Source organism: Panthera uncia (genome assembly GCF_023721935.1).
Source record: "Panthera uncia isolate 11264 chromosome C1 unlocalized genomic scaffold, Puncia_PCG_1.0 HiC_scaffold_4, whole genome shotgun sequence".
Lineage (NCBI taxonomy): Eukaryota > Metazoa > Chordata > Mammalia > Carnivora > Felidae > Panthera > Panthera uncia.
The window spans coordinates 75,839,038-76,119,441 of NW_026057585.1; the positions used below are offsets into that span (position 1 = coordinate 75,839,038).

A 280,404-nucleotide genomic window follows, 5' to 3' on the forward strand; every position below is an offset into this window, starting at 1 on the left:
CCTCTTTCCTGGGCAACATTTTTGGCAGTGGCTATGTTTCTCCGTGACTACAGTTTGCACCAGGCATCCGTCCTCCACAGCACCAGCCCTTCCTGGGCTGTGATAGCCCATCTCCCCCACCTTGCTGCATCAGCCCTAAAGGTTGCAAAGGCTTCAGATTATTGCCAGCCTCTGGGACCTCACCATCCCCTGTTGTTTCCTAAACTCCACCAGTGCCAGGGCGCCTGGGTGGCTCAGTCAGTTAGGCGTCCAACTTCGGCTCAGGTCACAATCTCATGGCTCGTGGGTTCAAGCCCCATGTCGGGCTCTGTGCTGTCAGCTCACAGCCTGGAGCCTGCTTCGGATTCTGTGTCTCCTTCTCTCTGACCCTCCCCTGCTCGCTCTCTCTCTCTCTCTCTCTCTCTCTCTCGAATAAATACTTAAGAAAAAATAAAATAAAATAAAATAAAATAAAATAAACCCCACCCATGCCTTGTAAGTAGCCCATCCATTATAGTCTGTACATGTAAACCATTTGAAGGGAATTCTGCTTCCTGCCAGGACCCTAACCAAACACTCCTCAACCCCATCCACACTCTCTTTGAGATCCTCCATAGTCCTCAGCCTTCTCTCCTTTCAAGTTCTCCTAAACTCAGGGTGGGAAATACTAAGATTGCTTCTGTCACATCCTTTAGTGAAGGCCACCCCAGGGTGGTCCCTGCTTCCTTTAGACACACACATACACACACACACACACACACACACACACACACGCCACAGAACCAAGAGTCCCTCTCATCTTCCCAGCAGGTCAGGGAGAACTAGGGACAGCTTGGAACTCAGAGTAAGAAGAGCTGGTTTATAGCACCCCCTTTGCCACAAACCAGCTAGAGCATTTAATAATCTCCCATTTCCTCCCATGTAACATAAAGAAACGCACACTTCTCAAGCTGTTGGAAGATCTGGTAGGCTGACAAATGTGTACGTGGTTTGCAAACTGTAACCACAACACAGCAATGAGAAACTATTACTGAGACCCCACAAGGAGCCAACAGGTCTGCGACCTCTCTAAGGCAGTGGGCGAAATACGGCAGACCGCCGGGACGACCACCGTCCGGTGGCCACGGCTGCTCCCGACCCATGGGCCAGAAGGAACCACCGCTGTCCCAAGGCTACTGATCTTGAGGTTAAGGTTGGAGCTGGACTCAGCTGAAACTGGGGGCAAGGTTATGGTTGAAATTCAGGCTGGGATCAGATTTAGGATGGGGCTGAGGTCTGGTAGTGAGGCTGAGGTTGGGGTTGGATGTGTGTTCCAGATGGGGCTGAGACCAGAGTCAGAGCTGAGTTAGGGGCTGTGGCTGGGGTTGGACGTTGAGCTGGGTCTGGGGCTAAAGGTTGAAGTTGGCGTGAGAACTGAGACCGGCACTGAGTCAGGGGCTGGGCATGGGGCGGCAGAATCCTCCCTGCCCACACAGACCTCCACTGGGCTTTGGGACCCTAACTGACCTGCGCAATGGAGACACTGGTATATTGACACCTTCTTCCCCATCCTGGAGTGACTGCTTCATTCATTTATTATTTCATCCGTCTATTCAATGAACAATTTATTGATTACCTATTACGTGCTATATATTGTACCAGATACTAGCAATGCACTGGTAAGCCAAGCAGATGTGGTCACTACCCTCACGGAGCTTACGTTTTAAAAGGGAAGAAAGACAATAACCTGATAATCACAAAACTGGATGTATAATTACAGGTGTGCAAAGGGATATGAATCAAAAGCCCAGGGAGCCATGTGTTAGAGAACACAGCACATGAAAGGTCATGGAAGGCCGCTGGATGTGATAAAAGTTCCCAACATCTTTCAAAGTTCATACGGGGCAACAGACGACAGAGGGGTTGACTCCCGCTGGTAACCAAGGAGCACTTCATGGAAGAGGCTGCATTGTGCTAGGTTCCTCCATCCTCCACGGCTTCCTCCATCCATGAAGCTGGGAGGCAGTGGGTGCAATGGATCTGAAGTCAGGTAAACCTGGGCTCAAAGGCAGACCATCCAGGCAGCCCAGCCTTAGACAAGTCACTTCCCCTCTCTGAGCCTCAGTCCGATTCTGTAAGACGGAAACAGTAGTTCCCACACTGTGGGGCTTGTGTGAGGGTTCAAGATGACATGTGTAAAGTTCCCAGCGCACGTAAGGTGCTCACTTAATGTTATCTCCTTCCCCTTTTCCCAAGGCACGGAGGACAGCGGGAGCTTGCTGAGAGCAGCTGACACCCCACGGGCGACTGCTCAGGGTCCCGATCTCCAGGCTCAAGCTGTCACCCCGACAGGCAAGGCGTGATCTCTCCCCAGAGTTCACGCTCCCCAGAGTGCAGGCATGATTTACACAGCCATCGGGGCAACTCCAAATTGGACTAAAACCTAATGACTGGAAATGAGACAAGTAATGAAATTCTACGCAGAAAATTTACAGGGGAGATTTATTAGGTAGGTTTTATTTACGAGGCTGAGCACTTAGGGCTCTGGGGTGGGGTGTGGGATCGGAAGAATAAATCCAGTCCACGTACCCCCCACCGCCCCCGCCGCCCAGGCATCACCTCCACTCAGCCGGCCTAGACTCTTGATAATTAGGATTAGGAGACCTTGCCGCATCCCTACCCCCACTGAACTCACAACCTCCCCTCGCCTGTAAGGCTCTTTCACACTTTGCAACCTCGTCTCGGTACTGCCAGCCTCTCCAAACGCTGGATCTCCCTATCTTTGGGAAGACAGTTGTATCATTCTGGGGCAGGCTGTGCCTGGAGGCTGGACCTCAGAAGCACAAAGGGGAGTGGCTGGAAGGCAGCAGCTTGCGTGGTTAGCCCCTAACGAACCTGATCTTGGAATAAGTCTTCCCCAAGATATGAGGTGCCAGGCAGAGTGGGCAGCAGAAACCCGAGGAGAAGGAGGTGCCACTCCAGAGGAGCAGTGGGCAGAACTTTCCTGTGGTCAGGACAGGGGAACAGCTAGTAGGAGTCTAGAGGGGAAACTGAGGCAATTCGGTGCTGCATCTGGGCCTACAAGGTGCAAAAAAACCCAGTCAAGATTACAAGACTGTTTTTAGCTACAGAAAGTAGAGCACTCTCCTATGCCTTTCCCTCACATCTGTCCCTTTCCTGGGCAGAGGACAAAGCCACTGCCCACCATGACCCTCTCTGTGCCTCCCCTCCACGTAACTCTCACCAGCCTTTCCTTTCCTCCACCTGCTTCTCTTAGCTCCAATACTCTGACCTGTTCTCTTTTCCATTCACCTTACTCCAAGCACAATGGCCTCCTTGTTGCTCAAACACGCCCAGTAAGTTCTTGTCTCAGGACCTTTGCACTGCCTAGAATGCTCTCCCCCACCCCATAAGCAGCACAGTTAGCTCCCTCCCTTCCTTTTTAAAAAAATTTTTTTTGACGTTTATTTATTTTCGAGAGACAGAGAGACAGACAGAGTGTGGGGGTGGGGGGGGAGGGATGCAGAGAGAGACACACACACACACACAGAATCCAAAGCAGGCTCCAGCCCCAAACTTCAGACACAGAGCTACCCGGACAGGGCCTGACACAGGGCTCAAACCCATGGACTGTGAAATCATGACCTGAGCCAAAGTCAGAGCTTAACGAACTGAGCCACCCAGGCGCCCCGCTCCCTCCCTTCCTTAAATATCACCCTCTCAGAGAAGTCTGACTCATCAAAATTTCAACCTCCTCCTAGACATTCCCCATCCCCCTTCTCCACTTTATTTTTTTCTCCTTAGCATGTATCACTAAATGCTTTATATTATATGTATCTTGTTCATTGCATGCCTCCCCCATGAGAACAAAAGCTCCCGGAGGACAAAGACGTTTGTCTGTCATGCTTGTCACTGTAATCCGCAGTTCCTAACGCGGAGCTTGGCATACGGAAGGCACTAGTACAAACTTAGCTGGGTGGCTGAGCCTCACCCCCAACCACCATAAATGCCCTTCCGGAGTGTACAAACAGGTATGTACAGGATGCCGAGCACTGTGCCCAAGGGTCCCTGTGATTACCTCCATGAGTGGCTCATTTACCAGGTGCCCTGGGCGCCTGCTCCTGCATCAGGTACTGGGGGCACCAGGTGAATCAGATCCAGGCGCTGTGCTCAAGGAGCTCCCAGTCTGGGGAGGGGCAGGAGAAACCCAGACTCGGGAAGAGCGGCTCCAAGTGTTCGAAGCACAGCCCCTGGGAGACGACGGAGGAAGTCAGCCAGGGAGGTCTGGGAGCCGGGATAGCAGGCGCCCACAAGTGGCTCTCGCAGCCATGCAGAAACCACACGAGAGCCGGCAGCAGAGGCCACGGAGCCAGCTGTGGGTCTCAGCGCCGCCATCCACCAGCTGTGTGACTTCAGCTGTTCCTCCACCTCTGTGCCTCAGTTACCTCATCTGTGAAATGGACATAATATAGTGCCTGCTCACTGGATGGCTGTGAAGATGAATCGAATTTGTAAGGTCCTTTGAACAGACCCAGAACATAATTAAGAAGCACACAGTAAATGCTAGCCATCGTTATCGCTGCTTGTATTGTTCATGAAAACTAACAGACAAGGGAAAAAGAATTCTAGGGAGCAACCTGGGCAGAGGTTAAAGACGGAAGTACAGGCATGTTTGAGGTTAGAGAAGAGGCTTCCATACCAGCGTCGGGACTGTGCTAGTAAAAGTCTACCAATAGGTTCTGGAGGGGGGTGGGGGGAGGGCTGATGTGCAACATTTGTCAATTTCTGTAGGGTAAATACTCCCACCAAGGCCAGTTTCAAACCACCAAAGTGACATCGCTGAACAAGAACTTGGGAAGAGATGTGTAATTGGGACCTGCGGGCCCACACAGCGACCTCAGGCTGCGGGTGGGCTCAGAAGGATGGCCTCCATCCACCCCACCCCACCCCAATCCCTGACAGGGCCAGCTCCCTCTACACCCAGCCCTTGGCCCTCAAGTTAGGCTCTAGAAGGGAAACCGATTAGGCTATGGGGTGGGAGGCAGGGAGACACCAGCTCAGATGTGGCCTGAGGTCCATGTTTAGCCCTTGCCCCAGGGAATCTTGGGAACTAGTCTCTCTCTCTCTCTCTCTCTCTCTCTCTCTCTCTCTCTCTCTCACACACACACACACACACACACACACACCTGAATCCTCAACCCTGAGCCCAGTGGCCACCTGGATTATGAGCACATCTGTCTCTGGAGAGGCCAAGGTGATTGGAGCCCCTGGAATCCTAGAGGAGTAAGGGAGGGAGGCCCACCTTCCACACGAATTCCCTGCACACAGCCCCAGTCTCCCCCTGTGGGCTCAGATGGGGATGCTCTGGAAACCAACTTCAGAGGCTTGGGGCTGGGCCAGCCCCCGCAGAGCAGCTCCGCTGAGCGCTGAGTGGGGAGGGGCCCTCGAGCTCCGGGTTTGCCACCTTGCTCTCTCCCTCCCACCCACCCTCCCCAGCAGGTTTATCAGCGTGAAAACAGGAAGGCTGGCAGTGCTATTAATAATACATGAAGCCAGCTCTGCCCCCGATCAGGCGGGCAGGCAGAGGCGGAGAGGCAGCCCCAGCCCCCAGGGAGGGAGAGAGCCAGGCTGCTGGGGGCCTGCCTGGCTGGGCCACGGGGCAGGGGTAGGGGCAGGGGGAGCTGCTCTCTTCCTTCTCCCATTTGCTTTGTGCACGTCCAGCACTCAAGGCCAGACACTGGCGCTCCCTCCATTTTGCTGACTGTTATTTCCCTCCTCAGAAAACACTGTCTGAGTCCTGCAGAATCTGCAAGCCGGTAGAGAAAACTTTCTGGTCTGGGATACAGGAGACCAGGTTCTGGGACTTGGGAGGCCACAGAGGGTCAGGTGTAACACAAGCTTTGATGTTAAACTGATCTGGATCGGAATCTTGGCCCAAGCCCCACCTACTGTGTGACTTTAGACAAATCGCTTTACCTCTCGGAACCTCTGATTCTTCATCTACAAAATCAGAGACCACTAAGGAAATGGTGAGAATAAACCAAAGAATAGGTGTGACACCGCTGGCACGTAGTAGTTGTTCCAAAAATGGCAGCTGGGCGTTATTATTTTTGTGACTATGAACTTGGGCAAGTTTCTTCTCCCCTGAGCCTTGATCTTCACATCTATAAAATGAGGAGGTTGATCTCCAAGAGCCCCCCAGGTGCCGGTGGGATCTCCATGACCACAGAATGAGAATCCCCAGGCCACAGATGAGGTCTCAGAAGCCCCTGAGATGCCCCACCCCTCTGGTAGCCCCCCTATCTGGAAATGCTACCCCTGCCCCAGAATACACCTGCACTAAGACCCGGGGTGCCTGGTGTCTGGTCCACTCTGGCCTCAGTTTCCCTAGTTATGATGTAGGGACAGCAATCCTCTCTTAGCTCCCTGAGGAAGGGGTGAGCGGAGGGCAGGGCCAGGAGGGGAGAAGAAAGAGCCAGAGTGTCCTGGGGAGAGAGAAGAAGCCTTGATTCTGAGTCATCAACAGATAATCACAAGGAGCTCAGGGCTGAGGGGGTGGGGGGCCGGTGGGGGGATTACCAATCTTTTCCATCTGCACTCATTCATTCACTCATTCATTCCTTTACTCATTCATTCATTAATTCATTCACTCATTAGTTCATTCATTCACTCATTCATTCATTCATTCGTTCTACAAATACTTCCAGAGCCCTCTCACATTTTGGAGGAAGCCCTCTGCCCTGATTCTCCCTCTACTGTTAGTCCTTCTGAGGCTCCTACGTGAGTTCCCTTCCCTCAATGAACCCTTTAAATGAAGGGGTCCCCAGAATTCTTGACCTTTTCCTCTTCACACACCACATTCTCCCTGGATCTCCCCCTTCGCCCACAGACTCATCTCTCCTGATGCCAATAACCCCAAACCTCCTTCCCCAGAGTAGATGTCCCCCCAGCTCCAGACCCATGGATGCAACAGCCCACAGGGCATCTCTATGTTGATAGTTCACAGGCACCTCAAACTCAGCAAGGCCTGAGTCCAACTCACCGTGTGCCCCAGGCCTTCCCTCTGACCATCCCCCCCTGCACCTCCTCTGAGCCCTACACACACCCTATGCTTCAGCCTCAGGAACCACCGCACTCCCTCTGCCACCCAGCTCCCGGTAGCCGCCTGCAGCCTCACCTGAATGACTGACCATAGAGAAGAGAGGGTCATTTCACCCCTTGGTCCCCTAAAGCAGAGCGAACACTGGCCTTGGGGTCAGAAGATCAGGGTTCAAGTCCTGGCTCTGCACTTACTGACAATGCCACCCTGAGAGCCTCACAGAGCCTTCACTTCCTCAAATGGGGATGATAAAATCCCCACCTCGTATGGGGTCACAGTGAGGATTACATGGTCTGCTGTAGAGGAAGTAGTTAGCATGTGCCAAGAGCACGTCAACAGGCTTCAGGTCTGATGACGATGACGAAGGTGGTGGTGGTGGTGGTAAAAGTTTATTCACCACCAAGCTTCAGCCTGGAAACACAGAAATAAACAAAGACAGACCTGGCCCTCAAGGAGCTTGCTGTCAGGCAGGAGAGGCTGTCATAAAAGCAAACAACTACAAGGCAAGCAAGGAATGCTTACACACTTGTAGGAACAAGGAGCTATTTGGGTGCTCAGAAGAGGGTGGAACTAAGTCTGCCTGAGAGTCAGGGGCTCTGGACAAGGGAGAGGGCATTTGAGCTGGGACTGGAGGGATGTGTAGGAGTTCCCCAAGCAAAGACAGACCAGCATCCCGGGCACTCATTCTGAACAAGGTGCCCTTTCTTTTTTTTTTTTCTTTTTTTTTTTTTTGTTGTTAATATTTATTTACTTTTGAGAGAGAGTGTGTGTGCACGAGCGGGCAAGGAGCAGAGAGAGGAAGACACAGAATGCAAAGCAGGCTCCAGGCTCTGAGCTGTCAGCACAGAGCCCAACGCGGGGCTTGAACTCACGGACCGTGAGATCATGACCTGAGCCGAAGGCAGACGCTTAACCAACTGAGCCACCCAAGTGCCCCTTCTAAGGAATACAGCTGATAGGAAAACTAGTCGGAGCGCAGAGAGCACTCTCACCCCCCTTGTGGGTGGGCCAGTGGGTCAAGGGCAACCTCAACACACCTGAGCCACCCCAGGTGCCAAAGCAGCAGAGATCCTTACAGGATGGCTCACTGGGCAGAGGGCCCTGCAATTTGCTCCAGCCCCCATGTTGGGCTTCTAGGCTTTCTCTCTCTCCTTTCTGCCCAAACCCAAGGTCTGTGAGGTTTGGTCTCCTCACTCATGGTCCCAACCTGCTTCCTGTACCCCACACTCAGCACTAGGCACAATACTAAGCAGTGTCATAGCCTAGAAGCACAGTGCTCTTGCCTGAGCCCTGGGAAGTCCACACGCCCATCCCCTATAGTCCTGTTTCCCTCCACCCCCTACCCCAGGGTCTTCTTTGGGCCTGTGAGTCTGGATGCATGGGGAAGGGAACGAACAATGGACGGCGGAGTCCCTATACATGGAAGTCTCCAGCACTCAGAAAATCAGAGATGCCAGAAAAACAGTGCTGCCTCTCCACAGTCAGGTCCCCTCTCCTCAACGTGACAACTGTACTTCCTGAGTGGGACCAAGGGGGAAAGAGAGATGCTTGCAGACCGGACCTGTAGTGGACAGAGTTATAGAATCTGGCTTCAGACAGTCCTCAGCTAGTCCCAGCTCTGTCCCTGCCTGGCTGTGTGACCTTGGGCACAATTTCATCTTTCTGGATCTGTTTTGCCATTGGTGACTTTCAGTCACTCGGCCAAGATTCATTGACCATCTCTTCTATTCTGGGTCTAGTTCTAGGATGAATTTTGATGAGTAAAACAGACCAAATCCCTGCTTCATGAAGCTTACATTCTAACTGGGCAAACAATCAAAATGTAGCCAACTGAATCAATCATGTAACTTACATGAAGGTAAATGCTCTGCCCAAGGGATGAGAGAGGAACTAGAAGGCATGTGTTTTAGCCAGGTTGGACAAAAATCTGAATCAAATGAGGGAATGAGCATGTGAAGAGGTGGGGAAGCCACTCCTGGCAGAGGAAATAGCAAGTGCAAAGGCCCTGAGGTAGGAATGAGCTTAGCAAATTTAAGGACTTCCAGGTGGCCGGTGTGACTGGAACAAGGAAAAAGGGAGAAGATAATAGGAAAAAAGATCTGCAAGGCAGCTAGAGGGTCATTCATCCAGGGCCCTGAAAGCCATGGTGAGCACTTCATTTTCATCCTGTGTGAAATGGGAGCATTTAAAGGTTGTAAGCAGAAAAGGGACATGATCCATCCAAGATTTTAAAGGATCTTTTTGGTTGTTATGTCAACAACAGACTCTGGGGCAGCACTGTCCAACGGAAATACAATGCAAGCACATGTAATTTATAATTTTCTAACCACCACTTGCAAAAAAAAAAAAAGCAAAGAAACAGTGAAATTAATCTTAGTAATATATTTTACTTCATCAAAATATTATCATTTTAATATATCTATATGAAAAATGATTAGAGATATTTTATATATATTTTTTCATACCAAGTCTCTGACATCCAGTGTGTAGTTTGTACTTGCAGCCTATCTGCAAGTAGGGACTGGTCCCATTCCAAGTGCCCACTAGCGACATGGGGACACTGTGAGGGACAGCAGAGCTCTGGAGGGTCAGGAGTCAAAACAGGAAGACCAGGTAAGAGGCAACTGCCAGACATGGAGAGGTGGGGGCTTAGAACTGAGTGGTCACCGTCGAAGGAGCAAATCTTCCTTTGCTGGATCACCATGAGGAGGAAAGAAGGTAGGACGTAGCAGGAGTACAGGGTGAGGGTTGGCTGTTATTGTTTGATATTATTACTTAAAATTGACTGACCCCTGAAGACACTAACTGGGCAGCAGGCACAGTGCCAGGGGCTAATCCTTAGAACCTCAGTGACCTCTCATCTGATCGCTTAGAGACCCAAAGAGGCCAGTCCCTGGCCCCCAGTGACAGACAGAACCGGGGTCAAGGGTATGACCTTGAAGCAGTCGTCACCTCTGAGATAATCCCACTCCCGAGCAGGCATCGCTCCACTGCCTGCAGATGCTACCAAGACTGCTGGGGCATTGCCCAGTCCCCTGAGCCAGGACCCCAAGGATGCGGGAGAAAAGACGCTCGAGCCTAGCCTAGGAACTGGACACCAGAGCCTAGGTCTCCCAAGCCTGGAAGCAGCATGTGGCTTTGGGCCGCCTGCTCGGCCTCGTCTGCAAAGTGAGGGCTTTGCACAACACGGGTTACAGGCATGCTGGATAACACACGAGACCCGTCGCTGACGTAAGGAAGTAACTGCTTGCCTCATGTGTATGCATCTCTTAGACGTGGGCTGTGCAGCCTCACCAACCTACAGGTTCAGATGTTCTACGAGTAACAAAAATAACACGATAGTGAACATTCACGGGCCACCTGTGTGCTAAGTACTTTTATACATCTGTTAGGTCACTTCGCCCTTATCACCCAAGGTCACACAGCTTCTGACTGGCAGGCTGCCATGGAACTAGGCAGTCCAGCTCCAGACCCTTAACCACTATGCTCTCCTGCCTCTCTGATGAGAGCAGACGGGCACCAAAATCATCCTCTTCAAAACTGCTGAGTACCTCCCATGAGCCAGGTGGCAAGTTCCCTGTGGTTTTTCTCCTGGGGCTGGGGAGGGGGTTTCTGCCCAGGATGGAGGTGGCTACCTGGACATCCCCTCCCGCCCCGAGTTTTCCCAGATATACACAGACACCTGCATGCAGAATCCGGCCCTATCTGATGGGGGAGAGGATTAAAACAAAGACAAGGTTACTGGAGAGTGGAGCTGAGCTGAGCCCAGGTTGGAGCCCAGAGCTTAGAATTAGTGCTGCAGGTGAAATTCCCTGGAAATTCTCTGAGACCATGAAATTTGCATGAAGACTTATCGGAATGCACTCTTGAGAACGACAGTAAGACAGGAGCAGCACTCGGCAAAGGGAGAAGCTGATGTGTGATATAGTCGCACCAAAGGGGCCAGGCTCACAAGGAGCTCTAGGACTGGGATGGCCCTTCACAAGCGTCCCAAGGTGAAGCAAGGGGACCTGACCTTTACACACACCCTCCACCAACTGACCAGCCCCAGGAGGCAGGCCACCCCCAGGGAGGGGTCAGAACTTTGGGCGACGTGCCCCTTTTCCACCAAATCATCAACGTCAATCCCCAGAGATAGTTTCAGCTAGCAGTCATCAACAGCCCACATGACCACAGTCAGGCCATCTGGGGACAGGAGAAAGGGGACAAGAGAGAGGCCTCCTGGATAGCTTCTTCCTCCCAGGAGCAATACTGTCACAGCGGCAGGAGCATCAAGTCCTAGCCAGCCAAGTCCATAAATAGCCACTGAGCACAGCCAGGGAAGGCTCAGTCACTGGAGGGACGCGGGCCCAGCAGGGGGCTCTGTCTCTAAATCACTCACCACCCCACCTCCATCCCGTAGGTCCCCTCACGGCCAGTCCCCAGGTCCCAGTTTGGCTCTGCAGCTCCCCTCCCCCACTGCTCCCCACAACAGGGCCCATCCCCGCCCCCATCCAAGTCCTTCTCAGCAGGCCATTGTGAGGCTTGAATGAGCTTAAGCAAGTGGAAAAGTTTTGTTCACTGCTGGTGCCATCCACAAGGAAGGGGGCCCTTCATAAGCTCCAAACTTCCTGCCTTTGGAAGAGCTGTTGTTCCCCTGGGCCCACCGCTTTCTTCCCTTGCCTTGGACTTCCCTCCCCTGGCCATTCTCTTCCCAGCCCTTCATACCTTCCTTCTCCCACCTGAGTCTGTCTCTGTCTTTCTGAGTCTCTCTCTCTGTCTCTCTGAACCTCAATCTCTATATCCCTCTGCCTCTCCGAGTCACTCTGTGCTCCTTTGGGTCTTTGTCTCTGGCCCCTCCTGCTGCAGTTTTACCTCCAGCCGGGCCAACTCAACCCCACAGACGTTGGCCGCCCACGTCTGCTGTCTTGGCCAGGCCTGGCAGGGAGGGCGGGGGGGGGGGGGGCGCGATTGGCCTGAACTCTTGGCTCCACAGCAGCTCCTGAGCTCCGAGCTCACCCGGCCACCCCTCTGAGTCCACACTCCGCTCCTCCTTGGCTCCTGCTCTTCCCAGCATGGCAGCCAGCCCCTGACCCTGCTTCCCAGCCTGTTTGTTTAACTACAGTAGTGTGGAGAGGCTCCACAGCCATACAACTCTACCATTCCTCAAGCTGGGTGCTGGCAAAAGGGGCCAGCGGCTCCTGCAGCAGCCGCAGGCAGGCCACCGAGCAGCAAGGCCCCGCCCCTAGAGCAGCACAGCATCCTCTAGGCTGGACCCCGATGAGGGTCACAAGCCCGGCCCGGCAGGGGTAGGAGCGGCGTGCAAGATGCCCATTTCCCCGGGGCCCCAGGGTGCCCAAGCCTGGCAGCTGCTGACAACCCTACAGCCAGGACAGAGCATTTCTGATGGGTTCAATAGAGATGGGAGCCCCACCTCTCAAGGAGCTTCTCTAAGAAGCAGGTGGAGAGAGGAAATACATAAACAGAAGGGTCACGAATGTATAAACACTGAAAAGCTCTCTAACACATGCCCTCGATAAGCATAACTGAACCAGTGACTATGATAGGCATTCAGTCAGCAGTGTGTTGGATAGATGGGTAGGTGGGTGGGTGAGTGGGTGGATGGATGGATGGATGAATGAACAGATGGAGAGACAGGTGAATGGGGGAAGAGGTGGATGGATGGGTGGGTAGATGAACAGGTGGGTGGATGGACAGACAGATAGATGGATGGATAGGTAAGTGGATGGGTGGATAGGTAGACGGGTGGAGTCATGATTTGCAGATTAGCAAGCCCATCATTATAAGACCTCCCTTTCCCTTCATCCCACCCAGAAAACCCCTTTTGCCAGATTTCCTTATTCACCAAAGACTGACTAAGGCACCAGACTCCTCTCTGAATTCAGACTCCTCCTCTGAATTTCCAGTAACTTTTCTATTTCCTCTTCTCTGTCCCTTTTCCTGCAGGAGAGAGTGAGGCAAAAATGGGGCCTAGACCACAGACACAGGTAGGTGGTCAGGAACTAAGAGGCCCACTCTGGCTGAGGCCTATACACTGACTATATTAAGGAAAGGACAGAGGGAACCAGGCAGGGTAACCACCAGCCATGCTGCCTCCAGCACAGTTAGCAAAGCACAGGGAGTGTTTTGGGACAGTGCCATCAGACAGCAGGAATGGAACCTTGTTTTCTCCCTGCCAGGAGCCTCAGCCCCAAGCTGAGACTAGGCTCCCTGAGCAGAGCCCAGAGGACAGGGCTTGAGCTAGTCAGGGGGCTGGAGAGAGCCAGGTGCTAAGCCGTAGAGGGGAGCCGGGAAGATGTGGCTGAGAGCCCCGGGGAGAGGAAGTTCTCAGGCAGGCCAGGCTGGATGGGATTAAGTTAGACACCTCACCCTCTCTAGCTTCAGTCTGCTGGGTAGCTTTGATGTTCGCAGGACCGCCCTGCTTCATCCACTGTGAGGATCCTGGTCTTTCCAGGTGGCAGACGTTAGGTGCCCCAATGTGGCTGGGAGATGGAAAGAGGCTGGAGGAATGGAAGGGAGCCCAACAGTCTCCCCAGGCTTCCCCAACTCCTTGTGTTGTTGTGAAGGTTTAACAAATGTAAAATGCTTAGAAAACAGAGCATGTGCTCAATAAGCATTAGCCATCAGCACCTAAGATAGTACCTGGCACAAAGTGGGCACTAAATACTTGTTGAATTAATGTATGAATGAATGTGGACCTGGAAGGCATTATGCTAAGTAAAATAAGTCACACAGAGAAAAACAAAAACCATATGGTCTCACTGTGGAATCTGAAAAACAAAGCAAACGAACAAACAAAACAAAACTCATGAATACAGAGAACAGAAAAGCGGCTGCCGGGGGTGGAGGTGCTGGGGGGTGAACGAAATGGGTGAAGGGGGTAAAGAGGTGTAAGCTTCCAGCTATAAAATAAATAAGTCTTGCAGGTGTAAGGTACAGCACGGTGACTACAGTCAGTAATATTGTAGTATATTGAAAGTTGCCAGAGAGAGTAAATTTTAAAAGTTCTCATCATAAGAAAAAAAAATTGTAACTTTGTATGGTAATGAACGGTAACTAGATATTATGGTGGTCATTTCCCAGTGTATGCAAATATCAAATCATTATGCCATACCATTATACTTAATAATATATATACATACACACATATGTGTGTATGTATCTGTGCGTATATATATATATAAAGGAAATTTTCCGTATTTCCCTCCCTCAAAAAGAAGCATGAATGAATGAGTGAATCTTGCTCCCGCTTTGCTCCTCTACATCAAACATTGGAAGATACAAATCAATATTCTCTCTATTACTACCAAGGGAGATATACATATGAAGTTCATTCCAACCCCAGGGCCTGTGCCCTTGTCCCTTCTGCCATGAGTGATTTCCATCGCATCTTCACGTGGTTCACGTCCTCATTTGATTCCAATCTCTGCCACTGGAAATGAGAAAGGGCCCTTACCAGTGTCTGCTGATAGAGCTCCCCCACTCCCCAAAGTTGTCTCTCCTTCCTCAGTCGACTCTCATCAAGTACATACACACACACACACACACACACACACACACACACACACATCCAGGCAATCCTAACTAGACAAAATCAGTGTCCCTGCCCAACCCAGAGCTAGAACATGAGCCAATAGGGGCTCTGTTGGGCCTGGCAGATGATCCTCCCGTGCACTGGTGACTGTGTGTGTCCATGCATGACAAGGGCTCACCCAACCCACAAAGGAGATCATGCTCTGTCCCCAACCATGCCCACACCCTCCCAATCAGCCTTGGCAAGAACCATGGTAGCATGCAAACAGTAGAGTCCACTGGACCAGGATTTAAGAATCCCTGCTCTACCACTTAAGGGGAAAAAAGACACTCTCGTTGAGCACTTACTGTGTGCCAGCCTCTGTGCTAACCTCTCTACACCCTTGAGCTCATTTAACAATTAAGCAAGGTAGGTGTTATCTTTACTTCATACCTGGTTGACGCATAATAAATTGGCTGAGTGGCTAAGTAAACTGGGGCTCTGGAATGAGACAGAGCTGGGTTCAAGTTTGTACTCTTCCACTCACTTGCTGTGTGGCCTTAGGCAAGTCACTACAGCTCTCTGAGTCTCTGCTTCCTCCTCTGTTATGAGGAGATAAGACAGCCACTGCCTTTGATCCTGCTGAGGATCAAAGGAGGTGATGGATGAAAGTGCCTCACGGTGTCAGGCATGCAGCCTTCAATCAAGGCCGGGGCCTGCCCTTGCCTCCTTATCTCACCAGCTCCCCTGCCAAGGTTTGCAGGCTGAGACTGGTCTTCCCTGTGGTGCCAGGCACAGGGCTGGGCACAACCGGCACACACAGAATATTCTTGCTGATTGGCAGATTTTCCCCAGGCCTGGATTGCAGACAGCACTCCCTTCCCTCTCCCGGGAGGCACCCAAGCGGGGGACTCCCGCCCTGGGCCGCACCAGGGGGAGGGACTCTAGAGGGAGGCCCCTTCCTACCTCTGATCCTCTGCTTTGTTTGGAAGCCTTCCACCAGCATGTGTCCTACCCTGAACCCAAGATCCTGCTCTAGCTCCTTGGGTCTGAGTTCCTACCTAGAAAGCTTGGCTGGCACCCCGGCTTCTCCAAGACGGTGGCGACCTACAGGCTCATCAGTCACCCACCCCAGTGTCTGAAGCTCTGACTCTGCCCCAGCCCTTTATCCAGACCCTGCCATACACTGACACGCACCCCCCACTCATACCAGCTGCCCAAATCACCCACTCCAGAACCCTGGGCTCCAGACTGCCCACAACTCAACCCTCCGGCCACCGCCCACCTACCCACGGCTGTCACTTTCACCCCGTCCAATAGCCCACACGTGCACACTCAGAGCCTACAGCCCGTGCCCACTAGCCATGCCCTCCACAGGACCCTGAAGGTTGGTAGAAAAATCACGGAGGCACTTTGACATCAATCAAAGACACTCATAAATAAATATGCGTAAATCACATGCAAACCAAGGTGGGAATTTACATCTTCCATTGCAGAATCAGCATCTCCCAGTTCCAGGGAAGGCTGCCTGCCTCAGTGCTCAGGAGTTTCGGGACAAGAGCCGTCTCATTCTCGAGGTCCACCGAACAATCCCAGATTCATCACCTGAGATTCTCAAACTTCCAAGTTGGGAGTATCCACCACCATTTACTGATCGCCTACCACATGCAGTCGCCCAGACAACTAGCTCCTACAGACGTTAAATGAGATGGCACGTAAAGTGCCTAGACTGGCAGCTGGCACCGAGTAAATACCCACTATATTTGGACTACAACGATTACTATCAACTCTGAGCCTCAGTTTCTTCTGAGTGTTTTGGTGAGGCTGTAATGTATAAACCCAGGTAGAAGCACTTAGCATAATTCCTGCGCATAGTAAGCACTCAATAAATCTTAGCTATTATTATTAAATAGAGTGTGTCTATCCAAACAAATTCTGGAAAGATATAGCCAGTAGGAGTAGTTATGAGGGGGTGAGGCAGAGAGATTAATGGAGGACTTCCACCTTCTGTTTCATATGTTTCTGAGGGAAAGAATTTTTACAAATAAGCTTTTATCATCAGCAAAAACTATAAAGACATTCCCATTCAGTGGAATAAAAGCTATCAAGGCAAAGAGCCTGTCTTGGGACCATTCACTTCTCAGCTGCCTCCCCATCGTCCTGCCTGTCTCTCTACTCTCCTGGGGACCCCCTCCCTCGAAACCTGGCAAGTGCCAGGTAGGTTCGACCAGGGGAAACAGTTCGCTTTGGACACGACATTTACATTCATAACCCCTCCCATGACCTCCCCCTGTCCGGCAGGACAAGTGAAGCTAGGAACCCTGGAACTTTCCCACACAAGCTAAGCCAGGCCTTGATTCTCCCACCTGCCCTCAAGGATTGAACCCGGGCAGAGGCCTCCTTGCTTAGATCCAGTCCCATCCCCATGACCCCCAGAGAGGCCATTATGTCTGGATTCACTGTGGCCCCCTGAACTTTGCTGCTCTTCCCTGCTCCTATCTGCGGCCAATGTGCGGGATCTTCAGATCCTGTGCATCTTCACCCATGTCGTGGATAAAGAACATTGGGCAGGACCAGGCGCTTGTCCAGGGTGCCCTGGGCCTATCACCCAGCACCCTGTAGCTTTAGTCGGCTCACCAGGTACAAATAAGAAGATACGCCCTCAGGGCCTCTGGGTGGCTCAGTCCATTGAGTGTCCGACTCCTGATTTTGGCTCAGGTCATAATCCCAGGGTCATGTGATCAGGCCCCGCATCAGACTCTGTGCTGACAAAGTGAGGCTTGCTTGGGATTCTCTCTCTCCTTCTCTCTCTGCCCCTCCCCCGCTCATGCTTGCTCTCTCTCAAAATAAATAAATACATACTTACAAAAACTTTTTTTAAGATTCTCTCTTTCCCTCTGCCCCTCTCCCCTGCTTGCACTCCCTCTCTCTAAAAAAATAATAATAATAAAAATGTTTTTTAAAGATACACCCTCTTCTCTGAAGCCCCCTTCTTCTAAGACTGAAAGCCAGTGTCTACTTCCTTCTGATACTAAAAGCCGGAATCTCCCCTCCAACTCCCCCCACCCCAATTTTAAAAATGAAGGAAATGAGATCGTAGTGGCACAACCATGTGCTCATCGCTCAGCAGCCATTCTTTATTGGTACCACTACAGACCAGGAATTGGGCAGGGTGCTGGAGAGACAGAGCCAACTACCCCCGGGAGCTCACAGTTCCATAGGAGAGACAGACTCACAAAGGGTAATGCATGACCATGCAGGGCTGAAAATGCAAGCACGGAGTGGAAGCAGGGCAGAGGTCATGGTTTAGTCTCGAGTGGGAGCACGAAGCCTTCCCAGAGCGTGAGACCCTTGAACTAGGACTTGAAGAATGCGAGGAGGGAGCATTCCAAGGAGAAGGAACTGCGTGTGCAAAGGTAGGGAGCCATTAGGGCCTGGTGTGGAGGGGAGGGGGGGCAGAAGCTCCGAGCTGCTGGATTCAGAGGATACGCAGAGGCGGGACAGGACTTTGGATGTAACAGTGTGCACAGTAAAGAGAAATGGAAGGCTTCTCGGGAGGCAAGTGACAGGTCCAAGTTGTGTCTTGGGGAAGCATTCTGACTTGACACAACACAGGGGCCAGAGGAAGGGAGACTCATCCTAGACCAGTCATTAGATTTGAGGATTTATCTACTCCCCTTACATATTCTTTTAACATTACTTTCCTGGAGCCACTGAGGTGTACGCTTTGGCTGTCCCTTGAGGTGCTCAGAGCCAGGAGGCCGATGGGCTTACAAATGGAGGTAAACTAAGGCACTCTACCTGAGGGTCCTTTAGAAAGGACAGTAGGGAGGGGCGCCTGGGTGGCGCAGTCGGTTAAGCGTCCGACTTCAGCCAGGTCACGATCTCGCGGTCCGTGAGTTCGAGCCCCGCGTCAGGCTCTGGGCTGATGGCTCGGAGCCTGGAGCCTGTTTCCGATTCTGTGTCTCCCTCTCTCTCTGCCCCTCCCCCGTTCATGCTCTGTCTCTCTCTGTCCCAAAAATAAATAAAAAAAAAAAAAAAAAAAAAGTTGAAAAAGAAAGGACAGTAGGGATAGGAGTCTGACGTATACTCTGTTCCCAGCCACAAAGCAAAGTTGAGATTCGAGGGTGATTTTATCTACAATGACAAGTCCACCCCCAGGCTCAGACAGGTATTGTTCCAGACTCGGCAGACATCCCCAAGTCAGACAGATGTCCAGGGCTCAAACAGACATTGCCCCCAGGCCAGGAAGATGTTGCACCAGGCCCGGACAGATGCTGTACCAAGTTCAGACACATGTCCTGGGCCCCGACAGAAGCTATCCCGGGGCCAGATAATGTGCTGGGCTCAGCCAGGTGTCCCAGCCTCAAACAGATGTTGTCTCTAGCCCAGGCAGATGCTACCCTAAGCTCAGACAGATGTCTGCCACCAGAGATACATAAAGATGCTAAGAGGCCCCTAGGAAAATATAATTCCTAAATCCTCCTTTGCCACTCCCCCCCCCTCCACCTGCTACCCTCAAGAAAGCTGAGGAAGGCCAGCACTGAGCCCAGCCAACTCTCTCCAGAGCCCCCAACTTGTAACGGCCAAGAAGCCCTATCATCCTGTCCCTCCCTCTGGCTCCAGGCTAGTCTGCTACACAGAAGGGAGAAAGGCACATAGAGTGGGGTGATGAATGAGGCACAGGCACAGGAGTACAGGGCACCTGTCCCATCTGTGGTGTGGCAGACAGTAATGCCTGGGCTACCCGAGCTGACCTCAGGGAGAGGGGGCTGGGGGGTTAAAGGAAGGAGTGGGTTGATGTAAAGACCAGGCCCACTAAGTCTTACTTCTAACCAACGCTCTGGGACCAGCTGGAGGGAAGAGGCCCTGTGACCTCATCCGCAAATTCCCATCTCTGCCCAACACCCTAAAAACGTTGTTACTCAGTCATTTGAGGGTAATTACTTCTCCAAAGCTGGACAGCATTAGGCTAGGGAGAGAGGAATAAGGAGGCCGGCCCCAGTGTGGGCACAAAGTGGAAGATAGTTCCATTCATCAGCTTGGCTGGAAGAATGACCCCCCACTCTCAACCCCCCCTTCTCTAGGAGCCTTCACAGGGGCAGCCAGGATCCAGAAGGAAAAAGACCTTTCCCCTCACAACCACACAGCTATTGTCAGGAGCTAGAATTGTATGGACGGCTGTTGTGCAGAAGTTGGGGTTCAGAAACCGTGGAGTGCTGAATGTTCCCGGTCTGTGGGTGGAGGAGGGAGCTGCTAGCGGTGGGATGGGGGGGAGGGGTTTTAGTGAGAGCCTTACAGCCCCATCTGTGCTGAGGGGCCTCCCTACTGGTCTAAGTCTCTTACAGAGAAGAGCTAGGGAGGCAGCAGTTCATGAATATGTAAATTAACCTTGAGCCACGCCCCCAGCAGGTGAAGGTGGGACCTTCCTTCCAGCTCTACCTACTGCCCCTGAAAAGCTACCTGGAAGCTGAGAAAGGTGAATTGGGTCTTTAAAACCCCTGTCAAACAGAAACACGTTCTGACACAATGACCAACACTGATGCACACACATCAACACAAACCAAGCACCAGCACCCTAACCCAACTACACAAACACTTTAGGGAAATGTATAAGGTACAAACACGGATTCATGCGAGCACACTGATATACAGTCACCATATACACAAGCCCAGCAAGCCCAACACACTATTGCAAATGCTGTACCACACACAAACGCAAGGGAATCCCCCCTTCCTTCCCTGCACCCTACCCAAGCTGCCCACTCCCCACCTTCAGTCAGGGCACCAAGTCAACACCAGGCCCGGGAAACCACCTCACTCTTCTACTGAAGGTGACAAGGACTTAAATTATCATTCACTGCTCCCACCCCACCCTGCGGTGGTGAATTTTGCAGCCATCCAGATAAAAAGTGTGTTTAAGAAAGAAAGAAAGAGAGGAAGGAAGGAAGGAAGGAAGGAAGGAAGGAAGGAAGGAAGAAAGAAAGAAAGAAAGAAAGAAAGAAAGAAAGAAAGAAAGAAAGAAAGAAAAAGAAACTCAAACCCAGCCCCAGCCTTTCAGAGTGATTAATCCCTGCTAATGATTTACCGATTTGCAGAGAGCGTGTTCTGCATAACCGGATGGTGGGCATTAACACCAGCTCAGAGGCTGCCATTCTGCTAAAAATGAAAGTCAATTTTAAGAGCAATTGGCCACCCCTAATTTGAATATTCTACAGATGCACTGGGAGGACCCCCCCACCCCCACCCATAGACTTAGGGGCTGAGGCAGGGGAAAGAATGCAAAGACAGATTCATCCCTAAGAGATATTTCACCTTCCATCCCTCCTGCCTTTCACCAAGACTGAGAAATAGGGAGCCTTAGATTCAATAGGTGAGGCTGCTTCCTCCTCCTCTGCCACAGGCAGCAATGCCCTTCCCACCCCTCTACTCCCCAACACCAGGCTTTTGCCAGCACAGGCAGGACAGAAGGGATAGGACACCTGGAGGGGCTGAGTTTAGAGGGGAAGATGTGGGGGCTTGACAGCTCAGAACAGTGATCACATCCCATATGGGACAGCTTTTTGGATGGTGGTGAACACTATGAATCTGTCCAGCTGGCACCAGTCAGCACGGAGGCAATGGATGGACACGATGACCCTGGCACTGCCCCAGGTCAGAATCTGTGACAGCAGGACCTTGCCAGACTCTTTCAATCAAAAACACATTGCAGCCCAGAAAAGAGCAGGGTGTGGGTGTGGTCACTCCTGACACGGCTTAGCAGGAACTGGCTGGGGAGCAGGCAGCTTCCACTCCCGTCCATAGAGCTTCTTGCTCACCCCAGGCAGCCCAGGAGAAAAAGCAAACCACACTTTCCAAACTTCCAGCGGGGCAGTGGTCTCATCTCGCCTCCATAAGCCACCCAACAGGGACCACCCTGCCCAGTTTACAGATGAGGATGCTGAGGCTGAGCCTCGTCCAATGTCATCCAGCAGACCTGAGTCTGAGCTAAGATGGAACCCTGGACACTCTGAAAATGCGGGATCCAGGGTGAGAGGGGAAAACTGGCAGAAGGGAAAGGGAGCAGCTGTGAGTGCTGGCCAAGTCCTGTCCCCCTACCCCTAGCCCGGCCACCTCAGCAAAACCTCAAAGCTCATGCACTGCACACAGAAGGGTGTCCTCAGACACTAACTCCCCCAGTAGCCCAGATCTGCCTTTCCTTAGCTCTTTTCAGCACTCATGACTTCCAGTGAGGAACCCAGGGGGAGCGTCCTGGAGCCTGTGTTCCCCCAGCAGTGAGAGGCCTTGGGTCTGCAGACACACCTGCTCTCAGGGCTTCTTGGACTCCCAAGCACCCACCAACCAGACTGAGAAGACACAGCGCAGGGGCTCAGAGTCCAAGGGGGAAAGCAGCCAGACCCACCTGCCCCCTCTTCCTCCTTCCCAGATCTTGTTCCGTGTGCCGGCTCACCAGCCTGGGATGTGTGTCTGGGATATCACAGTGCATATGTGGCCACAAAGGTGCTGATGGTGAGTGTGGCTGTCTTCTAGAGGCCGTGTCTGACTCTCTCGGGCGGAAGCACGAATGTAGATTACAGAGTTTGCGTCTGCGACTCAGGGCTTTGCAGAAAGACCGTGTGGGGTTGGAGTTCATCCCTTTGGAGCTTCCCCCCACCCCCTGCGCCCCCCCTCCCTGCAGCCCCCTCCGGCTGTGAGACCCCCCACAGTGAGGGCCCCATCTGCTGGAGGCTCGGTGACCTGTGTCAAATGAGCAGGCGCTCAGTCACACTCCAGAGCCTGGAGGAGACCGCACCACTCTGGGAAAGCCCAGCAGCTCCTAGCCCCGGGGGCGGGCTGAGCAGGGGCCCCGCTGGGGAGGGAGGCCCCAGAGCCTCTGAAACTGGCGGCGGCCTGGCTGGGAGCTGCCCTCTACAGACAAGGAAATTGGGGGGGGGGGGGGAATAGGAAAAGAAAGGGCTTCCCTGCTTCCTTGGGACTAGCACTGCTGCTGACGGGCATGAGCCAAACTCTGAGCAGGGCATGGGCCCTCCTCCAGCTTCTGATCCCTTGTGCGGGATATATTAGTTCCATAGGGTGTGGGTGTATGCATTAGCCTGTCTGCGTGATAGGCGGGGTTCGCCTCTTTGTATCTGTGCATTGGTGGGGAGAGTGTGCATGTGTCTGTGCGTTCATGTTTGCGAACACCAGGGTGTGCCTGTTTGTGTGAACTGGCATGCCAGAGGAGAGTGTCCATGCTTGTGACCCCAGGGGCCTGCAGGTCTCCTGTATTTCGCGTCACCGAAGGGATGCCTACCTGAGCCTCCCTGAGCCTATGTGCAGGTTTTATGCATGTTTCCTTTTAGACACACGCCTGTATTTATCACTGTGTGTCTGTTTGTGCGACTGTGAATTCTGACCCAACAGGATGACTCCCTGTGTCCCTATTGTGAATCTGTTATGTTCGTCCCTAAGCTAAACTGCACGTGTGTACCTGTGTGTTATGTGTATGAACGCATGTCTGTTCACACGCCTCAACCATTCAGCGCCTACATGGGTTCAGGTAGGTGTCTGACTTCTGTCTCCCAATTTTTCCCCAGGCCCTGGGAGGGCAGGGCTCCTGGAGGAGAGGGACTGTTTAACTGCAGGCATCTCTGCCAACGGGCATGTCAGAGTCCCCAGAGTTCTACACAGAATCTCCAGGAGCAAACACAAGGAGGATGTCGACACTTCTGGCAGAAGCCTAACTCTCAAATACAAGAAAATTTTGACTCCAGACCAAACCCATACATTGTAGAGGCTCTAAAACTTTCAAAACAGAGACGGGACTGTTACCCTGCCCTAGTCCACACGGCTCGCCCCAAGGCAGTATCTAACACTAGAGCTTCAGGGCAGGCCTAAGAAGCAGACAGTCCTGTCCCCATTTTAAGATGAATAAACCGAGGCTGTGACAGGCGAAGCAGCTAGCACAAAGTCACCGGGCTGCTAGTGGGGGAGTAGGAGACGGGATCAGGACTGAGACTTGCTGGCTGACAAGCTGGTAACCTCGGAGCCCGGCTTTGCTGCAGACACCCCTCAATTCAGCACACACATGGGAACTGGGCTTCAGAAGCCCCAGATGGTCCAGGCCTGCCCTCCCCAACCTCCGCTCCCCAGAGAGCTACCAGAGATGGGGCCGGGGGGCTCTCTCTGCTGCGACAGCCAAAGCCACTGTCCCCACAGGTGTCCTCCCCCATCAAACAGCAATAGGAGCACAATGACAAGCAGGACCTCTGTAGATTCTGCACCCCTCGGACAAGTTCAGTTTCTTCATCTCTGCCCTAGGGATAACAATCTCAGGGCCCCTCCACAGGGCTGGGAGGTGCAGGTGAACGTGAATGAATGTAAAAGCACTTGATAGGGGCACCTAGGTGGCTCAGTGGGTTAAGCATCTGACCATGATCTCAGGTCATGATTTCACAGTTTGTGGTTTCGAGCCCCACGTCGGGCTCTGTGCTGACAGCTCAGAGACTGGAGCCTACTTCGGATTCTGTCTCCCTCTCTCCCTGCCCCTCCCCACTCGTGCTCTGTCTCTCTTACTCAAAAATAAGTAAACATTAAAAAAAAATTTTTTAAGCACTTGATAAAGCACTGTGCCCATGGGTCACTGTTCTTCAAGTCTCAGTGGCGATTCAAAGGCCAGACACTATAACACCTGACCACTGTCCAGACACTTCCCTTCCTCCAACAGGAACAGAGAGATTCACAGATTCTGATCATCACAGCTGGAAGGCACTGAGAGGTTAGCTGGTCCAAACCTCCACAATACCACTTGATGCGTAAGGAAACTGAGATTTGATTAGGGAAGGAGAGTAACATGCCTGATCGTTGGGCACTCACAATAGAAACAACCAGAGTAAAAGCCCTTCCTGAGAGTTTTTCACCCCCATTGTCTCAGACTACCATCTGACTTCCCTCAGTGAGACAGGTGGGCTGCCTATGGTACCGTTACTCCCAATTTACAGGGAAGAAAACCAAGAACTACAGGGATTGGACCAGAGTTATTCTCGCCCAGGAAGATGGTGGCAGGTCCAGGTAGGAAGCCCAGGCTTCAATGTCATGCTGGCCTTGGTTAGGGCTGGCATAAGAGTAGCCTTCACTACAGAACTCCCACCTTGGCCCTAACTCCTAGGCTTGGAGGAGGGGCCAGGAAGTCAAGTGTTTTATGATCTTATGAAGGAGGGGTGGCTCAAGGTGACCACTTCTTGGGCCAGAGTCTAGGAAAGCCAAGCATCCCCAGCTGGATTCAGACAGAGCTCCATCACAGCTCTTGAAGCAAGGGTGGTACCCAAGATGACTGCTCAGGACAGTGGCCAATGGCCAGACAAGGGCCTTGCCTTGTCCCACTCTATCCCCTGAGGGCTAGCCAGAGGCTGGTCTAGGGCATTCAAGGCCTGGATGAACATAGTCTGTGCCCAGGACGACCCTTATCACTGCGGCCTCTGCCCCAGCTACCCCAAGGACCATTCCCAATGCAGCTGCTATCTGAGCCCCCATCACCCTTATTTACTCACTGAGGCTCTATTCTGCAGTTCTAAATTCCCCAGTAGGGTCTAGCTGGGCCCCTAGCTCAGTTCTGTGATCTGGGACCCCAGGGCCCTGGAATCTGTGGATCCACCGGAGGCAAGGGGCGGGGGGCGGGGGGGGGTGGCGGTGAGCTGTCAGCTGGGAGACTCCCTGGGACCCAAACCTCAGTGCAGAAAAGAGATGGAGACTGCAGCTCACTCCACTTGGCCTCCAGCCCAGTGTTGGTCTTAGAGGCACAGAGTAGCTGCACTGAGGTCCACGTCCACTCAGGATCTTTCAAGGAGCCCTCAAAGAGCTGGGGAGATGAGGAGATCCCCACACTGTACACCTCACCCCTCTAACAAGACTTCTTCGATCTCAATTCCCTTTTTGGCAGCCCAGGCAAGTCCGTTAAATTCCAGCCCGGGCTCCATGCGAGGCTGGACAGCTCCCGGCCTGCACGCGGCATTTCTGAAGTGCCAGCCGCCCTTCCCCAAGTCCATGCCACTCCTCACCTGGAGCAAGTTTCGCGTCCGCGAGTGACCCCGTCATGACCCCGACCAATGAGCCGGTCACGCAGAGAGACGAAGCGAGGAGGCGGCAGCCGCATGGGACAGATACCCGTGGGCGCAGTACGTCCACCACCCCCGTCGGCGGCGTTTTCGCCGGGCTTCGGTCTCTACCTCAAGGTCCTCTCACTCTGGAAGCCCGGAACGCGGCCTGGATACGGGAGCTCCCGCCTTCCCGAAGCATCGCTGCCGCCGGCCATGCGGGCCCCGAGCCGCCCGCGCCGTACTCACCTGGTCCGCGGAGTCCGGAAGAAGGGGAACCCGCACGAGGCGGGAAGCCAGGGCCGGTCCGACTCTACCCGCACCCGACGCGCTCTCGGGGCCGCGTAGGTCGGCGGAGTTGCGACGCTGGGTCTAGAAGGAGAAGAGGGAAAACGAGACGGGCCGGGGAGGCGCGCAGAGGAGAGCTCTGTGCCGGCTGAAGCTGCGGGAGGCAAGGCGGCCGAGGTGAGCAGCCGCGCCGGAACCGAGCCGGGACCCGCGCCGCCTCCGGCTCGCAGCCGCCGAGACCCGCGGGATTCCCGGCCCGCCGGCAGCGGCACTGCGGAGGGAGGAGCGCGGGGCTGAGCTGCTTCTCGGAGCCTGAGCGCCTCCCGGAGCCCGCAATCCCCGCCGCCGCCTCTTGGCCGCCCGGGCAGGAGACGGGCGGGAATTCAGTTCGCGTGGAGTGTGGGACCTGCCGGGCTCCGAGTCTCCTGCACCGGGGGTAAGCGGGGGCCCACGCAGCCAGGACGAGAGGGGGTGCGGTCCCAGTGCCACCCCCGCGCCACTCCCCACGTGGCGGCCGCGCCCCCGGGGCGTGAGTATGTAAGCGGACGGTAGGGGGGCCGTGAATGAAGCCCCAGCGGCCAATCAGCACGGCCGGCGCGCGGGACCCCGGGAGCGAGGCCCAATGGAGAGCTCTGGGCGGCCGGGCCGGGCGGCAGGCGGACGCGGGGGGCGGGGGCCGTGGCCGGGGGGCGGGAGGCGGCTCCGCGGGCAGCCAATGGGCGGCGGGTGGGGTGGGGCTCCGGAGCGCCGAGCCGGTCGGGGCTTTAAGCCGGCGGAGCGCGGCGGCGGGGCCCGCAGACGGAGCGGAGCGGCGGCGGCGGCGCGGCGCTGGGCGCGGGGCGGCATGGCCACCACCGCGCAGTACCTGCCGCGGGGCCCCGGCGGCGGAGCCGGGGGCACAGGACCGCTTATGCACCCGGACGCCGCGGCGGCAGCTGCGGCGGCGGCGGCCGCCGAGCGGCTGCACGCGGGGGCCGCGTACCGCGAAGTGCAGAAGCTGATGCACCACGAGTGGCTGGGCGCGGGCGCGGGCCACCCTGTGGGCCTAGCGCACCCCCAGTGGCTACCCACGGGAGGAGGCGGCGGCGGCGACTGGGCCGGGGGCCCGCACCTGGAACACGGCAAGGCGGGCGGCGGCAGTACCGGCCGAGCCGACGACGGCGGCGGCGGCGGAGGAGGTTTCCACGCGCGCCTGGTGCATCAGGGGGCGGCCCACGCGGGCGCGGCATGGGCACAGGGCGGCACGGCGCACCACTTGGGCCCGGCCATGTCGCCGTCCCCAGGAGCTGGCGGGGGCCACCAGCCCCAGCCGCTCGGGCTGTACGCGCAGGCGGCCTACCCGGGGGGCGGCGGCGGCGGCCTGGCCGGGATGCTGGCGGCGGGCGGCGGCGGCGCGGGGCCCGGCCTGCACCACGCGCTGCACGAGGACGGCCACGAGGCGCAGCTGGAGCCGTCGCCTCCGCCGCACCTGGGCGCCCACGGACACGCACACGGACATGCACACGCGGGCGGCCTGCACGCGGCGGCGGCGCACCTGCACCCAGGCGCGGGCGGCGGTGGCTCGTCGGTGGGCGAGCACTCGGACGAGGACGCGCCCAGTTCGGACGACCTGGAGCAGTTCGCCAAGCAGTTCAAGCAGCGGCGCATCAAGCTGGGCTTCACGCAGGCCGATGTGGGGCTGGCGCTGGGCACGCTGTACGGTAACGTGTTCTCGCAGACCACCATCTGCCGCTTCGAGGCCCTGCAGCTGAGCTTCAAGAACATGTGCAAGCTCAAGCCGCTGCTCAACAAGTGGCTGGAGGAGACCGACTCGTCCAGCGGCAGCCCCACCAACCTGGACAAGATTGCGGCGCAGGGCCGCAAGCGCAAGAAGCGCACGTCCATCGAGGTGGGGGTCAAAGGCGCACTCGAGAGCCACTTTCTCAAGTGCCCCAAGCCCTCGGCGCACGAGATCACCGGCCTGGCTGACAGCCTGCAGCTGGAGAAGGAGGTGGTGCGCGTCTGGTTCTGCAACCGGCGGCAGAAGGAGAAGCGCATGACCCCGGCGGCCGGGGCCGGCCACCCGCCCATGGACGACGTTTACGCACCGGGCGAGCTGGGGCCGGGCGGGGGCGGTGCGTCGCCGCCCTCGGCGCCCCCGCCGCCCCCGCCGCCCCCGCCGGCCGCACTGCACCACCACCACCATCACACACTGCCCGGCTCGGTGCAGTGACCCCGCGGGCCGGGCCCCCGCCGGCGCGCGGCGAGGCGCCGCGCGGCCTGAACTCTTTTTGTTCGGTTGCTTTGGATTTTACAAAAAGCCCAGAAACTTTCGAACAAAACCAAACACCCGGATGACCCTCTCTGGCTAGCGGCGAAGACGGCCGATAGGCTGCGTCGCCCGAGCCCCGGGAGAGAGGAGCCGGAGATCCGAAACGCGCCAACTCACCGGGCATCCTGCCCGCCGCCTGCTCCCCGCCCCCATCCCCTCGACGACCCCCGCCCCTGCCCCCCCCGGGCTGTTCGGGGCCGGATCCCGGCAGCGGCCTCCCCACAGCGACAGGTAACGCGGTACGGGGTTAGGGATTCCCCGGGAGAGAGGACGAAGAGAGGAGGGTGCCCTGTCCCTCTCCCCGGCGCGGACTCCCGAGCCTGCGGGTTGAGGGTGGGGGACTGTCACTTTATTCGCTCCACGCCTCTTCTCTCTCATAAGGATGCGCCCCACCTCCCCCCCTTACCCTTCCTCCGGGCTTGGTTTTTTACGGTTTTTATTTATTCACGGAGCCTCTCGGCTCCTGGGGTCCTTCTAACTCCGCCCGCGCCCTTAATTTAAATCGCTGTATACTGTATTTATCGGGGCCCCGGAGGGGAGGCCGCGAGAGCCGCGTCTGTGTATAAAAGCAGGAAATAGCCAAAGCTTTAATCTAGCCTAATTTATTTTTTCCCCTTACCTTCCCCTGCCCTACCCCCAAAAAGCAAAACAAAAACAAACAAAAAAAAAAACTAACAAAAAAGATTCGAGTGTTCATTTTTTCGTTTCGTTTTATCCGAGCTGCGATTCGGTTCCCGGCCACGCGGGAGGGGTCTGCGCTCCCACAACATAGTCCATGGGAAGAGGCTTCTGCCCCGCTGCAGACTGACCGCTGCACAGCAGGGCCCCCGCTCCCCGCGGGGCCCTGCCCTCCTGGCCACAAACAAATGAAACTTGACAAAGTTGGAGATATTTTTGGACCAGCTGTAGAAATAAGCCGTACCCTGAGAACCTTCTGCCTGATTCCCTGCAGCTTCCGCCTGCTCCCTTTCCAGCCCCACCTGGGATGCGGGATGCTGGGCGGCCAGGAGAGAAATCCCCAAGTTTGGGGTGAGGTGGGAACCATGTAAATATGTGAGATATGTACACACTGGCGGGGAGAAGAAACATTTTGTGCTTGGTTTTTATTTTTGGTTTTCCGGGTTGCCCTCCATCCCCATCCTAAAGGATTTTGTACACCGAATAATCCGAAAAAAAAATATTTTAATATGATTTCCAAATTTCTGACCCATCTCTATTTATTTTCTGGATGTGTTTGGAGCTTCCCCCCTTCTCCATTTCTTGTTCTGTTTGTTACAGTTTGGATTTAAATTTTGTTATTTTATTTTTATTATTTTTTGGAACAATGTTTGGTGCATTCTTTGTATCTTTATTGCAAAAAAAAAATAATGTAGACTGGGAAGTTCCCTTTATATTTATGTTATAGTAAATATTTTATTACTCACATAAACATGTACCCCAGGGCTGTGTCCTGTCCTTTTTACTACGAGGGTTGGGTTGGTTTGCTGGTAAAGCGTTGGGATACCCTAGCTAACCTCTCCTAAAGTTCCGGCCACACTATCTTGGAACAAGGTGACCACGCAGACCTTCTCTCAGGCCAGTATGAGGACTGCCTGTTACTTGGGCAACAGTTGGGCCCCTGCCTTTAGGCGAGTGAGTTTTAGGGAAGATGAAGCTGCCTCGTGTCCCCTCCCGTAAACAAGACTATCCTGAGACCAGACCAGGACCTACGACACTGCAGACACCACACTGATTTCGGGACAGCCATTCCCCAGGCACAACTGCTTCTCAGCCAAGGAAGAATTGCCTGTCTCACGTGGACCACCAGCCTGGCATCTTTGTGTTCCCCACCCAAGACCCCAGACCCTGACTTTGGTCTCCCTTTGCGTTCGTGTGTGGCATCCAGGCCAGCTTTACTCTCCCAGGTCATGGGGCAGTCGGAAGCAGGGTCAGGCCCCACCAGCCCACCCCAGCTGGCTCTCCACCCACAGAACGAATGGTGCCTGAACCTACCTGGATCCACTGGGAGTTCTAACAGCTTCCACAGTGGTCCTGCGGGAATTAAGTGGGCCTGGGGAGGGAGTCCTGCCTGTTTGCTTAGGCAAAGCCAGTCCTACTTCTCTGCAAACAAACCACCTGCCCCAGCTTCTCTGGTGGAGGAATGAGAGCAAAAACAATTGTGCCACCAGAAGGCCCTTCCATCTCTCCAGGGATGGGTCCCTAAGGAAACCCCCCTTCCCCCACTCAGGGAGTGATGCCTATGCCTGTGGGAAGACTCAACAGTGGTACAGCCATGTACCTGGGGGGAAAGATGCAGTCTCAGACATCTCCCCGTTCAAGCTCTCAGCAGCAAATGTCTCCCCACCACCTCCTCAAAGTCATGATGGTGGGGGAAGATCTGGATTCCAGGGCCAGGGCTCAAGGTTACCTGTATCCCAGTCAAGATTCTCTTTTTCCTTTAAAACAACTTTTAAAGATACACATAAAACATGGATTCAGTTTTCTCAGGAGGAACTAAATGAGGTTTCTCTTACTCTTCATGGACACAAAACCTGAAGCAGCACAAGCACTGGACAGGGTTGGGGGGTGGGGATAAGTTGTGTCCCTAGTGAGCGTGTATGCGTGGCCCCCTCCTGCCAGGGAAGCTGCCCAAGCCCAGGGCCTGGGAGAGGCCTTGGCTCCAGCCGACGCATCTTGGGCACCCAGAGAGGTGTTCCCAGGCCGCCAGTTCAGTGGTACCTGGCTAGGCTGAGGCTTTAGGATGATGGCACCATGCTGAGAGTCCCTGGTGACTTTCTGGGCTCTGACCCTCAATCTCAGGAGGAATTATCTCTGCAAGTACACAGGCCGCCAAGATTTTTCCAAGGCTCAGCCTCTCACTGCTGGTTTCTTTTTCCTCCCTTCTTCAGTGCAGCCTACTGGGCAATTAGCCCTGTAATTCGTGCCCGTGTCCCAGCCATTGCCTGTGCTGGTGGGCCCAGTGAGCCCTCTCAACGCTTGAAGACGAGGCCGGGAATGTAACAGCCAGGTGACAGCATGGCCTCCATTTCCTGCTCCACTAAGTGGAGAACTTCGAATCAGCCCCATACTCCCCCACACTCTCTCCTCATTCCTCCATTCCTGGATTTGTCCCAGCCTCGGGGCCCTGAAATGGAAGCAAATGAAGCTCAGAGCTCCCTGCCGCCTGCACCGCCCTGAGCCTCAGCAGGTTTGGAGGTTGGAAAGGCAACAGGGAAGACCAGGCCTTTCTCTGGCCTCTGCCTGCAGCTGACACCAATTGATTGATTGATTTCCTAATTGTCTGCTTAATCCTGTACAAGAGGGTGGATTTATTATTTAAGCAAGTCAACTCAAAAACAGCAAAACAATGTGGCCTCCCAAGAACGAGCAGCAGCTGAGGAGTAGAACAAAAAAATGAAAAAAAAAAAAAAAAAAAAAGTGGAAACAAGGATGGGAGAAAAGCTTCCACTTTGTGAAGATTTTACTTAACGAGCACCAGCCTGGGACAGCTACCCAGTGACAGACCCCTTGGTCACAGAAGCCCCCAGAGGTCCTTTCCCTAGTCTCCAGCTTGGGATGGCCATAGGAACCATAGCACATTTGACTGTGTGAGGAGAAACCACAGGGAGAGAGACAGATTTTGGCCTGGAGTCTTCCTCCTTGGATACAATACAGCTTAGGAAAGGTTTCTCCATCCCGTGTGTACGTGGAGTTACGTGCTCACTCCCGAGAGCCCCAGACTTCCTTGCATTCAAGAGAGGCAGACGGCCCTAGCATCAGTCTTCAGGGAAGCCCAAGCCTTCCCAAGCAGATTTGGAATTTTCTGATCCCAGCTCTCTCCCCTTCTCACCTGAAGAAAATTATTGTCTATGATCATGTGGACACAGATTCTGTTCCTTAAGAGAGCTTCATTCTCCCCATGTGAACCTGTGTGTTGGTGTATGAATGTGTGTGTGTGTGTGTGTGTGTGTGTGTGCTATAGCCGCTCCCAGAAATAGGGGGGAAAGGAAGGCCATGCTATACCACTAATGCCTTGAGCTGGGAAAACATTGACAGGGTGGGGGTTGGCTAAAACAAGAAGGAAGGTGGCCATCATTGTCGACAAGGCAAACCCAGAACCTAAACCTCAAGGACGCCTATATTCTCCCTCCACGTCCTGCCCCAGGAAGTTGTACTAGCTTGTATGTCACATGGCTTAGGTCCTGTACAATCATCCCTCGACCCCAAGACTGGGCTGGGTGTCCACAGAACTAGCTGACCCCCAACCGTAGCCACCCACTTAGAGCTGTTAGGAATGGAGTCTCCTCCGGAGAGGCTCTGGGCCTGCATGTGGGAGGGTCAAGTTCCCAGTGGCTTTCCCGGGCCCAGGCCTTTTGGAGCAGGGCTTGAGTTCCAGAAAGGAGACCCGCCTGAGTAGGGAGAGGAGTGAGAGTAGGTTAATTATCTGGCCCAGCTGTTCCCCCTAAGCTTAGCGAACGGGAGTCACCCAGGGCCTCTAGCTGAGTGACTGAAGCCACAGGAGCTGGCCATCTAGTCCCTGCCTATTTGAAGGCATCGGAATTAGTGTTTGGCCAGCCATTCGGGGCTCCATGTGGGAGGACTGCCCTCTATTGGTCCCTGAGCTGGGACGTGGCCACAGTCACCAGGGCCGCCTCACAGCTGAGCATCCCGCCCCCCAAAACTCAGCTTCAAGTTGGCTATGGTAAGTGGGTTGCCGGGTAGAGCGGAGGCAACTGTCACCTCCGAGAAGGCAACCCTGCTTCACGTGCACACAGGCTTGCCCACAATCCTTCCTTCACCTACCTCCCCTCCGGTTCTCCACCGTTCTCAGAAGTTCACCATCAGGCTATCTCCTGTCTCTCTCCCACTCGCACCCATGCCCAGCCCTCCTCCCCTTGGCCGACTGGAACCCCAAGCACGCCCTCGCCAACTTGCTACCTCACACACATGCTCACACGCTCGTGGCCACACCCATAAACGCGGGCCAGTGCCAGCCCTGTTGTCTTGGGCACTGGGCTCTCCGGAGCTAACCTGGCACTTGTAAACATTTGGTTGAACGCACACAACCATGCTTTGCGGCGTTGGACCGGGGCCCTTTCTCTCAGAACGTGCAAGCACTTACCCCACAAGCCGCTTTCCAATCCCTGCCCGTCATTGTTCCCGGCTCCTCCCAGATCTCTCCTGCTCCCTTCAGATAATTAAAGTTAGGCTGTGTGTTTGTATGTATGTGTGATCTTATTTTTTAAACACACACCCCCACACGTACATATGCGTGTATATATACAAACACACACAGCAATTAGATCTATCCATTCCTGCCGCCGTCCCTCTTGTGCAGTAAAAACCTCAGCTCTGCACATGCCCCCACATCACCACACGATGAACCATCACCTAGTCATGGGCTCCTGATGTCACACACACACTTACACACAGACACACGTGCACTGGAGCTTTCACACAGTTACATCCACCCCAGCTCCCTGGTGTTTCTCCAGGGGCACAACCCACCTCCCACCCACCTCCAGGGCATCTGAATGGGCTCCCTTCAACTGAGCTGAGCACCAGGAGGGCTCTGCTTCAACGCCCCCCACGCACACACCCAGTGGACATGTCGTTAGCTGAGCCTGACCAGGGTGGGTCCGGGTATTATTAGGCTGCAGAGACAGCACGGAGGCATATGGTCTCGTACACAAGAAATAATGTTCATGTTAAATCAGACCTCATGCATAATGCATGGTGCCTGATCTCACATTATTTTGGGTGTTCGTCAAAATCAGTGTTCTTTCTTGCGAGGGCTCCTGAAAAGAAGGGGGAAAGACATTTGCTAATGGCACCCGCCGCCTGGACCCAGGGAGCCAACAGTGCCCCGGGAGCGTTCCTCTGGCCCCACTTCACCCACCAGCGGGTCTCATCTCTCTGGCCCGTCCGTCTTTCCCCACAGAAGGAGGGGCTAACTCCGGTTCGTAGCAGGCTCGAGGCCCCGTGTTATTTTTATTTCTTTTCTCTCAGCTCTCTGTCCCCGGAGGGTTCTGGGGAATAGCAGTGGCTCCGTCGTTCTCACACCCGATTCATTTGCCGTTTTATGAACTCCCCGTTGATTCATCGCCTCCCTAAGTCAATGATTCACTCCTGATGGCTTTTCAGAAATCCTTCTTCAAAGGCTCCAGATTATTCAGCTCTGAACAGGGGCAGACCTGGACCCTGCGTGGCTACTGCTCTCCTTGCTTAGGGTGGAAAACTGTCACCTTGCTTGGCCTTTCCCTGGGACTGGCCACCCTGAGAGGAGGGAGTGCTCCCTCCAAACAGAAGCTGCTAAAGTTGACCCCAGCAACTTGTGGGCAGACCCGGCTCTCCAGTAAGGCCCCCTCCAGACATTGTCATCAAAGTTCCTAGGGAAGCTGTGTCTTGCGGGAAGCAGGGAGCGGAATGGTGAAGCACAGTGTCTATAGGACCAGACAGATCTGGGTACAAATCCTGGCTCTACCTCTTATCAGCTGTGTGACTTTAGGGCAGCTACTTACCCTTTCTGTGCCTTGGTTTCCTGATATGTTGATGAGGGCAATGCCTACAGCATAGAGCTATTTTGAGAATTAAGTGGGATGATGTACATAGAGTGCCTGGCATAAGTAGGTGATGAATGAATGAAAGCTGTTTTATTGTGGGGCCTATGCAGGGCATTGTACAAAAACAAGTGAACGGGAAAGAAAGCCAAAATGTAATGAACTTTGGCCGTGGCCCCCACTCTGTCCAAGGCGTTCTGACATAATACTTACCCAGCACTTACTTCGTACTTACTTTCATTATCTCACATTAATTATTCCTATTCTGCAGATGAACAAACTGGTACCCAGAGAGCTTTAGGGACCTGTCCATGGCAACAAGACTAGTTCATGATAAAAGCTGGAATAAAACCTATTCCATCTAACACCTGGATCCATGTTCTATTTACAGCAGTGAATAGCAGTGTCCAGTGCTTGGGGCATGGGCCCAAGGTAGAGGAGGTTCCAGAACTCAAGACTAGGCCAGAAAGAGAAGCTTGGGGACCAAGGGTGTTGGAGCTCATCGGCTAGGATCTGCCTCCTCTCTCCACCACTTTGCCATGAGGTTCAAGGAAGCTGAATGCCTTGCCCGAGCTCCCCGAAGAGGTCAGGGAGCCCTCCTCGTGCATCCATTCAGAGAGCTGCATACTGAGCGACCGCATACATGAGGCAAGGAAGGTGGGACCTGGTGTCTTCACAGGCTTTCCTTCTGGCTGCACCACCTGCTACCCCTGGGACCTCAGGCTAGCTGCTTATGCTCTCCATGCCTCAGTTTCCTTGTCTGTCAAAAGAAAATCATGATAGCACCTGCCTGGTAGGATTGCTGAGAGATTATATAAACACTTAAAAGAATGCCTGGCATGTTGTAAGTACACATTAAATGTCAGCCATAAAATTAATTTCATATGTACAATATATGTTATTGTATTATTCCTGGGCTGAATCAGTGTGGAAAAATCATGCCCAGCTTGATTCCAGCAATGCTTCCCCCTGCCCCCCCCACCCCGAATTACTCCTCTTCACTCTCAAAACCACTCACTCTGGAAAGAAAAGTTCAAGCTCTCCATCCCACTCCACAGATGAGGAAATGGAGGCCCAAGGGTGTGGAGGGACTTGCCCAAAAGAACCCAGAAAGTTAGTGGCAGATGCAGTTTCCCAACCTATCCCCTACTTCTGCCTCTTCGTGACAATCCCATGTCCCCAAGAATGTGTACTGAGTCCCTTCCAAGGCTCTGTGTAGGCTCTGGGGAGATAGCACCAAGACGGTCAGAGAAAACCTCATAGACGGCAGTAGCAGTATTTAAGCTGGGTCTTGAAGAATGAATAAGGGTTTCCCTTGGGGCTCACTGCTCAGGGCCTGACCCTGAGGAGGCAAAATCACTCAGCCCCAGCGCCCTCAAGACCCCATTCATTCCCCCTCCCTAAACCTTCATGCTTCTTGCTGCCTTGGCCAGTACCCATCCACTAATGGGCTCCCACCCCCTCCTTTGATCCCAGCACAGAAGACTCAACTCAGGACTGAGGCTCCTAGATCCTGGGGAGCCACTTACTATGAGACTAAGTCTGAGTGTAGATTCCTTCCAGGCCCCAACTCCTGATTCTACTGCCACCCTACCCAGAGGTTAACCAACAAACTATGCTACAGGGCATCCTAACGTCGAAGGTGGGTCCCAGGTGCCTGGGTCCAGGCCTCACTCCACTATCCATCTTTGGTATGACCCAAGTTGTGTCATCCCTGGAGTTTAACATATGAAGTAGGCATTCCCTCATTTATTCATCCATCCATCCATCCGTCCATCCACCAGCTCATCCATTCATCCATGCAACCCTTAACCACCTCTTCAACCACCCACCCATTCATCCCACCCTTAACCACCTCTTCAACCACCCACCATCCATCCACACATCCCATGATCCAATTTAACAATCAGGCCCTATGTTGAGCACTGGGAACACAGAGATAAATCAGACCAGCCCCCCGTCCTTAAAATTCTCTTGCATTAGCTTCTTCCCCTCACTACCTCTCAGTCATGTAGGGTAGGCATGTGAGGACCCACGTGAGATCATTGTTCGGGAGGAAACAATGAAGTCTATTGTTGCATCTATGCATCTTGTGTGTCAGAGCACTGGGAACCTCCACGCGCCATTCATTTCTTCAGGGCCCCACAGAGGATGCAGTCAGTATGGCTTCTGTGTGGCCCTAGGACTCCCCTTAGCTCTGTTTTCTCACTCCAAGAATGCCAAGTGCTGACCTAAACTAGAGAGATTTCAAAGGAAGCAGAGGAGAGGAAGGTGCTTATAAACATAACTTCTGCCAAGGCTAAAGATCGCCACTGGAACTCAGTCTTTTCTACCACAAATGGCAGCAGCATCTCAGCACCAGGGAGATATGGAGAAATGTTCTGGTCCTAGGCCTGTCACCACCTGGCTGTGTGACCTTAAACAAGTCCCTGCCATTGTTCAGACCTCAATTTTCCCACCAATGTGGTGTGAGGGGTGGTCTCTGGATCCTCTCAGCTCTGAAGTGGCCCCTCTCAATTCTCGCTTCCCTTCTAGCCTGGGTGGGCCTGCCCCTCTGACAATGGGGCCTCTCTGACCAGCCCACACATGAGGAGGGGTAGGAGATGACGTGGTTGGTGTCCATGGCCTGGAGTCCTCTGACTATTCAACACACACACACCCCCCGCGACACAAACAACCCTCAGTGGCCTCCCCCTCCCACCCCCCAGAATCTGGGCACAGCTGGGGCTTGCTATGCCCTGGCCACCCCATGAATCACCCCTCTATGGTCCCGCGGGGGAGTGGTCCAGGGAGCATCCTACGCCCCCCATGGGGTGAGGGCCAGAATCACAACCCTCAAGTAGGCAGTGTCCACAGGAACAATGGGGGCCTGTGGCTCACAGCAGGAATGCAGCCATTGTCCTGCCCTGGCCCCCAACCCCAAGGCCTCAGGTCCCCAGGCCAGGCAGGCTGGCGTGGGTCGGTGCGTCAGGCACTCGTGTGCCTGGGCCAGGACACATGGCCTGCCGGTTCCCCTCTCTGGGCAGGCGGGTGGGTGGGCTAATGGGCCAGACCCCATCTCCATACCCAGCCTCACAAAGGATCCCGTGCCCAGGGTGAAGAGAAGCAAGACAGGGCCCAAAGAAGCCAAGCTGGCCTCCGACCCACCCATCCCTGGGGTACTTGTAGCAGACTCAGAGAAGGGGCCTCCCAGCTCTGAGACCCAAGCTATACATCACAGTGGGGAGGGGGACCACATTAGAATAATGCAGGATTCGAGTGGGGTTGCTATAGCGACGTATTAGGGCAATACATCTAGGGAGCCCCGGCCCCTTGGTGATGTATGACTCTGCTTAGCTGAGGGGAGCAGGGGGAGGGGATCTATCCCGCCCCTCCAAGGGGACAGCAGACACCAAACATTCCCTTCACCGGGGGAGAACATCTGCCTTGGACTCCAAATATAGGCTTCTCAGAATCCTGTCAAGACTGAAAGAGATGCTCTGCCAACCCAACCTCCAACACCCCACCTTAGTCCATGCTCTACTTGGCTTCAGCTTCAAATCCCAGCTCGAAACTCAGCCTCAACCCCACTGTGCCCCGCACCAACCTCAGGCCCAGCCCCCAACCCAGCCCTTCCCAGCTCTGTCCTTTCTGCTTCAGTGCTAAAGACCATCCCTGCACTATCTGCCCAGCATCCAATGGGATTAACAGAACTATATTGGGGAGGGGAGGGTGTAGGGGAGCAAAAAAGGGAACAAAGGGGAAGGAGGTAGAAACATCCAGAAATGTTCCTCAGCCAAACCACTCAAAGCTGTTAATGTGAGAGATACCTGGAGAATAAGTCTGAGGGCACACATGCTATCCCTTTCTCACCCACAGGCCTCCCCATGCCAGTATCCGGCACCCACCCCCATCTAATGCCAAGTCTGGAAATTTAACTTCCCTCCACATAGTACCGGGGCCAATGAGGGGGTGAAGTGGTAGACTAGCCTTAGAGAAAAAGTTGTATTGGGACTCCCCACGAAGGAGAGCTCGTTTAAAAATCTTCACATAATGTTTGCTGTATCAAATCATTTGTACTGGCTTGCCCTCGACCCTTTAGGGACTTCAGGGAAAGATTCTCCTGAGATCGCCCCCTTTGCTACATCCACCTGAGCATCTTGGTGAGGAAAAGAAGGACAGATAACCCCATTTAAGAATCACAGGTGTAGGGGTACCTGGGTGGCTCAGTTGGTTGAGCATCCAACTCTTTAATTTTTTTTTTAATGTTTTATTTTTGAGAGAGAGGGAGAGACAGAGTGCGAGCGGGGGAGGGGCAGAGAGAGGGAGACAGAATCTGAAACAGGCTCCAGGCTCTAAGCTGTCAGCACAGAGCCTGACACAGGACTCAAACCCATGACCCATGAGATCATGACCTGAGCCAAAGTCAGACGCTTAACTGACTGAGCCACCCAAGCGCCCTGAACATCCGACTTTTGATTTCGGCTCAGGCCATGACCTTGTGGTTCATGAGTTCGAGCCCCATATGGGGCTCTACACTGACAGTGCAGAGCCTGCTTGGGATTCTGTATCTCCCTCTCTCTCTGTGCCTCCGCTGCTCTCTCTCAAAAATAAATAAACACTTAAAGGAAAAAATAAAATTAAAATAAAGAATCACAGGTGTTCGTGTAAGTATATCCCTGTCTCTCTGTATCTTGATTTTCCCTCTACATATCCTTGTCTGTGTATAGCTCTCATTGTACGTGTACATGTTGTTGCACATGTGTGTGTGCATGCATGCCTTGCCTCCTCACTGAATGCTAATTTTTAGTTCACTCAAGTGATTATAATAATTGCACAACCCCAAAGAAGTCTTCCTTTTTCCCTTTTTAAAGTGACACCCTGGCCCTGTGCCAGATAGGGGATGTGGCTTCCAGCAGGAGGTGGAAGATGCAGACCATAGACGTCACCCCCCTCCCACCAGAGGACATAGGTCATGGGATAAGCCAGGGTAGGAAGCACTGCCCTCTACATGAGCACACGTGTCCACCCTGCCCGTGAACACACGTGCATAGACATGCATGCACGCACACTTTGGTCCTAGTCTGGCGTTGTCCCCACAACAGAAGAAATTAGGTTCATCCTTGATTAGAAAGGATACACAAAAGGGGCTTCTTTTCTCACTGTCCTTCATCCTCCAGGTGCCTTTCTCACACTTGCACAAACACACATGCTCGCACACAACGTACGTACATTCACACACAAGCAAAGAAAAAGGGAAGAGAGAGATTAAGAGAAGGTAGGTGAAGACAGAGTGCGTGTGCCCAGAGGGCAGTGCCTGGGGTGGGGGTGGCAGGGGGCCCAGGGCACTGAGTGGGCAGGAGACCTTCATGGCTTCCTCTCTTCCCTAGCCAGCGACCAAAGGTCAGCCCAGGCGGATCAGCCACGTGCAGTCCATCCACCCCCAGCAGGTCATGTGAGACCAAAACCAAATCCTCATCAACATGCCATTGTCCTACTGAGCCCAGCCTTGGGCTGAACTGGACCAGCCCCCTCCAGCCCAAGACTAGTCAGTGCCCCTCTAGAACCTATGGTCTCCATCTGAGAGGAACCTCTGGGGCGGGGGCCGGGAGGAGGAGGGTGTCTCTCAGCACCTTGAGGACAAGCTAGGTGATGCTCCCCTGGATCCTATCCCTCTTTGGGACTTCCCATCCCCTTCTGAGAAATGGGAAGAAGCCGGCTTTCCATTTGCACTGAATGCCTGAGTGGGACCATGAGCAGGGGAAGAAGGACCATCTCTCTCATGTTCCCTCCAAGGGGCACATACACCACGCCATGCCACCTTTGCCCCCTGCCCATTGCCCCAAATGCTCTAAAGGGGAAACAGAGTGAAGCAGAGAGGGTTGAAGAGTTGCCCTGAAGGTCATCTTGCACGTCAGCACTAGGAGGGGCCCCAGATCCCCTTGCGCCCTGGCTCCCAGCCTGGACCACAACACAGGCTCCATTGACTCCTGGGCACCCTTTTTCCCAAGATGCACGCAAAGCTGTGGGCTTGCGGTTCCTGCCCACAGGCCCCTGGGCCCACAAGGCTCCATGTAGCCTGGCCCCACAGGACCCACCCAGGGAAAGAGGCCAGAGCTGGCTGCCTGGATGGCCGTGGGTGGACACAGCTCCCAAGGGGCTGGCAGAAGGGAGGAAGAAGGACGGGATAGATACTGCACCTACACAAGAATCTCTTAGATCTGGGCTGCAGGCCTTCGTGGCCAACCTCCAGACCCTGTCCTACCCAGCCTGAAATGAAGCCAAAGATAATGGGGACCTGGCTAGGACAGATTCTCCATCAGTATCACCTTTACCCCCGCCCCCCCTTTACTTGTTCCAGAAACAGGGACCCCTTGGCCCCACCACTGAGACTAAACCTGGGGCAAAGCTGCCCTGGCCCACCCTCTGCCTCCTAGAAGGGAAGTCCAGGAGAGGAAAGATGGCGTGTCTGGGGGAGGGGGATTGGAGGAAAGCCGGGGCCAGGATGGGGAGGGCTGTCCCAGCAGGATGACAGAGAGATGATTAAACCCACAGAGAAGATTGATAAGGGAGCTGAGCAGCTGCAGCTCTGCAAGGTGGGCTGGGGACAAATCTCATCTTGTCCTGGCAGCTTTCAGAGCACTGGGGGGCTGGGCCAGCCAGGATGAGCTCATGACCTCCACAAGCTCCCAGGGCAGGGAGGGGGGTGCGGGAGGAGGGCTGCTCCCATCTTCTTCCCCCTAAGGCCTCTGACGGTGGCTTCCAGAACCCAGCCCCCATTCCCGCCACCCCAGAGCTCCTTCACCGCTCGACACCCCAGTGCACCTGGGCAGCATGCCCCTTCTCACCAGTGCCCCCTTCACCCACGGCATCTTTGCCCCGGCTCTCACTCTCGTTATTATTAGATGTGATTTACAGTGGAAACGCTGAGTCAGACAAACCAAGAGTCCCCAGACAGAAGCAGTGGCAGAGAAGAGTCCAGGGGAGATGGCCGTCTCTGGACGCCATCCTCAGAAGACAGTGAGTTGGGGCACTGAGAGGAGCTGGAAGTCCATTTCTGCTGTTTCTCCGGTCTGCTCCAGACCCCAAAATCCTCACCTGGGTCTCCCGGGCATCCAGACCCCCTTTCCGATGCCCACCCAGCCTCTCAGCCTAATCCCGTCACAGCCTGGATCTGCCTTGGCAAGTCGGAGAGAACAGCCCAGGGATCCCGAAGTCCTAAAATCCAGGTGGTTCTACTGAGCCGTTTCCTCCAACCAGGGCTCATGGTTCAGAAGGCAGCCCGATTCCCAGAGATGGAGAGAGGCAGGGAAAGTGCACTGCTGGGGTCCCAGCCCCCCACTCCGTAAGCGGCAAACACGGGCACTGTGCGTTCACGTGGGCGTCCAAAGGCACAAGAACGCGTGGGGAGCACATGCTCCTGCTCCTACCTTGCTCAGAGGAGCTCAGTGGGCAGGATGGTCTTCACTCCCTGGGTCTCTGACTCCCTGGCAGGGAAGAACTGGGCATTGTTGCCAAAAATAAACGTTCCCTCTCCCGCTCCCTGGCTCTCAGCTCCCGCTCATTAGGATGCGTGGCGTTTGGCTGCGGTCCCACACCTTGCAGCTCATTATAAATATGCAGTCGCTGCTGGCGCTACCCCAATCATCTCTGCAATCAGAGCTTTTAATTAGGTTAATTAAATTGTATCAAATCTCGCAGGGACGCAGTTCACTGATGCTGATGAGGCAGCCAAAACAGACCCCAGCTCCTCCGCTAATGAAGGCCGCTGCCTGCCTGCGCAGTGAGGGAGCCCGAGCACATAATAAACGGGCACGTCCTCTGGGAGGAGCTGCTGCCCAGGCCCAGCTCTGGGGACCTAGCAGGGGGTCTGCATCAAGCCCACCAGGCTCCAGCTGCAACAGAGACTCCCACCCCGGGGACCATCCCCTTCACTCGAGAACTGGGGGTTCTGGGAGCCTGGGTAGGTGGGCAGCGTCAGGGCCCTGAGCACCTGCCACCTCTACACAGAAAACCTGGGCGTGCCCCCAAGATCCAGACTTCATGTGGGGTTCCCTCTTTACCTCTCCTCCACAATGGCCCAAGAAGGCCAGGACTCTGTCTCCTACTAAACACACGCACACACCACACCCTGTCACTGCCCCTCTCAATTGTCTTATTAGCCAGGGAGGCCAGGCTGGGACCGGAAAGCTCACCCAGCCATTGCTGGCCTGGTCTCCATCTGCCATGGAGGCCATCTGCCCCCACTGGGGGGCAGGCGGGGAGCAGTTTATGCTACCAGCCAGTAACAGGAAGGGGTGGTCTCCCAGTCTCCATGTGCCAGATGGATCCTGCAGCTTCCCACCTACTGCACCACCTAAAGAGCCCTCTCTGAGGGACCTGCCCCCGATCTCCAGGGATCAAATTAGCGAGAGATGTGAGGTGGTTCCCTTCCCCAGCCCCTGTCTATCCTGAGCTGACCACCCCTGTCCCTTGGCAATCTACCGCTGGCTACTAGAGACCACAGGCCTCACTAGAGACCACAGGGCCCTGCAAAGGCTCTCCCCTGCCTTTAAGCAGGAAAGCAGATGCTGCCACCTCCAAAGGGGCTGTCCCCAACGCTCCACTTGCCTCAGCTCCAACCCCCTCCTCTTAACCCCTCCGTCCGTCACTGGTCTCTGTGGCTGAGCAGCAGAGAGAGGACAGGGGAAATTTCCAGCGCTCTCGGGACATGTTGTTTCTGCTGTAAAAGCTGGTTTTTTTGGTTTGGAAAGGTTTTTTTTCCACCTAGTAATGTAAAAACATGAAACCTGAAACCAACCCCACATTTGTCACCTCAAAAGAGAAGCCTTTGGGGTAACTCGGAGAAAGCTGTAAATGAGTCAGGCTGATTCAGGGCGGGGGGGGGGGGGGGGGGCCCAGCTGCCTCCGGGGCACCACAATTTCAATTAACGCTTATGATGTGAGCAAGGCCATCAGGTGACAGACAACAAGAGGAATGGAAAGGGCTTCCTTCCCACCCTTAACCCCAAACATAGCAGTCCCCACATAAGCTCCTCTTGCCTAGAAAGAGCTAGGTCCTGGGGTCTGTTCTGGACCAACGTCTACAACCACCAAAGCCGGGGACTCAGGACTGCACCACAGCCCCAGCACCAAGCAGTTTGCTCCCCAGATGTGAGAGGAAACGGTTACTCTCATGACAAGGGCTATCAAGTGAAGCACGCAAGACCAGACAGAGAGAACTAGGTACAAACTTTGGTTGGACAGATACAGAGGAGACAGAACTCTCCAAATGCAACAATGATGGGTCTAGGAATGAGGAACACGCAGATTCCGTACAGGGAGTCTGAAGAAACAAGAGAGATTTTTTTGCTCTCCGACCAGAGCGGTGTAGGAAAGAACAAGCAGAAGCATGACCCAGCCAGCCTCTTAAGCTTCCAAACTCTAAGGGGTGGACTTGGGAAAGCCAGCTCTGCCTCTCGGGGTTTCGTAGCTTCATCTCCACTCCTCCCCTGCACTTTTTGCTGAGACAAACCCATGGAGCTGGGTGGGAGCCCCGCCAGGAGGGAGGCCCGGTGACCTGCTGGGCAAGAGAGCATGTACCCTCTGACCCCAGGAGGCAGCCGCCAGAGCCCAAGAAACCGCCAGCTCAGCCCCAATAGTATTTCGGGTCCACCCCCAATTCCTCCACTCTCCGGGGGCTTTGGGCCAAGACTCCCACCCAAGTTTCGGCCGCCCTCTCCCAACACCCTGTGCACAAGGCTGTGAACGGACACACGGGGAGAGCTTGAGGAGGGAGGCCAGCACCGCATACCCACTTGCCTCACTGGTTCAGGTCCCAACAGGCCCTGGCCTCACCGGCCTCCACAGGCAGGCAGAGCAAGTCTGCGTCTGCTGGCTGCCTTCCCTGCTGGAGGATGTGCAGCTCTAATTGTTCACTGCCCCACAACCAGCAGCGGGGGAGAGACAGCAAGCTAGACATAAACCCTCACAACTGCTCACGGGGAGACCCCCTACCATTTCCTGGTGGAACCACCCTCTCGATGTGGGACTCAACAGGCTTCCTTGCATGGGCCTTACTAGAAACGTGAGGGGAAAAGCCCTCTCCTGCCCCTTCCTTGTTTTGGGACCACACTTACCTCAAACTGCAGGAGTAGGGGTGGAGAAAACCTTTTTTCCTAAGAGTTCTCCTCTAAGGCACTGAATTCAATAAACAGGAACTAAGCACCTATGTAGTACAGGATGCTTCCAACAGAAGCCAAGAGTGCTAAGAGAGTAGACACCAGCACCCAGAGAAGGGGCAGCAGCTCCATCTACTGGGCCCTTTCCTACCCTGTTGCCAGGAATCCGTTCCCTCTAGAGTTAGAGAAAGATTTAGTCCGAGAATAAAGCTAAGGCCTGACACTCTACTGCTGGAGTCAGAAGGGCTCTAAGAGGCAGTGGAGTAGGACTCAGGCAGGATAGTTGGTTCCCTGCCCGAGAAACCTCGATGTTCCACATCAGCTATTGTAGCCGACACTCTGGGGACCTCATTTGTACGAGACCTGAACCACACAGGTTCTGACTCAGAGCAATGCCTTCCACCTCCCTACGCTGCCCGCATTCCCCTTGGCACAGCCAGAGCAGGACGCCACCAAGAGCCCAAACCACCTCTGGGGCCTGGACGTGTGGATCCTAAGGAAACAACAGTCTCTCCCCTTCCCAAGCAACGAGCCAGGAGTCCGAGGTCCCACTGAGTGCCAAAGCATAAGGTCCTGGCCTATTTTCAGCACCCAGGAGGCTGGGGCATCTGTCTTGGGTTCATCACAAGGGGCAGGCAAGCTCTCCTTGGGCCTCAGAGACAGCCCTCAGTGTTAACAGCAATTCGGGACACCTGGTTTTATCTCCTTATAGTTCTCTACCTCCAATCTGGAACTTACGGTAGTCCAAAAGGATAGACATTCCTGCCTACACACATGCCTCTTCAATGAAGCATCGCTGTATACCTACAGAACACGTGAGGACTTACTTAGCACGTAACCAGCGGATGTGAAACCCTGGTGGCACGTTCGTGTACCACAGGGTATATAGGTGTGCGCATACGTGTGTGCATGAGGCCCGAGGGGTAGTACCCTGAGAGTCTATTAAAGTGAGAGCCAGGGCGCCTGGGTGGCTCGGTCAGTTAAGCATCCGACTTCGGCTCAGGTCATGATCTCACGGTCCGTGGGTTCAAACCCCACTTCAGGCTCTGTGCTGACAGCTCAGAGCCTGGAGCCTGCTTCAGATTCTGTCTCTCTGCCCCTCCCCCATTCATGCTATCTCCCAAAAATAAACAAACGTTAAAAATAAATAAGTAAATATAAAGTGAGAACTCATGAAGTGTGTGTACCTTTGTGTAAGCGTAAGCTTCAAGAGAAGGCATTAGGTATATCCCTTCCCTGCCTCCCACCTTCCTACCCAGCAGAGACAAGGGATACGAGTCCGAGTAGCAGCACCAAGCTGGTTTATCCCAGGAACAGACTCTGCCCACTCCTCTGCCCAACATCCACAGGATAAATCCCTTCCCTGGCTCAGGACTCAGACCTCTATGTCATAAGACCATTAACATTTACTTAGCTCACCACCTCCCCAAAAGGAAGTTCACACAGAGACTGTGAAGCATTTCCTTCCTTAAGGCAAAAGCTACTAACTTCTATTCCCTGGCCCTTCTTCCTACTTTCCAGGGCTCCCAAATCTAAATCCCACTGGGTACACCCTGAGGAAACATGCTTTCATTTTAGGCTTTATATAGGAGCCTAGCAGTCATAGGAACTTATTAAGTTTTAACGATGATTTTTTTTCTCTTTAAAATCCAGGCACAGCTGTTCCTCCTCCAGGGGTGAGGTGTAAGCACACCTCCCAGAACTCTGCTCCTCCCACATTTGCTCCAAGCATGCTCAGTCCTGTCTTGACCAGCCTCAGCTTACCACCCCAACATAGACAGGAAGAGTGAGACTCTGGGAAGACAAAGGAGCTGCTACACATGCTCTGCAGTCCCCACCTCCAGGGCACAGGCCTGTACCAAGCCATCTACAGCCTTGGAATCAGGAGCTGGCCAGAAGTGCAGAGGGCAGGAACAGAGCCAGATCTGTCCGATATGAGCTTCATCAATAAGGAGGTGCCACCATGGGTTCCTAGTTCCAAGGGTTTCTATCTGTAGCTATAAAGCGTAAGAGAAAAAAAATTCCTCCTTGGCTACTTTATGAAGCCATCTGAATATCCAATAAACACAGAAGGAAGGAAGGTAAAATCAGTCTGCCCACTAAATCAAACATGCAAGCATTAAAAATATTTATTTTAATTTCTACTATGAGCATACACTACTTTTAAAAAATTAATGATGTGTGGCACCTGGATGGCTCAGTTGGTTGAGCATCCGACTTTTAATTTTTTTTTTAAAGTTTATTCATTTTTGAGAGACAGAAAGAGACAGAGTATGAGCAGGGGAGGGGCAGAGAGAGGGAGACACAGAATCAGAAGCAGGCTCCAGGCTCCAAGCTGTCAGCACAGAGCCCGATGCAGGGCCCGAACCCATGGATCATGACCTGAGCCGAAGTCAGATGCTTAACCAACTCAGCCACCCAGGTGCCCTGAGGATCCGGCTCTTGATTTCAGCTCAGCTCATGATCCCCCGGCTCATGAGTTCGAGCCCCGAACTTGGGATTCTCTCTCTCTTCCTCTCTCTCTCCACCCCCCCCCATTTGCATGTATGCACATGCTCTCTCTCAAAGTCAACTTTAAAAAATAAAAAATTAAGTGATGTAACAAAACGGAAGAATTGAAGTGAAAAAAGATGTAAAATTGTTTACTGTAATTACAACTACAAAACACAAAAACATAATTAAAAACCAGTACACACCTTTATAGAATGGAGGAAATAGGGGCGCCTAGGTGGCTCAGCCAGTTGAGCATCCAACTCTTGATCTCAGCTCATGATCTCACAGTTTGCTGTCAGCACAGAGCCTGCTTGGGATTCTCTCTCTCCCTCTCTCCTGCCCCTACTCATGCTCTCTCAAAATAAATAAGTAAACTTAAAAAAAAAAAGAATGGAGGAAATAAACCAGAATGCTCACAGTTTTGTTCACTTTCATTGCCCTAGCTGCTAGCACTAATAACTATTTATTGTTCCTCAATTAGTACTGGGATTAGGGAAGAATTCATTTATTTTCCAAATTTGCGGTAATGAGATTATATAACTTTCATAATGAAAAAAATATACAGGAATATAAAACTAAGGCTGATTTCACAACCCTCAAAACAATAAGACATGGGAAGGGGCTTTAATGGTGTCCACAGAAAAATACCACATGTCAGATCTGTAATAAAATTACAAACAGGAAAAATCATGTCATTCAGGCTAATGGAATGTGAAGTTACTCAGGGAAAAAAAAGGAATTCTCTTCTGCATGGAATGACAAAGCTCATCTGTACCACTTCAACGTTTTCGACGACTCTGAAATTTGTAAATAGCTGGGGAGTTCACTGTTTCTTTCTTCACCTTCACCTTCTGAGTTTTGTCCTACAAAAGATTAAAAAGGTTACCAGTAAATGGTAGGATAGCATTTTGTAAAACAGGAAGGTTAATAAACTACCTATTGGCAAGCCCCTAATTCAGTCCTTCTCAAAGTACGGGAAGGACAAAGCCATACTACCCTCAAGTATCCCCAGATGCAGTGAACCATGTTCTCCCCTGGGAATCTATAATGCTACTACTATGTTCAAGTTTCCAGAAAAACTGAGAAGACAGGGAGTCAAATCATTTTTCTGTAGGGCTTATTCTCACACGGAACCCTAGTTGAGAAAGGCAGATCTGAACGATCTACAAAGCTGAAGAATTTGACATTTAGAGGAATGGTACTAATATGAAAGGGGCATCACATAATCCTTAGCTGTGCTATTTAACAACACAATGTTGTCTATTTTTAAACACCAATGAGTGACACACACTGCTTTGTTAACCTGCTTAAATGTTACACATAGCTGCTCATAAGCTATAAAGTTCATATGCTACCTGATCCTACCCTTTGCTGTTCCAAAGCACTGACTAATAAGCCCCTTATTACCTTCTTAATCAAGGAACATTTCAACACTGTCAGAGTAACAGACACTGGCTCAAACCACTGCCCCTGAGGAGCAGACATTTTCACTGGGGTTGATTTACACACAGCTGAAATCCAGTCTAAGTTAAAACCTTTACAAGAGAGAAAGGAAAAAAAATAAAATAAAAGGAAGGGCCTAAGGCTCTCTCTCCTTACCAGAAGATCTTTGCGTGTTTGAATTTTCTGTGCAATAACAAACAATTTCTTCTCGCGTTCAATCCGCTGCGTCAGGCAGTTATACTGCTTTTGCCTTTCTTTAGCTATCCGCTGTGGAAGAAATACACACCCGTTTTCAATAAAATTAACAAGATAAAAATGAATTAAAAACTGCTTTTAATCCACTCAAGTCCAAATGCATAAATGGTTTCATCAACTCCCTCCTCCTTACTCAGAATCAACACAAGGGACCGTAAAATTGCCCATTTTAGGAACACCAGATTCTAGAGCTAACAGAACGTTGGAGACTTGCCCAGGGACACAAGGTTCACCTGGAACAGAGTCAGGACTGTCCCACGAGTCTCACGGGTCCCAGGAATCTTTCCACTACTACACTAAGCTGTTTGACCTTTGTGTGAGCGTCCCGGTTACCTAAGGCAATGCAGGAATGAGCCAATCCTGGAAACCCTACACAAAGTGAACAGAGAATAGAAAGGCTAATGGACAGTGTGCAGGTGTCTGAGAACCACAGAACTCAGAGAGCAGGACTTTTTCAGCAGAAGCTGACCTGAGAATTCTCACTGCTGAAATATCCCCTCAAAGGCCAGTGGCCCTTCAATTTGGGGGAATCATGAACCCCTGAGAAACTGATGAAAGCTGTGGATTCTTTCCTGAAATAAATGTGTATGTGTGTTGGTGCAAATTTGTGCAAACGCATATGCCTATCTGCACAAAATGTCTGTGTGGAATGAGAGTGTTCACAGACTTCCTACAGCTCATCCATGGGCTGCCCACCCCTCCAAGTTACAGAGAGATTAAAAATTCCCTTACAATCCACTCACCATCAGTCTCTTAATGAAAATATTTTTGCTTTAAACAAAACAACCAGAAGAAACAACACCACTGGACAAGAACAGCAAGATCCAAATCTTTCCAACTTACAAGGCATGTCTGTGAACTATTCTGTTGGGAGCACTAATGTCTTTAGGGACCACCATAACACTTGAGAAGTGTTAGTGACACAGCTAATTGAAAATACAACTAATTGACAAACAGGGTTATCACGAGAATACTAGTCAGCCGGCTCCTCAGCTGGAAGTGTTATCTACAAGGGGGGACCGTCACTGGGCTTCAGATTTAAACAATTCACCAATTCTAGCATAGTCTCGCAGCAGTGGTTTCAGACAGCTTTTGTTTTCACTTTATTACACAGACTGTCAAATTTATGGGATTACCCAATATAGTCAAACTAATTAGGGGTATTTATATTACCAACGCAAGTTTAGCTGCCTCTGAGCTAGAGAAACTGCTGTGAAATTAAACATTGGAAGCAAAGCTGATGCGGTGTAAATGATTCAAATCAAAACAGAACAGCTGTCTGCTTGAAACACATTGACAGCATTTTTTTTTTTAATGAATCAGTCAGAAGTGAGAGTTCAACTCCAGAAGGCTCTGAGAAAAAGCATGTCTTCTGCACAAACCCAGTTACAGTGATGGAAAGCACCATAAGGAAAAGTCAATACAAAATTCTGGTTACAAATGTATAATATGTAAAGACTTTTTGAGATGTATATTTGCTGCTGAAGGTTCAATATCAGAATATACCAAATCCCTAAATCTTCAGTGTCTCCTCCTCTCTCTGCATTTTACAAGGTAGGCATCAGTCACAAGTCTTAAAGGCACAAAGCCCAGAGGGAGAGGTGGGATTCAAATGCAAATCTAAAAGCCAGACCAGGGGCACCTAGGTGGCTCAGCTGATTGACATCAGTTTGGGTCATAATCTCACTTTGTGAGTTTGAGCCTTTCACTGGGCTTGCTGCTATCAGCACAGAGCCCATTTAGGATTTTCTGTTCCCCTCTCTGTCTCTCCCCTACTCACACTGAAAAATAAATAAAACATTTAAAACAATTTTTTTAATTAAAAAAAATAAAGCCAAACCCTTAAGCTTCCAACCACTAAGCCACACTATGCCACACACCCCCCAATCTTAAAAACCAAGGAACCTTCGTCCATTCCCATCCCATCATCAAATCTTCCTTCCACTTTTCTAAGGGAACTTAATGAGCTTTCCTTAATTATAGTAAATGCGGGGGGAGGGGGGGGTGGAAATCCTAGATTCTCCTAAGCTCAGACCTGAAAACAACGGGGAAAATTACCTTAAGTCGAGTCTGCTGGGTAACCCCCTTCACTTTCTCCTTCTGCAAGGTCTCTATTGTGGGTCTATTAAAGACTCTGTCAACAAGTTCCGGGGCTGTTCGCAGGTGAGTGGCAATATCAAACTGTTCAACTGAAAGTCAAGACAATTCTTAAGGCACTAACACCAAACATACACCAACATGCTAGACTATCCCAGAAACCCTCAAACATTTCATACCTTCCTTTTTGGTGTCAAAAAAAAACACATGCTTATTCTGTTGCTTCCCCTGGAAATCCAGCAGATGGAGCTCTGATTTCAGTCTTTCAATTTTCTAGAATACAGAACAGGATCTCATTTTACACTGGGTTCTTCCAGGGTATCAGAGATGAATGTCAAAAGTGTAAACCATTTCACATCATTATCACGAGCCAACAAAAAATGTGCTTCATTCTTTTAAAGAACGGCTAAACATCTATCAAGCACCAACCACAGTTAAGTGACTGGGCTACACATTCCACAAAACTCATTTAATCCTTACAACAATCCCATGAAATAGAAATGAGGAACCAATCTCTCAAGGATGTTAATTTGTCCATAATCATGGGGCTAATAAATGGCAGAGCCAGAATTCAAGCCTAAGTCTGTCTCATTTCCAAATCTGAACTCTTTCCACTCTACCACACTGACTACACTTCTAAATCATTATACCATACACAAGTACTTCAAGAAGAAATCAACTTATAATTTGAAGTCACTGAATCCGCATTTCTTTCCTTAACAAAAATACAACAGAACAAAGGGCTTTAGTTGTTACCTTAGCTTCTGCAACCCTTTTCATTTCTATGTATTTGACATCCTGGGTTTTCATCAGTTTCAGCTGTTCTGGAGTTACTTCTTCCTTAGTCTCCTTAATAACGTGAACTCCATCCTAAAATCCAAATTTAAAAGATACAGTCCCTCTTAGATTAAAATCACTGATAAGCTGTCAGCATAGCTTATGACTGGAACAAAGACAACTGAATGCCATCTGCAACAGCAGTCCAATGCACTAAGCCCCTAGATGCATGTTCAATTTAGCACCTCATCATCTACTCTTAGAACAGCTCCAGGCAGAGGTGGCTGGGTGGCTCAGTCAGTTAAGTCTGACTTCGGCTCAGGTCATGATCTCACAGTTTGTGAGTTCAAGCCCTGCGTCGGGCTCTATGCTGACAGCTCAGAGACTAGAGCCTGCTTCGGATTCTGTCTCTCTCTCTCCCTCTCTGCCCCCCGCCCCCACTTGCACTCTCTCTCTCAAAAATTAACATTAAAACAAACAAAAAAAAAAAAAAATTAAAGAAAAAAAAGAAAGAAAAGCTCCAGTCATAAGACAACTCAGATTCAGGAGTAGAAATGCATGCTGTTCATGAAGGGACAGTTTGCCTTGGATACTGACCAAGAGCATTTGGACCAAGTGGAGAAGGGCTAAATAAAGGCCAAGGCTCCTTCCTCTCCATCTCTTCCCCCATCTTATTTTCTTTATTGAGTTGGAGCTCAGAATACCAACTGATCCATTAGGTACCCACCTGGAGTTTAACCCGAGTCATTTTATAGTAGAATTCATCTGGATTTTTTTCAAGAGCCTTCTTCCGGAGAGCTCTGAGGTACTCTTGCTTTTTCCGGTAGTCACTAAAAGGCAGTTTAAATGAAGTTCATAACAAAAAAAATCCAAAAACAAAAAAGCACAAACAAAAAAACCCACAAGAGCACACTTTACAAGCATCTAAAGTTCATACAAAATGAAACTCAAAAAAGCCAGAGCAATGACTAGATTTGATCCAGACTCCACTGTCACTAATGTTGAGATCCCGTCACTGTAGGCTACTCTCTTATCCCAAAATTCACCTGAAACTGTCCCCATCTCACATGTTTTAGCGCTATTTACATCTTTAGAGGGAAACACCAAAGAAAGCACATATTAAAGCTCATTAGAAAGGGTTCTGATCAGGGCGCCCGGGTGGCTCAGTCGGTAAAGCGTCTGACTTCGGCCTAGGTCATGATCTCACAGCTTGTGGGTTTGAGCCCCGCATAGGGCTCTGTGCTGATGGCTCAGAGCCTGCAGCCTGCTTCAGATACTGTGTCTCCCTGTCTTTCTGCCCCTCCCCCACTCACGCTCTCTCTCCCCTTCAAAAATAAACGTTTAAAAAAAAGAAAGGGTTCTGATGCAAGCTTGGGCACCAACTGACCAAATAAGGTTCCAAAACTACACAGCACAGAATAGCATACTGACTAGAATCGTGGACTCTGAAGCCAGACTATCTGGATTAAAACCTTAACTCCACGACTTCTAGCTAAGTAATCCTGGATAATTTAGCTAACCAATCTGCATCTTAATTTAATCTGTAGAATGGGTATGATGATAATAGTATCCCAGAAGGTTGTTGGGAGGAATAAATAAGTGTAAATATTGCAAGTCTCCCAAAACACTACCTAATCCAATAATAGCACTCAGTTATCATTATTAGCCTTAACTCTGGGACCCAGAGCAATCCACTTAATCCATCACCATCTGTACTAGGAGCACAAAAGGACCTCAGCTGACATGCATAGTTAACAAATAATTATAATTTATTCTCCAAATAAAGTGCCAAAGAAGAAAAATAGAGGTAATTGTTTTATGAAATGTTTTCAGAGTTCATTATCACCCACGCTCAGTCTTCTGAATCCATCTTTCATATCTCTTCATTCCACACCACACACGGGGTGATGTAAGAGACTCGACAACTGGAATTTTAGATTCTATCTTGCATTTCAAGAGAAGGGAGAGAAAAAAAGAGATTCTGCTTCTGGCTCAAACACCAAGGCAGGGGCAAATCAAAGCCACTATGAGCAAACTATCTGGAACAACAGAATTAGAAAAAATTCGCAGTGCAACTGTAGTTAAATAAATAACGCTCTGCCCAAACAAAGAGAGAAGTTTAGGGTCACAAACAAGTATCTGACGGGTTGCCAGAGTTTTAGCCATTTTATCAATGGCAGGAAATTATCCCCCGTCAGACACTTGGGCAATCCAGCTGCCGTGCAGGGAAGTGGTCAACCTTCTTGGCAGCACCTCCACCGGGAAACCGAACTCACTCTGCGCGAAGTTTGTAATCTTTCTTTTTTTCCAGCAGGCCCAGATGTTTTCGAAAGCCAGGCTAGAAGACAAAAGGGAAAAAAAAAGAAAGTGCTTAGTTCCCCCAGCAAACACATGCCCAAATCAACATGACACCTTACAAGAACAAGAGTCTCTGGAGTGCTCAGTAAATCCATGTCCTTGGAGCCAACTTGCTACCCTGTTCCCTTCCCTCCCCCACTGGGCTCTGCCCAAGGATGAGAGGTACTATACGGACGCCAGAGAGGTCATAAGCACTGCCATAGTAGGTTTCCTGGCCTATTAAGGACAGAGAGAGGCAACAATGACTCGGCACTAAGCAAGCAGTTGCCAGCTGTACTAAAATTACTACAGCCTTAATCCAAGGGTTTAAAAAATACTATGAAGGGAAAATATAATAACAGGGAGGCAACTGTGGTAAGGGCTCTAAATTTAGAGCCCAAGAACTGGGTTCAAATCCAAGCGTTACCTCTTAACAACCTGTGACCTTATGCAAGTCACTTCACTTCTCTGAGCTGCTGTTTCCTAACTTTAAGACGAGAATAACAATACCTGCTTCCCCTGGTTATCATTAGGATTAAATGAGCCTCTGTAAGGGGCAGTGCTGGCACCTGGCCTGGCACAAGGCAAGTACCCACCACATGTTTACTGTTATTATTATTCCTTTGGTAAGAAGTAAGAGAGAAAACCGAGTGTGACACAGAATACCCTTCTGACACAGAACTTGGATAGCATGGAAGGCACAAGGATTATATCTTGGTATTATCTTTCTACAAGCTATTTATTGAGCAATTAATATATGTCAGTATCTGTGGTAGATGTTTCTGCCCACATCATCATAACAGGCCACATTTATTAAGCACTTACTCTGTTACAAAGCAATCTGCTGTGCTCATTACACACAATCTCTTAATCCCCACAACAAACAGGAGAAGTAGATAAAACATACGATTGTTATCCCAATTTTCCAAAAGGGGAATAAAGTTTAGAGAATGACTTGCCCAAGAACACAGAATAACTGGCAAAGCTAGAACCAGAACCCACTCTGTGTGAGGCCAGAGTCTGTGCTCTTTCCCACAAGAGACCGCATCTTCTCCCGCTCTGAATAATCTCAATTTTTGAGGAGGTACATACACTTCTAACACAATACTACACACGAGTTTAAACTTGTATAACATTAACAGATGACATTTTTAAGTTACCTTTCTCAATTTTTATCCTTGAAATGATGCAACAAATAATTCAATAATTAAAATAACAGCCAAACTGAAATCAAAAACACAACCAACACAAGAAACAGGTGTTGGCGAGGATGTGAAGAAGGAACCCTCATGCACTATTGGTGGGAATGAAAATGGATGCAGCCACTGTGGAAAACAGTATGGAGGTTCCTCAAAAATTAAAACCAGAGGGTGGCCCGGGCACCTAGGTGGCTCAGTCGGTTGAGCGTCCGACTGACCTCAGGTCAACTCAGGTCATGATCTCACAGTTTGTGCGTTCAAGCCCCTCATCAGGCTCTGTGCTGACCGCTTGCTTGGAGCCTGCTTCAGATTCTGTGTCTCCTCTCTCTGCCACTCCCCTGCTCATGCTTTGTCTCACTGTTTCTCAAAAATAAATAAATGTAAAAAAAAAAGAATTTTTTTTTTTTTTTTTTGAAACTAGAGAGTGGCCTGGGTGGCTCAGTCAGTGGAGCGTCCGATTCTTGCCTTCAGCTCAGATCATGGGACTGAGCCCCTGTGTCCGGCTTCACACTGAGCATGAAGCCTGCTTAAGATTCTCTCTCTCCCTCTCTTGCTGTCCCTCTCTCCCACACACGCTCTCACTCACTCTAAAACTAAAAAAAAAAAAAAAAAAAAATTCAAAACAGAAATACTCTACGATCCAGGAATCATAGATACTGGCTATCTACCCAAAAATTACAAAAACGCTAATTCAAAGGGATCTGAATTATAGAAGAAGACTGGCCATTGCATCTGAAGTAGCTCACCTAATTATACCTATTCCCTCCATACAAAACATCTTCAGTAGCTGGCCCACCACCTCAGTGAAGAACCTATGGCATAAAGTCCAAACTTTACCCAGACATAGAGTACCCTGGTCAACATGTTTACCCATCTTTCCAGCATGGCCTTCTTCTTACCTCTCCCACAAAGATCCTCTATTCCTACTCAAACATGACCGTGTCATGCTTATGTCCAGCCTTAGAAGCCCTCTGTCTTCTGGAGTGCCGGTGGCTCAGTCAGTTAAGTGTCCGACTCTTGGTTTCGGCTCAGGTCATGGTCCCACGGTTCGTGAGTTCCAGCTCCACAAGTTTGAGCCCTGCGTCCGGCTTGCTTGGGATTCTCTCCTGCCCCTCCCCTTCTCTGTTAATCCAAACCAACTACTTACAACTGATATTTTGGATACACCATCCAACCTCTTTAAGCATCAGAGTCCTCATATGGAAAATATGGATAACATCCACCTCATAGACACGCTGTAGATTTAAATGAGATCATCCTTGTACAGCATGTTGGGCTGTACCTAACATACAATCAATGCTCAAAAAGTGACAGCTATTATCATTCCCTTCAAAGTTCAGCAAGTTTCACCAGGAAGCTCCCTCATCATCTCTACTTTTCCCATTCAAATTCCTCATTTGGCAGTGTTCCTGTGCTATCTCTTATACAGGTGCCTCTTTTTTTATATATATATTTATTTTTGAGAGAGAGAGAGAGAGACATGGAGTGTGAACGGGGGAGGGGCAGATAGAGGGAGACACAGAATCTAAAGCAAGCGCCAGGCTCTGAGCTGCCAGCACAGAGCCAGAAGCGGGGCTCAAACTCAAGAACCATGAGATCATGACCCGAGCTGAGGTCGGAGACCCATCTGACTGAGCCACCCAGGCTCCCCTTATACAGGTGCCTCTTTATTCATCTTTTAGTGGCCTCTGGATTCCTGGTCTGATTTCTGGCTTTGCCAGTTGCCAACTACAGCTGTATGTCTTTAGGCAAATTACTTAACCTGAGTCTTAGTTTCCCCATCTGCAAATGTGAGAAAATAACGGTACCTACCTCCACACAGTGTCAACAGTTAAATGAGATAACGAGTAAAGCATTCTGCACTTTTGGCTCTGGCACACAACAAACACTGCTATCGTTACTTTTCTTTTTTATTTTTATTTATTTTGAGCGAGCAAGCAAGCAAGTGGGGTGGGGCAGAGAGAGGGGAAGAGAGAGAATCCCAAGCAGGCTCCACTCTGTCAGGGCAGAGCCCAGCTCAATCTCATGACCCTGGGATCGTGACCTGAGCAGAAGTCAAGAGTCACGCTCAAGGACTGAGCCACCCAGGCGCCCCTATCATTACTTTTAGATAGGCCCACAAATAGGTTCAAACAGGTACCACAATTAGGTGGCAAATTGCACTATTGCTCCTAGCACACGACTGAGCACACAGCAAGTGCACAATAAATATCTGATAAATGCTATTAAGGAGGAAGACTGACTCTGGTTAGGAGGCCTTAGCTCCCCCCCCCCCCCAATCAGTGAGCAACACAACTTGGGACACATCTTTCTCCCTCTCTTCCCCACCTGCAAAATGAAGTTGGACCAGATAACTAGGTTGTATATGTGGTTTTTAAGCACAGTGCAATGGATGCGCTGGTTCCGCATATATTAAACTAGTTTCTACTCAACCTCCCCAACACAGACACACCCTCCACAGAAGTCCTACAACTGTTTATCCACCTGAATTTGGGGTTTAGGACTCGGCAGGACACTTCTGCTCTCTGGGCCTCAGTTTGTTCACCTGTACAATGGGGATGGAAAACATTATGGCCTGAGACATAAAAACCGTATGCGGCAGACCTTCATAAGATTCTGCGCTAAGCCCACGCCTGTCGGTGTTACATTATCAGCACCAATCTCTTGGGTTACTGACCCCCGCCCCGCTACGCAGTGGGCAGGGCTCTGCACCCTTAGATGCGGGTTCCAGTTCCAGCCGGTAGGCGCTTTGGCCTCACCTTCCTCCCAGGTCAAGCATTTTACACACGGCATCTCACACAACTACCTCCGCACTGAAATTCCCCAAGACAGCTTTGACTATACCCAAAGAACCGGTCGGGAGTAGGGCAGGGAACGGGAACTACAACCCCCCTCCTCTCCCCAGGCTTCGAGGCTCCGCCCCAGGCACGCCGGCATCGTTAGCATATATTTCCATTTATTTACGTGCCCCAGCGACGCGCCAAAGGGACCTGGTACCGCAGGTGAGGAGGAGAAAGGGGTGAGGGAAGCACACGGGGCCACGGGCCAGCGCTCGTGGGACCTGTGCGGTCCTACCTGGCTTCGCTCTCGGTGTTCTCGCTGCCGGGACTTAGCCGCCTTCCGAAAAGCCGCTGCCATCGCTACTCACGCCTGGAAAAGCTCAGGAGACAACGCCAGCCCCGCACCGCCTCAGCCGCCTAGTACCCCGACCCTACCGGAAGTAGGCCTGGGCGCCAGACGCTTAGAACCGCCCACTTCCTCCCCGCAGCCTATCCGACCCGTGCCTTTCCGGAACTACGTCATCTAGCAAAGGCGTCCAGCGCGAGCTGCTTCTGGGAAGTGTAGTTTCCTAGGTCTAGTCTCGTGACCCTGCAAGACTAAGTTCTCATTCGCCAGAGCTTGTGCACGTGTACCCAGATCTCTCGTTTTCGCGCTCCGCTCCGCGTGGTCACCTGGGAACACGTGGCTGACACTGCCCTGGGGCTGAGCCGTGCTTGGAGTGTGCGCATGTGCAGTCACCAAACAGCTCTGCTCCACTTGCCCTATTTACACGGTGTGTTTAGAGGCAGGAACCGTGTGAATTTTAACGTGTACAGGAAAGAGCGTTCTAGAGACAGGAGACCTTAAAACCAGGTTTGGCTCTGCCACTTACCAGCAGCTGTGACTTTTGACAGGTCTCTTGACTTTAATGAGCATCATTTTTCTTCGTCCATAAAACAAGGATAATAATAGCGTGCACCGCTCGCTTCACAGGGCCGTCAAGAGACTCACAGTTGAATGGAGGAGTTCTATCCCTTACAGTAGTCGTAAAGTTGGAGTCCCTCACACCCTCTGGGGCATGGCGGCTGGCTGACAGGACGGGTATCAGAGGCAGCACCATGTAATGATTAGGACCATAAACCATACAGGTGTGATCTGATGCTGACTGCCACCAGCCAAGACAAAATTAGCTTCATTTAGCCTCTGTCTCCCCATCTGTAAAATGGTGGTAATAATACTATTACCTACAGAATTGTTGCAAGGATGAAATGAAATGGTATGTCTAAGGTGTTTGCTGCCGCGTTCACCTCTTAACAAGTTCACAGTCGGGACGCCTGGGTGGCTCAGGCGGTTAGGCGTCCAACTTCGGCTCAGGTCATGATCTCAGGGTTCGTGGATTCGAGCCCCATGTCTGGCTCTGCCCTGACAGCTCAGAGCCTGGAGCCTGCTTACGATTCTGTCTCCCTCTCGCTCTCTGCCCCTCCCCCCTCTCTGAAAAAAATAAACATTAAAAAAAAAACCTCACGGTCAATGGGAGCAATGGATGTTGTTGTTGTTGTTACTATTGTTACTAAACCTACCCATAAGGATAGAGAGAGGGTTGGGCACAGCAGAGCTCTTCAGAGGCATTTGGTTTCTTTTCCAATACACGAAGCTAACCCTCAGCGAGTCCTATAGTAGCACCCATTTGTCATGACAGAGCTCACTCCTCCAGCTGAGGCACTCTGAGGAAATCCTCTCCTCAGTCCCAGGAAGCGCGAGTCTAGTAGACGGGTGGGTACGACAAAGCTGAAAGTAGCTGAGATCGGCCACGTGACAAGTTTTTCCCTGCCTGTCCGTCCAAGCCTTGCCCAACGCAGGCACATATGTTAACAAACCTCCACCTCATTTGTGACTTAACCATTGAAACACAAGGTCCTTCATGATTTAGCCCACCTTCCCAGTCTCAGCTCAATTAAGTGGGCCCAAGAATCAGCCCTGGAATTGAATTGCACACCCACAACCTATCAGCTTGGATTTAGGGCCACATCGTCAAATTCTCTGAGCCCCGTGTCCTACTCTATCAAATAGTGATAATAATATAACCGACTCCTGTGGCTTTTGTGAGAACCCAAGGAGGCAACGACTAGCACTTAGCATGGTGCCCTGCATATAGTCAGTATTTAACATGTTAGCTCTCCCTCTACCCACTCCCCCACCCACCCACACACACATATTCATTTCACCCTCTGCACCCACAGAGCATCACCAGGTTTGGGGGCATGAGAAGACTGTTTCTGGGCAATCTAAAAGACTCTGTCTGCTAAGCCATGAGGTCTGGCAGGGGCTCCAGGCAGCCCAATGGGTAAGAGCAGGCAATACGCCCAGGGAAGGAAGGAAGTTTTCTCACTGGGGGAAGGAGGGCTTGTGATCACAAGCATCAAGGAGTGATTCAGCACCCAGAGGAAACCATGAGAAACCTGTCAGTTATCAGTTGTCAGGCTGTCGCCTTGTCTTAAAAACACTTCCAAGGTGAAAGATGGCTGGGAGACCCTGAACAAGCCCCCTTCCACCACAAGATAAGAAAGGGTGTGTGGGGGCCTCCTTGGTGGGTGAAGAGACAACCAGCTCCCACTCACCCAAGGCTAGTCATACAGCCATCAGGCTCTGCTTCCAGCCTCTGCTCAAATACACCTGTTCCCTACAGGGAGGGTGGGGGTGGACTGATGGGAAACGGGAACAAGGAGTCCATGTGGCTGATCCCTAGACCTTCCTGGGGCACGTTGTCCTCCTGGACCAACAGAAATGTGAGCCCACTCGGGAGCTAGAAATGGGGAGGGGAAAGGACAAAGCCCCTGCCCTACACCAGCGTCCCTCCCCCAGGCTGAGCCAAGTCAGAAATCTAATTTTCTCTGGCTTCCAGATTCCTGGCCCCAGCAGCAGAAACTTAACAACTGACCATGAGAAGGAATATGTTGGGCAGGGCGGGAGTCCCACCTCTTCAGTGCCTACTGTGTACCTTCCTTCAAGACTCACAAGAATGCTGTGAGACAGGGGAGTCCACTACTCTTAACAGATGAGCAGACTGAGGCTTAATACGGTTGAATGACTTAAGAGGCTGCAGGGCCTGACAGTTAAGCTCTTTTGGCATAAGGAGCTTTGACATTTGACTGGATATGAATCCAGGCTTTGCCATTAGTAGCTGTGTTGCCCTTGGCAAGTTAACTCACTCTCTCTGTACCTCCATCTTCTCATCCTTAAAATGGGTATAAGAATACATATTTCATGCGGCACCTGGGTGGCTCAGTCAGCTGAACCTCTGACGTAGGCTCAGTCATGAGACTTGCAGTTCGTGAGTTCAGGCCCCATGTCGGGCTCTGTGTTGACAGTTCAAAGCCTGGAGCCTGCTTCAGATTCTGCCTCTCTGTCTCTCTCAAAAATAAATATTTAAAAATATATTAAAAAATATATATTGCATACCGTTGTTGGAAAATCAAGTACACTAATATATGCAAAGTGTTTAGGCAGAGATCGGTGCAAAGATCTCAGGAATTACTGGCTCTTATAAAGGCTGTTCAGCAGAGATTCAAGCCATGAGTAAATACCAGAGACCTCCAACTCTACCTTTGATCCAGCACCTTCCTTAGTCATAACCCCTCCCTCTCTGAAGGCTACTCATCTTTGCCTCCCTTCACCCCAGAGCAGACCCCTTCTTGTCATCTCTCCAACCTGGCAATCTTCCCTGCCCTCCCCAGGGCCAGGAGTCCTCTACATCTTCAAGACAAAGCCCAGAGAAAGGGCGCACCCATGGGCTGGCTGTTCACCCTCTGGACTCCAGATAGCAGGTACGTGTGATCCAAACTGGGGTGGAGGAGAGTTGAAACTGAAGCAGCATCTGTCATTCCTTCATTCATCAGGTGTTAATTATGTGCCAGACCTTGGAGCAGGTACGGGGAATACAGGAGTGAGTAAGAAGAAACCTGTCCCTGCCCTCATGCAACTTACAGTCTAGGCATCAGGTACAATAATACACAAACAATTGGTTTAATTTTGGAAGGAAACCTGGCCTCGGGGGTGACTTGGTACCCAGGAAGGCAGGCATATGATTCAGAGATGGGAGAGGAAGGTACTCAGGAGCCCCAGCCTGGGAGGGAATGAGTCTGTGCTCTGAAAGCTTGGCTGGATCCAGCCTGGGGGATGGGAGAGCCTCTGTGGGCATCTCTTACTCTAGAGGCTGAGGTTATTTCTAGGGTTGGTTTGTTGTCTCTTGTTTTCCAAACAGCACAGCAGAACCTCCTCCTCCCTCCCCCATCCTACCAGATCGAGGCTATTTATGCCTAGTGACAAGCCTGAGGATCCCAGGGGGGGTGGCCTCAAGGACCTGGAGGGGCCTTGTGTCCCTGGCAGCCGCCAGTCCTCCCTCCCAGGCACAGGGAGGAAGCCAGAGGATTGGAAACTGTAGAGGTGAGGAGTCCTCCTCCCCACCTCTACAGTTCCCTCCACTTCCCTCCACACTGGGTGGTTCCCTCCACTTGCCTCCACACTGCCGCCTGCAGTGCCCCATCCCTGCACATTCCTCACACCCCTCCCTGAGAAACCCAAAAATCATGGGGCCAAGGACTAGGGACTCCCCTGGGCCTCAAAGGTCAAAACTATTCCTGGGCATTGTGGAACCCAAGGCCGAGCTCGTCTGTCCCAGGGTACAGCTGGAGGTGAGGAGGTGGTGACCTCTGTTTTTGGCCCCCAGAGTTGTGAAATCAAGCCCTTTGAAGGTCCAGGCTCTGACCAGGGTTGGGGGTCCTCTCTTCACTCCTTGTTTCCTGAGAACACCTTGGTTCCCGCTAATAAGAGCCATGACAGCAGTCAAAAGCACCCGCTCTTGCGGGCTGAAGTCCTCTTTTACAAACTCGGGCTACGTGTGACCCCTGGGGGTAAGCTGGGGGGGGGGGGGGGGGGGGACATGAAGATGGGATGTGGACTCTTGGTCCCCTAGTGGACCTTGTTCGGCTGGGTCCCGTACCCCTCGCCTGAGACCGAGTACAGCCGTCTCCCGCTGGCTGCTGGTGGGAGGCGTGGGGGAGGCTGGGAGTGAGGACAGAGAAAGCAGGGAGGGGACGGGGGCGGGGTCCTGGCGGCCCGGGGAGGTAGGGAGAGCCAGGTTAGACTGGGCGGGCCGAGGGGCCCTGGGGCGGGATCGGGCCCAAAGAGGAGGTGTGGGCGGGGTCTGGCCCCCAGCCTGCGGGATGCGGGGCCGGGGCGGGGTCCGCACTCTGCGGGCAGGGGCGGCCGGAGGCGGGGTCCGGGCGGGGCGGGCCCCGCGCGCACTTCCTCGGGGAGGGGTTGGGGCCGAGCTCCCACTCGCCCACACAGTCCGTGTGCAGCCGGCACCCTCACCGGCGGCGCGCTCGGCCCCCGCTCGGCCCGGCCCGCAGGTACGAGCCGCCGCCGAGGGACGCGCGGCCCGGCTTCCCCGCTCCCGCCGCCCGCTTCGAGGTGAGCTCCCCGCCGTACCCGGCGCCGAATCCCTGCTCTGGGCCCCGGCCCCCGCCCCCCGCCCGGGTCCGGCCGCGATAACCTGCGGACGCGCTTGGAGCGGGAGGCGCGGGGGCGCTGAGCCCCGGAGGGCGCCCCCCGGATCGCACGGATCCCGGCCGCCCGGCGGCCGGGCGGGGGCTGCTTCGAGACTTGGCGGGGGGAGGGGGCCAAGTTTGAAACGGAGAAGCCAGAGTCGAGCGAGGGACCGAGAGGGTTCGAGAAACTGAGGCTCCCAGAAAGGCCGGTGGAGCGAGAGCGAGACAGGGATACGAGCGATAGGCTTAGATAGGGGGAGGCTCAGGGATGCCCGAAGCAGGGACAGAGACTTGGGCGTAGAGTCACCGAGAGCCGACCAGAGGCATAGGGAGGGACCCAGGTTTTGTGGAACGGAGCATTTGAAGGAGAAGCATACAGTGATCCCAGTGAACACGCTGTAGCGCCCTTCCCAGGGCCTTGCGGGGTCCTGGACAAGTAAGGGGCCCTTGAAGCCTAAGCTTCTTTAGCCTTGTGGTAGATCTGCCTCTGTGAGGCCTATGGAGAAGTCCAGAAACTGGAGACAGAGACGCTCAGGAACAGAGATGTTAAGAGAGAGAAGGGGTGGTGGGAACCCCTAGGAGACCCTCAGATACCAAGACTTGGGTGTACAGAGGTAGAAATCCGCAGAGCCGGGCCCTTGCGACATGACTAGCCCACCCAAAACATAAAGACAGCTGAAGTGTGCAGAGACACAGACATGCTGAGTGGGGCAGAGCTGGCTCTGACGGAGGTGCACTGACAGCTTGGGTCAGACCTGGAGAGACTCAGGCCTGAAAAGACTGGGAAGCAAGGATGTGGAGAAACAGAAACTCTGGGCCAGCCAAGCCCCTGTGAGGCAGAGGACCTGAGACAGACTGAGATCAAAAAGGAGCCCCAGGCATACACCAAGACAGCCCCAACTTATTTTTAAACTCAAATCTTGGACGCACTGCTTCAGCCCTGGGGGATCCGGGGTGAATGAACTGTTCCTCTCCCGTCCCCAGAGCAGCTGCTGGATCCTGCTTCCCACCCCCCCCCCTTCCCCTAAACTGCTCTGACTCCCAGGCCCCATGGGGGGAGGGGAGGGGAGAAGGGAGAGTTTGGGGTTGGTGCCTGATAGCAGGATGTGGGGGGTGAGGAGAGTTAGGTTTCTCCCCTTAAATCTCCTGTCAGTTCCTGGGACTTGGGGGGGGGAGGGGTCTGAGCTGATCCTGACTCACAGCTGCGGGGCCTCGCCAGGGTCCTCCTGGACAGTATAGGGTGGAGGTGGGGGCGGGGGAGAGTTGAGGGGTTGGCATGGGTAGTTGGAAGGGCTTCTGGTTGTCTTCCAATCGCGGGGTTAGCAGCTGGGAAGAAGAGTCAGGCTCCTGTGCTAGTGATGTCACCAAGTGTCTCCTGTGTCCCTGCTCTTAATGTTGACCACCCTCTTTACCACCACTGCAGCATTTTTAGAGAGACAAACAGGAAAGGGCTCCAGGCTGGAAAGCAGGGAACCTGGCCTCTCTGAGACCTGAGTGACCTTGGGCCTGGCTTGTCGCCGGTTTCTGTACTCAACTGTAAGATGGGGATGGTACCCTAGCCTGCCTGCCTTTTGTGAGATCCAGTGAAATGGTGGCTGGGGTTGCACTTTGTGAGAGGCCACACTTTGTGTGAACACCTGCGTACCTGTGTGAGGGGTCTCAGAGTTACACTCACTGGGATCAGGCTGGCCCCGCTGACCTCCTCAGCCAGCCCCATAACCTGGGCCTCTTTGCTTCCCCCAGCAGAACTGGAAGTTGGTTGGGGGGGGGGGGGGGGTCCCTCTTTGTTCTCTCCCTGGGTTTACCCTGGGAATGTCCAGATCAAAACCCAGGCCAGCTCCCTGACCCAGGCCTGGCTCAGAAACTTGACTGACCCCAGTGTGAGTGAGACACCGATGGCTACCATTTACCGACTATTCACTTTTTGCCAGGTGCTTTCCAAGCACCAACATTTAAGCCTAACGACAACCCCAGGAGTAGGAGGTAGTCTTAGATAAGAAAATAGGCCCAGGAGCTTCAGTGACTTGCCCAAGATCACCCAAATAGTAAGTGAACAACAAGTCAGGATTCAGATCCACATGCCACATTTGGGCCTCTATCACTACGTGCCACAGCCATTCTGAGCTCTGGGAGGTGCCAGACGTGTGTGTCTGGGTCAGGTGTAGGAGTGAAGTGTGTGTGTGTGTGTGTGTGTGTGTGTGTGCATGTGCATATTGGTGGGAGCAGGGGCTGAGAGCCATCTGGCAGACTGAGCAGTCTACCCTGTGCTCGAGCGTGCACACGCGCGCGCACACACACACACACACACACACTAGCCGTGAAGGAAAATAAGATTGGCTCTCTTCCTAAGGGCTAAGCTCCCTTAGCCCTGCCAGGGAAAGTGGGAGGGAGATGGGGAGGAAGGGGGATGGGCAGGGACAGGTGGGCCTTGATAGTGCCCTTCACTGTCCTCATTAAAGCCCAGCTGGACGGACTAGGGACTAGGGAATTCTGGGAAGGAAACAGAAGCCATGCTCATACCCTATTTGGGGTGCCCCTGTCTCAGAGTGGTGACTGCATCCCAGGGGATGGCCCCAGAGCTAGCCTGGGCCTGGGAAGGTGATGGCTGCTGTGGGCCAAGCCAGGAAGGAAGGAAAAGACCCAGGGCACCCCTGGACAGACCGTAGCCACACTCCACCTGTGTGGCCCCCTGCTGCCCAGTGGCTGACAGCCCAGACGACACTCAGATGTTGGGCCAGAGGAAACCCAGGCCCGACTGGTAGGGAGCGGACTGAGAAAGAGGGCTACGCTCTACCCTACAGCACAACTCTGCCCCAGAAGTCACCTCTCTGAAGACCCCAGCCCCTGGAGGCCTCATGGCCTGGCCCTGGGTACGAACTTTGTGCCCCCCCCCCCCCATTGTACAGAAGGGCAGTTTTGAGTTCACAAACCATCCCTTCAAGAGCCAGGCCCTCCAGGCTTGGGGCATTTGCTGGCGCCTGGAGTCTGAACTCCAAGCCAGAGCAATGCTTCTTGGCCAGAATTTCCCACTGGGGGTGGCTGAGAAGAGGAGGTCTTTCCCTCCACTTGAGCCTGGGCAGGCTCTGGGGACTGCCAGTTACTGGGGTGAATGGGGGGAGGGGGTAGTGGGTTTGGTGGGTTCCTTTGTCCTCCCCAGGCTCCTCTGAAGCTGTGGGAACATCCCCTTCCTCTGAGTCCTGGTAGTTCCTCTCCACCCACCCTAGGATCCAAGCCCTTAGAGAGCAGACTTCATGATGGAGGAGGCTGGGGGTGGGGAGCTCCGAATCTGGGGCTTGAGACGAGTCAGGGGCAGCAGAAGGGACTGAGAACCCCACTTCCCTACCCCCCCCCCACACTCCCCATGCTCCTGTTCCAGAGGCAGCTGTGTGTATGACCTCATCCCACAAACATGCTTTGTTCCTGAGAAAATGGAAAGTGTCTGAGGTTTGGTGGGGGCTGGGTGTCTGCAACAGCAGCTCTCAGGGCTCCCCCCTGCCTGACTCCCCACCCGAGAGGGGGCCTGATTGGGGAGAAAGTGTCTCCTGTGGCTCCCACTCTCACCCTCCATTCCCCCTGCCCCAAACCCTTAGAAACCAGAAAAGCTGGGGAGAGGCTGTTTCTCCCAGAGGCAGGGGGTGGGAAGTAATGACCCCAGGGGATGGAAAGAACTGCCAGGAGCAGATCCCCGTCGGAGATGGCAGGGGGCACGCTGCATAACCTCCATCTTTAGTTTACCTCTCCCTCCCCTGGCATCTCCATTCCTTCTTCTCTCCCCTGTTGTTGGTCAAACCTGACATCTGGCCATCTGCGCTGCCACAGCTGCTGCATATGTTGCAGGCCAAGGCTGCCCAGGCTGGTGTGACCAGAGACCCCGCAGGGGCCGGAGGGGGGGGTGAGGGCAGAGGGTCCAGCTGGGGAAGCTTGGCTGTGTCCAGCTTGCAGGACTTCCTTCCTGCTTAAACCTAGGCTGAGCCTCTCAAGTCCTTGCTTGGGCTGATTCTGCAGGAGGGAGGCCCGAGGTGACTTCCACCTCCGCCATTCGCGACCCAACATCCTTCTACACACCCCATTCATGTCCCTATGCTCCTCACTCCGGAGCTCTGACTAGAGGTTCCTTTTTCCATGTCACTAGGGCTCCTTCCTGGGAGTCAAGAGAGGGTGGGGGTGCTGTTTATATGGGACATAGAGTGGGGTGGCTCCCTGCCCCTGCTGTTGTCCCCTCAGGGACAGTAGGAACAGTGGAAGCTACACTCAGGCTGGGGCAGGAAATGAGTCACTGACCCAGGAAAAGCCCCCTCCCCCCAGATCTGCCAGGGCCCAGATAAGAAAACAACTTCTGCTTCCTGATTTTTTTTCCTGACCCCTTCTCTCCCTCCTCCCCCCCCCACCCCGCCCCGAACCCCCATTAAATGCAGAAATAAACATGCAGGGGGTGCCTGGGTAGCTCAGTCAGTTGAGTGTCCTACTCTTTATTTTGATCCCTGATCACGGGATCATGGGATTGAGCCCCGCATCTGGCTCCTCGCTGAGTGTGGAACCTGCTTGAGATTATCTATATCCCTCTGCCCTTCTCCCCCCATCCCCGCTCCTGTGAGTGCTCTCTCTCTCTCTCTCTCAAATAATTAACTAATTGGTTAAAAAAAAAAAAAAGAGGGATGCCTGGGTGGCTCTGTTGGTTGAGCGTCAGACTTTGACTCAGGTCATGATCTCGCAGTTCATGGGTTCGAGCCCCACGTCGGGTTCTGTGCTGACAGTTCAGCCTGGAGCCTGCTTTGGATTTTGTGTCTCCCTCTCTGTGCCCCTCCTCTGCTCGTGCGTGTGTGCGTGTGTGCGCGTGCGTGCACGCCTGCACGCTTTCTCTCCCTCAAAAAAATAAACGTTAAAAACAAAAAAGAAAGAGAACAAATGTGCCAGACTCCTCGGTTTCCAGAAGCAGCCCTTCCTCTTCACCACCTGTTCTGACCTGGCATTTCTTATGCCTGGTCTCTTGCAAAAGGCTTTTACAAGGGGCTGAGTCACAGCCCCTCTGGGTGACCCGCGCCCCACCTTTTGCCCCTGGCAGGGCGCACTCATAGCCACCATGAGCGAGTCCTTTGACTGTGCGAAATGCAGCGAGTCCCTGTATGGCCGCAAATACATCCAGACGGACGACGGCCCCTACTGTGTGCCCTGCTATGACAATACCTTCGCTAACACGTGTGCTGAGTGCCAGCAGCTTATCGGGCATGACTCAAGGGTAAGGACTGGACCTGACAGGGCAAGGAGTGGGTGGAGGCTGGCGGAGGGGGCAAAGGTGCCAGTGTCCCTTGCCACACGCCCCGCAGGAGCTGTTCTACGAAGACCGCCACTTCCACGAGGGCTGCTTCCGCTGCTGCCGCTGCCAGCGCTCACTGGCCGATGAGCCCTTCACTTGCCAGGACGGGGAGCTGCTCTGCAATGACTGCTACTGCAGCGCCTTCTCGTCGCAGTGCTCCGCCTGCGGGGAGCCCGTCATGCCTGGTACGTCCCCCGGGGGGCTCGCCGTGTGTGGGACAGGGTGCCTGCATCTGGGTAGGGTTCTTGCACACACAAGGGACTGGCACATGCATGGTGCGTATGCGGAGGCTGACTATGCTTAACACCTGCACACACAGCATCTTTCTGGAAATTCGGTGTATACAGGATGGGTCGTGCCCGTGTGCTCCCGGGAGATTAGCATGCACGGGGACTGGCACACCCAGCTGTACACATGAAAGCGGAGCATGTACAAGAACGGACAAGCTTGGTACATTCCTGAGGGTTTGGCGTGTGCCGCACCAGCAGGCCTGCTACGCGCCTGTGAGTTGACCGTGTATGGGCAGACGGACAGGCTTGGTACACGCCGGGGCGCTTAGCACGTATGAGCGCCTGCACGTGTGGTACATGCAGAAGCGAGAAGTGCAAGGAGACCATCGTGCTTGGTGCATTGGGGCTTGGTGTGTGCAGAAGCAGATAAACAGAGGGCTCACGTGTGTGGTGACCCTCATGCCTCATAGTTACGTGAGGCTTGAGGACGTGTGGAGAATGACATTGTTAGGACATGTCAAGGCTTAGCGTGTACTGGATCGATCACGTCCGGGGCATTAGAATTCTGTGTGGGCAAAGACTTGCTTGGCTAGTATATGTAGGATCGTTGTGGTGTGCTCAAACCATCATGTCTGGCATATAAGGGCTTAGCGTGTACCGCGTCATCATGCCTGTGACATGGAGGCCTGGCGTATGCTGAGACAGTCATATCTGCTACACATGGGGACTTCGCATATGCCAACTCCTCGTGTCTAGTTTCTGGGAGCCTAGCATGTGCCCAGCGAGTCTGTGCAGTGTTCGGGGGAGGGTAGCATGTGCCGTATATGGGGCCAGGGTCCTGCTGCATGTGCATGGATGCCACCCTGCTTAGGCTGTGGGAACAGCGGGGACCCTCCTTGGGAGGGTAGCAGAGGGTGGCACTCAGGAGCTTAGGACACAGCCTCTGAGTGGGACCCCTGTTCCCCACAGGGTCCCGGAAGCTGGAATATGGAGGCCAGACGTGGCACGAGCACTGCTTCCTGTGCAGTGGCTGTGAGCAGCCGCTGGGCTCCCGTTCCTTTGTGCCCGACAAGGGTGCTCACTACTGCGTGCCCTGCTATGAGAACAAGTTTGCGCCTCGCTGCGCCCGCTGCAGCAAGGTGGGGGCTGGGCCAGTGGGGTGGGGGTGAGCCAGGCTCTGTTGTGGGGTGGGAACCGCCACTCCCTCCCACTGACAGATGCTGCCCCCGTAGACGCTGACACAGGGTGGCGTGACATACCGTGACCAGCCCTGGCATCGAGAATGCCTGGTCTGCACAGGGTGCCAGACGCCCCTGGCAGGGCAACAGTTCACCTCCCGGGACGACGATCCATACTGCGTGGCCTGTTTTGGAGAACTCTTTGCACCCAAGTGCAGCAGCTGCAAGCGCCCCATCACAGGTGGGACAGAGGTCAAAGGACAGAGCGGGTAGGGTGCAAGCAAGGGAATGGGATCTGGTGTTGGGTGAGGCTGAGGGACAGGACCGCGCTCCGGATCTGCAGAGCTAACCTCCGGCCTCCCCCCAGGACTCGGTGGAGGCAAGTATGTGTCCTTTGAAGACCGCCACTGGCACCACAGCTGCTTCTCCTGTGCCCGCTGCTCCACCTCCCTGGTGGGTCAAGGCTTCGTGCCGGATGGAGACCAAGTACTGTGCCAGGGCTGCAGCCAGGCAGGGCCCTGAGCCAGGACTCCTGGGCCCAGGGCCTCCCAAACCAGGGCTCCAGGACTAAGGCTCCTTTTCCAAACCACCTTTGGGACCCAGCCCCACCCCCCACCCCCAAATTGGGGCTCCTCCTGGGCTCCAGGATTCAGCCTCTCTGCTCCCACATCCCAAACCGGTACTCCCTGACCCAGGGCTCCCAAACCTGGGCTCTTATGGAGCCTCCATGATTCAAATCCCCTCTGCCAACCTAGACTCCCCCTACAGTCTGGGTTCCCAGATCCCAAGCCCTCTCCCCAAATCAGGGCTCTAGACCCAGCCGTCTAAACCTGGACTCTGGGGCCCAGGCCCCCTTTGATCTAGACTTCTTTCCTGAGACGTTAGGTCCTCTGTGGGTGCCTGAGAAGTCCTCAAAAGTGGGCTATATTCAGGTTTGACCCTCCCCACCGTCATCCCAATCTAGCCTCGGGGCTGGGGCTCTCTGGACAGCAAAACCAGCGTTCACACTTTAAAGGGGTCCTAGAGCACAGGGTTTTGCCCATCCGGTATCTGTCGAGTGTTTTCTCCTTTCATTTGAGCTCCATTCTGCCCGGAGATGGGCAGAGGGGGTGGGACTGGCTCACCCCGCCCTTCCAGATTCTGCAATAAAGCAGTGTGAGGAAGCGAAGGCCTCTGTGTGTTTGTCTGGGTTTGGCGGGGGGTAGGGGGGAGGGGGCGGGGGAGGAAGGTTCCCTGGCAGACAGGGAGGCTCTGAGGCTTTTTCCAGACCTCCTCCGTGCGGGGCAGAGGAGGAAGCTGCTGGGATGGGAAACCTCCGGAGAACGGGGATCCCGTCGCTGCTACTGTCCATCTCAGGCTCCGCCAACCTCCCCTCTGCTGGCGAAGGACTTTTTCCTCCGGGTGGGGAAGGGAGGGGGCTTGGGGGAGGTCCCGGACGGGAGCGGAGTCGGCAGTGGGTTCCCCATCCAGTACAAACCGCCCCCCCTCCACTGGCAGCTCTTCCCAAATCCCGCTGAGCACCCGGTGCGGATTCCCAGTCTGGGCCCAGACCCTCAGCCCCCTTCCCCCTCTTCCCGAGGATTAGCGGAGGCGGCCCGGGATCCGCTCGGGGCCGCACGTTTTTTGCCAAAAAAGGCAAGGATGCAGCTGCACGCGCCGCGGGAACATCTGGATCCGATTCCCGGCATGAATGGGTCACGGCCCCGCCCCCCCCCCGTGATTCAGGGGCGGAGGCGGGAGTGAGCGAGGGGGGTTGTCCCCCAAAGTGGGGAGATGGGGCGGAGCGCTGCTCCCCACCCCGGGTGTCGGTCGCCCGCGGCCCCTGCCCCGCCCTCGGCCCCCCGACGGTCGGGGGCGCGCTCCCACCACGCGCGGTTTGGGGCACTCCTTGTCCTGCCCGCCGCCTCTTGGGGTGGGGACCCGAGCTGCAGAGCGAGTGGACCTTAGGGTCTCGTGGGGGAGGGGCCCTCCGGTCCGGCAGAACCACGCGATCATATGTATCTCATACTAAATCCTCCCAGAAATCCTATGAGGCGGGCATTTTTCCATTTCACAGAGGTGCGGACTCCGCTTGCCAGTTCCCCAAAGTCACCTAGGTAATCACAGGTGGATTATTTTCAGACTGCCTCCCGGGCCCGATGCAAATCCTAAACTTTCTGAGACTGTGGTTGCCGTTTTTCAACAAACCTTTACAAATACCCAACATGTGTCCTTACAACTGATAATTAATTATATGTTTACATTTTTGTCTCTTTCTCCCAACGGCTTCTGTGAAGGCTGGGCTCGCGCCTGCCTTGCTCACCCTTCTATTTTCAACTCCCGGCACTTACTACTTGTTCAATAAATACTTGTGGAGGAAGAGTAGTCCAAGCATAGAAAACAGCTGGTGCAAAGAACGGGAGGCTTGAAAAAACATATGGCGCTTTGGGGAAGCAGCGAGTAATTTCATTTGGAGGAAGTGCCAAAAGACTAAAATGGCAGGCAGAAGCCAGGTCACAAAAAATCGAATGCCAAGTTAAACAGACCTCACCCTGCGGGTAAGCAGCCAGTGGAAATGTTTCAGCAGGGGCATAAGATGATCACTCTGACTGCAGCATGAATAATGGATTGAAGGGGTAAGATGAGCAGGCTCTGTAGGAAGCTAGTGCACTGGTCCAGGTGAGAGATAAAGAGGCAGGTGGCGTCAGGAGTGGAAAAGACAGGACTCGGTGACTGGTTTGATAGACCGGAGAAGGAGGTTTTAGGGGACGGAAGGTGAATGGTTTTGCTTAAGTGGTCCACCCACCTCAGAGAAAGAGATGTACAGGTACTGTGTCATTGATCTCAAGAAAAATATTTTTGGTCTTTCTTAGTGGAACATAATGATGGAGTTAACATTTGATGACATCTTATATTTGATGATATATCATAGATCCCAAATCCTCCCCCCCCCCCCCCCCCCCCCAACACAGTCTCTCCAATCTTGAATGGAGATTTCCCACCTCTTTTCTAGAGGTGCAAGAAAAGCCTCTGGGGAGGACTTTTGCCTGGAGTGCTCTCCCTGCAGTTTAGATCTTGTTTAAATTTTGAGACATATAACCCTCACAACACCCCATCAGCAGGCAAGATGAGAGTCATTATGCCTGCGTTATTTTTCAAACTTTGAAAAACATAAAGCAACGCGTTCTCATTGTAGAAAAATTGGAGAATTCCTAAAAGTAAAGAGAAGAGGCAAATCACTAAAAATTGCTGGAGATATTATAACTTCCTAGTTCCTTTTTTGTTAAGCATGCATGTACATATGTGTATCTTAATTTTTAGGGCTTTTTTTATTTTATTTATTTATTTATTTATTTATTTTAACGTTTTATTTATTTTCGAGAGACAGAGCATGAGTAGGGGGGGCGGGCAGAGAAAGAGGGAGACACAGAATCTGAAGCAGGCTCCAGGCTCTGAGCTGTCAGCCCAGAGCCCGACGCAGGTCTGGAACCCACGAACTGTGAGATCATAATGTGAGCCAAAATCAGATGTTTAACCGACTGAGCTACCTGGGTATCCCATTTTCAGACTTTTTTAAAATGTTTATTTTTGAGAGAGAAAGCAAGAGTGGGGGAGGGACAGAGAGAGAGAGGGAGACAGAGGATCTGAAGCAGGCTCTGAGTTGAGAGTGGAGAGCCCAATGCAGAGCTCAAACCCACAAATCTTCAGATCGTGACCTGAGCTGAAGTTGGACACCTAATCACCTGAGCCACCTAGGCGTCCCTTAATTTTTAGGTTGGTTTTTTATTTATTTATTTATTTTAAGAGACAGAGAAAATGCAGGTCAGGGAGGAACAGAAAGAGAGGGAGGCAAAAATCCCAAGCAGGCTCCACACTGTTAGCTCAGAGCCCGATGCAGGTCTCAAACCCATGAAACTGAGAGATCATGACCTGAGCCAAAACCAAGAGTTGGACACTCAACTGACTGAGCCACGTAGGCACCCCTCTCCATTTTTAGTTTTTAGTTTATTTTTTAATTTGAAAAAATAATGCATGTATAAGTTAAGAAAAAAAACTTTTCATGCTGGGTATATACAAAGAAAAATTTCCCTCCTGTATCAGATCTTCCTGTCTCCTCATTAACAATTAGTGTTGAACTTCATTGAGTTCATATAGATTCTTTTAATAGATTTATTTATTTTTTATTTTTTAATATTTATTTATTTTTGAGAGAGAGAGGGAGAGAGAGAGAGAGAGAGAGGGCGCATGAGTAGGGGAGGGGCACAGAGCGAGGGAGACACAGAATCTGAAGCAGGGTCCAGGCTCTGAGCTGTCAGCCCAGAGCCCGATGTGCATCTGGAACCCATGAACTGCAAGCTCATGACGTGAGCCAAAATCAGATGCTTAACCGACTGAGCCACCCAGGCATCCCCTTAACAGCTTGATTGAGGGATAAGTTACATACCATAAAATTCACCCACTTTGAGTGTACAGTTCAATTACCTTGAGCAAATTTAATACAGTTATGGAACAACCATTGCCATAATCCAATTTGAGAACATTTCTATCACCACCAAATTTACTGTCACTTCGCTCTCACCTCCAGTGACAACCACGCATCTCCATAGACTTGCCTTTCTGGACATTACATCTGCATATACCCTATGACATTTTTTGTATATGGCTTCTTTTAGTGAATGTGATATTTTCATGGTTCATTCATATTGTAGCATTCCTTTACTGCTGAATAATGTCCCATATTTTGTTTACCATTCACCAGTTAATGGATGTTGGGGCTGCAACCAGTTTTTGTTGATTATAAATAATGCTGCTATGAACGTCTGACTATATGGGAATATGTCTTAATTTCCATACCTAGAAATTTGCTTCATTCTTTTTTTATGAAGCTGTTAGCATTTCACTGCTCGGATGTACCATATTTTATTTTTTTATAAATTCAATTTTTTTGACAATTACTTTTTAAATGTTTATTTATTTTTGAAAGAGAGAGAGAGAGAGCATATGTGTGCACGGGGGAGGGGAAGAGAGAGGGAGAGAGAGAATCTCAAGCAGGCTCCCTGCTGTTAGCAGGAAGCCCCACGGGTGGGTCTCCATCCCAGATCAGGACCTGAGCCGAAATCAAGAGTCAAAGGCTTAACCAGTTGAGCCACCCAGGCGCCCCACCATATTTTATTTTACGAGCCCCCTGCTTACAGACAATTAGGTGTCCTCCACATGCGAATTTCTTTAAAAAAAAAAAAAAATTTACTGACAAGGACACTGAGGTCCATTGAAGGGAAAAACGTTGTCAGAGGTCACGATGAAAGCTAAAGACTCAAGTTCCGGTCTCCCAGCTCCCATCCACGTTCTTCAACTACTCAGTCCACCATGTCCCTGCCTGCCCTGCCCGCCTCGTAAAAGCCCAGAAAGCCGGCCTCTTAACCTCAGATTCCTGAATTTCTGGACGCCCTCTAGAGGCACCTGCAAACCGCTCGGCCTCGCTCCGCCACACCTCCGGCCAGCAGGGGGCACTGCGGCGATCTCGACAGCACGGACTGTGCTCTCCTTGTGAGGCTCCCTTTTCTTCGAGTCCCAGAGGCACTTCCGGCACCCGCGGAACTTTGGTGCAGCCGGACGCTCAGCGCGGGGCGCGGGCGCGCAAAGCGGCGGGAGTCGTTTCCGGCCGTGTCGGTGGTGTGAATCGAGGTGCAGCGGCGGAGGAAAAATGGAGACAATTCTAGAGCAGCAGCGGCGGTATCATGAGGAAAAGGAACGGCTCATGGACGTCATGGCCAAAGAGATGCTCACTAAGAAGTCCACGGTGAGTGGGGCCTGGGCAAGGGCTACGTCGAGGCTGGGCCCCGTTCCGGTGTTTAACCTCGGGGAGCTTTCTTTGGCCCTCAGACCCTTCCCGCTCCGGGCCTCCTGCTCCCTCCGGGGCTCCCTCTCCAAGCTCCGCCATGGTTACCGCCCCCGGAGGCGCCGCGCTCCCCGAGGCCTCGGCTGCAGCCGCTGGGACCTGGGCGGGTAAGCTCCGCCCTCCGGCGGCCTTTCCACCTTCAGAATTCCGACTAACGGCATCTGTGTCACCGTTTGCTTTTCTTCAGCTCCGGGACCAGATCAATTCCGACCACCGCACGCGGGCCATGCAAGATGTGAGTACTGCGTTGTCCGGTTCTCTTTGGGTCGGGATGAGCTGGAAAAGAGAGGGGAGGCGGGGTGCGGGGTCCCAACATGAACCTTGGAGGAAGGTAACCACCAGACTGACCGGTCGTGGGTTGTCTGCCTGGAGATGTCCTCGCGGCTGCCAAACCCGAGGATACTGAACTGCGCTTCCTCACTTCTGTGAATGGGGACCTTTTATTCATAGCATCCCTTGTCCCATGATGTGCAAAGGATAGTTAAGTCAGTGGCCCAGGCACAAAAGGTACTATCCCTTCTCCCCCAAAAAGAATGCTCAATGTTAGTGTTTTCCCCTCAAGGTATTGTTTTGAAGTATTTGAAGTGTTTTTCCCTACGAAATTGCATTTACTTCGTTCAGTTTTACTTTTAGAAAGTGGATCAAAATCAAAATGTTGATTAACTTAATGCAACTTAGTTGCTCCTTTAATGCTGAGTGATAGGTAAATGAAGGCTCATTATGCTGTGCTCTCTTCTCTTGCATGTATTTGAAATCTGTTTAGAAACAATTGAAAGACCTGGGGTGCCTGGGTGGCTCAGTAGGTTGAGCATCTGACTTCGGCTCAGATCATGATTTCACGGTTTGGTTCATGAGTTCACACCCTGCATAGGGCTCAGCACTGACAACGCAGAGCCCGCTTGGGATTCTCTCCTCTCCCCCTGCACCCCAACTTGTACTCTCTTGCTCTCTAAATGAATACATTTTTTTTTTATGGGGCGCCTGGGTAGCTCAGTCAGTTAAGCGTCCGACTTTGGCTCAGGTCATGATCTCACGGTCCGTGAGTTCTAGCCCCACGTCGGGCTCTGTGCTGACAGCTCAGAGCCTGGAGCCTGCTTCGGATTCTGTGTCTCCCTCTCTCTCTGCCCTCCCCTGCTTGTGTTCTGTCTCTCTCTCTCTCTCTCTCTCTCTCTCTCAAAAGTAAATTAAAAAAAAAAAAATTAAAAAATTTTAAATACTTAAAACATTTTTTTGTGTGTGAACATTTATTTATTTTTGAGAGACAGAGAGAGGCAGAGTATGAGCAGGGGAGCGGGGAGAGAGAGAGAGAGAGAGAGAGAGAGAGAGATACAGAACCTGAAGCAGGCTCCAGGCTCTGAGCTGTTAGCACAGAGCCCGATGGGGGCTCCAACTGTGAGACCATGACCTGAACTGCAGTCGGATGCTCAACCGACTGAGCCACCCAGGTGCCCCTAAATAAATACTTAAAAAAAAAAAAAAGATTGAAAGACCTAATCAGAGTTTCTCGGTGCAGGAAATGATTAGTATTATTAGCTCCTAGTTCCTTATCTAAATTCTCAAATCAAAAATACTGTGAAAATGGGGGCGCCTGGGTGGCTCAGTCAGTTTAAGTGTCCAAGTCTTGCTTTTGGTTCAGGCATTATCTCACAGTTCGTGGGGTCGAGCCCCTCGTAGGGCTCTGCGCTGATAGCATGGAGCCTGCTTGGTTTTCTCCCTGCCTCTCCCTCTCCCTTTGAAAATAAATAAACTTGGGGCGCCTGGGTGGCTCAGTCGGTTAAGCGGCCGACTTCGGCTCAGGTCATGATCTCGCAGTCAGTGAGTTCGAGCCCCGCGTCGGGCTCTGTGCTGACCGCTCAGAGCCTGGAGCCTGTTTCAGATTCTGTGTCTCCCTCTCTCTGACCCTCCCCCGTTCATGCTCTGTCTCTCTCTGTCTCAAAACTAAATAAAACGTTAAAAAAAAAGAAAATAAATAAACTTTACAAAAAATACTGTGAAAACAAAAGAGTTTCTATGTTTTTTGGGTGGGGATGGGGACAGTATTTTTTTTTGTTTTTTAATTACTTGGTGGCAAAATCTGACCTGAACAGATAAAAGGCTTTTTATGGCCTTTATCCCACTTAGTAAATAATGCATCATTTTCATTGCGGGATTACTAATATGTGTTCCAGATGCCAGTAGGGATGTTGCATAATATATAATCATTTTCCAACTTAAAATTTCCAAATTCTGAAGTGAAATCTGGTCCCAAAAGTTTTGAAGAGGGAACTGTGCTATCTTGAGTTTGAATCCAAAGTAAGCTGTGAGATTTTTATTTAGCCTGTGCACTCAGTCAAGCTTTGTCAAGTAGTGAAAGTCCTCTTGAGCTACCCTCAAGAGGTAGGGAACTTTTATTTTTGAGGGTGGGAACTGCTGTTTAGAGGGTGACTCTCTTATGTGATTCTCTGACTCTTCCAGGGAAAGTTAAGTATCAGTAGGATGTAAATATAGGAACACTCCACCCTTCAAAACGTGTCACTTAGGTAGTCTTCACCTTGACGTGTTTTAAAAACTAAGCAGGAACAGCGCTGTCAGTTAAGGGTACCAGAAAGCGCAGGAACTTTTAACACCACATCTCTCAAGGTTTCCCTGACCTTTGACTAGTGGGCCCTGTTGGTTGCTGAGCCCTATAGTTCCAGATTACTTTGTTCTGATGGGTTTTGTGTTTGCCTTTCAGAGGTATATGGAAGTCAGTGGGAACCTGCGGGATTTATACGATGATAAGGATGGGTAAGTGCTAGTCCCAGCTAGTCCAGAAGTTCATGCCTCTGAGGAGCCACGATTAAAGGACTGATTTTGTGTACTATGTTCTTTGGATTTTTCCTGAAATTGTAGGTTACGGAAGGAGGAACTCAATGCCATTTCAGGACCCAATGAATTTGCCGAATTTTATAACAGACTTAAGCAAATAAAAGAATTCCATCGTAAACACCCAAACGAGGTATGGTACTTAGAAAGTATTTTTTCCAAACCTGCCCGAAAAGCACACTAAAGGAAAGGTGTAAAGAGAATAGCGATGTGCCATTTAGATGTCCCTTCAAAAAAGAACCTGCCATTTAGCTGCAAGCAGATATTTAGCTGACATCCTACAACTCCAGTGCTTTCAGTCTCCCCCTCATCTTTAGACCAAAGCCATACTCTTCCTGGATAGCCCCAGCCAGTGACTGAGCACAGTGAGGGTACTGTGGCCTGGCTATTTCCATCCACTGAGAAACTCTTGCTCTTTGCTCCACAGCTCCCCATTGGGAGGTTAAAGACTTTGTCCTGTCTAAATCACGGTGTAGGCTCTCCCTGCCCAATCATGCTTTGTTTTGTTTTGTTTAAGAACGGGGGGTGGGGGGGCAGTGCCTGGGTGGCTCAGTCAGTTAAGTTGTTTGTTCCCTTGATGGAAATAAAGAAGAAAGAGGTAACCCATATGCAGTAGAAAATGGGTTTTCGTATATGTAGCTTTTCAGGTGATAGTGTATATAGGTCGGAGTGTTCTGTGAGTAGTAGAAGTTAGGTGACTGGGGCTTAGGCAAGAGATAAAAGCTTGTGATTTAGATCTGAGAATTATCTTAGATATGATGGTTGAAGCCATGAATCATAGAGTTCTGAGAAAGAGATGCAGTGTGAAGGTAGAGGCCAAGCTTTTCCACGTGCCTTGAGGGCATACCGATGACAATAAGGTACCTAAATGAACCGTATCCTGGGAACACTTCTATCACAGAGGTCAAACAATAGCTCTAGGTAGTGTGTCTTACTGAAAAGCTAAGCAAAAGACTTTCAGAAAGGAGGCCACTGGCATCACTTGTTGTTGACCGGTAAGTGCCAGGATTGCTGCTTCATCGAAGTAGTGGGAATGGAAATCTGGTCACAGGGGCCAAAAGTGGATCACGGAGAAGCAGAAGTATGGATTGGGGAACAAGCATTTAAAAGACTGACAGAAAAAAAGAGGAGAGACAGGAGGGTCATAAGGAAGACGTGCATGTTTTAAAGGAGCAGGTAGAGCAAGGAGAAGACCGAAAGTACCAGAAAGAAGACATTGAAGTTCAGGGGTAGGAGATGAAGGTGCTTTCTCACACCAACATACGTCTTCCCACCCTTTTGAGGTGTAGGACGTAAAGTGTTTTGCCATCCAAGAGACAAGACACGAGTACCATTCTGATGTATTAACCTTATTCCAGCCCTGGTAGAAAGATGATAAGGAATACATAGTTTCAAAAAATGTCGGAAGGATGCCCAAGATACACTAAGTGGAGGGAGAAAAGGTCCAATTATGTGAAAAACAAACCTTGTACACGCCTGTGTGTGCTTGTACAAATGTGTATATTTAAATATATGGAACAGGGATTTCCAAATTTTGGTGGATATATTTGAATCCTCTGGGGATCTTGAAAAAGTGTTGCTACCTTCCCCACCCTTCTGATTTAATTGGTGTCAGGGGCATCAAGATTTTTTAAACCACTCCCCAGGTGATCCTAAATGTTCAGCAAAGTTTGGAAACCTATAAAAAGGCCTCTTGGGAGGGACTCCCCAGTGGCTCAGTCGGTTGGACGGCAGACTTCAGCTCAAGTCGTGATCTCACGGTTTGTGAGCTCGAGCCCCAAGTCAGACTCTGTGCTGACTGCTCAGAGCCTGGAGCCTGCTTTGGATCCTGTGTCTCCCTTTCTTCTCTTTTCCCCTCCCCCGTTCGTGCTCTATCTCTCTCTTAAAAATGAATAAACAGTAAAAAAGAAAAAGGTCTCTTGGGGTTCCTGGGGGGCTCAGTGGGTTAAGCATCCAGCTTTTGATATCTGCTAAGGTCATGATCTCACGGTTCATGAGTTCGTGCCCTATGTCAGACTCCACACTAACAGTGTGCAGCCTGCTTGGGATTCTCTGTCTTTCTCTCTGCCCCTCCCTCCCTCACTCGCTGTCTTTCAAAATAAATAAACGTTTAAAAAAAAAAAAAAGGAAACATCTCTTAATAGTGCTTACCTATTTTCAGCAGAATTAAAGGGGGATTTGGGGTTTTCATTTTTTTTTTTTTAATGTTTATTTTTCAAAGAGAGAGAGACAGAGAATAAGCGGGGGAGGGGCACACAGAGAGATAACAGAATTTGAAACAGGCTCCAGGCTCTGAGCTTTCAGCACAGAGCCCAACACGGAGCTCGAACTCAAACTGTGGGATCATGACCTGCATCGAAGTTGGACACTTAATCAACTGAGCCACCCAGGCACCCCTTCATTTTGATTTTTTGTGAGCAAGTGTTACTTTAGCAGTTTTTAGTCAAACAAAAGACAAAGCAAGGTAATTGGAGAATAGTAGTAGACACATAATGAAAACTCAAGTCTAAAGTGTCAGAAGTCCAACTTTCTGTACAGCCCATTTCTGTGACGTTGCAATTTTTTTGTTGAAAAATCCACGTGAATTTTTCTCTTTTCTCCCCTCAGATCTGTGTGCCAATGTCAGTGGAATTTGAAGAGCTTCTGAAGGCTCGAGAGAATCCAAGTGAAGAGGCACAAAGTAAGTAGGATTTACCCTTTCCCTCTAGCACTAACAAAAGTGCAGGTTAATGACAGAGCTCAGATTTTCACCCAAAGCCCCAGAGAAATTTATAGCCAGGTTCTCTTGCTGGTTTTCTCTTTGCTGGTTTCTGAGCTGTACTAGCATCCTGAATTGGCCTTGGAGAAAATACTGATTTTGTGCTACCCTAGCTCAGATTCGCTGACCTGGAAAATTGAAGTTTGTTCACTTCATGAGTATAGGGAGGACATTTGGGTGAAGGGCTGTGTCATGAAACAAAGAACTAGCAGTCCGTGTGAAAAGCCAGGTCCAAGAAAGTGGTCTTTAATGTCTGAATCACTGATATCTTTGATGCTTTCAGATTTGGTGGAGTTCACAGATGAAGAGGGATATGGTCGTTACCTTGACCTCCATGACTGTTACCTCAAATACATTAACCTGAAGGCCTCAGAGGTAGGACCTGGGGGGTTACGGGGAGAGTGGTTCTGATTCTAGGGGGGAGTCAGGACATCAGGCTGGGGCTCCTGGACAGAAAGCAATTAGATTATCTGCCTTGTGTTTTGTAACCATTAAATCTTAAAGAGGTGATGTGCTTTCTTGGAATGAAATAGTATTCAAAATGAAAAGTTTCTATAGTGAAAACAACGAGCATTTTATTTTATTTTTATTTATTTTTATTTAAGTACGCCCTACACTCAACTTGGGGCTTGAACTCATGACCCTGAAATAAGAGACGTGTGCTCTACCAACTGAGCCAGTCAGGCGCCCCAAGCATAGTATTTTATTAATGAATTTTATTGCTTAATATAAGCATGTTTTGCTTTTGTAAATATAAAAAAAAAAACTTTTTGAGGGAGCACGCATGCATGCGTTTGTGAGTTGGGGAGGGAGAGAGAGAGAGACACTTAGGCAGGCTTCACACCCAGCATGAGATCATGATTGTGAAGTCATGACCTGAGCCGAAACCAAGAGTCAGACGCTTAACTGACTGAGCCACCCAGGCACCCTTAAAAAATATTTTTTAAAAAAACTGAAACAGGGGTGCCTGGGTGGCTCAGTCAGTTAAGCGTCTGACTCTTGATTTCCACTCAGGTCACGATCTCAGGGTCGTGAGATCAAGCTCCACATTGGGCGCCATGCTGAGTGTGGAGCCTGCTTGGGATTCTCTCTCTCCCTCTCGCTCTTGCCCTCTCCTCTTTACACAGACTCTCTCTAAAATAAACATTAAAAAAAAAAACCCTCAAACACATACTGAGCTCCTGTGTTAGATGCACATGGTACTAGGTATATGAAAAATATAAAAACATAATCTGTGCCAGTAAAGGGTTACTTAGTGTCTTTTATCACAAGAGTTGAGACTGAATGTGACAATCTCAGAAAGTTCACAAGGAAGCATATGATTAAGTTCCTCATGGGGTTGTGAGGAAATGTCCCAAAAGTTCAGGGACTGTACTTTAAGCTCCGTGAGGGCAGGTCCTGTACCTATCTTGTTCTCATTTGTATCCATGTATTTGGTCCAAAGATGCTTAATAAGTGACTGTATGAATGCACAAATGTCACCTTCAGGACCTTAGTTTAGGCTGTAGTGGGTGTCAGTTTTCAAGTGCCTCACATATAGTTAGTGTTTGACAAATGTTTCTTTTTTTTTTTTTTTTTTTTAATTTTTTTTTTCAACGTTTTTTATTTATTTTTGGGACAGAGAGAGACAGAGCATGAATGGGGGAGGGGCAGAGAGAGAGGGAGACACAGAATCGGAAACAGGCTCCAGGCTCCGAGCCATCAGCCCAGAGCCTGACGCGGGGCTCGAACTCACGGACCGCGAGATCGTGACCTGGCTGAAGTCGGACGCTTAACCGACTGCGCCACCCAGGCGCCCCGACAAATGTTTCTTTAGTTTACTGTTTGTTGATTTGATCTTTATTTTGCAGAGTTCATTTCGTGTCTGGTAGTCTACTCAGTGCTGTGGAATTAACAGCCCACTAGTGCAGGAATTAAATGATGGGGAGGAAAAAGACAAAGATGAGCCGGGCCTTGTTACTTTGTTAGCACTCAGTTTTGATCTTCATTTATTGGAGACTATAGCATAACTTGGTGCAGATACCTAACTGAATCTCTTGTCATTTCTCCTTTCAGAAGCTGGATTATATCACATATCTGTCCATCTTTGACCAATTATTTGACATTCCTAAAGAAAGGAAGAATGCCGAATATAAAAGGTGGGCTTTGCCAGCTGCTAGGCTCTACTGGGTTTGATTAGGAGGTTATTTCATGTAAAGATTGGATGGCAGAGTTTTGCATTTTATTGCCTGGAACAAGGACACAAACGACTTCCAGGTTTATTGGAGGATATGGATTTTGAATGACATAGTTTTTTAAGCATTTGTCATACTCTGGCTCTAGAAAAAGATGCATTTGTTGGCACATCTGGGATCTTATGCCCATGCTGTTCTTAAATTTGTTTCATTGTGGAAGGAAGTATCATTCAGGGATCTGGGTCTTTGGAGTTTAATAAGAAAAAGATGAGAATTTCTCATTGTGACTGAAGTGAGGTGCCTGGTTCTGATGTATAGATGGAAAATTTTGTTTGTGGTTTTATGCCCCGGGTTAGTGGTCTGTACTCCTTCCTCTCTTGTTCTTTTCTTTTTACCTGAAATCTTTTGTGTGAGTTAAGATTTTAGTGTTTGAAATTATATCATGAGAATGAAATGAGGTCAGAAAAGTCAGAATCAAGATTATAGGAAAAAAGTCAATTGCAAGCCCCTTCTAAAATTTAGTATTATTGTTTTTAAAAACTGGTGTTACTAGAATTATGATTGTATTTTACAGGACATAAAAAATCTATGCAAAACATAAAAACTCTCACTGCTTTCTCTGTATTGCTTGTTCCTCTGTAGATACCTGGAGATGCTGCTTGAATACCTTCAAGATTACACAGATAGAGTGAAGCCCCTGCAAGATCAGAATGAACTTTTTGGAAAGATTCAGAACGAGTTTGAGAAGAAGTGGGAGAATGGTACCTTTCCTGGATGGCCGGTGAGCTTCAGTGGGGTTGGGAGAGGACAAGCGCAGGCATTGAATTAATTATTATACTTTAATATTGAGCCTCTATCTTAGGGCATTAGATACCGATCCCTCAGGATCAGTTGTAACTATGAGGTGTCCTTTGCCAGTTATGTCAGGTTTTCTTTCCATGCATACTTTGGGAATGAGATTTGTCAGGGCCTCCTTGCCATTGGCTGAGCTCAGGATTTTCACCAACTATGTCATTACTGCTGGGTGGCTCCTGTTGCCCAGAAACTGAAAAGATTATATGCTAGAAGTCTGTACCATGTATTTTCACTCCTGATGATAAACTTGAGTTTTCCTGAACTCTCAGGGAGAGAATGACCATCTTTCTTTGACTCTGCTCTTATGGGAATTTGATTCTTAGTCACACATGTGTACAAGGAGGGGACCATCCACCACCTGGTAATTTAGATAGGTGTCTCCCTTGCCTTCATTCTAAACGTGGATCTTCCTGTTCTTCTTGCTAGAAAGAGACCAGCAGTGCCCTGACCCATGCTGGAGCCCATCTTGACCTGTCTGCATTCTCCTCCTGGGAAGTATGTTTTCTTTTTATTTTTTTTTAAGTTTGTTTATTTATTTGGAGAGAGAGCATGCACAAATGGGGGAGGGGCAGAGAGAATGAGATAATCCCAAGCAGGCTCTGCACCATCATCACAGAGCCCAGTGTGGGGCTCACACTCCCAACTGCAAGATCATGACCTGAGCCAAGATCAAGAGTCAGACACTTAACCAGTTGTGCCACCCAGGCGCCCCTGTTTTCTTTAGCAACTGTACTGGTCTCTCCTGTTCACTCCTCAGAAGAGCCACTCAGTCGTCTTCTCTAATGCCATGAACCTATTATGATAAGACACCAGTTCCTGGAACCAGGCATCTACGAAGAATGTGGAAAGATAACGATAGAAAGAAAAAAATTAAACCAACGACTTTGAAAAGTGTAAAATAAAATAATTCTAACTATATTAAACTATAGCGGAGGTAATCACTACCAATATGATTACGTATGAACTTGACCACAGAGTCAGTCCTTTGGAGAATTTGAACTTACTGCTAGGTTTTGGCCATGGAATGTGTGGTTTTGCCACAGCTTCAAGAACACCCGCACACGAGCCTGCAAACACCTAAGTTTGAGCCTTTTGTCGTTTCTCAGAATCATTTATATAAAATTGTAACTTGTCTCTTTTTTATGTAGGAGTTGGCCTCCCTGGGTCTGGACAGATTGAAATCTGCACTCTTAGCTTTAGGCTTGAAGTGCGGTGGGTAAGAAACTGCTTTTTCTATCAGAACTGTCTCATTTTACTGTGTGTTTGCACAATAACTGGCTCTGATTCCATTCTTTCCTGTCACCGCGCACTGCAGAAATATGCAGGCCTATATGAGAAAAGAACTCTGAAATCTTTTGCCCCTCCCGTCTCCTTAGGACCCTAGAAGAGCGAGCCCAGAGGCTCTTCAGCACCAAAGGAAAGTCCCTGGAGTCACTCGACACCTCCCTGTTTGCCAAAAACCCCAAGTCAAAAGGCACCAAGCGGTAAGTAGCTGGTGTGGCACCTCGGTGGATAGTTTTAAAATTTTCCCATGCAGAATTTTTACCACAGCAGCCTGTTTTATCGCCATTATTGATTCAGAGAGGTCTAGTTTGCCCTTTTTTCCCTGCAAACGGCAGTGCTATCGTTATAAACCAAGGACAGTCTGTACTCCACTGATTGAGAGTAGGTGAAACCGTTCTAGGTACTTTTTGTCACCTCAGGAGGAGATGGAGGCTGAATAGGGTCGGGAAATACTCTTCTAAGTTTATTTTGGCTCTTGACAATTAAATCTTTTTCTTTGAACTGAAGTATAGTTGACCCTATGTTACATTAGTCTGAGATGTGCAACCTAGTGATATGACAGCCCTCTGCTTTTTTTTAAATTTTTTTTTTTTAATGTTTCTTTATTTTTGAGAGAGAGAGAGAGAGCATAAGCAGGGGGAGACACACAAGAGAGAGAGGGAGACACAGAATCCGAAGCAGGCTCCAGGCTCTGAGCCATCAGCACAGAGCCCAACGTGTGGCTTGAACCCACAAACTGTGAGGTCATGACCTGAGCTGAAGTCCGACGCTTAACCAACTGAGCCACTCAGGCGCCCCTGACAGCTCTCTGCTCTATGCCATGCTTCCCACAAGCGTACCTACTGTCTGTCACGTTACAACGCTGTTGCGATGCCACTGACTATATTCCTTATGCTGTACCTTATGCTGTACCTTATGCTGTACCATTCCTGTAGTTGAATCTATTCTCGAGCCACATGCTTGTACAGGGTATTTTTTAAATAATGAGTTTTTCGTAATGCTTACAACAACTCTGAAAAGTAGTTATCCCGATTTTTTGCAGATAAGGACTCAAAAGTAATGGAATGTGCCCACTATCTCACAGTTACTAAGTAGCAGGGTCAGGATTTGGGCCCAAGTCTGCCAATCCCAGAGCTTGCCTCCTACACCACATTTCTTTTGTAGATTATGATGATGGAAATTTAAATGTCTCCATGTGTTTTTCACCTTCTAGAATGAGGTCAAAGAGGAAGCTTCTGAGCATTCCAAGAACCTTAATACTTCTGTCAGCAAGTCCTAAGTTGAATAGAACATTTGCTTTCACAGCATGACATTTGTCACATGCTTGTAGTTTTTAATGCACCCTTGGAATATTCCCAGATACAGGGGATAAGGCATTGGGCAAAAGAACTCTTGAGTGATATGGCTTGTTTCTTGTTTCCAGCGACACTGAGAGGAACAAAGACATTGCCTTCCTAGAAGCCCAGATCTACGAATATGTAGAGATTCTTGGGGTAAGTAATGGACTCTGCTGAGAGCTATAAGATACAAGATATAGGAGTCAGAAATGTGAATCCTTAGTTGTTTTTTTTAGGATCGAAAGAGAAAAGGGTAGATGTTAAACTACTTCAGCAGAAAATAGGGTTCTCTCAGGGTACTTGGGCCTTTACTGAAGTCCCCTCTGTTCTTAAGTGCCTTTTGTTAAGTGCTATTTCCAAGGCCAAGCAGAGAGAAGAGACTCCCCTCTCAGTATAGTATCCAGAATGTTGCAGGTTCTTTGCCTGCATTCCAGAATATACCTAGAAGATGACCCAGGAAACAGAAGGCAAGTAGGAGAAAAATCTATTTATAGCAGTTTAGGTATGATTTTACTATGAAAAGGCGTTACTTACATATTTAGAAGATTATAAGGAATTTGCTAGGGTTAGAATGTTAGTGGTACAAAGCTGGCTGTGAACTGTGTCTTGAATATTCTTTCAAGAAAGGGCTGAAGGGTGAGTTGGAGTAGAAAAAGCCCTAATCAAACCCAGAATGCTTTCCTCAGAAAGGAGGAGAAGGGAAATGACTCTTTCAGAGAAGAGAAGATAGACGAAAGGGCAGCACTCATCCAGAGAAGGTCAGGATCTCTGGGAGTCCTGCAGAAGACCAGCCTTTTGGATAGTGTCTGCTTTGTATAATTTTCAGCTGCTCTCAGAGCATTTCCCTATACAGATGCTCAGATCGCCTTTTGAACAGGTGGCTCTGACTCAGTAGCTTGTTTATATGTCTTTGTTGCCATGGATGTTTTCATTATGCTCTTGTTTGAGGACCTTGCATGTAATAGCTATAAAACTAGAGTCACCTGTTGGTTCTCAGCCGCTTTCAGTAAAAGGGTGGCTAGGTCTTGGAACCTGGGACACTGCTATTCCCCGCAGTGAACTTGGGCTGTGCTAGTATGGTCAGCAGTCTGGGTTGCCAGTCCTCCGAAGATGATTGGGAGGCTAATTTGTACCCATGACATAAGGTGTACACACGACTTTCACTTTCTCCCTCCTTTGAGAGCACTTTGGTTTCCCTGCCGGCAGATGGCACCACTCTCTAGACTTCCAGTCAGAATGGTTTTCAGAAGTTGCTCTGCTCTCGGTATGTAGTGGTATGATTTTTACTGTTATCTCAGCATTTATCGATACTTGTTGGTTTCCAGACATTGTACTCAATCCGTGGGTACAATAGTGAATATGACATGGCTTCTTGACCTTGAAAAGCCCACTTTGTGCTTGGGGGAGACAAGTAACTGCAGCGTGATGTGATGTGTGCTGCAACACACTGAGACTGCATTTTCTGATTAGAAAGAAGGAGAAAAAATGTTCTAGGAAGAGGAAACAGTAAGGATGAAGGTAAAATATCACAAAGAGGAGCTAGATGTTAAGAAATAATGAGAAAATCAGTGTGCGTGGAGTGTGCCTTATAAGGGAGGGAGTGGTCAGGGAATAATTTGGAGAGTTATGTTGGAAATTTGGACTTTGTTCTTTAAACAGTAAGAAGCCAGTAAAAGTTTTTTTTAAGCAGAGTGTACCATTAGGTTCTTTTTTTAACGTTTGTTTATTTTTGAGAGAGGGGGAGTGTGAACAGGGGAGGGGCAGGGAGAAAGGGGATCAGAGGATCCGAAGCAGGCTTCATGCTGACAGCAGAGTCTGACAGGGGCTCGAACTCACAAACGGTGAGATCATGACCTGAACTGAAGTCCAACGCTTAACCGACTGAGCCCCCAGGCACCCCGGGTGTTTTTGGTTTTGGTTTTGTTTTTTAAGCACATAAATCTGGGAACAAATGGAATTTGGACTGGAATGAGGAGAGAGGGCAAGTTAGAATGTTGTCATCTTGACGAGGAAGGAGAAGAAAAGACTGGGTAAGGTAATATTTTTAGATATAGAAAAGACTTCTTTTTCTGTTCTGTGATCATCTGTGGCCGCATTGAGTAGCTGAGGCAAGTGACATAAGACCTTTGACTTTTTCCTTCAGGATCAGGAGAGCCTATTGATAAAGAGTTCTGATCTGAAGGCAGGACTTGCCCGTTATTGTACGAGCAAGAAAACCGTATCCTTGGATGTGAGGGATCAACAAGGTTGTAGAAAATTAGGAAATTGCCCTTCTTGTTCTGCACTACTTTTTCTCACTTCCCTCTTCATTTCTGGACCTGACTTAGGAACAGCGACATCTTACTCATGAAAATGTGCAGCGCAAGCAGGCAAGGACAGGAGAAGAGCGAGAAGAAGAAGAGGAAGAGCAGATCAGTGAGAGTGAAAGTGAGGATGAAGAGAATGAGATCATTTACAACCCTAAAAACCTGCCCCTGGGCTGGGATGGCAAAGTAAGTTCCAGCACTACCCCCTTCCTGTTGCCCATTCGAAGCAGACGCAGACACTAGTCTAATACTGATTCTTATCTGGTCTCTTTCAGCCCATTCCCTACTGGTTGTATAAGCTTCACGGTCTAAACATCAACTATAACTGCGAGATATGTGGAAATTACACCTACCGAGGTCCCAAGGCCTTCCAGCGACACTTTGCTGTAAGGAATTCAGAGCCGTTTCTCCTGGAAATTGAAGTATGGAATATGCAACTTTCAAAGAGGATAGGAACAGCCCGAGAGAAGCATTAGCATCCAGAGCTTAAGGGAAGCAAGAAGGAGTGGATCTAAAGTCAAGCGTGTGGCATTTGACCTTTGGCACCACACTAGCCTAGCATTACACCTCAGATGGTTTCTGGAGGCATTCTGCCACTCTGCTCTTTGAACCTCATTTCCGTTTTCCCTTGCTGTTTCTTATACTTCTCTCCTCGTATCTTTCTGCCAGCACCTTAGGCCATCTTCTGACTCTTTGGTCATTTCTCTACCCACTGCTAGTATACAAAACCAGAGAAAGGACTGACCGCCTCCTTTTTTGTGTCTTAAATGGGCTTTTGCGTCTTTGAAAAATAAGAACTAAGAGGATAACATTTATCAAGCAAGTTTTGAGACAAGGCGTTATCTGCATGGTACTCCAGTGAGTGGATTCACCCTTGTTTTGTTTCTGTCTTTGGTTTCTAGTACTTGGAAGGAAATCTTATAAATGGAAAAGATTTGCTAGGCCAAGGTTAGAGAATTCGTATGAACTCCTTTCTCCCTCCCTCAGACATCCATACTAATTGATCCTGGGTCTTTTCTGTTGAGCCCGAGTAGTCTCTGAGTCTTTCTCAATATTACCTTCAATGCGTTGGAATTGACACCCAGGATAAAGCCCGTGCCATTTGCCGTCCCCGAGCCCAAATTGTCATCGTCTCTCCCTGTTCTCCTTCACATCCTTGCTTACTCCTGGTAAGCAGCCTTCTTTGCTTACAAAGGTGACGCTGACCCGCCATCAGTAACGCTTACTCATGCTGGTGGTGGGAGTGCGTGGGAGATGACTGGTTAATTAGAGTTGTGCTGTTCTCTGTGGTCTTGACACAGGTTTTATCTGGACTACTATTGGATCTGGATCTAGAATGTCGGTTTTATATATCAACCCCGTGGGGAAAACAATGCAATGCTGCTTTGAAATAACTTCCTCTTCTCAGTCATAGGCAGCTGTTTACAAACGCAAACTGCAGAAGGAGTGCTGCCATTACGTGGAGTCTTTTACATGGGGTCACGTTAGGGCTTCTGAATAGAATGGAGTTTGTATTCTGTGTTCATTTATTCCCATTTCACATTGTCCTTCCACTTCTCTCTTCTCCCAGGAGTGGCGTCACGCTCATGGCATGAGGTGTCTGGGCATCCCAAACACTGCCCACTTTGCTAACGTGACACAGATTGAAGATGCTGTCTCCTGTGAGTATGCTTTATTGACTGTTCCCTAGGCCATACCAAGTGGCCACCCCTCCACTTCCCTGCCCCAGTACCTGGTGTGTCCAGGTCTAAGGTTAACAGCTTGTGGACATGGAGAAGTTCCTACAGTGACACAATAGCTACATTTTTGACTGTGGCCTTTGAACTCCTCTGTATGTAATATGAGTGAATGGGTATGTATCTTTTTCTGAATTCGTTTTAATGTGTTGAAAACTACAGATGTGAAAGACAAATAGAAATGGTCCCAGCGTATTCCTGAGGTGACGGGGCAGATACACAGAAAAGTGGTAGCAAAATACCTTTTGCAGAAAGAACGTAGTAAAGTGCATGTCAGGAGATGTGCTGTTAACCTTAGTCATGCTCCCTGCTTTGCCTGGCAGTGGTATCTTTTCCTGCCATTAGCATCACTCACAAAGGAAGGGGTACTCCCCCTCCACTCTGAAAGTTCTGGTAGTCCCCCTCAGGATCACGTCACACCACTCAGCTGCTTGGCCAGCTGACTCCTTTGGCCGCATACCTGGAGTTGTTCACATCCACTGCAGAGACACATTAGAAATGACCTTCTAGAGGTACCTGGGTGACTCAGTCAGTTAAGCATCCATTCGACTTTCGTTCAGGTCATGATCTCACAGTTTGGGAATTCAGGCCCCACGTTGGGCTCTCTGCTGTTAAAGCAGAGCCCACTTCAGATCGTCTGTTCCCCTCTCTCTCTGCCCCCTCCTCGCTCATGCCCGCATGCATGCTTACTCGCTGTCTCTCTCAAAAATAAACATGAAAAAAAAAAAAAAAATAGAAATGACCTTCTAAAGAGTTCCCTGAACAGTGGTGACTGCACTTACCCCCAGTGAGCATTGAAGGACAAATATAATTGTCAAAAACGTATTTTGTACACCTGAAACTAATAGAACGTTGTATATCAATTATACAATTATATTTCAGTAGTACAAAAAAACCCCAAAAACCCTCCCTGATCCTGCCTAGCCTGTAGATTCTGGGGACTTTTTCATTTAGTGTTTTATGTGCAGTCAGCTTTGGGGACTTCTCACTGTCTCGTTTTTCCTTATTCGTTTACAAGTCAGGATCATACAGTCTCTCCAGAATTATGAAGTGCCTCATTAGTAGATCATCACATTAGCTTCTAATTTGCTTTTCATTTTTGCCCTTTACTTTGTTGGAATGAAATTAAAATAGTAACAGAATCTCATAGAATTATAACTGCATTTTGAATGCAGTCTCATTTTTAGATGTATTTTTTGGCTGTGCACCACTAATAAATACATCACAGTTAATTTTTTGTGTATTTTTTTTAATGTTTATTTTTGAGAGAGAGAGCGAGCATAAGTGGGGGAGGATGGGATGGAGGGGGAAGAGGTGGCTCCATGCTGACGGCAGAGAACCTGATGCAGGGCTCAAACTCACGAACCACGAGTTCATGACCTGAGCCGAAGTCGGACACTTAACTGACTGAGCCCCCCAGGGTGCCCCTGTGTATTTTATGTCCCTTAATTTGCCTGAGTTAATCTATTATTTCTGATACCTTGAGATTGACATTGACATTATTTAAGCTTAGGTTCATACGAACTGCTAAAACAAAAGTGAGACTTTTATTTTGTTCCATGTTTGTTTGTGTCACAGATAGTATGTATCCTAAGCAATCTCTTCAAGTCTTATGTTAAATAGAAGTAGGTGAGGGGTGCCTGGGTAGCTCAGTCAGTTAAGCATCTCGACTAGGTTCAGGTCATGATCTCATGGGGTTCATGAGTTCGAGCCCCGCATCGGGCTCTGTGCTGACCTCTTGAGGAGCCTGGAACCTGCTTCAGATTCTGTCTCCCTCTCTCTCTGCCCCTCCCCCGCTCATGCTGTGTCTCTGAAAAGTAAATAAACATTTTTAAAAAATTAATAGGTAAACATTTTTAAAAATTTTTTTTAAAAAGGTGATAAGCCATTCTTACCTGCTGGCTGTTGTGTTTTTTTGTAAGTTTTTATTTATTTTGAGAGTAAGAAAGCACGAGAGGGAAGGGGCAGAAAGAGAAGGGAGGGAGAATCCCAAACTGGCTCCACACTGTCAGCGTGGAGCCTGACCCAGGGAGCCCTCCTGAACCGTGAGATCATGATGTGAGCCCAAGTCGGATGCTCACTCAACCGACTGAGCCACCTAGGCGCCCATAACTGGTTGCTGTTTTTAAAGGAAATGATGCTGCACATCCACAGTGATTTTTAAGATTGGCTCATGGTTTTATTACCACATTCCGCAAAAGAAAGATGACAACATTTTCCCCACTTTTTCTTTTATGGGCATTGGATTAAACCACATTCCTGGATTATTTCATACTGGTGGTGGATATTCTTGTAATACACTTATTTATCCTGTTAGGATTCTGTTTAGAAGTTTTGTATTTACGTTCAGTAAAAGATGTGCTTCTTGTTTTCCTTTGAATCACTTGTCAGATTCAGGGATCAAAACTGTATTCGTAACAAAAAGTGGGTGGGATTACACACTACATTCTCTTGTCATTTGAAACTTTATACTTAAATAGAGGTTACTTCTTCATACAAAGGGACAGCCAGAGAAGATTCTTCAGTTAATAACCTGTACAACTCCTTGATTTATTATGACAGAGTGGAAACCAAGTGCTTTATTTCTCTTCTGTTTTATTTTTTCCTGCCAATACTTTTTGGTAATGTTACATATATTTTTTATTGTTTTAAGTCTTTAGACAAGAATTTTCTTCTCTTTGTTTCTTTATTCTTTCTAAAACAGGCATTTAGAACTCGATGTCATTCTTTTAGGAATCCATTAAGAATATCCATTAATGATACGTTTGCTTGTTTTTATTTTTTAAAGTTGTAATTTCTGATCAGAGTATTTTTAAGTGTATATGATTGAGTACCTTTTAACTCCCTTTTATTTATTCCTGTATTTCCTGGCCCATGCAGTAAGATAGAGAATTTCTGCCATTAGAATGTATTGTATTTTTGTGTTCAAGTGTGTAGTCTGATTTGTTAAAGATTTCTATAGACCCAAGAAGTGCTTCTCTCCATCTGTAGGCTGTTTAATCTTGCAATGTTCAGGTCCTTAAATTTCATAATTGTATTTATTTCACATTCTGATAGGGATATGTTGACATTCTCAGTTATAATTAAATTTGTCTCCTGCATTTATACCGATTTTGTATGTATTTTATGTTGTTTGAGCCACATAAACTCAAATTGTATTGTAACTTTACTGATTACTTCTCTTTTTTTTTTTTTTTTTTTGGAAATTCCCTTTATCTGATGGCTTCTTTGTTCTTTTGTGATGGACTTAGACCGTTTCCCAATTATCAGAATTTTGGCAGCAAATGTGGGCCATTTTTACCCTAGTCACCAATACTCATCATTGTATAGGCATAGGAATATTAAGTCTTTTATGCTTCATTGTATTAATTGATCTGTTTGTACTTAGGTCCTTTGCTGGAAAGGTTACCTTGTTTTTTTGTTAGATTTCTCATTTACATGGATTAAATAGTAGACTTATATCTATTTCTTTTGGATAGATATTCTTCTAATATTTCTAACTTCCAGGTTTCAACTAAGTTTATTTCTATTATTAATTTTTATTAGCTATTATTAGCATATATTATGTGGTTGAATTATAGGAGTGATCATATCTTGATGACCTGAAACACTGAAAATGTTATACTTATATCTTACTCTGTGATTCAGTCAGTAGAATATATTCTGTGTTCTTAATCGTACCCTGTTTATCAATGTTTTTTCCACCTCATTTATAAAAAGTAGCTTTTCTGCTTTCAGATTCATGTCCTCTCTTGTCATGATCTTTTACCCTAGAACTTGGTTGACGGATTCCGTCAGGTTCTTTACATTTTGATACGTTCTGTTTCAAGGGTAACGTTGGTTCAGAACCACATTCCTAGTGTAGTTTTGTGTGGTGGTTAAGAATGCAGACTCTGGAAGGCAGCCTGTAAGTGTTCAAATCGTGGCTCCGCCACTTGCTAGCTTGTGGGACACTGGGCAGGTTACCTCTCTCAGTGCCTCAGTTTCCTTATCTATAAAACGTGGCTGGTAGTAGTAGGTCTACTTGACAGAGTCGTCTTGAAGGTTGAGCCAGATACGCAGGTACGGTGCTTACAACCATGGCTGATGGCTGTGCCGAGCCTACCCAGTGAGGAAGCACAAACCGCCCCCGCCCCCATCATCTCCACTTGCGGGGGCTCCTCTGCAGGTCCCACCAGAGGGGTCCAGTCACCTCCGTCTTTTCACTCAGGGTTTGATTTTGCTATTGCTAACTACCGTTTATCAAGTGCTTGCTGTATGCTGGGTAAATGGGAGATGTTTTACACTCCCTAATCTGTAGAACAACCGGTGAAGTAGTAGGTCAGCCGCATTTTCAGACGAGGAAAGTTAAGTAACTTTTTCAAGGCCCCGTAGTTTATAAGTGGAAAAAAAGCCAGGGATCAAACCCCCTTTCCACACTGCCAAAACTGCCTCCTTCCAGTCACCTTCAAGTGGGGTTTTTTTTTTTAAAGAGTTGATCATTGGGGCGCCTGGCTGGCTTAGTCGGAAGAGTATGTGACTCTTGATCTCAGGGTCATGAGTTCGAGCTCCATTTTGGGTGTAAAGATCACTTAAAAAAATAAAATTTTTTAGAAATTAAGAATTGATCATTAAGTTGATTCCAGAAAGAAATGCCATGAATTCTCTCCGTGGCCATACTAGATTTTCAGAAAAATTTATTTTTTTCTAGAATATGGTTGGGAGGTTCATGATGCTTCCGTTGCCCGAATTATTTTCAGAATTTATCTCTTTATTCAAATGTCTGCTTATTCAATTTCTCTCATACACGTTTTTATTACTGGCACTTCTTTGATTTGTTGTATCATTTCCATCCATCATGACTTCCCTTGATATTTTTAGGTTCTGTGTATGACATGAATAGTGTTATCTCTGTCCCAATATCACTGTCTTTTCACTTTTTCCCCCACCCTCTGTTGATCATTCATAGATTTATTACAAATTTATCATCACTTCTCCCCTTCTCCTTTTTCCCCCAGGCATTTGTTCCTTCTTTTGAGTATCCCAGGTTAACTCTCTGGCTTCCTTTCAGACTGGCAGGAACAGATCAATGACTGGGTACATACTGGCTCCCACAAGATCGTGACAGGCTTTATCTCTGGTGTCTCACTAGTAGTAAGCAATTATTGAATTGAGGTTAATTCTATTATTGTGTAGGGTTTCTGCAGTTTTTCTTCATTTCCTGCTGGCAGTTTTATTAAACCTGGGTTATCCTTTTTTTTTAAGATTCTGAAGTAGACATTTCAGGAATTTTTGGTTATAAGGAAGAGAGCCTATAAAAGTGAACTCCATGCCCCCCACCCTGAATATGCCTTTCTCTGTACATACACCTTCTCCTTTTTCTTGTATTTTTTAACCCGAGTTCATATGAGGGCAACTGTAGCCCTTGCTCCGATGCCCTCCTTCAGCCTGCCATCGCCCAGCTTGGTCGGCATCTAATTGTCCCCATTTCTAGTACGGAGAGAGACAATAGATGGATGCAGCCGGGTCTTGTGCCATCTGTAGTCCAGTCAGCTGGGTCTCTGGTAGTTAGCAAAAGTGGTTACTTGTTAGATACACCAAGAAGATGTGTTCCCTAATAAGGTGGTGGTCAGGGAAGTAACCGTTGGCATAGCTTTTACACTGGATCCACTTGCTGATCTTTGTTTTAGATCATTCTGTTGACATTTTTATTCTGGAGTTTTTAGCCAGGAGAGAGGGATTCAGCACCGTCATTTAAATTACAGTTATTTTTAGGGTGCCTGGGTGGCTCAGTCAGTTAAGCATCCGACTTCGGCTCAGGTCATGACCTCACAGTTCGTGGGTTTAAGCCCCGCGTCGGGCTCTTTGCTGACAGCTCGGAGCCCGGAGCCTGTTTCAGATTCTGTGTCTCCCTCTCTCCTCTGCCCCTCCCCTGCTCATGCTCTGTCTCTGTCTCAAAAATAAGTAAACATTAAAAAAAAATTTTTTTTTAAATAAATTACAGTTATTTTTGTTTTTTAAGTTGAAGAAAAAAACGGCCAAGAAAGAGCCCTGTGAAATTGCCCCCAGAGGTCTCCATTATTTAGGTGGGTGGTCACCACTGACCAGTATTCACTGGATATAACTCTACCTGAGAAACTAACAGCATCAGGTTCAGTTATCATGTTGTTTATGGTAATAGCATAAGAAATTTAAAAGCTGTAATGACCTCTGTGGACATTGCCTATGAGAGCAGTTGCTTTGCTAGATCATGATATTCTGTCTCTGGCTTTTTATTGAGTGGGCTATGTCCTCAAAAACAGGAAATTGAATTTGTTCACCTATTAGCGAATCCATACTGGTTCCCAAAGGTGACCTCATTCTTTTCTAATTGTTTTTAGATGCCTCTGAAGAGTAATATCCCCCTTACTGCTCCATAGTTTCCTACATCCATTTTTCTTTTCTTTCTCGAAAAAAAAAAAATCATGACAGCCGAGAGAAAAATCACCATAGCATTTCTAATCTCCAATATTTCACTGTCTTCTGGGTTGGATTCCTGAATGGCCTGGAATAGAACCTGACAAGACCCTGCCCTGGGTCCTTGTAGTACATGATAAATTTTCTGTTCATTTATGATATGCTTATTATCTGAGCCTGAAGACTCAGTTAATTTAAAGCAACTAGCAAGGAGGGAAAAGATGATGAGGTCGGTATCTGTATACCAGGCACAGAGCTAAGCACTTTCTCCTTTGTTGTCTGTCTCATTCCCCATATAAGGCTTCAATTTGTTCTATGTGGTATTTCTTTTAATCTTGTCAACTTTAGAGTAGCTCTGCTTGGGAGATGTGAAAGCATACAGGTATCAGATAGTTGTGCCTTTTCTGCCCCCTCGGTAATATTTTGTCCTCTCCCTCAGTGGACCTGTCCTAGCTGTCTCATGTAGACCTCTGTTCTGAGAAGGCACCTTCTGGCAACAATCTTAACAGAGTTACAGCTCTCTCTTCTGGGTTAGTACCTGTCCTGCTGTGTGTACACGCGTGCTTGCTCCCTCAGAAGCTGTGATAGTTTCTGGAAATGTTTGCTGCTGTTGATCTTCTTTAAGATAACTTGTTCTTGAACTGTCAGAATTCTTATTTTCATATCTCCAGTGTTTGTTGAGCCATCTTATCATTCAGATTCTTTGGCCATGATATTTCACCTTTTTTTCCTCCTCTGAAGCTTCTCGGATCTACAAACCAGCCTTTAAATGACATACTTGACCATGCCTGGTGTTCCCTTTCTCTTCTATAATGAACTTTAAGACCATAAGGTCACTTTCTCCGATGATTCTCATAGGTTGTACCACATTAACTTCTTCTTTGGAGGGTGTATCAGTTCTCTATTGTAAGAGGGCTATGGTTTTGTTTGATCCAACTTGTCTTTTACAGCAAAGCAAAGATCATGGTAAGTTTTGCCACGGAGGAGCTTTCGTCTGTGGGTGGTCCAGAACTGAAATTCTAGTCCGGGGAAGGCAAAAAGTCTCATCCAGGGGAATCTTAATGGGGACAGGAATTTTGTAGCATCATGATGTTGTCTGCCTGATGGATATTCAGGCCACTCTTGATTGCTGTTCATTTTTCATCCTGCAGTGTGGGCCAAGCTGAAACTGCAGAAGGCATCAGAGAGATGGCAGCCTGACACTGAGGTGGGTGCTAACGTGGCATTGGGGATAGCATCAGGTGACAGCTCCCTCACCCTGTGGAAGGGAGGCGAAAGGTGGTCCCCGGTTCACCGTAGTAGCGACTATTGGCCCGAAGTGCCAATATCTGTAAATTGGCTCTTCATATGTAAACCTAATTTATTTGTGATATTAAGTGTGTGTCCCAAGGCGGGTTGTATTCTGCTTCTGAAATTTTGAAGCGGCAAGCACGAGCACCCAATGTCTTGCCCTGCTGTGAAGATTCATAAGCTAAGAAGTTGTGAACCCGTATCGTAAGTTAGGTCTCCTTCGAGGAAAGCATCTAATGAGAGATGACCCTCTCTCGTGCTTGCGGGGTGAGGAGGCACCCTTGTTGGTCTCGAGATAGTCCTCCCACAGAGCACAGTTCAGGGATGAGGAATGATGCGTGTGTGAAGTGAGGTAGCTGTTCCCTTTCTCTGAGGTCACTGGTTTCCAATATTCCTTTTTTTTTTTTTTTTTGGTAGCAGCAAAGCCATCTTCAGACTGTAACGTAGAATTCCAATACATAAGATAAAATAAAGGAGAACTGCACTGGAAATGAGGAAGCTCAGCCTTCTTGGCCTCCCTTTCAGCACCCCACCCCCCCACCGCCCAGTGGCCTCTTGGGCAGACACTGAGGGTTCTTGGGGATCCTTTGCGAATTGTTGTCTTAGGTCACCCTTTCTCAACCAGGGTTCATCATCTTAGACACACAGGGTGATTTGAATGAACTGTTTTCTCAGGTATCCCTGGGAACTGCTACCATTCTAGTCACCTAGGATGTGTTAGTTTATGACACACAATGGAAGCCTTAGGACAGTCGGGTTCAATGACCTTGCAGATCCCCAGAACCCCAGGTGAGAAAGGCCGTCTCAGCTGAATGCCATGAAATCAAGCCAGGGTGAGAGGTCAGGTGCCCAGAGGCTAGTTCCAAGCATTTCTCCCAGGAGGTATGGCTAACAGTGTGCCCCTGTCCTTTCAGGAAGAATATGAAGACTCCAGTGGGAATGTTGTGAATAAGAAGACATATGAGGATCTGAAGAGACAAGGACTGCTCTAGTGTTCAGGGACGTATCTCGGCTTTCAGGCTTGTCCAGGCTTACCTGAAATCTGCCTTTTCTATTTCTCCCAACCAAATGCTCCTAAAGACTCTGCTACTTAGTCTTAAGGTCTAGTGTGCATCTTGGGGGGAAAAAAAAGCAAGGCATGCTGGCAGATTGCAGGGTTAAGATGTGTTTTATCTTTGTTTTATATTAAAAGATTCTGTCAGAAAATAAACCCAGCCCTTCCGAATGTGTCTTGTTCTAAAGCCCAGGATTATGGACTAACCTAACTAATCCTTTTGTTCTTAATACTTCCCTACCTCTTTCTCATCAACTTAAGCAGCAACTGAGGTTTGATGAGCACTGGTTAATGTTACATTTATTATGTTAGGTAGGTCTAACCTAACTTCTTCCCCACTCCCTTTTGCTGCCATTTCCCCAAATGCACATTACCGCAGGATAAGCCCTGCCCTTGGTTGAGTCAGCCATTTATGCACATACTACGGAAAGGTGGCGAAGATGAGCCAGGGCCTCTCCTCAGGACAAGGTTGCGGAACCACGGTTTGCCTTTTGTATTTGCATAAAGGAAGGAGTTGGGCTGTTGTGGAATGGGCCTGCAGCCCTGCCCCGTCCCTAAGCCTCAGCAGCCTGGCACACAGTGGGTCTAAGACAAGCTGGGACTTCACCCGCTTGCCAGCTCACAGCAAGTCTTTGGTGATCCTCCTTCTGCAAGATCCCTACTTGACTAAGAGGTGGCTAATATTCTTGTGGACTCCAGCCCCAGGTAGCCAAGATTTGGGTGGCATTTGGCAGCTGCCCTCGGATCCGAACCTGGTTTCCCAAATGGAAAGAACTAGGAGAGCCGAGGAGGCGATGATCTGCCCACAGGCACAGTTGTTTGAAGGCCAGAGCCAGCTGCAGAACAGGATTTCTCCAGAGAGCTCCTTTGGCCCTCAGCACTCAGACCTTCAGTTTGTCTGTCTGTAATGTATCTGCTTGTAAAAATCCCAACTCCAGAACTGGCCCTTCCTGTCACACTCCTCTGTTGCCCTCGTCCTCTCCATGGCAATAGGGTTTCACCGCCCCTGCCCCTGAGACCTGACCTGTTGCTCTGGGTTGGTGTTGTCCTTCCTGGTTCAACTGTCTCTTCAGGCAAGTCCTCACGCGTTCCTTTGTTCGTTCCTTTGTTGCTTAGAACCCGAGCCAGACAGCCTCTCCAGGGCTCGAGCTGCTGAAGCAGAATGCATGGTAATTAAACCTAATCGAGCAACTAGAAACCTCGAATACTGAAAACCGGCCCAAAGTGCAAGCAGACATTGCCGTTTGGGAAGGGAGTTAAACAAAACCTTGGCACTGGGAAACAGGTGGGACCGTCCCTCCAGCCTTCCCGCTGGAGCGACAGCAGCACTGGGGCTCCCAGGGGATATACCTGCTGCATTTCAACTGTCACATCCCTCAGAACCTCCTCTTTAGGAATGGGTACCTGGATTCCAGGGTCAGTACAACCTGTATTTTACCGTGTGGGGGGGAGGTGGGGCCAGGTCCTGGGGAGTCCTGCTATCACCTTTGCCTAGGTGACTGCGGTCCTTATGCAAATTGCACCAGAGAGGCCTTGGCGGAAATGTGCCGCTTCCCTGTCACGGCAGCAAAGGATTCTTTTCTTCTTTCATCCAAACATATTTTTAGCGCCTTCTGTGTCCCAGCTAGGTTTACAAACCTTGAGAATTAGGTGAAGGTGAGACCATGAACGGGAGCAGAACCAGAGGTACGGAGACCCAATAACAACCTCCTGGACAGGGAGAAAGTCCTACAGCCGACCTCCAGCCCTGAGGGCACAGAGCTATTAGCACAAACCATCAGAAGTGGTTCTCCCACAGGGGACTCCCTGGAATCTGGACTTCATCTCAGCTCCCTGACCAGGCTCGGGAAGGAGTGTGGTTGCTCCCTCTTGGCTTACACCAGCAGTCCTTAATCTTTCCAGGATCATAGATTCCTTCTGAAATACGAAGATAAAAACTGTGGACTCTCTAGGAAAATACATGTGCATAGGTAATTTTACACACCATCTAAAGGGTTCACAAATGCCCGGAATCCCATTCTTGGTTCCCGAGTCTTATGAGAATCTCTCCCTTAGACATGGAGTCTGAACCTCTACCAGGGCACTTCCTGCTGAGAACAGGTGACTCAACTCCCTCTTTAAGGAGGGAGGCTGCTCATCAGAGAAGGTCAGGCTGGAGACTCGTTCCGGGCTTGCCCCCCACACGGGTGCTGCCGAACCCAGCGGCTGATCCTGGGATGAAACTCCCAGAAACAGGAGTCTCCTCACTCCCGCCTCAGAGGAAAGCCAGTCGGTCTGTGTCCAGCCCCAACGGGCCATCCCTTTCCTCCAGTTGTCTTCTGTTCCTCTCGCTGGGGTCAACTTGTCCTGGCAGGCTTTACAAAGAGAGCACCCTAAAAATGTAACCAGTATGTTAGAGGAGTGAGGGGCAAGGTTCCTGGGGTTTTTCTCCTCCCTCTGCACTATTTAATATGTCCTTGGGATGATGGCTCCCCCTCATTGTTCAGATCCTGCCAGCAGCTTCACCTCCCAAGTTCTCACGGTAAGAATGGACCCGCAGCCTCTTCCCGCACACCACCCTTTCCACCACCAGCCAGCCAGACTTCTCCCATTCCAGGTGGGTTCTGGAAGGACATAGGCCTCCCTGCCCTCCTATCACTCCTGAGAGCCCTCTCTACCTTCCAGGTTTCTCCTCTACACGAGTAGGCATGTCCCAGTGGGACCTTGGGACGGGGGTCCTTCACTCTGCCCAAGCTGCCAATTGGCTTTAATTTCTCCCTCCAGCTACAGTCTGGATAACATTTGGCTTGTGCTCCCTTCTGCCTGTGGCCCCTGTGTGTCCCACCCCCCCCACCCCCCCCCACCCCCGTAACATCAGAAGGAATTCCCAGAGCTGACCAATGATTCCAGGGGCTGCATCGTATGCACACGTGTTCACTGCCCTCCGTAGCTTCAGGTGTGCAGGTAGGTCTATGTCTGGGAGAGGCTGGGGCACAGGGAATCATTAGGAATATTCTATCTAGCCATAGAGAATTGCACAAACCAAAGCCAAAAGTAATGCAGATTAGGAGGTTATCGGCCAGGCTTTCTGATTCTGCTGTGTCTGGCCAGCTCACACTCAGGCTGTCCCTCCAGCCTCATCTACCCAACCCAGGGAGGAGGAAAAGAGGCCTGTGCAGGATGCCTGGGCCCTTCCTTTCACATGGACACAGACATCTGTGTAGAGCCTCTGGGCCCTTCTCTTCACCTTTGGAAGCTGAGATCCCCTTGGAGAGGTGCTGTTGGGAGAACTGCTTCCCACTTGTGGTGTTGGAGGGGAGGGAGAGGCGTGGGGACACCTGCTGGGAAGGGGTGAGGGAGGGGTGCTTGGCTGGCTCCATCACTAGAACATGCGACTCTTGATCTCAAGGTCTTGAGTTTGAGCCCCACGTTGGCAGTAGAGATTACTTGCAAAAAGAAGACAGCGGCACCTGGGTGCCTCAGTTGGTTAAGCGTCTGACTTCGGCTCAGGTCATGATCTCATGGTTCGTGAGTTCAAGCCCAGCATCCGTCTCTGTGCTGGTAGCATGGAGCCCGCTTCGGATTCTCTGTCTTCCTCTCTCTCTCTGCCCCTCCCCCGCTTATAGTCTCTCTCAAAAATAAATAGGTAAAGTAACAAACATTTTTTAAAAAATTAGAAGAGGTGAGGGTAGAGAGAGAAGTGACCTCTATTGCCAGGAGATCCTATCCTGCTTCACCTCAGCACCCTGGATCGTGAGCACTGCCCCAGATGTGTATTCAAGACCCCTGCCCGGAAGGCCCCAGCCGAGAGGGGTTCTAGCTCCAGGCTTTCCCTGGAAAGAGACAGATGGAAGTACTGAAGGAAGAATGAGGTCAGGGAAGCATGTCCTGTGAGCCTTGGGAACACAGGGCTGGGGGAGAAGATGGAAATAACGCCCCCCCCCCCCTTCTCTCACCTGCAGCAGTTTTCTGCCTTGCATGGAAACACCCGAACTGGGCTTAGCACACTCTTCCAGGTCTAATCTTTCAGTACTGGGGGAAGCAGAGCCAGGATCCAGATCTCCAGTGTCTAAGACCTACCTCCTGCCCTTGGCCCAGCTCTGGTTTAGAAACAGGGTAGGATCTGAACCCTGAAGAACCCGGACAAGGTGTGCCCTGATTTGGGGCCCTCTCTGTGACCTGGGGTTTCTCTGCCCTGGGTTCTGAGAAAGCCCATCTCCCCCCAGCACCTTCTGATGTTGGACACAAATGAAGCCCAATCAGAGGCACCAGATGTCTCTTCCCTGTCACTGCACCTGCTCCGGTTCTGTCTCCCCTTGGGCCTAGGATGCTGCTGTTGCCATGCCAACAACAACATTCACTCTCAGAGGGGCTGTTACTAGGCTCCAGGCCCCTTTGTGCTTGCCTTAGTGTCACTCTGACTGTAGGGCTTACGGGAAGCAAAAATTCAGCCCCTTGGTCCCTTTCTCCGTAGAGGTTGACCTCTCCTGCTCCCCAGCCTCAGTTTATTCACCTGCGGAAGGCAATGATGGGGATCTCTCTTTGCAGTCCTCAACTGGGTCCTTCACTCTCTCTGGCCCCTGCAGGACCTCAGTAGAAGATATCTGTGGCCAACAGTAGTCATGGAGTTGCTTTGCTCAGAGGTAGCTGTCCCCAGCCCAGGGACCCCAGCCCTTCCTGGACTCTGTGACCATCCCTAACTCATGACTGTTGCTGGACCCTGGGACTGCCCCTTCTCTTCCCTGACCTCACGACCTCTTTCATTTGACCTTTCCTTGACCTGTGACCCTTGAGCTGGTTGCTCCCTGCAGTGGTCCCCTCTCTCCTTTTCCTCCTACCAGTCCTTCTGCTGGTCTTACTGGTCGCCCAGAATCTGGCGAGCAGTCACCTGACCCCTGCTCCTGTCCAGGTGAGCAGCACACAAAGGAGGAGAGAGCCCCCTGGTGCCTTCACCCCATGGGAACGGAACCACAGTGTCTCAAGCTGTCCGCAGATATGACACAGCTCCTACTGTTTCTGAGAGATGTGCTACCCGGAGGCCTGGGGAACACCACCGTGAGGTGAGGCGTGGGATGGGGCTGCTGCAGGAGGAGGGAGGGTTGCTTACACTGCATGCAGGAAGCTGCATGCAGTAAGCTGCTGCGAGAGATGCCGAGCAGGAGGGAAAGGAGCCGCTGGTTGGGATTGGGGCAGGGGGCTGAGCCTGGCCCAGGACTGGCTGTCCCCGCTCCTCCTGGACTCCCGGCATGCTCTTCTTCCAGCTGATTCAACTCGGTGCTTCCTGCCACGTGGCCCAGGGGAGATGAAACCAGTCCCAGCCCAGGCCCCCGCTGTCCTCAGTGCTGCAGTGGTTCACTCTGCTGGGCCCTGAATGAACTGGGCTCTGGTGAGCAGCCCCGCCAGCCTGGGGCCAGAGCCCCTCCTCCATGGCCCCTGCTCTGGCTTCTCCCATCGCCCCTGTGAGCTGTGAGCCCCACCCCGCCACTCCCCAGCCCTGAGCCTTGCCCACCCACTAACACCCAACTCTGAACCCCACTCTTAGTTGTTGGTTTTTTTTATATGTAATTTATCGTCAAATTGGTTTCCATACAACACCGAGTGCTCACCCCAACAGGTGCCCTCCTCAATGCCCATCACCCACTTTCCCCTCTCCCCCCACCCCCCCATCAATCCTCAGTTTGTTCTCAGTATTTAGGAATCTTTTGTGGTCTGCCTCCCTCCCTCTCTGTAATTTTTTTTCCCCCTTCCCCTCCCTCCTGGTCTTCTGTTGAGTTTCTCGGGATCCCCATATGAGTGAAAACATATGGTACCTGTCTTTCTCTGCCTGACTTATTTTACTTAGCATAATACCCTCCAGTTCCATCCACATTGCTACAAATGGCCAGATTTCATTCTTTCTCATTGCCAAGTAGTATTCCATTGTATATATAAACCACATCTTCTTTATCCATTCATCCGTCGATGGCCATTTAGGCTCTTTCCATAATTTGGCTATTGTTGAAAGTGCTGCTATAAACATGGGGGGACAGGTGCCCCTATGGATCAGCACTCCTGTATCCCTTGTGAACCCCACTCTTTGGAAGGCCCTCAAATCTGAGCTGTTTTTACCAACCCCCAGCCTCTAGCCACACCCTAACCTCTCTACCTTGTCAGGCTGACCCTTACGTTTGAGATCTACCCTCCTCATCACTCCCTGAGTCTGAGCTTTGTACCTTCGGTGCCCCAACCCCACCAGCCTCCCCCTCCCAGTTCTCCCTTCCCCCTTCTCCCTACCAGCTCTCCCCTTTCTCCAGTCTCCGTGGAGGCCCAGCAAAGCTCCTCTGCTTGTCCCGGGTAGCAGCACTGTCGCGGTTTCAGGTCGTGACTGTCCCCACACACAAAGCCCTTTCTGGGATGGGGGCTGGGACTCTGCAGAGGGGTTACCTCCCCCCACCCCACCCTGTAGCAGAGTGTCACAGCACTTCCCCAGGCATCCCTGTTCTGCTCCCAGGCCTAGGCCACCTGACCGTCCCAGAGGACTAGCTGCTTCCCACTTAGCTCCTGGTGACCACCAAGGAGCCAGCCCCCAAGGGAAACGTGAGTGTCTGCTTCCCACCTGCCTGCTCTGGAAGGCAGAGGCAGGAAGAGGGCTGGGGGCAGTGGGACAGCCACATGGGGCTTCAGCCCTGCCTCCGTCCAGTGTTCGCTCTACATCCAGTCTGAGCAGAGCTGCCCGCCCCTCAGCCTTCCCTCCACTTTCTCTTACAGGGGAAAATCTGTGCCACCTTCTCCTGCCAAGGTGGTGACTGCTTCAGAGGGCAGGAAGCTGTGCCCTGAGGGCTGGGACTCCTGTGAGGTGGGCCCTTGGAGTGCTGTCCTTCCTCAGAACTATAGGCCTTTCATCTCCCGCTGGGGCACAGTGGGTCAAGCAGCCAAAACTGGCCAGAGCTAGACCTGGCCGGAGCCCGGCTGCCTGGGGCCCAGCATGCTCGACCCTCTCAGCTCTACATCATACCAGATCCAGGGTGGCAGCTGGGATCTTCCAAGTCTCCATGACATGCTTCCTCGTTTCTGGTCACCCCGTATGTTCTCTGGGGACTGACCGGCTGAGCTCGTGGAGAGGGAGCTGGGGGTCCCGGGAGGTTCAGCTCAGCCCATGGCCCACTTTACACTTCCTGCCTCGGTGAGTGGCAGGGGAGGGGCAAGCAGAGTATGAATGGTCCCATTTCTTCTTGCAGCTGAACTGGTCCAGCTCAGGCTTTGTTGCGGCCTATGTGGCTGGGACCCCTGGCTGTCGCGGGACAGTGGCTCAGCCCTGCTACCAGGAGTCCTGCCAAGCCTCAGCTTCTCCAGCTGGATGGGAATCTTCACTTCAACCCGGTTGCCCCAAGGGTCACTAGGAGGGCCCCTCCACAGGGCCACGGCTGTGGCCACGCTGCTGTTCCTCCACTCTGCCCTGCTCCCTTCCTGCTCCCCTAGCTGGGCCCAGAAGAACTGGGGAGCAGCAGCTAGGGAGACTCTGTAGGCCCTGCAAGCCCCCAGTCCCACCCCCAGCTCTGACTCCTACAGCTGTATCTTTCGTGACAGGGATTTATCAGGTCCATAGCATGGGCTCCAGGATCCTCACTTCTCCTTCCCAGGGCCTCGGCCTGAACTTGGTGCCCTCCAAGGGGGCAGGGCTTCAGCACTAATCCCAAGGAGAGGCTAGGGTTCATCTGGAAAAACAGAACTTCCTTCCCGACCCCCCACTGAATGGGAAGACCCCAAAGTTGTCAGGGTAGTTATCTGGGGAGAAAGAGTTCCAGTAGAGGCCAGAGCGGGCCAGCCTGGATGAAAGGAGTTGAGGCTGGAATAGAGGAGAAAATGAAAATGCATTATTTTTTTCCCCGTAAGGCAGACATGGCCATCTTCCTTCAGGATGCTAGGCGGGGAGCTCTGGCCCCATGACTTGGAGGGCTGGGGTGACAGAGCAGTCATCAGGAAGGGGGAGCTCAGAGTACCCCAGGACCTAAGGGGTTAATGGAGGCGGCGAGCCCCCCAGCGCCCCCGTGATTGGTGTGGGCATGCTGGGACTTGCAGGCTGGCTGACCAGCCTGTGGCGCACGGGCTCCTGGGAAACGTAGTCACTAGCCGGCCAGGGCCGCGGTGTCCTGGTGTCCTACGTCCTCAGCGGTGACAGCTCAGGAGGTAGGAGGCAGTGGCAGGGGGCTGGGAGCAGGTGCGGAGCAGGGAAGCCAGGGCCGGGCTGGGCAGGTGGGAGTGGGCAGACTGAGGGCTGAGACCCTGGTCCTGCAGCTGTCAAAACCGGACACCCCCTGGCTTGTGGCTGATGCAATCAGGCCTGCTGGGCGGGGATGAGGGCCAAAGAGCAATGCGATGTGTTTTCCTGTCTCTAGGGAAAGAGGAACGGGACTGGGGTCCTTGTCCAGGATGAGGCCCTGCCCTGCCCTTCCCTTCCCTTCCCTTCCCTTCCCTTCCCTTCCCTTCCCTTCCCAAGAAGAACAGGACATTTCCCCCCAAATCCACGCAGACGCACCACCGACACCCTCCAAAGAGGTGCCAGCAGGGCTAATACTGCTCCCCCAAAAGGGAGGCAGAGCCCTATCCCGGGAGCCGTGGGACCATGCCTCCCTCTCCAGTAATGGGACAAGGCACCCGCCTTCCAACAAATAGACCAGACCCCGCTCAGAAACAACCGGACGCCTTTCCAAAGGGTGGTGCAACAAACTGTACATCCCACCAGGGGCAAAGGGATGGCCCCTCTCCCTAGAAACTAAAGGGCCCATCTAAGGAGGAGGAAGGGGAGGGTCAGGCCTCCTCTAACTTCTCTCTGTACAAGGGCTCTCCTCCTTGCCCCTCAGCCCTCTGAGGCAGCTCCATCACCTCCTGGGTAACTTGTTGACCTAAGGGGGCTCCCATCTGCCCCCCTCTCCCCAGGGCGTGTCTGCTCAGCAGGGACAAGCATGGACCAGTCTGTGGCGATCCAGGAGACCCTGGCTGAGGGGGAATATTGCATCATCATATCCTTCCCAGCACTGAGCTCCCAGCCCCGGCGCCTGCCCTCACCCTGGGAGGTGGACCGGACCGTGTCTATGTGCCTGTCTGCTTTCCTCCCTTGCTCTGTGCCTTCGGGAAAGAAGGAAGCTAGTATTTACTACGTGCTTGCTCAGTATCAGACTCCTCCCGGTGCTTTAAATACTCTGTCATCCTCCCAACCCGCTGTGACGTTGGGGGTTATTATCCCCATTTCACAGATAAGGAAGGGTCAGAGAGGTGAAGTGACTTGCCTAAGGTCACAGTGCATCTGGGTGAGCAAGGGAAGGGCAGGGAAGGTGGGCTGGGCTGGGTTGGCAGAGGCCTGGCCTCCGGTTTTGTTTTGGTTTTTCCTTGACCCCGAGCAGCAGGCAGTTCAAGGTGTGCTGTGTGAGGGAGACAGCAGGCAGAGCCGTCTCCTGGGACTCGTGCGCCACCGCCTGAAACATGGTGGCCAGGAACACGCGTGAGTGAGGGGTTTGGTCCTTGCCTGTTGGGCCATGGGGTTATTCTTCACTGTATCCTCCAGCTGGGCTTCAGCCATCCTTCTGGGGCAGAGCCTAAGTCTTCTAGATTAATTAGAATAATGATCACTCCTATGTTTTGAACACTATATTCTAAGCCCTTCCTGTGTATTGGGCTCACTTAATCCTCAAAACCTGTTGGAGAAACTTGTCAAGCAGAGACAGCTGAATGTTCTGGTCCAGATCTTGAGTTGCATGGCCTGTCTGCCTGGGTTCAAATCCAGGTATTATTGCCTCTGACCCACATGATCGTGAGCGAGTTGTTTTACTCCCCTGTACCCAATACATGTTGCCAGCGATGCCCACATATTACACAGAAGGAGAGAGACTGACAAATGCTTGTCGAAGGTCTCAGAGCCAAAAAGTGAACCTCAGGATCTCAGAGCTGAGGGGATGGGGGAGGGACACTCGACATTTTCTAACCTACCACCCTGACTTTACAGATAGCAAAACTGTGGTCAGAGAGGGAAGGGGTGGCTGAGGTTATGGTGTTGCTGTCACACGCTACAGCTAGATCACGCATGTGCTTCACTGACAAAGCAGAGGCACCCCAAAATGAGCCAAGTTCAGCTTTGATGACCTATCTGTAGAACGGCAGTCTCTGATGGGCACCGTGGACAGAGAAGGCACGAGGATTGTGCAGAGCAGGGCACCACCAGCACGATCCTAGGGACCAAGGAGGGAGTGTGAGCACTTGGCCAAGGCCCCCACGATGAGCCTGAGGGGTGGCCGGTGGGCCCTGTCTTCACCTCTGCTTCCTGCCCTTAGTCTCTTCCTGTACACGCACCGGAGGATGGCCATTACCGGGGACGATGTCTCTTTGGACCAGATAGTGCCGGTCTCACGGGATTTCACGCTGGAAGAAGGTGCCACAGGGGCTGGGTGGTGTGAGTCCCTCTCCTCTGGGCCCCCGGGTCATTTCTGCCCTGGTAGCGGCTGGAGTGCTCAATTGCTAAAGCCGTTTTCATTTCCCTCCCCACAGTGTCCCTGGATGGTGAACTCTACATTCTCGGTGAGTGGTCTTTTCAGCGTGAGTGGCAGTTAGTTAGGGCAGGATCCACTGAGAGAATGGTGTGAGGAACACTCTCTGATGTCCTTACCATGGCAAGCAAAACGCTGTAGGATCAGGCCCGCCCATCCCCCCCCCTCCTCTCTTGCTGTGCTTAGAATCTTCTGGATTGCTTCCATCACCTTCCAGCATGACATGATCCCGCCGCGGAGCCCCTGCACATGTGGCTCCCTCTTTCTGAGAGCCCCCACACCTCTTTTCACTTAGCCAACCCATCCTTCGGGGCTTCAGTTCACACTTTACTTCTTCCAGGAAGCTTTAGTTGAGCCTCCCGAAGTTGTGCCTCGAAGATACACATTCCTTTTTCTCATCCTTGACGGCTCTCTGTCACCCACAGTGATTTTTTTTTAAGTTTTTTTAAATTAAAAGAAGATTTAAAAAAAAATTTTTTTTTTAATGTTTGTTTATTTTTGAGACAGAGCATGAATGGGGGGAGGGTCAGAGAGAGAGGAAGACACAGAATCCGAAGCAGGCTCCAGGCTCTGAGCTGTCAGCACAGAGCCCTACGCGGGGCTCGAACTCACGGACCGTGAGATCATGACCTGAGCCGAAGTCGGACGCTCAACCGACTGAGCCACCCAGGAGCCCCTAAAAGAAGATTTTTTAATCTATTTTTGAGAGAGAGAGCGCGTGCTCACAAGAGGGGGAGGGACAGAGAGAAAAGAGGGAGACAGAGAATCCAAAGCGGGCTCTGAGCTGTCAGCAGAGAACCCGACACGGGGCTCTAACTCACGAGCCGTGAGATTGGGACCTGAGCCAAAGTCGGACGCTTAACTGACTGAGCCACACGGGCACCCCTAAAGTTTCTTTTTTTTTTTTTTTTAAATTTTTTTTTCAACGTTTTTTATTTTATTTTTGGGACAGAGAGAGACAGAGCATGAACTGGGGAGGGGCAGAGAGAGAGGAGACACAGAATCGGGAACAGGCTCCAGGCTCCGAGCCATCAGCCCAGAGCCTGATGCGGGGCTCGAACTCACGGACCGCGAGATCGTGACCTGGCTGAAGTCGGACGCTCAACCGACTGCGCCACCCAGGCGCCCCTAAAGTTTCTTTTTTAAGATTATTTATTTTGAGAGGGACAGGGACAGAGACAGAGTGAGTGGGGGAGGGGCAGAGAGCGAGGGAGAGAGAGAATCCCAAGCAGGCTCCACACTTAAGTGCAGAGCCCGACACAGGGCTCGAACTCACAAACTGGGAGGTCATGACCCGAGCGGAAACCAAGAGCTGGATGCACAACCGACAGAGCCACCCAGGTGCCCTTGCCACCTTCAGTGATTTAATTATTTGTAGTGACCTATTTAATGCTTGCCTTCTCTGCTAGACTGTAGTAGAGCCGTAGTAGTAACAACAGAAATGAATATTCAGTCAATGAGTATCTTGTGTCAGGCACTATCTTAAGAGCTTTACATACACCATACGATGCTTCCCCACCACAACTCCATGAAGCCGTCCCTGTTTTCCCATCCCCATTTTGTGGACAAGGTAACTGAAGCCTAGAGAAACAAACTAACTTAGTAAGTGGCGGAACCGGGATTCACACTCAGAGTCCAGACTGTAGAGCCCACAGTCTTGATCACTCTGCTAGATTGCTCCTGCTCATTCATTAGTTAAGCGCATTTGTGGGTGCTCGCCATGAGCCTACAGGGTGCTGGGGGGGGTTCTGCGATGAGCAGGACACCCTCCACAGTCTAGCTCCTCGCAGACAGGCCGTGTCCATTCCCCTTACCATGGTATTCCCAGTACCCGGCACATGCCTGACGTAGTCAGCTAGACCCAGACAGCCCCTCTCGTCTGCTTCTATGTGCATATTCCCTTCTGCTCAGGGATGGGTAGACAACAGGTCAGAGAACTTGTCCCCGTCCAGCGCCATCTAGCACTCTTGTGGGGAGGCTTACTGGCTGTTAGAGCCCTGATCCGTACCCCCCTGCAGAGTGGGGAGGATGTTAATTTGGAGCTGAGAGTGTAGAGGTTTCTTTACCACCCAGCAGCAGCCTTTAGTGAACTGCTTAAGGGCTAACAGGGCTTTGGGATCTTGGGCTGCTGATTCTCCATTCTGGGGATGCCAGCCTCGGTAGTTCTGGAGGCCAAGGGCTCAATTCCCACCTCCTCTGTGCAGGCTCAGATGTGACTGTCCAGCTGGACACTGCAGAGCTCAGCCTCGTATTCCAGCTACCTTTTGGTTCACACACCAGGATGTTCCTCCAAGAAGTTGCCAGCGCCTGTCCAGGTAGGTAAGACTCCAGGCTCTCTGGGGTGGGGCGGGAGGTATGGCTGGGCACTGACCTACCCACTGCCAGTTGACTTTCCATCCTTTGGACTCACGCTCCACAGTTTCTGTGCCCTCTCAATGCTGCTGGCCTGAGGCCACAGTGCCCTCAGGCCATGAGCCAACCATGGGTTTGCATTTCTGGCTTCCCATTTCTAAACCTGAGCGGAGCCCCCTTTGTCCTCCCGGCTCTAGGCTGGGTGGGCTGTGATTCTGATGCAGAATCTTTTATAAGTTAGCAGGGTCAGCAACTCCTAGAGGCCTATCTTCCGTCTCTCTGGCAACCACAGCTGGGCATATGGGCTCATCTGCTCTTGACCCTTGCTCTGTCTCCCACGGCAGCTGAGGAAATGGTCTAGTTTTGGCTTAGCAATGAGAGGTTAGTGGCCTCTGGGGCAGAACTTGTATAGATCAGGATTTCAGCTAGGCAGGTAAAGGAGAGTTTGTACAGAGCAGAGAATTAGCCACAGAACACGTAAATCTCAGTCACCAGGTACTGGGCTTAGGTGTATACCCAACACCATTATTTGTTTCCTTTCCAGCTAACATCTTGTCTCTGTAGGAATGACGGCGGGGGGTGGGGGCTTCCCTTCCATCGTGGTCTAAATGTCTGGGGGGCTCCAACTTAATTTGCCTGGTATGCCAGAAAGGGGACTGGCTTTGGATGTAAGCTGGGGTATGTGGGATAAGGAAGTAGAAACAAGATTACAAACCCTTGAATGCCTGGTTAAGGGGTTTGAAGTTTATTCTACAAACAGGGGGAAATTTGCCTCCAAAGGTTCAACTAATAAGGATAACTCAATTTATGATTATTATTAGTAGATGTAGGAGGGGTAATAATAGTAATAACAGCAAAGAACATGGACTTTTAAGCTGCACAGCCCCTTGCATTTGAAACCTATCTTTGCTGATGATGTGTCTTGGGGCAAACCACCTCATCTCTCTGAACCTTGGTTTTGTAGACTTGTAAAGAATATCTTCCTCATGGAGCAGTGAGAATTAAATGGGAAAATACATGTGAAAGTGCCCAGCACATACTAGGAGCTCAAAACCTGTTTCTTCCTTTTGTACAAGAGGGCCCGTAACTTAGCTAACATTCATTGTTGACTCAGTGTGTGTTAGATGCTGTTCTGAGAACTTTTTGCACATTATCTTATTTTCCTTACCATACCTTACAAGGTTGGTATTAGCAATGTCTCCATTTTACAGACAAGGAAACTGAGGCTTGGGGAGGCTGAGTGTCTTGCCTGAGTACACAGCTGGTAAACTATGGAGCCAGGATTAGACAGGACTACATAGTGTCCTCCAGAAGAGCTGAGCTTGTGTGTGTGTGTGTGTGTGTGTGTGTGTGTGTGTGTGTGTTTAATGCTATGAAAACATTTTTTAAGTTTATTTATTTTTAGAGAAGGGAGGGGGAGAGAGAGAGAGAAAGAGAGGGAGAAAGAGAATCCCAAGCAGGCTCCACACTACCAGCATGAAGCCTGATATGGGGCTTGAACCCACGAACCGTGAGATCTCAACCTGAACCGAAATCAAGAGTTGGACGCTCAACTGACTGAACCACCCAGGCGCCCCTTGCTCTTGTGTTTTGATGCAGAATCTTTTACAAAAGTGTTTCCTATCCCATAGAAACGGCTCAGTGAAGAAAGGCTTCATGGAGGAGGTGATATGTAAGCCAAGACCTGAAAGATGAACAAGGTTTTTCCCAGGCAGGCAACAAGGGGGAGATGGCTGTCAGAAGGAAGAGCAGGTTGTTGAATGGGATTGAACTTGGAGATAGGAGGGTGTGGAGAGAGCTGAGCCAGCCGAGGCCAGCAGAGACAGCTCAAGAAGGGTTTTAAACAACCAACAAAGACCTTGGACTTTGCCCTACAGCTTGTGGGGAGCTGTAAGAGTTTTAAACCTAGGAATGACAAGGTAGGATTTGCATGAAGGAAAAGTTCCTCTGGCAACTGGTTCCAAAGGGGAGAGACTAGAGCAGGGAGCTCACCGGGAGTGCATTGCAGGGGTTCCGGCATAAAAACTGAGGCTTGGGCTAGGGATGGAGAGGAGAGGGTGCACCGGAGATCGAATTGAAGAGAATGCAGGTACCACATGGGCAGTGAGTTTGGGTTGTGTTCATAACTTTACCCCAGTGGTTCGAACAGTGCCTGGCACTCAGGAGGCACTTCATAGATATGTGTTGAAATGAAGAACAGAGCTTGGTGCCTGGCTGTGAGTCTGGAGAGAGAGGAGTCAAGGATGACTTTGCTCTTTTAGGCTTACGTATCTGTCTATCAGTCCCTTTACCTGCTCTGCCTTCTGGGGACCACACCTGGGATAGCCAGCAGGGACACTGCACTGAATCAAGTTCCCTGAGTAGTCATCATGACGTGGACTCCCTCAGGGAGGGGCCTGGGTAAGAAGGGGACTCTCACTGGTGAAGCCTTGGGTGCCTACCAGCCCAACCCTTGCCTTTTACAGATAAAGGGACTGGAGTCCAGGATGAGGGTTGAGGTGAAAGGTGAGAGGAACTAGGTTTTCTCCACCCGGTCCCTGGTGGATAACGTGCAGCACAAAAGGCCAGGGAGTAGAAGTGCCTTGGTCAAGAGACCTCAATTAGAGAAAAGAATTAGAGAACCCTAACTGAGCACCTACTATGTGCCAGACATTTTTCTAGACATCTGGACCATGCACACCAACCATATTCTCCTGTTCTGTCCCTTGAGCAATACTAAAGAGTAGATATGCTGTTTATAGATGAATAAACTGACATAGAGAAGGTAAGTAACTTGCCCAAGGTCATTCCTCAATTGAATTGATGGGACGGGATTTGGAACCCCAGGCTCTAACCCATGCCCCCGGGGTCCAGAGATTTCAGTTCAGATCCCAGCTCTGCCACTTCCTAGTTGTGAATGTGAACAGTGTATTTTATTTCTTTAGGTCTTGGCTTTGTCATTTGTACAATGATATGAACCTGCCTTACCTACTACTCCAAGAGGTTTATGAGGATTAGATGAGGCCCAATATGGATTAACACTAAGCAAATACTGAAAAGAACTTAAAAGCTATTTCTGCCGGTGCCATACTGGGGCCTGGAACCCAAGTTTCTCCATTTATGATGTCCCTGCAAATCCAATTCGGTTCGGTCAGGTTCATGCAGTTTTACAAGAAGAGCAGGCAAGATAGCATAGGAGACCAAAAGCATTCAGGGCCCAGACAGAAGTGGGTTTGAGTGAGAGGCAGAAGCACTCAAGAATTTCCAGGAAGAGGTGGCCATCTGTTAAAGGGGAACCAGAGGTCTTGTCTTGAGAGGACCTGTCTTGAAGGCATATCTCATAGCAAACACACTATTTTTACCTAGAGTGTGTTTTTACTAGGAGTAGCTTACAAGTTGCTGACGGAGATTATGGGCAATTAAAGCACCCAACCCACTCCCTAGTACTGACAGCTATTTGAGTTCCCACTGTGCCTCTCGCTCTGCGACCTAAGACTTACGGTCTCTGCTGCCATGGGATAATAGTTCCTCACTTCCTACACTTAGTTGTGAGGATTAAGGAGTAATACACATATGAAGCACACACCTTAGCACATAGTTACCACGGGGAGTAGCGCGGGTCTAGCTTGGAAGGGCACTTTTTTCTTTTTCCACATTTATTATTACATTTGAATCCCAGATGCAGCCAGTGCTCCGGGAAATAGGCTTGGAGACTCTCCGGAAAGGCTGAGCGATTTGCTCACCGGCATACAGTCATGCAGAGGTGGAACTGGCTCTTCAAGCCCGTGGCTCAGCATTCCCTCCTTTTCCCTGCCACAGGTTGCGACCCGGCGACCCCGGATCCTGAATTCCTGTGGCTGTCGGTATACAGGTGCACCCGGCTGGAGCCCGATCCGCCCACGCCGCTCGGTTGGAACTCCGCCCCGGGCCCCCGGCCGCCATGCGCCGGAATTGGCGGAGGCAGGTATCCGTCTCGAAAGGGGCGGTGGAGATTGGAGGAAGTGCGGCTGCGGGGGCGGTCTCATTATTGTTGGGGGGCGGGGCTATGGAGAGTATCGGCCTTCGATTGGTGGAGGTGGCACGCGGGGGCGGGCCCTTCTGGGGGCGGAGCGGGCAGCGCGGGCGGGGCGGTGCGAGCGGCGTGATGAAGAGCTTGAAGAAACTGGCTGGGAAATGTCCGCCGCCTCAGGCTCTCGGGAGTGCGACTCTGCAGGTCTTTGGCGGGCTGTGGGAACCTGGGTTGGGCCTCTGGGTCGGGGGCGGCGGCGGCGGGCCCGGCCCGCGGGTGGGCAGGGTCTGCGGTTTGGCCGGTGGACGCGCGGGGCAATGACCAAGGTCCTGGCCCTTCGGGGGCGGGAACGCTGGGGCTGAAGTTCCGAGGGGATGTTATTCTTAGCCGGCGTGGTGAGGGCAGGCGGACGGCTGTGTGGTACCCCGGAATCTGGAGGCTGAGGTTGTAATAGAGCGCCGTTCCCGACTCGCTGTGTGCCCTGGAGCCAGTCGCTGCCTCTCTCTGAGCCTCAGTTTCTCCATCCTGACCTTCCGAGGTTGGCCTGTGTTGGGGGTGCGCTCTCCATGACCGAGCCTTCCTTTGGGCGAGGAATGGTGTGTGTATTGGGCTGCCTGGCTCTCTTGTCAGTCTTTGGCCCGTGTGATGGGGCTGTGCACAGATCCGGGGTCCAAGAGAGCCCTCTTCACCGTGGGACTGGAGGCCAGGATGAGGTTACAGGTGAAAGGGACTAGATTTTTTCCACCCAGCCCTTAGTTGGTAGTATTGTGCAGCACAGAAAGCCAATTGTTGAACAGGAGGTTGTCTTTTGGAAAGCAAGAGGCCCAGGGCTGAAGTTTGCGTCAGTCTGGTGCTTTGGGAGGACCTGCAGACCTGTATTTTCTGAACAGCCCCTTGATTTTCTGCACGGGCTCCCTGGTATGTTTTTTCCCTGGGTGTGCCCATGCGGCTCCAGTTACGTGAGAGCTTTGGCATGACCACTGGTACCCATTCGTGCCTCCTTTCTCAGCCATCTGCGAGAGATGAAGAGTCTGTCAAGTGGCTGTGTAAGTGTGGGCCAGCACTCCACTTGCTCTTATAAGGCTTGGAAACTATGAGGGGCTGGGGCGTCGGGGGTGGGGTGCGGATAGCACGTTGCACAAAGTTTGTAAAACGAGAGGAAATTGGGTGAGCGAAAGACTTCCTCAGTGCTTATGCTTTTCCTTCATTGCAGCTGCCACAAGAGGCGTTTGAAGCGCCTGATGGTGCTGATAGTTTGCATCTTTCTGGGGCTTATCTCAGCTCACTTGAAGGACTTGATCTTGAGACAGCTGTCGCTTCAGTTCCCATGACATCCTGGGCTGTGGTGCTGGGACAGGTGAGAGCTTACCATTAAGAACAGGCCCAGTGGCAGCAGAAAGAGGCGGGTTGTGTTTTCTCAGCCAGCATGCCAGGGCCAGGTTGCTGGAGTGCTTCATTCCCTACGTGGAGAGAAAGGTCTTCTGTGAGAAGTCAGGACAGCTCTGAAGCCTGTTATCTGCCCCTGGGTGATAAACGCGCAGGGATCTCACAATCTTTCTTTTGCTTTCAAAAAACAAAACCTAGTCACATGCCGGTGAGGAATTGTCGTCAAGGTTTTGGTTTTATTTTTAGTCTAAAATGATTTGGCCCCATCATAATAACCTACAGTAAGTGGGGTTACACTAAAGTGCTAAGTTTTAATTTAAGTTTAATTTATAGATTACTCATTTATAAATTAAGTTCATTTAAATGCAATTTAAGTTAATTGAAATTGCCAAATGAATCATGTGAAAACTGGTAAGAGATGGTACCAAGCCCCCAGTTCTGCCTCTCATCTCTGCTTCCAAAGTTGCTTTGGCCTCAGAGGAGAGTCACATCTTCTACAACAGGTAGGAGAAACTTTTGGGGCCTCCTCTGACGTTCTGGATAGTCCGGGCGCCAAGGGAAACAGGTAGTGGATTTGGTTCTTTCTATACGCGTATGATCAAAATACCCACTTCCTGATAGCCTGAGGAACCAACCTGAGGCGAAAGGCTGCTTACAAATGCTATTTGTGATGTACTTTAGGAGAAACAAGGCTCCCTCAAGGAGCTGACAGTCCATACATTGAGGTAAGAGTGTAGGGTTAGCCCAGCAGGGCAGTGGTCCTTATAGGGTGAGCCAAAGGGATAAGAGTACCTCAAAGGCCTAGGTAATTTGGCGGCCAGGGGAATCTGGTCTTCACATCTCACCTTTGTTTTGGTAGAGAAAGGAAAGAGCTCACTTTGATGCTTCTCTCCCAAATGTCCATTCTTTGATTTGTCTCTGCTGAATTTGGGGGTGTCAGGCCAAGTTTGGTAGAGATTGGGCAAAGACCTGGAGCTGTGTTCTGGAAGATTCTGAGACATGTGCTAGAAAGGGAAAGAACTACTCAGAAGTCCCATTGGGTGCTCTTCTGGGCTAATTTAACGAAGTGGTAATAACACTCAAATGTTGGTCTTTTGAAGTGGTTTTCTTATTCCATGGCTGATTCAAAGTGAGGCAGCTTTGTAATAACTCAGATTTAGAATGAGATGCGCCATGAGTATTTTTGCCCCTGGACCCAGAAGACAGCATTAGAATCTGTCTGGCCTGAGAAAGGAAATGAATGCTATTTATATCTCAGGGCAGCATAAAGGGTAACCTAGATTACCAGGGTAGAAGCCAGAGAGAATGTGGGAAAAATAGCCCCTGGGTTGGTCCATCTCTCTCTCTCTCTCTCTCTCTCTCTCTCTCTCTCTCTCTCTTTCAAGAAGTAAAATCTGTGTGACCAACCTATCCTTTTAGCAGCGAAGAGGAATTCTCCTAGATATTTATCCTGCAGGTAGGAACGTTGCCCATTCTCTCTGCCTTTGTGGGCCCCTAAGCTCTGAAGGCCCCTAAGCAAATGAGTTTGGATCACTTTGTTTAAACAAAAGAGAACTGTGCTCCTTTTTTCTTCCTCCTTTTGTTGTTCCCTTCTCCATTTTCCCTGTTTGTCCCATTTAGCCTCCTGTTTGTTTCTAGAACAGGAGAATCCCCAGACAACTTTTCCTTCCCTCAGAAAACAGTTTGTGTTGGAATTCTACAGGGGGAGTCTTGAGCAAGCCAGGTGACCCACAAGCATTCATTTAGAAGTGGAGCTTTGCACAGAAAAATCCTCAGGGACTGAAGGTTCAGGAAGAGAGGCATCAATATTTATTAGAGGGAAGACAGGGTTGTAACATAGAAGCCAGCTGACTTGCATGTTTTCTTTGCTGCTTAAAATATACTGTAACAAATTTGTAGGCTTTACCACCCCTCATGCATATGCAAACTGAAACTAGCAAAAATGAATGGTGAGGATTTGAAAAAAAGTGTGTGTCTAATTTTTACTTATTTATTTTTTATTTTTATGTTCCTTCTTGCACCTTGGTACAATATTAGACATGTCTCTTGACTTTCCTCTCTTCCATCTATGCAATGAGAATGAATGTTTGCCTCCAAGAAGGTCACCTCTAAGTTATTTAGAGATGCTTTTGTTTGGGAAACACACTCAGGAATTGCAAATGCCCACTTTCCAGAGCTTAGAGACTGGCTGCCCTCTTCAGGGCCTATCCTAGGCCAGATTCTTCCAGATAACTACTCATTATCTTCTTACTGCTCTCTCTCCCTCCAATTTCTTTTCCGTGAATGCAGTCTCTTAAAACCTCTGTCATCCTGCACTCTTCCCTCTCCTCTTCTAATAACCACATTATTTTTTAATCCCCATAGTTCATGTAAGTATCGTCTTACTTGAATGAACCCAGTGGTCTCCTTCCAAGTCTTCCTAACCTTAAGGCTGCTTCTCCCTCGGGATCTCCCTAGCCTCTAACTTTTATCATGCCCTACTATTTTGTATGTGAACTTGAATGTTGTGCCACTCTCTGTTGCCCACAGGATAGAGTTCAGATTCTTTTGCATGACAGTTCAAGTCCTGCACAGCCTGGCTTCAGCCCCCTCTTATCTTATCTAGTCTTATCTGCCCCAACTCCCCTTCATTTCCTCTTCCTTCGAACTTGACTGCTTGTAATTTCTGGATAAAGCCCTGTGCGTTTTCATCTTTGTTGACTGCTCATTCAGCTACATTTTTACAAGCTCGAACTTGCTGTTGTTAGCATTTTGCATCCTCTCTCCTCCCCACATGCCAGCCTGAGTGCCTTGCACATCACCAGGTGCTCAAAAAATGTCTGTGGTCTTTGAGCTATAGCGACCCGCGCAGTTCATCGCCTCAAGTGCTTAGTCACTTGAATAGCTCCTGCCCCCTTCCTCTTTGAGTGTGCTCTGAACTTCTCTTCCCTCTCTTCCTGGTTTGCTCTTACCCACTTCTCTTTTCAGCTTTATCACCAGACCACAGACCAGAAGGTCCAGTGGAGGGAGAGCCTGGAGGGAAAGAGTCAAGTAATCTGTCCAATAACTTGTCACGACTACAGTCTGTTGTTGTGAACTGGGCGCACTGGAGTCTTCCTCCTTGAAAGCTAAACCGGTCATATTTAGTCCTTGTCAACCTAAGTTGGATTTGCACAGGGTGCAGTTAGAGTTTGAGTCCAGGGCTTATGGGTCCGCAGGGCACAGGATGTGTTTTTAGAGATGTCTAAAGAAACAGAGAGAAAACTAAGAAGCATGGTTATTTGACTTTTAAGAAAGTAACAACTATCTGGGGTGCTGGCCAGGCTGACAGTTGTTTGTAATGCCAGGTGCCCTGTGTTCCGGACTTCTCTTCAGAGTTTCCCCGCACTGTGGACTATACGTAGCTCCCCGCTCTCCCTTTTTTAAAAAATAGACTGCACGTCCACTGTGGGGCTTGAACTCACTGCCCCGGGATCAAGAGTCACAAGCTCTACCAACTGAGCCAGCCAGGCACCCCTGGTTCCCCCTCATCATAGAGTAAAATCCAAACTCTACATGGCATTCAAAATCTTACACTTTGGCCATTTATTACTAGTATATATCTATTCCTAAAAAATCTTTTTTTTTGAACATTTTTTTTAATGCTTATTTTTGAGAGAGAGAGAGAGAGAGAGAGAGAGGCCGAGAGAGAGGGAGGCACAGAATCTGAAGCAGGCTTCAGGCTCCAAGCTGTCAGCCCAGAGCCTGACATGGGGCTCAAACTCATGAACCCTGAACAAATTTTTAGAATAAAAATTTGTTTATAAAAATGTATTGCTATCGAGGCGCCTGAGTGGCTCAGTCGGTTAGGCGTCTGACTTCGGCTCAGGTCATGATCTCATGGTTCATGAGTTTGAGCCCCGTGTTGGGCTCTGGGCTGACAGCTTGGAGCCTGGAGCCTGCTTCAGATTCTGTGTCTCCCTCTGTCTGCCCCTCCGCTGCTTGCACTCTGTCTCTAGCATTGTCTCAAAAATAAATAAACATTAAAAAAAATTTTTTTTAAATGTATTGCTATCAAACTATTATTATTATTAGCAGTTACCATTTATTAAGCACTTACTGTGGGTCTGTGGGGCTCACACTATGCCACAAAAGTTCTGTAAGAGGATGTCCATTTCTCAGATGGAGAGATAGAGGCTCAGATAGGGTAGGTAACATGCCTGTGATCACTCACTGGTCAGTGACAGAGTTGAGAACAGAACTCAAATTGTCTGTTTGAATCTAATGCTTGAGCCCTAATCCCTGTACTCTACTTCCGTGTCCCCTAATCCTTCTCAAACAAAACTTTTCCTTTGTACTTGTTTATACTACTTATTACTACTATTTTCTGAGGATGCCATAATGCTGTCTTTGTACTGAAATTATTTCTTCTGCCAGAAATACTTTCTGAACCTCATGTTTTTCTGATAGTTGATATCTTGCTATTGTTTACTGGTTGAGAACCCAAACTCTTGGGGCGCCTGGGTGGCTCAGTCAGATGAGCGTCTGACTTCAGCTCAGGTCATGATCACATGGTTTGTGAGTTCGAGCCCCATGTCAGGCTCTGTGCTGACAGCTTGAAGCCTGGAGCCTGCTTCAGATTCTGTGTCTCATTCTCTCTCCGTCCTTCCCCCACTCGTGTTCTCTCTCTGTCTCTCAAAAATAAATAAATGTAAAAAAAAAAAAAAAATTAAAAAGAACACAAACTCTTGACCCAGATTCCTTGGGTTTGAATCCTGGCTGTGCCATTTACTATCTGTGTGTTCTGGGGCAAATTAGTTAACTTCTGGTCTGCAAAGTGCAGATAATAATAGCACTTACTTCATCCGATGGAACAGTTTTGAAGATTAAACATATGTAAAGTGTTTAAAACCATGCCTGGCATGTAGTAAGCCTTAAGAATTTGCTATTAATATTATTCATGATAATACTACTATCATTGTCATTAACACAGCCTGATTTGGATTCTGGGTAGTTGGATCTGTTTATCTGGATCTGTTTATCTTCCTGTGAATTGAAGTACCTCTTGCTGGTATGTGTCTCCCTGTTTCAGACTGAGAGAGCCCTTGGCGTGGCCCCCTCTGTGTCACTGGTAAGCGTTGAACCAACTCACTCACTCCTGCCAATTTGAAACATCAGGGATTTTGCTCGCATGGTTTTGCAGGTTCTTCTGGTGTGCTGGATTTGCAATGCAAAGGCCAGTGACTGAGAAGTGACTAGGAAGGGACATCTCCTCCTAGACCTGTCTAGTAGATGCTCAGCAAGGGCAGGACATGATCTCCACCCAGCAATGGCAGCCACACACCCACACACCCTGTGGACACCATGGTGGTACTTTTGCTTTGTTATCCAAGCAGACTCAACCCTTCTATTCATTTGCTACTTACCTCTATGAGTTGATAGTTTCCTTGAAGATCCTGTGCTCGTGCTTGCAAAGGGGGAGACTGTGGAGTCAAGCAGATCTGGGTTTTAACGTCTAATGCGATTAGAAGGTAACTTGATAAATGGTAGTGTTCATTATCAGAGCAGTGGGGGGTTAAGAGTGGCAGAGCTGGGGGAAAAAAGTGGTAGAGGGGAAAGAACTAACAGTTCCTGCCCATCTGCTGTGCACCAGGCATTGTGCTAGGCTCTTGACCCATGTAGATTTCATTTGGTTGTTCTTTTGGGTTCTAAGTTTGGTGGTATTATCCACATTTTACAAATGAGGACACAAATGGAGTAATTTGCTTGAGGTTTCCTATGAGGTCGTGGACAGAGCCAGTAAAAGAGCCAGGTCTGTTTCATTCCAAAGCCTAACGCTTGTTTCCAAAAACACTAATTTCTCTTAAAAGTGCCACACCAGTTATATGGACAAGAAAGGCCTTCAGAAGTCAGAGGGATGACTGCCTCGGATAGTGTGGTGATGGTAGTGGGGCATCAGGAAGAAGGGGAAGGAGCTCGTAGGAGTGGAGGCTGGGCTTTGCAGGAGAGGTGGCCAGCAAGTAGGAGGGGCTTCCCTTGGAGCCAGGGGTGAGGGTGGCACGCAGGGCGAACCTGTCTATTTAGATCTGGCTGCTTTTAGGTGACTGAGGAGAGCCAGTTTGCAAAGGGCCTCATCTGCCAATTCAACCAGTCTGTATCTTAACCTCCAGGCATCGGTGCAGTGCTGAAAGCTTAAGAGCAGGGAGACCTAACTAAAATCAGAGTTCAGTCTGGCCACATCCAGAGACCAAGTTGGGTAGTGAGAAGTGGGAAGCTTCTGTAGTGGGAGGCTCGTGCGGTGATGAGAGACTCTTGCAGTGACAAGTGAGGAGAGGATGGCCTGAAGAAAGGCATCCTTGGGAACAAAGACATTGGTGACTGACCAGCTCTTGGGGCCCTGGGACGAGAGGTGTGGGTGGATGGCAGGGTTGCAGACCAGGCTGGCGGGGACAGGGCTGGTACAGATGACAAAGGGGGAGCTCAGGGAGAGGGCCCCAGGTCAAACCGCACCTTTACCTGGGCCCCGCCGTACACAGAACTTCCTTGTGGAAATGCAGACAGTAGGTGGTGGCAGGATTAAGTTCTGGCAGAGCTGGACAGCTCCATTTGGAGCGAACTGTGGTGGCCGATGATTCTTGAAGAGAAGGAGTGTGACCTAGGTCTGCATTTGTCCACTGTGGTAGCCGCATGTGGCTATTAACATTTAACTTAGGTGAATAAAATACAAAATCCAGTTTCCCGTTCACTCTAGAAACATTTCAGGTGTCTCAATGTGGCCAGTGGCAGCAAAGCTGTAGAACCTTTCAGTCATCACAGAAAGTTCTCTTGGACAGCACTGGTCTGGATATGGGAGCATCTGCAAATAACTAGGGGACCTGCAGGGGGAAACAGAGCAACAGGAGGAGACAGAAGGAGCCAGTGAATTAAGAAATAATGTTCCTGGGAGAAAAAAAGAAAATAAAGAATGCTGCTGCTCTCGTACAGGTCTCCAAAGAAGTAGGGTACTTGTATTTGGGTCTGGATTTTTTTTTTTCCTTGTGTGATGTCCTGTTTTGGAAAAAGCCCCAACCCCAGGTCAGTGATAGGCCTGGCTACAAGATGTTGGCATCAAGACCTTGCCTCTTGTCTTTGTTTTGTAGCTCTGGGCCTTCAACGGGTCCGGTTTGGCTTTTAGAGCACCTTTTGGCCTTGAAGTAGGGAGAGCCTCCAGTTAGCCACAGGGAGAGAAGACAGCAGTCCTGTACAGCAAATACACTGTTGTCTCTGATCGGTGGAAGAGGCCAAAGCTAGAGAAATTGGGTAACTTGCCCAAGGTCAAACGACTAATGAGTGGCAGGGTCAAAATTGGAACCTGGGTCTTTGATTTCAAAACCTGTGATAAATGTGCATACAATAAAATACACATTGTAGCTGCTTTTGAAAGTGCCTATAAGCAAAAAGCAAAAGAAGTCCTACCGTTGAGAAATGATTTCTGTTGACATTTTGGTTTCTACCCTTCCAGGATACGTATGTGTACGTATGTATCTGTAAAATTTATCGATATATTTATAAGCTTGTGTTATAGATGGACATAGACACACACTCTAGTCCTTTTTGATGTGTGTAGATAACAGCAGGCCATGTTCTTAACTACCATCTTCAATCCCTTATTAGCAGTTCTGAAGTCCTAAAAGCTCCAAAGACTAAAAAAAAAATTGTATAAGTTTGGCCCAAGCCCACTGTGGCAGTGAGACTCGCTTGAACTGACATGAGACTATTTATAGGCTTTATTTGTCCCCCCACACTTTACTACTCCTACGTCGCACTGTGGAAATATCAAAGTGTTTGATTCCTCAGTGTTGCCTCAGACTCTGCCGGGGGGTGTTGTATTATATACAGCAGAGGTCACATAGTAGCTTTTTAAGATCCCCCAAATTCTGAATTCCAAAGTACGCTTGGCCCCAAGCGTACAAGTGTACGAGATCAGAATCGTGGATCCGTGTTAGGCACTACTGCTGCTTGAGCTAAGGAAGGAGCCTCCAGGGGCAGTGTTGTCTGTTTAGCCAGGCATGGGAGAAGGCTTTTGGTCCTGTAAACTATACAGTGCAATGCACAGGATTTGCAAGAAAAGCAAAACACTTCAGCAGTTCTATACATCCAGACCAAGCTGTTACCATGGTTGACCTACTTACTAGGTAGCCTCTTACAGGGAAATGGTTTCAATTGTAGGTGTGAAAGGTGGTCATCAAGTAAGCACCCAGAAATGACAGTGAGCTTGATCTCTGCCCTGTGGCTCTTTGTTCACTGTGTGTTTACTCACTGCCTGATATGTTCCATAAATTGTGGTAAGCCCAGGTCCACAGAGGAAAAAAACATCAGCCCCTGCTCCCAAGGAGCTTGTGGTCTAGCTAAAGAAGTAAGACAAAAAGAGGTAAACACAGTGGCGGTTCTATTATGATAAATGCCTTGATTGAGGCAAGCACTAGCTGTATGAAAATACAAGGAGAGGACCAGTAGAAGACCTTTTGAAGGGGGTGAACACTGAGCAGAGTCTGAAAGGATGATGTCTACCACACGAAGGTGGGATTGAGGACTGGTTAGGATCAGGGGTGGGGTGAGGAGACAGCATCTAAAGAGAAATCGTGGGGCACCTGCATGGCTCAATCAGTTAAGTGTTCGGCTTCGGCTCAGGTCACGATCTCAGGGTTGGTGAATTCGAGCCCCACATCAGGCTCTGTGCTGACAGCTCAGAGCCTGGAGCCTGCTTCAGATTCTGTGTCTCCCTCTCTCTCTACCCCTCCCCTTCTTGCTCTCTGTTTCTCTCTCTCTTCAGAAATAAACATTAAAAATAATAAAAATAATAATAGAGAAATCGTTTTGGTGTGACTGGATGGGGGCGGTGGGAGATGGGGCTGGAAAGGGGGTCTGGGTGAATTACAAAGGTCCTTGTGTGTAATACTCATAGGTTTGGGGTTGATTCGATAGTTGATAGAAATTATTGTGGGAGGGGCGCCTTAGAGGCTCAGTTGGTTGAGCATAAGACTCTTGATTTTAGCTCAGATCATGATCTCACAGTTCGTGGGTTTGAGCCCCAAGTAACTGCTTGGGATTCTGTCTCTCCCTCTCTCTCTCTTCTCTCCGGCTCACGCATGCAGGCTCTCTCTCTCCAAATAAATAAACTTAAAAAAGATGGGGCGCCTGGGTGGCTCAGTCGGTTAAGCGTCCGACTTCGGCTCAGGTCACGATCTCACGGTCCGTGAGTTCAAGCCCCACGTCGGGCTCTGGGCTGATGGCTCAGAGCCTGGAGCATGCTTCCGATTCTGTGTCTCCCTCTCTCTCTGCCCCTCCCCCGTTCATGCTCTGTCTCTCTCTGTCTCAAAAATAACTAAATGTTAAAAGAAAAAGAAAAAGAAGTTATTATGGGTTTTAAGACACAGCAATGACCTCAGATTTATGTTTTCTTCTAGATGGTGGCAGAATGGACTGGAGGGGGGGTGGTGATGGAGGCAGGGAAATCATTGAATGTGCTTTCCAGAAATTGTAAGGGCCTAATCTGGGGCATGACAGTAGGGATAGGGAAGAAGGTCAGGTATAAAAATATTTAGGAGAGAGGATTTATAGGACTTAGTGAATGAACATGGGAAGAAAGGAAAAACCCAGATGTCATCTGTTAGATTGGGTGACAAAGGATTGGAGGTCTGAGGTTGGAAAAAGGGCAGAGTGGGAGTAGGGAAGCAGAAGAGGAGGAAGAAACAGGAAGCTGTGGTTGAGAGGGAGCCAGGGGGCTGGGTGATGGTAAATTTGGTAAAGAGCTGCTGATAGCCAGCCGCCGTGCTAGATCCAGGGGAGAAGAGATCCCGAGAAGATTGTTCTGTGGCTGGAAATCCCCCAGGTCACGCCTTAAACTTTCCACGAGTAGAGTGAAGAATGAAGATGTTCTGGTCGTCGCTGGGCTGGTTCCTGCAGCAGACATGGTGATGTAGGCCTACAGGGCGATTTTCCAGTACACTGGCCACTCATGGACAGAAGCTGAATCCATAGGGACGAACCACCTGTCTCCAGGAGATGTTCTTCCAGTCTGGCCCTTCCTAGGAACTTACGAAGCCTTTACTAGGAAGCCCCAAAACAAGATCCTGAGTCCTTAGCACTGACATGCAGAAGCAGAGCTCTAACCCATATTCCTTAATTTGCCTTTGCTCATTGTAAAGTATAAAGATATTTATACTGAAGTGCCTGCTTTATAAGTGAAGAAACTAAGACCCAAAGAGAAGAGGGAACTTGTCACACAGGAAGATAATGGTACAGCTAGGCTTCAGCTTAAGTTTCCGGATACTTGCATGCATTTAACACATCGAGTACCCACTCTGCTGCAGGTGCTGTTCCAGGTCCCCAGGAAATCGCATAAAGACAAAGCCCCTGCCTTGCAGAGCTTACGTTTTAGTGGGGATAGCCTCCGATAAACTGATGAATACTCACAAGATATAATGTCAAATGGTATTGGTACTAAAGGGAAAAATTTCACAAGATTGTGGTTCCCAGACTGTGTGCTGAGGTATCTGGGGCTCTGTGGTGAATTCACAGGGGCACTGTGGGACTTGTAAAAGTTCGAAAGTCAGCACATAGATACTTGAGGTCTGTTCTAGCTCCAGGTAGTTTACAGTTTCAACATTAGATGGTGCCGCATTCCTTCTGAGGACATTGTATCAAAAGGAAGGTGAAGCTGGGTTTTTGGTGGTTGCAGTCATCAAAAGCAAGTAGGGGCCTGGGGGGCTCAGTTGGTTAAGTGACCGACTCTCGATTTCAGCTCAGGTCACGATCTTACGAGTTCAAGCCCCACACCAGGCTCTGGGCTGACAGCATGGAGCCTGCTTGGGATTCTCTCTCTTCCTTTCTCTCTGTGCGTGTGCCCTCTCTCAAAATTAGTAAACTTCAAAACAAAAAATACAGGGGCCAGTTGACCATCCAACTTCAGTTCAGGTCATGATTTCATGGTTCATGAGTGAGTTGGGCTCTGTACTGTCAGTGCAGAGTCTGCTTGGGATTCTCTCTCTTTCTGCCCTTCCCCTATTCTCTCTCTCTCTCTCTCTCTTAAAATAAATAAACTTAAAAAAATTACCATGCAAAAATCAGTGTGGCACGTTGTACGTGGTGTCCAATCGGATTCCAAAGTTTGAGAGGTTGTACGGTACCCAATAGGCACACACATCTCGTTAGTAGGTAATTGTGGTTATTTAAAATGAAACAAATAGTATTTTTTCCTTCTATTTATGTGTATTCGTTTTCAAACTGCTACTTAAGTTGTTAGGCCTTAAATACTTAGTAATTTATTTGGCCCTAACTATTTGAACAGCTCTATTAGGTATTCCTTTTGGCCTAGAGGCTCTTTGAAAAAAAATCACTGAGACAGGAAGGGTGCCGTGAACAGAGGAAGTTTAGGAAGTTCTGGAGAAAGGGGATAGAGTGATGTGGGGTGGTAGGGTGGTAGATAGAGCGTCAGCCTCCTGATGTCTGAGCAGAGGCCGGAATGAAATGGAGTGAGTAGTGTGGAGATCTGAAGGCAAAGCATTCCAGGCAGAGGGACCAGCAAGATCAAAGTCCCTGAGTTGGGAATGTGCCTGACATGTTCTAGGAACAGCAGAAAAGGAAACGGAGCCAGAGCAGACCGGGTGACATAGAGCACGGTGGATGAGGCCAGAGAGGTGTGAAGGCCAGGTTAGGTAAGGAGCTAGAGCTCTGCTGAAAGATCTAGGTTGGAGCATGAAAATTTGGGAGTGGTCAGCATGTAGGTGGTTTTTAAAACTGAGACTGAGAGGCACCTGGGTGGCTCAGTCCATTAAGTGTCCGACTTCGGCTCATGATTTCATGGCTTGTGGGTTCCCACATCAGGCTCTGCACTGTCAGTGTGGAGCCTGCTTGGGATTCTCTCTCTCTCTCTCTCTCTCTCTCTCTCTCTCTCTCAAAATAAATAATAAATAACCTTCAAATAAAAAATAAGACTCTGAAACTGAGATCACCTAGCTGGGAAAGAGTGTAGCTGGAGAAGTGGTCATGCCAGGACCTAGCCTGGATTCATTCCTGGGGGTGGGGGTGGGGGTGGGGTGCATGGAGAAAAGAGGAGCCTTCAGAAAGTAAAGAAGTTGTGTGGGGGGGGGGGGGGAAGGAGTGGTTTCTATCAAGTGCTGCCGAAGAGAGGTTGAAGTGAGCTTAGCTGAAAACCGGGGAACTGACCACTGGATTTGGCGACATGAATGAAGCGTATCAGTAACCTTAACACAGCAGTTTCAGGGGGAGCCGTGGGGAGTCATGCTCTACCTCCTTGAAGGTAGAGTGTTCACCTACAGTATTTGAAATTCTTCAGAGCAGATTTGTCTTTTCCTCTCCACTTATTTTTTTATTCAGTTATTTGTAGCGCTATGGACTGATGGCTGTTTCTTTTATACTTTGAATTATAATCCAGTATTGTTGCTCACATTGTTCCAGCTGTGACCATTGGAGCTCTTTCAGTTGGCTCCTGTGTTCATTTGACATACTCCCCTCATTGTGGGTGTTTTAATTTAATTTAATTTATTTTTTTAAATGTTTATTATTATTATTTTTTTTTTGAGAGAGAGAGAGAGAGAGAGAGGGAGGGAAGGAGAGAAACAGAGGATACGAAGCAGGCTCCCCACTGACAGAGAGCCGACGTGGGGCTTGAACCCATGAACTGTGAGATCATGACCTGTGCCGAAGTCAGACGCGGATTTTGTTTTGTTTTGTTTTGTTTTGTTTTGTTTTGTTTTGTTTTTTGAGTGCTTTCTTGTTTTCTGGCACTACAAAATGCTCCATCTTGTATATTTCCTACCCCAGACCTAAGATAACCATATCTCAAGGAGCCTTGGTTCCTTTTATTGGTGAATAAATGGTATTAGAAACCAGGATCTAGGTATTAAAGAGTGGTCCTTGCTACTGGTGGGTCCTTGCTTCTGGGCTCTCTTAGCTGACGGAGCAAGGAAATGTATATGTGTATACTTACACGTGTGTGCCTCTGTATTTCTGCATGTAACCATATGGATGTATGTTAGGTAAACATGAACTCATGCTGGTATCTCCAGCTCTAATCCAGTACCACATGGATCATTCTAGTCTCTTCCCCTTCCAGGTTTATCTGGAACCTCTTTACCCCTACAATGAGACACCCAACTCCTGCAATCCACTACCCATTTTCTTTCTTTCTTTTTTTTTCTTCTTTTTTAAGTTTATTTATTTATTTTGAGAGAGAGAGAGAGAGACGTTCCCAAGCAGGCCCTGCAGTGTCAGCATGGCGGGGCTTAAACCCACAAACTGTGAGATCATGACCTGAGCCAAAATCAAGAGTTGGATGCTCAACCAACTAAGCCACCCAGGCACCCCTCCTCTGTCTGTCTTCTTAAGTGTTAAATTCCAGGATCCAGGTAGAGTGACTTCACAATTGTTAACCCATATCCCCGTGGGAAACAGCATTTCAGCTAGAGTATAGTGCTTGCATACAGTTCATTTTGCCTTTAGTCTTACAGGTTCCACTAATTTCCAAAGTTACTTGGGTCAGCACTTTTTTCTTCTGTCCTCTTCATTGAGGCTGTTCATACATTTGTAATATAGTTAGATACTTTGTCATTTCCTGTATTTTACTCTAGGATCCCCTGACCTCCAAAATGATTTTTTAAATTTGCATACATTAAAGTTCACTCTTTGTGCTATAAAGTTCCATGAGTTTTGAAGCCTATAGATAGTGTCATGTATCCATCATCACAGTTTCTTACAGAATAGTTTCACTGACCCAAAAAGTCCCCTGTGCTTCCCTCACTTAATCCTTATGCACCCACTGAACACTTGGCGACCACTGATCTATTTACCATCTCTAGAGTTTTGCCTTAACCGTGATGTGATATAAGTGGAATCCTACAGTGTGTAACCTTTTCAGAATGGCTTCTTTCACTTAGCAATATGTGTTTAAGATTCACTCATGTCTTTTGGTGATTTGGTGACCCCTTATTTTTTATTGCCGAATAATATTTCATTATACGAGTACCATGGTTTGTTTATCCAGTCACCTATTGAAGGACATCTTGGTTGCTTTCAGCTTTTGATGAGTATGAATAAAGCTGCCGTAAACATTTATGTGCAGGTTTTTATATGGACATAAAACTTCAAATCATAAGTATCTAGGAGTGCGATTGCTGGATCATATGGTTGAGGCTACGTTTAGCTTTGTAAGAAACGACCAAGCTGCTTGCAGAGTGGCTGTACCATTTTCCATTCCCACAACCAGTGCATGAGAGTTCCTCTTGCTCCACATCCTTGCCAGCAATTGGTAGAGTCAGCTTTTTGGTTTTCAACCATTCTAATAGGTGTCCCCGTATGCCATTCACTAGCTCAAGTACCTTGGCTGTCTAAGCTTTAGAGTTCAATGAGAGTAAAGCAAGAGAGGTAGGATACAGTTGGGGATTTGGGTCTCAGAGATAACTAGCTAACCATGGGGTCATAGAAGTCTAGAAACAACCTGATATAGTTTCCTTTCTTACTTTTGTTGTATGCCGAACACAATGGGAAGATGGCCCGAAACATTCCAAAAGAACACTACAGACTTGAGCTTAGATGTTACGTATTTATATAAGACACATGAGGGATCCATATTCACCCAGTATTTTCTTTTGAATTGTTGAGTGATTGAACTGCTTGTGTGCTGGCTGGTATGCTGGATGATGGGGATGCAGTGATGAATAAATCAGACATAGTTGTGTCCCCAGTAAGCTCACAGTCTAACCAGGGGGAGAAATAGTTATAATACACAGCAATTTAGGCTATAATGAAAGACGTACGGGGAGCTGTGGGAACACCAGTGGAAGGGCATCTGACCTTATCTAGGAGTCAGAGATTGTGGCATCTTAGAAGAAGTGACCTCGGCTCCTCTCTGGCCCTCCCCTGCTCACTCTCTGTCTCTCTCTGTCTCTCAATAATAAATAAACGTTAAAAAAAAAAAGGGGGGGGGGCACCTGGGTGGCTCTGTCGGTTAAGCGTCCGACTTTGGCTCAGGTTGTGATCTCGCAGTTTGTGAGTTCGAGCCCCGTGTCGGGCTCTGAGCTGTCAGCACAGAGCCTGGAGCCTGCTTTAGTTCTGTGTCTCCCTCTCTCTCTGCCCCTCCCCTGCTCACTCTCTGTCTCTCTCTCTGTCTCTCAATAATAAATAAACGTTAAAAAAAAAAAAAAAAAGAAGTGACCTTGGAGATGTGGTCCATAGCAGGGCTTGGCTAAGTACAGGCCATGGGCCCAATCCAGCTCACTGCCTGCTTTGTACAGCCTGTGAGCTAAGAATAGTTTTTATAGTTTTAAATGTCTGAAAAGAATTAGAAGAGAATAATTTTTTGTGACATTTAAAAATTATATAATCCTCAGATTTCGATGTCTATAAATAAAGTTTTATTGGAACAAAGCCCTGCTTATGGCTCCTTTTACCTTATGACAGCAGGGTCAAATAGTTGTGATGGAGACTGTACAGCCTGCAGATACTCGGCCATTTACACTCTGCCCTTTGCAGAAAAGTTTGCCAGTCCCTGGCCCCAGGATGGGTAGGAGTAAGCCGTGTAAAGCAGGATGAGGAAGAAGGAAGTGGGTTTCTGATGGGATCATGGTATAACTGCAGTAACTTTAATATACTTAGACTGTGGCAGTCCAGGGGGCAGGGAGCCAGAGGACTGTGGTGAAAGATGCAGGTGGACAGGTGGGCAGGAATCAGACCAGAAGGAGACTTGGCAGCCATATTGAGAGGGTTGGGTTTATCCAATGGGAAGCTTTTAAAAGATTTAAGTGATGTGATTAGCGTTCCTTTAAAAAAAAAAAATCCTCTTGCCACAGTGTAGAGTTCGGGTCAGAGATGGTGGGGTGAGAAAGGAGGCCAGGAGACTATTAATCAGGTTTTTTAAGTCATTCCAGGGAGATGCTGGTAACATGAGCTAGTAGGGTGACATTGGAATATATTGATTTGAGAGGCCTTTAGGAGGCAAAATTGAAAGGCCTTAGGAATTGATTGGAGGTACTGAAATGTAATTATTTTCATGTTTCAAATTGTGTGTGTGTGTATGTGTGTGTTTTCAACTCTGAAGTTTGTTTTTTTCTGGTTCCTGTGAATGCATGGTTGAAAATCCATGTTTAGTAATAGTCTTCAGGGCAAAATTCTTTCGTGATGTTTCATCCCTCCAGTGCTCCTGGTAACTTGTGTGTTGAAGCAGCATCTTTCCGTGGCTTCTCCATTGCTGTTTTCTGTTGACAAGAGATTTGGCTTTTTACCTATTTATTTTCTAAGTAAGCTCCACACCCGGCGTGGAGGCCAGCATGGGGCTTGAACTCACGACCCTGAGAACAACACCTGAGCTGAGATCAAGAGTCTGACACTTAACCGACTGAGCCACACAGGCATCCCACAGATTGGGCTTTTAAGGAGCCAAGAAACTGTTGGCAGATTAATTTTCCTTTTCAGGTTTATCTTGGTTTAACAACTGTGTCAAAGTATTTATTTATTGAAAGTCCTTGGTTTGCTGTTTGGTTTTGAGGCAATTTGTTAACAATGACAAGTGCTTCCCATTCTCTAGAGCACTTAGACCCTTTCCAGTGTTAGATCTCTGACCCTTGCCTCTTTCCTCCTTGAAGTTCCACTTGGAGTAAATGGAGTGATATCACTATCTTATATTTCATAATATGCTGTGTGGCTTCCAGAGTTCTTACATGTCAACTATTTGATCCCTACAGTAAACCTGTGAGAAGGGCAGGGTAGGTCAAGTCACTGACATTAAGAGAGATTGAAGCCTTGCCCAAAGTCAAGAGGTCAGTAAATAGAGCTGGTGATGGAGCTTAGGTCTGCAGATTTTCAAAGTTTTATTCTTTCTGTAATGCACTCTTGTCTCTAGGAAAAGGGAGTCAGACCAGTGGGATATTTATGTTTTCAGAAGTAAAGATCTCTGGATGAAATGCTTGTTTTTTCTCCCTCTCTCTGTGCTCTGGGAGCTTCACTCAGACACCAGCACAGACCTTTCCTGTGCTTTCAAGAAGTATGTGGACAACCAGTGATTCCTAGACTACAATTTGAGAAGTGGGGGGTCTGTATATTAAAGTATATGTAAGTGTGTTTTCATTCCCTCCCCCTCCCCTTAGGTGTTTTTGACTTTGATGATTCAAGGTCAGATGGGAAAGGCATGCTTGTGGACCAAAGCTCTTGGGGTCAGGATACAGCAGACAACTTGCTCACAAGGTAATGCACTCTCCCTTCATTTGTGTCTCTTAGGGCCACAATTTTCCTCATTATAGAACTGAGACCATTACTGTGCATGATGTAAGTTGTCCCAAGGTGGCTGGCTTAAGAGATGTTGGACACTTCCTGAGCATTTACTGCGTATGCCCCGTACTGTGCTTTTACCTGGATTATCTTATTTTAACCTAAGACATAGGTTCCATTATTTTCTCTATTTTACAAGTACAGAAACAGGTGAAGAAGAGACTTTATAGAATGTACCCAAGATCCAGACCTAGCAAGTAGCCCATCTAGAGTTTGAAAGTGGCAGTATAACCCTACCTTAGAAATGTAGAAGATTAGAAACAGTTTTATTTCTCCTTCCCATTCTTTTAGGAGTTTCCGGACTCTGAAGATACTTTTTTCCGCTTTTATGTTCTCTCTTTTTTTGATATGCTATTATATTTAGCCTGTACACCAGTGCCCCCTACTGATTGTAGCCGGAATCTCATCTGGTCAAGATAGATTAAAAACTTGTTTTGGTCAGTATTTTAATTATGCACTGAAGCAGTAGCCAACAATCCCTGAACTTTATTTATTTTTGTTTGAGTTTTATTTATTTTTTTTAAGTAATCTCTATATCCAACATGGGGCTTGAACTCACGACTCCAAGATCAAGAGTGGTGCACTCCACTGACTGAGCCAGCCAGGCACTCCTGGAATCCCTGAATTTTAAATGATAGGTAGATCTGTCATTCTCAGCTCACTTATAATTAGTATGTACTTGATACAATACCAGATACTTGTAGCTATTTATTCAGTGTCAGAAGTTGTTGTGGGTGCTTCGTATATCTTAATTCATTAAGTAATCATCAACAAAAGTTTCTGTGCTGTTATTAGGATTCTGTTAGATAAATGTATCAAATTTTACATTTTGCTTAACTTAAAAATTTTTTTGATGTTTGTTTATTTTTGAGAGAAAGAGAGAGAGAGAGAGAGAGCAAGCGGGGGAGGGGCAGAGAGAGGAGACACAGAATCCGAAGTAGGCTCTGGGCTCTGTGCTGACAGCTTAGAGTCTGACATGGGGCTCGAACTCACGAACTGTGAGATCATGACCTGGGCTGAAGTCAGATACTTAACCGACTGAGCCACCCAGGCGCCTCTATTTTGCTTAACTTTAAATGTTGGCATTTGAATAATTTTTAGTATGACTGTTAAAACTGCACAAATAAAAATGAAATACAGATTTTCTTGTTCTCCTCTTATTTCTGATTATTCCTGTGGAATAGAGATACAGTAGAATTGTCAAGTCAAAGGATCTGGATAGTTTTATAGTTTCTTTACATGAAGCATTAGGGTCTAGAAAGAGCACCGTCAAATCTGGGTTCTAATCCATACTCTGCGACCATCCAACTGGGTGGACCATTGATGATGCTAGGTCTCATTTTTCTTATTTGAAAAAGGAAGGGATTAGATCAGTATGTCTTCAAGGTCCCCCCCGATCTGACATCTCTATCAGAAAATCTCTGGACCAATGTGCTATATGGTTGACAACATGTAAGTTTATTTAATTGCACATAGAAATAATGTTGTCTTAGTGAATGCATTTAACTTTGGAAACTTCTAGCTTTATGTTCATGTATTTTGTCATGGGGAGACTCATCAGAATATGATAAATTTCTGTTTCTTTGTTTTTCTAGACAGAATAAATCCAAGTCTGACATCATTAACATGGTGCACTCCTCCACTATCACAGTATCAGACAAGGCTCATATTTTATCAATTCAGAAGTTCGGACTGCGAGATACAATAGTGAAATCACATCTGGTGCAGAGAGAAGAGGATTATACCTATATCCAGAACTTCAGGTAGCTAACTGGGTGGACTGTTTTCAAAGCAAGGTGATCTCTCAGCTCTCTGGAATGTAAGCACTTCCCCCCAACCCCCCGTATCCTGGATTTGGAAGCAAATCCTTCTGCGGAGTCTCTCCCATCATTTTCGAAATGATCATTTCCTTTCGCTCTTCACTAGTAGGCATTTATTCTTGTGCCTTCTCTGGCCAGGCATGGTGGTAGGTGTGGTAGAGCGGAAGTGACACAACTTGCAAATAGTTACAGCAATATTTGAAGAGACATAGGGGCCAGAAGAAGGAATGATATCCTGAAATTTGCGTATCTCTTGGTCATTCCAGGCCTTTGAGTGTATATTTATTTAGTTTTGGGAGAGCGAAAGCACGTATGCATTGAAGACAGTCCTTTCTTTGTTTATATGTTTATTTGTTTTTGAGAGAGAGAGAGCCCGTGTGCGAGGGAGGGACAGAGAGAGAGAGAGAGGGAGACAGAGGGTCCAAAGCAGGCTCTGCGCTGAAAGCAGAGAGCCCCGTGTAGGGCTCCAACTCACAAAGCACAAGATCATGACCTGAGCCAAAGTCAGACACTTAACTGAGCCATCCACGTGGCCCTGAAGAAAGTCCTTTAAGTTGAAGTTAGTGAATTGAAGTTAGTGTTTGGTAATCTTTTTAGACAAGATTACTGGACGTGAAATGAGTAGGGGTTGCAGGATTCTGCTAGATCTTTTTAAATCCGTGCACTGGGACTATAAACACAAGGTAACATTGCTTCCAGGTATATAAAGAACAACTTATTGTGAACACTGCTGTTGCTTTCCTTCTGAAAGTAACAAGGTACTTCTCCCCCCCCCCCCCCCAGTTCCCTAGCATACACAGGATGAAGAATCATTTTGTGGATTATAGCTCTCTAATGTGTTTCAAAGCTAAACAGGAATGTTCAGAGTAGGCCTGTCCTGTTTGAAGTCCTCATGAAAGCACCAAAGTCACCCTTTGGTGCCACAGTCGTTGGTCTAAGTTAGATGTGACATTTCTTGTCTTCGAATTCCACCCCAAAGAGACTGAAACTGGGCAAAGTCAGCATAGGATGCTTTCCCCTGTCACGTCCATAGTCCTCCCAAGTGACTCATCAGTTCTCTTTGTTGACAGGTTTTTTGTGGGAACGTACAATGTGAATGGCCAGTCCCCCAAAGAATGCCTCCGGCCCTGGCTAAGCCATGGCATTGAGGCCCCAGATGTGTACTGTGTAGGGTGAGTGCCTCTCTTCTCGGTTGCCTCTACATCTCGAGAAAGTACAGCTGGGGTTGAAGGGACAGGGACATGAATGTATAACTCTGTTTTCACAGCAGGTGAAGGGATTGAAAAATGAGCATGTGCTTAATAACAGCTGCTTCTCTGTTTGATGTTCTTACTCGTGGTAAACAAATTTCCGGCACCATTAAAGTGATGTGCTTGGCATTTAAATGCTATTATTTAATTGTTAGTGCAACCCTCCTGTTAAAATCACTACACCTTGAATTGACTTTCATCACTTACACATTCAACACTTTGTCAGTCATAAAGCAAAGATCTCTTTTTGCCAGGGCAGGAAGGGTAGCTTTTTTAAAAGCGCCATCAGTCATTTTTTCCCCCTCCATACTTCTGTCTTCTTACCACTGTCCTGGGCACTATGGATGGGGTGGGGGCAGCAAAGAAGCCTGTATGGTAAAGTGGGAAGGGCCTAGAATTTGGAATTTATATAGACGCAGGCGTGGCCCCCAGTTTGCCATTCGGTGCTTGTGTGAAATAGCGGTCTTGGCTGTGAAATGGAGATGCTTCTAACTGCTTCACAGGCTGGTTACAGAGAGGAAATGGGTGGCTGCCCATGAAAGTGCTGGTGGTTCCTTAGCACTTAGTCCCTTGGCTTCAAGTGTTTATTTTTCTCCCCTCTCGAGGGGCCTGCAGTTCAGCTGGAGACCCAGGACACGTGCATCTAAACCAGTCTGAGGACGGGTTGTCTCGCACACTACCTTTCTCTGTCTGACCGCTTGCTGCTTATAATAGGTTCCAGGAGCTTGACCTGAGTAAGGAGGCCTTTTTCTTCCATGATACCCCAAAGGAAGAAGAGTGGTTTAAAGCTGTATCAGAAGGTCTTCATCCAGATGCCAAATACGCAAAGGTAAGAGAGGGGCCAGTGACCTTTAATTTTGTGTTGCCACGCAGGGAAATTCGAAGACCGTTTGGACTTTTCCTGTGACCTTTATCAAAAGCCAGTCCTAATTATTTCAGTTCCAAGTCCTCCAGAAGAGGTGCTGTGGGTAGGAAAGACGCAGGCCTTGGTGCTGGCAGGCTGTCCAGGTTATCACGTAGCATGTTCAGTGAGCTGAACAGGTGATCACCCTGTGTCCTGTTCGGAAGAAGGAGACGCATTAGCACCCTGAGCCAACCAACTTCAAGACTCCTTTTCCTCTGGGACCTTTATTCCCGTTTTCGACTGTGTTTCATGCCGTGACTTGAATGTTTGTCCCTGTTGTCCAGGTGAAGCTCATCCGACTGGTCGGGATTATGCTGCTGTTGTACGTCAAACAGGAACACGCGGCGCACATCTCCGAGGTGGAAGCTGAGACCGTGGGGACAGGAATCATGGGGAGGATGGTGAGGTTTTGGTCGGTATGCTTGGCAACACCGGTGGCCTTGACCCCTAAGGTTTTGACACTGTGTGTCCTGATACCATGACTGCACGCGCCCCAGTTGGATGGTGCTGGTATGACAAGATGAACGGGGCGTTCAAGCACAGCTAGATGGAGCGGACCGCTCAGAGGTCGGATTTCAGTGAACTCACCCCATTCAGTTGACTTACCCCATTAGCACGTATCCCCGTGTCCGCTCCACGCCGGAGCCTCTAGTTGATCTGCCCCTTCCGCCCATGAAATATGTTGCAGAGACGCTGTTGGGAAACCAAGATAAAGAAAGAGCGCCAGGGCTGCCTGGGTGGCTCAGTCAGCTGTGTGTCCGACTCTTGGTTTCGGCTCAGGTCATGATCTTATGGTTCGTGGGGTCAGGCCTCTCGAGAGAGAGAGATTCTCTCCCCCCCCCCCCTTTCTCCCCCCCCCCCTTCTCATTCTCTCTCTCTCTCTTTCTATCTCAACATAAAGTTAAAAAAAAAAAAAAGGAAAGAATGCTGATAACAGGTTTGCAATTTTCTTGTCTTGAGGCTCCCACAGTCCCACTTTTAGACTCCACTGCAAGAGCTTGGCTTCCTGTGGAGAAGGGCAAGCATGTGGCTTGCCTGTGACTTAGTGAAAAGTGGACTCAGCTTGGCCACTGACCGGCTAGTCACTCCAGCCAGTGACTCTGGGGTTTGTTTTCTTACCTGTTCAAAGACAGACAGTCACACTGCTTCGTCTCCCTGTCAGGATCATTTTGAAGAGGAAACGTTTTGAGGGTGTGCGGGCGGGAGCGACCGACACGACGAGGTGGCGAGTCGGATTCTGTCGGGCTCTTTTCCGCAGGGCAACAAGGGAGGAGTGGCCATCCGGTTCCAGCTCCACAACACCAGTATCTGTGTCGTGAACTCTCACCTGGCAGCCCACACAGAAGAGTGTGAGAGGAGGAACCAGGACTATAAAGACATCTGTTCTCGAATGCAGTTTTGTCAGGCTGACCCAAGCCTCCCCCCTCTCACCATCAGCAAGCACGAGTGAGTCTGGGCGTGGAGCCCAAGCAGTTCACCGCTCCTGCTGTGCAGAGCTGGGGCTCCCCCTGTTGCGTTGGGGGCAGGCCTCCCACGGCCCGAGTGGGAGCTCCAGCCAGCGCTTGCTTCCACGCGGGTTATGTCCCATGAGATGTTCGGTTTCTCAACTCCCCATCCGGCAGATCTCTGGCATCTTGGTCCCACGTCATTTGTCCCCAGAAAAACGTTGGTTTATTTTAATGCGGGTCTGCCTCGATAAACAGCAGGAGGGAAGCAACCAAAGAACGAGCTTGTCAAGCTTTACAGCAAGCTTCGCAAGGTTTTAGAAGTATGTTTTCAGATCCTGTGCATCTGTTCTTTCCAGAAGCATATGTGATTAAAATTGGACTGCAGTAGTATACCTTCGCTTAGTCTTAAACCTCTTGATTCACCGTTAGAGTTGTAGTTACAGCTGCTTAGAGAATCTTGTGCTGATCTTTGTTCCCTTAATCTCTAAAACTTCCCGTATGTCTAAATTTGCGGCATGTTAGAATCCCAGGCTTTACGGTAACACTTGAAGCTTGTGCCACTTCTTTTAGAAAAAGGAAGAAGCCATTGGGGCCATGGTGTCTGCCAGGGAGCACACAGATTCAAGCCTCTCATCCCGCCTGCCGCGGTGGTGGAACTGTCTTGAGCTCACTGGTGTTCTGGAAGCTGACGGGATGGCTTTCCTTCTCCGGGAACCCAGCAGGGAGTGTGTCTTCCATTCTGCTGAACCTCCGGCACCCTAGTTTGGGAGGTGGCAGCTTGCATGTCAGTCTGTCTGCTGTGAGCTCGTGGGTGCATTTATCGTGCGTGTCTCCTGCTATGCATTCTCCAGTGCCTGGCTGCTGGCTTCAGATAGAGCAGTAGCGGACCTTATGGGATGTGCACGGTCATCTGGGAATGCTTGGTTATCCTTCTCCCAAAGCAGCAGGTGTAATAAAACACCTGCCACACTTCGCACAAAGAGCCAACCAAGGATACAGTGGGGGTTTAACTCAGACTCCCCTGTGAAGGTTGAGCTTTGTTTCAGAGGAACTCAGCTCTAGAAACAAAGGCGGAGAGTGTGTTTTGTGGACTGCGATGTGCACGGAGGCGACATGATGGCATCATCTGGTGCGGGGTCCCTGAGCAATCGACATGACACCCAATATTTGATCTCTGGTGCCTCGTCCTAGAAGTGAGGTGAATGGTGGTCTTGCTTTTAGACCTGATTAGGCTGTCTTTCCAACCACACAAGAATAAAGTAGTCCAGGATGACTCCAGGCTGTTTCTCATGAAACTGGAGCAAGGTCCCGGAGTCAGCAGCATGTTAGCAGTGGCGTGAAATGGGATGGCAAGAGACAAGATTTCCTGAACAGCTGGGTCCCTTCCCTCCCAGCCCCCAAGAAGCCGAGTCTCAGGGCGCTCCCGTCAGAAGCACCCTGGCGAGGATGGGGGAAGTCCCGCCTAAACTGTGAACTTTGTGCTCTGTCCTCACAGTGTGATCTTGTGGCTGGGGGACCTCAACTACAGGATAGAAGAGCTGGATGTGGAAACGGTGAAAAAGCTCATCGAGGAGAAAGCCTTCCAGACGCTGTATGCATATGATCAGGTACACACAGCCACCTGTGCCCTCTTAGGCAGCTGTCCCGCCACTGTGAGGACACAGGAAGGCCTGGCTTCCCAACCCTCGGCCTCTTCTTCCTCCGCTGGGCAGGCTTCCCTGAGAAGCTGATGGCCTGTCATTTCTCTTTTTTCTGCCTTCCCTCATCCATGGCTGCCTCCCCATCGGCTCTTCCCTCGAGGCGCCTCATCCCCCTTGGGGGCAGGAACGTGTGTTCTCTCTCTCAGTCTCTCTCTCCCCCTCCCCTTTCCCCTGGTGCTTGCGTGTTCATTCATTTATTCAAGAAGGGGCTAAAAGGTTGCCAAGTTTCTCATAGAGATCCTTAGTGTGTTTAAGATGATTTGTTAAATTGTTTTCTGAGTGAGCCTCCTCTGCCCCCTCCTGCTCTTCAACCAGACTTGTCCAGTGTAAATGACAGCCGTTTCTCCTGAGCGGCTTTCTTCACTCCTGCCAGGAACCAGTTCTGGAACCTGCTGTTCTCCACCGTGGTCTGGGTCAGCGTTTCTTGCTCAGAGCATGAGCCATTTCACAGGACAAGAGATGTGTGTCTCGCTGGCTTCCTTGAGGCTACTCGTCCCTGTAGGTTTCAAAACCATTCAAGTGGTCAGGGTTGTTCAGAAGGTTCAAGTCCCTTTTCTTTTTAGTCTGTAGCCGCCTTCTTATTGTCACCAGTCTCAGTCTTTCTGTTAACCTTTTTGTCCCCTGATGCACATCAGTCAGAGGGGGAAACATCTCAACTTTGTTGTGTCTTTCTTTTATGGAATCATCTCCTTTTTGACCATTTTTCTCTCCAGTTCCTTTCCTTTCCTTACGTGTTTTTTCTCTTTTATTCCTGTTTCCGCATTAAGCCAATCTGCTCAAAACTGTTTACTGCATCTATATTCTTGAGTGAGGCATTCTAGCTTCCCTGGTGGTTTCCTGCTGACCTCCTCTTGCCTTCTTTTCTGGTCTTTCTTCAAGTAACAGTACCTGTTTTGTGTATTCTTTGCTTTCCAGATGGTTTTAAGGTCTTTACATACTGATTTAAGACTCCTCTTAACGTTAATATCTACATTTTTATTGTTTCTGCGGCCTTTTCCTTAGTAGTTTTTTTTTTTTAGGCATTCCTATTTTGGGGAATTTGGCAACTGTTGTCCCCTGAATAGCTGCCACCCTGTGTCCAGTGCTAGCTGGCAGTTCTTCATCAGTCCATGGCGGGCCAAGCTTGGTCCCCCCGGGAGGAGACAGGAGCACCTGTGGTTGTTCATCTCCCTGAGAGTGTGATCTGGAAGGAGCTCCTCAAATGAGTGCAGCAGGAGGAATGCTGGCTATTCTCAGGATGCACTAGGCACTATTCTAAGCTGACAGTTCTTTCCAACAGCCCCAGGGGGCAGACTCTCTTGCCAATCCAGAATTTGCAGAGGGGGGACATCAAGGCACAGAGCTTCCCCTGGTTCAAATAACTCATTTGATAAACTCCTTTAGAAAACTGTTTAAATTTACATTTAATTCATACTTGTTTTGGTATACTTCTATTTCTACGTACATGAAAGTCCCCTTTGCTTTTTGCACTGTATCTTTCCAGACCCTTTTCCATGTAGTCCTCTCTCCATGTACAGTGGGAACAACTGTGTTACGCACATGAAACGTCTGATACTTGGAAGGAGAAGCTCCGTGTCTGTTGGTACCTGATCCTCTTAGGGACGTCTCAGTAAGACGGTACTCAGGTCCCTTGGATGCAGGTACACTCTTAGAAAAGAGCCTTAAAAACTGTACAGCAGGCAAAGGAGTGGTCAGCTTACTCCCCTTCCTAGGATTTCGTTCTCAGAATCTTACAGAATAACTTTCTCCTGGGCCTTTCCCTTTAGGTTAGGGTTCAACTTCCAGATTAAAGCCCTTTCCTCTGCTAATTCAAGGTTTCAGTTTTTTTATCTTGAGGTTTTTTGTTTTTTTTGTTGTTGTTTTTTTCCCCCCCTTCCATCCTTTTACACAGCTGAAAACTCAGGTCACGGCCAAGACTGTCTTCGAAGGCTTCACTGAAGGCGAGCTCACGTTCCAGCCCACGTATAAGTATGATACTGGCTCCGACGACTGGGACACCAGGTAGGTAGGGAGTTGTGCAAATGGAAACCCAGAAATTTCGGGAAGCACTTGCCCCCATGGACCTAAAGAAGGAGATAGGAATCCTTTGACTTCCCCGTGTTTTGCACTCTGGTCAAACGTTTTCCCTCAGTATCTGCTCATTCAGCAGCCCTACCTTCCCACATGTTTTCTTTTCGACTGCCTTAGGCTTTGTTCCACAATAATTTACTTTTCAGTTATGCTTAGGGTGATAGGATGATTCTAAGCAGCTTAGCTTGTACTTGGTCACTACATAGGAGTTTATCGTTTTTCTTAGTGCTTATGGCATGCCTCACATTATGTCACACACTTCTATGACCTCATCTAATCATCCCTACAGCCACCGGAAGTAGGTGTGATTTATTATCCTCAATTCTTAGATCGGAGAACGGAGGCATGCACAAATTCAAGAGCCTCTCAAGGGGCACCTGGAGCGTGCGACTCTTGATCTTGAGGTTGTGAGTTCGAGAGCCCCATGGTGGGCATAGAGATTACTTAAAAATAAAAATCTTAAAAAAAAAAAAAAAGAGATAAGAAATAAAGAGCCTCCCAAACAGGGAAGTGTAGAGCCAGGATTCTAACCTAGGCAGTAGGAATTCAGAGCCTGTTTACACCACCATCTTTTAAGGGCCACAGAGTGCTTACTTGCAGGTTGCCTTTTTCATCTCATCCCCATAGGAGGGTAAAGAGCAGGGAATCATTCTGAACCGTGTTTGGCTTAGAGACCTAGCAGCTGTTTTGGGTGATACCCACAGGGTACATGCTGTCCCCTGGTGGGCCCGAAGCACTGTGCCTTCTTGGGTCCCTGGGCCTGCATGCACATGCATTTGGAGGCCCTGGCCTGTCTCCCCAGCTGAGCCAGGGTGCCATCCAGGCACTGGGCACTGGTGTGCCTGTGTGGGCCCCCAGCGCAGACTTTGCATTTCAGTGAGAAGTGTCGTGCTCCTGCCTGGTGTGACCGGGTCCTCTGGAAAGGGAAGAACATCACTCAGCTGAGTTACCAGAGCCACATGGCCCTGAAGACCAGTGACCACAAGCCTGTCAGCTCAGTGTTTGACATTGGGGTAGGTGGGGAGCTGATACCCCTTGCGATCACTCTGTAGGGAACTGGTTCTCATAACCACCTTTGTCGTTTTGGTCTCCTCCTCCCCACCTGAGTGTGAGAAAGCTTTTAAATGTTTTTAAGGGTGCCTGGCTGGCTCAGTCTGTAGAGCATGTGACTCTCGATCTTGGGGTTGTGAGTTTGAATCCCATGTTGGGTGTAGAGAATACTTAAAAATTAAAAAAAAATTTAAATAACAGTGTTTTAATTTAAATCCAATTCATAATTATTTTCGTATATTTCTCCTATGTATTTCTACATACATGGAAGTTTTCCTTTTTTTTTTTTTTTTTTTTTTGGACTATGTCTTTCTAGGCCTTTTTCTATGCATGTAGAAATATGTCAGTGTCCTATATACAACACAGAGGATGTTTTTTCTTTTTGTAAAAGAGATCATCTTATGCAGATTGTTCTGAGAGAATATCTTTTTTTTCCCTACTGACTATGTCTTAGGAGATCTTTCTATGTCAGTAAAGGTAGAGCTCCCTCCTCCTCCCACTTCTGCTGACTCTGTATGAGCTTATTTCCCACATCCTGGCTAATACTGAATTTTATCACTCTGAAATTTCTGCCAACCCAATGAGCCAAAAGGAAAAGATATGTCATTATTATAGATTACATTTCTTTGATTGCCAGGTTGAACATCTCTTTATTTATTATCTCTTCTCCTGTGACTTCTGTTTCTTTATTTTACCAATTTTCGAGGGTTCAGGTAGAGGCATATCAGAATCTGTGAGGATGTGGTGGCTTGAAAAAAGCCTAATGGATGTTACAAAGTTTTATTATTGGAAAGTGACAAAAATTGTGTTTATAATTCACAATACCGAAGGGAAGGCCTGATAGAATCTTAGCTGATGGAGCACAGGTTACAAAAGCTTGAGAAATGCCACTTTAAATCAAACCCTAGAGAAGTTTCTCGCCGCAGGCCTGTTGACAGGCAGCAGAGTCACTGGACATCTTTCTGCCCCAGCTCTGCGACCTGGCAGAGCTCCCAACCAAGCTTTCACTCCAGTGTCTTCTCAGCTAATCAGGAAGCGGTTGGCTTTACCACAAGTTCAGCCTCTGGAGGACCCTCCGGAGACTATTGTTAATTGGGTTCTTTGTTAATTAATTAAATCTATTTAGTCTTCACTTTCTGTGTGGCTGTCAACTGCTCTTTCCCAATACTGTGCATGTCTTCTTTACTGAAAAGGAGGAAATGGGCAGAAGGCAACTCAGGCTCTGATGTCTCCCTCCCAGGTGAAGGTGGTCAATGAAGAACGTTACCGGAAGACTCTGGAGGAGATTGTTCGCTCCCTGGATAAGATGGAAAATGCCAACATTCCTTCTGTGTTCCTTTCTAAGCGAGAGGTAGGAAGGACATGTTAAGAGCATTGGCACGAGGCTCTTCTATTCATAGAACTTAAGTCTCATCTTCAAGGTCTCGGAATTCCAGGAGGCACCAGTCCGACCACTGGGCTCTAGTCTTCTTGACTGATAGGCTGCCACTAGTTAAAGCGAGGCTGCTGATGTTGGCTGAGAGGAGGGGGTTGTTGATTTAGATGATGTTCATCTCCTGATCGTCTATATCAGAAGCCTTTCACCTTTGGCTCCTATGTTTCACCCACACATGGGCCATTCATGTATTAAATGATGGCATAGATGAGCCAAAAGGTGTTGTGTTTGATTTTAGTGTAACTGGGTAGGTATTCTGGCGGGGGGCGGGGGGGGGGGGCGGTTCTTCCTCCCAATGTTTTGCTCTGACTGAGATTAAATTGAATCAATTTCTTGGGTAGACATGTGTTGGTGGGAAGCGAGGCAGTGTAGAAAAGGGATGGGTAGTGGAGGAAGTCAAGTTAGGGCTGAAGATTTTTCATGGAAGAGCTACAGCCTAGATTGTTGAGAATAGACAATACCAAGAAGCCAATCAAAAGGAGATTTATGGCGAGGGTATTGTTAATGCCCTAGAGGTCCAGCTACTTGGAAAGTTGTGCTTGGTCTTCATGTTTGGGGGTGCACTTTGTAAAGGGTATCTTGGAAATGGTCTTTGGATATAAAAGATAGAAGATTTGAACTTTGATTCCTTCAGGAAATTTATTTATAAAACATGAAGTTTTTGGATTCCTGGGTTGAACATAGACAGCTGGTCTTAGTGGAGCTGTGGCCTCCCTGGTAAATGCCTAAATCAGAAACGTGATTCAAAAGAGGTAGTCCTTCATTTTCTTTACAGAAAGGGCAAAGATTGCTCAGTTGGGGTGGCTGGGCAGGTTGCCGAGAAGAGAGCACCGGTCTGACTGGTCCCGGTCTTGTCCCCAGTTCTGTTTTCAGAATGTGAAGTACATGCAGTTACAAGTACAGTCCTTTATAATCCATAATGGACAAGTGCCATGTCAGTTTGAGTTCATCAACAAGCCTGACGAAGAGTCCTACTGTAAGCAGTGGCTGAATGCCAACCCCAGCAGAGGCTTCCTCCTGCCAGGTAAGGCCTCTCTTCCTAATTTCCCGGTTGCTGGTTTGGGGAACACTCTACCCTGCCTATTTTCCTAAAATAAGCTTTTTTGTTCCTGAGTGTTTTGTTGTCTGATTGAAACTTCTAAAAGCCCTGTGGATGTGAACCATCCATGAATAAAATATAAAAACAGTAAAGGGCAGGAGTTCAGCTTGAAAAGCTTTCTCAGCCATCTATGTGTTCCATAATTTCACAGAAAGAGAAGACAGAAGACCTCTGGGAAGCAGGTGCTGCTGTCGAAGGACCCATTTTCACTGTCTGCCTCACTATAATCAGCTCCCAGCGTCTGCTCTTGTAGGGAAAGATAACGGGGTGGTAATCCAGAAATTATATCTGGCCCTGGAATGTACCATTCATGTCTTTCCCCTGACTGCTCCTTTGCACTCTGCATCGTGCTGTGTGGCAGAGGGATTAAGCCTGTTTTGTGGACAGTTCGCAGGCTGATATTTGCATTATATTTTCTGCTGGATCAGGTGTCTTCATCTGACCTGGCCCAGGGCAAGCGCCTTGATCCATGCCTTCAATTCTATTAATAATTCTAACTTGAGCTGTGCTCCTTTGTACTTGGATTTCATAGCAATGGCCTATTTCACATGTTTTTGTTTGTTGTTTTCATATTCCCACTTGGACTATAAACTCCTTGTTCATGTGTCCTCTGAGTGCTGAGCACATACATACTTGTTGGTTGGCTGATTCGTCTTATTTCCTTTCCCAGCCCTTTGTGCCTGATCCTTGCCCCCTCTGTCCCCTTTCCTCTTGGCCTCTCACCAGCCAACATTACTTTTAATGTTATTCCTCAGATTCTGCCATTGAGATCGAACTGGAGCTATTTGTAAATAAGACCACGGCTACAAAGCTCAACTCAGGTGAAGACAAAATTGAAGACATTCTGGTTTTGCACTTGGACAGGGGAAAGGATTACTTTTTGTCCGTGACAGGGAACTACCTGCCCAGCTGTTTTGGATCTCCCATCCATACACTGTGCTACATGAGGGAGCCAATCTTGGACCTGCCGCTTGAAACTATTAGAGAGCTGGTGAGTTATATGCCACAGGGAACCATCTAGAACTGTAGCAGCCGAGCCAGTCAAACAAGATAGTCTCTGTCTTTCGTACATAATTCATTAGAGAAACTCAGCCATGGATACTAAGATATGAAGCTTCCCTGGCTCCTAATTTTATTCCTTTTTTTTTGTTTCAATCATCACTTGGTCATTCTTCAGCCCGAACTAAATTTTCTGAGACATCGAAGGCTCCTATGGGGAGAATTCGAGTACAAGGGGACTAATTTAGAGCAGATTTATAGTGATATGCATTTTTCCCCCTTCGAATGCACTTTTTTGATTTAGGGACTCTTGATTTCTATCCTCTTCATTCTATAAGGTGAAAACAGAGGCCCAGTAAGGAGAGTAATTGGTCACAGGTCACATGGTGAGTTAACAGTGGACCTGACCCCTGCATTTAGGTTTTTGGACTCCCAAGTCTGTGTCCTTACCTCACAGACCACATTCTCACCCTGGTTCTGACAGTGAAATGCTGTTGACAGGATGTGTTTTCCAGAAGACAATGTGTATTTCACCTGACCCATTGAAACTGCTTGCTGTAACCCACTCCTAATTCTCAAAAATCACCTTTTGTACCTTGATTCTCCCACTTGATTTCATTTGCCCGTGGAATGTTTGCTTAGGGGATTGCAATGCTTTCCTTCTTCCATGGGTTCGCTGCCCCCATGGTCAGTATTTTGGAGCTAGCCTGTCAGAAGTTCCATTGGTGGGCCTTCAGACTATGTTTTTTATTTCTTTTCAGACTCTGATGCCACTACAGACTGAAGATGATGGGATCCAGTTGGAGAACCCCATGGGGATCCCCAAAGAGCTCTGGATGATGGTTGATTACCTGTACCAAAATGCTATCCAGCAGGTAGGTGGTGGTTAAGCAGTCAGACCTGATTGAGGCCAGGCTGCCTTGGGAAAGAACATCAGCTCGAAGAACTTTTGGTATAAGAAGCTTTTACCCCAAGGAACCTGTGAAAAGCTTTTCCTCCCCTAGGGAGTGAACGGGGGATAGATTCATGTTTCACACTCCCGTGAGACCTTGCTATTACATACAGCACTTGATTACCCCAAGGGAAGCAGCCTTGCATAGGATGGCCTTCGAGGCACAGCATGTTTCCCCGACCTGGTCTCTGGGGTCCTCCAAGTAGAAAGACATCTGGATTCTTCTCAGGATGTCAGCCTGCTATCCTTATGAGGAACTCTTGCCAGTTTCTGGGAAGGGGAGGGGCTAACTTGTCGATGAGCCAGACCAATGTAGGAGACCAGATGGAGACCCCAGGCCTTGAGTCAGGAAGCCTGACTTCAAGAGTGATTTGGGCAAGCTTCATGAAATCAGATTGGTCAGTTTCACTGAGTCATTCATACAGGGAGAAGACTAATACAAACTAGAGTCTATCACAGCTCTACCACCTGGGAGCAGCATACGGTTTTATGACATTCTCTTTTCATTTCTCCCCACTCCTCACATTTATCATTACAGTGTACCAAACACTGTTCTAAGTGTTTCACAGCATTGCCTCAATTAGTTCTTACTATGGCTCTCAGATGAAGAACCAGAGGTCCAGGAGGCTAGGTAACTTGGTCAAAACCCCAACGCTGATAAATGAGTAGGATTGGAATTTGAACTCAGGGAATTTGTCTGTAGAAGTCACCTCCTTGAGCAGGGGCCATGCTAATCTTATGTGTATCATTTCAGTTTTGGTACACATGCTGCTGAAGTGAGCAGAGAAGTTACTTTTTTTTTTTTTAACATTTATTTAGTTATTTTAATTAAAAAAATTTTTTAATGTTTATTATTTTTGAGAGAGAGAGACAGAGACAGAGAACAAGGAGGGGCAGAGAGAAAGGGAGACAGAATTGGAAGCAGGCTCCAGGCTCTGATCTGTCAACACAGAGCTTGACGCAGGGCTCAAACCCACAGACTGCGAGATCATGACTTGAGCTGAAGTCGGCCGCTTAACCAACTGAGCCACCCGGGCGCCCCTATTTTTATTTATTTTTGAGAGAGAGAGAGAGAGAGAGAGAGAGACCGACCATGAACATGGCAGAGGGAGAGGGGCAAGAAAGAGGGGGACAGAGGATCCAAAGCCAACTTTGCACTGACAGTATAGAGCCCGATGTAGGGCTTAAACCACGAACTGTGAGATCATGACCTGAACCCAAGTTGGACGCTTAACCAACTGAGCCACCCAGGAGCCCCCAGAAATCACATTCTTAAGTATTGTGCTAATCTACCTTCTCTGTAGAGCTCCGTTCAAGTGTAACTTTTGAGCAATACATAGAATATTATTATTCAGTTATATGGCATTAAGTCATTTAGTAAAATGATTATAAAGCATGCTAGGACTCATGGAAATACCTTTATTGCCATAATCTTGTTTTCACAAGGCAGGGAGGTGCCTTTTTCTTTTTTTAATTTCATTTTTTTTAATTTACATCTGAATTAGTTAACATATAGTGCAATAATGATTTCAGGAGTAGATTCCTTAATGCCCCTTACCCATTTAGCCCATCCCCCTTCCCACACCCCCTCCAGTAACCCTCTGTTTGTTCTCCATATTTATGAGTCTCTTATGCTTTGTCCCCCTCCCTGTTTTTGTATTATTTTTGTTTCCCTTCCCTTATGTTCATCTGTTCTGTGTCTTAAAGTCCTCATATGAGTGAAGTCATATGATATTTGTCTTTCTCTGACTAATTTCACTTAGCATAATACCCTCCAGTTCCATCCACGTAGTTGCAAATGGCAAGATTTCATTCTTTTTGATTGCTGAGTAATACTCCATTGTATATATATACACCACACCTTCTTTATCCACTCATCCATCGATGGACATTTGGGCTCTTTCCATACTTTGGCTATTGTTGATAGTGCTGCTATAATCATGGGGGTGCATGTGTCCCTTTGAAACAGCACACCTGTATCCCTTCAATAAATACCTAGTAGTGCAATTGCTGGGTTGTAGGGTAATTCTATTTTTAATTTTTTGGGGGGACCTCCATCCTGTTTTCCAGAGTGGCTGCACCAGCCTGCATTCCCAAGGGGGGTGCCTTTTTAACTTTCTCCATCTTATAAATGATATATTTTCTGCACGTTTTTCTTTTTCTGGTTAATCCCTCTGTAACACTGCAGGAAACATAGCTACTTTTAAGTTTTCCCTTATCATTGTGTATAGTATGCCATACCTATAGTGTTGTGTTCTTTTCTTTTAATGTTTGTTTATTTTGAGAGAGAAAGAGCATGAGCAGGAGAGGAGCAGAGAGAGGGGGAGAGAGAAAATCTCAAGCAGGCTCCATGCTGTCAGCGCAGAGCCCAACGTGAGGCTCGATCTCACGAATCATGAGATCGTGACCTGAGCCGAAATCAAGAGCCGGACACTTAACCACCTGAACCACCCACGTGCGCCCTATAGTTTTATAATAGATGTTTTATCACTTTAAAGACCTGTCGTGGGAGCATGCTTGGGAAGGCCTGAAAGATGAATTAACCACATCAGCCCTAAATTTATCAGGGTGTTTACCAGTGTGATTCAAAGGCCTCGCTACACCGCTCACTCCCTTTTTACACCTTGCTGGTGATCATATTTCTAGGTCCGGAAATCATGGCCGATTTTCTGAGAATATAATGATCCTGTGACTTTCTTTCCTTTTGCAGGAAGATCTGTTTCAGCAGCCAGGCCTGAGGTCAGAATTTGAGCATATCAGGGACTGTTTGGATACTGGAATGATTGATGCCCTCTGTATCCTTCAGGCACTCATGTGTGCGTGCATGCCTGTGTGTGTGTGTGTGTGTGTGTGTGTGTGTGTGTGTGTGTTTGTATGACTACGATTAAGAGGTGAGAGAAAAGAAAGAACAGTATCTTAAGGCTCAAAATCTGATCTTGTGTCCTCAGCTATCATATTTTTCTTAAAGTTTGCATAGAGAAGACTTTACAACTTTAAGCAACTGATATAGCAGGAACTCATGAAGGCCCAGCTAAGCTGACAAAGAGCTTGGCCCCCTTCACTGTGTCAGGCTGGCATCCTAGCTCTGAGTGGAGAGCCTGACTGGGCAGGCTGCACTTCTGGCCTGTGCTCCTTCCTGGGCCTTTTCCTAACCATGGCACAGCATCGCCTTTTCCTTAACGATGGGCCAAAAGCCGCCAACAATCATTCTGTGGCTGAAGCCCTGCTGCTTTTCCTGGAGAGCCTGCCAGAGCCTGTCATCTGCTACAGCGCCTACCATAACTGCTTGGAGTGTTCTGGCAGCTACACAGCAAGTAAACAGGTGAGGGGAAGCGTTAAGCATCAGCACACACGTGTTGCAGCCCCGGGCCTCATGGGGCCTGAGGGAACAAAGTGGGCGAAGTCCCTCAGACACAGTGTCCTAGTAACTCAGCTCCAGAGCTTTCCTTCCCAAACCTGTTCTTCCTTTCATGTCCGCTTTTCTTTTAGTGGCTTCACCCTTAATTCCAGTGACTCAACCCAGAAACCTGAGTCATTTCTGAGTCGTCCTCCGCTCACCTCCCACATGCCCAGTTCCCTTGATCTGTCACCCGTCGTCTTCTGTTCTCGCGCACTCACCTTGGTTGAGTCCTGGATTCAGTCTGTCCCTCTGCTGATTTGTTTTGTATACGGCCCTCAGACCATGTGCTCTAAAGCTCTCGTTATGCCACTGTTGGTCAAAAACCACACATGGCTCTCCATTGCCAGTTAATGATTTTCTTAAACAAATACTCAAGACTTTTCATGATCTGGCCTAGTGGTTCACACATGTAACATGCCATGGCAGAATAATCTAGAAAACTTGCTAATAATATGGGTTCCAGAGCCTCACCCCACATCCACCGAACCAGAATCTCTTTTGGAATATTTCTTGTGCGAGCTTCCCGACTGATAACGATGATGTGCCAATAGCTGGAGTACGCATTGAATTCTGTCCTGATCGACCGTTCTCGGCTTAGCGCCTGTTCAAACAGTGGTGCTCCTGCTAAAATTGACTTCTTGGTTTGTTCTCTCTCCTTATCTCACTGTTTTCCTTCTCTTGCCTTTTTTACACTTTCTTTTGCCCTAATCCTTACCTCTGCAAGCCCAGTCTCGTCTTCAAGACCCAGCTGAAAATGTCTTCCATTCCCCTACATCTTTTGAGAGCACATAGTTAGAATATCAACCCCTAAATTTTTTTTAATGTTTTTATTTATTTTTGAGACAGAGAGAGACAGAGCACGAGCAGGGGAGGGGCAGAGAGAGATGGAGACACAGAATCTGAAGCAAGCTCCAGGCGCTGAGCTGAGAGCACAGAGCCCGATGTGGGGCTCAAACTCACAGACTGCGAGATCATGACCCTAGCCGAAGTCGGACGCTTAACCGACTGAGCCACCCAGGCGCCCCTAGAATATTGACCTCTAAATGCACACGGTGCTTGATCTGTCCTTCTCTTTTGACTCTTGTGCAGAGTGCTAAGTGATCAGGACTTTCTTTGCATAGCCTTACTAATGTCCTGGGATCGTGCACTCAGTTGCTGGAATATAGCAGATGCCTAACAGATGACTGACTGACTGAAAAGACAAATCCCAATTCTCCCTCTTTCAGGTCATTTCTACCCTCCCCACATTCCACCAAAATGTCTTCAACTACTTGATGGCGTTTTTGCGAGAATTACTGAAAAAATCAGCAAAAAATCATTTGGATGAGAATATTCTAGGTAAGCAGCCAAGTGTCTGTGGAAAGCATCTCTGCAAACCGAGACTCATTAGCAGAAATGTCCTTGAGGGAGGTCCCAAGACCACCGCCGTGGAACTAAAATCTCCAGCTCTGGGCACAGTTCACCCTCATGCAGCTTTTGTTTTTCAAGCAGAAAATAACGCTTTGGGGCACTCCTCCCAACTCAACAACACAAGAAGAAGTAGTGCTTCTTTTGCTGAATTGTTTTGTTTTCTGTGTTTTTCATGCAGCTAGCATATTTGGCAGCTTACTGCTTCGAAACCCAGCTGGTCACCAAAAGCTTGACATGGCAGAGAAGAAGAAGGCTCAAGAATTTATTCACCAGTTCCTCTGCAACTTACCCTGAGCCTATCTCCTCTCCTATTTTATTTGAGGCAGCCGATTACCAGCCCCACCTGTTTCAGATCAAGAAGATATGAGGGTTCTTGGAAGCAAAAGCGGCAGCTGCCTGTTTTCCTGAGCCCAGACCCCCCCAACCCCCCGTTGCTGTCACACTCATTGGTACTGTGAGTCGTGAAGACCTGGGGGGAATCCACCACAATAAAACTGACAGTCAGTGTTCAGCTTTAGTTATTTAACACAGATCTATTTTTAAAAATTTTAAAGATGTTTAAATAACTGTACTTCTTGTGCTCACTCAGCCAGCCTTCCTCCAGGGCATTGTCAGTGCCTTCCCTGTAGCCTGGGCCGAGCTCCCCATGATCAGATATTTGAACAAACTTTGGGGTCCTGAAGGGAGAATGAATTGGACAGCAAGAATGCAAATGGGATCTGCTGGGTAAACAGGTCACAGCCACCCCAGATGCTTCCAGTTCTCTAAGCGCATGTGTATATGTATGTACAAAGCCTACCCCCCTTCCTACTCAGATGTGGCTCAACAGCTCTGGGGCTGGCACTCAGCCTCTGAGGGCAATACAGTGGCTTGAAAATGAAAATACTGAAGAAATTGGTGTTGTGGTGAAACAAATGGGATTTTCTGGGTCAGCAAATCCTCTAAACTGTATATGATGCATCCCCTTTCTCATATGTGTAATATATTTTAATGATAAATGTATTTTTAACAGTGGTTGTTTGTATGTTTTTCTCTCTTAAGAGAGGGCAGTTGGACTTTTTTGTGGCTTAAGCATTTGGGCAGCTGGTCAGGGGCCAGGCATCTATTTCTTTGGCCCCTGGCCAATCTGGTGGGTGACGATCACTACTCATAGCTTTCAAGCAACGGATGTACAGGCATGGCCAGAACCCCTTGACCCTGATGTAGTCTCCGGGAGTTGTCCCACCCTGAATATCCTAGAGAAGTAGCTTATGGGGAAAACAGGCAGTGACTTCCGGGAGGTTCTAACAGATTTAACAAGCATTTTGAAGAGACAGAATAACGAAGGTACACGCAAAATCGCTTCTTGGGCACTTGAACGCCTAGACTCCCTGGCTGTGTAAAATGTGACCAAGACGCAGGCCAACAGGATGACTGTGAACGGTCAAAGAGAGGGAATGGCCAGTAGGTGGCGCTGACTGGCCCGGGCGGGAGTCCAGTAGAAGCCGGCAGTCTGCAGGGCGAAAAGTTGGGACCGACGGCCTGGGCTGTCGTGAGGAAGGGAGTGGAGCGTCTTGTGCGCGCGCGAGGGGAAGAGGCGGCGCCGTCCTTTGGCTGCGCTTGGAGTACTCCCTGGTTCTGCCATTTGGATCCGATCTTCCTTTCCTGATCCCAGCTACTATACTAACTTTGGTGATGAGGGTAAGCTGGGAATGTCACAGCCTTGCAGGCTCCCCTTGCGGGTCCCAGCTAGAACTCGGATGGCCGACTGTGGTCCCTCCCGTAGGAGTTGTGGCTGCGAGGGTGAGGGCGGTCAGCGTAAGCCGGGCTGAGGCTGCTTTCGACTAGTGGTTGAGGGGTTCGACCCGTTTTCCTTGCGTGTGGTGCCACAGAACAGACGCCCCGACTCCCGGCCGGCTGCGGGCACGGCCGGCGCTTCTCAGCGCGGGGCAAACTTACTGTCCCGCGGCGCCTCCACCGCGCCCCGCCCCGCCCCTCCTGCTCGCCAATTGGAGGCCCGAGCTCAGCCCCCACACCGCCTAAGCCAACCAGAAGCGCCAGAGAGAGGCGGGGCCGGTATCTCCTCCTTCCTCCGGAAAGCGGAAGCGGAAGTGACGTTTGGGGAAGGTGGGGGCAATCATGGTGCCGCTGGGGAGGGGAGAAGCTGCCGCTGCCGCCGTTGCCGGGAGCCGCGGAGGTAAAAGGCGAAACTAGACGCGGCCTGGGCTCGGGGCTTCCCGGGGGGCGCGGGACTTAGGCTCCCTCCTGAAGCATTTCCCAGTAGAGACCCCACTCTGGTCACCATAGGGACCCCACCCCTCCTCCGTTTCCATGGGGATGGGTATCCAGCCCCCCTTGCCTGTTTCCATGGAGACCCGGACCCTGCCTCTCTTCGCCCGGCTTGGAGCCCCCCAGCCTGTCTTCGGATTTTTCCGTGTAGCCCTGGCTGGGGGCTGTCCCAGTCAGGTTCCTTTTCCCAGCCTTCTCTCAAGGGTGCTCCGTTTGTACTACTCGTGTGCCACCCTCAAGCCTCCTGGTCTTGTTTGTTCCGGACAGTTGGGTCTCCGCTTAGCTGCTGATGGTGCCGGGGAAGCCCTGAGGGGCCGCCGGTGCTCTTATCTCTCCTCCGATGCAGCGAAATGTGCATCTACCCGGGTTGCGTAAGCCAGAGCAAGGGGTCGGGCCGGTTCCTCCCGGATCCAATCCCTTGGCCTGTCTCTGGTAACTACCTCTCTGTCTAGCCGCCCCACTCCGTAAAGGTTCACTTTCTAACCCAGGACAGAGGAGAGAGATAAAGTGTAAAGCCAGACTGAAAACGAAAAGTGATGTGCTGATTATTTTTAAATTTCGTTCTGCCTGCCAAACCCAGATTTGTAGAACCGGTGTGTTTGCAGCTAAAGGAAGAAGAACTAATCCAGAACAGAAAAGATTTCAAATTTGGTATCCTTCCTGTGAGAACATATCTTTCGAAGAGAGGATGTCTTCCCAAGAGAGTATATCTGCAGGTCTTTCATTCATTTAACTGACATCTCCTGAACTCCTAGTGTCATCGTATTGTGCTAGGGAGAGTAGAAACAAAAATAAGACTCACCATTCTCTCTCGCCGCAGAGAGCACACTATACAAGCATAGGTCTAGTACATTGCATAGGACACCACATTGTTTTAGGAGATAAATAGATATAATGGTCTTCTTTGGATATGCCTGACTAGGGATCAGACCGTCTACCCAGAAGCTGAAACATCTGTTCTAGGAAGGAGGGAATGAATTCACACTTGCTTTCCCTACTATTACCAGACATTGTGCTTTAATGAACATTATCTCTTTTACTCTGTGTAACAACTCTGAGAGAACGGGGATTACCAGTCCCACCTTATCCATAAGAAAGATGGAGCACAGAAAAGTTACCCAGGTACTAAGTGGCAAAGCTGGAATTTGTGGGTAGGTGACCCTGCCTCCAAAGTTCCACTTCCACAATGGACTACACTGCCTCGTGGTCTAATCTGGGGCATATCTGAATGGGGTTTTCTTACTTTAGGATGTGTAATAACTCAGCCTTGAAGCAGTTTGTCCTCTTCTCCCCTTTAAGTTTGGCAGTAAGGCATGTATGGAAGGTCTTAAGAACTACTTATTTCTTCAGTTGGGTGTGTGTGTGTGTGTGTGTGTGTAAGGCATTGCTTTTCCTTTAAAATGACTTGATGGTTTCAAAGTTAAACTTTAAAAAATATGATTCCCAAGGAAGATGATTTTCATTTACTTTGGCCTCTTCTTCAAGTGAGAGGAAAAATGTGCCCTGTGGTTGCCAAGGAGGTCCCAGGGTATGGCTCTAACTCTGGCTTTGTCCTCTTGCAGATAGGTCATTACCTTTCCATTTCTCACAATTGGGCTGAGCACGATTGAACCATGGGGGAACACAGTCCGGACGACAACATCATCTACTTTGAGGCAGAGGAAGATGAGCTGACCCCCGATGACAAGATGCTCAGGTTTGTGGATAAAAACGGACTGGTGCCTTCCTCATCTGGAACTGTTTATGATAGGACAACTGTTCTTATTGAGCAGGACCCTGGCACTTTGGAGGATGAAGATGATGATGGACAGTGTGGAGAACACTTGCCTTTTCTAGTAGGGGGTGAAGAGGGCTTTCACCTAATAGATCATGAAGCAATGTCCCAGGGTTATGTGCAACACATTATCTCACCAGATCAGATTCATTTAACAATAAACCCTGGTTCCACGCCCATGCCAAGAAATATCGAAGGTGCAACTCTCACTCTGCAGTCGGAATGTCCAGAAACGAAACGTAAAGAAGTAAGTAAAGCAGTGGGTGAGGGCCCAGGTTTGCTTTGGAGAAAAATCCTTACACAACTCGCATTGGCCGTTTTAGCTGGGGAATAAAGGAGTCCCTGGAATGAGGACCTACAATGGCTTTGCTTGTCCGCAACACATAATGCTTCATATTTTGTTGTGACTGCTTTCTGGAACTTTTGGTTTGTATAGCCATATTGAAATTGGAGAAAGCTAATTTATAATTTTTCACCTTTTCTTGCCCACATCGTAAAATCAAATAGAAATTTCATTGAGGTAAGTCCATGTTTCTGAGGCTGAAATAACTAAATTTGGCTTATCTCTGGAGTGTGTATAAATGATTTGTTTGGGAGATGAGTATCTGCTGAAATATGCTTTATTTTTGTAGTGAATATTTGATGATTAACAAAGCCTCGCTTTCTGTTGTAAGAAATTCAGGCAAGAGACAGTAAACGAGAGCAGGTGATCTAAAATAAGTTTTCGTGCTCATACTTAGCTACTGTGAGTAAGGTAATGTATGTCACAATGGTTGGAAAACCGTAAAGCATTGTGCAAATTGTACTGGTAGTGATCATCAGCAGAATGATATGGGTTAAAGGTAACGATAGACATTATCTAGGAACTGATTACAGGTCAATTAGAAAAAACAGATCACTGGTAATTGCAGCGTCAGGGACTAAATGTAAACTGTTACCAAACAGACGTGGGATAAATCGCTTAGCAAAATATTTTTTCTCTTAGGCTGTAATTAAGGCCTTGAAACGGGAGAATTTTATTATTCATGCCATATGGCTTTCCCATGACTAGCCGTAGAATCTCAGAGCTGGAAGCAACCATAGAGAAACCAACCGTCTTGTCCTCCCTCCCACCTCACGCAGGCATTTCTCTACAGCATCTCTGACATTAGTTCATCTGGTGTCTGCTTGAACACTTGCAGAATGACGAGAGCTCAGTGTTTCCCTGCTCAGCCCAATCCATTTATTGGCCAGCTCTGATTGTTAGAAAGCTTCTGCTTGTATAGAGCCAAAAAACCTGCCTTCCTGGAGCTGCTGCTCACTGGTTCTAATTCCGCCTTCCTGCGCAACAGCAGGTTCAACCTTCCTCTCCCAGGACAGATCATGGATTTCTTTGAACATCATGGATGTCTCTTTATCTTCTCTTGTACAGGCTAAACACCTCGATTTACTTAAATAGTCCTCTTTGACATTTTTCCCTGATTTCTCATCAGTCCGGTCACCTTGGATTGTGTGAATTCCAGTTATCTGACGTCTTCTTAAAAATTCATAACTGAGCACAATCTCACAAGTGTGAGGCAGCCAGCACTGAATAGTGTGTGACCCTTATCTTTTAATCTGGACACTGTACTGTAATTGCTGTATAGGCTGTATTTTATTAGCAATGACAAGCTGTCGGCTTGTACTTGGAAACCTCTAGAATAGTGATTCTTAACTGGGGGCAGTTTTGCTCCTCGGAAGACATTTAGCAATGTCTGGAGACATTTTGGTTGTCATACTGGGGAAGTGCTGCTGCAGTCCAGTGGGTAGAGGCCAAAGATCCTGTTAGACATTCTGTAATATACAGGACAGCCCCCTGCAACAAAGAATTACCTGGGCCAAAATGTTGATTGGCTGTTTTCCAATAAAACTTTCTTTGCAAAACAGCCAGTCGGCTAGATTTTACCCGCTGGCTGGAGTTTGCCAACCCCTGGATGAGAACATAGGGAGTTTAGGGAATAGTTGAAAAGAAGGATGGACAGGTAGCAGAGATCCAGACATGGAAGGTGGTGATAACATGCTGAGGGCTTTGGACTGTATTGGGGAAATAGTGGGGAACCATTGAAGGTGTCTGAGCCAAGGATTCATATGGTTAGAGTAGCATTTTAGAAATATTGCTCTGGTAGCAGTGGTAGCTTGATTTCCCAGTTAGGAGGGGTTGTAGTTTAGATTTGGGGTTTTGTTTGAGTCTGATGAAGGGTAATGGTCTTGTGTTTGAAGAATGAATTGCGTATGATTCAAAGGATTCATCCATTTTTCTAAGTATGTTGGGTTCTTCTCTGTCTTAGTTCAGGGACCCCACGGATGATTGATGGAGCTTCAGGACTAGGAAGCAAGTAGTTAGAGTGCACCGTGATAGGTGCTTTAACAGAGGCCTGTACAGCATGCTATGTCAGGCTGAGGAGAAAGTGTCAGACTCTGCTGCTCCCCTCACCTTCCGGGAATGGTGAGTCCCATCAGAGGAATCAAGAAGTCCGGAAGAGGAGAAAGTTTGGTGGGGAAACTGATGAGTTTGTTTGGAGTATAGTGAATGTTTAGTCTTTGAGGAAAAGTGAATCAAACAAGTTGAGAAGCCCTTTGGAAATGTAGATCTGAAGTCAAGGAAATGGCTCAGGATTCACGAATGGGCAGTAGGTCAAAGCATGGGCAGTTTACTCAAGACAGGAGTTTAAGAGTTGGCCAGAGAATGTGAAGGTTAAAAAGAGAAAGGGGAACCAGAGATCACATAATCAAAGAGATGGGTGGAAAACGGTGTTGTGGAAGGCGAGGGAAGAGTGTCAAGAAACAGAACTATTCTGTGTGACCCTGCAGAGGGGTTGGGGGACCCAAGAGAAGCCACTGGTTCTGTATCTGTGCCATTGATCACACCACGAGAAGTTTTTCGGTAGAGCACTGGGGGCCGAGGCCAGCTTCCAGTGATGGAGAAGTGAGTGGGTGGTGAGGAAACCGGAGGAAGGAAGTGTCAAGTTGGTTTAGGGTTTTTTTACTATGGTAGTTGGAGGAAGAAGAGTGATGAGGTAGTAGCAGCTCAAGGGGTGGGGGTTGGGGGGGTGGTGAATCATTTCTTTAGCACAGAAAACTTGAACATGGCTTAGAGCCTAAACTGCAGGCCATCCCCAGTTAATGATTACTATGTGAAAGCGCTTCGAGCACAAATGTTTGGGAAACATTAAGTTGAATCAAGACAGAGGTTTGTTTATTACGGAATTTCTCTGAATTGTTGATGTGCTCATAACTACTGAGGAAGGAAATGCAGAATTCTCCAAATGTTGTGAACTTGGGAAACCATTTTCAGGTCTTATTTCCAAGGTCAGTATTTTGTGGAACCCATTTTGGGAAATGCTGATCTAGACAGAAAAGGAGGAGATGGTAGGGCGGGAATGATTATGCAATCACTTATATGAGCTGTCACTTTCCCACTACAGGTCTTCCTTGACTTACGGTGCGGTTATGTCCCGATAAACCCATTCTAAGTTGAAAATAGTGCATCGAAAACACCTAACCTACGATCTCGTAGCTTAGTCTAGCGTGTCTTAAACGTGTTCAGAGCCCTTACATTAACCTACAGTTGGGCAGAATCATCTCAAAGCCAATTTTATCATGACGTGTTGACCAGCTCATGTAATTGATTGAATACTGTACTGAAAGTGACAAACAGAATGGTTGTATGGTCACAGAAAAGCTGGAAGTATATCGGTTGTTTACCCTTGTAATCTCAGGGCTGACTGGGAGCTGTGGCTCCCTGCTGCTGCCCAGAGTCACATGAAAGTACCCTACCTCATATCACTAGCCCGGGAAAAGATCCAAATTCACAATTTGAAGTACAGTTTCTCCTGGATGCATGTGGTTTTCTCACCATTGGAAAGTGGAACCATTATAAGGTGGGGACTGTACTTGCAGCCTGGTTGACTATTCATGTGTTCAGGTCTTGTTGAGTAGATAAGGTCAAGAGTACTGTGAGCACCTTGTTCAGTCTACTGTGGATTTAGCTCACTGTACTTTTATCCCACCATATCTTTCCATTCTGTCCATGAAGCCTACATGGAAGATTCTAGAAATTTTAAAAAATCAGTTGATGTGAGGGAGAAGCATCAATGGCTTTTAGTCTTTGAAAATGTTGCTTATTGAGCAGGCCTTCAGGGGACTTGACTTCTTGAAACACCATTTTACTTTAGCTTTTTCTTTAACAATAAGTGGGGTGGGGAGGACACTGAAATTCATTTAAATGGTCTGAGAGGCCAATGTTTATGACTATTTGATAACACTTTTCATGATTTCTGTATTCCCTCTTTTCCCTTTTTTTTTTTTTTTTTTAAACTTGGGCTTTTTCTTCCTTCATCTCCATGTACAGGTATTACTCTTGAGAAATCACATCATTTGATAACTAGTTAGTCTTCTTGGCCTCGCAAGCAGCTTATTTTCTGAGTCAGATTTTAGCCTGATTTTCCTGTTCACCCCTGATTGTTCCATTGTTTCCTGTAGTGTATAGTTGGCTTACCTGTTACTTCACTTTTTTCCTAAGTGCTTGTCTTGCGTAAAAATAAACCAGCCAGAACCTGGCTACAGATGCTGTCTTCTTCCACGGGGCCACTGGCCATTCTGAGTCTAATTTCATGTATCTTATTTTCATACTTGCTGTCTTACTGCCAGCAAGTATGGTAGCTTTGAGAAATCTCCAATCAAAATATGTCATTCTGCACAAGATGAACATTCTAAAGAGTTGTTCCTTTCGTGCCTTTCTCTTTTGGGTTTCTGAGCAGCTGGGTTCATGTAGTCCGTGGTTTCCCAAACTTCCTTGCATCTGTGTCTTCCTGAGAACCTGCCAGGACCGTCTTGTCACCTGTTCATCTACCTCTGTACGAACCACACCGGTGAACATTAATGTACCGCCTGTGGCTAACTGACCTTGCCACTTTGCTGCTGAGTAATTGGCTAAGAAGTCAAGAAAGCCAGGAAATCCTATACCATATGTGTCCTTCATGGCGCACCAAAATATTCTGGTACATCGATTGGAAAAGAGTATCTTTTTTTTTCTACCAAGAAGCACAGTTTCAGAGATGCTTTGTGAATTAGGCTGCTTGCTATATTAGTGACACTGCAAGAGGAGTTTTGGCTTTTTTCTTAGTGTGGCAAATTTTAAATATAAGAATAAAGGGAGGGGCACCTGGGTGCCTCAGTAAGTTAAGTGTCCAACTGTTGATTTCAGCTCAGGCCACGATCTCACGGTTCCTGAGACGGAGGCCCATGTCGGGCTCTGTGCTGACAGCATGGAGCCTGCTTGGGATTCTCTCTCTCTCTTTCTGCTTTTTCCCTGCTCACATGTGTGCACTTTCTCTCTCAAAATAAATAAATTAAAAAAAAAAAAAAAAAGAGGGGCGCCTGGGTGGCTCAGTCAGTTGAGCGTCCGACTCTTGGTTTCGGCTCAGGTCATGTGAGTTCAAGCCCCACATCGGGCTCTGTGCAGCTGGCAGCACAGAGCCTGCGTGGGATTCTCTATGTCTCTCTCCCTCTCCCTCTCTCTCTGTCCCTCCCCCACTTGTGCTCTCTCTATCTCAAAATAAATAAATAAACTTAAAAAAAAAAAAAAGAATAAGGGGGAAAATTTGATTCTAGTGTTTTGCAATATGTCCTTTACTTTGGGAGACCTAGTTCCAATCTCATTCCTCGTTACGAACCCCTCAGGCAGTGGAATGATCCACTCTGACAAATGTGGATGTTGCTGACTCTCCCAGAGGGGAACTACTTGCTTTTTAGCCTTTGCATACTGTGATTACATGTCTTCCCAGGCTCCCTTCTGAACTCCCACAGAATTGCCATTCAGAACTAGGACTTGAAATTCTGGCGTTAAGGATCCACTCACTCTTTCCACAAGCTTTTACTTATTATCTACTTTTGTCAGGTATCAGGAAGGTCAAAGAAATAATCCCTGCCCTGGAGGGCTTGGACTCCAGCAGAGAGACTGCTGGAAGCTGTGTGTGCGGGATTTGTAGAAGCCAGGGCAAGAAGCATTTTCCATTTACCACCAGGAGAAGCCATTTATGCGTGCTTCCCTGCACGCCTGCGTGTGTGTTACACACCTCCTCGCGGCCATCGGCATTTCTGTCACTGAAGCCCGCTGGCCTGGAAAAGGGACGGAGGTGGTTTTGTGTACATACTGGCTTTACAGCATGGTGCTGCAGAAATAACAGGTCTCAGATTTACATTTTATATAAGCTGTACCTATTGGATATTGCTAACATTTTGCTATTGTAGGACATTGGAAAAAGAACCCACGTTTTAATGTTTTTCTCTTATTTAAATCAAGCCTGTTTCTTAAAATTGTTTCTTCTGTGAAGTGCAAAGGGATAATTTAGACCCAGAGTTCCATCTTTGTTCTGCTTTATTCTGTGTGGCCTTGGGCGAGCTGCTCTGTTTCCTCTTTTGTAAAATTGAAATAAAAATATCTCATTGCATTTTGTGAAGATTAAATGAGATTTATTCATACATAAATATACAACAGTATGTGCATAAAACATCTAGCACAGTGTGGTCGTTCAGTGAACGCTCATTTACTTTCTGTCCCTTGTAGGCCCACGCAGTTTTTGAAGGAGGTGCGGAGGTAATCTCCAGTTTATGAAGAGGTTGAAATGGCCTCTGTTAGGAACTCTTTGGGAAGCATTCTCTCCTAAAAACAAGGTTATGAGGGGCGCCTGGGTGGCTCAGTCGGTTGGTTGAGCATCCGACTTCGGCTCGGGTCATGATCTCGCAGTTCGTGAGTTCGAGCCCCGCGTCGGGCTCTGTGCTGACAGCTCAGAGCCTGGAGCCTGCTTCGGATTCTGTGTCCCCCTCTCTCTCCGCCCCACCCCTGCTTGTGCTCTGTCTCTCTCTGTCTTTCAAAAATGAATAAACATAAAAAAGAAAATTTAAAAAAAATGACAAGAACCAAGGTTATGAATTGTGGTTGGGTTCCAGGACAGCCTACAGAAGTCCCAGTAACCCCTAATTCACTGAACTGTTGTATTAATATCACTGTGGAATGTGAACCACTGTTTATGATCAGGAGAACATATTTTTAGCCCTACTGCGGAACTCTGTGAACACCAGCCCTCATCACTGGTAGTCTGTTCCCTTTGACTTCCTTAGCCACCCGGCCACTGAAAGTTACTTCCATGGTGGGCATTTGGAGCACCAGGCAAAGCTGAGGGCTCATTTAAAAAAACAAAAAAAACCACCCTTTTGGGGCGCCGGGGTGGCTCAGTCGGTTCAGCGTCCGACTTCAGCTCAGGTCATGATCTTGCGGTCTGTGAGTTCGAGCCCCACGTCAGGCTCTGTGCTGACAGCTCAGAGCCTGGAGCCTGTGTCGGATTCTGTGTGTCTCTCTCTCTGCCCCTCCCCTGCTCATGCTCTGTCTCTCTCTCTCTCCCAAAAATAAATGAACATTAAAAACAAAAAATTCAAACACCCTTTTTTTGGGTGCCTGGGTGGCTCAGTCACTTAACTTTCCAACTTTTGATTTTGGCTCAGGTCATGATTCGTGGGTTTGAATCCCGCGTTGGACTCTGTGCTGGCAGCACAGAGCCTGCTTGGGATTCTCTCTTTCCCTCTCTCTCTGCACCTCCCCTGCTCATGCCCTCTTTCTCTCTTTCTCAAAGTAAAGTAACATTTAAAAAATAAAAATAATAAAAATACTTTAAAAATAAAATAAAAAACACCCTTTTTATTGAGCTATAATTGACATCTAACATTATATTAATTTCAGATGTACAACATAATGATTCAGTATTTGTATACATTGTGAAGTGATCATCACAATAAATCAAGTTAACATTGGTCACCACACATAGTTGCAGTTTCTTTTCTTTTTTTTAAAAAAAATTTTTTTTAATGTTTATTTTTGAGACAGAGAGAGACAGAGCATGAACAGGGGAGGGGCAGAGAGAGGGAGACACAGAATCCGAAACAGGCTCCAGGCTCTGAGCTGTCAGCACAGAGCCCGACGCGGGGCTCGAACTCACGAACTGTGAAATCATGACCTGAGCCGAAGTCGGCTGCTTAACCGACTGAGCCACCCAGGCGCCCCTGCAGTTTCTTTTCTTATGAGAACTTTTAAGCTCTCTCTTGGCAGCTTTCAAATATACAATATGGTACCATTAACTTTAGTCACCATACTGTATACTGCATCCCCGTGACTTAATGTACTTTATGAACCAAGGGGTCTTCTAGCCAAGGAATAAGGGCTCCGATTACGTTGGTGGTGTTGGGAGGGTAAGATGCCTAGCAACCGCTGAGTGCCTGCTGTGTACTAGTCACTGTGTTAGGGGCTTCCACATCGTTTGTATTTGATCTTTATCACAGTTTATAAGCTAGGTACTTTTAGCCCTCATTTTACAGATGGAAAAAAAAAAAACGGCTTAAAAACATACAACTGGCAGGTGGTAGGAATGAGGTTTGAACTAAGGGCTTTCTGGATGCCAAAGCCTGTGCTTTTCTAACAAACGCACCACCTTTGTAAAGACATGGGGGAGACTCGGCCACCGAGGCCCGTTAGCCGTGGAAAGGGCTGAGCATCGAGGAGCAGCAGGGCAGCGTTAGTTCTGCAAGGGTAAAAGGCTGAGGTGTGGGAACCACTGTGTGAATTCAGCTCTGGTTAGTGGGCAGTGGGAGGCCCGATGAAGAAATGGGGGCAGTCAGAGCTCTTGCATTTCTACGTTGAGCACTGTGGTTACGCATTGTGGGGTAGAAGAAATGAGATCGGTGCCGGTCTGGGAACAGAGCTGGTATTGGGGAGAAGGGTGGGAAGTCCCTCGTGTTGAGGAGGACTGGCCAGGCCAGTCGTTGGTTTGTGAGAATGTTTAGGCACTAGGTGCTCAGGGCCAGAGACTCCCTTTCCTGATTGAACATGGGGCTGGTAAAGAGTGTAGAATCTAGTTCCCTTGGTCCCTCATTTCTTTTTCCTCTGGCAGAAACCCAGTCTTTTTTCTTTGCTGAAAAAAAATTTAAAAAAAAATTTATTTTGTAACGTTTATTTACTTTTGAGACAGGGAGAGACAGAGCATGAACGGGGGAGGGTCAGAGAGAGAGGGAGACAGAGAATCTGAAACAGGCTCCAGGCTCTGAGCTGTCAGCACAGAGCCCGACGCGGGGCTCGAACTCACGGACCGCAAGATCATGACCTGAGCCGAAGTCGGATGCTTAACCAATTGAGCCACCCAGGCGCCCCTGCTGAAAAAAAATTGTAAATGTTTATTTATTTATCTTGAGAGAGAGCGAGAGAGCGCGTGCGCTAGCACACGTTTGAGTTGGGGAGAGTCCGAGAGAGGGAGGGAGGGAGGGAGGGAGAGAGAGAGAGAGAGAGAGAGAGAGAGAGAGAATCCCAAGCAGCCCCCATGCTCAGCACAGAGCCCAACATGGGGCTCACTTCCACGAACTGTGAGATCACGACCTGAGCCGAAAGTCAGAGGCTCATTTAAGAGTCAGAGGCTTAACTGAGTCATCCAGGCGCCCCCTTTTCTGAAATTTAGGCTTTTGTCTTCTGGAGTCCAGTGTTTAATTTTCTTGTTGTTTGCTTATCTCATTTTCCTTTCCTTCTCTGACTTCTGTTGACTTAACCAGGCAATCATCTTTGTTAAACATTTTTCTATTCTAGAACTATTCAAAACACCTTGCAAACCAACATCAGTTCTCTGAAAGCTCATGCTTCTTGCTTTTGATAGTATTGGACCCCATCCTCAGTGAGCCTACCGTGTGCCCGCTGTGTGCTCGTTACCTTAGGAATGAACAAGTGTCAGAGGCCTCACAGGAAAGTTAAAATGAGTCAGTTCTTCAGCTCTTTTAGAGAAATGCATTCTTTATTATCAGTGGAATTGTTAGTGACTTTATGTTCGTATTATAGATAATGCTAGTTAATTTCAAGAGGCGAATGAATTATGTGTCACCTCTCCCTCAAGTTCTTTAAATTCAGCTTGAGAAGCCTTTCTCAGTGGTCCCCAAGTCTAAGTTAGATGCTTTTTCTCTGTATTCCTATTCTCACATCCATTATCAGCACAACTTCTCATGCCATTCTGATCTATTTGTTTGATTCTCTCTCTCTCTCTCTTTTTAATGTTTGTTTGTTTATTTTGAGAGAGAGCGCGAGCAGGGAGGGGGCACATGGTAGGCTCACCGAGAGAGGGAGAGACTCCCACTGATAGTGCAGAGCCTGATGCGAGGCTCGATCTTACGAACCGTGAGATCACTACGAGAGCTGAAATCAAGAGTCAGCCACTTAACCGACTGAGCCACCCAGGTGCCCCTGTTTGAGTCTCCTCTTGACGTCGAGCTCCTTGAGAGCAGGGACTATCTTTTCTATATTCCTAGCACCTTGGACAATATAAGCCCTGCAACATAATTTTTTGAAAGCATGCAGGCGTGATAAACCTTACTTGTATATAAATGTACCACATGTTGCAATACCTCTTCTCTGTAACCCTGAGAACTTAATTTGTTTTTTGCAACTTCCTGTTCTGATCCAGTTTGAGGAGGTTTAGCTTTCCCTTTTGTGAAACTTGGTGCCATTTTAAAACGATTCTGAAAGACACAGGGTAATGACTTCCATTTACTGCCTGCCTTCTGATGGGGTGAGTGAGGGCTCGTTTCTTCAGCGTATTATTAGGGAGCAGGCATTTGCCTTGGCAGTCCACCTGGCTGTCCCACCTTGAGACACAAATGTCTTCCCCAGTCTGCGTCCTCTCCCAGCTTTCTCTCCTGTCTCTGTCTTCGCAGTCAAGTTCCTTGAAAGAGTAGTTACATTCATTGTCTTCTGTTGCTTGCCTTTCCCAGACTTCTCAAGAATGTAACATTTTGGTTTCTCTTCTACTCCTCCAGTGAAGCTAATCTTGCCGGGGCACTTATGACCTGGCAAGTTGGCCGTATCCAAGGAAGTTTTTTTTTAAGTTTATTTATTTGTTTTGAGAGAGCGAGAGAGAGAGAGAACACATGAGCAGGGGAGGGACAGGAGAGAGAGAATCCCAAGCAGGCTCTGTGCAGTTTTGTGCAGAGCCCGACGTGGGGCTCAATCTCATGACCCGTGAGATCGTGACCTGAGCCAAAATCAAGAGTCGCTTAACCACCGACTGAGCCACCCAGGCGCCCCTCCAAGAAAGGCTTTAATGAAAGCCATCTCTGCTGCATTTGACCCAGTTGACCATCCTTCCTTTGTTACTCGTCACCTTTGTCACTACTTTCCTCTACATTAAGTCCTGCTGGTTTTGTTTGTTTGTTTACTCCCTCCTTCCTTCCTTCCTTCCTTCAACAAACGTGAATGTAGTGCCGCTCATCCACAAGGCTAGCCACAGAGGCTGTGACCAGAGACAGACATGGGCCCTGCTCTCATGGATCCTACAGTCCACCAGGAGAGTAGCCACTCATTCACTGAACTCAGCAAATACTTATTTAGTGCCTCGTGTTTTCCAGCTACTGCCATGCCTACCAACTAAAGAGGTATTGCTATAAAACCATTCCTTGAGGAAGAAACTTTTTTTTTTTTTTTAACATTTATTTATTTTTGAGACACAGAGAGACAGAGCATGAACAGGGGAGGGTCAGAGAGAGGGAGACACAGAATCTGAAACAGGCTCCAGGCTCTGAGCTGTCAGCACAGAGCCCGACGCGGAGCTCGAACTCACAGCCCTCACGGACCACGAGATCATGACCTGAGCTGAAGTCGGCCGCCTAACCGACTGAGCCACCCAGGCGCCCCTTGAGGAAGAAACTTTTAATGGAAGCTTGCATTGGCCAAGTAAAAAACCTGGATGGGAATAGGGGTTGGCAGGGCAAGGAGACGGGGAGCGGTAGTTAATTATTGATGGTGCTGCTACTTATAAAGTTCTCAACTGCTGTCGCATCTTAAGAATGAGAGCCTGCCCTTATCGCTCACCATTGTTGAAGCGCCCTGGTTGAGACACGCTGCTCCTTCATTGCGGCAGCCATAGTCCTGCTTCTCACTTCCTGGTCGGTGACTGTTTTGAAATCTCTACCTGGCAGAACCAAAGAGGTTTTCAGTCTTGATGGGAAGTCAGGATATATGTGTGAGAGGATCATTAACAGCATGGGCTCGGTGCCGAATGAGTGGTATAGTTAAATATTATTGGATCAGAGAAGGGCACTGTCACTCACACGTGGGGTGATCGTGGCAGGCCTTGGAAGTAGTGAGGCTTGAAGGGAAGGAAGAGAGAGACTTAGAAAAGGAGAGAAGGAACCAGACGTTTCCAACAGAGAGGAAGGAGAGGCAGAGGCAGGCGAGTGGGAATTCAGTGTGGTGATTGAGGAAGGGGTCCTGTTGCTGTAGGCCTAGATGGAACCTACTGTTGGACCGGTTCTGGAGTAATGTGGTCAAAGGCAGAAGGGGACCTATGGGGTGGGGGAGGGGGAGGGGGACTTTGAATATCAGGCAAAGGGACCTTAACATCTGAGCATAGAGATGGCATGTGGAGAACACTGCTTTAGAACAAATCTGGCAATGAGTGGCTTCAGACCTACTAGGCACTGAGACATGATAATGCCCAGCCCAGTAATTCAGTTCCACGGATGTTTACAGAGCACCTCCTGCACGTCAGGGGGAAGGTGAGGAACGAATAATACGTGGGAGAGCACTTGCTAAAGACTTGTGCAAGACTGTTGGGGGTTGGGCAGATGAGAGAAGGAATGAGAAGGAGACTGGAGGAGTCAGGGCTCCTCCCACCCCTGCACCCACAGGCTTTAGGGTTTGGCAAACAGTGGCCCATGGGCCAAATCCATCCAGATGCCTGTTTTTGTAGAATGGTTTTTATATTTTTATTTCTTTTATTATTTATTTATATTTTTTATTCTTTATTTTTTAAATTTACATCCAAGTTAGCATATAGTGCAGCAATGATTTTAGGAGTTTATTTCTTAATGCCCCTTACCCATTTAGCCCATCCCCCTCCCATGACCCCTCCAGTAACCTTTGTTCTCCATATTTAAGAGTCTCTTCTGTTTTGTCCCGCTCCCTGTTTTTATATTATTTTTGCTTCCCTTCCCTTAAGTTCATCTGTTTTGTATCTTAAAGTCTTCATATGAGTGAAGTCATATGATATTTGTCTTTCTCTGTCCTCATATGAGTGAAGTCCCATGATATTTGTCTTTCTCTGACTAATTTCGCTTAGCATAATACCCTCTAGTTCCATCCATGTAGTTGCAAATGACAAGATTTCATTCTTTTTCATTGCCGAGTGATACTGCATTGTATATATATACACCACATCTTCTTTATCCATTCATCCATCGATGGACATTTGGGCTCTTTCCATACTTTGGCTTTGTTGATAGTGCTGCTATAAACATGGGGGTGCATGTGCCCCTTCGAAACAGCACACCTGTATCCCTTGGATTAATACCTAGGAGTGCAATTGGTGGGTGTAGGGTAGTTCTATTTTTAATTTTTTGGGGGGAACCTCCATCCTGTTTTCCAGAGTGGCTGCACCAGTTTGCATTCCCACCAGCAGTGCAAAAGAGATCCTCTCCACATCCTCGCCAACGTCTGTTGTTGCCTGAGTTGTTAATGTTAGTCATTCTGACAGGTGTGAGATGGTATCTCATTGTGGTTTGGGTTTGTATTTCCCTGATGATGAGTGATGTTGAGCATTTTTCATGTGTTGGTTGGCCATCTGGATGTCTTCTTTGGAGAAGTGTCTACTTATGTCTTTTGCCCATTTCTTCACTGGATTATTTGTTTTTTGGATGTTGAGTTTGATAAGTTCTTTATAGACTTTGGGTACTAAACCTTTATCTGATATGCAGATATCTTCTCCCATTCTGTCTCTTGCCTTTTAGTTTTGCTGATTGTTTCCTTCACTGTGCAGAAGCTTTTTATTTTGATGAGGTCCCAACAGTTCATTTTTGCTTTTGTTTCCTTTGCCTCTGGAGACATGTTGAGTAAAAAGTTGCTGCAGCCAGGGTCAAAGAGGTTTTTGCCTGCTTTCTCCTCGAGGATTTTGATGGCTTCCTGTCTTATGTTTGGGTCTTTCATCCATTTTGAGTTTATTTTTGTGTATGGTATAAGAAAGTGGTCCAGGTTCATTTTTCTGCATGCCGCTGTCCTGTTTTCCCAGCCCCACTTGCTGAAGAGACTGTCTTTATTCCACTGGATATTCTTTTCTGCTTTGTCAAAGATTAGTTGGCAATATGTTTGTGGGTCCATTTCTGGGTTCTCTATTCTGTTCCATTGAGCTGAGTGTCTGTTTTTTGTGCCATGGTTTTTATATTTTTAAATGATTTTTTTAATCAAAAGAATAGTATTACATAGTGAAATGATACGAAATTAAAATTCCACTGTCCATAAAAAAAGTTTTTCTGGAACACAAGCTGGCTTGTCCATTTAGATATTGTCTATGGTTAGTTTCACCTAACAGCAGCAGAGGCGAGGGGTTGTAATAGAGTCCGCGTGGCCCACAAAGCCTAAAACCATCCGGCCCTTTGTGGAAACCTTGTCCATCCTTGAGTCACACCCGCCCTTACCTCAGTCCCTCTGCTCTGAAACTGCCTGTCCCTCTTCCCACCTGAGGCTTTTCCCTCCACCAGGCTTTTAACTATCCTGTTCTTTATATTCCTCTTAGACTCTCAGCTTCTCTTTTTTCCAAGACCTTTCTCCTTCCAAATATGCTCAGGACCTGCCCTACTTTTAAGAAAAAATCTTCAACTCAGAAGTCCACTCTGGCTCCTGCTGTCCATCTCTCATCTCTGCCTCCACTTCATCTTTGGTTCATTCACCTTGACCCAGGCTTTGGGCCCTAGCAGTTCATTAAAACTTAGCCTTGTTAAGTAACTAGTGATTCCTAGCTGCTGGATCTAGGAGTTTCCTCAGACCTATCTTGTTTTCTCAAGACATTTCAGGTTTTGATCATTCTTCCTTGAGATCCTTTTTCTTTTTCTTTGTTTTTTTTTTTTTTTTTATTTTTTTATTTTAAAGGTTTATTTTTTGAGAGAGAGAGAGAGAGTGCAAGAAGGGGAGGGGCAGAGAGAGAGGGAAACACAGAATCCGAAGCAGGCTCCAGGCTGGAGCTGTCAGCACAGAGCCCGATGTGGGGCTCGAACTCACAAACGATGAGATGGTGACCTGGGCTGAAGTCGGATGCTTAACCAACTGAGCCACCCTGGCGCCCTTCTTTTTTTTTCTTAATTTTTCTTTTTTAATTTTTTAGAGAGAGAGAGCATGAGCAGGGCAGAGAAGCAGAGAGAGAGGGAGAGCAAGAATCTCAAGCAGGTTCCACACTCAGTGCAGAGCCCCACGCAGGGTTTGATTCCATGACCCTGTGATCATGACCTGAGCCGAACTCAAGAGTCAGACACTCAACCATCTGAGCCACCCAGACACCCCCTCGAGATCCTTTTTCTCTTACCTTCTGTGCCATCATTCTCCTTTGTGTCTTCCTGTTTCCCCAGCCCATTCCCCTACTCACCCAGCAGTGCTTCACTTCTTTTACAAGCACCTTAAACATTGGTGACTTTCTGAGCTCTAGCCTTTGTCCTTTTACAAGAGCTACTATTGTGTACTCACTCTATGCCATTCACTATATTTAAATGAATTATGCAGATTATTCCTGATCCTTACAACAATCCTAAAAAGATAGGTTTTATTTCCTCCATATTGTAAATAAGGAAAGTGAGGCTTAGTGTACTTAAGTAGTTTTCTCAACGTTACACAGTAAGTGGCAGAGCTGTGCTTGAACCTGGCCTGCTTTGGTATGCAGGTAAAGTCAGCTACGTGTACCAGGGACTCCTGCCATAGGCATTCCTTTCAGTTTCCAGCCTGTATGTCTGACTGTCCACTGGACGTTTCTACCTGGAAGTCCTGGTAGCACCTCAAAGCCAACTCATCATCTCTCCTCCATCCCCATCCAGCCCCAGGTTGGTGGTGTGCCTATCTGTTTAGTCACCCAGGCCATACTCTTGACCGAGGCTTTATCTCTCCCTAACCCCTTCTGCTCCCCAGTTGCCACTGCGGCCAGTCATTCCTCCTGCTTTAATTTCTCTGAAATTCATCTCTCACACTGTCCACTCTCGCTTGCCTGTTCAGGTCTTTCTCATCTCTCTCCTGGACTATTGTCCCTCTTCTCCTAGCCTCTACCCCTTCTTCTGTTCTCTTACCCTTCCAGCCCATCCTCCACTAGGCTACCAGAAGGATCTCTCCTAAACTGCAGATCTCATTTGTTGCTCCCTTGGTTGAAACCTGTTGGTGAGTCCCCTTTGTCCTGTTCCTCTTCTCCACAGTTTGACTAAGGAGGCCTCATCTTATTTTTCTAGATCTTTCTCCTTCCAGCCTCATACGTACTGCGAGTGTGTTTGTGGTTCACTGTACCAGCACTCCTATTTCCCTGCAGTTCCCAAGGTGTCACCTCTTTCTGGAATGCCCTTCTCTTCCTGGTTTATCTGAGAAACACCTTTTCAGTGTATCCCTAAAACAAACAGGCAAATGATAAACACTTCAATTCAGAGAGAGTACCTCAGCTTCTGAGCCTTGACTGTTTACAGTCTTTCCAAGAGGGGTTAGGTTTCCCCTTTTTGTATTCCCCAGGCACCTTGGGCACGTATCTGTTGTCAGACTCAGCACAGTGTATAAACATTTGTGCACGTCTACCTCCTTAAAATCGGCACTCCTTCAAAGCAGAGATCTTTGTCTTGTTCACTTGTTTGTCTGTGGCATCTGGCTTGTTGCCTGGGACCTGGTAGTTCAGTAACTGGAATGAATTACTAGCAGTGTTGTTGGAGATGTGGACTGAGGCTTGGTAGAAGGATCGGAGTCAACGGATGAAGACGTTCATGAAAGCTGAAGAGCAGACAGTGCTAGCACCTTGGTGTGTGTGGCATCAGATCATTTACAACGTATTTTCACAAACGTTCGATCTCATTTCACTCCTCGCCAAAGCACTGTGAGACAGGCAAGGCAGGCATTAATACTCGCATTTGAGGAATGAAAAACTGAGGCTCAGAGTAACGAAATGACTTGCCAAAGGTCCCGAACATAAGTGCCAGAAATTACTCCTCCCCCGGCCACGTCTCATGCTGCTTCCCCTGAACTGGGGCAGGTATGGGAGGGTCTGGGAGATGGGAGATAAGTGCCAGAATAAACCTATTTATCAAAGGAGTGCCCCGGAGAAGAAGATAAAGAGAGCCCCAAGGAATTGCTGTGTTGTGGAGGATAAGTTTTTAGGAGGGGAGGGCATCACTGATGAGATAGTTTTGCAAGTAAATGAAGGAAAATGGAAAAGGATGGAAGGGTTTGACCACCAGGAAGTGCAAGAGAATGTCCTGCAGTGAAACCAGCTTGCTGAGTTGCCAAGTTCTTAAAAGGAACATGTGGGCACCGAAGGAAAGGGAGGCTCACATGTGTGCCACCCTTTCTAGAAGCTTGGTGGTGAAAGTGAAACCGAGAGGCTGGCATTTTGAGAAATGTCATACCAGCAAATACTCCAAGAACTCCATGGTACAGTATTTTCATTTCATAGACTGGAAATCACGCTGGGGAAATAATGCTGGATGACTGAGTATATCAATATTAGGATATTTCAGACTCACTTTAACGTTGGCCGATTCCAGTCAGGGTGGGGTGCCATAGGGCAGGGTGTTTAATCAAGCCTTAAGACAGAGCCAAAGTGGTGTTTCAGTATAGGTAACTGTAACAGTAGAGGCCCACCTTTAGAGGCCAGATGTGTACTAGAGTGTGGAAACCCCCTCCTTCTATTCATTGAAAGTATTCATGTACCTACAAGTTCATCTCGTGCCCGTGACTTGTTGTTTGTTGTTCAGAAGTGATCTGATCAACGGGAAGATTTCCCCGCTTTGTTGTTAGAGGCCGTTTTCTGTGTTGACGGTACAAACCTCTGTGTGTCGTCCACATCTCCTGGGGAGGCAGACTCTGGGGGAGAGCAGGGCCCTGGGCAGCTCTTTCGTCCTGTTGATGAGGTGTCCTTTGTGCGCCAGGTAAAGCGGTACCAGTGCACATTCGAGGGCTGTCCCCGCACCTACAGCACAGCGGGCAACCTGCGCACCCACCAGAAGACTCACCGGGGAGAGTACACCTTTGTCTGTAATCAGGAGGGCTGCGGCAAGGCCTTCCTCACCTCCTACAGCCTCAGGATCCACGTGCGAGTGCACACGAAGGAGAAGCCATTTGAGTGCGACGTACAGGGCTGTGAGAAGGCGTTCAACACTCTGTACAGGTCAGCCTCCTCTCCACCCTTTGACCCTGACTTTGTGATGGCAGAGCCCTCTCCTTGTCCTGCACAGATATGCACTTCCAGGGCTTGAAAGAGCATGGCTGGGCTCACCTGTCTAAAATTCGCTGGGGGATCTTATTACTTAAAGATCGGCATATATTGGGTTGGTGAAACAGGATAGTACATTTGTGTTTAGATTTGTATTTCCTGGAGTGGCATACTGGCATGGGGATTTTAATACTTGGCCTAATATGTCCCCTTGGCTCAGGATCTTGGTACTAAGGCTTCTGTCACCTTCTTTCCTTCCTCACCTTGAAGCTAACTTTTTTCTACCACTCATTGGCCAGTTCTCTTTCACACTGTTTGTGTCGGGAGACTTGTATTAGTCTCAACTTTGGGTCTAAAATAACAGATGTAGCAATAGCTAACACTTGTGAAGCATTCGTTGTGCTCAGCACTGTTCTGTGTGCTAATCCTCACAGCAGTTATAAGTAAGTGGAAGCACAGAGAGGTTTTAGAACTGGTTCAAGGCACCCCATCTAGTAGGAAGTAGGACCAGGATTTGAGTCCCAGGCAGTCTGGTGGCAGAGGCACACTCCTACTACTCTGCTGTGGACTTCTGAATTTCTCTCCGAGCAAAAAATTTTGGATCCCGAATTCTTCTGCACTGGATCCAGAAACACATTGAGCTGACATGGGTCAGAGGCTCTGTAGCATATGATGCCAATGACAATGGGAAGTGTTCTCCGGCATATCTTGCAGGCTGAAAGCACACCAGCGGCTTCACACAGGGAAAACGTTTAACTGTGAATCTGAAGGCTGCAGCAAGTACTTCACCACACTCAGCGATCTGAGGAAGCACATTCGAACCCATACAGGAGAAAAGCCATTTCGGTAAGTCTTACTGTTTTCTGTTTGTCACTGACCGTGTTTCAGCTGGGTGTCTCAATGTCCCCTCACGTTTTTCAAAGCAGAAGGAAAACTCCCCACAATAGTTCTTTGGGGGTGTTGGCTCTCCCCGGCATGGCTACGACCAGCTGCATGCCGGAGGGGGAGCAGTGGCTTCTAAGAGCATCCTTACTCCAGACTCGGACAATGGCCTTTCTGCCTCCTGCTTTTCCTTTGTTTTCAAGAAGCATTTGTTGAAACTCGCTTACATGGGAGGCACTTTTATCAGTGCTAGAGGAAATACTGAGATCCACTCTCTTCTCTTGAGAACTTAGTCTGGTGGGAAAGAACCACAGGTAACTGGAAAGCTTACAAGACTGAGGTGCTCAGAGGGACTTTGAGCACAGGGGAAGGGATAGCTACCTAAAAATCGAGGTGGGGAGAGGAGGAGGAGATGAGGGGTAAGAGTGTTTAGGCTAGCGGTGCAAGTATTTTATTCTGTTACCTTAGTTGTTTTGTAATATGTGTGTGTATACACAAACATATAGGAGCATCCGTTTTTGTCTGTATATTTCTATCTCTGTATATTTGTGCACATATGTGTATTTAATACATCCACGTGTAAATATATAAGCTTTCAGGAAAGACTTGTATCATCTACTTTCTTCTCTGCTCATAGCACATAGCATGGTTCTACAAATAAATAAAAAGCTAGAGTATTTCTTTTAAAGATCATTTATTTATTTTGAGAGAGAGCATGCGTGTAAACAGGGAAGGGGTAGAGAGAGAGAGAATCCCAGACAGGCTCTGTGTTCAGAGCAGAGCCTGATGCGGGGCTTGATCTCATGACTGAGAGATCACCACCTGAGTGGATGTCAAGAGTCGGATGCTTAATCGACTGAGCCACCCAGGTGCCCCAAAGTAAGAGAATTTTTTATTTAGGTGGTAAGTAAGCTCTATACCCAATGTGGAGCTTGAGCTCATAACTCCGAGGTCAAGAGTTGCATGCTCTACCTACTAGGCGCCTGTAAAAGCAGATGTATTTAGATTCTAGTTGGTTACTCACCAGGTTCTGTGAAGCTTGGGTTACTTCTTTCCCCCATAGTGGGGACTCTGATTTCTATTCAATCACACGTATTTTTGTGATGATTAAAACTGCTAATTTTTCTTGAATATTAGATGGGACTTTAGGCACAATGATTATGTATAATTAAAAAGTAAAATGCTCCAGAGAAACTTTCTTTTTAAGGAAATTGAATACTTGGGCTTACAAGAAAATGCATTTATTTATTCATATAAATAGTTATTGGGGTGCCTGGGTGGCTCAGTTGGTTAAGCATTTGACTCTTAAGTTTCGGCTCAGGTCATGGTCTCACAGTTTGTGAGATAGAGCCCTGCATGGGATTCCACTCTGATGGCGCGGAGCCTGCTTGGGATTCTCTCTCTGTCCCTCTCTCTCTCTCTGCTCTTCCCTGCTTGTGCACGCTCTCTCAAAATAAATAAACTTAAAAAAAAAAAAAAAAGTTGTTGAAGCACCTGGGTGGCTCAGTCGGTTGAGTGTCTGACTTCAGCTCAGGTCACGATCTCGCGGTCGGTGAGTTCAAGTCCTGCTTCAGGCTCTGTGCTGACAGTTCCAAGCCTGGAGCCTGCTTCGGATTCTGTGTCTCCCTCTCTCTCTGCTCCTCCCCGCTCACTCTCTGTCTCTCTCTCCTTCAAAAATAAATAAAGATTTTTTTTTTTAATTTCTTTTTAACGTTTATTTATTTTTGAGACAGAGAGAGACAGAGCATGAACAGGGGAGGGTCAGAGAGAGAGGGAGACACAGAATCTGAAACAGGCTCCAGGCTCTGAGCAGTCAGCACAGAGCCCGACGCGGGGCTCAAACTCACATACCGCGAGATCGTGACCTGAGCCGAAGTTGGACGCTTAACCGACTGAGCCACCCAGGCGCCCCAGGATTTTTAAAAATTTTTTTAAAAAGTTATTATTGAATGCCTGCTGTGTGCAAGAACTATGGCAGATGTAAAGAACTACGTAGACCCCACCCTCAAAGAGTGTATAATCTAAGAGAACCGATAACAAATGGGTACACATAGAGATAAAATAAGAATGGAAACAACAGATGCCATAAAAGAAGCACATAGATAAATGCCTCAGAAGTTCTCAGGAGGGGATGATTACTTCTAGCTTTGGTTATCAAGAAAGTAGAAGAGAAAGAAATGGATCTTGACACTGAAGATTATAAATCAGTCATTACAGCCACTACACCTTATATTATACAGTCAATGTAGTCGGGACTGATCTTGTCTTAGTGCTATATTGTAGGCTTCATGCCTGTATGAGAGCCTCTGTACGGGCTATCGATATTCCTGGTATTCCACTGGCAATAGATTTTTCATATCAGCTCTGATCGTCAGTAGAATTCTGTTCAGTAAGTCATCAAAAGGCTTTTAGTTTCAGAGCTCTCAACATGTGACTTGTAGGACAGGAAATGTTTATCCTGGGCCGTCAGTCCCCTCTGTTCCCAGATTTGTCACCTTTTCCTTGTGATTTGTCTTCATTCCCATCTCAAAAACCAATTTCCTGTATCGGATCTCAGTGTTCTGAACGTTTGTTTTAGGTTGAGCTTGTATTTATAAGAGATGTTGAAGATAGAGATCTGTTTACCCAATGACTGCTGTTTCTCTTTGCTTAAACAACGTACTTAGGTGTGATCATGATGGCTGTGGGAAAGCATTTGCAGCAAGCCACCACCTTAAAACCCACGTCCGCACACATACTGGTGAGTGTAGACTAATTTTTACTTTTTATTTGAATCTTCATCAGACCAGTAAATATCTGCGTTTCTGTTGAGACCTGTAGAGCTTTGTAGAAGAAGCAAGCCTAATCAGCGTAGCCTTTGCCTATAATGTTTGAGTTTCTTTCAGAGGTAAAAGGACCTAAGATTGGACTCCGAAATCCAGCCTTAAGAAATGAAACCAGTACAGAGATTCTCAAAAAAAGAACTGGGGGGGGGGGGGGGGGGCGGCGGGGCAGGTACTAATCTTCTCTTTAAGGTTGCCAGGAGAAGGCCATTTTTGCTGTACATTAAGTTTTAGGGCTGAGATGGTCAACATGTATTCTGTCCAGCTCGTGACGACTATGACCTGAACCCTCATGAGAATATTTACTTCCCTCTATTAGGGAAAAGTAGATGTCTCAAACCAGTGCAATGACTTTATGGTAATATTAACACTACTTGTCATTCTTGCAGGTGAAAGACCCTTTTTCTGCCCCAGTAATGGCTGTGAGAAAACATTCAGCACTCAATACAGTCTCAAAAGTCACATGAAAGGTCACGATAACAAAGGACACTCATACAATGCACTTCCAAATCACAATGGATCAGAGGTGCGCAGTGTTTTGTCTCTTGTTTCCATCTAGGCAACACGGAAGAGCAGTGATTGTTTGTGTATCAAAATAAAAGGTCAAAATGTCTTCTTATGTATCTGTCAGTGAGAGGGAAGAAATCAGGGTCAAGATCTGTGTCTTGTGTTGGGATGGTGTCAGCCAGAGATTTCCCCAGGGTGCCCTGTGCCTCAGCTTTTGATTCAGCTCTGCCTCCTTCCCATCAGGTTTGGTCCAAGAGGTGTCTTAAAACCAGAGGTCTCAGAATGGCTTCCAGAGGGTCAGCCGGATGCTCTAAAAGGGTGTTATTTTCTCATTCATGTCTGTGAAATGGCACGTCTCTACTTAAGTTGGAGACGCAAGTTAAACGCTTTTGCTTCACACACCTATTTAATCTGTCATTGGAGAACCAGGCAGAGTCTGGATGATTTTTGGCCCCTTTGAATCGTCCATAGGCCAGAAGGTTTGAAAGCCACTGACGGTGGGTGCTGAGCCACAGAACATGCCTCTGCAGAGTTTTAGACAGTCTGTCCATTCTTTGCCAGGCCTCCACCATATTTCCCTCTCCTCTGTAGCTCCATTGCAGAGAGGTGCCGGGAGAAATTTATCGTTTTTACTTCTAATGTGCTATTGGGCACTTACGATGTCTTTTAAACCTAGGAAGTGAGCGTTATTATTATCTTACTATTTCATAGATAAAGAAACTGAAGCACACTGACCCCCTTTTGAATAATGAGATTTTGATTTTTTTACTTAAAGTAGGTAATACAATTTTGATTTGGGGGAGAGAGACAGCATACTTTAATTCTGTGGTTTTCAATTTTTAAACAGCAAAGGATCCCTTCACATGGACTCTGCTCCTTTATTTTATTAGTAATAGTAACTAACATTTATTGAGTGTTTACCATGTGCCAAATACTGTGCCAAGTGTTTTTATATGTTTTTATATTATCTCACAAGAGCTCTGTGAGGTCAGTACTGTTACTATCCCTACATTACTGATAAAGAAACTTGAGGCAAGGAGAAATGAAATAATGAAATGGTAATTATAGGTTTATAATTATAGTCTGATTCCAGAGCCTGGTTCTTGACCCCTCTCTTGTAAGAGGCAAAATAACTTTATTGTGAGGGCTGCAGCCTCTGGAGCTCAGCTGCCTGAATTCAGATCCAAGCTCCACTGCTGATCCATTAGGCAAATGGCATCTTTGTGCCTCAGTTTCTTCATCTGTGAAACCAGATAAAAATATTGAGATCTGAGAGTCTCTGTCTACTAAGCTGCATGCATTAAGTTGCGATCAGCATTTGTGTGATAATCCAGGGACGCCTTAATTGGTGACAGCCCCTAAGCACTGAGGCATCCCAGTGGACGGTGCTCAGGTCTTGTGTTCTCTGGATCACAGCTCACTCCCCAGTGGAGGGAAACTCCTCTCGTCTCAGGCTCTCAATGCCATCTAGATTGCCTTTGAGTCCTAAATATAGATCTCCAGCCTGGATCTCTTTCTCAACTCTAGACTTGTACAGACAATTCTCACTTAGGATGGTTTGACTTTACATGTACAAAAAGCAATATGCATTCAGTAGAAACCATACTTTGAATTTTGATTTGGATCTTTTCCTGGTCTTATTGTGGGCCATATCATCCTCTCTTGTCATGCTGGGCAGTGGAACCAAGCCACACCCCCCACACCCCCATCAGCCCCGTGATCACAAAGGTAAATAACTGATAACACTTACAGCTATTCCAGACCCATACAACCGGTCTGTGTTTTTCCCTGTCACTACAGTATTCAATCAATTACATGAGCTACTCAGCACTTTATTAAGAAATCAGCTTTGTGGTAGATCATTTTGCCCACTGTAGGCTAATGTAAGCGTTCTGAGTGCACTTCAGGTAGGCTCAGCTAAGCTGTGATGTTTGGAAGTTTAGGTGTTCAATGCATTTTCGACTATCAGGACATAGCTGCACCGTTAGTTGAGGGAGATCTATCTATTCAGCCTCCCTCTTCAACCCAGATCTCCTCTGTCTTCTCAAATCTGGTATGTCCAAACCTGCTCCTCCTGCAGTTTTCCCCACCTTGGTAAATGGCACCTCTGATTTTTTTAGTGGCAAGGACAAAAATCTTGGAGTCGTTCTTGATACCTCTCCCCCCCCCCCTCCCCCCCATACCCCACCTCTATCAGCAGAGTCTGTCAAGTCTGCCATGAGAATATATGCAGAATCTGATCACTTCTGATGACTGCATTCAGGCCACTGTCATCTTTTGTCTGGATCACTGCAGTAACCGCTAAGCGGACTTCCTCACACCTTTCCTCCTCTCCCAACTCCCACTCTGCCCTGCCACAGACTCGTCTACATATTTCACCCAGAGCAATCTTTCTAAACCATAAGGCAAATAATGTCTGTCCTCTGCTCTTGAGCCTCCAGTAGCTTCTTGTATCACTTACAGCAAAAGTCAAAATCTTTACAGTGGCCCGCAGGGCCTTGTACACTCCAGTCTGGTCCCTTCTCTGGCCTGATGTACTTCTCTTCCTCTCACTGTAGCCGTACTGTCCTCCTCATGGTGCCTTGAACAAGGGAAGCCCATTCCTGCCTCTGGGTCTTTGTACTTGCTATATGCTCTGCTTGGAACTCCACGGATATGTGCATGGCCCACACGCTCTTTCCTTCTCAAATGCCAGGATCTCCTCATGCCAGTTTATCTGAGAGGCCTCCCCTGATCTAATAAAACAGCAACTCCTACCCCAGCATTCTCTATTCCCTTTACCCTCCACAGCACTCAGCAGCATCTTCTATTCTGTACATTTCTTTGCATTTTTTGTCACTCTCCACCCCCCTGCCCCAACTAGACTATAAGCTGTATGGTGACAGGTATCTTGTTTTGTTCATTATTGTATCCCTGGGCCTGGGACAGTGCCTAATGCATAATAGGTGCTCAGTGAATATTTGTCAAATGCTTGCATGAATGGGAACATCTGATCCATGAGGTAAGCAGGGTTACTGCTTAAGGTGTGTGAGTTGCAGCTGGTGTTCTAGGAATCCAGAGTTGAGAGTTAGCCTAGGCTGTCGTATTTGAAAAGTAAATCCTCAGTACGTACTGCTCTGAGTAAGGATCCCTGAGATACTGGGGATGCAGTGGTACAGTGGAAGCTGGACTTCCCATCAGAAGAACTGGGTTTGTGTTCTTCTAATTAGCTGTGTGACTTTGGACTGTTCACTGCCAGACTTAGCATTAATTTTCTCACATTTAAAACGGGAATATAAAATAAAACTTCACGAGTGTATATGAATAGCAGATGAGGTCATGTGAAATTGCTTTGTAAATGATAAGATCAGTTCTACAAATAACTGATTTTGTATTATCACAGCTTTTGTTAACTCTGGAGCTTGAGTCATGAGATAATTCTTAAGCTCTTTATTAGCCATCTTTAAGAAATATAATAGGTTCTTCTAAGAATATCAGGATTTAAAAAACTGAAATAATTCACATAGCTCTTGCTTTGGATGGTTTATGCCTCTCCAGGTAACAAATCTAGACATTTGGGACCGTAGGGACATTAGAGTCAAGTGTTGTATTCCATGCTATGCTACTACAAATCCTGATTTTTTTGGCTTTTTACTCAATTAGAATGTTTTCTCTTTCACAGGATACAAATCAGTCGCTTTGTCTGAGTGACTTGAGCCTTCTGTCCACAGATTCTGAACTTCGAGAAAATTCTACTACAGTAAGTGTACCTGTGATATGGATGTGAGACAAATAAGTTCAAGAATTGAGCACTCCCTTTGGTGGGAACATCGAAGGAGGCCAGTCTTTGAAGTCTTCAGATGTAGTTGTGTTCAATTACTGACCACTTCGGGCTCCTTTGTTTGGGGTTTTATTTCCTGATAGAGCCCCCATGGGAGGGGTTTGCTGTCTCTGATGCCTAATGCCTTTTGACCCACATCACTCCATTGATAACCTCTGGCCCCAGAAAATTTATTTCTTTTATTCATCTGGCAAATAATTTATTGAGTGCCTATTCCATCAGGCAGTGTGCTGGTGCTGAGCTTGTAGTGGTAAGAGAGTAGGTGTGGTCTGTCCTTACGGAGCTTAAAATTAGTCTACTGGAAGGGGGAGCCGGAATTCCAGTATCTAGACTTTCTCAAGCCCTGCCGGTCTGACCTGAGTCCGTCTTTTTCTCACCTGGAGCTCACCGCATTGGGTTCCTGCAGGGGACTCTGTCTAGAAGCCCTTCTCTGAAAGACAACCCTGCCGTCTCTTGATCTGATTGCTCCAGTTCCCTCTGTTCGGCATTCCCCTGCCATTCCCATGGCTCCGTGATGTCCCTTGCAGGCCACTGCATTAAGCCTGAGCTGATGCTCCTTTGGGAGGGTCTGTGCTTTACTGTGTCACCAACACTGGTTGTTACGTGTGCATTGTTTGTTGTTTTCCTGTGGTAAATAAACATTGCTCACATTAGATTTTCTAGGAGTATATGCATAATAAGAAGGAATCAATGTGATAGGAAGTATCTGAACAGAGACTGGAAGGCTCAGAAATGCCATGAAATGTGTGCTGTTTCTCACAGTATGGTCAGTGGAGTCATTTGCAGTGCTTGTGACAATGTAGTTTCTTGGGCCTCACCCCAGGCCTACTTCATCAGTTCCTCTGGGAATGGTATCTGACTCTGCATTTTTATATAAACACCCCAAGGCTTGGGTTCTCCTGGTAATGGTAGAGCTGCTCTTAACAGACTAAGCCTCCCGTAGAAAACAAATATATATATATATGCTGGGCAAATTATCAAAAACAACTATTTGAAGGCACCAAAGAGCATTCCAAACAGGCAGAGGTAACGCTTGGAAGAAGGAGCCACTTGGACAGCAGCAAAGGCACTGAGTAGGTTTTCAAGTTTTACAGCTTATCAGCCTTGGGGCAAGACCCAGTTGACACCAAACAAGAGGGCTAAAACTCAGTAAACATTCAGTCTCACTGTCTTGAATAAGCAGAGGACAGAGTTCACAGCTCTCACAGCAGCACCTGGAAAGTGACTGGGGACGACCTAGAAAGGAAAGAGTCAGAAAGTGGGAGCCCCACGCGCCGTGTATAAACTCTGCTCGCATCTCTAGTTGACCCCTGAACTGTACATGCGTGAGACAGACCCTAAGCAGCCCAACGAAGGCTGGGCATAGATTGCAGCTGCTGTCGCCTGCAAGGAAGACAGCAGTTTGCAGTTAGAGCACAGCCAAATCAACAGAATATTCAAGAAAACAAACACACTCTTCCAGGAAGTGGAACAGAATCCAGAGTCTCTATAACATATCATTTGGATTGTCCAGGGTAATCCAAAATGGGTGAACATAAGAAGAAAAAGGAAAACATTACCCCTACTTAAGGGAGGAAGGTACTCTGTGGAGACCAATGCCAAAATGAGTCAGATGTTAGAATTAGTAGATAAAGATTTTTTTTTTATTTATTTAAGTGATCTCTACACCCAAGTGGGGCTTACGCTCACGACCCCAAGATCAGGAGCCTCATAGTCTACCAACTGAGCCAGCCAAGTGCCCCAGTATACAAGAATTTTTAAATAGCTCAAATATGGTGAAGGACGTAAAGGATTATGCTTGTAATAATTGAATAAAGAGGAAATCTCAGCAGAGAAATAGAAACTTACAGAATGTACCAAGTGGAAATTCTGGAACTGAAAATGTATCTGGAATAAAAAATTTACTGGTTGGGCTTAATAGCAAATTGGAAATGACAGAAGAAAGACTCAGTTAAATTGGAGATGGATCAATAGAAATTAACCAATCTGAAGAACAAAGAAAAGCATTAAATAAGTACTTCATATGATTTTTATGCATATTCACATTTCAGGGCTGATACTCTAAATGCAATTTCTATACTGGATGGCCTCGATGCCCTCTGAGTTATGGAACCTACGATTTCTGGGTATAATCTCTCTTTAATCTCAGATTGTATTAAATGGTTTGGGAGTCCACTCCCTGGCCAGGGCCATGACAAATGACTAAAGAGCTTTCTGGAACCCTGGGGTCATTAGGTGAGGTATTCTGGTGTGAGGGAACATAAGTACTTGTAAAAAAAAAAAAAAACTAAAAAGGGGGGGGGGGGGGGGGGCAGCCTTTTCTACCACAGTTTACATCAGCAAGAGAGAGACTGTCCTTGGGGGGTCAAGTTATATATGGTGCCCTCACCACCCACCATTTATCCAGAATTAGAAGTATTCTCGTGTTTAGTCTTTCATTCTAAGGCCACAATTCCTTGAAGTAATAGAATTGATTTTGCTTTAAAAAAATTATGCACTGTTAATATCAAATATACATTTTGACGAAATCATCCTTTTATGGGTTTCTGGGCAGCCACATGCATATGTGCATCCTGGACGTGAGCTGTGCTTTGCTCAGATCTTTTGGTACAGGAGGGGTGAAGCCGCTAGGCAGTGGCCCTCAGGGCCTCCTGGCACCTGAGCTTCAGGATCCATCCTGATCCCATACAGCTCCCAGTGTCCTTTGTCTCTCTGTGCCAGGCCCCAGAGGCTTAGCCTGTTCTGGTCTCCTCAACTTTGGGGAGCTGCTCGAACTTACTCTGCCCCCAGGGTTTGTGCCCTGAAGACTGGCAGTGGCTCAGTCACAGGTCCTTTCAGCACTTTGCTTTTAACCTTGTTTTTTTTTTTTCCTTTTGTTTTGTTTTTGTTGGTTTTGTTTTGTTTTAATTTAAAAGACTTGTTTTTGAAGTATAATGTGCATACAGAAAAGTGCATCTAATCACAAATGATTAGCTTAATGAATGATCACAATTTATCCCATCCACGTAACCAGCATGCAAATCAAGAAACAGAACATTCCCAGTTCTCCCAGAAGCTCCCCAGCCTCCGTGCCACTAACAACTATGACCTCTCCCTAAAGATAACCACTGTCCCAGGGCGCCTGGGTGGCTCAGTCGGTTAAGCGTCCGACTTCAGCTCAGGTCGTGATCTCACAGTCCGTGAGTTCGATTCTGTGCTGACAGCTCAGAGCCTGGAGCCTGCTTCAGATTCTGTGTCTGCCCCTCCACTGCTCATGCTGTTTCTCTCTGTCTCAAAAATAAATAAAAACATTAAAAAAATTTAAAAGCTTTAAAAAAAAAAAAAGATAACCACTGTCCCAACTAATAACCTGAGATGGATTTTTACCTGTTGTTGTGCTGTGTATACTTGGAATCATGCCAGTCATACTGGTTTGTGCTGGCTTCCTTCTTGCAACATTATGTTGAAGAAGCGAGTCTGCATTTGTTGCAGATCACTTGTTCTCACTGGTGAACAGTATTGCACTAAGTGAATGCACCACAATTGTTTTTTTCTACTTCCCTTGGGTATTTGGATAGTTTCTAGTTTGGAGCCATCATAATACTGCTGCTGTGAACATTCTTGTGCCTCATCTTTTGGAGCCATACGGGCTTATTCCTTTCTAACAGTGTTATTGCTGATAATTTGAAAACAGGTAAAACCAAACAACCAGCATGAGGAAGTTGCAGAGCTTATAGGAGTTGTCAGCCCACTACTTTTCAAACTGGGTTGCGCCTCTTTATTGGGTTATAAAATAGGGGTTTAGGATCAGCATTTTAAGGGCATCAACACAATAGACAGTATCAGAAGACATTGCACGTGGTAAGGATAAGCCTCGTTTCGTAGGCTTTTGTTTCAGTTATACATATGGATAAGTATGGAACGTGAAGGATGTACTTGCGTATGTATAAGATGTATTTCTTACTTTGCCTCATGGCATCATGATAAAGAGTTTGAAGGCCGCTGTCTTGGCCTGTGATGCTTTTGGTTGTTGTTGTTTCCGAATTTTTATTTTTATTTAACAAATAAATAAATTCCAGTTAACATGTATAGTGTAATAATTGGTTTCAGGAGTAGAATTTAATGATTTGTCACTTCCATGTAACACCCGGTGCTCATCCCAACAAATGCCCTCCTTAATGTTCGTCATCCATTCAGCCCCTCCCCTGCCTACCTTCTTCCATCAGCCCTCAGTTCTCTGTCTTTAAGAGTGTCTTATGGTTTGCTTCCCTGGCTGTCTTTTTTTCGCCTTCCCATTTGTTCATCTGTTTTTTGTTTTTTTTGTTTTTTTTCTTAAATTCTACACATGAGTGAAATCATATGGGATTTGTATTTGTCTTTCTCTGACTAATTTCGCTTAGCATAATACATTCTGGCTCCATCCACGGTGTTGCAAATGGCAAAATTTCGTTCTTTTTGATGGCTGAGTAATATTCCATTGTAGATATACATATATACATACTACATCTTTTTTTTTTTTTTTTTTTTTTAAGAGAGTGAGAAAGAGAAAATCCCAAGCAGACCCCATGCTCAGCATGGAGCCTGACATGGGGCTTGATCCCACAACCCTGGGATCATGACCTTAATTAAGCCAGAATCAAGAGTCGGGTGCTCGGGGCGCCTGGGTGGCTCAGTCGGTTAAGTGGCCGACTTCGGCTCAGGTCATGATTTCGCGGTCTGTGAGTTCGAGCCCCGCGTCGGGCTCTGTGCTGACAGCTCAGAGCCTGGAGCCTGTTTCAGATTCTGTGTCTCCCTCTCTGTGACCCTCCCCTGTTCATGCTCTGTCTCTCTCTGTCTCAAAAATAATAAACGTTAAAAAAAAAATTAAAAAAAAAAAAAAAAAGAGTCGGGTGCTCAACTGATGGAGCCATCCAGGCGCCCCTATACCACATCTTCTTTATCCATTCATCAGTTGATGGACCTTTGGGCTCTTTTCAGTTTGGCTGTTGTTGATAGTGCTGCTATAAATATATATCAGGGTGCATATACCCCTTCAAATCTGTATTTTTGTATCCTTTGGGTAAACACCTAGTAGTGCAATTGCTGGGTCATAGAGTAGTTCTATTTTTAACTTTTTGAGGAACCTCCGTGCTATTTTCCAACTGGCCCATGATTCTTAACTCTCTCTGGACTGGAAGCAGGAGGCTTTGTGTGGGTTTTTGCCTTCAGCGTCTGTCATGCAGGCATTCGAAATTACTCCTCTTCCAGCTGATGGAATCATGCTAGAATAATTGGCCCCTCTGAATCAAATGGGCAGTTTCATTTCTGAGGACCTCTAGACTGCTGGACAGTTCCACTCACGACACGTGCCGGGACCCAGAGTGATCCTCCCCCCCCCCCCCCCCAGAAGCAGAGTTGTTGCCAAATAACCTTTAAACACAAGTTGGCACTGACACAAAATATGGCCCAAAGATGGGTTTTGTTTGGTCTATACGGTGTTTTGTTTTCAGTTACTTGCTTTTAGCTACAAATTGGTGGATTTCACATAAAAATCCACATTTCAGACCATTTTTGAGCCCTGGAAATCCCCAGTCTAAGTATCACAGGGCAGCATTTCTCTGAAGCCCTTCAGGTGACTGGCGTGCATACTCTCCAGTTCGCCAAAGTCCCTGCCACCCTTGGTTCACTTCTGTCACCTGCCCACACTCCTGGAGGCGGTTGCCTCTGTCACTTCTGCCCTACAAAATGTGGGGTGGAGGTAGACTCGAGACAAAAGAATTGCTGCCCCTCTACCCTCCTTAACCAAAGAGAAGCCTGAGGGTGGCCATTTTTATTTGGTGCCTATCAGGAGTCAGACCCTCAGGGCATTATATGCCCCCCCCCATTTTATCTTTCCTAAAATGCCTGACATTTTCTTAATTCTTAATTACAAAGAAACTTGCAGTGACAAACAGTAGTGAATATAAGGCGATCACTGTTGCCTCTCATGAAAAGTTTCTTTATACTGTTTGATTTATTACCATGTGTACATACTAGAATATCATAGATGTTATGTAATGACCTTGAAGGATATTCACAATATATTATTATTACATGAGAAAAGTAGGTTGCAGGTAATGGATAGAATACAATCCCATTTTAAGGAAAGATTTGGTCTTCTTTTAGAGCAGGGGGCCAGAACCCTTTTTTTTTGGGGGGGGGGGGAGCCAGATAGTAAATATTTTTGGCTTTGCAGACCATAGAGTCTCTGACATAGCTCAACTCTGCCGTCAGACCATGAAAGCAGCATAGACAATAAATGAACAAGCATGCATCTGTAAAACTTTATTTACAAAAACAGGCATTCAGCCTACAAGTCATAGTTTTCTGACTCCTGTTTTTTTTTTTTAATTTAATTTAAAAAATTTTTATTAATGTTTATTTACTTTTCAGAGAGAGAGAGAGAGAGACAGCATGTGAGCAGGGGAGGGGCAGAGAGAGAGGGAGACACAGAATCCAAAGCAGGCTCCAGGCTCTAAGCTGTCAGCACAGAGCCCAGCATGGGACCCAAACTCACAAACCGCATCATGATGTGAGCCAAAGTCAGACACTTAACCAACTGAGCCACCCAGGCGACCCTGTTTTTCTTTTTAAATTAGAGAGGGAGCATGAGCTGGGGAGAGGGGTAGGGAGTGGGGGTGTGAGAGGGAGAGAGAGAGAGAGAATCCTAAGCAAGGCTTCATGTTCAGTGTGGAGCCCAATGCAGGGCTCGATCCTATGACCCAGGGATCATGACCTGAGCCTATATCAACAGTCAGATGTTCAACCAACTGAGCTACCCAGGCGCCCCACTGGCTTCTGTTTTTGGGTATTTGAGGACACAAATCTTTAGTGCCTGAGGTTTAGGGAAATCTTTGTCACCTTGGAAAGGAGAAGTTAGAAACAAGAAACGTATCAAAAAAGATCATTCTAGTTCTGTTGCTTTATGTTCTCACGGTGAAGAGTTGCCTCAGGGTGACAAGTCTCCCATCTTTGTCTCTGTCCATCAATCACAGGGCCAGGACCTCAGCACAATTTCACCAGCAGTCATCTTTGAATCAATGTTCCAGAATTCAGATGATCCGGCAATTCAGGAAGATCCTCAGCAGACAGGTTTGTTTCATAGACTCTCTTCCTGAGTAGCTCTCAGCACGGGGCAAGGGAGTCCCCACTCGTTGACACACCCATGCAGGCACGGGGAAGTTGTAGTTCAGTTCCTTTGAACAAAGTGTGCATTTGGCGAGGGGTCAGGGAAGCGTGGGCCTTTTGTTCAATCCATCTTTTCCTCTTCTTCCCTCAGCAAGAGTCCACTTGAGGGCCTACTGTCCCTAGACCTTCAGAAGAAGGGGTCTCCTTCTCTAAAAGCTCTTGTTGGCTTTCAAAACCGAGGAGAGCTCAGAGCTCTTTCTTTTTCTGATGCGATACTGTGCTCGTGAGTGGGCAGGATCCACAAACAGCATCAGATGCATAGATCATTCTGTGTTTGAATGAAAATCTGTCCCTGAAGCTTTCACGGTAGTCAGAAAATGTGTTCACTGGTTTTGCCAAAAAGGATGTCCAGTCTCTTCCAGAAAAGCCTTAGGATACTTTTTTTTTTTTTTTTTTAAATGATAAAACCTATACTAGCTCTTCACATTTAGAAAGTGAGACTGATCACGAAGCCCAGTGCTTTGAGCAGAGTGGTCACTAAATGAAAACAGAAAGCCAGCCTTCTAGCAATGAAGGTACTGGCTCTGACGGACTTCAGCTGCCTTTGGTGTCGCCATAGTGACTGTGTTTTTGTGGCTCATGTAAGGCTTGGGATATGTATATATCTTTCTATTTCTTTTTCTTGCCAGCTGCCTTGATTGAAAGTTTTAATGGTGATGCAGAGTCAGTCAGTGATGTTCCGCCACCCACAGGAAATTCAGCATCTTTATCTCTTCCGCTTGTACTGCAGCCCGGCATCTCCGAGCCACCCCAGCCTCTACTACCAGCCTCAGCACCGTCTGCTCCTCCGCCTGCTCCCTCCCTAGGAACTGGTTCCCAGCAAGCTGCATTTGGCAACCCCTCTGCTCTCTTACAACCTCCAGAAGTGCCTGTTCCCCACAGCACACAGTTTGCTGCTAATCATCAAGAGTTTCTTCCGCACCCCCAGGCCCCACAGCCCATCGTCCCAGGACTTTCTGTTGTTGCTGGGGCTTCGGCGGCGGCATCAGCCGTGGCAGCACCGCCCCAAGCGCAAAGTACTACTGAGCCCCTGCCAGCCGTGGTCCAGACTCTGCCCCTGGGCGCCAACTCTGTCCTGACTAATAATCCCACTATAACCATCACCCCGACTCCCAGCACGGCCATCCTGCAGTCCAGCCTAGTCATGGGAGAACAGAACTTACAATGGATATTAAATGGTGCCACCAGTTCCCCGCAAAACCAAGAACAAATTGTAAGTATTCTGACTGAAAGGACCCCCGGGGGTGAAGTGTATTTACACGGGTGACGTGTTCAGAGGCTTTTACTTCAAAAGGAAGATGGTTATCGTATCTGCCCTGAAACATGTAATTTGGCCTCTTGTCACTTCCCCATGATCGAGGGGTATAAATCCAGGGAGTGCTGTGATGGATACCTGCAGGAGGGAAGCAGAGAAACAGCCTTCGTGTACTGCTGGGTGGATGGCCGCAGGCACGTGAACAAATGTTCCATCTGCAGTGTAATGCCACCCTCTAGGACAGGACAGCAGTCAACAGACTGCAGAGGCCCGAGAACGATTGTAGGAAAGCGGTTCTTCTCCAAGGCAGAGTCAGACTGATGTGAGGGAATGGTGGGACGCCGTCTGGTAGAAAACACAGCAGTGGCCAAGTCAGCGAGAGAGTCTGTGCACCCAGGACCTGCTCTAGAGCCAGTTTCTGCAAAAGTGTTTGGTCTCGATGATGAAGGAAATGACTTGGTCATTCACTTAAATACATTTCAAGGGCCCAGTATTTACCAGATACCATGCATGATATTCTTGGGGGTACAGAAAAGTGGAAACCATGATCTCTTTTTCATAAAAACTTATATTCTGCGTAAAGATGCTAAAATGCCCCAAAGAAGGGTAACATTACCGGTAGGTAAAGTGCCGAATCGCAATGAAAATGGTAGTGACAGCTGTGATATATGGAACCCTTACTACGTGTAACGGCTTACTGTGCTAAGTAAGCACTTTTTGAAATTAAGGATCTAACATGTGCCAGTCATTACCGTCTGTACATTATTTTTAGATTACTTTTTTTTTTTTTTTTTTTAAGATTTTACTGAACAGGTGGGGCAGAGAATTTCCATCCATTCCTGGCTACCCGTCCCTCCCTGCCAGTTTGCCCTAATAGTAACATCTTGCATTAGTCTGGTACATTTGTTATAACTGATGAATCAGTATTGATATATTATTACTAGTTAAAGTCCATAGTTCACATCAGGGCTCACAGTTTGTGTGCACCATTCTGTGGGTTTTGACAAAGGCATGATGTCATGTGTCTCCCATCATAATATTCAGAGAAGATTCAGCACCTAAAAATCCCTATGCTTTACTAATTCATCCCTTCTCCCTCTCCCCCTTTCCCCTAGCAACCATTGATTTTTTTAAATTTTTATAACGTTTATTCATTTTTTAAGAGACAGCACAGGCAGTGGAGGAGCAGAGAGAGAGGGAGACACAGAATCCAAATCAGGCTGTCATCCCAATCCAAAAACAGGCTGAGCTGTCAGCACAGAGCCTGAGGCGGGGCTCGAACTCATAGACCGCAAGATCATGACCTGAGCCGAAGTCAGACGCTCAACCAAATGAGCCACCCAGGCGCCCCTCCATTGCTGTTTTATAGTGTCAGCTCCCGTAGCTCAGCCAGAAGCATTCACATTCCTCCTAGACTCATCCTAGAGGCACCCCCCACCTTTTTTTGCCTTTAAAGGGATAAAAGAGAAAGCCTTTTTATGATAAGACTTGAAGAAAGCAGAAATCCTGTAGCCAATGTAACAGGAAGTGTAACTAAGGTGGAAGGGTGAATTGTGGGCATGACTTTATAGTCGTCCTCGTAATAATGTAAATAACCAATGTTTGCTGAAGGCTCACCGCATGCCGCAGGCTCTGCGTACATCATCTCCTTTCACCCTTGCAGGGGTCCTTTGGTTATCATCCCTGTTTTTACAGATGAGGAAACTGAGACTCAGACGTGAAGCCACTTTTCTGACCTTAACAACTGAGAAGGGACGGGGCTTGGACTTGTGTCCAGGGCATATGGCATGCTGCAGGGGGCCTTCACAGGGGCTGTTCTGCCTGTGAGAGGAAGTCTTAGCCAGTCCTTAGCATGCAGCTTGACCCTTGAGGAGACCAAAGAACTTCCCAGACTCACAGAAGTACTGGGGTGTGGTGGGACCAGAGGGCTTGTAGGGAAGCTAGCCCTGGGGATCCCTTTGAGAAGACCACAGCTTGAGCAAAGCAACCTCGGTCCCTTTGAGCAGACGGAACCTACTGGATTGGGCAGCTGGGAGACAGCCAAATAGTAGGGGACAAAGCTGGCTGCGTTGTCAGCACTGAATGTCAAACAGTACACTGACCTCATGTCAGAGCGCAAACAAAACACTCAGTGCAAAAATCCTTGAACACTGAGGGTTTTCTGTCCTCTTGGATGACCAGTATAATCGGGCAGGCTTCAGGTCCTTGGAGATCTGCCATACTTGAGTGGCCGTAAATGTGATTTTTTTTTTTTTTTTTTTTTTCCAGCAGCAAGCATCTAAAGTTGAGAAGGTGTTTTTTACCACTGCAGTACCAGTAGCCAGTAGCACAGGTATGTAATTGTGTGTGTTAACTTTAAAAGAAAGTCAACTCTCTGGGCCCCTTGAGGCACAGCTCATTGTTGCTTTGCCCCAGTTTTGAAAACCTCAAATTTGTCAGATTGTATTGTTTGTTTATTAGAGTATTTCACCTTCTCACAGCTATTGGAAGTTAGCGGGTTTATGGCATAAATACCACAGTTAACATTCCTTAAGGGGTCACCGTTCTTCCTTTCAGATACAGCTTTTAAATGTAACCAGAAGAAAGTCTGACTCACAGTGAATGCCAAAGAGGGCAGCTGTTAATTCACTGGACTCTTTTCTAGTTACAGTAACGAAGAAGTAGCTTCTGGGTCAGAGACTCATACAGAGCGAGAAGTTCCTTTTTCTCAAGCTATTTTATAGATTAAGAAACGGGGGCCCCAAACGACTAAATGACCCCTCCAAAGTCATAAGTGAGTTTGTGGCAGAGCCAAACTCTAGTTCTCAGGCCTCCTGACTCACACTCTGTTCTCCTGCCCCCTGGTCTCTAGCTTTTTTGAGACACACAGAGCCTGTCTCATCTCAGTGTGCATGTGCACAGCACACATACCTGCACCAAAGAGCGGGAGCATGGGCGCGCACGCAAGGCCGACGGTGTACAGGGGTGCTCCCCCCACCTACTGTGTGTCTGAGACTGGGGGTGCAAGCACGAGCAGGAGGCCCCGGTGGAGCTTGGTCTCGGGCAGGCAGGACTCAAGCCCCAAGTCCCGCACAGTGTGGAGAGCAGTGTGTAGGGAGGCAGCAGCTCTGTGCACGTAGATAGGAAGCTCGTGTGCCAGCCGGCCTCGGGCCAGCCTCGAGCGGAAGCCTGCTGGAATCACAGCCTGGCAGCCTGGCTGTGCGCTGGGTCTTCAGAAATAAGAGTAAGTTCTCTGGAAAAACAGCGCGGTCTGGGGAGTTCAGGCAGAAGGAAGAGTGCAAAGACCCGGAGGTTTGAAGAACATGTCAGAAAAAGGGAGGCATCTGCTGTAGCTGGCGTGGAGGGTATAGGGGGGTTCGAACAGCCAGAAATGAGGCTGGAAAGACAGGGTCATCTAGATGGTGTGTGTGGCCAAGGAAAAGGGACTTTGCCTTGCAGGGGATGGGGAGTGTCAGGCAGAACAAAGTCTGGAGCATGGCATCCTCCCTTGCCGCCACTCCTGCTTCCGTGGCACTCAGGGCTCACCCACTCCATATCCCCATCCGTCATTGCCCCTGCCCTGCGGCTACTGGAGGAGCAGTCTCTCTTGCCTCTCTCGCAGGGAGCTCTGTACAGCAGATCGGCCTCAGTGTTCCCGTGATCATCATCAAGCAAGAGGAGGCGTGTCAGTGTCAGTGCGCGTGCCGGGACTCTGCCAAGGAGCGGGCGGCGGGCAGGAGGAAGGGCTGTTTTTCCCCATCCCCGGCAGAGCCGAGTCCCCAGCCTCCTGACGGGCCCAGCCTGAAGCTACCGTCGCAGACTTTTCCCTCACGTCCCGGTCCCTTGTCGTCCTCCTCCGCTGTACCCTCTTCCTGTGAGCAAGGCAGACAAGCAGAGACTCCTTCAGACCCTCAGACAGAAACGTTAAGTGCCATGGATATGTCAGAGTTTTTGTCCCTCCAGAGCCTGGACACCCCGTCCAATCTGATTCCCATCGAAGCACTACTGCAGGGGGAGGAGGAGATGGGGCTGACCAGCTTCTCCAAGTGAAAGGGCCGCGTGCACTCACCTCTAGGAAAAGAGGGGGAGCGGAAGCGTAAGGTGCGGTGCCTGCCATCATGGGGGGTCAGCAGTTCGAAGGATGAAGAAATCTACTGTTTGAAATCCTCACCTTTCAGACGTATTTTCTTTAGTCATATCCCAGGAGCATCCATTTTAAGGAACTGATCTTTGGAAAAAAACAAAAACAAAAACAAAAAAAAACAAAACAAAAAAAGCTAAGTTATAAATGAACTGTTTGGCTGCACTGTATGTCACTTTTGCTTATTGTCATGTGAACTTGGAAATTAAGGTTACTCGTATGCATAAACATTCAAAATGAAAGGGTGTGGCTTCCATCTGTGTGAGGCTGCCCATCACTGGCACTGGGGACTTTGTGGTCTGGGCAGTAGTGTTCAGCGTGGCGGGCGTTGCTTCTCCCCGTGCGTCTTTTGAGTCTGAGGCTGAAGCTTGCGAGGAAGGCGAGACCCTCGCTCCGTCAGAGTGGGGAGTGGCAAAGGCAGAGCAGACAGCTGCGAGCTGGACAGGGGTCGGGCCAGGTGGTCCTGTTGTTTGATCTTGGTGTCCACGGAGCTCAGGGTGATGGCAGGTGGCGTCCTGCAGACAGCTACAGCACAATGGGTAGTAAAAGCCTGGCCTGAGGCTGTGTCAGTGATGTCCCGTCTGCCGCGGCCCCAGGTGAGCTGGTGACCGCTGTCTGTCCCCGCCGTTTGCGGAGCTGGCTCCGGCAACAGTGTCACGGCGTTTGCCTTCCCTGTTCTTTCTATCTCTTGGTTGGTTGCCAGGCCCTGCAGATCGCAGCGGACTTTCCTTGGGGAACATCCCTGTTTTGTCCTCGAGTGGATGTGTGGCTTGTGGCCAGTTGCCGGCTGGTGGTCTGCCTTCCTTTAATGGTATTCTCTTCCTCAGAGCAGAAGAGCTGCATTTTGCTTATCAGAAGGAAGTCATTGTTGGTGTTTTTTGAGGCGGCATGTAATTGGCAGGCCAGGTGTCCTGGTTCCAGGTTCTAGCCAGGCTTTTGGTTGCCCCTCCCATCTCCGCCTCTCACCCTCTGGATTTTGCATACAGTCTAGTACAGTGCAAAGAAGGATGTGACTTGCTCAGCTTAGTCACGTGATTTCTAAACAAATACACAAAAGCAAACAAAAACCACAAAACGATGATCTTCTACTCAGGGTAAAACAAAACAAAACAAAACAAAACAAAAAAAAAATCCCCCTTCCACCAAAAAGCCTGAAATGTTGCAATAAGTTCTCTCATTTGGAATGTTTCATTAAGTTGTGTTATGGGGAAAAAAATTTTTTTTGATTTGTGTATAGAATTATATCCATCTGTCTGCCTTTGGCTCCAAGTCATTGCCTCTTAAAATAAAACCTAAAATACAATTCACACTAAAATGGAAAGTTTCTCTCAACTGGCTATATTAATGTAGTCATGAGTGCTCACCGAGCCTCACTGAGCTCAGAAATGAGGCCTGGCCCACTGTCTGGACTAGGCCTCAGCCTCCAAGAGCCCCTTCCCTGCTTGAGCGGGGAACAGGGTCCACAAACAGGACTGCTCTTCTGAGTCGACAATGTCAGGCAGAAAGCAGCCATAATTTTGCCTTCCTTTACCATTACCTAATGTAAAGAGATCTGCATGTGTCACTCTTCTGTTCTCTGAGCTGTTTATTACTCAGGGCCAGCCAAGACAGTATCCGGAGCTGATCATTTATCTGGGAGCCAGAGGCCCTGCCTTTGACAGAATTTCAGGGACACAATTGGACAAGAGGGCAGAGGTAGTCAGTGTTGTTACTGCCACGAGGAGAAAAGGGCTTTACCTGCAGGCAGCTGGTGGCTTCTCATTCTAGGAGTCTAGGCAGGAGAATCAATTTCTTTTTGACCTTCTGCACTCCCCTCCCCAAAAAGCTGATGGGTTCTCAGCCGAAGTTGATAAGGCAGGAGGCATCTTCTGTTTACCGCAGTGGGTTAATCTTCCTGGGAAACCAGTTGCTGAGCACGGTTTGTCCTTGGCCATCTCTGGATCTCACACCCAGAGGAAGCTCTGAGGCAGGAGCGGCGCTGTTTTCTCTACAGCTTCTGACAGAATGACATGATGGGGTCCCAAAGGTAGCTCACATCGGAGGGCACGAATGACCTCCCCAACATATCCATCCGAGGGGCACCCGAGATTCGGTTCCCTGGGAGCTGAAGTGGGAAACAGGAACCCAGAGAAAGCCATTGGAAGTGTCCGTGGTTTCCTTACTGCTTCTCTCGAGTTAATCAGGGCTGTACTCCTGTTGGGCATACCTAGGTCACTGGCTTTTCTGCTCTCCAAAGATTGGGGGGTGATGAAGCAGCATCTTAACAACAGTATTTAGGCTGACAGATTTTTCTAGTTGAAGTATCTGCCTTTTGAGGGTGACTCAAAATGACAAGCGGGACTGTCCGAGCCAAGTAGCTTTTGAAAAATCAGGAATGTGCTTAAAATGCCAGTGAGTGGTTGTGAAGAGCAGGTTCGCCCACAGGCCAGGCCGTCGTCTTCCCTTCCTCTTCCAGCGCTCTTCCCCCCACCCCATCCCCTCCCGCAAGCCTGGCCTCTTGTGCCAGGGATCTGGGAGGAGAGCGGGCCGCCGGCAAAAGTGGAGCTAGAACGGGCCTTCACGAAGAGTGCGTTTTCCAAACCCAGGCACGAACCTGTGGCGAGGTTAGGGAAGGGCTACAGACTTCGGGCAGGTGAAACCAAGCTTTCTTTCTTCCCCTGGTAAAGCTTGGCCATTGCCACCGTGTAGATGGATTCTTCCAGCTCCCACTAGCACATCTCCAGTTCCACTGCCCTTTGCAGGGTGTGGTCAGCACCAAGGACTGGAGTTCATGGACCTAGGAGGGGGTGGGGAACCGGCTGGCTCCCCCAAACTGCCTTAGCAGGGGGGTGGGACATTGAGGGAGGATGGCCCTGCCTCTCCTGGCAGGGTCTGGCAGCCTTGTGGGGCATCACCAGTTTGGTGACACGAGTTGGTGTCATTTATTCAATTCCACCCCTTCCCCCTTAGAAGGAGATCATGGTACAAAGCCCAGGAGGGGCCTTAAGGTGTGAAGACGTCTCTGGGTAGAAGCCAGGGACTTGTCTCCCCCACCTCTGGGAAAGTCAATAGATTGGAGTTCTACCTTCAGGGTCAAGGCAGTGGATTGATGGGGATAAAGGAGGGTGGGTGGGTTTTCCTGAGAGACTTTGTATAATGCTGAATGTGTCCAGAGGGATGAGTTTGCAGAACCTCATATTGGTATATTAAAGAAATAATAAAATAAAAAAGCACTTTAGGTTATTTTATCTTTAACCCAATTGCTGCAATTTCTTTTGTGTATATATATATATACATATATATACTTTCCACAAAGTTTTATTTTTTGCTCAGAATAAAAAGTTAAATTGAGGTGTGAAAAGAAAAGCACTTACCTTGGTGCAATATGTGTAGCTTGACGGTCGTTGTCCCATGTGGCCCTGGCCTGGCCGCGTTTTTCCGCTCGATCAGCCCTGTACTGTGAGGCTGTCTATAGGGAAACACTATTATGCACTCTCAGCAACTGCTCTATCTATGCAAGCCTTCCCTGTGTGCCCGAGGGCGCCCCCTCAGGCTCTCTGAAGAACTGCGGGTCCTGTTTTCCTTTGCTGACTTGAGGCCCCGTTTTCATCACTTCTCGGTCCCTTGCCATCTTGCCCAGCCTTCACCATTACAAAGTGATGCCTGAAAGGAAGGAACAGGTTGTTCCTAGGTAGAACCTGGCACCTTCTAGACTTTTATATCTGTAATCATGTTTCATTGTCTTCAATCTTAGAGACTTCTCCGGAGTCACTGAAACCATTGGTTTGTGGAACTGCAACAGTATTGCTAGCGTTTACATTTTCCAATCAGAACTATGTTGGGGAGGTGGTGGTGGTAGTGGGGGAGCGGGCAACACGAGCCATTTCCCTACTGCTCCCCTCACCGCCCGCCCATGTTGGCTCTCTAAGAAAAAAGGTCTCCAGCCTTCATTAAATCCAGTAAACAAAGCTGTTACTGATCTGCTTTATCGACTTCTCTTCCTTTCCCCACATTCCCCTCCTGTTCCCCCGAGCCCCCATTTTATCTTCAATTCTCAGGCTACTGTAGAATAGAGAAGTTTTGAAATACACTTCAGCCAAAGCAGAAGGATTTCCACAGATCAGTATGCAAATGGTTCTGTGACACAGATGGGAAATTGTCCATTCCCTAATACCGGGTGGCGGGGCGGGAGACGACAAAGCTGAATCTTGCATATTTCTGGTTGGTAGTCAGTTTAGCCTGTTTCCTCTTGCATATTTTGGGGGGGGACAGGGAGAGGGTCCCATGTTTCCTCTCATGCCTTTTGGGGAAGCTGATGATCACTGGGCATTTCTCACTGTTACTCCTGTTCCAGAGGTTCTCCTCAGTCTGCACTGAAAAATGCAAATTAAACTGGATCTTATGTCAGTGTGTACATAGTACAAGCTTTTTTACTGGAAGCAAAGTTTAAAACCACACACTGCCCTTTTGGTGGTGTGCCTGCTGGGCCAAAAATTGGGTGATAATGTAGTGTCACTTTCTCAGCTCAATGCAGTTTCTACTCTTTTTCTTATGGGAAAATTTTTCATAAAACCTTTTTTCACCAAAACCCAGGGGTGTTTTTTGCAATATCCTCGTTATCCTCATAGTGGTGCCAAGTCAGAGGCCTCTCTTGCCCTTCTCCCATGTCCTTATGCCTCCCCAGGGCGCTGTTTGATTCAACAGTCTACATCCTTTGCTGTGTTTTGGAGAATGTGGGGGTGGGGGGTCGGAGTTCAAGGTGGCTGTTCCCTTTCCCTGTGAACTCCTCCTAGTCCCTTTTGGGGAAGGTGGCTGGAAATAGGTTTTTGCTGAATCTCCGGCTCCCATCTCCTGGCCAGGAAAGGCAAGACCCACAGAGAGCCTTCTTTTTTGACACACACCAGTCATTGGCCGGAGGTCTTGGTGACAGTTTTTAAAATCTCAAATGGTTTTATTTGGATTGTGTAAAAGCCTATCAAATTTATTTAAGGGTGAAACATGGGAACAACGGACTTCCACTGAGCGATATGAAAACGTTACAGGTTCAGTACTTCCAAAGGAAGAAACCTCCAAACCCAAAAAAGAGTAAATATGAATTTGTATTTTTGAAGAATGTGAAATAATGGTGTTTGCTTAATTGCTCATTTTGTATAAACTTAATATTGTACTTTAAGATATCTGCTAAGAAGTGAAAATTTAACTTTTTGGAATTGAGAAAGCAATATTAAATACTAATGAAATCCTAATTAAATGCTTATTTAAATCTGGTAGTATCTGTGGCCTTTCTTCCCAACATTACCCATGGTTGACAATTTTCAACCACTTCCCCCCTCCCCAGCTGAGTCTCAGGGGACAGAAAGGAAAGGTCGGTCACCAGGAGAGTCTGCAGGTTTCCTTTTAATCAAGGCTCTGCTAAAAGTGTTTGGTGGGGCTAGGAGCCCCCAAAGCATGAAATGGACATGTAACACCACCTGGATCCCCCAAAGCAGGTCAGACCACTCTGGAGAGCACTGCTGGTCTGCCCAAATCCGGGTCATCAGACTGGGTATTCCTTGGCTACATTTCAAAGCTCAGCACTGCCTTCAGCCAGGATGAAGTGGGAGTGAAACCCAGCTGCTAGCAGAGCGGCCACCCCAGGCCGAGAGCCAAGTACCAGCCACTGCTGGTGAAGACTGGCCCCTTTATTGAAGGGGGTTGTTCAGAGTCCAGCCACCAGCCCCGGGAGGGAGAGAAGTCAGGGCGCCCATCAGGGATGGTCAGGGCTCCGCAGCTCCATCGCCAGCATCCTTTGGAAAGCCACCTCGGGCGGAGACAGCTGGCTGGGGAGGCGCTCCGGCTTTGGCTGAGACGTTCTGGTTGGAACAGAAAGGAAAAGTGAGGCTGGGAGGAAAGGCCTTGGATTAGGCCCCGCAAGGATATGGCCACTTGGCATTCGGCTAGCACTTAACTTTTTCAAAGCCTCTCGCCCAGATGAAAGGAGGCTGGGGGTAAGGCGGTGGGGACACTCTTCCACCCTCCAGGGGAAGCTAGGGCTTAGCAAGTCCAGCCACGGGGCAGTCCCCACCTCCCAGGCCCAGCCCGGGGTGGGCACTGACCCCGCCACCAGCCGGCTCCGGGCGCCGGCGGCCCAGCTGCCGCAGCATCTCCTCGCAGGCGGCGATGGTGTCCAGGAGCTGCCGCTGCCGCTGCTCCACCGCGTCCAGCAGCTGCTGGGCGCGCTCATCCCGGGGCGGCTGCGGGGGTGGCCTCCCGCCGAGCCCCAGCCCCGCCTTCCCACGGTCCACGCCGGCAGCCTCCCTGCCCGGGAGAGAGCGACAGACACACGGTCAGGGCCGGCGCTCGCGCGGGGTCCGAGCCCCTTCCCCCCTCCCCGACGGGCCCCCTCTCACCCCCGTGACCAGTCTGAGCCCGGGCCCCATTCCATCTCCGCCTGCGCGGCCCGACCACCGCCCCCCTTTCGGCCGCCCCCCTCCCCAGCGCTGCGCTAGGGCTCCGCAAGGCTGCGCCCCGCCCCGTCCCCACCGGTCTCCTTCAAGCCTCCTGGGGGTCGCGGTCCCTTTAAGGTGCCCGGCGTGGAGGTGGGGCCGAGCTTCCCCGTCCGGAAGCTGACTGGGCGCGTCACTTCCTCCCGGAAGTGGGCCCGGGCGGATGTCTCCGGCGCGTCCGTGCAGGGGGCTGAGGGCCGCGGTGGCTGCCAGCGTGGGGTTGAGCGAGGGGCCGGGGGGCTCCGCCCGGAGGGGCCGCCTCCTGCGCCCACCGAGCCCCGCTCCGGCGGCGCCGGGGGCCCGGCTGTTGCGGCTCCCGGGGAGCGGGGCCGTGCGGGCCGCAAGCCCGGAGCGCGCCGGCTGGACCGAGGCGCTGCGGGCCGCCGTGGCCGAGCTGCGCGCCGGCGCCGTGGTGGCCGTCCCCACCGACACGCTGTACGGCCTGGCCTGCTCGGCGAGCTGCTCGGCGGCACTGGGAGCTGTGTATCGCCTCAAGGGCCGCAGTGAGGCCAAGCCGCTGGCCGTCTGCCTGGGCCGCGTGGCCGACGTCTACAGGTGAGGCCGCCCCGACCCGGCCCCGCTGAGGGCGGCACCGCGGGAGGGGCTTCCGGTGACAGGCTTGGGAGACTGAGGCGCAGAGAGCGGGAGGGGCTTGTCCAGGCTCACCCAGGAATCCGGAACTGGAAATGTGTATCAAGCACTTAACGTCTTCCAGTGTCTGAACGAGATGCTGGGGCGCCGCGATGAACGAGGCAGTCAGGGTCCTTATTCTCCTGGCGCTTTTGTGATAATGGCGGGGGGCGGGTGGGGGGAGGGAGGGGAGGGACGCCCATGGTTTAAAAAAAAAAAAAAAGAAAGGAAACAAACACCACAGCTTAATTTAGTAGGGGCGGGGGATGCCTTGAAGAAAATGAAACATGGAGCGTGATAACGGTGCAGCTGTTGTAGCCTCAGAGACCAGAGGCATGTGGGCCCCAAACCGGGAGTGCTCCTCTGGAGCCCAGCGTCTCAAACTCTCAGGGAGGTGAAGAGGGAATACAGACGGATCTCATCGTAGTCCCAAGGGTCCCCTTTTCTAGATCTGTCCATAGTCTGGAATAGGACCAGCAGCGACCCTTCATTCTTGGATGGATCTGTGTCCCCTCTGTTTTCCAGGTATTGCCATGTGAGAGTACCCGAGGGGCTCCTGAAAGACTTATTACCAGGACCAGTGACCCTGGTGTTGGAACGCTCTGAGGAGCTTAATAAGGATCTGAACCCCTTTACTCCTGTGAGTCAGATTTGCTTTTCTTGTGTCCCCAGACTCCTGCCATCTGGCTTTCACTAGGATCCAGGCCAGACCCACTCCCCACCCATCTCACCCTTTTTGATGATCCTCTCCCCTTGCTTTATAGCTCGTAGGCATCCGGATTCCTGACCATGCCTTCATACAGGATTTGGCTCAGGTGTTTGGGGGTCCACTTGCTCTCACCAGTGCCAACCTCAGCTCCCAGGCCAGTTCTCTGAACGTGGAGGTAAGAGCTACCCAGTCCTCCCCGCAGAAACATCACCAGCCCAAACACAGATTCCTCTGAATCCGTGGGGTTGATGGTTCAGTGGAATGACCTGCAAGAGACACCCATTTGTTCTAATGGTGGGAAGTCGGCCTGGTTGGCAGGGGTGGGGTGGGGGTGAGGGGATCAAATTAAAGGATCCTGAAAAAGGTTTCATTAAAAAGTCTGAGAGGTGAGGGGGAGAATTGCTCTTTTCTTCCTATTGTGTTTTTAGTGATCAGAAATATTACGGTAAGTGTGATTTTTTTTTTTTCCTCCCCCATTTTTTTGATGGTAGCAGTTTGAAAATGTCGTTAGGCAATAAGCCTTTACATTAGTGCTGTAAAGAAAGTTAAGGCTCTGAAAGGTTGTGTCACTTGTCCCGGGGACTCCTGACCCTGTTCTTTTACCTGGGCTGATAGCCATGTCAAAGAAAGGATTATCCTAATCCTGCCTTGACTGCATGGCTTTAGAACAAATGAGAACACACAGAAATGCCACCACACGTTTTTTTTCCTACAGAACTTAAATATAAAACATAGCAAAGTACTGGGGTTTCCCAAGCCCAGACCTAAAGAGAGTGCGGTCAGGGGCCTTAGAGAGTGAGGGTGAGAGGTCAGCATCCTTTCTTATTCTGGGACTGCAGGCTTTACCTGGTCCCCGTGGCTGTGCCCGAGGCAGTGGGGGTGGGGGTATTCTTGGCTTGTCCACAAACATTTGACCCAACCAACACAGTAGCTGGTAGTTAAGACCCTCCGTCCCAAATGCCCAGGCCTAGCCACCACTGCAGCATTTTCGTGAGTGGTAGTGCTGGGGAGAATGGGTGATGCTCTAACCCAGTTAACAGTTCAATCCACAGATTTTGGAGGGGCATCCTTCCCGTGGCCCCTTAAGGATTGAGTGCTGGTGGCATGCACGTGAGAATCCACCTGTCTTCCTCTCCGTACCCTTACCCTGCTGATCCTGAGATCCAGAATCAGAGTGTCCTGGATAAAGTCACTTGAATGTGGTGACATAGAAATTTGGGCGGAAGCTCAGGGTAGACCCCCACGTCTTTGGACACCCACCTAGGTAGGACTCCAGTCATTGTATTTATACATCCCCAACAGAAGCTCTGTGTGGCATCTCCTCTTGGCACAGAAAGAGTTTCTCTGAGTTTTAGGTGTTACTTGAGGCACCGACCTAGGAGGGCTTCACACCTCACAGGATGCCGTATCCCAGGCGCTAAGGCAGTGTCCTTGGCACAGGTGACCTTCACTGCGTGAGGTTCCTTTCCCTGCTTAGAGGAGGATGCCTCCTGTTTTAGAAGTGTGCGGTCTTTGCTTTCTTATGAACGCTGGGTGCAGTGTGACGTCATGGCAGATGCCAGAGGTAGCGTCCGTGGTCTTCCTCTCCTTCTTCTCAGGAGTTCCAGGACCTCTGGCCTCAGCTGTCTCTGATCATTGATGGGGGACCAATTGGGGATGGCCAGAGCTCTGAGTATCGCCTGGGCTCAACTGTGGTTGACTTATCTGTACCTGGAAAGTTTGGCATCATCCGCCCAGGCTGGTGAGTCTTTGCTGTGGCATGGGGATAGAATTGGAGGGGGGTTGTAAGGTGCAAAAAAAAAAAAAAAGTCCTCAGCAGAATAAAGGTTGTCACTCCTATCTTGTCCCGAGGGGAATGAGCAGGTTTGAAGAACTGGCGGATGGAGGTGAAGACTAAGTTTGCCAGTGTTTGCTGGCTTTTTCAGATTTCAAAGGATTCATCAATGATCTATTGAAGAGCTGATCACCATGCTCTGGTGGGCTCAGGGTTTTGAGGAGTCAGACTTTAACTGCCCTCCATTTCCTCCTCAGTGCCCTGGAGAGAACTACAGCCATCCTCCAGCAGAAGTACGGGCTGCTCCCCTCACACGGATCCTGCTCGTGAATCTCGGGAAGAGGGAGGGCCCGAGGACTCGTGCTGGACACTGTGTGTCTGTTCGCTGGTGACTAGCAAGGCCTCATTCACAGAGGCCACGGGGGCCACAGCATCACTAGTCTGATGCTTTCAGGCAGTGTGTCCCTCTGAACCCTGTAGACCAGGCCCCAGAAGCTGCTGATTTTGTCTCACACTGGTGGGGGAGGTCATATTTATGGACTGTACTTTCATATCAGCCAAAAGCTGACTAGACACTTTATTTGAGCACATTCCTAGGATGGCCTTGTCCCAATAAGTTTCTTCTTAAAAGATAAGTTTGAAACATTGAAAGAACAGACTTGGAATCTAGTCAGAGCCTCCCCTCTGGTGGGTGGTGGCTTTTAAGGTCCAGATCAGCCAGTGCACCAGCTGGTGCTGTTGGAACGTCTCAAGTGACCAAAGGCATGTGTTTCTGCACCTGAAGCTGGAACCAGATTAGGATAAAGGTTGTTGAGCCACGGGCCACACACTGTTTCCTCTGAACCAGTGAGGCCGGTGTATGGTGTGCTGTGATGCCAGGAAGAGTCATCATTTTGGGCAAGTTGTGGGAAGTGAGCTCAGTTGGCAAGGGGTGGGGGCGGGGAGGTCCAAATTAGAGAATACTAGAAAGCAAATCTCTACTATTTCTGTCAGCCAGTGGCTTTTTTCTTATTTATTCATAAAATAAATTATAACGAATTATACCTATAACACTTTTATTTGAATCCAGTGTCTACTCAGCAGCCTGCATCTTTATTCATGTGAATACCAAGTGTTAAACAGTTATTCTTGGGTATTTGAACCTTGTTTTTCATTAATAGAAAATGTTTTGTAAATAGTTTATTTTTCTTCTTTTGAATTATTTCCATAGGGGAGGATTACTGGGTCAGAGCGTATGAACATTATTCTGGTTCTTGATATAGATTCACCTTCAAAAGAACTGATCAAGCTGCCTTGCCATCAGCAACGAATGAGACTTGCTGCTTCAGGCCCCTGGCCTGGCTGTACTTTTAGAATTTTCCAAATTGTGTATGTGGGAATGAAGCCTCCTAGTTTCTCCCTTCTGTAACTTACTACAGGTCACCATCCAACCCTTTTCACCTGTCCTGATCTGCTCCATCCATCGGTGCCATTTCAGTATCCATGACCTAACTGGAGCCGCGGGTCCTGTGGTAATCCATAGGCCTGCTTCTTCCCCTCCTGCACCTTGCACCCCATTCCCAGTACTGGGATTCAGTCTTGAGCCCATAAAGTAACGCACATATTTCCAAGTAGCTCCTAAGTCTTGCCAAGGAGGTGTCCCGGGGTCTACTTTGAGGGCCCCTACAATTATAGCACATTAGTTTATTTGTAAATAAGCACTAGTTTGTTACATATCCCCTCTAAAAATCGTGTTTGAACTTCTCATTTCTTAAGCAAACTCACTCTTCGTTGTGCCAATGCTGGCCAGCCGATCCCCACATGTCAGGTTGTCACGGAATTTGAGGGCGGGCTCAGAATTCAGGAAGTCTTGAAGAGAGCAAAAAGAATGCTTACTTGAGAATACCACGTCGTATTTAATTGATACAAATCACAGTAGCACTGAAAATGGCTCGGCTGAGTGGGCCTCATTCAGTTTAGGCAGCTAAAGGGAGGCGGGGGGTGGGGGGTCCTAGTCCTCTCCCTGGAGCTAAATGGTCATCTGGGGAAATGGAGGCTCTGGAGCACAGAGGTATTTTCTTAGAGGAAAAAGAACAACTCCCAGCGCTGGGTAAAACTGCAGAAAGAAACTGTGCTCAGGCACTAGCTACAAGGCCACACCAAAGAAGGAAAGCTGGATCCTGTAAGCTTCTGGAAGAAAAAGGACCTTTCCAGGTCAAGTTCCTCCCTAGCGCCTAGCACATAGTAAGGTGCTCAAGTAGTGTGTGTTGAATGAATGCTTAGGGGTATTTCCTGATCATTGGGTTCAGGAGTCTACCGGGAAGGTCGTCAATCTAGAATTTCCCTTTTGGGAAGCTTCAAATCCGGTTCCCTAACTTAGAGAAGACAGGTGCTGTGGGAGGAAGGCTGAAGAGGAAGCAGGGCATGTGCTAGCCCCGAGCCCTGGCCCCTCCGAAGAGCAGTCACCTGGTGGCTCCGCTGCACACCAACCTGCTGAGTTCCAAGCGAGGAGGGACTATTTTAAAGTGTCGGGACAGGATATGGAGCTGCCCTGGGCTAAATCCAGTCACCCGCCAGCCTCTGTGGTTCCCTCTGGAACCCTGCCTTGTTTCCTGTCACCGCAGAGCACCCCGGCACCACCTGCCCAAGGAACAAGCTCTGTTCCACGTGGGCCCAGGCTTGACGGCCCACCCAGAGGCGGCCCACCATTGACTTGGAGACCGGCGAGTGCCCATGACCTCAGCTGAGCCCCACGCAGCGACACCTTCTGGTGAGGCCAGGACGTTGGCACCTCGTGGCCGTCAGCAGGCTCCTCACATCAGCCACTGCTCCTTCTCTTTGATGAAGTGCTCTGCCCAGCGGCGAGTCAGCTCCAGGTACAGGTTGGGCTGGTGAGGCAGGTAGTCCAAATACAGACGTGTTGGCGTCTTCTTGGGAATGGCCTTCTCGATCTGGGTGCCCTCATGCCACTCATTGAAGGAGGTGATGGAGACAATCTCGGGCCTCACCGTCAGGGCTGCCTGCAGGGCTGTCTCATAGTACTTGCCATTGACCCTGTTCCGAGTATTGTGGTTATTCCAGGGCCGGATGCTGGTGTCAATGTAGCCAGGCCCCACGCTGGGGATGAACATGAGGTTGTTGGCATCACAAAAGTTCTTCACAGCTTTCCAGTTCTGATGGGAGGAGCCGAAGGAGAAACCATTGGAGGCAAAGTAGGTATACATGCCATCAAATCCGGCAGCTAGGATGTCGTGGGTGTGGCCCTCCTCCACCAGCAGGGCTATGAAGACCCCATCATAGGGGGTGTTGCGGATGGAGTGGGGCCCATTGGGTGTCAGGAGGTGAGCCCAGGCCTCAGGGGATGTCAGGTATGAGTCGTAGATATAAAAGAGTGGGAGGCTCTTGCCCATGCTGTTCTTATAGCGGTAAAATGCACCATGGGAGCCATACCTGAGGAGCAAGAGGGAGAAGAACTTGACTTGGCCGCCTAAGGGGCAGCTAGTACAGCTGTAGGACAAGCCATGGGTTAGATCTTTCCTGATGCCCAAGTGCAATTTTGGATCCAGCCAGGCCCCACAGTTGGCGTCATCATGCCTCTAAGCAAGAACCCAGTCTTCCACCCCCCACCCGTCCCCAGCCTCAGAGATCCTGTATTCAAGCCTCACTGCCTTGCCCTCCACCATGCCACCCCCCGTCTTTCATCTATACTGCAGCAACAGCCCCCTAACCGGTCTCCAGGCTCCCACTGCTGGCTCCCTACAATCCACTCTCTTTAATCACATTTGATTGCTCTTAGTACTGAGACCTGCAAGGCCCCCTCCTACTTGATCTGGCCCTACCCACCTCCGTCCCTGCTGTAACCCCATCTCTACACACCAGCTACACTGGCCTTTTATTCTGCCATCAGGCTTGTCCCATCATGGGCCTTTGGATCTGAGAGCCCTCTGCCTGGAATCTTCTGCCTGCTCCAGATCTCTGAAGAGCTGACTCTTCCTTCAGGTGTTAGTTAGCTCACATGTCATTTCCTCAGAGAGGTTCCCTTGACCACTCTTTCTAAAGTATAGCACCCATCCTCAGGCATGCTCTCTAACACAATATGCTGCTTTATTCTTTCTTAAGTGCTTTTTCAGAGTATGGGTCACAATTTGATCTTTCATGTGTAACCGCTATGCGCTTCACTGCCTCAACACACTGGAATGTAAATTTTGCTAGTCCTGCCCATTACCATACAACCGGGGCTTAGGACAGTGCCTGGACACCTGAAGGCACTCAACTGTTTTCTGAATAAGGGGATGATACATGCAAACGCTGTACAAGCTACTTTCACATATATTAACTCATATAACTCTCACAAGACTCAAAGGTTCAGAGGCTTGCATCAGATCACAGATTAGAGGCTGCTGCATCAAAACTCAAACCCAAGTTGCTGACTCCAAGGCCCGGTACTGTCTACTGTGAAGTAGCTGCTGAGGACACAAGCATTCTGCCCTTGTGTGCCTTGACCTACCTTTCTAAACCTTCAGTCCCACCCCCGTTTTGATCCCCACCAGAATCCAGGCCCCATAGCAGCCTTACGTGTCAATGATGTACTTGATGTTGTCGTGCAGAGTGACGTCATCCCGGCCCTTATAGGGTTGGATGTGGAAGGCCACCTGCCACAGACAGAGGAGATACCGGTCAGGTGAGTATCTGCCCAGGGGCCATAATCTATAAGGCTCATGCTCCCCTAAGGCTTGGAGGAGAGGGCCCAACAACTGTAGGCATAATAGAGATAAAAGCAGCCACTGCCCTCAGGGCCAAGAAAACGGGCAAGAAGCTTGCCCACCTCCCACAGCAGGACATCTGGGAACCATTTGGATGGGCTGTGACTGAATGGCTAATAGGTTTAAAGCTCACATGCCAGTTCCACGTGATTGGCATTAGCTGCTTGAAACCCTGGGAAGAAGGATGCTGAATGAAGCTGCATTGATGGTGCTGCAGAGATGCTATGATCTGTTAAACATGTCAGTGATGGGCTCAGGAGTGGGGCTCCTCTCTGCCGTTTATCTTCCTTCGCCACCGAAGAGGGGAATGACTTATTTGGTTCATTTGGAGAAATTAACTGGACATGCTTCACTCAGCCCATTCATTCCTCTTGAAAGCGCGCCTGCCTGCCAAGAACATGGGTTGTACTCTACGCCTTGAGGCCCAGCATTGCCTCCCACTAGGGGTCTGAGGCTGGAGTTGAGTTTCTGGGCGCATTTGGGTCCTTGCCTGCCCTCTATCCAGAGTCAGGCTCTCCAACCTAACTTCTATCTGATATTTATTGAGTCCCCCATTTCTCCTATATTTAGTTTTCCCCATTTTTCCCCATAATTCAAGAAAATAAGAGTGACACGGGCTATTTCGTAGAGCCCCACCCCCAACACCACACTTGCTGTGTATTTGCCATACTTAGGCTAATGCCAAGAACTAACCCTGCGGGCAGAGAGGGGGAAATCTGAATGGGCCAAAGAGCACCTGACCTCTTCTTGGAGACTCACCTGGATGTTGTGCTGATGGGCGGTGTCGAGAATGGCGGGCACCAGGTCATCTGAGGGTTCCCCGTTATCATCAGCCATGCCAGGTGGGTACCAGGACAGGACCAGGACGCCTGAGACACAACACAGAAGCTACTTCAGAGACACAGAGTACCCATGCGACGCAGATGTGTTTCCTCACAAGCCATCTCCAACTGCAAAATGGTTTCTGCCTGAAACCTTGAGCGGGGCTCTGGCAGGCCAGGTTTACTTCCTGCAGATCAGATCCCAGAGCCTAGCGTCCTGGAGCTGTCCACGCCCGCGGTGCTGAAGCGAGGCGGCAGCGGGAACCTTTGCGCACCAGGCCGAGAAGGAGCCTGACAAAAGCCTGAGTAGCACTCGGCTTTCTCTTGCATTCCCAAGGAGTAGAACAAAGGGAAATGGGTGCATAACACCACACCCATCTGGAAGCCACAGTCCTGTCTCTTGAGGAAAGGGGCACATCTAAGGTCCCGCGGGGAGAAGAGTCCCAAGCCGAGGTCATCTTATCCTTCCCACAGGAAATAACGTTTGTCTCGACCATCGGCCTCTCTAGACTGTAAGATCCTGAGGGATGGCCTCTGTGTTATTTATCTGTGAATGCCTCCCATCATTGTCTCTGGCATTCAATTTCTCCCCATTCATTAGCCATCTCTAGATAAATTGAAATGTGTTGTAAAATCCAGCAGAATTCAGTGACAAAATCTGAAAGAAATGAGCCTCCCCACTAGAACCTGCCTACAAAAGAGGCTCCCAGGAACCTCTTTTCAAGCAGAGTACTTGATGAAAAGCTGCTGCCCGACCCCCCCCCCCCCCCCCCCCCGCCCCACTGCAAACAGAGCAGGGTCCATCATACAACATGGGCAAACTTTCTGCAGCCAGCAAAAACAGGAAGGGCTGCTGCCCTACCCCTGTATCTTGTGTGAAAGCTGAGGCCATCCCAGGCGTGACTCCGCTGAACCTCACTCCTGCAGGGCCAGGATACCCAGGCCTCACTTACCCAAGACTAGAAGCCCAAGAGACAGGGAGACTCTTGCTCCCTCTCTTTGCTGTCCCTTCTTGGGACAGCTCGGAGCAAATGCCTTCTTCCACTGGCCCTCCCAGCAGCTCTGCCCTACGAAAGGGCCCTGTTGTAAGGGGTCAGAAGGCAGAGTAGGGGGAGACCTAATACTAGAAGGTGGGGGCGGCGCCGCGTGGTAAGCGCTGAATGAAAGTAGAAGGGAGGGAGTAAGAAGCCAGACAGAAGGGTGAGTGGGACCAGAGGCTCGGTGACAGGACCAGTGGGAGTTGTGGCGTGGAAACGAGGAAGGGCGAGGCTGGGGGACAGGGCGCCCGGGGGTGGGGGGAACTCACCGATAGCGGCTTCCTTAAGCTGGGTCATGTGCTCCCGCAGCACGTCGGGGTCCCGAGAACTGTAGGGCCCCAGCTCCGGGTAGAAACTGGAGCCCAAGTCGTCGGGAGGACTATGGCGGCCGCGGGGGTAGCTGGCCGAGATCTTGGGGTCCCAGTGCGGCACCATGACGTGGTCCCAGTGAATGTAGTGGCCTTCGCGCCGCGGACTCCCGTACCAGGAGTAGTAGAAGGCGTGCAGGTCCGAGTAGACGCGCAGACTCTGCCCGGGGGCGGGCTCGGCCTCCGCGGGGGCCGGGCCCGGGGGGCTGCCCGGGCCGGCAGTGCGGGGCGGTGGAGGCGGAGGCGGCGGCGCGGCGGGGGCGGCCGGGGCCCGGGCGGCGGGCGCGGGGACTCCCTCCGGGCGTCGCTCAAAGGGCGCCAGCTCCAGGCCCGGGCCCAGCGCCGGCAGTCCGTCCGGAGCCTTGAGCGTGCGCAGACCCATGAGCGTGCCGAAGGCAAAAAGCAGCACCAGGAACAGCGCGATGCAGGCGCGGCGCCGCCGCCGGGCCATGGCGGCCCCTGCGCTCCCCGTGGCCCGCCCGGCTACCTCCCCGCGCGCCGCGCCATGGCTGCCCGCCCGGCTCCCGCGCGTCGTGCAGCCCGCGCGCGTCCCAGGGAGACGGCGACGCCGAGCACCGAGCGCGGCGTGGGCGGCTCCCGGCCTCTCCCCCGCAGTGCGGGCGGGCCCGGCACACTGAGAATGCAGGCGGCGCAGACCAAGTGGTCAGGAGTCGAGGGGGAACTGGACGCGAAGAGTGGCAGAACTGCGAGTGCCCTGGGCCAAAGGAGCAGGGGCCTAATCGGGTGGCGTGGCTCACGAAGCACTCGTCTCCCTTCGGCCCGGGCCAGCAGCGTAGAGGCACCTGGCGGAGGAAAGGGAATGCCCTCCTTCCGGAGCCCAGGAGAAGGTCCGGGCGGCGGCGCCCGAGGGCGTGGGAACAGAGGGCAGGGTAGGGAAGAATGCGAATGTCGGAGTCTGACCCTCTTGCCGTGGATCTCCTTCCCTACTGGTCCCTCTTTACTGACTTCACCGACCCTCTTCCTCCTGTTCTCAGTGACCTCCCTTCTTTGCACTCAGACCCCCTTTTGCACCCCGGGGAGCCTCCGAAACTTGGGGAGGGAAAACCCCAGGAGTCAGATGCTACAGGCACTGGCTAGAGCGTGGGAGGACAAGGGAGACCGTGACTTGCACAAAGTCACACGGACCGGGCCTAAACCCAAGTGGCTCTTGTCACTGGCCAGACTGCTGGTGCCAGGCCTGTTGTACAGGGCTGTTTGTCTTTGGACAAACTCCTAGGATCGGTGAGAACTAAATGAGATAGTTACCGAAAGGCACTTTAAACAGGGCCTGGCAAAATTAGCACTCGGTACATGTTGGCCATTCTTTCCGGACTCTGGGCGCCAGAGGGCAGACCCTGGGTCTTAATACCCTTCTAGACTCCAAAGGGGGGCTGCAAGAACAGGGTCTGACACTCAGTTCCCAGGGCTGTTTGCTGAGTGAATACCAGCCAGTCTCTGGTGTGATATTCTATAGGCAATGACACCTTCCTCACTCAACACTGAGTTCTTACTCTGCATTATTCATGAGTTTACTTATTCAGAAAATAGTTTTGTTTATTGTCTGCCTCCTTCACTGGTCCATGATGACAGCAACCTTGCTCTAGCTGCTGTGTCTGAAATAAGGTTTGGCATAATAGCAGGCACCTGATTCTTATTTAAGTAAAAAAAAAAAAATTGTAGGAAACCCAGGAAGAGGAGGAGAAAAGTTGGGGAATGTGGGTAGGTCTGGAGCCCAGGAAAGCGAGTTTGAGAGAATTCATAGTAGTAAGTGTGAAGTAAGTAGGATGCCTTCAGCTCCAAGCAGCAGACACCTGATTCACACTGGCTTATGCAATATGGAAATGTATCATCTCATAATGCAGGACATCCAATGGTAGGGCAGAGTGAGTAGATTCCCTGGTTCAAACAACATCATTAGGAACCTGAAATATTTCCGTCTCACTGCTCTGCTGTGCTCGCCATTGACTTCATACCAAAACCTACCCAAACTGGCTCTCCTCGTATCACAAAATGACTGCTTGGGGGCAGCTGAGGCAGCATGCTCCCTTTCCCCAACCAACAGGCAACAGTAAGACCCATTTCTCTTTCCTAGAAGGGCTAAGCAAGCTTCTCCTTAAAGCTCATCAGTTTAATCTGGTATAGGCCTGCCCGTTCATCCCAAACAAATTGTTGCCAAAGGGGATGGAATTACCATGACTAGATTAGATTGAATGTTTGCAGTGGATTGAAACTTGGGGAGAAGACCTTGCTCTACCATGGTATTAAATGGTTCTGGAAATGAGTAAGAATGGGAAGAGAAAAAGAATAAGGATGGAACTTTCAGGAACACCAGCATTTTGGGGTTGGGCGGAGGAATGGGAAGCCGGGAAAGCTTCATGAAAGAGGAAGCAAGAAGTGGGAGTGACTGGTGATGGTTTTAGAAAACTGGCAGGTGTTTTCCCCAGCTCTCCATCCCTCCACTATTTCCAGAAATGCCCTGCAATGTAATGGTGGCCTCCACTGGCCATGTCTGGAATCCCAGACACTACCACCCAACCATAATGGTTTGATCTGGGGCTAGGAGCCTGACCCACAAGGAACCAATGATAGTGCCCATTCCCCACTGTACTGATCATGGACACCCACCCAAGGGTCATCAATTATAACCCTTCTCTGGGATTTTTTTCTCGCTGGTACTGAGGGTAGATTCAATCTTTCTCTCTAAAAGTAGTACCGTTAATTGGGGTGCCCGGGTGGCTCAGTCAGTTGAGCAAGAGGCTTTGGTTCAGGTCATGATCTCGTGGTTGGTGGAAACATTTGTGGGAGCGAGCCTGCATCAGGACCTACACTGACAGCATGGAGTCTGCTTCGGATCCTCTCTCTCTCTCTCAAAAAAAAAAAAAAAAAATATATATATATATATAGTACCATTGGGGAAGGAACAGGGACAGTGAGGAACTTAGTGGTATTGAATCCCTAGTTTCAGTTTTCCTTGAGGCCTGGTTTCAGTGAGAAACACTGGAATAATCTTTTAATAAATTACCTTTTAATTCTAAGCAAGATGATGAGTTCACGGAGCACTTTATTGGTTGCCTATCAATCTCAAGCAGAGATTGACCAAGGGACTCGGGAGCAAGGAGGGCATTGGGGAGGGAATCCTAGGAAGTGAGAGTGGGGAAGGAGAATGAGACAAAAAAGAAAAGCCAGACTAATGGTACATTATGGAGGTTGCTGCCATTGATAATGGGGCTTTGATTCTGCCTTCTAAGAAATGTACAAATGCCTCCCAGAATTAAAAGGTTAAAGCTAAAGCAATTATCTACTGGCCCCCATCATCCCCTGGTTGAGTGTTTTCCTTAGGGCTGTTAACTTCCTTACCCTTCTGGCCTCCTTTGTGCCAGGTAGGCTCCCATGATATTGGAGAAGGTCCTGAGGCAGGACAGAGAGACACGTCATATGTTTGAAGTGGGACGCTGCCAGTTAGAGGTAAATCTAGGCTTACCCAGAGCTGTCCACCCTAACTGTACTGTCCATAAAAAATTACTACAGACTTAGCAGCTTAAAACAGCGCGAAAGCGCATAATCTCACAGTATTATCTCGCAGTTTCTGTAACTCAAAAGTCCAGGCACAATGGGGCTCAGCTGTTTTTCTGCTTGTCTCACAAGACCAAAATCAAGTGTTGGCAGGACTCTGTTCCTTTGTGGAGTCTTTAGGAATGGATCCACCTCCCAGATCATTGACAGAATTCAGTTCTATGTAATTGTAGAACCGAGGTTCCCACCTCCTCACTGGCTGTCAGGTGGGGGTCCTTCTCACCTTCAAGAGGCTGCCTGCATTTCTTCGTTTGTGACTTTCTTCCTCCGTTTTCAAAGCCAGCAACATGAGGCCCAGCCCTCACACACTGAGTCTCTCTGACTTCTTTTCTACTCTTAAGAGCTCAAGTGATACATTAGGCCCAGTTGGGGATAATTTCCCTGTTTTAAGGCCAACTAATTAATAACCTTAATCCCAGCTGCAAAGTTCCTTCACAGCAGTAACTGCATTAGTATTTGAAGGAATAGTCCAAGGTCAAGAAACTCAGGGGCAGGGACAGCTTCAGAATTCTTCCCTCGGAAACTGTTGCTGGAATCAAAGTGAGCCAAGGGGGTGTGACGTGTGGCTTCAAAGTTGTCTGCTAGGGGTGCCTGGGTGGCTTCATTGATTTTGGCTCAGGTGATGATTCCAGAGTTGTGGGAAGGAGTCCCACTCTCAGCACAGAGCCTGTGATTCTCTCCCTCTCTCTCTGCCCCTCTTGTGCTCTCTCTCAAAATAAATAAGTAGACTTTTTAAAAAAAAGGCAAAGTTGTCTGCTACACCCACTCTATCAGTTAGAATGTGTTTGTAAATAAGAAGGAGGATAGCTAACTAAAGTTCTCAAACTTTAGCGTCATATCTAACTTTGGGGGATTTTGTTAAAATGCAGATCCTGATTCAGTGGATAGGAGTGAGGCCTGAGGTTCTGCGTTTCTAGTAAGATCTCAGGTGGTGCTGAATCTGGTGATTTCAGACCACATTTTAGCACTTAAAGTATAGTGAGATTATTATCCCAGGTTTTGAGGAGTCTTTATTTAGATAGGCTGGTTTTAGAGATGGTTAATCCAGTGCTTCAAAGACATGGAGGCATCATATCATCTTTTTTTTTTTTTTTAACATTTATCCATTTTTGAGAGACAGAAAGAGACAGAGCATGAGTGAGGCAGGGGCAGAGAGAGAAAGAGAGGGAGGAGACAGAATCCAAAGCAGGCTCCAGGCTCCGAAATGTTAGCACAGAGCCTGACGCGGGGCTCGGACTCACGAACCGCGAGATCATGACCCGAGCTGAAGTCGGATGCTTAACCAACTGAGCCATCCAGGCGCCCTGGGCATCATATCATCTTGTCTGTGGTTTCTTTGGCCCTCTCCTCATGGTTGAAAAAGAATGGAAGCAATTTCAAGCATCACTTTCCCACTTGCCAACGTCCAGATGCAAGAGAGGAAATGGCTCTCTTATAACCCTTTTAAAGAGTGAGATAAATTCTTCCAGAAGCTCTCAGCTGACTTTCCATCATTCCTCATTGGCTAGAATTGTGTCATATGCTCATGCCTAAGCCAATCCTTCGCCAAGGCCATTCAGAAAAAACAGCCAAGAATGTCTTCCATATCTACCTAGAGTCTCTTCTCCCTTTCTTCCCCCACAGAACTGTTGAGAGACAGCCATTTCTGCTATGGCAGTAGATAGCAGGTTTACTCTGTGGAAGGGTAGAACAAGAAAGCCTCCAGATTCGGGGGTACCAGGCAACAGCAGAGGTGGAGATGAGGTGCCATGTTGCAATCCAGGGGAATAGTAAAAATATGCATAATAAGTGGTAAGAAGTTCAGCCCCTTGAAAAGCTTTCTATCAAGCTTTTGTACCAAGTATGAGTGACTGTGTTCTGGAGAAAAAGAAAGACACTTAAGAAAAATTTTATACTTACTGAAAAGCCAGCTCACTGTCTGATCAACCCAGAGTGAAATATATAAGTTAGCAAATCTGCTTCTTGCTTCATATCTTTCAAATCTTTCAATCAGTTTTGTGCGCCTCACTCTCCACATGAATAACCAGCCAATGATTCCCAGATATTTAGTAAAAGTCTCTTATGTGAAAGGCAGAGATAAAAATAAGCAAACAAAGAAGAAAGAAAAAGGAGCAGAAGGAAAGAAAGAGTGAGAGAACAAGAGCAACTAGATTAGAGGAAACAAATAATTCAGCTCGCCAAACATAACAAATGTTGTCATCCAATACCCCAGAGAGTTTGCATTCATGAAACAAGAACAGGATGCTATATAAAAGGGAGGAAGTGTTGATTAGAGTGCAAGATAAAACTCTTAGAAATTAAAAAAACAAGAGTTGAGGGACACATGGGTGGCTCAGCCAGTTGAGTGTCCGACTCTTGATTTCAGCTCAGATCATAATCTCACGGTTATGGGATCAAGCTCCATGATGGGCACCAAGCTGAACATGGATCCTGCTTAAGCTTCTCTCTCTCCCTCCGTCTGCTCCCCTCCCCCCTTTCTGAATTAAAAAAAAAAAAGAGCTGAAATTTAAATTTAAAAAACCTTTTAAACATTTCATTTTATTTTTTGAGAGATCACAAGCAGGGAAGGAGCAGAGAAGAGAGGGAGACACGGAATCCAAAGCAGACTCCAGGCTCTGAGCTGTCAGCACAGAGCCTGATGCAGGGCTTGAACCCATGAACACAAGATCATTACCTGAGCTGAAGTCAGTGCTCAACCGACTGAGCCGCCCAGGCGCCCCTGAAATTTAAATTTTTAATATAAAATTTGGAAGATCAAGCCAAAGAATCTCCCAGAAAGTAGGGAAAAAATACCCCCAAATTCTGAAGATGGAATTTGAAAGAAACATGAGAAAACTAGAGAATTGGTCCTGGAGTTCAATGTCTCACCACTGCAAATTCCACACAAAAAATTATAGATAACACTGAAAGAAGAAATTATCAAAGAACCTACTTGGGGCGCCTGGGTGGCTCAGTGGGTTAAGTGTCCTGATTCTTGAATTTGGTTGAGGTCATGATCTCCAGGTCTGTGAGATCGAGCCTGGTGTCAGGCTCTGTGCTGACAGCATGGAGCCTGCTTGGGATTCTCTCTCTCTCTCTCTCTCTCTCTCTCTCTCTCTCTCAAGTAAATAAATAAACATTTAAAAAAAAAAAGAACTCACACAAGAAAATTTCACAAAACATGACTTTAGGGTTTGTGATAGTCCTCCAAGTGAGCATTGAATGGAAGAAAATACACAAAGGACTCATCATTATGAAAGTTTGGGATAGTGAAAACAAAGAGAAAATACAAGTTTTTAGGGAAGAAAAAAAGATGTTACATGCCAAGGATGTGGAATGAGAGTAACACTGGAAGTAACACTGGACGCCAGAACACAGGGAGACTTACTTCCAAAACTCTGAGGGAAAATAATTTTGAACCTAGAATTCTATAACCAGTTTAACAAGTGTGAAGAGAGAAGAAAGACATTTTTAGGTACCCAAGGTCTCAGGGTTTTTTTCTCCTGTGTCCTCTTTCTCAGGAAGCCACCAAAGGATATAATGAAGGGCTAAATTTAAAAAGGTAAAGAGAAACTTGGGATCTGGTAAAAAGGAAATCTAACACAGAGGAAAAGCTCTGGGGAGCGCCAGGATGACCTGGGCAAGTCCAAAGAGCAGTGTGCCCAATAGGAGTGGAAAGATACCCCGGCACAGGTATGTTCAGGAACGATGGATATTGATAGACATCCTGATATATAGCCCATTCCCAACTTTCCTCTTCTGTGGCTGTATTTTAGGTTAAATCACTAGCAGATACATTACATCCTAGAATATTTTTCACTATTGAGCCAAATGTGAACTGTAATTATACTTCCTTTCTTGTACAATTTTTATTTCTCCTGGAGCTCATTCCCCTTTTCCCTGTTTGATTTGTTTGTGATATCTTCATTAGTTGTTTTTCCTAAACTCTCAACACAACTACAGCAATTCTGCGAATACTGTCTTCCACACAGTTCACGTATTAGGTTGTCTATCAATCAATGAATAAAAGTGGTCAGATGATGATAAGTGCTGTGGAGAAAAGCCAGCCAGGGTTAGGGGAGGAATGCCAGGGTGGAGAAGTTCTGTAATTTTTAGTAGGTTGGTCAGGGAAGACCTGAAGGTTGGCAAGGGTGACCTGAAGGGAGAGAAAGGAAACCATGCAGACATTTGGAGGAAGAGAGTTCCAGGCAGAGGGAACAGCAAGTTCAAAGTCCTGACACACACACACCTGCTAAAGTGGCCATTTTGTTCCACTGACCATGGCGTTTGGACCAGAAGCAGACATGATCCAAGCTAGACAATTTGATTCCTCCCCAAGAATGAACCAAAATTAGCTGTCGGGAGGTAAACTGAAAGGTCATGCAGACTCAGGGACACAGTAGAAGCCGGAGTGGACATGACAGGCCATGTGGACCATGACAAGTCAGAGTGTTGGGGAGACCAGAGTTTAAGGGCAGAGGCCATGAGGAGGCTGAGGTGAGCAGTCTGTCTACAAAAAGGAAAGTGCAGCCACTATGCTATGAAAAATAAAATAAAATAAACTAGAGATTATTTTACCCCAGGAGGAAAGAGGAAAAGAGAGCAAGAAAAGACTTTTTTTTTTTTTTTTTTTTTTTTTTTAGGAGAAATCAGCTGCCTCTGTATCTGGCAGCTCTCAGACCTGCTTCATTTGCCACCAGCTTGTCCGATTCATTCTTGGGAGATATGTGCATCCACCTGATAACTACTCTCTCCTTCACTTGAGTATATTTAAATATTTTTGTCTGTGGCAGATGGACCCTCACATGGTCCCCAGGATTCCTGTTCCCTCGTGTGCATGCCCTTCTAAAACCCCCTCCCCTTGAGTGTGGGTGGGACCTGTGACTTGCTTCTAACTAGTAGAATGTAGCACAAGTGAGAAATTCTGTAGATGAAGTTAAGGTCCCAGATCAGTTGAATCTGAGTAGATTAAAAGCAAAATGATTCTGACTTAATCATGAAAAATCCTTAAAAGAAGGACTGGGTACCCTTGAAGGGACAGATTCTTGTTGGCTTGATGAAGTGAGCAGCCACTTTGGGAAGCTCATATGGCAAGGAACTATGGGCAGCCTCCAGCCAAGAGCCAGGAAAAAAGCCAGCCTCCTCAGTCCTACAAGGACTACAACCACAAGGAAATTAATTCTGTCAACAATGTGAATGAGCTTGGAAGCAAGTTATTCCCTAGTTGAGTTGTTGATGAGAATGCAGCTGGCCAGCACCTTGATCACAGGCTATGGGACCCGGAGCAAAGGGCCCATCTAAGCTGCGCCCAGAACTGACCCATGGAATATGTGAGATATTATTATGTGTATTCTTTTAAGCTGCCAAGTTTCTGCTAATTTGTTAGTACAGCAAGTAACATACTGTCTGTCCAACCAACTTTGACTGAATAAGGAGGCTTTAAATTTTTAAAAAAACTTTGTAATGTTTATTTAATTTTGAGAGAGAGAGAGAGAGAGAGAGAGGAGGAACAGAGAGAGAGAGAGGGAGACAGAGTCTGAAGCAGGCTCCAGGCTCTGAGCTGTCAGCACAGAGACCAACGTGGAGCTCGAACTCACAAACTGTGAGATCATGACCTGACCCGAAGTCAGACGCTTAACCAACTGAGTCCTTCACCCCAACAGGCTTGAAATTTTTAATCAGGATGCCTAGGTTCTAGTCTAAGATTTGCAGTTTTCCTCATTGACCCAGGCAAATGTCTTTCCCTCACTGGGCCTCAGTTGCTTCATCTGTATAATGGGCAGGTGGACTAGTGGAGCTCTGATGTTCCTTTAAGTTGCAATATTCTGGATGTTGTCCCTGACCAGTGTCCTATTATAGAGTGATGTATGTAGGCTCCATTTCTCTTCTCAGAGGGCTCCAAAACTGTCTTCATCTGAGGGTGTAAATCCTAACTCATTCTTTGGTTTTCCACTTTTGCCACAGTGGAAGTATGTAGCCTCCCCCTACTGGCCTTATTGATATAGATACAAATATTTGGGGGTAAGGAGTGAGAGACTGCATTTGAACAGTTGTCTATGGTCTATAGTCAAAAGCACATTATGTAAAAGGATGCAGCTCTTCCTGTCTTTTTTTAAATATTTATTTATTTTTGAAAGAGAGAGAGTGAGATCAGGGGAGGGGCAGAGAGAGGGGGACAGAGGATCTGAAGCAGGCTCTGCACTGACAATAGCAAGCTGGATATGGGGCTTGAACTCACGAACTGTGAGATCATGACCTGAGCCGAAGTAGGATGCTTAACCGACTGAACCACCCAGGTGCCCCTACAGCTGTTTCTTTTAACCCTGTATCACCATAGGACCTCTTCTAGGAGTTTTGAATAAGTTAAGGAAGGTGCTATTTGGGAGAGAAGAGAAAGAAGGGAGCCAAGGAGAGAAATGAAGACAGACACAGACACACAAAAAGAGAGAAATGGATAAATGGTATTTTAAAGACAAAACAATGGAGAGATTATTGGGAAGGTAGAAAAAAACTTTGTTTTTTAAGTAGGCTCATGCCCAGTGTGGAGCTCAACGCAGGGCTTGAACTCACGACCCTGAGATCAAGACCTGAGCTGAGATCAAGAGTTGGACGCTTAACTGACTGAGCCACCAGGTGCCCTGAAAAATAATTTTTTACACAATTTTCAAATAGTGTCATACACCAATAGAGGACGTACAGTTGACTCCTTAACAACACGGTTTGAACTGTGCCGGTCCACTTATATAGATTTTTTTTGTCCAATAAGTACATTGGAAAACTTTTCGGAGACTTGTGACCATTTGAAAAAAACTCACAGACAACTGTGTAGCACAGACATTCCAGAAAACTAAGGAAAAGTTGGATGTGTCATCTATGCATAAAATATACATAGATATTAGTGTATTTTATCATCTACTACCATAAGATATACACACATCTATTACAAACATTAAAACTGATCAAAACTCACTCACACAAACACTTACAGACCATAGGTGACACCAGGGAAATCAGACGAAGATAAAGGTGCAGTATAAATCATAACTGCATAAAATTTAGTGCATGCTGTACTACCACAATAATTTTGGAGCTACCTCCTGTTGCTATTGTGGTGAGCTCAAGCATTGCTAGTATCTGCTTAAAACAGTGTGTGATCAGAGAATGGTAGTTGCCAGAGGAGAAAGAGATGTGGGGATGAGTGAAAATGGGTGAAGGGGAGTGGGAGATACAGGCTTCCTGTTATGGAAGGAATAAGTCATAGGGATGAAAGGTACAGCATGGGGACTATGGCCAATGGTACTGTCATAGCATTGTATGGTGAAAGAGGGTAACTACAGCGTAAGTATAGAGTTGTTGAATTTCTCTGTTGTACACCAGAAATGAAAGCAACACTGTGTATCAACTAGGCTTCAGTTTTGAAAAAGCAGCATGTGATTGATGGTCATCATCTCTGAGTGAGCAGTTGGTCTTTCCAGCAAATTGGGTATTGGAGTAAAAAGTGATCTCTCGTGGTTCTTGTGTATTTTTTGTGTTTAGTGCAATACCGTAAACTTTGAATGTCACCATGGGACCCATATGAAATGCCACTAGTGGTGCTGGAAATTCTCCCAGTTCCAGTTGAATTGCTTGATATGTACCATAGATTGAGGTCTGCGGCTATGGTTGCCCTCCAATTCAAGATAAATGAATCCACTGTAAGTACTATTGTTAAAAAAAAAAAAAAAGGAAAGGAAATTTGTGAAGCAGTCGCTGCAGCTATGCCAGCAAGAACAAAAACCTTGCTTTTTTTTTTTTGCAAAATACCTTTTTATCTCATATTGAAAATGCAGCGTTTATGTGGGTGCAGGATTGCTATGAAAAAGTTATACCTATCGACTCTAATATGATTTGAGAAAAGGGAAGTCATTCTATCACAACTTGAAGCAAAAGGCAGATGAAGGATTGAAAGTTGGAGAATTTAATGCCAGCAAAGGATGGTTTGATAGTTTTAGGAGGAGGTTTGGCTTTAAAAACGTCAGGATAACAAGAGAAGCCATTTCTGCCAGCCATGAGGTGGCAGACAAGTTCCCAGGTGCCATTAAGGAAACCACTGAGAAGAAAGGTTATCTGTCTGAACAGGTGTTCAATGTAGATGAAAGTGCCTGGTTCTTGGGGGGAAAATATTCCATGAAGAACATTTATTAGTAATAAAGAGAAGCAAGCACCAAGACTGAAGGCAGAAAGGGATAGGCCAACACTACTGCTTTGTGCAAATGCAGTCAGGTGTGTGTTCAGGACTGCCTGAGCTCCTAAACACTGGTTGCTAGTCTTTTGGTTGTACAATAAGAAGGTCTGGACAATGAGAACACTTTTTTTGGATTGGTTTCATCTATGCATTGTTCCTAAAAAGTCAGGAAGTATCTTGCCATTAGGGATGGCCTTTTAATGTTTTTTTTTTTTTTTTTTTTTGAGAGAGAACAAGTGGTAGAGGGAAAGAGAGAATCTTAGGCAGGCTCCATGCCCCAAAGCAGAGCCTGACACAGGGCTCGATCCCATGACCCTAAGATCATGACCTGAGCCAAAATCAAGAGTCAGACGCTCAACTGACTCAGCCACCCAGGCATCCCTAAAGTTCTTTTGATATTGGACAATGCCCCTGGCCATCCAGAAGCCCGTGAGTTCAATAACAAAGGCGTCCAAGTGGTCTACTTGCCCCCAAACACAACATCTCTAATTCAGCCTCCAGATCAGGGAGTCATAAGGACCTTTAAGTCTCATTACACATGGTACCCCACAGAAAGGTTTGTCAATGCTATGGCAGAACCCCAATGGAGAGAACGTCACGAAAGTCTGGAAGAATTACTGAAGATGCATCACTTTTATAGAAAAGCTGTGAAAGCCATCAAGCCCGAAACAGTAAATTCCTGCTGGAGAAAACTGTGTCCAGATGTTATGCATAACTTCACCAGATTTACGAAGAGAGCCAATCAAGGAACTCATGAAAGAGATTGTGATTGCAAAAAAAATAAAGGGGTAGAGGGGGGTGAAGTCCTTAAAGATATGGATCTTGGAGAAATTTAAGAGCTAACGGACACCACACCAGAGGAATTAACAGAAGATGACTTCGTGGGGATGAGTACTTCCGAACCCATGCCAGACAATGAGGAGGACCTAGAGGAAGCAGGCCCGAAAACAAATGGCCATTAGACAATCTGGCAGAAGGGTTCAATTATTCAAGATGGCTTTTGAATTTCTTTTTAATGTTTATTTTTTTTTAATTTTTTTTTAACGTTTATTTATTTTTGAGACAGAGAGAGACAGAGCATGAACAGGGGAGGAGCAGAGAGAGAGGGAGACACAGAATCTGAAACAGGCTCCAGGCTCTGAGCTGTCAGCACAGAGCCTGACGCGGGTCTCGAACTCACGGACCGTGAGATCATGACCTGAGCCGAAGTCGGACACTTAACCGACGAGCCACCCAGGCACCCCTTTAATGTTTATTTTTAAGAGAGAGAAAGAGAGAGGAAGCGGGGGAGGGGCAGAGAGAGAGGGAGACACACAGAATCCAAAGCAGGCTTCAGGCTCCAAGCTGTCAGCACAGAGCCCGATGCAGGGCTCGAACTCACCAACCTCGAGATCATGATGTGAGCTGAAATCGGACACTTAACTGACTGAACTACTCAGGTGTCCCAATGCTTTTTTTTTTTTAATGTTTATTTATTTTTGAGAGAGAGAGAGAGCGTGGGCAGGGGAGGTTCAGAGAGAAGGAGACACAGAATCCGAAGCAGGCTCCAGGCTCTTGCTGTCAGCACAGAGCCCGATGAGGGCCTTGAACTCTGGAACAGTGAGATCATGACCTGAGCTGAAGTTGGATGCTTAACTGACTGAGCCACCCAGGTGCCTCCAGAGTCAGTGATCTTTTTTTATTTTAATGTTTATTTATTTTTGAGAGAGACAGAGACAGAGTGTGAGTGGGGGAGGGGCAGAGAGAGTGGGGGAGGGGCAGAGAGAGACACAGAATCCAAAGCGGGCTTCAGGCTCCAAGCTGTCAGCATAGAGCCCAACACAGGGCTCCAATTCAACCACCTGTGAAATCATGACCTGAGCCGAAGTCAAATGCTCTACTGACTGAGCCACCCTGATGCCCCATGAGTCAATGCATAAGCAGAGTCCCCATAAGCAGAAGCGACTTGGGTTACTTTTGAGCTGAGATAGGGATTTGCATGGCTCATACAACACCCTCTTCCCCCATCCCATGTTCCCGATTCTATAGGGTCAACAAGTCTCTGTCAATTTCTTCCCCTTGAGGACTGTGAATGGAGCAGAGTCCCTACTAAGTCACACTGAACATATAATGAAAGCTAAAAATAACCTTGTTGAATTAAGTCATTGAAATATGGGGAGATTTATGTGTCGCAGCAGCAGCAGTTGATTACACCGAGTGATACTCCTATGCTGTGTTCATAACGCTGAGTGCACTACCTTCCATGTTCATTCTTTTGCCCAAAATGTCTTCCTTGGATTCCCAGGAATTTTAGTTTTTATACTGCAGATGTGGAGGTGTGGTGTGATGTGCTTTTATATACTTTAAGACTATGTTATTAGGTGTATACAAATTTAGAATTGTTATATCTTCTTGGTTTATTGACATTTTTCCCATTATACAGCGTCTAATAATGCTTCTTGCCTTGAAGTCTAATTTGTATAATATTAGTTTTGCTTTACTGATTTTCTTTTAGTTACTGTTTGTGTACCATGTTTTTTACAACTGTTTTCTTTAACATATCCAAATTCTTATATATAAGATTTTTTTAAAAGCAGCAATGAGTTTCTTTCTAAAAACGAATTTGACAATTTTCGTCTTTAAAAGAGGTATTTAGTTCACTTAGATTTAATAGCTATTTATATATTTGAGTTTCAAGATATTGTAGTATTTATTTTATATTTCTCTCACATGTTCTATGTTCCTTTTTCCTCTAACCTTTTAAACCTTTTTTGATGGATTTTTTTAAGTTTATTTATTTTGCGAGGGGATCCCAGTCCTAGTGAAGGGCTTGAACTCATGAACCATGAAATCATGACCTGAGCTGAAATCAAGAGTTGGACACTTAATCAACTGAGTCACCCAGGCATCTCTTGACTCCTTTTATTATTCCATTATTTTACTGCATGAATTTGATATATATATTTTAACTATTCTTCCATAATTACTATGGTGATTACAGCATGCATTCTTGACTTGTTAAAGTTTAGTATAAATTAATTCTTTTACCATTTTCTGGACAATGACAGGACCTTAAAATACTTTAACTCTATTCACCTGCTGCTACCCTGTGTACCATTTCTGTGGTGCAGTTTAATTTTACATATGCTTAGAATTCCACAAAATATTATTGCTTTATACAGTCATTGTTCATTTACTTTTACCCATATATTTACCCTTTCTGTTGCTCTTTATTTCTTCCTGCATGTTGTGCTTCCTTGGTTTATTTTCATTCTGTTTGAAAAATTTCCTTTAGTATTTCTTTTAGTGAGGGCCTATGGATGAAAATTTTTCTCAGGTTTTGAGTGTCTGAAAACATGTATTTTTCTTTCATTTAAAATTTATTTATTCATTCATTTATTTATTTATTTATTTTGAGAGAGAGAGAGAGAGAGAGAGCAAACAGGGGAGGGGCAGAGAGAGAGAGAGAGGGAGGATCCCAAGCAGGCTCTGCCCTGTCATCACAGAGCCCACTGTGGGGCTCGGAACTCATGAACCGTGAGATCATGACCTGAGCCGAAACCAAGAGTGAGATGCTTAACCAACTGAGCCATCCAGGTGCCTCTCTTTCATTTTTAAAGGATATTTTCACTGGGTATAAAATTTTAGATTAACCATATTTTCTTTCAATACCTTAAAGATGCTATTCCATCATTTCCTTGATTTTATCATTTATGTTGGGGAGTCAGTTGCTAGTCTTAATAATGTTCTTCCTTTGAAGGTAACGTACATATTTTCTCTTTCTAATTGTTTTTAGGGTTTTTTCTTTTGCCATTATCTTTGGTCTTCAGCAGTTTTATTATGAGGTGTTTAGATATTGCTTTCTTTGCATTAATCCTGCTTGAGATTGATGACACTTCCTGAGTATATGTCTTAATGTCTTTCATAAGTTTTAGAAAAATTTCAACTGTCCTCTCTTCAAATATTGCTTCTTTCCCATCCTCTCTCTTTCCTCTTTCTAATTCCATGTATTTAGGCTTATTCACTATGTCTCATATGTCTCTTACTCTCTTATCTACATTTTCTATTCTCTTCTCTCTCTACATACTTCAGTATGGATATTTTATACTAACCTTTCAGCTTATTACTCCTAGAATTAGTTGTGTCTAACCTTATGTTAAATCCATCCATTTTGTTACATACAGTTATTGTATTTTTTTAGTTCTAGGATTTCAATTGCACTTCTTTTTAGAATCCAAGTTTGGTGATTAGCTAAAACTCCAGAACAATCCCAATGCAAAATGTTGCTGTTCTATGCAGATCTAGCTCATTCAGTTACACTGATAAAATAATGTGAATAAAATTAATAAAATACCATTTTTGTTTAAGCCAATTTTAGTTAGGTTTCCAGTTACCACAACTGAAAAATCTTACCAAAGTGTTGATATCTCTGTCTTCATCATGTTGAAATGGTTGCAGCCACTTCAGGTGTCAATTGCAGATATGACATGCAGAGAAGAAGTGGGATGTTGCCTGTTAGGCAATTCCTTCTATTAGGAGAGAAAACCTTTTCCAGAATCTCTAATTCAGAAGGCCAGGGCTGTGTTACATACCCATGCCTAAGCTAACCCTGACACATGGAATGGGATGACAATGATTAACCAATAACAATCTTTATTCATCCCTGAACTTGGGGAGAAGGTCATTTTCTCTGAGCAAAGGACTGTAGTAGATGAACATCTGAACAAAACTGGGGATTTCTTAGCAATGAAAAATATAAAAGAGAAAAGGTATTGAGTAGTCAACAGTATTTACCTCACTAACAGATATATTTTCTGTAAAGGTGTGTGTGTTTGTGTGTGTGTATGCATAGAAAATATCAGGAAGGGTACATATCAATCTATTAACATGTTTAAAATTTGAAATGGGACTATATGAGGGTAGTACTAATGGATATCTTTACTTTTTACTTACAAAATTTTTTATCAGTTTATATTACTTTGGTCATTTAAATTTAAAAGGTCTGCTTCAATCTCAAAATGAGCTCTTCAGAAATAAAATTAGGATTTTAAAAACAGTCAGAGAAGCATATGTTGATAGATCCCATTCCAAGCCCTGGCCCTTCGTACAGTCACTGAGGTGCCAGTGGCAGGTTTATCCCTATTGGAAATTTGGAGGCACAAGGTACCAGAGCCTGATGCCCTCAAATATTTAAACCATCCAACTGCCTCCCCTTACACTCTCAAAGCAGCCTTTGCGTCATAAATTGGCTTCCTATGCACATTTTCCTACAAAGGAAGAATTTGCTGGACATGGTAATGTGAGAATTCTGGATTCCTTGGCAGTTCCATTTCTCATTGTATATTAATTCATTGGTTCTTTGAATCAGATAGCAATATTGGAGCTGAGTTAGTACGATCTACTTTCCAACCCTCCAACACATAGGTTCTTTCTTAGTGCTGTCAAAGTCAAGTTTATGATCCTGGACCATGATTAATTCACCAAGGTAAGTGTCACCTCTGAGGGCACTTGGCAGCTGGCCAGCCAGCCAGCCCTGATGACACTCCTGTCTCTTCAAGCACATTTCTTTCAGGCTCTCGTACTTTCTAGTCACATTCATCTCAACAAACTGTCTCCTTCTTTATCCCTCATTATGTCTTTTCCTCTATGACTGTCTCTCTCCTTTCTTTTTTTTCTTTCTGTTTTTCACCTTAATTAACCATGAAGTTGAATAATAAAACATACCAGAACTATGTGCCAAGTACTATGTGCTGGAATATATATATATATATATATATATATATATATAATATATATAAAATTTATATATTATATATATATATATATATAAATTATATTCTGACCTCACAATAACTCTGAAGTATTTTCACTCTTATTTTACAGAGGAGGAAGCAGAGTATCATAAAGTCTGAATATTTGTATTAATGAAAGGTTTTCGCTGCTTAATTTTCAAAGTCAATGAATTCAATATTTTATATTTCCTTTATCTTAGAAAAATACAATGTAAACACTTGTATATAACCTCCATCTTATTTTTGCTTGTGAATTTATTGTCCTAGAAAATAATTCACCTTGGAGATGTTTATTTTTCTTAAGCTGGGGAGTAGGAGATAGACCGGAAGAGGAAAGAGACAAATTGGAAATGTCCCTTTGAGCAGTAGGGCTTGCCACTGTTCTTTGCTCCTTCCTTGTCCTCTTTTCCAAGGAGAGGGATTGGCCCTGATTCTCTGAAGCAATCTTAGTCTTCTCCATGGAGGAGATGACCTTCTCTGCCTAGCCAGGATGAATGTACTTTCTGGATCTGTGCAAAAGGAAGAGATCAAATTTTCAGCCCCTAGATGTATAACTTTCAGTAACTTGGAAATGGAAGTTGCAGTAAAGTTGGATTGGCTTCCTGGAAGATCACTTCTAATAAATAATTAGATGTTGAATTAAGCTGCTCAGCTCCAACAGGTGTTCTTCCCATGATGCTGCAGAGAGTAAGGTAGAAGTAGAGAGAAGCATCCCTTCTATCCCACCTCATATGGGGTTGGGGAGGAGCAAAGGAGAAAACAGGAGTTTCCAGATGGGTGCCAGGTTCCTCCACTCTTACTCCATGAAGTAAGGCTGCTTACCTTCTGGAGGTGCAAATAGCTAGGTCTGGGTTATAGGCTGGAGGAACAAGGCAGAGAGCCCTGGGCTGATGATTAGAGCAGGGCAGCAGAAAGGCCCCAGGTCCAGTTGAAAATGGAGGGTCCAGACTTTGGTAGGTTCAGCACCACGGACAGAAAATTTTCTACAGGCTGAAGCTGGCAGGTGGGCTCACAGTTCAGCACTATGCCAGAACCCCACCCCCACCCCACTCCTCTACTGGCTATTCCAGGGAAGAATCTAACCTGGCCCTTGGTTGACTGGACCCCAGCACTTTAAGTTCACAGTAAAATAGCTTAGTTTCCTTCTAAGGCCCTTTTGAATATCTTCACTTAGGTGTCTATTCAGCAGTCACCTGGTTGAGTGGAGTCCGCTTTGGAGGAACTCTTAAGATCTTGCTGATTTGCATATATCCTTATACACTGAGGCATCTCCGTCCTGGTTTTATTATAAATGAATTGTTCAGAGGAAGAAAGAAAAGGACTGAAGGATTGTTTCAAATCTTCTTTTCCTCTTCTTTCCCCCATTGCTAGGGTCTCAATCTGGCAATTTCCCCAAGGAGGCTACAGATGCATGTGGTGGGAGAGGATGAGAACCAGACTCCGGACAGCCAGGGGTTTGTTGGGGCATCCTGTATGGCTTTCCCCAGATAATTTCCTCCATATGCTTGGCTCCTGAATGATCCTTCCAGGCTCCTAAGGAGTCTGCATTTTGTGTTAGCATACAGGGCCAGAACCTCTGGGCTGAAGTCCCTGGAGCGCAGGTAAGAAGCTGTGACTGGCGCCTTAGAGACTGCATAAGGGATGGGACCCGGTTTTGAAGAGAAGGGTGAGGGGTAGTGGAGTGAGGACTCATTCTGAAATGAAAGGAGTCCTGGGTCTCTAAGCAGCTTCTAAAAATACCAACTCCCAACGCTGGGGGTGGAGGGGGAGGGGAAAATTGAGCGTGAGAAGAATGAAGATGGAAGGAGGTAGGGGTGTAAGAGCGCTTCTTCAGGGAGATCTGATTTCAAAGACCCCACCTGCATCTAAGAACAGCTTGATGCCACACCTCCTTCTGCTTTCTCAGCGGGCTTCGGTATCCTGTGGTGCTCTCACAGTATCCTGTGGAGCCTCAGCCCCTCCTGATGACCTTTCTTTTTACCGGCAAAGGATCCCAACTCTTCCCAGCCACTCCTCCTTCTTGCTGTCCAGCAAGTATCTCTGTGAGCAAGGGTGCATAAACACACACATACTAGATGCGCATGCGCGCGCGCGCGCGCGCGCGCACACACACACACACACACACACACACACACACGACACAGGAAGGGAGCTTCCAGGCTAGCTCAGAGGCTTGTAAGTGGCTAGTTGTCTACGATGCCAGCAATTTTCATTATTCATTATCCATTACCCCAAGGAGGTATGGATTGTAGCAGAGACAGAGATTCACCCAGATATTTTCAGCACAGAGCATGGCACTCAGGGAGTGTTGGTTGAAAGGTAAGGAGCATATACATACACACAAAATGTACACTCAGGCCAGGCAGGTCACGGGGATACACGACTCATTAATTTTCAAGGGTTCTTCAGGCTGCTTTAGACACCATAAAGGAGCGGTGTTGGGTCCCCCAAGAAAAGAGCTTTGAAAAGCCACAGGGTGGGTGGAGCTTTCTCTGCTCAAGTTCAGCCCAGATGGTGGCGCTCAATAGCCGCCTCCCTCGTCCTGGAGGGCTCCAGCCCTTCCCACCACCAACGCCTTAAACCCTCAGCTTGCACATAAATGACCTTCACTAGATAGAGGTCGCGTTCCACGTTTCCTTGCAGCTTCCCCAGCGCTGGCTGAACTCCGCGAGGATTGCTCCGCCTCTTTCGCAGACCCCTGGGAGTCCCTGCCGCTGAGCTCCTTCCCAGTCCCCTGGGATGGGCGGAGAGGGATTATCAAGGCGCGGGGGGGGGGGGGGGGGGGAACTCCAGGCTCTGAGCAGATTGGGGAAAAGGGTAGTTGTGCAGAGTGCTGCCTGTGTCCTGGCAGCAAGAGCAGGAACCTGAGGAACCGATCGTTCATGCAAAATTTACCACCGCCCCATCCTGGCGTCCACATGGTTTCCCAACCTCGGAAGCGCTGCTGGTAGGGTGGGACTCCGTCTCCCACTTTGCTCTCCTTTCTAGAGTAGCTCCCAGGGTCAGCCTTAGCCCCTTCCTCCTGCCGGGGTGTGTGTGTGTGTGTGTGTGTGTGTGTGTGTGTGTGTGTGTTGTGTGAGGAGGGCGGGGAGAGAAGAGGGCAGGATTGAGCCATAAGACACCAGGAGCCTCAGACACAGGAAGAAGCCAAGGGCTTGTAGATAGAGGAGCTCCCTAGAGCTTGGGGTCGGGACATCAGGCTTCGAAACCCCTTGAAAGTCCTGGGAACAAGGGAGCTTCCAGCCTAGCTCAGAGGCTGCAAGTGTCGCGGCCTCCCCGAGGTTCGCCCCTCTTTAAGCCACGCCCACATTGTCTACTTCTCGGGAATGAGAGGCTAAGGTTTTGCGCTCTGGGCCTTCGTCGCCGGCTCATCCTCCTTCCCAGGAGCCAGACCAGCGTTCAGCGCTACCCACCCCCACGTTTGGAGATTGGCGGGACCCCTTCCTTCCCCCCTCCATTTCGCCGTTCCGCCCCTGGCCTATGAAACTCCACCCCTCCACCTTCTGCTGGCGGGGATTGGTGGACTTCCCGCGGCGGTGCCTAGTGATTGGTCCCCATGGATGACGGTAACCAGCGAGATCCCGCCCCCAGAAGGAGCTAGGGTCTGGGGGCACTGCTCAGCGGTGCTGGGGCTGGCGCGGCTTGAGCCGCCGCCGCACTGACAGCTTGGTCTGCGGACCATGGAGACCGGTGCCGGCCCACATCCGTTGCGCCTGTTCGTCTGCCTGATGCCGCTCTGTCTGGCGTTGCTTTTGGGACCAGGGAGGCCCGGGATCGCCGAGGAAGGTGAGGAAACTGGTGGCTGTTCTTGGAGCTTGGAATGCCAAAAGATAGGAGGCTGGAGAACTGGGGGTCTGAGGGAAGGAATCGTATAGAGAGACTGGAGTCTGTACTGGGGTTTGAGGCAAGCGGGCAGCGGGAAGCAAAGAACTAAAGAGGCAGAGAAAAAGGTAGCTAAGCAAAGGTAGCTAAGAAAATCGGGCTGGAGACCTGGAAGGCTGGGAGGAAAGAGACCAGGAATCGTGAGAGCCAGAGGCGGCGGTTCAGGTGCCGGTGAGACGGACAGGCTGAGCGATTGGAGGTGGGAGGTGTGGGGGCAGGGAGATGAAGAGAGCAGAGGAGACAGGGAGGTGTGGAGGTGAGATCGAAGTACGGGACGACGGGATGGAGCCCGAACCGCGAGGCAGGAGGTGGAGCGCTGGTAGGGGAGGGATGGCTGGGTCCGGGAGTAGCCCGACGTGCTGGCGAGGGAGCTGTCCGCAGTGCTGAATTTGGAGCGCAGACTACCCGAAGCGGTCCGCGCTGTTGGGCTTGGAGCTGCCTGCGGTACCAGGGCTCGCGCCTTGCCTCTGGATTTGGGGGAGCCGTACACTTAACTGAATCCAGAGGCGTCATATCCAGGTGTAGAATCCTGAGGAGCTGGAATCTAAAGCGCTGACCGGGGGGTTGGGGCGCTGGATCTCTGACGCCAATATGCAATTCCGATGTGCTGTCAGTTATAACAAAATCAGGAAGCTGTCGGTGGTCCTGCTTACTGTCACTGATGCCTCTGGAGCCAACCCTCTTAGAGACCCTCACCTTGGAGCCCCACCCCCTTGCTTAAGCTCTAGATTTGTAATCTTCCAAGACTTCAAGATGGCCTGGGCTCCTGTCTCTGAGCTGCTGCTGTGCTATCCAGACCAATGCTTCTTTGGGACCGATACTGAGAGCAGGAGAGAAGAAATTTTCATTTCTCCCGCTGCTGGCAGAGTCCACTCATTTTTCCCAGAGCCCCTAAGAGTCAAACTAAAAAGGTTCTAGTCTCTTCCATCCCTGGTGACTTCAGACCTCAGATGAGCCCCTGAGTATGAATGAATTCAGGATGTATGCAGAAATCCTCTAATATGCTCACTTTCTGTCTCTTCTTGACATGCAGTTATAATTTAGGGAGCCTAGAAGGTGGAAAGGGGGGCTCACTGACACCACCACCCCTTTCTTAGAGCCAATCTTAAGAGTACTTCCATGAACTCTGGCAGGCTGAATAATGACTCCCCAAATACGTCCACATCCTAATTCATCCCCAGAACCAATCAATCTTATTCTAAATGCAAAAGACTTTGCAGATGTGGTTAGGGGTCCTGAGATGGGGAGATTATCCTGGATTATTTGGATGGCTCCAATGAAATCACAAGGGTCCTTACAAGAGGGAAGCAGAAGGAGTCAGTGAGAGAAGGCAACTTGGTCACAGAAGGACTGGAGTGAAGCACTTTGAAGATGGAGGAGGATGCCACAAGCCAAGGAATCCAGGTGGCCACTAGAAGCTGAAAAACTCAAGGAAATGGATTCTCCCCTCTGAACCTACAGATGGAACCAGTCCTGCTGACAGCCCAACTTTAGACCAATGAAATTGATTTTCAACTTCTGACCTCCAGAACTATAAGAGAATAAATAAGTAATTGATACTTGAAGCCACAGAGTTTGTGATGATTTGTTACAGCAACCACAGGAAACTGCTACAGGCTCCTTGCCTAATTGTTGTGGCTACCTCTTTCTGGACTCAAGCTACTCACACCCCACGCCTTCATGGGAAGGTACAGGGTGGGAAAAATTTGTCTCTGCTCCCTCAGCAAGTTTACAACGAACTCACAAAAAGGTCCCTCCCACCTTCCTGACCTTCTGACTTTCTGACATCTCTGTTCTTCCTCTCCCTAGTCATCCTCCTGGATTCCAAAGCCTCCCAGGCTGAGTTGGGCTGGACTGCACTGCCAAGTAATGGGGTAAGTGTAACCTTTCTCTCCCTCTCCCAGGAATCTTCTGGTGGTCTGAGACTCAATTCCTTTAGCTCTTTGTGGTTACAGCAGATCAAAATGCTCCTCAGAGCACGTGATCTCCAGCGGCACTGGCTTCAAGCCAGAGTGGCCTATTAGAAAACGTTGAGTCTTCAGTCAGTCCAAGAAGAAAAGAAAAAAAGAGAAAGATAATGAGGGGAAAACCGACTGTGTCTAGCAACAGAAATGTGTCATCTAGATGAGCCAATGCTGGACAGTGTCTTGCGCATAGCAGGTCCTCCAAGCAGTGTTGCTGATTGATGGATTGATAGAAGGAGCAAGATTTAAAATCCTGAAAGTGGCTTAGAAACTTGGTGGGGGTGGGCAGATGTGGCTGTATGGCTGCAGCCTGGTCCCCGTGTGGGCACCTGGTGGAGAGCCGGGAGACTTCAGACACCATTCCCAGCTCTGCTGCTAATTCGATGTTCATATCCAGTCAAATCACTCTTTCTGGAGCCTCAGTTTCCCGACCTATAAAATTAAGGGTTGGACTCTTTGTCTCCAACGTTTCTCCCAGCTCTGCATCTTATAATTTCAGGGGGATGGGGTGTGTGTGGAATGCGAGATGATGGGGAAGGGGTTTTTCAGCTTTAGACACCACCAGGGCTTCACCTCCTGGGGGCGCCTTGGCTCTGAGCTTCCCACATCTTTGTTCTCCTCCCCAGTGGGAGGAGATCAGCGGCGTGGACGAGCATGACCGTCCGATCCGCACATACCAGGTGTGCAACGTGCTGGAGCCCAACCAGGACAACTGGTTGCAAACTGGCTGGATCAGTCGTGGCCGCGGGCAGCGCATCTTCGTGGAGCTGCAGTTCACACTGCGCGACTGCAGCAGCATCCCGGGCGCCGCGGGCACCTGCAAAGAGACTTTCAACGTCTACTACCTGGAAACAGAGGCTGACCTGGGCCGCGGGCGTCCCCGCCCAGGTGGCAGCCGGCCCCGCAAGATCGATACAATCGCTGCAGATGAGAGCTTCACGCAGGGCGACCTGGGAGAGCGCAAGATGAAGCTGAACACGGAGGTGCGCGAGATCGGTCCGCTCAGCCGGCGGGGTTTCCACCTGGCCTTTCAGGACGTGGGCGCATGCGTTGCGCTGGTGTCTGTGCGCGTCTACTACAAGCAGTGCCGCGCGACGGTGCGGGGCCTGGCGGCGTTCCCAGCCACCGCAGCTGAGAGTGCCTTCTCCACGCTGGTGGAGGTGACGGGAACGTGCGTGGCGCACTCAGAAGGGGAGCCCGGCAGCCCCCCGCGCATGCACTGTGGCGCTGATGGTGAATGGCTGGTGCCCGTGGGCCGCTGCAGCTGCAGTGCGGGATTCCAGGAACGTGGTGACATCTGTGAAGGTATTCAGCGGACGAGGGGGCGTGGCGTGGGGGCGTAGCGCGCAGGTGGCAATTGGGAGAGAGTGTGCCGTAGATCAAAGAGGCAGGAGGAGGAGTGGAGCAGCTGTGGGCTGTGGAGCCCAGAGCCCTGACCTTCTGTGGAGCTTTCCAGTGGGTCCAGCCAGGACCACTGAACGAAGTTACGAGGAGGTGAATTTGACTTCATATAAGGGGGCATTAGGGGCTTATATTTCAGGCACTATGATAAGCACCTCGCAAAGGATGTCTCATTTATTCTTGGCAATAAAGTAAGTCACCAGTATCCCTATTTCACAGATGAGGAAACGGAGGCTCAGAGAGATTAGCACCTCGCTTGCAAAGTTAGTAAATGGGGAACAAGGGTTCGAACCAGATTCGCCCAGCTGCCAAGTTCTTTCTATTACGCCATGCTGCCTCCCGTATGCATAAAGAAAAATGATACAGCAGCCCAACTCTACTAGCTATGGACTAGGGGGATTGGTTACATTATAGTGAGCTCCCTGTCACTGATAATATGCAAGTCAGAATCTGGCAGGGGGATTCTTGAGCTGGAGAGAAAGACTGAGAGGTTGTGCTAGATGACTAGTAAAATCTCACCCAACTCTTCGAACTGTGAGTCAAAGTGCCCCCTGAGGGAGACCCTTCATGTGGGGGCTCTGTTGGGTTCTCAGGTCTGTGTGGGCACCGGGCCGGACCTCTCCTTTTCTCCCCTATCTGTGGCTCTGAGGACTGAGGGTAAAGATGGGGTATGGATGTGTGCCCTTAGTGTAGAAAGATCAAGAGAGGCTTCTGCTAAGCCACGTCCTTTTCTGGGTGCCAGGACAACAGAAATGAGTCAGAGATAGTCTCAACTCTTCAGAAGCTCTATAGATGGAAAACATAAAAATTGAAAAATCACAAGGTGATATGTGATCCAATGGAGGGATTAATATAGAGGTGGGAAGACAGAGGAGGAAATGACTCAACTTAATGTCACTCCTTTGTTCAACTGTCCATTCGATATGAGTTGAGAACTTGCCAAGTGCATTTAGGGAGGGTTTATTATATATATTTAGAGGAATGTCACCATCTCTTTCCTGGTGGGAACTTATGGATTAGTAAGGGACTTACGAACCTTCCTGAACTCTCCAAGTAGGGTTAGGAAACACTTCTGTTCTCCAGCACCCATTGCAACCTCTACTTCTTGCTTAAAAAAAATTAAGTACAGTTGACTGCAATCTCTATTTCTGCACTTACCCCATGCTATGTAGTGATCTACTTGTGTGTGTTTCCACCACTGGACTAGTGACTGACTTCAGGCAATGGTTGTATCACATTTTAGCAGCGCCAGTATCCATAACAGGATGTGGTAAGTGCCCAATGGAAATGTACTGAGTGAAGGAGTGGTTACCATAGGGTGTGATACATATCAACAGAGAATTGAGGAAGCCTGGAGAAGGGAGAATCCCAATCTAAGCGTGGAGAGAGACAGTGAGAAGGCCTTTCTTCCAGGCAAATAAAAACATTCTGACTTAAGAGACTGTCTGCAGAAGCATGGAGGCAGGAAGGAATGTAGCATGACTGGGGCTGGGGGCAGAGGGCATTTGGGGGTGTGAGGGCTGATGGGGCTGGAGAGGGGCAGGAACAAATCATGAAGGGCCTTGAACTTTAGGATAAAGTGCTGAGACTATATGCTGTTGACCAATGGGGAGGCTTTGAAGCAGGGGTCTGACATGTTCAGATTTGTATTTTCAAAAGATCACTCAAGCCGTAATTACAAAGAAAGAATTGAGGAAGGAAGGATTAAGGGGTAGAAAATAAGAAAGATGGGACAACAGTCCAGGAGAAAGAACGCATGGCCTGAAGTGAGACAGTAGCAGAGGTCATTGAGAGATGAGGATGGATGTGACAGCCTCCACAGCACTTGGTGACCATGTGACACAGGAGAAAAGAAGAGTCCTTTTTGATTCATTTACTTCTAGGGGATTGGATGGACAGAGGATCATTTGCTGGGGTAGAGATCACAGGACATCGATGGACACCGAATCTGTGGTGTCTGGGGTGCATTAAGTGGAGGTAGCTAGAAAGTGAGTCTGGAGCTCAGCAACAGAGAGAGAGAGAGAGAGAGAGAGAGAGAGAGAGAGAGATACTACTTAAAGCTGTGGGTACGGTTGGGACAGACCAAGGCGAGGTAAGAAGCAAGAGGGCCAATGATGAAGTCTCATAGAACAGCGGTATTTAAGGGTTTAAGGGGGAGTAGGAGAATCAAAGCCCATAAAAAAGGACCTTGAGGGAGACTCAGAGGCTGGGGAAGATCTAGAAGAGTGTTATTTCTGGCAGCCAAGGGAGGCGGAGGGGTCCAGGAGGGAACGGCTTATAGTGTTGGTGAGCAGTCAGGTAAGGTGAGGTTTGGACAATGTCCACCCGGTGGCCCTGGCCAAAGCAGTTTCTGTTGAGTAACGGAGAGAGACACCAGGCTGCCAGGAGGCTGGGGGATGAAGGAAGTTGGGGAGCTAGAGTAGGGAACACACACAAAGTCTCTGGGAGGCTGGATTGGAAAGGGGAGGAGAGGGAGGTGGTATCTTGAGGAAGACATTGGGTTGAGAGGAGATTTTGACTGTAGATGGGAGCCTTGTTTATTTATATGCTGAGGGAAGGAGCCAGTGGGGCACCAAGCAGGGGGTGGTGGGAGTGGTCTGCCCCAGGGGGGGGATGTATTTTATTACTGACATGGCTTAGAATTGCTGACACTTGTTGCTAACCAAGATCGGGCCATGTTTTCGTCAGTTTCATTGTTTTTTAATACTCCGTACATCGTGCCCTTCCTGCCTGCACCCCAAATGGACCACTTTTACCTCTCCATTCCTCTGTTCTGTCACCGGGAGGAAGCAGTAGAGAAGGAGCAATGTAAGAAGTAGGAACCATATGAGTGATGGAAGATAGTCTGGGAGGAGGAGAAGGGGGCAGGACCCAGAGTGAAGGAGGAGGGGCTGGAGGCCTCCAACAGGAGGTGGCTCATCCTTTCCTCTAGGTCTAGAAGGAACGGGGAGAAGAAAGATGGGTGTGGAGGGAGGTTCGCCGGTTTGACGGCCGGACATTGAGGGACTTACCAACTGACAGCCTCTCTTCTCCTTGTGACGTGGGAGGAAGGCATCTGCACCAGTGGACAGTAGGATCCTGGTCTGTTTCATTCACTCTGTCTCTAGATCCTAGCTCCAGAGCACCTGACTCACAGTAGATGCTAAAAAAAAAAAATCATCCAATGAATGGATCAGGGTCTGGAGGAGGGGGTTTGGATACACATTCTGGGCAATCTCACTCACACACACTCACACACACACACACACACACACACACACACACACACACACTCAGGAACCCAGTCCCCCTTCTGACTTAAGCTGAGACCAGACAAAAAGCCACTTGTAATGGTATCAGCTCTGCCTTGGGGAATGGGGAGCTGGGGAGGGTGCCAGGGAGAGGTTCATAAGTGAGGTGGTTTTTTTTTTTTTCCTGTTTCTTCTCTTTCTTATTTATTTATTTTTTCATTTATTTTTATTTTTTAAGGGAGTTATTATTTTGAACTGGGGTCTGGAGAAACATAGGAGTTTGCCAAGGGAAAAGGGCTGTGAGACATTACAGGACAAGAGCCAGAGGTGTGAAACGAAGAGTTCAGTGTGGCAAGGGTGGGGTGGTTGGCACTGGGGAGGTGCTGGCGGGTTTTAAGAAGGGAAGTGAAATGCTCAGGTTTGTGTTCAGAAAGTGAAGGCCTTCCAGTGCCTTCTACAGCTGAGTACAGAGACTTCTCTAAAGGTAGACCGATGTGGAGGGGATAGAACCAAGATGTTCTCTCTCCCTTTTGTTTCTCTCTTTTATTTACCCTCTCCCGGTCACTAGGGTTTTGGGGGGTGGGGGAGATCAGGGTGTACAACCTGAGTCTTCCAATCTCTGTGGGAGTGCCCTGGAGCAGGGGGACCCAAGCAAATATTCTCTAAGGCTCCCCAGGGCACACAGAGACCCTGTGGTGGGGTGGCAGGAGAGGGGGGTTACAGACAGGGAGGCTTATATGGACTCAATATAAGGAAGCCCTTTCTCAGCAGAGGCATCCTCAGAAGAAGGTGGGCTCCCCATTTCTGAGCAGAGACTGTGGCTACTTCTAGGAAAGGTGCCGGAGGACCGGGCCAGCGGGAGTTAAACTAGGTGATCTCTGACATTTGCCTCTGACCTTGATGAAGACAGGGAGGGGCCCGCAGTCAAGAGGCTCTCATGAGTCTGAGCCTCCACACAAACCTCCTCTAAACAGAGTCTGTCAAAGAGATAACCACCTCGGTCTCCATTGGGACACATATCTCTGGGACAGTGGATGTCCCAAACATGCAGAGAAAGGGAGCCTCTGGTACTTTTCCCTACTGCTGGGAGATCCTGCCGACAGATCTCCACTCTGACTTCACAACAGAGGTGGGCAGGCCAAGGTTATCATCCCCACTTGACTGATGGTTTCTTGAGGCCAGAGAGGCATAGAAAGGGGCAGAGCTAACACTGGAACCCAGGCCATCCGAGTCCCAGCGGGGGTTGCCGTTGGTCACCAGCCCACCATGTTAGTGAGCGCCATGCTCTGCTCTGAAGACAGATTATTTCCAAAGCTTCTGAAGCTTCACAGGCCCTGCCCAAAGCTGTGTTGCCCAGGACTCAGCAAGGTGGAACCTCCAAAGCCTAAGCCTTCCAGATAACGAGAAACCCGCAGCTTACTCCCCTCTTCTCCCAGACAGGCTGAAAATCCTTCCTGAGGGCTAGTCTGCATCCCCTCTGTTGTACTGTGTGTGTCTTCTTGGGGTTGGAGAGCAGCCAGCCTTCCAGAACCAGCTAAACTAGCAAGAAGGCCTGGTGGGTGCAGGGAGGGAGGTGAGAACCACCCAGAAGCTGAGAGGAGGGCCAGGAGCCACTGCCTCCCTGCCACCTGGCCCAGCTGGTGAGACATTTTTTCGAGTGGGCGTTCAGCCATTTCCACTTCAGGCCTGTGACAGAGGAACAGTAATTACTACCACTGTTGTGTACGTGTTGTCTGTGCCGGGCTAAGCGGCTTACGCTTCACCTCAGTTAATCCTCCAACAACCTTTTTGAGGTGGGTATTCTACCCGAGGCTCAGAGAGGTCAACCAATTTGCCCAAGGCCAACAGCAAGTAAGTGGTAAACAACCCAGGCGCAAACCCAGGTTGTTCGGATATAAAGAGCCTGTGCTCTTAACAACCTGCATTCTGGGTGAGCCCGGAGAAGTGACAGAAGCAAAGTAACTGGGGAGGGTGTCCAGACCAAAAGTAGAGAGACTTCACCTTCCTTCAGTCTACTCTCACCCTCCGCCCCCAGCCCCCACACCTGGCTGGCTCCACTTTCAAACTGGAACCAAGTGCATCAGTTGAGGATTTGTGATGCCACGAACCCCCGATGGTAGTGGTGGGAGGATGGGCTCTGACGACAACAGTGAGTGTGTGTGTCACTGTAAGTGTGTGGGTGTCTGTCCTTGGGTAGCTGTGAAATACCCCTTGGAGGCACCGCTCTTCTGGGCTCACATCAAGACTGGAGAGTTTGGCTTATTTTCTTCCAGTGGGCATTAATTAGGGCAGCATGGTGCGGGCTCTGAAAGCTGTCTGCTGGGGCTGGAATCCCACCATTTACTAGCTGTGGGTCATTGGGCGAGTTACTGAACCTCTCTGAGCCTTAGTTCCCTCATTTACGAAGATGACGGTAAAGGACGCACCTCACAGACTGTTGGGAGGATTAAACGAATTACTAAAGGTAAAACGCTAGTGTTCTGCACACATTAAGCGCTCGCTAAGGGTTAGGTAGCCCTGGGTTACGTCGGGAGCTGCCATCCCACGCGGCTGTTATTGGACTAGCTGAGACTCCCTTCCGGGCACAGTTCCCGGACTTAAAGTCACCCTAATGGGGCAGGCAGGAAGGTGGGGGGGAGAGACACGCTGTGGAGGAGACGCCTCCTCACGTGGCTCCGCCCCGCAGCCTGTCCCCCAGGGTTTTACAAGTTGTCCTCGCGTCGGCCGCTCTGCTCCCCGTGCCCAGAGCACAGCCGGGCCCTGGAAAACGCCTCCACGTTCTGCGTGTGCCAGGACAGCTACGCGCGCTCGCCCACCGACCCGCCGTCGGCCTCCTGCACCCGTGAGTGCCCCTCCGGAAGGCGTTCGCAGAGGGGGAGGAGGGAGTCAATAAAGGCGTGGGGGAGGGGTTGCTGAGGGCAGGGGGCTCCGCACTGGTGAGCGTGGGAAGGGCGTGGGGGCCACGACCCAGATGGCGGGGTGGAGGGAGGGGAGCCGGGGGTGGGGATGGGGCCCGGGCCTTGGGTGGGAAAAACCAGGGCAAGAGTCCAGAGGACGGAGGGATGAGGCCGGCTTCTCGTGGAGTGGACCCCCCCCCCCACGCCCTCACCTCACCCTGCGCCCCGGCCAGAGGGGGGCTCCCGCCCCTCACACTCAGCTCTGCGCCCCGCAACCCCATCCTCCTCCGCTCACTAACCTCCTCCCACCTCCCTGGCCCTCCCTCCACTCACTGGCCTCCACGCCCCCTTCCGTCTCTCCCCCATCAATGGCCTCACTTACCCCCCCCCCCCCCCCCCCCCCCCCCCCCCCCCCCCCCCCCCCCCCCCCCCCCCCCCCCCCCCGCCCCGGCTCGCCCCGCCCCCCAGGGCCGCCGTCGGCGCCGCGGGACCTGCAGTACAGCCTGAGCCGCTCGCCGCTGGCGCTGAGGCTGCGCTGGCTGCCGCCCGCCGACTCGGGCGGCCGCTCGGACGTCACGTACTCGCTGCTGTGCCTGCGCTGCGGCCGCGAGGGCCCGGCGGGCGCGTGCGAGCCGTGCGGGCCGCGCGTGGCCTTCGTGCCGCGCCAGGCCGGGCTGCGGGAGCGCGCCGCCACGCTGCTCCACCTGCGGCCCGGGGCGCGCTACACCGTGCGCGTGGCGGCGCTCAACGGCGTGTCGGGCCCGGCTGCCGCCGCGGGAGCCACCTACGCGCAGGTCACCGTGTCCACGGGGCCCGGGGGTAAGGCCGCCCGCGCCCCTCTCCGCTTAGAGCGGGCTCCCCGCGTCTCCCCCAGAGGCGTGGCCCCCACCGACGTCCCTGACGGCGGGGACCCCCAGCAGACGGCCAGCCCTGCCCGAGGGCCCCGGGGGAGGGACTGAGGACGCGGGTGACGCGGTGCCGCCGGGCCAGAGCGGTTGCGGGCGTTTCCGGGAGTCCGCGGGAGGCAGTGGGCGCCCCTGCTCCCGACCTCGCAGAGAGCCTGGCACCGCACCCAGCTCGCGGCTGCCCTGCCTCTCATCTCCCGCGGGAAAGAGCGGAGAGCCCCGCCACCTTTTGCTGTCCCTTTTTAAAAATTTCAGCAGGAAGGGCAGAGTCGTCTCTCCTCCTTTACTGTCTCAGAAAGAGGGGTTCTGTCGTGTTGTCCCCCCCCCCCCCCCGCCCCCAGCCTCCATCCCTGCAGCATCGGTCACCCTCTTTCCTGGTCCCGGAGAAGAGCAAGGAAGCACTTAGGGTCAGACCGTAGGGACGATAGAAGTCACTAGTCAACACGGAGCGGTCACATTTCTGAGTCTGGGCTAGAGAGGAGTAAATGATGACCTACACTCCTTTTAGGCTACATCATCCCCACTCTCGAAAATTACTTTTACTCGTCTTTCACCCAGCTGGGGTGCACCTTCGCGTAATCCTTCAAGTACCCTTTGCAAGAAAGTGAGTGTGGTTTCTGAGCCTTTTCATACCTGAGATGTGATTGCTTTGTGACTCGACTTCCCCGTCTTCTGGCAGTTGTATTGCAGAGAAGTCTGAGGCCAGGGTGATTTTTATATTGAACTCTTTTCATTGAGTTTGGCTGGTACATAGTAAAACTTGTGATCTGCACACATTTTTTTTTGGTATTCCTGGAGAAAACCTTTTTTCAGTTATTGCTTTGACTAGAATTTCTGATAGCTTCCAATATCTCTCTTAAGAATCTCTCTAAGCCTTAGGTTGTACATCCATTTTCTGATTCTCAAATCTTGTCACTCGCTTTATCATTTTTAGCTCTTAATCCATTTTCTCTGCCTTTTGGGAGAGATTTCCAATTTGTCTGGTTTTTTGGAATAACAGTTTTGCTCTGTTTTTTACTATCTCGATTATGACTTAACATTTGCTATTGCATTTACATGTAAAAAATCAATATTGAGAAAGAAAAAAGCACCCATAATCCTATTACCCAGAGATATACAACTATTAATATCTTGGAGTGTATCCTTCCACATTTTTTTCTTATCTCTCTATCCATATCTAGAACTATCTACTATAAAATCCCTTTTGTATAATATATGTGATATGAGATTTTTATCTGGTATTTCATATTAACATCCTATTTTGATATAGATGGATTTAAAAATCGTGTTGAGATACTGTTTCCTTTTATTAATAAAAATACTAAGCTTCCGCTGATTGAATGCTGCTCTGTGTTTGGTGCTGGATCTTGCAATATGATTTTCTACATTCATTCGTTTAAATGGAATGGTAATCATCTTTCAGTTTTTAAAATATTTAAGTAATCTCTACACCCAATGTGGGGCTCAAACTCACAACCCCAAGGTCAAGAGTCACTGGCTCTTCCGACTGAACCAGCCAGGCGCCCCTAATCATCTTTCAAATGAGGAAGCTGGGGCCTAAGAGGACAAGTGAATTGTCCAAAGTCACCCAGCTAGTAAGTAGACACCCATCTTTGAACTCAGGTCTGTCAACCACCAGAGCTCCCCATGCTTTTAGCTCCTTGGCCATAGAATGTTTTCACTTAAAAAAAATTTTTTTTTAATGTTTATCTATTTTTGAGAGAGAGGCCAAAACCGAGTGTGAGTGGGGGAGGGGCAGGGAGAGAGGGAGACACAGAATCTGAAGCAGGCACCAGGTTCCGAGCTGTCAGCGCAGAGCCTGATGTGGGGTCTGAACTCAGGAACCACAAAATCATGATCTGAGCCGAAGTTGGACGCTTAACCCACTGAGCCACTTAGGTGCCCCAGAATGCTTTCATTTTGTATTGAACTTAAAAAAAAAATCAGGAATGTTAATTTTATAAAATGCTTCTTCAGCATCTTTCAAGATGACCAAATGTTTTTTCTCCTTTGAGCTGTTGGCATGATGAATTCTATTCATGGATTTTTCAGTGTGAGCTCTTTTTGCACTCCTAGATTATACCCTACTGTATGTGGGTGTATTATTCTTCTAATATTTTGCTGAATTAATTTGCTTATATTTTAATATTTTTCCATGTACATTTATAAGAGAGATTAGTGCTTTTTTTTTATTGTGTTCTTTGTCAAGTTTTAGCATTTGTCAAGTTTTGCCAGCTTTGGAAAAGGCATCAGAAAAAACTCTTCTTTTTCTCTGCTCTGGAACAATTTAAATAGCATAATTCTCATTCTTTGAAGGCATGCAAACTGCTTTTGGGGGCCTGCACTTTCTTTGGGGGAAATTTTAGTGATATTCCCAATCTTTTCCATACTTCTTGAATGAGTTTTGTTAATTTGTGTTTTCGTAGCAAATATTTTGATATTTTTCTAATTCAGTAGCCTAGAGACATACGTTTTAAAACTTTCCTCAGTATCTGTGTAACTGTGCTTTTTCTTTCTTCATGTTATGTGCTTGTGGTTTCTTTTTAATTAATTATCCTTGCTGGAAGTTTATTTTACTGGTTATGACAATCAGTTCTTGAATTAATCAATTCCAGTGTTCTGTACTTTTGTCATTTATTTTATGATTTTATCTTTATTAATACCATCCTCTTGCTTTCCTGAAGCCTTTTTTTTAGATGAGTTCAGTGCTTAGTTTTATTTTAATATTTTAAGCCTATGAATTTTCCTCTGAGTATAACTTTGGTCACATCCAGTATGTTTTTATACATCATACATCTCATTAGTAGTGTCACTTTTTTTGGAGATACTTACATGCCCTAAAATTTCACATACCTTTTGAAGTATACAATTCAGTGCTTTTTCATATATTCACATGGTTGTGCAGCCCACATTTTCATCACCCCCAAAGGAAACCCATTAATACTCTCTCCATTCCTCCTACCCTCTCTAGCACCCTGTAACCACTAATCTATTTTCTGTCTCTATAGATTTGATTATTCTGGGCATTTCAGATACATGGAATTATACAACACGTGAATTTTTGTGTCTGCCTTTTTTGTCTGTTTAGCGTAATGTTGTCAAGGTTTGTCCATGTATCAGTATATTATTCCTTTATATGGCTGAGTAATATTCCATTGTATACCACAATTTTGTTTATCCATGCATCAGTTTATGGACTTGGGGCTGTGTCTGCTTTTTGGCTATCATGACTAATGCTGCTATGCATATCCATGTACATGTTTTTGTAGAAACATGTTTTCACTTTTTTTGAGTGTATGTGTAGGAGTGAAATCGCTAGGTCATATGATGTTATAGACTGAATTGCGTCTTCCCCAAATTCATAATGCTGAAGCCCTAACTCCCAATGTGACTGTGTTTGGAGATAGGGCCTTTAAAGAAGTAAGTAAGTTTAACGAGATGTTAAGGACGGGGCCCTGGTCCCATAGGACTGGTGTTCTTACAGAAGAGGAAGACACCAGAGCTGCTCTGTGCACACAAAAGAAAGGCCAGGAGAGGGCACAGCAAGAAACGGTGTCTGTAGGTCAGGAGGAGAAACCCTACCAGAGTACTATGGACACAAACCTGTAAGCATCTTGGGGCGCCTGGGTGGCTCAGTCAGTTAAGCGTCCAACTTCGGCTCAAGTTATGATCTCACAGTTTGTGGGTTTGAGCCCAGCATCAGGCTCTGTGCTGACAGCTCAGAGCCTGAAGCCTGTTTCAGATTATGTGTCTCCCTCTCTCTGCCCCTTCCCTGCTCACACTCTGTCTCTCTCTCTCTCAAAAGTAAATAAACATTAAAATTGTTTTAAAAAATTGTTAAAAACAAATCTGTAAGCATCTTGATCTGGGATTTCCAGCCTCTAGAACTGAGACGTACGGTTGGCTTTTTATCTTCTTCTGGAACTAATTAACTTTTTGTGGATCTGCCAAACTGTTTTCCAAAGCAGCAGCGCCATTTTACCTTCCCGCCAGCGGTGTGCAAGGGTTCCAGTCTCTCCACATCCTCACCAACACTTGTTACTGGTTTTGTTGATTACAACCACCCTAGTGGATGTGAAGCAGTATCTCCCTGTGGTTTGGATTTGCATTTCTTTAATGCCTAGAGATGCTGAACATCTCTTCATATGCTGGGTTTTCTTTTTGCCATTGAGTTATGAGCTACTTAAAAAAATTATATATATATACATATATATACATATATACATATGTATATATATATACGTATATATACATATATATATATGTATATATATATATATTCTGGGTATTAGACCTTTGTATTCGTTTTCTAGGACTTTTGTAACAAAGTACTGAAAATTAGATGACTTAAAACAAATTTCTTGTCTCACACTTCTGGAAGGTACAAGTCAGAAATCAACGGGTCAGTAGGGCTATGCTCTCTCTGCTCCAGAAGAGGATCCTTCCTTGCTTCTAGCCTCCTGTTTGCTGGCAGTCCTTGGTCTTCCTTGGCTTGTAGATGCCTGTTCCAGGCACATGGCTCTTCTCCCTGTGTGTCTTCATATTGTCTCCCCTCTGTGAGTGTCTGTCTCTGTGTCCAAATTTCCATAAGGACATCGTTCATATTGGATTAGGGCCAACTTGAACGACCCCATTTTAACTTGAATCTCACTGCGAAGACCCTATTTCCAAAAGAAGTCACATTGTAGAGGTACTGGGGGCTAGGACCTCAACATATCTTTGTGGGGGGGGGGACACAGTGCAACACATAACAACCCCCATCAAATATATGATTTACAAATATTTTCTCCTACTCTGTGGGTTGTCGGTCACTTTTTGAAAAAAAAATCAAGGTATAATTGATACATAACCTAATGTCTGTTTCTGGTACAACGTAATGAGTCGTATATGTATGTATCGTGAAACAAGCACCACAGTAAGTCTAGTAAACTTCCATCACCACACGTGGTTACACATTTTTTTTCTTGTGATGAGACATTTTGAGGCCTACTCTCGTAGCAAATTTCAAATATACAGCATAGTGTCAGTAACGATAGTCACCATGCTGTACATTACACTCCCAGGACTTCCTTATTTTATAACTGGAAGTTTGTGTCTTTTGACCCCCTTCCCCTGTTTTGCCCAGCTCCCCGTCCTGCCTCCGGCAGACACCTTTTGCTTTGAGCCGTGCCTTTTGAAGCTCCAGGTTTTAAATTTTGATGAAGTCTTTGGTTGCCTGTGCCTGTGGTTTCATATCTAAGAGACCACTGCCTGGTTCAAGGTCATGGAGATTCAGACCTGTGTTTTCTTCTAGTATTGTAGTTTTGCCTAGATTTATTTTAGAGAACGTGTTTTCATTTCTGGACGATTTGCTTTTCTTCTGTTTCTGATTTTACTGCTCCATGCTTAGAGAAAGAGGTTTGCACAGCTTTTCGTTTTTTAAGTAGTTCTTGAGTTTTCTTTGTTGTCGAAGATATGGTAAACATTTTAACTATTTCCTGGCTACCCTACAGCATTGTGTATTATTTTTGTTCCGTAGTTTTTCTCTCGCTTTTTCCATATATAAATGAAACACATTATTCAATTCTATTTCTTCTTATTGTCTGCTTGGTGTTTCCATTCTGCTTGTGATTTTGTTAAAATTCCTTCTATTTGCAGTGCATTTTCTTTTCTTTTTTTTTTTTTAACGTTTATTTATTTTTTGAGACAGAGAGAGACAGAGCATGAACGGGGGAGGGTCAGAGAGAGAGGGAGACACAGAATCCGAAACAGGCCCCAGGCTCTGAGCTGTCAGCACAGAGCCCGACGCGGGGCTCGAACTCACGGACCGTGAGATCCTGACCTGAGCCGAAGTCGGCCGCTTAACTGACCAAGCCACCCAGGCGCCCCTTTTTTAAATGTTTATTTATTTTTGAGAGAGACAGACTGTGAGCAGGGTAGGGGCAGAGAGAGAGGGAGACACAGAATTGGAAGCAGGCTCCAGGCTCTGCGCTGTCAGTAAAGAGACCCACGGGGGGGCTCGAACCCGTGAACGGTGAGATCATGACCTGAGCCGAAGTCATATGCTTAACCCACTGAGCCACCCAGGTGCCCCTGCAGTGCATTTTCTTTTAAATATTTCAGTTTTCCTAATGCACACGTAGTTTCCCCACAGGCCTCCTCGCTTACCTCCTCTGCTTTTACCTCGCCTCATCTTTTTTCTTTTTCTTCTCTGCCTGTTGTTCCTTCATGGTCTTCTGCTCCCATTTTGTGGAGGCTGTGTTTTCTTTCATCTTCTCGAGGATGCCAGACAGTCGCCTTTCTTGTTTCTCTGTCACACTAAATCCCTCTTAAGAAGCTGCGCCTCCTGAATCTTCAGAAATAATATTACCATTCATTTATTCTGAAATGTTTTTCTCATATGCCTGATGTTTTTGGCATTTTCTCGTTCCTTGTTCTTGAACAAGGAGATGGCTAGTGTTTGCCAAAAAACCCCATGTGTGAATTGCCCTCTGGGTTGGTTTGTAAGGCTTTTCAGCTGCAAGTAACAGTAAATCTCAATCCAGCTGATGTTTCGCTGAAAATGATTTCTCAGCGTACCTAAGAGTGGACTCAGAGCATGGTTATTTCAGCAGCTCATCGGGGTCCTCAAGGACCCAGGTTCTTTGTGTCTTTCTACCGTGCCATGCCGTCCTTGTCACATAGGCTCGCTCCCTCATGGTGGCAGGTTGGATGCAGTAGCTCCAGACATCACATCCTTACCATCCAGAGCAGAAGAAAGGGACTGTTTCTTTCATGTAGGTATCATTTTAAGAACAAGAAACCTTTTCCAGAGTCCGTCCTCCCCTTAGCTGCTTTCTCCTTACATCAGCCAGAACTGGATGATAAGCCCGACCGCAGTCATTGGCACAGGAAATGAGTCCACACAGCTGTCTTAGAACAATCAGAATTAACCTGAGTCACACAGGGGGAGACAGTAGACCCTGAATCAGAAGTTGGGCTCCACAGGCCAGGAAGGGGAGACATGGCTGTTGAATAGTTTTCCACTCATGTCTGCTGTGGTCTCGGTCCCCCGTGGACACTGGCTGGATTTCATCACAGATCCACCTACAGCAGGAGAGAGCATTGGGCTCGGTTTTCAGCTCCGGTCTCAGGATTTGTTAGGCTTTCATCTAATGTATCTCTGTGGGTCTGAAATGGAACCGTCTCCTACCTCTGTATGGCCGTCTATGCTTTCAACAAATGTAGCTCCAAAACACGACATTCCTGGCCTCTTCCTGTCTCTGCTGTCCATCTGTATCTGCAAGGGTCTATGCCATCCTGGGACGTTTTCTCTCTCCTCTCCCCTTGAACCCACGTCTCTTCTGACAGCTGTCATCTCCCAGTGGATTGAGGCCGAGAGGCACTCCTGGGGGATACGGAAGGACACTTTTCCTCCAAAGCAACTATGCAGGAGAGTGATGGCTGTGCATTGTCCTGTTGACAAAGACCTTGCCTTTTTGTAAGGGTCAGACAGTGGGAGGAGGGATTAAAAAATCTTTCAGGTTATTTTTAGGATGGGAGACCGTGTCACTCTGTGGGCAGCATAGCCTGGGGCTTCACGACAATTGCACTTTTCAGTCCAGTTCCACCGGCTTTCTCATAGGTGGAGTGGCATATCTCCCCCATTCTGGCATTCAGCTGTCTAGACTAGCTTACGTTGATGTTCTGAGTTTTCAACTCTTTCTGTACCTTTCTGTTTTCATCAGAATTGGGAAGAGACTGCAGGTGGGGGCTGCTAGGTGGTTACCATTTAAAACTGGAAGCCATGTTCATGCACTTTTCAAAGAGTGAGCTGCATGGGCCCTGTCCCATAGCCACCTGGTATCTACTTCCCCTCAATCCCCCAAAGTCACCAGGAGCCTCCACATTGTTAAAGCCAGAGGGCGCTTTGAATCCTAGTCTTACCCTGTCCTTTCTCAGCGTATGATACTGCCAACCGCTGGCTCTTCTAGTTAGTAAACTTGCATGGAGCGCTTGTTCCGTGTCAGATATTGTGCTAAGCTCTTCATATACATTACTTTATAAAATTCTTACAGCGAGCCTAATGAGGTCAGAATTGTTTCCATTCTACACATGAGGCAACTGAGTCTCTTGCTCATGGACTGGAAGCTAATAACCAGAAGACTCAGGAGGGAACCTTCTTAAATGTTCTCTTCCCTGGGCTTCTGTGATCTCATTTGCTCCTGGCTTTCCTGCTCTCTCTCTGGCTCCTCGTGTTCAAGCTCCTCTTCCTTAACCTGCCTCTTAAATTAAATGTATGTTTCCTAAAAGCTTTTCTTTCTCTCTTTCTGTGCCGCCTCCTGGGAAGCTTCATCCAGTCCCCTTCTGATGGCTCTTGGGTCTCCATCTCATTTCCAGATACCTTTTGTGAGTCCTGAAACCACCTATATAGCTGCCTTTCCAGCATCTTCTCTCGGAGGTGTGTGTGTGTGTCGTGAGAACACTTAAGATGTCTCTTAGCAATTTCCACGTATACAATACAATATTGTTATTTTTAAAGATTTTTTAAAAAATGTTTTTATTTATTTTTGAGACAGAGAGAGAGCATGAGCAGGGGAGGGACAGAGAGAGAGGGAGACACAGAATCTGAAGCAGGCCCCAGGCTCTGAGCTGTCAGCACAGAGCCCGACGTGGGGCTTGAACCACGAACTGTGAGATCATGACCTGAGCCGAAGTCGGATGCTTAACCGACTAAGCCACCCAGGCGCCCCTAAGATTTATTTTTTAATTTTTATTATTTAGTTATTTTAAGAGAGAGAGCGTGAGCAGAGAAGGGACAGAGAGAGAGGAAGAGAGAGAATCCCAAGCAGGCTCTCCACTGTCAGTACAGAGCCCGATGTGGGGCTCGAACCCACAAACTGTGAAATCATGACCTAAGCCAAGATCAGGAGTCAGAAGCATAATGGACTGAGCCACCCAGGTGCCCCCACAATACAGTACTGTTGACTATAGTCACCATGCTGTACATTAGATCTCTAGAACTTGTTCGTCTTCTCACTGAAAGTTTGTACCCTTTGACCAACATCTCCCATTTCCCCAGCTCCTAGCCCTTGGCAACCACCAATCTACTCTGTTTCTATGAATGTAGGTTTTTTAGATTCCACACATAAGTGAGATCATGCAGTATTTGTCTTTGTCTTTCTTCTTTCACGTAACATAATGCCCTCAAGGTTCACCCATGTTTTTGCTGATGGCACAATTTCTTTTTTTATGGGCTGAATAACATCCCTTTATATATATCATTTTCTTTTCTTTATTCATTCATCCATCAACAGACACTTAAGTTATTTCCATATCTTGGCTATTGTGAATAATGTTGCAATGAACATGAGAATGCAGATGTCTCTTCGAGATAGTGATTTAATTTTCTTGGGATGTATACTCAGCAGTGGGATTGTTGGATCATAGGGTAGTTCTATTCTTAATTTTTTGGAAAACCTCCATGCTGTTTTCCATAATGGCTGCACCAATTTATATTCCCACCAACAATGCACAGGATTCCAGTTTCTCCACATCCGACACTTGCTATTTTCTGTTTTGTTTTGTTTTTGACAGTAGCCATCCTCACAGATCTGAGATGATATCTCATTGTGGTTTTGACTTGTGTTTTCCTGATGATTAGTGATTTTAGACATCTTTTCATGTGCTTATCGGTGATTGGTCTGTCTTCTTCGGAGAAATGTCTATCCAAATTCCCTCCCCATTTTAAATTGGGTTATTTGTAGGTTTGTTGTTGTTGAATTGCAGGAGTTCTTTATATATTCTGGATATTAACGCCTTATCAGATATATGATTAACAAATATTTTTTTCCATTTCATAGGTTGCCTTTCGTTTTGGTGATTGTTCCTTTTACTGTGCAGATGTTTTTAAGTTTGGTGGGATCCCATTTGTCTATTTTTGCTTTCATTTCCTGTGCTTTTGGTGTCACGTCTGAGAAATCATTGCCAAATCTAATGGCATGAAGCTTCCCTGTATGTTTCCTCCTGGGAGTTTATGGTTTCAGGTCTTACATTTAGGTCTGTAATTAATTTCATGTTAAATTTTGTATGTGGTATCAGGTAAGGATCCAACCTCATTCTTTCGTTCGCATGTGGACAATTAGTTTTCCCAGCACTGTTGGGTGCAAAGACTGTCCCTTCCCCATTGGGTGGGCTTGGAACCCCTATCGAAAATCATTTCATCATATCTGTGAGGGTTTATTTCTGGGCTCTCTATTCTTTTCAGTTGGCCCACATTTCTGTCTTTTTACCAGTACCAAACTGTTTGGATTATGGTGGCTTTGCAGTGTTTTGAAGTCAGAGTGTGAGGCCTCCAGCCTTGTTTTTCTTAAGATCATGTTGCTATTCATGGTCCTTTGATTTTCCATATGAATTTTAGGATTTCTTTTCTATTTCTGCAAAAAACAATTTTGTTGCAAATTGAATTGGATTTGTAAGTTGCTTTGGGTAGCCTGGACATTTTAACAATATTAAGTTTTCCACTCCATAAACACGATGTCTTTCCATTTATTTGTATCTTCTTTAATTTCTTTCAGCAATGTTTTCTGATTTTCGGTGTACAAGTCTTTCACTCCTTTGGTTAACTTTATTCCTAAATATTTTATTCTTTTTTGCTGCAATTGTAAATGGGATTGTTTTCTTAATTTCCTGTTCAGATTGTTCGTGGTTAATATGTAGAAATGGGACTGATTTTGCATGTTGACGGTGTATCCTGCAACTTTGCTGTATTCGTTTAGTAATTTTAACAGGGTCTTGTGGAAGTTTTAGGATTTTCTACATAGAGGGTTATGTCACCTGTGGACTGAAATAATTTTACTTCTTTCTTTCCAATCTGAATGCCTTTTCTTTCTTTCTCTTGCCTCAGCTCTCTGGTTAAGTTAGGACTTCAGTACTATGTTAATTAGAAGTGTTAAGAGTGGACATCCTTGCCTTGATCCTGATCTTCAAGGAAAAGCTTTCGGTTTTCCACCGTTGTGTATGTTCGCTGGGGCTTTCTCACATATGGTCTTCATTATATTGAGGTAGTTTCCTGCGATTCCTAGTGTTGCGGAGCGGATTAACTCTTAACCAAGACCGTTAGAAGAGTTAAGTAGGTGGTCTTCCTGCTCCTATGCTTTTTAATGCCTCCAAACCACAGAAAGTGTAGAAAGAACCTGGGGTGTTAGAACCAGCCACCACTAGTGCAGCTGGAATGCAGGGGGTGAGCAAGAAGCAGGTGGCTTGGCGCTTCGCTGGCAGAGACAGGGAAGCTGAGACCTGTGAGGTGAGAGCAGGCTCCCCTCTGGTCCTAAGACAACTCAGGCCCCGCCCCTCAGGAGCTTCTGGCCCAGCCCCGCCTGCCTGGCCCCACCCCCACCCTGCATGCCCCGCCCTTCCAGCCCCCGCCCTGCCCCACAGTGGGTTCCCATCGAGAACCGCGTGTTCCTTACTTTCAGCGCCCTGGGAGGAGGATGAGATCCGGAGGGACCGAGTGGAGCCCCAGAGTGTGTCCCTGTCGTGGCGGGAGCCTATCCCTGCCGGAGCTCCCGGGGCTAACGGCACGGAGTACGAGATCCGATACTACGAGAAGGTGAGGTGAGGTCTGGGCGGGACCTGAGGCTGCATTCCGGGCTGTGGTCCTTTTCTTCACAACCTCCTCGAGGCAAAAGCCCTTCTTACTTTCCTTGTGAACACATCCGCTGGCCTCCTAAGTGGCTTTTGGCAGGCCTGAGTTTCTTCCTATCCCCCCCTCGACTCCGTGCATGGACCCCACTGCTCGTCGGCTGTCCCCTTCCCTGCCCCTCACTGGTCATCAGCTCCATTGTCACCACTTTTACCTAGTGTTTGCAGTTCACTAAGAGCTTTCTCTAGGGACTCATTCCCATCTTGTGTGGCCGGACCATATGCAATTTGCAGCCCTCTTTAAGAAAAAGAAGGCTGAAGTACCATACTCTTTCACAATTTACAAATTGACCTACATTGGTAGGTCAGGTGGTCTGCTGGGGCTTGACCATGTGCTGGTCAGTGTTTAACGCCCCACTCTCCGGAACAATGAGTGTATGAGTTATCCTGACAATTTTACTATAGAAAAAATGTGTCATATGTCGTTTACAAGGAATAAGGAAAGATGCACAGCTTCTCCATATTGTAAACCCCACATAGCCAATTGATTCTTACAGGATGCTTTTGCTGATTTTTGCTAACTTCTTGTATCTGTTGTCAATCAATAGTCGCAGTTCAACCTCGATTTGCCAAGTGGAGATATATCCCGATCCACTGTCTCCTTCCTCCTTGAATGTATTGTCTTTAAATGTGATACGTAATCTGCTGTTAAACTGCTTCTCACCTTGGTGCAAATCTTATTCCTTCAAGCGAAACCTTGCTTTCATCTTCAGCACTTAATGTGTCAGAGCTTCACTCACTCCTGAGTGACTCAGGGGACTTCTTGGCTGAGTCAGATAGTAGTTTTTGAATACTAGAAGTCTACTGAGAGCTGTGAGTTTGGGGTTGGGGGGGTTGGTGAACACAAAGGAGGAGGAACTCCTGAGTCACGGCTGGGCCATCGAGGGGGTGGGGTGCCATGGACTGAAAAGGGGGAGCAGAATCGAGGTAAGAGGATGAGTTTGATTTGGCCCATGCAGTGTTCAGGGGGCCTCTGGGACATCCAGGTGGGCTTGCAGGTCTGCAGCTCAAGGGAGAGGCCTGGCGCTGGACAGAGAGTTGGGGCCCTTTCTGCACGGGGCTAGGAGCTGAATGAAGCCAGGGGCCAGAAGAGATGGCCTAGGAGGACAGGGAGGGTGAGAAGAGGGGACAGGACAGGGCTCTGAGGAACCCTGACATTTGGGAGATGGCAGAGAAGGACACTGGGAAGGAGCTGGGCCGTGCAGTAGAGTCCAGAAGCTGAGCTGGCGGATGCTCCAGGCCCTTAGGGGGTGTGAATTTGCTGGGAACAAAAAGCCTTGAAAAGAGGGTCCTGTGCAAGAGGGGCTCTGTTTGAAAGGCTTCAAGGGCGTCGCCTGGAACCCAGTGGCCACAAATCTGGGAGGCACAGTGCTCCTTATCTACGCTCTGCTCTCTGGGTGCGGGTCCCGCGTCCTCTGCAGAGGGGGCTTTGCTCAGGGCATATCACAGCTGCCTGGGTTGACAGCCTTGCCTCTTTCTTCCACCCGGGCCCTAGCCTGCCCGGCTCAGAAGGGCCACAGCCCTTGCCTCACTGTCTTTCAGTGGCTCATTTAAATACCTGGAAGGGAGATTCTGATTGGCCCGGTTTGGGTCAGCGTCTGCCCCATTCCTGAATACCATGGTCAAAGAACTGGGCCACATGATATCGGGAGGCTGTGGCTGTGGCAGGGGCTGTAATAAGGTGGCAGGGGGTGGAGACAGAGACAAAATGATGACAGCATCTCCAGTAGACCCCATTCTCAGACATGTTGGGGGGCAGCATGATATAGAGATAAAGCACGGGACCTGAAGGAATCAAGAAGGTGTCGTTCTGCCCCTTCCTTGATGTGACTGTCACCTATAAAAGATGGAAATACTGTTGTGAGGACTTAGGTAGTCAAGCCTCTAAAGAGTCTGCATAGCAGCTGGCAGCAAGCTGACCCTCACTCCATGACAGCTGTTGCTGTCCCCACTGTCCAGTGGGGGCCTCAGGCAAGTCTGTCTACCCCTCTGCCCCTGATTCCTTATCTGTGAATTCATGCCTTGCAGGACATTGTGAAAACCAGATGACAAAGAGGAGGAAAATCTTTGTGAGCCAGCAAGGGCCGGGCAGGTGTCAGGGTTCAGTTTCTTCTTCTTTCCTCTGTGACATCAGGCCCTGCTCACCCTCTGGACTTCCAGGCCCTGATGTCCATCCCCAAGAAGGAGGATCTAGCATCTTCTCTAAAGTTTCTCTTACTGTTCTTCGCCACAAGTACCACTGAGCCCAGGTGGGAACTTGCGTGGAGAGAGGGGTTGGAGAAGCTGTGGAAGAAATGGATGGAGCCCTCCCCAGACTGTCGGAGTCAGCTTCTTCCGCCTGGTCCCTGCTCACCTGAGGGCTCTTCTCCCTTCTCCGCCTCCCCACTCCTTTCCCCTGTCATTCTCCAAGGAGCGTGGGTCTGGCCCTGGGTCCAGGCCTCACTTCTTGGTCCTTCCTCAGGGTCAGAGTGAGCAGACTTACTCCACGGTGAAGACAGGGGCACCCGCGGTCACTGTCACCAACCTGAAGCCGGCTACCCGCTACGTCTTTCAGATCCGGGCGGCTTCCCCGGGGCCCTCCTGGGAGACTCAGAGCTTCAATCCCTCCATTGAAGTGCAGACCCCAGGGGAGGGTAAGTGACGTGTGTGTATGTGGAAAGGGCTCCAGGCAGAGAAAACTCAGGCATGGGGCTGGGGCAGGGGGACAGACTGGGGAGGGGGTGGTCCTCTGTGCAATTAAGGGAGCCCGCAGAACCGCTCAATTACAACCTAAATAGTTACTGAACTTGGAATCCGCTGACTGGGGCCTATTCAGTGACATGAATAAGTTGGGGGTGGGGAGGCCTGCCCTGGGGGAGCCCATAGGGGAGGGGCTCACGAGCAACTCTAACCCATGTCTCCAGCTGGAGTCTCCCAGCCTCTCAAGACCTCTCACGTCTTGTAGAAACATGCTGTGCCCTCTCCAAGATTCTTGACTATTTTTTGGGGAGGAGTTTCAGTCTCATGGTCACTTCTTGCTCGGATGGCTAAATGCTTTCCCATTCTGCTGCTTTCCCTCTGCCGTGATACAGACTCACACACAGGATGTCATTCCTTTCCCCACCAGGCCCTGGAGCGAGAGGCAGGCTTCCGTGAAGGGTGGGGCCCCAAAGGGGCTGCCCTGCAGCAATAAACAAAACACAACAAGAATTGTACCCATTCAATGGGGGAATTGTGCGGTACATGACTAATTCCTCCAATAAAGCTGTCATCAAGACAAAACAAGACAAAACAAAACAAAAGCTGTACATCAGACATCAGATCCCCTGATTCTAAAACTGTGCCGGCTTCTCCGTGGTATTGTGCTGCCCACTTCCTCCCTTCACCTCCCTCCCCTGGCTCCTCTTCTCCCCACACCCCCTCCACCCCCAAACTCCCTTTCATGGTGAGCGATGAGCAGCTTAGCTCTGGCTTTGGTGGTTTTGCCAGCTGCTAACCCCACCCTCAGGATCTCACCTCTATCTACCCCGAGCAGTTCATGAAAGTATTTTCCTGGACAAAGGCGGTTCCCCCTAAGAGGCATTCTGACACCAGCTGTCAAGATAATAATTCTTTCCAACCTGCTACACGAGTCTAATCCAAGATAGGAAGAGCTCTGAGCCCAAAGGGAGGTGGAGATAAAATGTAGAGGGAGTCAGGCTTCTGGGAAAAGAGACGGTACTTCTTGCTTGAATGCCTGTCTGTGCCAGACCTCGGCCAGGTGCTGGCGAGAGGAGATTAGAGCTCTGTCTTGAAGGCTAGGGAGCATTTGAATGCCAAGACGCGCAGGGGAGGCATTTCGGGTAGAAGAATCCACCTGAACAAAGGCTCACGGGCTGGGCTGGAGTGGACGTGGTGGGGGCAGGAGGTGGGGGCTGGCTGGTCGCTGAAAAGGGCTGAGGGTTTCCATTCATTTGGTGCTTCTCAGTGAGTAGACACTGCTCGGACCCCCAGCCCCCTTTGCTGTGGTCCTGGTTCTGCGGGAATGGGCTTCCCAGTCTGCAGAGCACTTCTTCCAGTGAGCTGTGATCCCAGCTCAGGAGCACAATGAGGGACGGTGCTTCAGCACTGTATCAGTTATCCATTGCCGCGTGACAAATTACCCCCAAGCGAGTAGCCGCGAACGGCAGACATTTATTCTCTCGTGGTTTTTGTGGGCCAGGCATCTGGGTGCGGCTTAGCTAGGTGCCGCTGGCTCAGGGTCCCTCGTGGCTGCGGTCATCTCAAGGCCTAATGGGGAGAGAATCTGCCTCCCAACTCAGGTTCTCACTGGCTGTTCGCTGGGGGCACGTGGTTCTCTGCCTCTTGGGCTTCTCCCTAGGGCTCTGCATAACACAGCACCTAGATTCTTCCTGAGACAGTGACACAGAGAGAGGGTGCCCGAGACAAGCTGCAGTCTCTTGTCACCTCATCTTGGAGGTGACATCCCATCACTTTGGCTGCATTGTTTGTTAGAAACAAGTCACTATGTCAAACCCATACTCAAGGGGACTAAGTAATACCAGGAGGTAGAGAATCCAGCGGGGACATCTCAGAGGCCACCTTCCACAACTGCCCTGTCTCCATTTCCATGTCCACCCAGATACCTCATTCCACATAGTTCTTGGCAACTCCGCCCACCTCTGGGCTGACCAGACCCCAGGCCATGTCCCCACCTCTGGGAACATGGGCTCTGAAATCCCCCCTTTGACCATGGCCTTGTTGGCCCCTAACTCTCCCTCCCTTTTCTGTCCCTTGTCACTTGACTGTGACATCTTCCCAACAGCCCTGGGGCTCCGACCTCATATCCCAGGCTGTCACCCCCCTTCTGGCCCCATGTCACCCCAGGCGCTACAGATCCTCCCTGGGGAAACGCTCCCCAGCTATGCTGGCCCTCACTGCCCGGACGCTGTGCTGCACTTGTGTTCCTCCTCCCGGAGCCCAGAGCCAGCGCAAGTCCTGTGTCCCACGTCTCATCTCATCTCAGTGGAGTCTTCAGGGCTGCATAGCATCTCCCCCATTCTCCATAGTTTCCCCAAACCTGCACCTCTCTCGCGCACCTCCTGTCCATCCCTGCTCCCGGCCGCAGATACTTCCAGCCCTTCCCCCTCAGGCAGGAACCCTGTCCATTGCTCCCTGGCTCCCTGTCACCCTCAGGATGAAGTTCCCACTTCTTGGCCTGGCATCCCAGGCCCTCCGGGTGCTCTCTCCTCCCCCAGTTCCCATTTTCCTCCCGCTGTCCAGCTTCACATCTTGGCGCTCTCAGCCTTCTGTGGTCTGTATCCCAGCCCCACAGGATGGCTTGCCGTTTTCCAGACCCAGCATGTGCGTCTGAGCACCACCCAGACCTTTTCCGATCTCCCAGGCCCAGAGCAGATGTCACGTCTCTTCTGCGAAGCCTTCCTCACTGGCTTTTAGGAAGAAACGAGCATGCCTCTGCTCAGCAGTCTGTTTCTGTTGTCATTCTGCAGTTAGGATTTTTGTTTCTGTCTCTCCCACTGGTCTGGACACTCCTCCAGGGCAGGGATTCTGGCTCATTCATCACTGTCTCCCCAGTACTGGCGCCAGCCTGTCACGCATGTTGGATGGATGGATAGATGGAGTTGAGAGCCTGGGGTCCTTTAGGCCACTCTCTTGGGGACATAGCTCAAAGTGGAGGCTTTTGGAATCAGGTTCAGACCTCCAGCTCACCATGTATTAGTCGTGGCACCTTGGGCCTATCACACAACTTTTCTCAATGTCAGTTTCCTCAGCTATAAAATGGAGACACCACCGCCTTACCTGCTTGTTGTGACAATGAAACAGGACCATTTAGTTAAGGCACGTGACACGGTGCCCTGAATGGAGTGTGTATTAAACGTTAACTCACGTTGCAATTGTCGGTGGATGGTCTGGATGGGGCTAGGGAGCTCAGGTGAGAGGCCGTGCCCCCTGCAGAGCTATGTTAAGTCAGTGCCCTTCGGAAAGGCAGAAGGAGAGGTGCAGCCCTGCCTGTCTGGACCCCTGGTCCTCTCTCTCCGAACTGGACTGCCGTGGAGGTGCCCGGCCCTGAGAGAGGAGGAAGCTCCAGGTGCCAGTGTGGTTGGTGGGGCTGCCTTGGTCCCTCTGCTGTGGGAGCCGGGGCCAAGTGCAGAGGTGCTGTGGGAGGTGGACAGGAGTCTGCACTGGGGCCCCCCAGGAGCCTGGTCCTCTGCCTGCCTCAGCCTCGCGGTTTACCCCCAGCTGCCTCAGGGTCCAGGGACCACAGCCCTGCGGTCGTCGTCACGGTGGTGACCGTCTCAGCCCTCCTCGTCGTGGGCTCTGTGATGAGCGTGCTGGCCATGTGGAGAAGGTAGGTGGCCGCTCCCAGCCTGGCTGGCCCCTGGTGGGTCGTGTCCCTGTGAGCACTAACATGTGCTCACGGCCCCTGTGTCTGTACCTGCATTTGCGCACATGCAGATCTGCACACGCAAGCATACTGCTGTGTAGATCCAGGCTTGGCTCGCACGGGCCCCGGCCCCTCCCCCGCTCGCTGCTCCCGCAGCAGCCAGCATTGCAGCTAGCTCAGCCGCTCTGGGATGAAGGGGATTTAGCTCCTTAACTCATTAAATGTCAGAAGGCATCACTGAGGATGGAATCAAGCGCCAGCTGCTCCAGTGTGATTAGGGTTCTCCTGAGGCGCTCAGAGGCCCCCCAGCCCCTGCCCGCCAGAGATCCGGAGGCCCTCGAAGGGAAGAAAGGCAGAAATTGCGTGTGGGAGGGGGGAGGACAGGGAGGGGAACTCATAAACCAGAACCCACCCCCCCCCCCCCAACGCTCAGCAGAAGGAAGCTTGCAGGAGAGTGGGCAGAGAAGGGGGGTGGGAGGAGGAGAAAGGATGTGGAGCTTGAGTTTGGTTCAGAGAAGATTCCAGTCCTTTTGCATTCAGCAGAAACCTCACAGCGTGTATTTGCCCCTTCTCCCCACGGCCACACTGCTGCACGCAAAGGTGCCAGGCTGGGGCTGAGGTCGGCAGACTTGAGGGTTGGAAAGTCTGCGTGTGATGGGCTGGAGCGGGGGTAGCAGAGGAGAGTGATGGCTGGTCAGGGAGCCGCATCCCAGCACATCTCAGCATCCCGGAACTGCCTGTGGGTTGAAGGGACAGCGAGCACTCACCCGGCACTGTCTGTGTGGCCTTGAATGAGGCACTGCAAGCGACTGAGGAGGGGAGGGCCTTGACCTGTGGGTCTGGGAGCCAGCTCTGCCTGGGCCAGGACAGTCAGGGAGGCAGGACAGGAGTAGTGAGCCCCTTTCCAGTGCTCAGACGCCCAAATTGGACCAGTTGGAAAAGCTGGAATGTCCAGGAGCCAAGAGCCTCTTGTCCTGGCTGGGAGCTTAAAGGCTCAGGGAGACGGGAGGAGGAGCAGAGAGAGAGGGGCATAAGGAGCACCCCTCCAGGCAGGGACTGTGCAGGACAGGAGTAGCTGCCCAGGAGCACCTTGGAGACAGATGCACTAGGGTGGGCAGAGTAAGCCACGGTCGGTCTCAAAACCCACTCAAAATCCAATGGCACTGAAGTGGAGGTGGGGAGAGCCTGCTGGTCTCATGCCAATGGGCATGGCACCTGTCCGGCGCGTCCAGCCACCTCTGCAGGCTGGTGTCTGATGTCTGCAGTGCTTGCTCTGTGCACGGTCTCCTCGCCTCCACTTCCTCTCCCCGCTCCATCCTGGCCCATCCCCCTTCTCACCAGAGGGTGTTGTCCAGTGGAAGCTTCTGGATTTCTCTACGACTCTTCCATCCACTCAGTCTTGCCCCCTTCCATTCCACCCACCTCTCCTGGATGATCCCTTCATTCATGGAAGCAGGTCCCCACTCTAGGAGACTTCAGTAGCTATTGGATGACTGGTGGCTTATTGGGACTTATAACGGACAGCCCTTGGCTTATTGGTTCTTGAACTTCCTCATTCCCAAGGACCTTTTCTTCTGTTCCACCTCTACGTCCCTCTCCCAGATGCTGCCATGGACCTGGCCATCGCCCCAGATACGGAGTCCAGCTCTTGCACGTGTGCCCCGCAGGTGCCCTGTCCTTGCAGCTTGCCCCCTCGGCCGCATTGGTTGCACCTGCTCCTTCACTGCATCATTGCCGCCCCCCAGCTCCTCACCCCCAAGTCTGCACACCTACCTGTCTCTGCACCCACCCGCCCCCTCCCTTTGCTCTAGAGGAGGTGCCTTCCTCCTGCTCCTTCCCACTGTGATCCGAACCCCACCCCTTCTCGCCATCGCAGGAAACCATACTATTTCTAGTGCCCCCCCCCCCCGCCCCACATAACAGCTGACATTTATTGACTGCTTAACAAGCTCTGTGCAACAGTGCTGTATCAGGTAGGGTTGTCTTGATCCCGATTTTATTAAAGAGAAATCCCAGCCTCCCTGTCCCGCAGCTACCAAGTGGAGGGGCTGGGAAGCCAGTCTGTGCATGAGGTTCCAGAGCCTGGACTACTGACCACCATCATGACCATTTTATCCTAAATGGCAGCCTTTTCCCCCTTTCCCATCCGTACAGAAGGGTGATCTTCTCTCTCCAGTCTCCCTAACCGCCCTTCCTTGGAGCCTTCACGCCGTCTCTCTCCTCTGCTCCACTTTCTCTTTCCTTCGTTCCTGTGACAGTGTCACCCCTGATTTCCTTTCTGTTTCCCTTTGGCTTCTCTGGTGGTTCTTTTGTGGTGTCCTCCATGGCTCCTTTCCTCTCTACCCGATCTCTCAGTGTTGGGGTCCTCAGACTCGTTCACAGTCCCCCTTCCCAGGCTCTGTCGTCTTCCTGGACAATGCCCCCAGCTCCCAAACTTGTATCTCCAGAGCAGACCCCTCCTCCAAACCCCCCACACTCCTTTCTAACTCCTTACTCCTCACCCCTCCCTGCCTACTCTGTAGGCTCAGCAGACCCTACCGGCTCAGCACGAGCCCTTTGCCACCCCGTCCTGGTAAACGGCACCACCATGAACAGGTGGGCAAACCAGAACACCAAGAGTCATTCCTCCCTTCTCTCTCCCCCTTTCTGCCTTCTAGCAGTCCCTGAGCCCTGTGCCCCTGTCACCTAAACGTCACTTGTGTCCTCTTGCTTTTTGTTCTCTGTGTCCACACTCACCCTGTAGCCTGAGCCACAGCCAGCTCCTGCGGGGCCACAGCTGCAGCCAGGATGATATTTCTAAAATACAGATTGAGTCATGACACCTCGGCACCCGGGGGGCTCTCCTCTGGGCCAGCAAGGCCCTGCCTCAGGGGCCCCAAACGCCAGTCTGTGGTGCTTTTGATGGTGATGCCGTACTTTGGTCCATGACTGCCTCTGCAGGAAGCCGCCCTTGATGGTCTAGGGGGTCAGGTCCCTCCGCCGTGTGTTCTCACAACGTTGTGCCCTTCTCCCCTGCTGGTACCTGTGAGCGGGCTTGTGACTGATGCTCAGTGCTTGTTTCCCTGGCTAGACCAAGGCCCCCCTGAGTGCAAGGGCCACCTGAATTGCTCACCGGTAGGCAGGCAGGCAGCTTGGGTTCAAAGTCGGGGGTATGGTTTTGGGTGCCTCTGGAATTGCAAGAACGTGCATTGTGTCTCAGAGCGAAAATAATTAGGAATAATTAGGATGAGGGGTTAGGTCTGGGGCTAGGGTTATAGGTTGACTGCTTTCAAAGCAGGACAAGCAAGATCTGGGGCACAGATCTTGTGGTTTGGAAGGGATAAGGAGCTGCCACCCTGGGCGCTGGTGAGATGGGAAGGGGATGCTGCCCAGCTCAGAGAAGGACTCTGCACCTCCGCAGGCCCTGCCCCTATGGCAAAGGAGGTCAGGATGCCCACGACGAGGAGGAGCTGTACTTCCACTGTGAGTTGTTGCCTGGCCCCTCCTTAGCCCTCTTCCTTGCTGTGCTTGCATAACTGCTCCCGCCCCGGCCACGGGCCCCCTTCCTCGGGCCCATCTCTGTCTCTCTCTGCATTGCAGTCAAAGTCCCGACACGCCGCACGTTCTTAGACCCCCAGAGCTGTGGGGACCCGCTGCAGGCTGTTCATCTGTTTGCCAAGGAGCTGGATGCAAAAACCGTCACACTGGAGAGAAGCCTTGGAGCAGGCAAGCTGGGCTTCCAGGGACCCTTGTACAGCCCAAGAACCCCCCCCCCTTCTACTCCATCCTACCTCCATCCTGCAAGCCCGCCTCTGCCCCGAGGCCCTCCCCCATTTCTGGAAGCCCTGCCTTCACCCCAGTCCCCACCTGGCCAGGAGGCCCCAGCTCCACACCAAACGGGACCTCCGCCCACCAGGTTCCAGGGAAGGGGATGGCAGAGGAGTCCGTGACCCTGCCTTCCTACCCTCCCTGTCCCCAAGGTCACTGAGACCTCCCCGCTCCTGCCCTTTTCCAGCTGGCCTCTGCAGACTGCCACTGGCAGAGGTTTAGTCCCGGGCCTTCATGGGGCAGTGGGGAGGGGCCATTGCAAACTTGGGACCAGACAACCAAACCTCAGTTTTTGTCCTGGCTCTACCTCTGCCCAGTTGTGTGACCAGGGGCGCGTGCCCTTTCTGCTCCAAACCTGTTTCTTGTCTGTAAAATGGGTGCAGTAGCTGCCTCATGCAGAGCCGAGGTGGGGACTCTGCAGCCCTCAGCACCCCGGCCTGGCTCATAGCAGGTGTTTTGCTCTCTGCTGTTCAGTCTCCTGGCCTCCTTCCTTCCCATCTGCAAACCCTCAGCCCCTGGGCTCAGAGAAGGCAGCCACTTTTACCAGGAGCCAGACACTGTCCCCGACACTGTTGCCAGACCCACTGGATAGAAGCCAGAAAGGGGTAGTGTGGCAGAGGAGATGTCATCGTCACCCTTCCTGGGTCACCCTGGGCTTTAATAGCCTTTGATACGCTTGCATGTGCAGTATCCTCTCTGTGAGTCTTTGAAATCTCCTGCTGAGGCGGGCTGGGAGGAACCCCCATTTCACAGGGAAGAAAATCGAGGCCCAGAGAGGAAAGAGAGGAAGCCCACGTCACATTGCTGGTACTCGGTTTACATGATTTGAACTCGGGAGCTCTGAGTCCCAGGTCAAGAAGAGCCTGTGATCCAAAAGTTGCTTTCGCCTCAGCTCACCCTGCCTGGGTTGGCCGGGGGCGGGTGACCTCCGGGGGACTGTCTGAGGTGCTGTTTCCTCACAGGGCGGTTCGGGGAGCTGTCCTTTGGCTGTCTGCAGCTCCCTGGCCGCCAGGAGCTCCCCGTGGCCGTGCACACGCTGAGGGACGGCTGCTCCGACTCTCAGAGGCTCAGCTTCCTGGCCGAGGCCCTCACCCTGGGCCAGTTCGACCATGGCCACGTCGTGCGGCTGGAGGGTGTCGTCACCCGAGGTAAGGCCCTGTGCTCCGCAAGTATGGGGGTGGACACGGGGTGGAGGTGGGGTGCCCTTCCTTCAGCCATGGAAGGCTTAGGCCCTTCCTAGGCCGCCCAGGATGGAGAGAAGGCCTCAGCTTGCTTTCACTGACTCGGGGGCCCTTCCGACCCTGAAAGGCCTTTCTGACCTGCAGTGACTCTGTGGGGTGGATCGCCTGGACCTTGGGTGATCTTTCTTAGCAAACTTATTGCAGCTCCTGACCGTGGTCCTCCTATGGAGGTCTCCTCTTCTGTTCTTTGGCATAGAGGATCCTGGGCCCCACAGGAGGGTGGCACAACTGGGGAAACTTGTTTCTGGCCGTCTTGGCCCCGGGCTGGGGCCCAGGTGGGGGAGCACGTGTGCAGGCAGAGGGGAGCAGGCAGCTCAGTGGGTGTGTTCCCCTTCCCTGGGCACAGGAAGCACCTTGATGATCGTCACCGAGTACATGAGCCATGGGGCCCTCGACGGCTTCCTGAGGGTGAGTGGCCTGGGTCTCTGGGGTGGGGGAGGGTACTGATAGCCATATTATTCTTCGTCCCTCACTTTTCTCTTTGGTGGGACTTGTACTTGGCATCATTCCCTAAAAAGGTGCCCACTGGCCAGGCTGGCCTGGTGGGTCATAGGGCAAACCCAGAGAGGGCCAGGTGACTTCCCTGAGGTCACACAGCACCAGGGAACTGAGTGTGTAGCACTTCCTCCCACAGCGGCATGAAGGCCAGCTGGTGGCCGGGCAGCTGATGGGGCTGCTGCCCGGGCTGGCGTCAGCCATGAAGTACCTGTCGGAAATGGGCTACGTTCACCGGGGCCTGGCGGCCCGCCGTGTGCTGGTCAGCAGTGGCCTTATCTGCAAGATCTCTGGCTTTGGGCGGGGGCCCCGGGACCGAGCGGAGGCAGTCTACACCACCATGGTGAGGATTCCCGTCTCCCAGACAGACCTGCCTATCAGACTGCACCAGAGTCCCCCTCACCCACTTCTCCCCTCTTCCTGGCTGTGTCGGGGCCGCTGCCTGCAATCCCGTCCCTGCCCCCAGTTGGTCCCGAGTAAAGGCCAGCGTGGGCCTCATTTTCTGGTCAGCTTATGTGCCTTCCCCAGACGTGCAGCTGAGAGGATGGCAGGCGGGGCTGGATCTGGGGCTGTGTGGGGCAGGGAGCCCCGGGTGTACTTGGGCCGGTCCCTTCCTGCCCCTGACGTGCTTGTCCGTCCACAGAGCGGCCGGAGCCCGGCACTGTGGGCCGCCCCTGAGACGCTTCAGTTTGGGCACTTCAGCTCTGCCAGTGATGTGTGGAGCTTTGGTGTCGTCATGTGGGAGGTGATGGCCTTTGGGGAGCGGCCCTACTGGGACATGTCTGGCCAAGACGTGAGTGACCTCAGGCCCCAACTTCCTGACCCCTGCCCAGTGACCCTTGACCTCCTAGCCTGAGACCCCACTTCACTGTCTGCTTGCTTCCGGTCTTGCCTGGCCACTGCCTGAGTCTTCCTTGGGATGGGACGTGTACATGCGTTGGAGGGACTTAAAGCTTCCTGTCTGCCCCTCACCTTCGTGGCCCAGGTGATCAAGGCAGTGGAGGATGGCTTCCGGCTGCCACCCCCCAGGAACTGCCCCTCCCCCCTCCATCGACTGATGCTTGACTGCTGGCAGAAGGACCCAGGCGAGCGACCCAGGTTCTCCCAGATCCACAGCATCCTGAGCAAGATGGCGCAGGACCCAGAACCCCCAAAGTGTGCCGCGACCACTTCTCCCAGGTACAGCCGATGCCTCGTTTGTCACAGGCACATTCCCGCCTATCCCCAACCATGCCAGATCCGGCCGGCCGACCTCTCACTCTCCGTGAGTGGCCTCCCCGCATGGCCCACATCCACCTGCCCCACCTGTCCTGCTCCCCCCCCACCCCGTCCTCCCCCACCTGTCCAGCTATGCCTGCTCACCCAGTTGCCCCAGATAGAGCTAATACTCTGCCTGCCTCAGACTCATGTACATTTTCATCCATCTCAGTCACTCTGCTTGTCCTGGGTTTTGCCTCACACATCCCAGTACAGTGGTCACTGACTGAGTGAATGTGTGTGGAAATAGTTCTAACAAGCTTGTAGTTCCAATAAATAGAATAAGCGAAACGAGTATTAGTTGCCTCGATATAATATAGGTCACCTCCCAGACCGTCCGAGGTGTGTCCTATCCCCCAGACTGTTCCAGATCCTCCCAGTACCTTTGGCTGGCTCAGGTGCAATCCTCTCTCTACCTACCTGACTGGTATCTTGAAACCCTCACCTGCTCTGGGGGTGCCTCATGCTCCATGCAGCCACGTCCGCCCTGGGGCTGGGTCGCCTTCCCCGTCTCCTGTCCTCTCTCAGGTGGCCTCTCCTCAGGAGAGTGACCAGGTCTGGGCACCAGATCCCTGCTGTCAACTGACCACAGCCCCTCTGCTTCCCAGGCCTCCCACCCCCCTGGCAGACCGTGCCTTCTCCACCTTTCCCACCTTTGGCTCCGTGGGCGCATGGCTGGAGGCCCTGGACCTGGGCCGCTACAAGGACAGCTTTGCTGCAGGTGGCTTTGGGAGCCTGGAGGCCGTGGCTGCCATGGGCGCCCAGTGAGTCCGAGGAACCCCGGGGGCCCTGCCCCTATCTACCTGGGACCCCCCCCCCTCACCCCCTGCCTGTCCTAATTCCAGACCCTTCCCCTGTCCACACAGAGGGAGGGAGAGTGGAAGAGGGCCGAGCCTGCTGGGTCTGACCGGCCCTTCTTTCAGGGACCTGGTGAGCCTGGGCATCTCTTCGGCCGAACACCGGGAGGCCCTCCTCAGCGGGATCAGTGCGCTGCGGGCGCGAGTGCTCCAGATGCAAGGCCAGGGGGTGCAGGTGTGAGCGGCCCCAGCCCTGCCAAGGACCCTGGCCAGCTGCGCTCCACGGGTGTGGAAGTGAGCATGCTCTCCCTGCACTCGGGCCCAGAGCTTGTTCGGGACCGCGGTCCCCCCCATTCCTCTGCCTACCCTTCCCATTTCCCCAGTCTGGACACCTTGGCTGCTGACTCTGTCCCCCGGGGCCAAAGGGTTTAAATCCCTGGGGAGAACCCCTGAGATTTGGTCCCAGAGACCAAGGTGGTCAGGGCGGGGAGGGGAAATGTAGCTTTAAATCACCTGGTTCATGTTTTTCTGTCTTCCACACCCACTGGGGCCTGGGGCCTACCCCAGTGGGTGCCCCTTTGCCCCACAGACCCATTGGCCGGTTGGCAGCACGGGCCCCTAATGGGCTTCCGTGAGACCTGGCGAGGACCCCAACTGCCCGTAGCCCGTCCTGAAGGGCCTGTGCTTGGGCTCGGCCCTGTCTGCACACTGGTCCTGAGGCTCAGGCAGCAGAGGTGGTGCTGAACTCAGGGGCTGGACCCCAAGGGCCCTAGACTCAGGAGCTGATTTCTGCTTCCCCTGCCCTTGGGCTGACAGTTCAGGGTGAGGGTGAGGGTGCTGACTAGGCCATCAAGGTCCTGGTGCTCCCCTGAGACCCATCGTGGCCTCCCCTTTGCATTCCTTTTATACATTCACTGGTTGGACATCTGCAGAGAGCATGAGGGGAGACATCTTCTCTTCAGAGGACCCGTGAACTTTGCTTTTCAGCCTCAGAGGTGGACTTTCTCTCTCTGACAGGCTCTGAGCCTCACTGTGCAGATAGGAAAAACCGAGGCCTGTTGAGGAGTCAGGGCCAGGGCTGGAGTTAGAACCCATGCCCCCAGCTCCCAGTCTAGGGATGAGGTTGGCTCTGGAGAGAGGGTCCTTGGTCCTATCTTGTGACACCAACACTCTCCCCCCAAGGTAGCCCAGGGGTGCTCTGAGGTGACCCCTTCTTGCAAATTCTGTCTCCTGGCCACCACTCAGCCTCCCGTGGGAGAGCGCCTTCTCCCTCTGGCAGGAGTGGCCACACTGAGCTAACTCCTGAGTTCCTTATCCAGAAGGGCTTGCCAGAGGCAGTGGTGATCGTGAGGCCAGGGCTTTCACAGGATGGCAGGAAGGCAGCTGGATCTGGACAGGGTCCCAGGGGCTGAGTTTGTCCAGGACATCCCTGGCATATGCCTACTCTGGGTTTGGCTGTATGTGGGGTGAGATGGGTGGGAAGGAGGAGGGTGTGAATGAGACACAGAGCTGGCCTGGCCCTTGGAGGGCTCAGCTTAAGTGGGGAGATGAGCTCCGGCATCGAGAAGTACTACAGATGCACCTTCCAAAAACACCCCAGGCCCCACGGGAGACCTCGGGGTCTGTGGGCCGTTGGGCCAGAGGGCAGATGGACACTCATGATTTGTGTACACGGAGGTGTGTCTGGAAGGGCTTCTTGGCTGAGAGCAGATGCATAAGGCCTGGAAGGTGGGTGTGGGGGCTGTCTTTCCTTAGCGTGGGTGGAGTTTTGCACAGGCCAAGGCGGAGGGCCTAGGACAAGAGGCATCCAAGCAGAGGGGCCAGCATGAGGAGGAGGCTGGAGGCTGGAAGATGCAGCGCATTTTTGGGGAGCGCCCATGGTGGGGGACGGTGCCTCACAGCAGTGCCTTTGGCCTCACCCTGCCAGAAGCTGCTCTTCTCTCCTTGGAGCCCCTCCCTCCGCCCCCACCTCCTAAGCACTGCCCCAGTCAGTGACTTTGAGGGTATGGCGGTGGTGGGGTGGCGGCCGGCGGGGGGGGGAGCTTGAGATCCTGCTTCTACCTTTGACGGGGCTGGAGGGTCTGGCCCCTTGCCAGGTGCCCTCCAGGCTCGCCCCTCCCCCCACCCAAGCTTGGAAAGGACCAGTGTCCCTTCTTGGGTGGAGGGTGCCTCATCCCCATCTCTAGCTACATCAATCACGCTCTGAAGGTCCCAGGCCCCTCCCCATCCCCTAGCTGTTCTGCAGAAGGGCCCTCTGGGTGTGGTGACAGGACTTCGGTGTCCAGGGTAGACCTCCCCTCCACCGAGGAGCGAGGTCCCGTAATCCTGAGGGCTCCCAGGCCTCTGCCCTGTGCAGATGCAGGCCGATGGCTCTCTGGGAGCCCTTACAGATCTATTTTTGTATGGAATTTATTCACTGGACAGAGGGAAGTGGCCTGCAACCCTCCGGCTCCCCCATCTGAGCCCATCCAGGGAGGGCAGGGGCTGGCTGGGGATGCAGTTCCTTTGACTAATTCCGGAGATGTTTTTATATTTCCTGGGTTCTATATGCAGGACAAAATAATAAAAACTTGTCTGTGATATGGTACCTCTTTCAGTGACAGTTGCTTAACTGTTAAGAGCTTATGTGGGGAGGGTTTCCACACTCCCCCAACTCCCCGTGGGGTGTCTCCAGAGTGTGTGTCTGAGGTCTGTGAGATTAATTGAATGACTCCTGCCATAGAAGGCTTCCCAGTCTAGTGAGGGCAGCCTGGTCTCAGAAGTAGCAAACCAAAGAAGGCTTCCACCCCTCCCCACCCCCCCCCAACCCCCGCCCACCAGGCAACACTCAGGTGATGGTGCCATTTTCTGAGCTAGACAGTCACAGGGAGGGGAGCAGGTCGGGTAAGGTGTGTGCAGGGAAGGCGGGAAACGACACACTAGATTTTAGATGTGTTTGAGGTCTTGCGGGAGGTGCGGGTGGAGATGCCCCTCCTGGAGATCGTGGGTGCTGGGTCTGGAACTTGGCACAGACGCGGGCTAGAGACGGAGCTTTGAGGGCCGGGGTGGGGCGAAGTTGATGCCTCCGTGAGGAGGCTCCTTGAGCACTGGGAGGAGAGGGAGCTCTGGAGCAAGTGTGACACTGCCCAAGTCTGGTGAGGAAGAGCAGGAGACAGAGCCTGAGGGGAGAAATGGGGAGAAGCCAGGAAGGAGTCAGCCATCGAGGCGAAGGAGCAGTGAGTGTGGGTGTGAAATACGGAGAAGTCTCGCGAGCAGAAGGTGGGGGAGCGGCTGGGGTGGGGGGATGTTCCCCGGAGGCTGCGTAACCTACCCCAAGAGGGGGCTTGCAGGACAGAGCTCCTCGCCCACAGTTCTGGCGTCTAGAAGTCGGAGGTCAAGGTGTTGGCAGGCTTGGTTGGCTCTTCCCGAGGACTTAGGGAAGGATCTGTTCCAGGCCTCTCTGCTTGACTGGCAGACGGCCGGCTTCTCCCTGTGTCATCACATCACCTTCCACGTCCAGATTTCCCCCCTTTCAGAAGTACTGGGCTGGCCCACCGTAATGACCCCATTTTAAGTTGATGATCTCTGGAAAGGCCCTGTCTCCGAATAGTCACTTTCTCAGGTACCAGGGGTTAGGACTTCCACATGTGAATTTTGAGGGGACATAATTCAACCCTTACTTGAGGATCGAGGAGTGGGGTTTGGGAATCTCTTGCGGTGTGCTGCAAAGGGAGGAGAGTGGGATAAGAGAGTGATTAGGGCGGAGTGGGGATGCAGGCTGAGTGCTGGAGTGCCACTTGAGCGCGTGCGTGCACGCGCGTGCACACCCATGCACACACACACGTGAGCCCCTGCCCTTTCCGGTTTGCTAGTGCTTCTGCACTCCCTGGGCCAGGATGTCCATGGTCACAGCATGGAGAGAAGGTGTCTTCTTTATTTGCTTCGTCAGGCCACGGGAAGTGCTCAGGGCCGGGGCTGGGGTGGCGGGGATGGCAATACGTGACACCCCTTTCCTCCCTTCCTGTGCTCAAAACCAGTTGAGCGCTAGTCACTGGGACAGACGGACAGCAAGATACCAGCTTCTTGATAAGGCTGACTGGAGACTGTTGCTCACCATGTTCCTTCGAATCAAAGATGCCATTGAGTGTGAGATGTACCACTAAGCAACATCACAGCCAATTCAACTGTATCATGCCATCTGCTTGGAAGATGCATCCCAACTTCAGAGATGTTAAAATGTGTAAAATGTACGTCTTCGATAAATGAGTGGTGGTGTATCGGGGCCAAGGGCCTTTCCCTGAATTAGACCCTCCTAGTCCCGGGCTGAGCCAGGCAGCCACAAGCCTCCTCTGCACGGGCACCTTTGCCTGACCCAACTTCCTGCAGGACGGGGAGCAGACCAGCGTGCCCCCGGCTCGTGAGCACGCAGACCTGCGGGACAAGCCAGGTGGCACCGATTCAAGCCGGTTATCCCACTGGGTAAGTCACTTCTCCCCGAGGGGGAGGAGTTCGTGGGTAGGTTGGGGACAGCAGGAGTGCTGCTCTGCTGGCGGTCTGCCTCAGTAAGAGGCGTGGAGACAAGGAGTGGAGGACCCCCACCAACACTGAGCACAGCGCCTGGCGCACAGCAAGTGCCCGCAAAATGTCATTCTTAGGAAGGTGTAAGGCAACGGGTAGATGTACAGTATATGGGCAGTAAGGAGCATCTCTGGGCAGCAAGGCTGCTGCTGTGGTTTCACAAGCTGTTTGGTCATTCAGCGAACCCAGCACCTACCCTGTCGCAGACATGAGGATGTGAAGACCTCGCTGCCTAATGGCGGGGGGGGGGGGGGGGGGGGGGGTTTGGGGGTCGGTTAAGTAAAAAGCACGAAAGACACAGTATTAGGGATAAATCCTAGGTGTTGTGGGAGTCTAGGGACCTTCCACCTGACCTAGTCCCCAGGGAGGTGCAGGAGGGCCCAGGGGAAACCGTGTAGCATGTTCACCGTCCATATTAACCTCGTATTAACCGTGTTAACCACGACTGGGTTAGCGGATCCCATTGCCCCTTTCCCACCACTCAGGACGCAAGTACAACTCCTTACTGTATGATGCCCTCTCTTCAAATCTCTTGGTACCCTTACCATCTAGCCCTCCAGCATCTGCCAGTATCTAGGCAAAACCTTGCTAGTCTCCTCAGGGTGCCTCCCGGGCCCATTTTAGTAGCTGGGCCCCTGGGGTCTTGGGCAGCAGAGAAGAGCCAGAAACTTTCAGTTCACGGATGACCTCGATGCTGACCTGCATCTTGTGGGCAGATGATGGGTATCTCGAGCCTCGCTCCAAGGAATATGTTTTGACTGAGACTGCTCGTGGAAGTTGAGAAAAACCAGAAACCCAAAATTTGTTTCCCCGTTGCAGACACCTTACATCACACCCCTTCCCAGATAGACTGCATCTGGCCCCATCCGCTCCCTTCCCCGCCACACTCGTCCTCGACAGTCAGCCGGGGCATGGTGAGCACAGTTGACATGTGACTCTTTGAAGGGGTGTATCCTCGGTGTGTCCTGTTTCCACCCCGATGGCTCTCAGCATATCGTGGCACGCGGCGTGTGATTGTGGGCACTGAAAATTTGCAGATGGGGAGCTGGGGTCTTCCTGGCACCCCGGTGCCAAGGATAGGTTACGTCCTCCAGCGTGTGCATCATCTGTCAGAAAATGCTAGATGATGGCAAAGTGTAGAGGCAGGCAGTGCAGGTGACAGCTCTCAGGGAGCAGGCGAGGGGCTAAGGGACTTGTTCAGTAGGTGAGGCAATGCACGTGGGGGAGAGAGAAGGCCGGGGGAATGCCTCATCTTGTAAAGGGAGGAGGCACCTTTTTGCCAAATTGGATTCCAGGCTCCCATTAAGTGGAGAGCCCGATGTGGGCCCCAGTTCTAATGAAGTCTCTCCCGGCACCTCCCATTTCTGAAGCCTCATGAATGATCTACCGTTAAAACCTTCAGCACATGTGTCATCCTGAACTGGAGGTGTGGGTCAACAACTGTCAATGTGTAAAATTAGGAACTCAGCAGAGCTCGTACACGTGTAGGTGCTAAGACGTACCTTTGTTCTCCATTGCAGGCAAACCCATTAGTTCCTTTGAGCTAAAAAGTGTGTCTGATACCATGAATAACAGTTGCTTAGGTGATGTCCTACCCATTCATACCCCAAGAACTAGCTCTTCATAGGAGGTGGTAAGTTTGGAATTCTTTTAATAGGAAGCCCCAAAATAGGGCTTCTGGAAAGCTCAGGAGACCTGCAGGGCAAAGAATGAACCTAGTGCCTACTGGATCTCTAGGGCTCTTGGCAGCTGCCTCAGTGCCCTGGTGAAGGGGAGGACCCAGAGCAGCTCCGCTTGCATCTGCTTGATACCCACAGCGGCGGGTACTGAGTCAACTACCGGGGCGAGGTCTGTAACAAAGGGCAGTAATCCGGCCGGGGTTGCTTTGAATGGAGAGGATTCTCTAAGGAAAGCTGCTCTCAGCTCCAGCTGGCCGTGTTGCCAGATCTTATTTTTTGGAGGCTGGCAATCATTTTTGTGAAATCTCACCATTTTTAAAATTGTTAGTGACTAACTTGAAAAAACAAAATCCAGTGAAATTGTGTCTGTGAACCCTGGTTTGCGGACTGGCAGTAGGATTTAAATTTTTTTTTTTTTTTTTCCATTTAAATTCCCTTGGCAACATCCCAGCCCTGTGATACATCAGCCCATGCTTTAAATCCTGGGATGGGGGAACTCATGACCCTCCAAGTCCGCCCTTCTATGGAATGAACGACTGCTCCATCTTCACCGCACAGGACGGGCATCTATTAGGCACCTGCTGCATACTACACATTTCCTACAGCTGGGTTCTTTTAGGCAGTGGTGCAAGCGGAATAAAACGGGGAGGGTGGCTCTGGGTAGGGCACGTCAGGTCCTAAGTATCTCCTTGATGTCAGGCTCTTCTTGACACCACAGCAGATGAAGGGAAAGGCAGAAGCCTCAGGTTTGGTGACTGAACTACTTGAAACGAGTAGCCTTTATTCCAAATGCTGTCACTGACCACAGGATCCTTCCCCCATCAATCACTGTCAGTGCTAGGTGAGTGGGGCTAATGACCCGTTTTTCTCTTCTGCCACTAGTTCCGTGTTGGTCATTTTCAGTGTAGAAAGAATTTTAGGAAGGCAGATCTGCCAGAGCCTTCGGATTCTGGGAAGCGAGAAGCACGATCGTTGCATTCATTACTCGCGCCCCTGCTTTGTTCCTGGCCAACGAGCTCTGACACTACTGGCAAACTACAGATACCCTGGATTCTGTCCTCCCGGATGTCAATTTCTTGCTCATGGAACAAAGGTGTTGGGGGAAACCTGCTTGGGGTGGGTCAGCTATGCCCTGGATGCTGAGGTCAGGGCCCCTTCTTCAGACGTCAGATTGTGCCTTAAGGATGGGTTTCCGCAGCTTCTGAGGAAAGCAGCTGTTCGAGGACCCCCACTTGATAGCTTCAGCTCCCAAACAGTCTCTAGTCCAGACAGCACAGCTTGGAGATGACAGGCAGGCTGAATACTGATTAAAAACAAACCCACTATTTATTGAAAACAGGTACCTTTCAGTAGCTCGAATTAGAACAGCTTAGGGATGCCATTGCTCAGGAACACAATATGCACAGTCTCGGGAAAGGGAGAATAAAACAACTTAAAAGGAATACAGCTGCAACAGGACTGGATCGCTAGGAGGGCCACGCAGCAAAGTAACACCAGGTAGAACACAGAGCCACACGTGAGATCCCAGTGCCCTTGAGCCCGGGGAGGGAACTCTCAGCAACCCTAGTTTTGGACCTCATCTCATGATTCTTTGGGGCGGAGGTGCTGGCTGGAGCACAGGGATCTTGGTGCTGACTCTGATTAACTAGTCAATGCCCGGAGGACAGGCTAAACATGGGGAGTGAGGCCATCAGGCAAGTTACACCTGCCCCCCAATGAACCCCGTAAGAGGAAGCAGTCCCTT

The 280,404-nt window shown here is 49.1% G+C and overlaps 11 protein-coding genes, 1 long non-coding RNA gene and 1 other non-coding gene across 17 annotated transcripts in view; 8 read left to right on the forward strand and 5 right to left on the reverse strand.

Annotated features, from left to right (window-relative positions):
- Positions 1–26,774: 26,774 nt before the first annotated feature.
- On the forward strand, positions 26,775–29,755 carry POU3F1 (POU class 3 homeobox 1). Its single transcript, XM_049617458.1, has one exon. The coding sequence runs from the start codon at positions 26,775–26,777 to the stop codon at positions 28,140–28,142; it is 1,368 nt and encodes a 455-aa protein (XP_049473415.1). The 3' UTR covers positions 28,143–29,755.
- An 18,011-nt stretch (positions 29,756–47,766) lies between these two features.
- UTP11 (UTP11 small subunit processome component) lies at positions 47,767–58,761 on the reverse strand. The gene is made up of 8 exons (XM_049617462.1): positions 58,596–58,761; positions 54,261–54,322; positions 52,712–52,814; positions 51,964–52,077; positions 51,387–51,480; positions 51,169–51,299; positions 49,012–49,122; positions 47,767–48,275 (listed from the first exon to the last, which is right to left on the reverse strand). The coding sequence occupies exons 1-8, from the start codon at positions 58,656–58,658 to the stop codon at positions 48,192–48,194; spliced, it is 762 nt and encodes a 253-aa protein (XP_049473419.1). The 5' UTR covers positions 58,659–58,761; the 3' UTR covers positions 47,767–48,191.
- A 4,826-nt stretch (positions 58,762–63,587) lies between these two features.
- FHL3 (four and a half LIM domains 3) lies at positions 63,588–71,714 on the forward strand. Its single transcript, XM_049617459.1, has 6 exons — positions 63,588–63,752; positions 68,892–69,065; positions 69,154–69,328; positions 70,343–70,512; positions 70,606–70,792; positions 70,919–71,714. Exons 2-6 carry the CDS (start codon positions 68,910–68,912, stop codon positions 71,071–71,073), a joined length of 843 nt encoding a protein of 280 aa, XP_049473416.1. The 5' UTR covers positions 63,588–63,752; positions 68,892–68,909; the 3' UTR covers positions 71,074–71,714.
- A 4,372-nt stretch (positions 71,715–76,086) lies between these two features.
- Positions 76,087–100,677, forward strand: SF3A3 (splicing factor 3a subunit 3). Its single transcript, XM_049617455.1, has 17 exons — positions 76,087–76,330; positions 76,617–76,664; positions 79,143–79,195; positions 79,301–79,406; positions 81,881–81,953; positions 82,315–82,406; positions 84,087–84,169; positions 84,848–84,986; positions 85,487–85,555; positions 86,209–86,276; positions 86,437–86,544; positions 87,768–87,837; positions 90,009–90,173; positions 90,263–90,373; positions 91,558–91,648; positions 99,310–99,365; positions 100,363–100,677. Exons 1-17 carry the CDS (start codon positions 76,235–76,237, stop codon positions 100,438–100,440), a joined length of 1,506 nt encoding a protein of 501 aa, XP_049473412.1. The 5' UTR covers positions 76,087–76,234; the 3' UTR covers positions 100,441–100,677.
- Positions 100,678–103,341: 2,664 nt separating this feature from the next.
- On the forward strand, positions 103,342–109,480 carry LOC125912754 (uncharacterized). Its single transcript, XR_007454820.1, has 4 exons — positions 103,342–105,541; positions 105,743–105,867; positions 106,972–108,647; positions 109,398–109,480. It is a non-coding gene; the product is annotated as an uncharacterized LOC125912754 (long non-coding RNA).
- An 82-nt stretch (positions 109,481–109,562) lies between these two features.
- Positions 109,563–156,555, forward strand: INPP5B (inositol polyphosphate-5-phosphatase B). Its single transcript, XM_049617450.1, is given in 24 exon segments — positions 109,563–109,959; positions 110,786–110,883; positions 111,000–111,029; positions 113,203–113,313; positions 117,149–117,334; positions 117,337–117,452; positions 117,455–117,542; positions 135,824–135,920; positions 137,600–137,767; positions 138,895–138,996; positions 139,789–139,903; positions 140,263–140,379; positions 141,237–141,424; positions 142,922–143,033; positions 145,018–145,127; positions 146,074–146,209; positions 147,487–147,597; positions 148,543–148,705; positions 149,536–149,771; positions 150,541–150,654; positions 153,442–153,526; positions 153,926–154,053; positions 155,358–155,469; positions 155,720–156,555. Coding segments are annotated over 23 exon segments (2,814 nt in total). The 5' UTR covers positions 109,563–109,959; positions 110,786–110,810; the 3' UTR covers positions 155,836–156,555.
- On the reverse strand, positions 151,412–151,515 carry LOC125913805 (U6 spliceosomal RNA). Its single transcript, XR_007455101.1, has one exon. It is a non-coding gene; the product is annotated as a U6 spliceosomal RNA (small nuclear RNA).
- Positions 156,556–157,638: 1,083 nt separating the features above from the next.
- Positions 157,639–199,519, forward strand: MTF1 (metal regulatory transcription factor 1). Of its 4 annotated transcripts, none has more exons than XM_049617452.1 (11): positions 157,639–157,717; positions 159,372–159,830; positions 177,557–177,795; positions 178,555–178,686; positions 181,389–181,462; positions 181,934–182,070; positions 185,713–185,790; positions 192,864–192,960; positions 193,686–194,269; positions 196,580–196,643; positions 197,913–199,519. In XM_049617452.1, exons 2-11 carry the CDS (start codon positions 159,423–159,425, stop codon positions 198,338–198,340), a joined length of 2,241 nt encoding a protein of 746 aa, XP_049473409.1. In that variant the 5' UTR covers positions 157,639–157,717; positions 159,372–159,422; the 3' UTR covers positions 198,341–199,519. The 4 variants fall into 4 exon arrangements, with proteins under 4 accessions (XP_049473409.1, XP_049473410.1, XP_049473408.1 ...); XM_049617453.1 differs by lacking the exon at positions 157,639–157,717 and adding an exon at positions 157,725–158,525; XM_049617451.1 differs by lacking the exon at positions 157,639–157,717 and having other exon boundaries at positions 157,725–159,830.
- Positions 199,520–203,222: 3,703 nt separating this feature from the next.
- CC1H1orf122 (chromosome C1 C1orf122 homolog) lies at positions 203,223–204,898 on the reverse strand. Its single transcript, XM_049617463.1, has 3 exons — positions 204,800–204,898; positions 204,506–204,707; positions 203,223–204,262 (listed from the first exon to the last, which is right to left on the reverse strand). Exons 1-3 carry the CDS (start codon positions 204,832–204,834, stop codon positions 204,167–204,169), a joined length of 333 nt encoding a protein of 110 aa, XP_049473420.1. The 5' UTR covers positions 204,835–204,898; the 3' UTR covers positions 203,223–204,166.
- A 160-nt stretch (positions 204,899–205,058) lies between these two features.
- Positions 205,059–209,188, forward strand: YRDC (yrdC N6-threonylcarbamoyltransferase domain containing). The gene is made up of 5 exons (XM_049617460.1): positions 205,059–205,450; positions 206,051–206,165; positions 206,290–206,409; positions 207,833–207,975; positions 208,266–209,188. The coding sequence occupies exons 1-5, from the start codon at positions 205,059–205,061 to the stop codon at positions 208,336–208,338; spliced, it is 843 nt and encodes a 280-aa protein (XP_049473417.1). The 3' UTR covers positions 208,339–209,188.
- A 695-nt stretch (positions 209,189–209,883) lies between these two features.
- On the reverse strand, positions 209,884–215,472 carry MANEAL (mannosidase endo-alpha like). Of its 2 annotated transcripts, XM_049617456.1 has the most exons (4): positions 214,878–215,472; positions 213,510–213,619; positions 212,563–212,639; positions 209,884–211,437 (listed from the first exon to the last, which is right to left on the reverse strand). In XM_049617456.1, exons 1-4 carry the CDS (start codon positions 215,425–215,427, stop codon positions 210,801–210,803), a joined length of 1,374 nt encoding a protein of 457 aa, XP_049473413.1. In that variant the 5' UTR covers positions 215,428–215,472; the 3' UTR covers positions 209,884–210,800. The 2 variants fall into 2 exon arrangements, with proteins under 2 accessions (XP_049473413.1, XP_049473414.1); XM_049617457.1 differs by lacking the exons at positions 212,563–212,639; positions 214,878–215,472 and having other exon boundaries at positions 213,510–213,580.
- A 20,631-nt stretch (positions 215,473–236,103) lies between these two features.
- Positions 236,104–275,011, forward strand: EPHA10 (EPH receptor A10). The gene is made up of 17 exons (XM_049617464.1): positions 236,104–236,309; positions 238,215–238,279; positions 238,996–239,674; positions 245,687–245,842; positions 246,366–246,716; positions 258,238–258,371; positions 260,925–261,096; positions 264,683–264,791; positions 268,228–268,289; positions 268,407–268,532; positions 269,597–269,782; positions 270,222–270,283; positions 270,510–270,713; positions 271,014–271,163; positions 271,356–271,549; positions 272,236–272,391; positions 272,551–275,011. Exons 1-17 carry the CDS (start codon positions 236,204–236,206, stop codon positions 272,663–272,665), a joined length of 3,027 nt encoding a protein of 1,008 aa, XP_049473421.1. The 5' UTR covers positions 236,104–236,203; the 3' UTR covers positions 272,666–275,011.
- Positions 275,012–279,967: 4,956 nt separating this feature from the next.
- The window catches only part of CDCA8 (cell division cycle associated 8), a 15,458-nt gene continuing 15,021 nt past the window's right edge, over positions 279,968–280,404 (reverse strand). Inside the window, exon 11 of the mRNA XM_049617465.1 lies at positions 279,968–280,404. This exon is cut by the window's right edge and continues 919 nt beyond it. The gene's annotated coding sequence lies outside the window, so the exon portion shown is untranslated.

What these genes read in the sequence shown, in the direction of transcription:
- FHL3 (XM_049617459.1), top strand. Translation starts at nt 68,910, where the DNA reads ATGAGCGAGTCCTTTGACTGTGCGAAATGCAGCGAGTCCCTGTATGGC. An exon ending in TTATCGGGCATGACTCAAGG is followed by an intron (nt 69,066 to 69,153) that starts GTAAGGACTGGA and finishes CACGCCCCGCAG; the next exon opens with GAGCTGTTCTACGAAGACCG. An exon ending in CGGGGAGCCCGTCATGCCTG is followed by an intron (nt 69,329 to 70,342) that starts GTACGTCCCCCG and finishes TGTTCCCCACAG; the next exon opens with GGTCCCGGAAGCTGGAATAT.
- MTF1 (XM_049617452.1), top strand. Translation starts at nt 159,423, where the DNA reads ATGGGGGAACACAGTCCGGACGACAACATCATCTACTTTGAGGCAGAG. An exon ending in ACAGGAGAAAAGCCATTTCG is followed by an intron (nt 178,687 to 181,388) that starts GTAAGTCTTACT and finishes CAACGTACTTAG; the next exon opens with GTGTGATCATGATGGCTGTG. An exon ending in ACCAGTAGCCAGTAGCACAG is followed by an intron (nt 196,644 to 197,912) that starts GTATGTAATTGT and finishes CCTCTCTCGCAG; the next exon opens with GGAGCTCTGTACAGCAGATC.
- POU3F1 (XM_049617458.1), top strand. Translation starts at nt 26,775, where the DNA reads ATGGCCACCACCGCGCAGTACCTGCCGCGGGGCCCCGGCGGCGGAGCC.
- CC1H1orf122 (XM_049617463.1), bottom strand. Translation starts at nt 204,834, where the DNA reads ATGGAATGGGGCCCGGGCTCAGACTGGTCACGGGG. An exon ending in GGCTCAGACTGGTCACGGGG is followed by an intron (nt 204,708 to 204,799) that starts GTGAGAGGGGGC and finishes TCTCCCGGGCAG; the next exon opens with GGAGGCTGCCGGCGTGGACC. An exon ending in CGGAGCCGGCTGGTGGCGGG is followed by an intron (nt 204,263 to 204,505) that starts GTCAGTGCCCAC and finishes TGTTCCAACCAG; the next exon opens with AACGTCTCAGCCAAAGCCGG.
- SF3A3 (XM_049617455.1), top strand. Translation starts at nt 76,235, where the DNA reads ATGGAGACAATTCTAGAGCAGCAGCGGCGGTATCATGAGGAAAAGGAA. An exon ending in TTATACGATGATAAGGATGG is followed by an intron (nt 79,196 to 79,300) that starts GTAAGTGCTAGT and finishes CTGAAATTGTAG; the next exon opens with GTTACGGAAGGAGGAACTCA. An exon ending in GATTGAAGATGCTGTCTCCT is followed by an intron (nt 91,649 to 99,309) that starts GTGAGTATGCTT and finishes TTCATCCTGCAG; the next exon opens with TGTGGGCCAAGCTGAAACTG.
- UTP11 (XM_049617462.1), bottom strand. Translation starts at nt 58,658, where the DNA reads ATGGCAGCGGCTTTTCGGAAGGCGGCTAAGTCCCGGCAGCGAGAACAC. An exon ending in AAAGGGTTGCAGAAGCTAAG is followed by an intron (nt 51,481 to 51,963) that starts GTAACAACTAAA and finishes TCTGTATTCTAG; the next exon opens with AAAATTGAAAGACTGAAATC. An exon ending in TTTTGACACCAAAAAGGAAG is followed by an intron (nt 51,300 to 51,386) that starts GTATGAAATGTT and finishes CTTGACTTTCAG; the next exon opens with TTGAACAGTTTGATATTGCC.
- YRDC (XM_049617460.1), top strand. Translation starts at nt 205,059, where the DNA reads ATGTCTCCGGCGCGTCCGTGCAGGGGGCTGAGGGCCGCGGTGGCTGCC. An exon ending in CGCGTGGCCGACGTCTACAG is followed by an intron (nt 205,451 to 206,050) that starts GTGAGGCCGCCC and finishes TCTGTTTTCCAG; the next exon opens with GTATTGCCATGTGAGAGTAC. An exon ending in GGCATCATCCGCCCAGGCTG is followed by an intron (nt 207,976 to 208,265) that starts GTGAGTCTTTGC and finishes TTTCCTCCTCAG; the next exon opens with TGCCCTGGAGAGAACTACAG.
- EPHA10 (XM_049617464.1), top strand. Translation starts at nt 236,204, where the DNA reads ATGGAGACCGGTGCCGGCCCACATCCGTTGCGCCTGTTCGTCTGCCTG. An exon ending in GGAGGAGCTGTACTTCCACT is followed by an intron (nt 268,290 to 268,406) that starts GTGAGTTGTTGC and finishes TCTGCATTGCAG; the next exon opens with TCAAAGTCCCGACACGCCGC. An exon ending in GCCGCGACCACTTCTCCCAG is followed by an intron (nt 271,550 to 272,235) that starts GTACAGCCGATG and finishes TCTGCTTCCCAG; the next exon opens with GCCTCCCACCCCCCTGGCAG.
- MANEAL (XM_049617456.1), bottom strand. Translation starts at nt 215,427, where the DNA reads ATGGCCCGGCGGCGGCGCCGCGCCTGCATCGCGCTGTTCCTGGTGCTG. An exon ending in GCTTAAGGAAGCCGCTATCG is followed by an intron (nt 213,620 to 214,877) that starts GTGAGTTCCCCC and finishes GTTGTGTCTCAG; the next exon opens with GCGTCCTGGTCCTGTCCTGG. An exon ending in CCCATCAGCACAACATCCAG is followed by an intron (nt 212,640 to 213,509) that starts GTGAGTCTCCAA and finishes TGTCTGTGGCAG; the next exon opens with GTGGCCTTCCACATCCAACC.